At 47.6% G+C, this 282,671-nt stretch overlaps 1 protein-coding gene across 1 annotated transcript; it reads right to left on the reverse strand.

The window, feature by feature from the left end:
• Nucleotides 1-6,760: 6,760 nt before the first annotated feature.
• Nucleotides 6,761-216,256, reverse strand: FBN3 (fibrillin 3). The gene is made up of 65 exons (XM_060232635.1): nucleotides 216,114-216,256; nucleotides 201,634-201,912; nucleotides 194,810-194,892; nucleotides 189,382-189,480; nucleotides 182,898-182,993; nucleotides 178,548-178,643; nucleotides 134,284-134,481; nucleotides 132,634-132,759; nucleotides 124,250-124,375; nucleotides 106,731-106,883; nucleotides 101,327-101,524; nucleotides 99,807-99,950; nucleotides 94,742-94,861; nucleotides 92,847-92,972; nucleotides 91,933-92,055; nucleotides 89,244-89,519; nucleotides 87,742-87,795; nucleotides 87,476-87,601; nucleotides 85,342-85,467; nucleotides 84,975-85,094; nucleotides 82,458-82,595; nucleotides 82,299-82,349; nucleotides 80,118-80,243; nucleotides 78,573-78,800; nucleotides 77,280-77,405; nucleotides 73,292-73,420; nucleotides 71,135-71,260; nucleotides 70,104-70,229; nucleotides 69,787-69,909; nucleotides 68,184-68,309; nucleotides 67,030-67,155; nucleotides 66,605-66,727; nucleotides 64,962-65,084; nucleotides 60,863-60,988; nucleotides 60,475-60,597; nucleotides 58,669-58,791; nucleotides 57,291-57,452; nucleotides 54,043-54,111; nucleotides 53,741-53,866; nucleotides 51,008-51,133; nucleotides 48,478-48,627; nucleotides 47,799-47,870; nucleotides 47,359-47,484; nucleotides 46,024-46,149; nucleotides 42,958-43,083; nucleotides 35,794-35,910; nucleotides 35,262-35,390; nucleotides 34,376-34,495; nucleotides 33,416-33,541; nucleotides 32,042-32,194; nucleotides 29,278-29,343; nucleotides 26,794-26,919; nucleotides 24,790-24,909; nucleotides 23,859-23,981; nucleotides 23,125-23,256; nucleotides 22,257-22,382; nucleotides 20,679-20,885; nucleotides 18,630-18,755; nucleotides 17,509-17,631; nucleotides 15,293-15,409; nucleotides 13,862-13,990; nucleotides 12,200-12,319; nucleotides 11,858-12,089; nucleotides 8,742-8,916; nucleotides 6,761-7,425 (listed from the first exon to the last, which is right to left on the reverse strand). The coding sequence occupies exons 2-65, from the start codon at nucleotides 201,804-201,806 to the stop codon at nucleotides 7,054-7,056; spliced, it is 8,628 nt and encodes a 2,875-aa protein (XP_060088618.1). The 5' UTR covers nucleotides 201,807-201,912; nucleotides 216,114-216,256; the 3' UTR covers nucleotides 6,761-7,053.
• Nucleotides 216,257-282,671: the final 66,415 nt, after the last annotated feature.

The following is a 282,671-nucleotide window of genomic DNA, read 5'->3' on the forward strand; positions in this document are numbered from 1 at the left end:
TTTCACTTACGTTTGCAAACAGGTTACTCTGTTCTCGTCTCATATTTCGGGCTTCGCAACCCAACTGCTGCCTTAGACATTTGGCATCCCTGGCATTTTTATTTCCTCTCTGTTTCCATGTCGCTTTTGCCAACCGAGGGCTTGTACATGGGATAAAGTGAGCCCTGGGCTGAGAAAGCTGATGGATGCCACACAAAATATGTAATGTCACAAAACTCTGTATTTCTCCCCCACCCCCTGAGGGAATTAGCCCACAAGGGGAAATAATGTTTACGGGTTTGGATTAGGGAGGGGGATAGGTAGCTCAGAAAATTGGAGTTATTGGGGAGTGGTGCAGAGTGGTAAGCTGCAGTACTGCAGTCCAAGCTCTGCTCGCGATCCGAGTTTGGTCCTGATGGAAGCTGGGTTCAGATAGCCGGCTCCAGGTAGACTCAGCCTTCCATCCTTCCGAGGTCGGTAAAATGTGTACCCAGCTTGCTGGGGGGAAAGTGTAGATGACTGGGAAGGCAATGGCAAACCATCCTGTAAAAAGTCTGCCAAGGAAACGTCATGATGTGACGTTACCCCATGGGTCAGTAATGACTCGGTGCTTGCACAGGGGACTACCTTTACCTTTATTGAAGAAATGTGTCGTGGATGGCAGTTTATTGGGATGGAGGTCTGAGGGAATCAGCACTGAAGTGGGGGGTGGGTTTGGATGATGCCAGCAGAGTGGCTACGGAGCAAGCTAACCCCTCAAACAATCCTTAGGTAGATTACAGTCTTTCTCAGGAGTTCCAACAATGTGCCCTTTATTGGCCTCAGCAGGGTTATGGTTAGGGATACAGGCTAGGGACTATGGGTGACCAAGTGCAAAGGAAGACATCCCGAGTGCCTTTAACAGCTGTTTAAAAGACGAGATTTACATATATCAGAAGAGTCCTGCTGGATCAGGCCAATGACCTATCTAAGCAAGCATCCCATTTCCGACATTGAGAACCAGATTGCCTCTGAGCGCAGAATAGTAGGCACTGGATTTTTCCAAACTATTTAGCTCCCCAGCGCTTGATGTTCAGTGGTAGAACGTCAGTGACCCTGGGATTCCATGTCACTATCACTTACGATGTAACCAACATTTTCGCATTCCGGAAAATAAACAACCAGTTGGTGAAAAGGGATGTTAGCAGGACGGAGTTCCACACCCTAAGGGAGGATACCTGTTTCATATCCTCCCCCAATTTAGCTCACTGAAGAAACGATCCCATCCCTGCTATCCTACACCGACCGCCCCCCCCCCCCCGCCCTGTATTCGCCTTGTCGTCTAGTACCATAGCAAGGAAATGGTTGCTCCGTTTCTACCCTCTCGTTTGGTCACCAAGCTAGCCCAGAATATTGTGAGTGGCACTGTGGTGGTGTTGTGTTTGCGGTACTGTTTGACAACTTGTGACCTTTCCTACTTGGTAATTTTTTGAGGAGAGTGGAGAGCCTCACGTGCCCTTGGTACCCCTCAGAACTTAACGCATCCTTCTCGGAGTTTCACCAAAGGATGCACGAAGGTGCCTGGTGGTGGTGGTGGTAGGTCAGACTGATGCAAAGGGCTGCTAAGTAAGGATAGCGGCATGCTGACCATGAACAAGTGGCTGCTTGCATGAGGATCAACTGTATCCTGTTCTCGCAGTTGCTTTAATGGTGGCAATTTGGATTGTTCGGCTAGGCCACGCTTTGCTGGGGAGACTGGGCTAGGCCTGTCCTTGTGCTGAGGGGGACGGGACGAGAACATGCACCCATCTGTCTTTAGGAAGAACACCAGCACCTCGTCCTTCCTGAAATAAAGCTGCCTTTGTTGCTAATGTGCTCTGTTGCCTCCTGTTTATTGCCAGCCCCCTCAGTCGTTTCAGGCGCTCTTGTATCTCTTGCAAATTTACTGTGTACGGTGGGGATTCCTCTATTGATCAGACTGGCCCTATGTGTTCCTGTGGCTGAAAGTATGTTGGGACATTTGATCCCGCTAGGAATTCCCAGCTTGATCCAAGGATTCCTAGCATGATCCAAGCACAGCTAGAGGACCATGGTGGAAAAGGTCATCCAAAATTGGGATGGGGCTGCCCTTGGGAAGCACAGCAAGATGGGGTGGACTATGTGGTGTGTGTCTGAGAGTGCGCAAATGTTATCAGAAGCAATGGGGGGGTTATTTGCAAGGGTCTGACAAGGGAAACAGATTTATTATGGATAGAACTATAAGGCCTGAAGGTGAATGGGAACTTCAACATGGCCTCCTCAGTGGGCTGCCGACTCTGGCTTAGGAAATTCCTAAAATGTTGGGAGCACCACTTCGGGAGGGACTTATTTCTCCTAGACATGGGGTTGCCAAATTCCAGGTAGAGGCTGGAGATCTCCTGGGATTACAATCAATCTCCTAGCAACAGAGATCAATTCACTTGGAGAAAATGGCTGCTTGGAAGAAGAGTTGGATTTATATTCTGCCCTTCAGAGTCTTGAAGTGGCCTACAATCTCCTTCCCTTCCTCTCCCCACAACAGACACCCTATAAGGTAGGTGGGGCTGAGAGAACTGTGAGCAACCCAAGGCCAGCCAGTTGGTTGCATGTTAAGAAGAAGCAGAATTGCAGATTTATACCCCGCCCTTCTCTCTGAATCAGAGACTCAGAGCGGCTTACTATCTCCTATATCTTCTCCCCCCACAACAAACACCCTGTGAGGTGGGTGGGGCTGAGAGGGCTCTCACAGCAGCTGCCTTTTCAAGGACAACCTCTGTGATAGCTATGGCTGACCCAAGACCATTCCAGCAGGTGCAAGTGGAGGAGTGGGGAGTGCACTTAACCACTACGCCAAACTGGCTCTCATGTGAAGGAATGGGGACTCAAACCTGGTTCCCCATATGAGAGTCCACCGCTCTTAACAACTACACCAAACTGGCTTTGGAAGTTGGACCATATACCTCATTGAAATCTCTCCCTCCCCAAGCCCCGTCCTCAGGTTCCACCCCCCAAATCTCCAGGTGTTTTCCAACCCAGAGCAGGCAACTCTACTTAGACTTTGTAATATTCTATAGAGTCTGACTTCTGAAGTGGCCATTCCTCCTCCCACAGGAAAACGGATCTTTATCGTGCGAGATCTGTTGTAATTCCAGGAGAATTCCAGTCCCTACTAGCGGGGTGGCAGCCCTACTCTACCCAAGTAGTACGCAGTAATTCGGGATGTCCTTGTGCGTGAGCGTCCTTGAAATGAACTGGGTGCTGTGCAGGATCGAATTCCGTTAAAACTTCCTCGTATTCCTTGTGTACCCCTTCGGTTATTCCAACCCCTCCGCTTGTGCCCTTTTTTCTAACCCGAGTGGGGAGGACTGTCTGGTTTTGAGAATGGGGGGGGAAAAAACCCAGAAGCATTTAACCCAAAATAACTTTATTGCTGCCATCATCGGTGATACAAAACAAAACAAAAAAAGAGCTGCACAAGTGGCCGGTTCTTGGTGTCAGTGCTGCGTGTGGCCGACCCTCCCACAAACAGGCTGCTTGCTCACCTAAGAAAAGTCATGGACCTGGTGCAGAGGAACAGAGGACCACACGTCTCAGTTCCCCACACACAACACACACTCACCCGTGCGCGCACACTCATTCACACACACCCACGCACACACACCCCTTGGCTAATTGATTACGGTTATCATTAACATTAATTATGAGTAAGAGGGGGGGGGAAAGCACCATTTTGCCAAACCAAAACGAAAACACACACAGGCACACAAAATATTCCAAGCTCCCAACTGGGTCATGAGGTTCTGTATCTCCTTGGAGGCACCGCCTTTCCCCCCCACTCTGCACGGCAATGGGGGATTGGGAGGGCAGGAGTTTCAAGTCTTGGAGAAGCCTGAAGTTAAGTTAATTCTGTTGCCCAGCACCCTGATGGGCTGTGGGTGGGATAATTTCAGAGGCTGCTGCTGTCCCATCTATCAGAATGGTGAGCGGGTGGGGGAGAGATCTGTCCCCCTTTGGCAGCACCTCAGATCCACACAGCCTTTAGAAGGTATTTTTTAACAGTGAAGACAGAAGCAATGTGTAACAGTGAAGACAGAAGCAATGTGTAACAGTGAAGACAAATGCAACATTTCAACCAAGGATGAGTGACAACATCCTGTCCCCCCCCCCCCCCCAATATATATATTGCCATTCAAATTGTTTTCTTTTTACCTATTTCCATCACTGGCATTCTTAATTCACATGCTTCTTTACTGGCATTTTAATACGGTTTATGCAGCATATGCCTCTTGAGAGGCACTGTATGCCAAAATAACTTGTAAAAATGGCATAAATTTATCGGGATATTCAAGAGGTGGAAATGGAACAATGGCATGATTTTGAATTGGGCAAGAGAGAAACAAAAATGGATTTTGAAGTGGAATTGCCAAGAGACATCCAATAGCATCCTTTAAATGTGGGTTGCACATGCCCTCAGTGCATAGTGAGGCATTTACTGGGTGAGTTTAACAGCTAAAAGCCTGAGCTATGAACTAGAAAGTTCCTGGTTTGAATTTAATCAGGTGGCTATATACAAACCTTTGTCTCAGCCTCCATCTTCCCATCTGTAATATGGGAATAATAATAATGCAATCCTACTCAACAGGATTGCAATGATTACAAGCTTAATGTAAGTGAAGCGCTTAGTTATTCGTTCTTGTGTTTCTGGGGAGCGGGAGGATGTGCATTTCAATCTACTTTTACCACATTTAAAGGGATTTTCTGCATTCTCATTTTCCTCACTCATGTGTTTGTGTTGCTTTGGGATTTCACCTCCCTGCTCTGCACGTTTTGCTCCCTCTAGTTGTCGACTCAATATTACATCTGTTCATGTCTGGCATATCTCAGTGCAGGTTTAAACTGCAGGGTTTTATGCTAGACATAAAGTGGTGATATCAAGCTGGCTACTAGAGGGAGCAAAACACTTCCAGAATGGATTCCACCCCCCCCCCCCCAAGCAACACGAACACACAAGCAAGGGAAATGGGAATGTGGAAAAACCCAAAATGTCTTCACCACATTGATGTTATCTTCTGCAAAAGATTTTAATGCTCACTAGCTCAATATGAAATTAAGGGTGGCCGTCTTGTGCTATGCTCATATATTTCATGCAGTGATTGGGAGCCAAAAGAAGGAATACTTTTAGCATTCTGAAAGAGGGAGGAATATTCAGCATCACCCAACCCCGCAAAATGCACCAAATGCTTAAAGTTTGAAGCCTGAAGCCGAAGGGTGCTTCAGATTGTAAAAAGACCCTTCAAAACCTTGAAGTCTGGCGGATTAAAATAGGTGAAGCCAGGGCTTTTATTTGAGCAGGAACACAATTCCGGCTGGCTTGGCACCAGGGGGTGTGGCCTAATATGAATTCCTAATGTGAATTCCTCCTGAAACAATGGTGCCAGCAGGGGTGTGGCCTAATATGCAAATGAGTTCCTGCCGGTCTTTTTCTATGAAAAAGCCCTGGGTGAAGCAAACTGAAAAACAATCCGATAATTTGTTGCACCCTGTTTTTCCTCCTAAAACCTATAATAAAGCCAATAGCAGCCGTATCTGGGAATGTTAGAAAGGAGTCGGGCGAGAAGCCTAAATTCAAATCAGGAGAAACATATAGATAGCACCCCTCCTCCCAATTTTGTTGAGGCCAGGAAAGGATGGCGAGGAGCTGAAAGGAGATTCCTGCTGAAGGAGGAAATTATCCTGACCCTGAGAAGGAGGAATCCTCCGGTGAGCTGCATCCCTTGTGATAACTATCCGAGCCGGTTGCTGTGCTGCCCGTCCAAAATGCAACGAGCAGGTGGTTCTTCTGAGGTTGTCAGTGTTGAAGGGAGAGAATTGGGCCCCTCTTGGAGCCATCACCAAGCCTGGCTGGAAGCCAAAAAGCAAAACAGAATAACGTACCGTGAAATGCCACAACAGCCCCTTGGGGGGGACCACCGGAAGTCCTCTTTCCTAGATTCGGCCGGTACAGAGAATCACATGACACAGGTGTGTTCACAGGTGAGGCTTAAAGCATGTCCACAGGCGAGGCTTTAGATGTGTGTGTTTGTGTTCACAGGTGAGGGTTAAAATGGCTCTCTTCTCCAGGTGGGATTCTATGACGCTGCCTCGGTCAAGATGCACATTTGCATTACAAATTCCTCTCCTCATCTGCTTTCCCCACTTAACAACAAGATGACACTAACATCAGTAGCATCAGAGAGGGGCTGTTATGTGTGAGAACACCCCAACATGTGACTATTACAAAGTGGGAGATGAATTCCTTCCATTCATCCATTGCTTCCACCCACAATACAGATTGCCAGTATGCATCTGCAAAACCCCGCACAGAAAAGAAATGATGCAATTGCATAAGCAATCACATAGAGATTGCTTTAAAAAAAAAAGTGTAATACTGGAAGAATCTTAATAAAATCCCAGCCCTGCCTGCTTTGGAGCATGCATTTGATCAATGCACAAGTGCACATTAGTAATGCACAGGCTAAAGGGGATGAATGGAAAGAACGGAATGGTGTGGCTCATCATGAGAGCTCTGCGAAATTTGTAAATGAAAAAACCGAGAACAACGAAACCATGGAAGATTTTGAATGGCTTGGATCAAGTTTGGCAAGAAGTTCGGGTAAATTGGAGAATTCAAGATCCAGGAAGACACTTAGGTGAGAACTTTTGAATCCTCCCTGTTTGAAAGCAGGGCAAGAGAAACAGGCCGAGAAGGATCCTCCTAAGAAGATGGTGTTATCTGCACGGCTCCTTCCTCTGGCCTTCTCCACAATTTCTTATTCAGAGGAACATGGCAAATTGCAGAAGTTACCTGTCATGGACTGGGAAGGACTCGCCGACTGGAAGAGAGGGTTTTGGAGAACAGAATAGATTTGGTTCTGAGACTAGGGCTGTTCTAAATTTGGTCCCCCATGGCAAACCTGTGGGCTAGGGAACAGAAAATGGCAGAAGGAGGAGATGCCAATTTCCGGGGGTGGGGGCAGAATGGTGTGGGGCGGTGCGCAGCCTGAGCCCTTGGTTTTGTTGGCGTCTCTTTTGGGGGAGTTAAAAGAGGTGGAGGTGCAACCTCATTTTGAGCACCTGGCCCAGCTCTCCAGCGAGGTAGTCGAGATCTTTCAGGGCCTCAAGTTTCTGCAGTTCCCGTTTGCGGTACAGCGGCATGCTGATGATCTCCAAGAGGTAGGTGCCGGGAGAGGCCTGCTTGTGAGTCAGGTGCAGGTAGCTGAGCCCTTCCTTCTGATGGATGTGGAAGAAGCCATCCTCATTCCCCCGGGAGATGGCATAGCGGACACGGTTCTCCAGGGGAGCCACGGCAGGGAGAAGTTCCAGGATGTGCTCCTTTCTCCTGAGATCGGACAGGTTCAGTGCTATGGTCAAGGGCGTCTCCACGTCTATGCTGGCCAAGCTGACTCCTGGCTCCTGTTTGCAGGAGGGAGAAAAAGAGCTCAGGGCAAGGAGAAGGCGGGATGCAGCCTGAAAGCAATGGCAATGCTCCCCTTCCACCCTTAAAACTATCTGAAATGCCAAGTTCAGGGGTTCCCAACCTTCTTGAATCCATGGACACATTTGGAATTCTGACACAGGGTGGCGGGTGCCACCACAAAATGGCTGCTGCAGGAAGTGGAGCCAACCACAAAATGGCTGCTACAGGAGATGGCGCCACATATGGAAGAAGCCCAATTACAGGGAAAGGGGCGGGATTTAAAAATACACAACAAAAGAGGAGCAAGAGAGTATAAAACCAACAGCATGATGGCAGTTGCCACCAAAACAATGTTATTTTAATCAGCCCAGTCAATTGGATCTCCAGTGGCCAATCAAAAGCCCTAGTGGGCAAGTATCCAAGTTGGCCCCATCTACTTTCTAAAAATATTTGGTGGGTGACAGCAGGTGCCATGGTGCCCAAGGGCACCACATTAGGAACCCCTGACCTAGCTGACATGAAAATCCAGATGGGAAAACGAATTCTCAAATATTCGGCAGGCAATCAAAACAACAAAAGGCCAGTGTTGTGGCACCTTAAAAGCAAACAGTGATGTATGCAGGGGTGGGATTCTAGCAGGAGCTTCTTTGCATATTAGGCCACACACCCCTGATGTAGCCAATCCTCCAAGAGCTTACAAAAAAAAGAGCCTTGTAAGCTCTTGGAGGATTGACGACATCAGGGTGTGTGGCTTAATACGCAAAGGAGCTCCTGCTAGAATTCCACCCCTGGGTGTATGAAGGTATGTTAAAATATCACTCATTTTAAATTAATTCAATTCGAATCAGCAATTCCAGAAGGCTCAGTGAGAGAGAAATCGAGCAGTGCGTATCAGTGATGTGTTTTTAAGATCACTGTTTCTTGGGATCACCAGAAATCCATTTGTTACAAATGCCAGTTTTCCATTTTAAAAAGAGGCAGATTTCCCCCCCTCTTTTTAAAACCCCCAAACATCACTCTCCCACAGATTGACTCCATGCAATCTTGAAATAGAAAACTCCACTGTGTAGTTAGGTGAATATGTTTCCCTAGTGCAGAAATTCCATGTATGATGTTTAAATTCTGATGTTTAAATTTAAGGGATGTAAGCAATCTCTGCGTTTTACTCTTAGGAAAGATTCCGAAATAAATAACAACAATTGCTTAACGTCCTGAGATAGAGTTTGGCTTCTGGTGAGCCCATATGAAAGAGCCCATTTGGGCTCGGCCGACTGGATTTGCTTGGAACCGACTCTCTCCCCCTTCCCACCGGTATCTGATGCTCCTCGGTGCCATTGATGCTACGCCGGTGACGACCTCTCTTGGGATAGCCATTGACTTTGCATTCATAACACGCTTCAGGCGACAAGAGGTTCTCCTCATCTTCCTCCAGAGGGGCAGGCAGGTAGGCCTCCTTGCCGAATCCTAGCCCAGAGACGCAGTGCCTGAAGTTCCAGGAAAGGTAAGAGAGGAAATGAGAGGGGACGATGCCCCCTTACCTCTTCCTGTCACCCCCTCTCTTTATCAATCTCTTCTCAGTTGAATTATGTATATCTTAGCCTCCCTTCAGCTCCCATGCATTTCAGGAAGCCAAGCCTTTGGGGGTTAGCATTGTAGAGCACCTCCAAAGACCCAAGAAGAAAAAGAAGATACTGGATTTATACCCCGCCCTTCACACGAATCTCAGAGTGGTTTACAATCTCCTTTGCCTTCCTCCCTCACAACAGACACCCTGTGAAGTAGGTGGGGCTGAGGGAGCTCTCCCAGAAGCTGTCATTTCAAGGACACAGTCTCAGAGTGGCCTACAATCTCCTTTACCTTCTCACACAACAGACACCCTGTGAGGCAGGTGCCAGTGCATTCAGTGGCTCTTAGCCACATGCTCTGTATTCTTGGTGCTTGGGGGGGGGGGCGTACAAGTAGGAGGGCTTCTAGGGTCCTGGCCCCACTGATGGACCTCCTGATGGCACCTGGTTTTTTGGCCACTGTGTGATACAGAGCGTTGGACTGGATGGGCCACTGGCCTGATCCAACATGGCTTCTCTTATGCTCTTAGGTGGAGCTGAGAGAGCTCTCGCAGAAGCTGCCCTTTCAAGAACAGAGTCTCAGAGCAGCTTACAATCTCCTTTTTCTTCCTTCCCCACAACAGATGCCCTGTGAGGTAAGTGGGGCTGAGAGAGCTCTCCCAGAAGCTGCCCTTTCAAAGACAGCTCTGGGAGAGCTATGGCTGACCCAAGGCCATTCCAGCAGCTGCAAGTGGAGGAGTGGGGAATCAAACCCGGTTCTCCCAGAAAAGAGTCTGCACCCTTAACCACGACACCAGATCTGGCTGAAGACCTGGGGCTCGAGTCACCCATCTCTCAAAGAAGAAATAAAATATGACATTTTCAGTTGGCTGACAATGCTCTTGACCTCTTCTGCCGGGAACTGAGACCTGTGGCTTTGAGTACAATCTCCCAGCCATGCACACAAACGTGAATTTGTAGTTCCTGGCGTCTCTACTGAAAGCATCTCTATCTGGAATTTGCTCTATCTGGACTTCTTGCAGGCAGCGGCGACTCGAGAGCCAATGGTGCCCTAGGCAGGTACCCCCCACCAGTGCCCCCCTGGGCGCGCTCCACTCCCCCAGCCACCGCTGCGGCTGCAGCCGCCACCAGCCTCCTGCCCGCCGCCACCACACTCTGCTCTCCCCCCGCACTGCCGCCGCGGCTGCCACCAGCCTCCTCCAGCCTGCCGCAGCTGCGCTCCACTCCCCCCCCGCTGCGCTTTGTTGCCACCCATGCCTGCGCGTTTAACCAAATCCACAGGTGCGGGCTGCAATAAGCCAGTAGGGCTGTAGTCGCAGCGAGTGGGGCGAGGGGGGAGTGAGCGGAGCGCAGCAGCAGTAGCGGTGGTGGCGGTGAGAGCAGCACGGTAGCAGTGGTGGGCTGGAGGGGGCTTGCGGCGGTGGTGGGGCGAGCGGAGCGCGGCGGTGAGCAGAAGGAGGCTGGTGGTGGCGCTGGGGGGAGGGAGGCAAACTAGCCAGTTGCCTTTAACACTGGAAGCGGGGGATGCCCAATTCGATGCCCCCTGCCTCTTGGCGCCCTAGGCAACCGCCTAGTTTGCCTAGTGGGTGAGACGGCCCTGCTTGCAGAGCCTCCACCAGTTCGGAGGAGATGATATCAAACACTCACAACAATCCTGAAGCAATCAATGGCTTGTTCTCCACACACACAAAGGTAGCTATAAGGGACAAGCTGCAGGTGAGCTGAAGGAACAACAAACCCACAGCCAGCTGCGTATGTACCAATGCCAGAAGTGATTTTAGAAATTTTGGTTAAACTGGACCCACATAGCACAGCATAATAGGGTTGCCAAGTCCAATTCAAGAAATATCTGGGGACTTTGAGGGTGGAGCCAGGAGACATTGGGGTGGGGCCAGGAGCAAGGTTGTTTGTGACAAGCACAATTGAACTCCAAAGGGAGTTCTGGCCTTCATATTTAAAGGGACTGCACACTTTTTATATGCCTTCCCTCCACTGGAAATAATGAAGGATAGGGGCACCTTCTTTGGGGGCTCATAGAATTGGACCCCTTGTCCATCCTTTTGAAACTTGAAGGGTGTTTTGAGAACATAAGAGCATAAGAACATAAGAGAAGCCATGTTGGATCAGGTCAATGGCCCATCCAGTCCAACACTCTGTGTCACACAGTGGCCAATATATGTGTGTGTGTGTGTACACACACACACATATACTGTGGCTAATAGCCACTGATGGACCTCTGCTCCATATTTTTATCCAATCCCCTCTTGAAGCTGGCTATGCTTGTGGCCGCCACCACCTCCTGTGGCAGTGAATTCCACATGTTAATCACCCTTTGGGTGAAGAAGTACTTCCTTTTATCTGTTTTAACCTGACTGCTCAGCAATTTCATCGAATGCCCACGAGGAGAGGCATCGGATGCTATGCTGCAAATCTGGTGCCTCTGCTTCAAAAAAGAGGCCCTTCAGAGCCCCATGGATCAATTCTCCATTATACCCCCTGGGGATAGGTCTCCATAGGGAATTATGGAGTGCCAGCAGACATTTCCCTCCCCCCCCCACCCCGCTTTCTGATTACCCGGAAGTGGGGGAGGGTTTCCAAATCAGGGGATCCCCTGCCCCCACCTGGGGATGAGCAACCCTACAGCATAAAGAAGGTGCACAACAAGATATTCCAGGAACATTAACGGGACATTGGCTCATTTGCACTTGTCGACTACCTGTTTTACTTTGGATCAAGGCTCATTTTATTACACCTCCCTACGAGGGACTGTGGCTACCCTAGCTGGAAAGAAAATTCCACACCCTCCCCACCTGCAGGTATATCAGTGTTCATTGTAACTGATGTAAGGTCACACACTTACCCTTGCCCTGCCCGAAAGTACCCGCTGGGGCAGCCGCACAGGTAGCCACCCTCTGTATTGGAGCATCCGTAGCTGCAGGGGCTTCCCCCTGCCACGCACTCATTCACGTCTTGGCAGCCCCCAAAGGCCTGGTCAAAGTCGAAGCCAGAGGGGCAAATGCATTTGAAGCTCCCCAGGGTGTTGTAGCAGGAGGCCGAGCCGCAGGTGGTGGAGCTGGAGCACTCGTTCTCGTCTGGGGCCAAAAGTGGAAAGAGGGATAGCTGGGGGTCATGGGGTACCTGATGCCTAGAAGGAGTCCCAAGTCGGGGAGAAGCCGCCAACCAATCCCAGTGACAGACTTACCCACACACTGGTTCCATTGGTAGTGCTGGACGTACCCTTGGGGGCAGCCACAGCGGTAGCCCCCCAGCACGTTCTGGCACCCGTGCTGGCACCGGTGGTTCCCGTCACATTCGTCCACATCTATGGTAAAAGAAAAAGGCCTGAGGGTCAAGGGCTAAGCCTCAGACGGCTAGTTCTTTCATCAAGATTTGTTCCTGCACCAAAAAAGACCAGCAAAATGATACATGACGGTCAGATGTCAGGCCTGAGGTGGGTGCAAAAAGCTATGAACGCTTGTGGCCGCAATTACTAAATGTGTAAATACAGAAATGTTTTCAAAAATATATTTCAAGAGCGTTCGATATTTATTTAATCAAATTTATATCCCGCCCTCCCCCTATCTCCTACCTGCCGAGTTGCCCCGATCCAGATGTCTCAAGAGATCATCCACGAGGGCAACCAGTACAGTCTCCATCCTGTGGCCTGGATGGAAGCCGGACTGAAATGGACCTAAGGCAGACGCATCATCCAAAAATCCCTGTGGCTTCTCAATGACTACCCCAAAAGGCAAGTTAGACACCAGCCGGTAGCTTGCCAATATGCCCGGGCCCAGAGATGGTTTTTGGAGGAGAGGGTGTACCACTGCCTCCTTAAGGGGTGTGGGAAAGGTTCCTTCAATCAGGGGCCCTGTTAATAATCTCCTGCAATGGGGTTCTTAATTCCGACCGGCGAGCACCTATCAACCAGGATGGACACGGATCCAAATCGTAGGTAGTGGGACGTACAGTATAGAGGACCTTGTCAACTTCCCCCAACCTGAGTGGAGCGAAATAATCCAGGATTGAACCAAAGAACGTGCTCGGACCCTCGACTTACCGTATATTGTATATTGTTGTTATATTGTATATTGTTACAAAAGATAAATGCTTTACATCTCAACTCCAAACAAGCAAAGAACAACAGACTCGAAGGAATTGTTCCCCTGTGCTGCTGGGGTAAATACACTCTTAAAGGGAAGGAGTTCAAATGCATGTAGATAGCTCAGAGTCCACAGCCCGGAATATATACTTTCAAATAGAAACAATCTCTCTCTCTGCCACTAATTACAAGAGCCCTGTGGCGCAGAGTATTAAAGCTGCAGTACAGCAGTCTTAAGGTCTGCTCACGACCCGAGTTCAATCCCCGGCGAAAGCTGGGTTTTCAGGTAGCCAGCACGAGGCTGACAGCCTTCCATCCTTCTGAGGTCGGTAAAATGAGTACCCAGCTTGCTGGGGGGGAAGTGTAGATGATTGGGGAAGGCAACGGCAAACCACACCGTAAAAAGTCTGCCGTGAAAACGTTGTGAAAGCAATGTCACCCCAGAGTCGGAAACGACTGGTGTTTGCACAGGGGACCTTTCCTTTCCTGCCACTAATTGATATTCCTTATACATATTCTGGCGCAAAAGCAGCAGATGCCTCTGAATGTATTTATTTTAAAATAAATATTTCAAAGAGCCAGGTCAAAACTGAAACCAGTGCAATCAAACAACAAAATACTAACTCTTATAGTTGCCTGAAGCTGGAGTTTGGCTATTCCTGTGTCCTTTAGCGGCGGCAATGGGTTACTGCCTGAAAACAAGGCAGCATAACTACCATAAAGCATGCTGCTGAAAAAGGTGGTAAGGCAACAGCTCCTCAATACCTTCGCAACTGCTGCCGGAACTGTCAAGAGCAAATCCTTTCTGGCATTCGCAGTTGTAGCTCCCTGGAGTGTTCAGGCATTGTCCTTTAGCCCCACAAAGGGTGGGCTGGGTTGTGCATTCGTTGTTATCTGCAGGGGAAATCACAAGATTGCATGGTGTGTGAGTGGTCCAGGGAACAAGCTCCACCCACCCTCCACAAGGTGGACACATATGTGTCAACACAACTGTTTAATTGCACCATCTAGAATATATCAGGGTGATGTAACATTGATTTAGGAGTCAATGGGAAGAATTTTCTCCAAACATAACCGGAAAGCAAGTTCAGGGATCTTGAGACTCCCTTGATGACATGCGACTGGGCTAACCTGCTTGAGACCCCTAAAATAATTTTCCTACTGACTACTCTTCTGACCCTGACCTAGATAGAGCAGGCTAGCCTGATCTCATCAAATCTCAAAAGCTAAACAGGGGCGGCTCTGGCTAGTAGTTGGATGAGAGACTTCCAAGGAATACCAGGGCCGTGACACAGAGGCAGGTAATGACAACCCACCTCTGAATGTCCCTTGCCTTAAAAACCCTATGGGGTCGCTGTAAGTCGGCTGTGACTTGTGGGCACTTTCCACCACTTTTCCTTCTGCTTGAGAAAAGTGGTTTTCCCTGTCCAGTTAGTTCCAGAACTCCATGCTTGAACTGTGACCATTTCTAAAGTGAATTCTGAAATTGGATGTGCCCCAGTTACTAGACCATTGCTATTTTAGATTTTTTGGGGGGCAATGTCTACTTTTCCTTAAATGGAAGGCACTGCACGCACTGAATTTGGTGCACCAACAATAATCATGGTAATAATCAGGGCTTTCTTTGTAGCAGGAGCTCCTTTGCATATTAGGCCACACACCCCTGATGTAGTCAATCCTCCAACAGCTTACAGGGCTCTTCCTACAGGGCCTACTGTAAACTTCAGGAGGATTGGCTACATCAGGGGTGTGTGGTCTAATATGCAAAGTAACTCCTGCTTCAAAGTGAGCCCTGATAATAATAATAGAGTGAAATACAATCTATTTTTAAAAACATTGAACTGTTCTGCATTCTCATTTTCTTTGCTTCTGTCTTCCTCTGTGTGTGTTTTGCTTCTTCTAGCAGGTGATTCAATATTACATCGCTGTATGTTCTGCATAAAAACCTGCAGTTTAATTCTACAGAGAGATATGCCGGACATAAACACACGTAATATCAAATCGACCACTAGAGGGACCAAAACACATATGGAACAGAAGCCCCCAAAGCAACAGGAACACACAAGCGAGGAAAATGAGAATGTGGAAAAACAACTTTCCCCACGCCCTCTTCTTTGACCCCTCCCAAGCATTCTTTCATCTGGTCTCCCAGGAACTCTTAACCTTCCGTTTTGGGTGGGAGGAAGGGTAACTCACCAATACAGGAAGAATGATGCTGGGTGAATCCAGGGGGACACTTGCAATTGAAGCCCCCAATGACGTTAACGCACAAGAACTGGCAGTTGTGTTGTTTTGTGGAGCACTCATCCAGGTCTGGACCACCAAGAAAACAAGAGCGGGTTAATTCTTCCTTTAAAGATATTGGATTTATATCCCGCCCTCCACTCCGAAGAGTCTCAGAGCGGCTCACAATCTCCTTTACTTTCCTCCCCCACAACAGACACCCTGTGAGGTGGGTGGGGCTGAGAGAGCTCTCACAGAAGCTGCCCTTTCAAGGACAACCTCTGCCAGAGCTATGGCTGACCCAAGGCCATTCCAGCAGGTGCAAGTGGAGGAGTGGGGAATCAAACCCAGTTCTCCCAGATAAGAGTCCGCACACTTAACCACTACACCAAACTGGCTCTCCTCTTCTCTTTAGGGAAGCTGACTACACCAGAAGCTGCTGACAGTCCGGTTCAGTCGATTTCCCCACTCCGTTTTTTGTGGTACGGAACAAAAAGAAGTGGCTGCGACGAGGACATCATCAATCTTTATTTATTTCAATTTATTTCAATTTATTTAAACTATTCATATGCCCATAAACTCTTTCTCCTAAGCGACTCGGGACTTGAGAACAAGCATTGCCCCAGCAGACTGTGGAGCCGTAAGGCCCACTGGATAAGTGTAGGCAGTCAGGTGAGAGTGTACGTTGTCCTCTCTTCTTTTTCTCTTGCAACAGTGCTCCCCACATGGTTCTCTGCCGGTTATGAAGGCTGCAAGCAGCCATGTCTCCTTCTGATCGGCAAGCTCTCTCCAACCACACGGCTCTATCCCGTAATGATATATCATTCCTAAAAGTGAACTTGATAGTCAAAATGTCTACTACAAAGGGAGTAAAAAGTGGCCCATCCACAAATATCGGCATTCATGCAAGTTCAAGAGACTCCCCCTCTCCCAAAGAAAACATGCAGAAAAATAATAATTTATTTGAAGTAGCTCGCAGACCCTGTATACCTTGTTCCCTTATCCTGTTGTAGGTATTTTTCCCAATCTGGCACACATGTAGGATAACCATTCTTAGTAACTCCTTAGCAGATCCTTTTCATTTATTTATTTTCAGTTTTTAACGTATACAAGAAATGTTCAAAAATGTAATAATACTTTCTCTAAACAATTATAATAGTATTGATAATAACTAAACTTTATAATAACTAAAGATATAACAGCCAGGGGTGGAATTCTAGCAGGAGCTCCTTTGCCTATTAGGCCACACACCCCTGATGTAGCCAATCCTCCGAGAGCTTACAAGGCTCTTTCTTGTAAGCTCTTGGAGGATTGGCTACATCAGAGTGTGTGGCCTAATATGCAAAGGAGCTCCTGCTAGAATTCCACCCCCGATAACAGCTAAACAAATCTATTGGTAGTGATCAAACCCTTCTGTGCTTGATTAAGGATGAGAGCTTGGTAAACCAATCTATTTTACACACACACACACACACAAAAAGGCAAATACACTGGTTTCTTCCAAGTACAGCAGTGAATCCAGAATCTATGTAGCACTCCCAAGCAATATTACGTCTAAGCTGTGGAGTCTGGTGAGCAAAAATTCTACTTTGTGAGCCACTGCATAAATTAGTTTGGTATGGGGCCATTTTCCTTGAGCTAAAACAAAAATGTATGAACCAGAGGCTAAAAACCTGAGCTAGTTCACACTAACTCAGCTTAGAGGGAATACCGTTGCTGAGTAGTGTTCTTGGGAACTCTAGGAGAAGTTCTACCCTTCCCGGAGTCAGCCTCTATGGTTTCCTGTCTCCCCACTTTCATTCCAACCACCCCATGGAGAAGAACCCTCAGCGACAATACTTACCTTGGCTTGGAGACGTGCATTCTGAACTGCAATACGAACTCAGGTGAGTGTGAATTTGGGGGACACCTCTAATTCTTAATCACTACCTGTACAGGAGACTATACAAATTCCAGGAATTTGCAGATTGCATCTCACATCTTTGACATCGGGGTACTTGCAGTAGAAGTTTTAAGTCTTTCCAGTAGAACACTTCCACCACAAGTGGTGACAAAAGTTCTGGTCGCATTCTTACACTTCCGGCATAATGTATCATGTGCAACTTTAGACACCCACAGCAAGACTGGTCCTTATCCTGTGCTGCTTTTGATTGCAGGGACACCCCCCACCCCACCCCACCCCGACTTACCTTTGCAAGTTTTCCCATCCTCCTGCAGGATGTATCCCCTGGGACAGGAGCACTGGAAACTACCTTCCGTGTTCTTGCAGATGAAATTACACGGCTTGGGAGACTGATTGCACTCATCCAAGTCTAAGGGCAAGAGAACCGGGGTGAGACAGGAAGGAAAGCTCTAGCCTACCACGCCACTTTCAAAATCTTCCCAGACATCTGCTGGGACAACTGAGTGCTGAGACCAGCACTTTCAACCCAGCTGTGTAAACGTCTTCTTGGGGCGAATTGACCCATGGAACCAGGGCTTTTTTTCTAGCAGGAATTCGTTTGCATATTAGGCTACACCCCCCTGATGTAGCCAATCCTCCAAGAGCTTACAGGGCTCTTCTTACAGGCTATGATGGAGAATGGAAAAACATCCAAAACTTTTCCCCATCAACATTATAGCTTTAAGTATGGTATGCATGCTACTTTAAACCCAACCCTAATCCTAACCGTAACTGTATTCATACCCGAATTGTGACTCAAATCCAGGAGTGGTTAAATTGTGGCTCCTTCACACATATTGTGGTTCTTTCACACATATTGTGTAGATCTTGAAGCCCCCCCCCCACCCTGTTGGCTAGCTTGGAGAAGGCATTTCGCTGTTTAATCACTTCTCCAAGTCAAGCCAACCAGTGGCTTGGAAAATGCATTTCAGATTAAAGTTTCTTTCCTTCCACCACTCCTCCCCTCCCTTCCCTGTCTTGCAGATCTCAAACATCTGTCATTTATTCTATGTGGTTCTTACATTCATCCAGTTTGGCTGCCCCTGCTCTAACCACTGCTAGAAAGTGTGATGCTGCTGAAAGGGCTATCTCCAAGTATCAGGACTCCACTAAACATCCTGCTTCAGAACCCTACAGGGCTGGTCTAAACCTGCACCAAAGGACAGCAGCCATTCTACAGCTTCACGTAAAATCTTAAGCGCAAAGCTGAAGTGCATTGGAATTGGGGGTGGGCTATTATTTAAAAACCCCGATCAGATTGCTGGTGCAGATGTAACTGAGCACAACTAAGCTGGCTGCCAGATGTAACTGAGCACAACTAAGCTGGCTGCCAGTTGCCAGACGCAACAACCTGCGTGTCCCACTTACCCTGGCAAGCCGTGCCGGTGAGGTCTGTGGCGTAGCCCACTCTGCAGTGGCAGCGGAAAGAACCCATGCTGTTGATGCACTGGCCATTATTGCAGAGATTGGGAAGCACCTTGCATTCATCGATATCTGCATGCACATGGGGGCAGGAAAGAGAGGGGAAGAGAGAGAGGAAGTCCTGTGTCAGTGCAATCCCAGAATGGCAGTTCCTAACATCAGGGCTTTTTTGTAGTAGGAACTCCTTTGCCTATTAGGCCACACACCCCTGCTGTAGCCAATCCTCCAAGAGCTTACAGGGCTCTTAGTACAGGGCCTACCGTAAGCTCCAGGAGGATTGGCTACAACAGGGGTGTGTGAACTAATATGCAAAGGAGTTCCTGCTAGAAAAAAAGCCCGGGCAGCTCCTAAGATTATTTGCAGGAAATCTTTGGTGTTAGCTGAGAGTAGAGGAGGTGCCGCAGGAGGTGGTGGCGGCCACAAGCATGGCCACCTTCAAGAGGGGTTTAGATAAAAATATGGAGTAGAGGTCTATCAGTGGCTATTAGCCACAGTGTGTGTGTGTGTGTGTGTATATATAAAATTTTTTGGCCACTGTGTGACACAGAGTGTTGGACTAGATGGGCCATTGGCCTGATCCAACATGGCTTCTCTTATGTTCTTATGTGTGACACAGAGTGTTGGACTGGATGGGCCATTGGCCTGATCCAACATGGCTTCTCTTATGTTCTTATGTGTGACACAGAGTGTTGGACTGGATGGGCCATTGGCCTGATCCAACATGGCTTCTCTTATGTTCTTATGTGTGACACAGAGTGTTGGACTGGATGGGCCATTGGCCTGATCCAACATGGCTTCTCTTATGTTCTTATGTGTGACACAGAGTGTTGGACTGGATGGGCCATTGGCCTGATCCAACATGGCTTCTCTTATGTTCTTAGAGGTTAGGACTCAAGGGTAGGCACAGGTCACTTGTCAAGCATTTGCTTTTCATCTATAAGGTTGGCTCCCTAGTTAAAAAGAGGGTCAGCTTGGAAAGGCATTTCTCTACTGGAGCGCTGGTGTTAAAAACGTAAAAGAAAGGGTGGTGTTTCTGTAACTAAAGTTTCAGTTGCTGATGGTGGAAAGGGCGATGAAGTCACAACCAACTTATGGAGACCCTACACGATTTTCAAGGCAAGAGAAGTTCAGAGGTGGCTTGCCATTGCTGGCCTCTTGTGTGGACTTCCTTGGTGGTCTCCCATCCAAATACGAACCACGGCTGACCCTGCTTAGCTTCCAAGATTGGATGAGATCAGGCTAGCCTGGTCCATCCAGGTCAGGGCAAAATTTCAGTTAAGGTTAATTGGAAAGCATCACCAATCTTCTTTTTTTCAGTTTCACCAAAAAGATCACGGGAGTTAACTAGACAGCGCGGAAGTGTCTTGAAATGCATTGTGTGTGTGTGTGTGTGGGGGGGGGTTGGTCTGCAGCTGGAGCTATCGCTTAGCTTCACGGTATTATGAAAAATGCTCTGGTTCAAGGGGACAGAGACTTGAGTAGGAACTGCTGAAATACTGGTCAATGGCCACAAAGTTCATGGACTGCAGGCAGAAGGTCCTAAGTTCAGTCCCTGCCATCTCCAGTTAATAGGATCTCAGATGATGGGAACAACCTTTGTCCACCTGAGACCCTGGAGGGCTGCCAACAACCAGAGTAGGCAATACTAGGCCAGACGGACCAATGATAGGCGGCAGCTTCATACGTTACGTTAATGTATCCCCATCGCATGAGAACAAAGCAGGAGTCAAGTTTCACCTTTAAGACCAACAATGTTTTATTCAGAACGTAAGCTTTCGTGCGCTAAAAGCACACTTCTTCAGATGAGGGATAAGAAGTGTGCTTTTAGCACATGAAAGTTTACGTTCTGAATAAAACTTTGTTGGTCTTAAAGGTGACACTTGACTCCTGCTTTGTTCATCTGCTTCAGACCAACATGGCTGCTCACCTGGATCTACCCATCGCATGATGTGAGAGCACAACGAGTCTCTTCTACCTCCACGTGGACAGACTCACCTCTCCCATCAGTTGTATAGCCTGGCCCATGGGGACACATTTTCTTGTAGAGGGCAGTGCCCGGAAAGGGGCAGAGTTCACACTGGGGCCCCCAGCCACGGCCTCCGTTACAACAGCATTCTGATTTGGTGACCTGGTGGCGGTTCGTGGAAGACATCTGGCACATCGTTTGGAGCACTTCGGTGAAGCAGAATCCTTGGCGAGTATCTGGGCGGGGGGTGGAGGGGGAGAGAAACGGAGAAATCAGCGTGCTGCTGCAGACAGGCCCCGGTGAATAATTAAACCCCAAGGAGGAAAAGAAAAGGCTATTGTGATTGACCCGAAGTAGGCTTCGTTTTTGAAAATTCAGCACCCGTGAAATCCAGGCGAATTTTCAAAACCCAACATTTTAAAGTACTGAATGCTCCCCAATATTTTTCAAAGCAAACATTTAGTTTTCATTTTAGCAAAAAAAGAAGATTTGATTATATAAAACAGGGGTGGCCAATGGTAGCTCTCCAGATGTTTTTTTGCCCACAACTCCCATCAGCTCCAGCCATGCTGGCTGGGGCTGATGGGAGTTGTAGGCAAAAAACATCTGGAAAGCAACCGTTGGCCACCCCAGATATAAAACACAGTGATGTGGTGCTGAATTCAATACCCCTTATGATTTGCTTTTTCAAATCCACAGCATCTGTCATAGTGAATTTTGTAAAACAGTAAAATTAGGAGAACAGAAAGTTGAATGTGGGAAACTGAATCACACGTGTTTGTATATTATGCTAGAAATTCCAAAGATGATGCATTTTTGTGGGGGGGGGGGAGGATGGCTTTACACTAGGCTTTTTTTGTAGAAAAAGCCCAGCATAAACTCATTTGTATATTAGGCCTGTGTTCCTGCTCAAAAAAAGCCCTGGCTTTGCAGCTCAGGAGTAGTAGTTGACAAAGCTCTCTCATGGGTTCTTGATTATTCAGATCTGAAGCTTTGAGGGCGGGGAAGGGCTTGGGGATCAAGCTTGGAGGGGCGGAGGTGAGGCTTACCAGCACATGGTAGATGATATCACCTGGTGGTTTATAGGAAGGAAAGGAAAGGTCCAGTCGTTTCCAACTCTGGGGTGATGTTGCTTTCACGTTTTCACGGCAGACTTTTTACGGGGTGGTTTGCCATTGCCTTCCCCAGTCATCTACGCTTTCCCCCTAGCAAGTTGGGTACTCATTTTACTGACCTCGGAAGGATGGAAGGTTGAGTCAACCCTAACCCTAACCCTAACCCAGCTTCCACCGGGGATCGAACTCAGGTCGTGAGCAGAGCTTAGGACTGCAGTACTGCAGCTTTAACACTCTGCGCCACAGAGCTCTTGGTTTATAGGAAGAGTCTGATAAATATGCAGGTGCTGAGCTAAGATTCAGCCAATCAGAACATAGCTTTCCCTTTTACTCTCCCCCCCTCCCCCATCAGCATTTAGCCTGAAAACCATTATAGAGGGTAAAACCTTGAGATTCATCAACCTGACCTGGCTATTGATCATGCAACAATCACACATACAAGACTCCAAGGTGTCCAAAAGCACAAGAAAAAGCTGTGGACAAGCTGTTTACCAAGGCACTCAGTGCCAGAGGGGCTGGTTTGGAAGCCTTCGTTGCAATCACAGCGATAGCTGCCCACGGTGTTCACACAGCGCCCATTGGGGCAGATGCCTGGCTTGGTACGGCATTCATTCTCATCTGAGGGCAACAGAAAAGGAAAAGGCAGGTCATTTAGACTGTGATAAGAAGCGATCCTCACCCCTACTTCTGGAATAGTCAGCTTACTGAGGTGTTGAGCAAAGAATTGGGAAGTTCTGGGTTCAGGCATTGTCTCTGCCATGGAATTACCTAATGGCCTTCGGCTGAACCAAGCATTGGGTACACAATAAAATATTTGGAAACTTTTAATAATTTGGATCTAGGATTTTAGTTTTCATATATAAATATTTTAAATTGAAGGTCCCTCAACCTCTCATCTGTCATAGGAGAGATGATGTTAGCCTGCCTTAAAGGATTGTTGTACAGATTGCAGGGGTTAAGTATGCAGCGCTCTTTGGATGCTTTGAAACAGTACCATACCTGGGAAATATTGGATTTATATTGGATTTATATCCTGGCCTGCATTCTGAATCTCAGAGTATCAGAGTGGCTCACAATCTCCTTTACCTTCCTCCCTCACAACAGGATACCCTGTGAGGTAGGTGGGGCTGAGAGCTCTCCCCAGAAGCTGCCCTTTCAAGGACAATTCTGCGAGAGCTATGGCTGACCCAAGGCCATTCCAGCAGGTGGAAGTGGAGGAGTGGGGAATCATACCCGATTCTCCCAGATAAGAGTCCGCACTTAACCACTACACCAAACGGGCTTAAATGAAAACAGAAAGGGAAGTCTATGAATGGTACAAATGGTACAAGAAACTTGAATAGTTTTTTAAAAAGATCACCTGTGCAGCCTTCACCATCGGGCCTGCGCTGCATCCCAGGGGGACAGATACAAGCAAAAGTGCCAATTAGATTCTTGCACATCATCCCGTGTGATTCACAGTCATGCATCCCCTCGACACATTCATCCAAATCTGCCGAAGACAGAACATGAGAATTAATGGCCTCCTGATAATATCTCATTATCCTGAGCCTATCTGCTCGGACAGTGGGGACTCAGGACACATTGGATGTTCTCTTTTCCTTAATATAGCAAGAATGTCAAATTTGGAGCCTGTGTGGTGAAAGACGGGCTCCAATGAAAACAAAAAAGGAAGTCTACGAATGGTACAAAACAGATCTCTTCATTGCCAAGACCAGTGAACGAGCATAATCCACAATTTCTTATAGTGATTGGGGTACTCCCCAGACACTGTCTGACCTGAAAGCTCTTATATAAGTTGATGTATATTCCTTTGCATATTAGGTCACACACCCCTGATGTAGCCAATTCTTCTGGAGCTTAGAGTAGGCTCTGTATTAAGAGCCCTGTAAACTCTTGGAGGATTGGCTACATCAGGGGTGTATGGCCTAATATACAAAGGAGTTACTGCAACGAAAAAAGCCCTAGCCCTGTTCACATAAGGGCTGAGGAGTTTCTTTGGATCCTAAAGTTCTTATTGTGGGTGGACACTTTTATCTATTCAAAACCCTTTGGTATCTTCATCTAGCGTGGGTCTCAGGGAACAGTCTTTACCTTTGCACATTCTCCGGTCGTCTCGCAGGGTGTATCCAGATGGACAGGTGCAGTCGTAGAAGCCGAGGGTGTTGATGCAGCGGAAAGCACAGAGCAATGGGTTCAGGGCACACTCATTGATATCTAGGGGGAAGGGAGAGGGAGAAAGGTGAGAGACTATTCCTGCAGGACTCTTCCTGCACCCAGGGCCGGCACTGGAACTTTTGCTGCCCCTAGCAAGGCCCTGCCCTCCAGTGGGAGAGGGCCCCGAGTGCCGGCATTGTTTGCACAACGGCCTCCTCCTGAGGAGCTTGCAGCAAACGCTGCCCCCACTCAACTTTCCTGCAGTGCGGGAAAGCTGATCGGGGCCAAATGGTCCCATCTGCACAATGGGCTCCTCTTGAGGAACCCACCATGCAAAGGCCACCCCCACTCAACCCTCCTGCAGTGATGAAAAGTCAAGTGGGGCCAGATGGGGCCTTGCAAATGCTGTCCCCGCTCAACCTTCCCACGGTGCGGGAAAGCCGAGCGGGGCTGGGTGGCCTGGGCAAAGAGGGAAGTGCTTGGAGCATCCTGGACAGCAGGTGGCTCTCTAGGCACTTGCCTCTTCTGCCTTATGGCAGCACCAGCCCTGCCTACATCCTTAAGTGTGATGAAATAGAGAGATTGCAGTCATGGACTGGAAGCTTGAGGACTCAATGTACAAAAGTAATGCAGAATCCTCAGGGTATTGGCATTGATTATCAGTGGCTCACAATGAAAGCCTGAACAGGACATTTGTCAAATTCATGGTACTTAGGATTGGTTCACAAGACAGAGCCATGTGCTCCATGCTGAGTCATGCTGGGGCATCCTTGGGGACAACTGAGTCTATGTCAGAAAGGATAAGAAGCCCTACCCCCTCCCCAGCCCCAAATGACAGCAGGTCCATAAGCAACACTAACCCCCTTACCTTCACATGTCATCATGGGCCCTGGCTCAAATCCCTCATCACATGCACACTCAAAGCCCCCCACCACGTTGGTGCATGTTCCATTTCCGCACGGGTTCCCGATGGAGCACTCGTCTGTGTCTGGTTTGGGTAAGGAAAACGGAAGGCAAGATGGTTAGCTTTTTCATCTAATTAGATGTTTGTCAAACATCTTGAGTGTTCGACAGGGATGCTCGCAAAAACGACAGCAGCTCCAAGTCAAAAAGAGGGGCATTTGTGCATAACCTTACTACAATATCTCAGAAAATCAAAAAAAAAAGAGGAAAAAAAAGAAAGTCATCTGATATTGAAGTGTCATTCATACAAAGAACTATTTAAGGAAGGCATTCCTGGTTTGTTAAATCTCAAGCTTTCATAGATTTCATTGATCGATGAAAGATAACATAGACATCTAGGGCTGCTAAGCCCCCGGGCTGGGCGGCGATTCTCCCACTCTGGAGGTTCCCAACCCACCAGCCCACATCGGGCCAGTGGGGGGAACCTCTCCTGATGTCACCGGTATGATGACATCACCCACAAGTGATGTCATCACACCTGAATTGTTGCTCACCAGCCGCTATAGGCATTTCCGGGAAAACTCTATGGTTTTCCTGGATGCTCTAGCAATTTGGGAGGGGAAACATAGTTTTCCCTCCCAAATTGCTAGAGTGTCCAGGAAAACCATAGAGTTTTCCCGGAAATGCCTACAGCGGCTGGTGAGCAACACTTCAGGTGTGATGACATCACTTGTGGGTGATGTCATCATACCGGTGACATCAGGAGAGGTTCCCCCCACTGGCCCGATGTGGGCTGGTGGGTTGGGAACCTCCAGAGTGGGAGAATCGCCGCCCAGCCCGGGGGCTTAGCAGCCCTAGATGTCTATGTTATCTTTCTGCCTCTGTAGCTTTCATAGATTTCATTGATTGATGAAACGACTCATACTCGAGTAAATCAGTTGGTAATGGCACAGTTCAAAATGGATGGGGCTATGATGTCTTATAGGGTTGCCAAGTCCTCTGTGGCCTCCGGTGGGGAACTTACGCGCACAGGGAGCAATGACGTCACCCGCAAATGATGTCATCATGCTGCCAACGTCACGCGCTGGCCTCTCTAGGCATTTTCGGGGAAACTCTATGGTTTTCTTGGATGCTCTAGCAATTTGGGGGGGGGACATAGAGTTTTCCCTCCCAAATTGCTAGAGTGTCCAGGAAAAACAAAGAGCTTTCCCGGAAATGCCTACAGCGGCTGGTGAGTGACATTGCAGGTGTGATGACATCACTTGTGGGTGATGTCATCATACCGGTGACATCAGGAGAGGTTCCCCCCACTGGCCCGATGTGGGCTGGTGGGTTGGGAACCTCCAGAGTGGGAGAACCCCCGCCCAGCCCGGGGGCTTAGCAGCCCTAGATGTCTGCTATCTTTCTGCCACGGTAGTATTGTGATAAGGATTGAACCAGGAAAATATTAATGACTAATATTAGAAAATGGGGTAGTTCCTTGTCAAGAAAGGAGGTTCCGAAAAGAGAACTTCTTTGCTCTTTCTCAGGCTAAGTGATATTCAAGAAGAGGAGGGATGACGGCTCAGTGGTAGAGCATCTGCTTGGGAAGCAGAAGGTCCCAGGTTCAATCCCTGGCATCTCCAAAAAAAGGGTCCAGGCAAATAGGTGTGAAAAACCTCAGCTTGAGACCCTGGAGAGCCGCTGCCCGTCCGAGAAGACAATACTGACTTTGATGGACTAAGGGTCTGATTCAGTATAAGGCAGCTTCATATGTTCATGTTCAAGAGTAGTTTTAGAGGACAAGTATGTGACAAGGAGCGCTGACTGTTGAAAGCATACACCCTGAAAATCTTGTCAGTCCCTAAGGTGCTACTGGACTACGATAAAAAAGAGCAGACAATCAAAATGAACTGATGGTCTCGCCATTGTGCCCCCGGCACAACTGGATTTGGGAACAAAGGGATACAGGGTGGTCAAGGATACTCACCAACGCAATTCACTCCAGTGTAATCAAGATTGTATCCAAAAGGACATTCGCAACGGAACGACCCATCTGTGTTGATGCAAGCCCCATTGACACAAATACCAGGATTCTCAGAACATTCATTCACATCTACATGAGAAAGAATGCAGCAATTTTGTAAAAAAAATTGCATCTAGCTTTTCCAGTTATTTTCTTTATTGCAAAGTTACTTTCAGACACTTTATATCTTTTTTGCAGACATTTTGATTCTCATTAATATATGCTGGCAGCTAATTCAGTTTGATAACTTTTTCTTGCTGAAAAGTGAATGAATTTATAAAGTAAACCATAAGTAAGGCCAACGGACGAACCATAGAGACAGTATAGTTGCTCTAAAGCCCCCTTCCCACCTCCTGGGGAAAGGAGATGTTTCCCATGAGATGTGCGCCGGTGGAAGTTGCGTGGGGATGCAGAGATATCCTTGGTGGTCCCACTGCCCACTCACTTCCCACTTTTTGCCCTTTTCTTCTTGGCCCACTTGACATTGCTGCCCAGAGGGAGAGGATTAGGTGACTCAGGTTAGCGGCCGAACCTCCATGTTCCTTTCAGCAATTTCTTGCTCAAAAAGGGCAAGCGATCAGATAGCAATAGCAGAGAGATGCATGCAGGGCCAGAGGGTTCAGAAGTGGGAATAAGATGCTTAGAAGCTCTACAACAGGAGTCCCCAGGCTTCAGATTCAGCAGGAGCTCACAGGAGTGCAGCTCCCGAACCTTTCTGACGGCTCCCCCTCTTCCTCCCCACCTACCTTGTCCATTGAATAGCAGGTGCAGCTGCATAACAATCCCTGGATTAGGAGAGCGGGCAGCCAGCCAGCCACCAGGGGCTTTGCCACACCCCCAGCAGCCCTCATTAACCCCTGGAGAAGCCCACGCCACCCTTTCTCTACTTCTTATGTGATTTTGGGTGGTGGGTAGCTTGCTGGTCTTTTGATTGGGGGGTGGGATGGCCCAGGAGAGCCCCAGGTGAGCGAGGCCTGCTTGGGCTGGCTGGACCTCTAGCCAGCCCAAGCAGGCCTCGCTCGCCCGGGGCTCTCCTTTCTTGCATTGGGTTGCTTTTGGCTGGGGGCCGTGGCATATGCTAATGAGCTCCACCACCTATTTTTCTACAAAATGACCCCTGGAGCCCACCAAGGATTCTTAGAAAGTGGGCAGGGCCAGGTGGGGCTTTTGTCAAGCAGGGCTTCTGAATAGCTGTGCAGATGAAAGAGCATCCTCTTAAGCGGAGCCTCTGCCTAAAATGTCGAAGAGTTAGTATGAGAGCTATGCATAATAGCGCCCTTGAAACTTTGTCCTTGGCTCTTCCTCCTAGTGCAGAATGATGTGAACCATTCTGGATCCTCACTGAGGCAGAATGTGGTATATAAACAGGCCTGTAGCCACAGGGTGGGGCCCATGGGGGCACTGCCTCGACTTCCAGGCGGGGCCCCCTAACTCCCAGGGGGCTCTCTGGGGTGCAGCATGCTCCCCCCCCCTTTTCTTTTTGCCATGGCTAAGCTGGCAAAGCATCAGCAGCCGGAGCCAGGAGAGCTGAGCAGGGCACAGTGCACCGCAGCAGCAAAAGCAGCAAGAAGGGTGGAGGGGGTGGGGGTGCTGGGGTGGGGGAGAAGGAGGTGGAAGGAAACCCCCTCGCTTGCATTCAAGGTGCAGTCTCTTCTTGACCAGTGTTCCCTCTAAGCTGAGTTAGCGTGAGCTAGCTCACGGATTTTTAGCCTCCAGCTCACACCTTTTCGTCTTAGCTCAGGAAGGATGACCCCAGAGCACACTAATTTATGCAGCAGCTCACAACTTTAATGCCAGCGGCTCACAAAGTAGAAATTTTGCTCACAAGGCTCTGCAGCTTAGAGGGAACATCGTTCTTGACGCCAACGTTTTAGGGCTGACCGCCTCGACTTGGCAACATCCAGAGCCTCCAGATTTTGCCCCGACCGCACAAAGCTTCTGAGAAGCGGCAAGCCCCGCAGCGGATGGGAAAGGGTGCCCCCTGCCTATTTAAAAAGCCCCCTGACTTTTAAAATCCGGGCTGCAGGCCTGTGTATAAATGGAAATGCATAAATAACGCCTCCTTGGCTACTGAAAGGTAGGAATAGGTATTAATGCTAACAGACCCCTTAAAAATGCAAATTGCTTTTAAAACATTATTTTCCCCAGTTGAAAAGCAACTAATCCCATTTCAAAAGAAATGAAATAATTAACAAAAAGACAAAGATGGCAGAGGGGCAGAGGTGGCCAGAGGATGCACAGTCCCTTTTTAGCCATCTCACTTTCTTTGTGGGGTGTGTGTAAGAGCGGGGGAGGACTTTCAGAATTTTCTCAACATTCACAGTCTGGCTAACACAGGGCAACTTTTCACAATGGGTAGCCAAAGATTTCAGGAATGTCATTTGAGGGCTATGCTCCTAAGTGAATTTAGGCTGTTGAGACTTTCTGCTGTAGGGGACAAGCACTTACCTTCTCGGGTATCTCCAGGTCCCGGAATGGCTCCATGGCCGTACGGGCACAGCTCCTGGAAAGCAACTACAGAGGGAAGGAGGTAGAGATGAGGCAGTACTTGTCAACAATTTTGTAGAATTCTGCTTTTCCATAAAAACCACCCTGGGTGGTCTAAGTCAAGTAAGTCAAGTGTGTTGTCGAGTTGCCATTCGGTGGACCACTCATGGGGCTTTCAAGGCAAGAGAAGTGCAGAGGTGGCTTGCCATTGCCTTCCTCTGCAGAGTCTTCTTCAGTGGTCTCCCATCCAAGTACTGACCCTGCTTTGCTTCCAGGATCTGAGGAGATTAGGCTCGTCTGGGCTATTAGCTGTTTACACTTTGAAAAATCTTTAACGGTAGCCTACAACACAACAGTAATACGCTAGGGATGTAGCAAAATGTAAAAGAAAGTCTAAGACTCACCCTGACCTGGATAGCCAGGGCAAACCTGATCTCATCTGATCTCGGAAGCTAAGCAGGGACAACCCTAGCAAGCGTTTGGATGGGAGACCTCCAAGGAATACCAGGGCTGGGATGCAGAGGCAGGCAAGCAAGCTACCTCAGTACCAGCAGGGATTGCCAGAAGTCACCATGACTTCCAGGGACACTCTCTCTCACACACACATACAAATACTCACCATTTTTTTAAAATAAAGACTCTACAGAGCAGGCTCTACTGATAGTCCAATTTAGCATCATATGGTCCCAGGCCCGAAAGGTCAAAAGAAAACCCAGCTTAATCCCAAAACTACATAAAAGCAGATAAGCAAGCCAGAGGGTCACAGGCCAAGACCCAAGGGCTTTTTTTTGTAGCAGGAACTCCGTTGCATATTAGGTCACACCTCCCTGATGTAGCCAATCCTCCTGGAGCTTACAGTAGGCCCTGTAAGAAGAACCTGTAAGCTCTTGAAGGATTGGCTACATCAGGAGTCCCTGCTACAAAAAAAGCCTTGAATTGTCACCGTAATGTTTTTTGCCACAGCTACTAAAGTTTATTTTAAAAGAAACGCTTCAAAAAGCCCAGATACAACAGGGCAAATGGCAGTTTTGGGCACCACATTTTAAGAAGGATATAGACAAGTTGGAACGGGTCCAGAGGAGGGCGACGAAGATGGTGAGGGGTCTGGAGACCAAGTCCTATGAGGGAAGGTTGAAGGAGCTGGAGATGTTTAGCCTGGAGAGGAGGTGGCTGAGAGGTGATATGATCACCATCTTCAAGTACTTGAAGGGCTGTCATATAGAGGATGGTGTGGAATTGTTTTCTGTGGCCCCGGAAGGTAGGACCAGAACCAGTGGGTTGAAATTAAATCAAAAGAGTTTCCGGCTCAACATTAGGAAGAACTTCCTAACCGTTAGAGCGATTCCTCAGCGGAACAGGCTTCCTCGGGAGGTGGTGGGTTCTCCTTCCTTGGAGGTTTTTAAACAGAGGCTAGATGACCATCTGACAGCAATGAAGATCCTGTGAATTTAGGGGGCGGTCTTTGTGAGTTTCCTGCATTGTGCAGGGGGTTGGACTAGATGACCCTAGAGGTCCCAACTTTATGATTCTATGATTCTATGAATAGCTAGGGGCGCATGTAGGCAAAGCCTTTGAAAATGAGCACCTCCCGTTGTTGCCCCCCCAAGCACCAAGAATACAGAACATCACTGCCACAGACAGTGTTCCCTCTAATAACAACTATGCTCACCCATTAAACTCACCCTCTGCCTTCACCATCTCTCTTTCTGCTACCCAATGATAAGGAAAAGAGTGGTGGTGGTGGGGAAATATTGTCAGCATTCCTAAAGAACAGGGAAGGGACAGCAAAAGAAAACTGGAATCCTGTGAAAGTGACAAGACTTTCTTTTGGCTTGGTCAGTTTTATTGACCAGTCTAAAAGATTGTGGTTTTTTTGGGGGGGGGGTGTGGCTCTTCCACATTCTCGTTTGTGTGACTTATGTGTCCCTATTGCTCCGCTCCCCCCCCCCTTTTCCTCATGTGTGTTTTGCTCTCTCTAGTGGTCGACTTGATATTATATTGCCGTATGTCTGGCGTATCTCCTTGCAGATATAAACTGCAGGTTTTTATGTTGGACAAATAGCGATGTAATATCAAATCAACCACTAGAGGGAAAGAAAAGAAAAAAATGTGCAGAAAAAAAATGGAAACACACAGGTGAGGAAAATGAGAATGCGGAAATGCCCTGTGGAGATAGAGGGGAAACTTCTCCTTATCTTGTCAGTTTCATGAAAAAGCAAGAAAGAGGCACTACAGGAGAACTTTGCCTTAGTGAAATCGGCTGGGTTTTCCCACCACATTTTGGTATAATGGTTAACAATGCAAACAAACCCATATACAGCTCTGTGAGGGAGGAAGTGTAAAAATGCTCTTTAGACAGAGCATATCTTTAAAAAGAAAAGCTGGACAGTTGGCATGAACATTTCCTGCAGGGCCATGAGATAATTTCAAAAAGGAACATGGATGTTTTCAGGGATGGAATTCCAGCAGGAGCTCCTTTGCATATTAGGCCACACAGCCCTGATGTAGCCAATCCTCCAAAGAGCTTACAAGGCTCTTTTTTGTAAGCTCTTGGAGGATTGGCTGCATCAGGGGTGTGTAGCCTAATGTGCCAAGGAGCGCCTGCTAGAATTCCACCCCTGGATATATTTAAAACTGAATCTGTACCTTTTACGTAGGCAAGGCAACAAGGGCTATGACGCACATTACAGAGACGCATGTGAAAGACACTCAGCAAGGCACCTACCATTGCCCTCCTGAGGGCACAGCTCGCAGGGGTCACCCCATCCTTCTCCGGGCATTTTGCTGCAACAGCATCGGGCTTTTGTTGTGTTGAAGGCCTTGGGGACGGAGCACTTTCCAGCGTCGAAGCGAGTGAAGCAGAAGCTTTGCCGTGTGTCTGCAGAGTAGAGAAGGGTGAAGAGGAATCAAGGCATTAGCAGGTGGGACTTGCATAGATCCTGACACAGGTGGGAGGTAGTGATGGCCACAGGACTAAACAACTCTAAAAGGGGATTAGACAGATTCCTGGAGTCTATCAGTGGCTACTAGCCATGTTGACTGAGGGGAACCTCCACATCCAGAGGCAGACAGCCTCTAAATCCCAGTGCCAGGAGGCACTATCAGGGGAAAGGCCTTGATCTCTGTGCCCTGTTGTTGGCCGTCCAGAGAAACTGGTTGGCTGCTGTATGAGACAGGATGCTGGACTAGATGGGTCGCCGGTCTAATCCAGCAGGCCTCTTCTGATCTTATGAGGGGAAGGCCTCGGCCTCTCTGCCCTGTTGTTGGCCTTCCGGAGGAACTGGCTGGCCACTGTGTGGGACAGGATGCTGGACTGGATGGACCACTGGTCTGATCCAGAAGAGCTCTTCTTAATGTTCATATGATTTTTTTTAAAAGGGGGTAGAAAGACGGAAGAATTTAGGACTTTCAGTTTAAAAACAAGATGACTGGGGGAATGAGAAAGTTTTATATTAATATGGTTTCAGAGGAGAGCCGTGTCAGTCTGCAGTAAAACAGTTCTAGCAGCACCTTACAGTTCCACAAAGGTTTTCATGGCATAAGTTCTTGAGAATCAATGCTCTGACGGAGGGAGCACTGACCCTTGGCCGCTCATAACCCCAAAATCTTGGCCTCTAAGTTGCTTCTAGACTTGAATCTAGCTGTTATATTATTATGGGCCTGGTAATAATAATTAATAGTATATGGCACTGTGTGTAGAATAGCTAGGAGATCCTAAGATTGTCTGGCAGTCAGAAGTTCTAGCTCTTTTAGTGTTATGCACCACTAGGTGGCGAGCTATTCTTGTTTTTAAGACAGATGTTACAGAGGTGGTTTTTGCCACTGCCTGCCTCTATGTCACTCCCCTGGTATTCCTTGGAAATCTCCCATCCAAATACTGCTTAGCTTCTGAAATTTGACTGGATTAGTCTCCCAGATTTGACTGGATTGAGCTAGCCTGGGCTATCCAGCAGATCAGGGCTATGGGAATGGTGGGAAAAATAGACAGATACATTTTCTCCCTTGCCCTTATGCTGAAAGAGTATCAGGCCTCTGTTGCAAAGTTGCCATCTTCCCTCTCCCCCAAGATGGGTACCCCCCCCCCCAGGGTGGCACTTACCAAAACAACGCCGACCGTTATCAGACAACACGAAGCCCGGTGGGCAGATACACTGGAACGTTCCAGGTGTGTTGGTGCAGGTCCCAAAGAGGCAGATGTTGGGCTCCTCGGCACACTCGTTAATATCTGCAACCCACCAGGGAAAGAGCAGCTAGAGCTTTGGCAGGGATGGATGTTTGCTTGTTCCTCCCATCCCAATTCAAGCTGGGGGAAACTTTGTTGGCAAGGTCGTGGGGCACAGTGTGAAACTTGCCGCATTTTTGGCCATACAATGTGGCAAGAGTCACCAGCGTACATGGCTTTCAAAGGGATTTGACCAAATTCACGGGAGGGGAGTTGGACCCAGGGCTTTTTTTGTAGCAGGAACTCCTTTGCATATTAGGCCACACCCCCTGATGTAGCCAATCCTCCTACAGTTTACAGGGCTTTTGCTACAGGGCCTACTGTAAGCTCCAGGAGGATTAGCTACATCGGGGTGTGTGGCCTAATATGCAAAGGTTCTACCTATGGTTGTTAGCCGTGATAATTAAACAGAACCTCCATGTTCAAAGGCTGTATATCTCTAAGTCACAATTTCACCAACTGGGAGAAGCACTGGCCTCCGTATTCTGCTTGTTGGCTTCTCCAAGCTTCTGCATTGTTCACAGGGTGGTGGGCTAGAAGGATGCTTTGGTTTGATCCTGTTGGGCTCTCCTTATCAAAAAGGACTTCATCAAATACATGGCTATTTAGCTATTCTTGCTCCATGGGCAGAAGCAGTCTACCTGTAAACAACAGCTGCTAGGGAACACGCAATGGGAGAAGGCTATAGGCTTCATGGCATGGTTTGAGAGCCTCCCGGAAGCATCCGGATCTCCACTGTGGGCAGGAAGATGCTCAATCAGACGAACATTTGAGATGCTCGTTTTAACAAGATGCTCAATCAGACGAACATTTGAGATGTTTGTCTTAACATCTTACCAATGCAATTGTCGTTCTGCACCTCATAGCCTGGGGGGCAGATGCAACGGAAAGAGCCTTCCAGGTTCTGGCACGTGCCTGGAGAACATGTCCCTGGGAGGCTAACACATTCGTTGATGTCTGCAAGAAAAGAATAGAAGAGACAGGCATTTCAGGCCTAATTACCACACTAAATGTGGAAGGTGTCAGAAAGGTTGGAACAGGAAGATGCTGCCCCCCCCCAGTAGTTGCAATGAGGCACCCCGAGCATCTCCCCCCCCCCTCCCCAAATCTCTGATCCTTGCTGGGCTCCATTCCAGTCTAGATGAGGGTGAGACTCACAGCAAGGGAGACAAGACATATTCTTTTCACTTCTCTTCCCTACTTACTGATTTATTTTGTTTATTTAAAACATTTATTACCTGCTTTTCTTCTTGACGGAGCTCAAGGCGACTTACAGTACAGATAAAATACATAAAGTCTATAAACCTCCCTGAATTTGGAGTCATACTAATTAATAAATTAATCAAATACAGTCCTAAATAAAACCATCTTCAGTTGCCTCCTATGGAATGGAAGAGAGAGGGTCACCTCTCTGCAGAGGTTGTTCCATAATCATGGGGCTGCCACTGAAAAGGCCCTGTCTTGTGCACCCATCAAATTAGTGGGGGCATCTCCCTATGATCTTCATTCTCCACTTGGTGGAGCACTAGCATGGTTTTGTAAGACAGCATTGCAATAGAGGTTCAATCACAGAATTGAGGTCATTTGAAAATTCAGGGGAATTTGGGACAATTGCAGAACCATCACCTGCTCCTATCTGCACCCTTTGAGTTGGGACTGATATACTCTGACCCCATGCCACTCAGATGGGACCTCCAAGAGTCAAGATTCGGAAAGCACCCACCAACACAGTTCTTGCCATCTGCTGTATGGTCGTAGCCTTCCTGGCAGAGGCACCGGAAAGAGCCGATATTGTTGATACATTGCCCGTTTCGACAAACCTGCCCAGCTAGAGAAGAGCATTCGTCGATATCTGCGGGGAGAATGAGAGGGAGGCAAGCGTGAGAGTTTTCAAAAACAGAAAGCAAGCAAAAATAAAGAATGTGAAAAGCATAAAGAGCAACTGCATGGGACCGATGAATGGAAACGGGGGCTAATCAGGGCAGGACCTTGGAAAATGCACTTTCCTGTCTAGACAGTGCTGTTGGGCTGCATTCTTTCCAAAAGAAGATCAGGGGGAAACCTCAAAAGTGGCCAAGAGGCCTAGGATTCTGTGTGGATGCTTACCTCCAGTCTGGAAACAAAGATGGCGCAAAACATCCACGTGGAAGCTGTTAAGGTCATTCGGAACACTAAATCCAGGGAGAAACGCATCCCTACCCAAAATCTGCCTAAGGCCTCTCCCACCTGCCCTGGGCCAACCTGGACTCTCTTACCCATGCAGTCGTTGTTGTGGGTCAGCTCAAAGCCGGGGAAGCAGAGGCAGTTGTAGGACCCCACTGTATTCTTGCATGTGCCATTCCCGCAAGGCTGGCGGTCGCACTCATCGATGTCTGCAAGGACAAAAGCGAGGGTGGGTGGGTATGGATAGAAATCTTTAACGCAACACTGCCGTGTGTTCAGAGTATAACAACCCTACATGTGGGGCCATCCCTCGACTGTCCGGCACTCTAGGCAAGTCTAACTTCTGGCACCCCTCCCCCAACACTGATAATATCACCAAGTCACATGGGGGGGGCCCAATTTGGAACCCCCAGAACACTGGCACCCCAGGCAGTTACCTAGTTTGCCTAGTGGCAGGCTGAAATTGTAATCTTCATCACCTGTATCGTGGGAGCCCTGGGGGTCGAGAAAGCTAGTGGCCGGTCTGTGGTGACATTTGGACCAGTGGCTTTGTGACTTGTATTGAAAAGGAATCCCAAAATCTGTTATAACATGGTCGCTTAGTGGTTATAGCACTCGCGTTGCATGCAGGTCAATCTCCAGGTAAAGGAATCTAGGGGTGTTTTCGCACTCACGTTTTACTGGCGCCACGACCCTCCTGACGCCGGCGAATCTGCATGGATTTCGCACCAGAAGCGCCGGCGCACCCAGAAGCGCCGGCTACTTCCGTCGCTAAGCCAGCGCAAACGTTTTCCTGCATCTTTGCGATTTGCGTTTGCGCTGGCTTAGCGACGGAAGTAGCCGGCGCTTCTGGGTGCGCCGGCGCTTCTGGTGCGAAATCCATGCAGATTCGCCGGCGTCAGGAGGGTCGTGGCGCCAGTAAAACGTGAGTGCGAAAACGGCCTAGGTGTTCAGAAAGACCTTCCTCTGCTTGAGATTCTGGAGAGCCAAGGTCAGATGAAACAAGGGTCTGACACTACAAGCAGGAGCTTAGTAAATCTCAGGGCTCAAACTATAGGCTAGGACCTTAGCTGGAAGACCCTAGTTCAGTGGCAGAACGCCAGCTTTGGATGCAGAAGGTACCAGGCTAAATGCTGGCTTCTCCAGTCAAAGGAGGTACATTTTTGTCTATCTGTTTGGACGTTCTTTCTTTATCCTCCCATGCAGCTCCTCTTCTAATGCACCTTAGATGGGGTGGTTTCTAGCCCATGAAATAGGGTTGTCAGGTCTCCCTATCTCTTGTTTGGGGATTTGGGAGCCGGCATTCCAGGGGTGGGTGGGACTTAACACAATGCGTTGACATCACCTATAAGTGGCATCATTGTGTCAGTAATGCAGAGGGTGACACTGTTTTTTGGGGGGAGGGGGTGAAACTCTATGGTAAATTTGCCCAAAACCCAATGTTCCCATGCAATGTCCCTGGTGTGATGACATCACTTCCAGGTGAGATCATCATGTCATGGATGACATGCGGTGAAGTCCCTGTTTTACGGGCAGAATTTTCCCTGCTGGCCAGCTAGTCTGCAGCAGGGAGAAGCTTCCAAAATGTAGGGATCCCCCACTTGGGGACCGGCAACCCCACCATGAAAGCCTCTGCCGCAATGAGTCTCTAAGCTGTCAGAAGACCCATTTCTTAATAATAATAATAATAATAATAATAATAATAAATTTTATTTATATCCCGCCCTCCCCGCCTAGGCAGGCTCAGGGCGGCTAACAACAAATTCAGATAAAAAGTTATACAATATATACAGTAATTTTAAAACAGTATTAAAAATTATACAATAGTTTAAATCAACGATGTCTTAAAAACCATTCCAGTTTATATAATTTAACAGCAACAGTGATGTTCCTGGCGCTATTCTGTCATTTGCATAATGGCAGAGATCACTAAATACAGTCATTTTGATGGATTGATCGGCCATCCTTTGTCAGCAGTCTGCGAAGGCCTGCCTAAAAAGGATGGTCTTGCAGGCCCTGCGGAATTGGTCTAGGCTCCGCAGAGCCCGCACCTCTTCTGGGAGCTGGTTCCACAGGCACGGAGCTGCAACGGAGAAGGCCCGTGCGCGGGTGTTCTGCAATTTCGCCTCCTTTGGCCCAGGTATAGTCAGCTTGTTCTTCCCTGCTGACCTCAGTGCTCTTTGGGGCTCGTATGGGGAGAGACGGTCCCTCAGGGAGGCAGGTCCTCGACCATATAGGGCTTTAAAGGTAATGACCAGCACTTTGTAGCGAACCCGGTATGTAACTGGCAGCCAGTGCAGCTCGCGCAGCCTTGGCTGTATATGCTCCCATTTCGGGAGTCCTAGTAACAGCCTGGCCGCTGCGTTCTGCACTAGCTTTCTTGATATTCTGCTGCACGTTCTGTTGCACTTTCTTGATATTATCCTTCAGATCATGCCCCACCCTCCTACAGGATTTTTGGGACATGGTCCACAGGAATTAAGAAAATGACCAAAACTTTGTATTTTGATTTTCAGACTATTTGTTTTTAATCTTTGCCATTTGTGTACACCATAAATAAAATATGTATTTTTTATAATAATAATAATAATAATTAAAAAATGACCAAAACTTGAAATGGGTCCAAACAACTTAGGTCCAAAGTTCCTGCTTTCATCCACAGGCTGGGGATATGAAGCCAGTTGTAAGATTTAAGGCTGGTAGCTTACCCTTCTGCAGCCACTGCCCCTCGACTGTGAGACCCTCTCCCTACAGAGTTAACATCTTCTCTCCAGGCAGAATCCTACTTTAGAGGTTGCCTTGGAGAATCACAACCTGGTTTTACATTGAGATCTGGAGATTGTGGTGCATTTCTGGTTTCCAGATGTTCCTCTGTATCTCATTTTGGTCCTGTCCTCCCTCCAAGGACTACTTAAGTCAACCATTTGATCCAGAGTAGGTTTATGAAGTAGGTTAGACTGACAGAGAGTGTTGTGTATCGGTTGTTTTGACTGCTGCTTTGTTATGTCTGTTAGTTGATTTTGATGCTTTATTGCCCTCCAGGACCCTGATGCCTACATTCCGATTGGCTGTTCTTTAGAACCAGCCAATTGAGACGTGAGATGTTTTTCTTAGGAAATGCAAATGAAGGATCCTGGAGAGACCAATAGGGTGGATTGCTTGCCCACATAAGGGGGCGTGTTTAACTCAGGCCAAATGGATAAAAGGAGTGGTGTTGCCTGTTTGTGTTCCGTTCTGCTCTTGTTCAATAAAGGTTCTTGCTTACCTCAAGATGGCTGAACTCCCTATATAAGAGAGAGTGACTGGCCCAAAGTCAGCCTGCAGAGGTGAAAGTAACTTAAATTTTATCCCAGTGGAGTAGATCTAACCATCCTCGAAGGACCCTTCCTTCAGCTAAGGAGCTATCTTTATATTTAATTTCCTCATATTTAAGGGACTCTTTCCTCAAATTTCCTCATATTTAAGGGACTCTTTCTTCAACAGAAGAGCCAGTCAAGGTGGCAGAAGGCTGGAAGTAAGATTCAAACGTTGGTCAGAGGAGTGGTAGGACAGGGTTAGGATCCACTCCAGTATTAACTCTCTTGGGATGCTCAAAGGAGAAAATGGGAGATACTATTTTGGCCACTTTTGTGCCAGTACCCAGGCTCGGCTCAGTTTTATCCCTTTCAGCCACTGAACTTCATAGTTAAGAGATCAGATGGAAGAGACAAAGATCAGACTTCTCAATCCACTCATACAATGCAAACTGCAAACTCACACAGCCTCGATTTGCCTCAGGCCTGTGCAGAGAAGGAGAGAGGATTTAACCCTTTGACCTTGGCTTGTTTTTGCTAATCGGATTTCCTCTCTGCCATAGGAGCATTTTAAAGTCTATTTTTAAAACAAGGCTCTTTTCTCTTTTGAAATGCTAATAGCAGAGCAAAGTGAACCAGTTTCAAAGAACAAAACTGAACAGAGACTGAACTCTGCCCTCTTTCCCTGCCTGCCCTCAAGGCAAATTGAGGATGAGCGAGCTGGCAATTTGCATCTTATGGATTATGGAAACATCTCATTTGTTTGAGACCTGAATAAAGACTGAACTCAGGCCCCTCCAATATGATATTCCAACCACTGCACTAGAGTTTGATGGTGCGGTTGTGGGTTTCCCCCCCCTGCTGCTTTACATTGACTAATATTGATGGATCTTTTCGCTATAATTTTTATATAGTTATTTACAGTGGTGGAATTCTAGCAGGAGCTCCTTTGCATATTAGGCCACACCTCCCTGATGTAGCCAATCCTCCAAAAGCTTACAAGGCTCTTTTCTGTATGCTCTTGGAGGATCGGCTAAATCAGGGGTGTGTGGCCTAATATGCAAAGGAGCTCCTGCTAGAATTCCACCCCTGGTTATTGACTTTATTTATACACTGTTGCCTCTCCCCTCTCAAAGAGGTGTACATAATTTCCCTCCCCTCTGTTTCATTCTCAAAACAACCCTGTGAGTAGGGTTGCCAATCCGCAGGTGGGGGCACAGGATCACCTGGCTCTCCCCCACTTCAGGATCATCAGAAAGCAGTGGAGGGGGGGAAATGTCTGCTGGGCACTCCATTATTCCTGATGGAGATCGATTCCCATAGGGTATAATGGAGAATTGATCTGTGGGTATCTGGGGCTTGGGGGGGGGTGCTGTTTCTTGAGATAGTGGCACCAGATTTTTAGCATAGCATCCAGTGCCTCTCCCCAAAATACCCTCCAAGTATCAAAAAGATTAGACCAGGGGGTCCAATTCTATGAGCCCCAAAAGCTTGTTCCTATTGGCCGGTCTCGAATTTGCCCTTTCTGGGCAAAATTATTGAGAGGGCTGTAGCGCTACAGTTACAGAGTTTTCTGGAGGATGCTTCCATCCTGGACCCCCATCAGTCCAGCTTTCGCTCAGGTCATGGGGTGGAGACAGTACTGGTTGCCCTGGTGGATGATCTACAAAGGCATCTGGACCGAGGCAACTCAGCGATACTGATGTTGTTGGACCTGTCAGCTGTGTTCGACATGGTCGACCATCAGTTGTTGTGTCATGAGCTCTGACAAGGAGCAGCTGGAAGGGTTAACAGACCTGGAAGAGTTGCCAGCCAGTTCCTCAGCTGAACAAACAGTAGCTGGCCCATCAATCACTCTCCAGGCACCAATATCTCCTCCAAGCTCTCCTCCTCCCATCTCAAGAGTTCGAAGCAGGCTCCGGAAAGAACTTTCAGAGCAAAGACATGAGGCACGCTGATGCTTCAGATCTCTCAGCCCTGAGTTCTAGCAGAGTCACTGCCACCCACGGAGCAGGCTGATTGAGACTCCCATAAAGCTCCCACCCAGGACCTGGTAACCTTTGGAAGCAACAAGTCTATTCTCTGGCTTGCATCCACGCTCCTTCCTGATCCTGATCTGCATGATTTCTTTGGCACCCTGACCTTTTGGCTTTTGGACATTGACTTCTGATTCCGGTTTGTGAGTCTGCATTGGTGACTTGGCTGCTGCTTGACTTCCTGGACTTTGACCTTGGACTGGCTTTGGACTCCTGCCTGCCTGCACCCTGAGAACGTGACATGCTGATTCACTGCCTTGCCGATGCAGGGATTCAGGGGTTGGCCTTACAATGGCTCTCCTCTTTTCTCCACGGTCGGGGGCAAAGGGTGGTGATCAGGAGACAGACATCCCAGAGACACCCACTTAACTGTGGTGTGCCTCAGGGGGCGGTGCTCTCCCCGATGCTGTATAACATCTATATGCGCCCCCTTGCCCAGATTGCCAGCAGGTATGGGTTGGGTTGCCATCAGTACTCAATTGATGACACCCAGCTCTGTCTACTGATGGATGGCCGGTCTACCTGTACCCCAGAAAATCTGGACATGGCGCTGAAGACTGTGGCAGGGTGGCTTAAGCTGAGTTGACTGAAGCTGAATCCGACAAAGACAGAGGTCCTTTGCCTGAGCTGCAGTGGCCTGGGAAGGGGAATCCCCCTACCAGCTCTTGATGGTGTGCCAAGGTCAGAAGCTTGGGGGTGCTACTGGAACCTTCATTGACAATGGAGGCCCAGATAGCAGCCACTGCCAAATCCACCTTTTCCAACCTTAGGCGGGCAAGGCAGTTGGCCCCTTTCCTTGACCGTGGCGACCTGGCAACTGTGATCCACGTTACGGTCACCTCGAGATTGGACTACTGCGACGCCCTCTACATGGGGCTGCCCTTGTCTCAAATCCGGAGACTGCAGCTGGTGCAGAATGCAGCGGCTAGGCTGTTATTGGGGCTTCCCATGCGGGAGCACATACAGCCTGGGCTGTGGGAACTGCACTGGCTGCTGATAGTGTACTGGATTCGCTACAAAGTGCTGGTTATTACCTTTAAAGCCCTATGTGGCCGAGGACCTGTCTACCTTAGGGACCGTCTCTTCCCATATGTTCCCCAGAGGGTACTTAGATCAGCGACACGGAACCTGTTATCAATCCCTGGGCTGAGGGAGGCGAGACTGAAGATCACTCGGGAGAGGGCCTTCTCTATAGCGGCCCCCTATTAGTGGAACCAACTGCCGGAAGAAGCAAGAGCCTTGCGGGACCTAGTTCAGTTCCGCAAGGCTTGCAAGACAACGTTATTTCAACTTGCTTTTAATGGATAGCCACATATAAAGGTACTCAAGAAGACTGAAATTACTGGAATGTATTATCATTATTAGCACGTTTTTAAAACGTTTTAATTGTTTTATTGTAAGATTTTAATTAGTTAATGCTTAACCTGTAATTGTTTTTACTGTCGTGAACTGCCCTGAGCCTGCTTCGGTGGGGAGGGCGGGATATAAATCCAATAAAATAAATAAATTCATTATTCCAAATGGAGAGAAGGCATTTAAAAAGTCTACAGTCCCTTGAAACGTGATAGGCAGAACTCCCTTTGGAGTTCAATTAGGCTTGTCACACCCTTGCTCCTGGCTCCACCCCAATGTTTCCTGGCTCCACCCTCAAAGTCTCCTGGCTCCACCCCCAAAGTTTCCAGATATTTCTTGAATTGGACCTAGCAACCCTAGGTCCAAGGTCACCCAGCAAGCTTCCATAGCAGAATGGGGATCCAAACCAAAGTTTCCCAGATCCTAGTGTGGCAATCTGACCACTAAACTTCCTACTTTGCTTTCAAGTAGGAAGGCAGTACATAAATCATTTTAATACATAAATAGATTAATCCATAAATCAATTAAATTAAATTGGCAATGCTTCCCCCCCCTCCCCCAGACACCTACACACCCATGCACATGGTCAGGTCCCCGGTGGCCTTGAACCCATTGTAGCAGATGCAAAGGTAGCTTCCTTCTGTGTCAACACAGTCCCCATGACTGCAGACGTTGGGGATCTCTTGGCATTCATTGCGGCCTGGAAGAAAGGGGGAAAGTAAACAAGAATCCATACAAATGAAAGAAGGAAGTGTTGTGCACCATCTCTGGAAAGCAGACAGAAGTTTGGGAAACCCTTTCGTGCAGGGGTGGAATTCTAGCAGGAGCTCCTTCGCATATTAGGCCACACACCCCTGATGTAACCAATCCTCCTGGAGCTTACAAGACTCTTTTTTGTAAGCTCTTGGAGGACTGGCTACATCAGGGGAGTGTGGCCTAATATGCAAAGGAGCTCCTGCTAGAATTCCACCCCTGCTCTCATGAGATCACCTTCCTTGGGGAAGGCACCACTGTCTCTTAACATTTGGTTTGCTGGGTTTTCATAGTTCTTATGAGAAGTCTAGAAGTTATACCCATTTTACAGTCGTAGGAAATAATGCTGAGACAATGCAGCAGTTTGAAGCAAGAGACTCAAGAAGGTCAGGAAAAAGAAAATCAAGGAAGAAGCCATCTAGATCTTCTGCACCAAGAGATTTTGCCCAAGCAGAGAAACAACATCCACCCCGCAACCTACTTAATTTGCAGTGCTACGTAATTTGCAACGCAATGTTACTTAATTTGATTTTTACAAAGATGACAAATATATGGTCATATTTTCCTGTGTGGAAGGGTTGACGTGAGCTACATTTTATGTGTTGGTAGGAATAAGTGGATTTCCTTATTCCATTCTTTTATTTTTCTGGAATTTCTGTCTAAGTCCAGTTTATTATAGTATTTGTAGGAGTAATTTTGAATCCCAGCATGTACAGTTACTAGGTACTTTGTTTTTTGTGTGTATGTGTGTTTCTCCGCTCTGCCAGCAATGCAGATGCATGCTTTGAGCAAACACAGCCAAAAAGCAACCTGGACGCAATTATGCATATAAATGTTTCTGTGCATTGTTTTAACGTTTGCATGTGCTTGCTGGGCGCTGGGACAATATAGCAAGAAGTCCTGAAATCATCACATCAAAATTGCTCTTGTGCAGATGTTATATATGTGCCAGTGTGCATCAATTTCATAAGAGGAGGAAACAGACACAAGAGGACAGAAGGAACTGAAAGCCACAGTAAATGTATGGATCAATGAAACAATGGAATGGCACATGAATGAAACAATGAACAACTCACAATTCATTGGTCCCGCTTAAAAAGCAAAACCAGCTAATTCAAAATTTCAAAATCGAGGGGGGGTATTCAGAGTTGATTTTTGATGATTCTTTTGGGGCTTTTCTGCATTCACATTCTCCTCCCTTTCTTGGGGGCGGGGAAGGTCTGTTTTGCAAACATGTTGCTCCCTCTAGTGATTGATTTGATATTACACCAGTTTATTTCTAGCACATCTCCCTCAGATTTAAACTGCAGACTTTCATGCTGAACACAAACCACTGTGATATTGAATCAACCACTAGAGGGAGCAAGACCCATGCAGAACAGCCCTTGGTCAACACTGTAAATCAGGGGTGTTGAACTCATTTGTTATGAGGGCCAGATTTGACTTAAATGAGACCTTGTCGGGCCAGGCCATGTCATAAAATGTAATACCAGGTAGCAGACATATAAAATTTATAAAGGGCACAGATAAACATAATTAAAGGGTGTTTTTTTTAAACTTAAAATAAAACATGCTTAAAACATTACCATCCTTCAATATTTTGTTTTACAGTCTCTGATAAATGCTATCTCTTGCTATGGATTACTGCATCCAAAACTGCAGACAATGTTTGTGTTGTATCAGTCTTGAATATGCTGCTCAGGTGTTGTTCAGGTGTGCACATCTGTAAGCTGCAAACCCACTACTGATTTATTGACATTCATTACAGAGATGTTATGGTCAATGCTTTGAGCCTAAGACTCATAGGAAAACAAGAAATGGCTAGGCATTGTGAGCTTTTGTACAGAAGTTGCTTCATGTGCTGGTCAAGAACATGTGAAGGCACCATGGCAAAGACTGAGGGCTATGTATTTGTTTACAAAACTGTAGTCTTCCCCACAAAAAATAATTATAACTCCTATGTGGCAGTGCAAGAACAGGGAGACAGCCATGTACAGTAGTCAGTCCCAGCCTACTATCTGGGAAGTCTAAGTTCAAGATCACCAATGAAAAGAAAATGTGAAAGAAAAATCAAGGAAAATTTGCTAAGTACACCTGGGCTGAACACACACTCTCAGCCTAATCCTGGCTTGTTGTTATTTTTCTTCTAAATAGTTCACATGCTTTCCTATTGAGACAGACTGGAGGGCATGAGTACAGTGAAAAAGAGGGGGAGAAACCCAGTTGCACCCATAACAAGCCCAACATTAAAACTCTCTCTCTCTCTATCTCTAGCAAGGCAAAAAGCTCATATCTTCAATGAAACATCGCTAGTGTTAAAAGCGCTTTGCTCAGTTCCCGATGGTGGGGACTGGGCAAAGGAAGCTCCGGCTTTTCCCTCCTTCCCCAGGGGATGAGGAGAGGTAGGAGCCTCAGCCAATAAGGAAGAGAGACTTGGCTCAGTAGCTCTGCAGTATGATTGATTGAGCCTGACAAACTTAATCAACACAGCACAGCTATAGAGCCAAGCTCCTTCATTGGCTAACGTTCCTCTTCCTCCCCCTCCCTTTGGGAAAAAGAAAAGGGAAAAGGGAGGGGGAAGAGGAGAGGCTGCTTTACTGGCTGGCTTCTCAGGGGAGAAATACAAAACGGCAACTGAAGAAAGGAGGTCAGGGAGAAGGAAGCAGACAACTGCCAGTTGCTGGAGGACCTGATTGGAGCTCTCCGAGGGCTGGATCTGGCCGTATTTTTGACACCCCTGCTGCAAATAGTCATAAATAAGCATGTTCGTGCCTTCCAGATGGCACATGCCCGATCACAGAGTTGCTTGAAGTATTGACTGAAGGGCTACTGATTGCCTACGAAAGACCTTAATCTCTGGGGAGCAAGAGAGTTTCTCCAGTCTTACCAACACAGGCTCCACTGGGTGACAGTTTGTATCCAGAGGAACATTCGCATCTGTAGCTGCCTGGGATGTTGAGGCAATCGGCATTGCGCTGACACAGGTTTTCTCCACTGCTGCACTCATCAATGTCTGGAGAGGAGGAAAAGAGAGAAAGATGTATATGCAAACCTAATTTGCAGGTCCCACATTCTCAAGACCAGGGGTCCTCAAACTACGGCCCGCGGGCCAGATGTGGCCCGCTGAGGATGTTTATGCAGCCTGGCGGATTATGGCAAAATCAGACCAAAAGTGACGTTCGACCTAAACTCGCGTTAGCAACGCACACTTCCGGCACTGGGCTGAGGTGATACCAAGGTGAGGTGAGTTCCCAGGCCGGGGTGTGTGGTGTGGGGAAGGGAGAGAGATGCAGAAGACGGAGAACTGACGGCCCGCGGCCTTGTACAGTAACGGCAGTCCGGCCCTCCAACAGTCTGAGGGACAGTGAACTGGCCCCCTATTTAAATAGTTTGAGGACCCCTGCTCAAGACCTTAGTATTAAGTATTAGTCTGACAAGCCAATGCTGCTCAGTCAGGGATGGTGTGTCCATGCTAGAATTTTAATGCACTATCCAAACAGTTTTAATCAACCTGGCTTCCAAATAGAGAACTTTGGAAATTGCGTAAGTTGTGTAAAAGCGGTCAGGGCTTTCGAATGTCATTTCTAGGAATGTTTGAAGGGAAGCCAAGACCGTTCAAAGAGGCTTATATTAAATGTGAAGGTGGGTTAAAAAAAATCACATGTGCTTTGTGAAGTGTTTTATTTAGCACTTTGAAACCTTCAAAACTTTGTTTAATGTGTCCCTCCAGCTATTTCAGAAGGACCCAGGGCTTTTTTTTTGTAGAAAAAGCCCAGCAGGAACTCATTTGCATATTAGGCCATACCCCCTGACACCAAGCCAGCTGGAACTGCATCCCTGCTCAGAAAGAACCCTGGTCCTGACTCAACAGGTGGCAGCTTTGAATGGTCATACCATGAAATGTAAGTTTTCTCAATAGGGCAAACAGTGGAATCCTAGGCCTGTTTTGGACCAGGAATCAGCATGGAGAAGAAGCTAAAGCCCTCACGCACTGTGGGCCCGCATTGAACCAGATTCCCACAGAATTGAAAATTAAGTTTCATTGTGGAACTCCCAGCACACACCTGTAAACAGTGTAAGATGTGGTTAGGCCCTCAGGTTTCTTTCCTTTCCGTTTCCAGGAAACGGACCTCTGATGCTACCTTTGCTGACCTCAGCACTGCTGCACCTCTTTTGCACTCACATCCTTCCCCCCTTCCAGTCCCCGCTCCCGTGGCCTTACCTTCGCAGATCAGCAGAATGTTGTTGTAGCTGAATCCAATGGGGCACTCGCAACGGAAGCTCCCAATCTGGTTGATGCAGACCCCATTGGTACAGATGGCTGGGATCTCGCTGCATTCATCAATATCTGCAGACAGATGGCAAATTAGGGAAAGGGGAAATTGTCAAGGGATAGGCGCAGGGGTTTTTTTCTAGCAGGAACTCCTTTGCATATTAGGCCACACACCCCTGCTATAGCCAATCCTCCTGGAGCTTGCAATAGGCCCCATGCTAAGAGCCCTGTAAGCTCCAGGAAGATTGGCTACATCAGGGGTGTGCGGCCTAATATGCAAAGGAGTTCCTGCTTCAAAAAAAGCCCTGGAAAGGTACCCTTAGAAAACTTTTTTATCAGAAGAGCAGAAGGAAAGAAGGGACCAAGACTGGGGTTTGGGGTTCACTTACCAATTGGTTTTCCAGTGTGGATGTCAATGATGAATCCAGGGGCCTGGTTGCCACAGAGGATCTGGTACTCAGCTGCAAGAGAAAGGGATGGCGATTGATTGCTCAGCTTCCCTGAAATGTGGCAGGAGAAATTTTCCTTGCAAGACCTGAGGTGTGAGCTGCCCAGCAGCCCTGGTTTAGCACACAGCATCTTAATTTGGCAAAGGAGCTCCAGTTTTATTGATTTCATTTTGATGGGGGGGCGGAAATCAAGAGCAGGCTTACAACAATAAGGGACAAAAATGAACGATCAAACAAATGCGAACAGATGTGGTTGAAATTATACTGAATAGCATACTAAAAAGCCAGTAGCAGAATAAATAAAAATATGAAATAACACGAGGGGAGGGTTTGAACTAATGACTTGGCTACGCCACTTGCTGTGGCAGGAGAAATTCCCTTTGCAAGACCTGAGGTGTGAGCTGGCCAGCGACTCAGGTTTAGGAACAAGCACTTTAGCATGCACTTGAACTCTGCTTCAGACTGGTAGCTGTAAGGCTTAATGGAAACAGCTGGCAGAGGAGAGGAAATCTTTCCAGGTGGTCTTTGAGTCAAGCAGGCCAGCTCTTGCAAAGTGACCCAAGAGAGTCCAGAGACCACAAGCCCCCCATGTCTCCCCTTACAGGGCCCAATCACTTACGGCTGGCAGGGGTGGGGCAGGGCTCGCAAGGTTTGTTCCACGCTTTCCCGATGTTGTAGGAGCAACAGCACATCTTCTTGGTCATGTTGAACGAAAGTTCGTTCTCGCAGGTGTCATTGAAGTTTCGGTAGCAGAGGCTCTTCCGCATGTCTGAAAGGGCAAGCAAACGATGAAGTCTCTCCCCAGACCCCTTTGGAGGAGATAGGGGAAAGACGTCTCAGCCTGCCCGGTCCTAGAGGGGACATGCCTTACAACTGTACCAGCTGAGTGGAAGAGAATTCTGCAGATTACGCAAAAATTTTGCAAAAAAAAGTTGCTGATTCTCCCTTTCCCTCAGCACGACAAAGACTTCCTTCGTCCCAACTATTACAAGAAAAAGAATCTTATCAAGAACGCTTAATTTGATGATGATGATGATGATGATGATGATGATGATGATGATGATGATGGCTTTTTGGTAGAAAAAGCCCAGCAGGAACTCATCTGCAGATTAGGCCACACCCCTTGACACCAAGCCAGCTAGGACTGGATTCCTGCTCAATAAAGCCATAATAATTAAGCCTTGGACATAATTAGATAACTGAAACTCCAACAAGAAACGGGTGGTCGATCACTTCCTTTAACTACATTTAAAATATGCACACTTCCTTTACCTATGCTTTAAAAAATGAACACTTCCCTTTACCTAAGTTCAAAAAACTCCCCCAAACGAAAGCTATGTAATACCTTTTGTTACAACTGACCAAAATAATACGACGCAGTGTTCCAAACTCTTCGTGGGGCAGGGTATTTTTTAAAAAGCAAGAGGGGGAATGCTGAGTTATATGTATTGTTCTTAATAAAAGTATTCCATGAATTTTTAAAAAAGCAATAATAATAATAATAATAATAATATAATTTGCCATCAAGTTTCAACCAGCTTTTGACAGTCCCTCAAGGGGCTTTCAAGGAGGGGGTTTACCACTGTCGTCTTCTGCACCTCCACCCTGGTCTTCCTTGGTGGTTTCCCATCCAAATAGTAACCAGGGGACAACCCTGCTTAGCTTCCAAACATCTAATGAGCCCAGGCTGGGGGTGGGCGGGGGGGGAGGCTATTCTAGCCGTTCATTCAGTAACCACCTTTAAAATCGCTGAATAGCCATGGCAACTGGTCCCTTGCTGGTGATACCGGAAGAAACTGTTTACAGTCCTAAAAAAATTCAGTTCATTTCCCAAACCCAAGCCCACAATTTGGGCCTGACAACAGGTACATAGGCTGCCTTGGGTTCCATCCACCCCTTCCCCCTGTAAAAAGCAGAAAGGCTGGTTGTAATAATGTAAACATCAGGTGGGCAGCCGTGTCGGTCTGAAGCAATAAAACGAAGTTTGAGTCCAGTGGCACCTTTAAGACCAACAAAGTTTTAGTCTAGGTGTGAGTTTTCGTGTGCATGCACACTTCCTCAGTTACAATGAAATCTGAAGCGTGCGTGCACACGAAAGCTCACACTTTGAATAAAACTTTGTTGGTCTTAAAGGTGCCACTGGACTCTAGCATTGTTCATGTACATTTCAGTCAGCTGCTATAGCTAAATATAACCCCCATGTTCAGGAGCAGTCTATCTCTGAATCACTGCTGCCTTATTGTCCAACTTCTGGGCTTTTTGAAATAATCTTGTCCTGAAATCCTGGCCTGACTAAGAAAGAAACCTTCAGATTCAAAGCCAGCTGCGAATATTGGAGTGGGGGGTTGGGGTGGGAGAGGGGGACAGAGAAGTCATCCTGCCATGTTTGAGGGTTTAGAATAATAGAGTTGGAAGGGACCCCCCAGGGTCATCTAGTCCAACCCCTTGCACAGTACAAGAAATTCACAAACACCTCCCCCTAAATTCACAGGATCAGCATTGCTGTCAGATGGCCATCTAGCCTCTGTTTAAAAGCTCCAAGGAAGGAGAGCCCACCACCTCCCCAGGAAGCCTGTTCCACTGAGGAACTGCTCAATCAGGAAGTTCTTTCTAATGTTGCGCCCGAAACCCTTTTGATTTAATTTCAACCCATTGGTTTTGGTCCTACCTTCTAGGGCCACAGAAAACAATTCTGCGCTATCCTCTATATGACAGCCCTCCAAGTACTTGAAGATGGTGATCATATCACGTCTCAGCTGTCTCCTCTCCAGGCTAAACATGCCCAGCTCCTTCAACCTTTCTTCATAAGATTTGGCTTCAAACCCCTCACCATCTTCGTCACCCTCCTCTGGACCCATTCCAGCTTGTCTACATCCTTCTTAAAATGTGGTGCTTGTTCCACTGAGGAACTGCTCTAATTGTCAGGAAGTTCTTCCTAAGGTCGAGCCTGAAACTCTTTTGATTTAATTTCAACCCATTGGTTCTGATCCTGCCGTCTGGGACAACAGAAGACAATTCTTGGAGTCATCTCTTTGTCTACTTTGGGAATCTAGATGCTGCACTAAATGGACCTTAGGTCTGATCCAGAAGGACTGGTCTTAATGTCCAGAATCTGGACATTCTTGAATCCATATCCCCTTGCTCCTTACCCATACAGTTGTTCCCTCCGTTCACTTGCATATATTCAGGGGGACAGACGCAGGTGTAGTTCCCCAAGGTGTTGTAGCAGGTGCCTGGGCCGCAGATTCCAATGTGTGCCGAGCACTCGTCGATATCTGGAGGGGGTGTGTGAAAAGCAAGAAGGTTACCTCAGCATGTCTCGAACTGCAGCCAACATGTGTTGTGCAAGGAGAGAGCTCTCAGTGTCAGGAGGGGCAACACTCAATTGAACACTCTCATTCTTCCAGAAGCCATGATTTGGAGCACTGGAAATAAGCTTTGGTTTCATGCTCTCCTTTGCACAGTAAGGGGCAAGCAGGACCGGATCAACATATGAACATATATATGAACATATGAAGTTGCCTTATACTGAATCAGACCCTTGGTCCATCAAAGTCAGTATTGTCTTCTCAGACTGGCAGCGGCTCTCCAGGGTCTCAAGCTGAGGTTTTTCACACCTATTTGCCTGAACCCTTTTTTGGAGATGCCAGGGATTGAACCTGGGACCTTCTGCTTCCCAAGCAGATGCTCTACCACTGAGCCACCGTCCCTCCCCAAGAATCCACATGTTTTTTGAGGGGAGGGAATTAAAAAATGACACCCCCTTATGGGCCCTTTCTATCTTATGGGCCCATAGAATACAATGGACTCCATACCCAATTTGGCGACCCCCCCTTTGGCGGCACCCAGGGCAAGCACCCCCCTCTGCCCACCCCCCAAATCCGGCCCTGGGGGCAAGTACTTCCTGGTCAGCAGCGCCAACTCATACTCTCCCATGACATCCAAACCAGTATGCCACATTTTGCGCTTGCTTTCCGAGCCAGGACTGGGGACAAATTATAATTTTTGATCTGAGTTTATTGCTCAGTGTTCTATTGACATGCTCCTGCAGGGCCGGATTAACAATTAGGCCAATTAGGCACTGGCCTTGAGAGGTCCCCAACCTGCTGGTGGTGGTGGGGATCCTCCCCCGACGTCGCCGGCATGGTGATGTCACTTGCGAGTGACATCATCATGCCGGCGACATTGGGGGAGGATCCTTCAATGCACCGACCACTCTAGGAACTTCTGGGAAAATCCTATGGTTTTCCTGGATGCTCTAGCAATCTGGGAGGAAAACTCTATGTTACCGGAGGCCACGGGGGACTTGGCAACCCTATTATTGTCAAGTCTGCTCATAACTCTGGTCAGGCCTTCACCGAATCACTTGTTCAGGAGAAAAGCATCCTGGGTAAAGCCATACTGTATTCCATTGCTGCTAGTTCGAACTCTCCTCACCCCCCTCCTTTTCCTTTGTTATGTAGTATTGCTTTGAAATGGGAATATGTGAACAGTTTATCTGTGCCTTCTCGGGCTTGGCACTGGGGGAGGTTGGAGCCAAGAGACGCTCAAGGCCAAACCAGGCCTGAGAAAGAAATTGTAACATCAGTGTGTGAAATGTGCCTTGCATAGTACCCCTCCCTCAAGAATCCCTTTGAAGTATACCTTATATGCTTGCATTCTACTGTATGATCTTTAGTCTTTTAATCTTACTGCAGTCGAGAACCATGATATCAATAAACTAGTTACTCTGTTTCAACGAAGACTCGTTGTTGAATCTACCGACTTGACATTTATAGGCCCCCACAGCTTTAGGGGCCCCGGGCCAGCTCCCCCCTGTAGTTTCCCCCCTCTTGCAGCCCTCAGAGCCAGCATGCACAACCAGCAACTGAGCCGTTCTTTGCCCAACTTGCTGGTGCCGCTGCTGCTGGCGTTGTTGCCAAGTTTGCTCTCCCTGCCTCCTCCCTGCAGCTTTGTCAAAGGGGCTTTGGAGAAGGTTCAGGCAGGCTGCAGTGGGGGTCATTGGTAGTGGGGTGGGCACTGACTCTAAGATAATTTGCAAGGGGCTCCCCAAGCTTTTGACTGCTTAGGGGCCTCCACAGGGCTTAATTCGGTACTGCTGCGCCGCGTAAAAAGAAACTTGGTAGAACTGTACATGCACATTGAAGTTGCTCCTCAGTAGAGTTTAATTAATGCACGTCAGTAACATAACGGGGAACAAAGATGCAAATGAAGGGAATGCAGCAGCAAACAGTGTGTGCAAAAGGCTGTGTACAAAATTCAAATGTGGAACAATGCGAGATTTTTAGCGCATAGGGCCCAAGACGACAACAGGAGCATATAGTTCATAGCTCTAAGAGATAATGAGAAATTTAGATCAGGAGAACTTTAGACAATCCCCTCTCCTGCATATATGAACTCGAAAAGTAGCTAAAACGCACGAAGAATCCACAACTCCTGATTCACATTGTTTTTAAAAATCAGACACTGTAATTAAGCTTCCCTGCTGCAACTGGAAGGCAAGTATTTGATATTTTCAAATTTTCAAACACACACAACAATAATCTCCATTCTAATAATTCTGCTTCTTCCTATATTTCTCTGCACATTCAAGACACAATGCTTGTGTCCAGGGCTTTTTTTTTTTGTAGCAGGAACTCATTCGCATATTAGGCCACACCTCCCTGATGTAACCAATCCTCCAAGGGCTTACAGTAGGCCCTGTAAGAAGAGCCCTGTAAGCTCTTGGAGGACTGGCTGCAGTAGGGGTGTGTGTGGCCTAATATGCTGATGAGTTCCTGCTACAAAAAAAGCCCAGCTTGTGCCTTGAATTCTATGAGCTCTCTCAGCGACTGCAGCTTGCTCATCTAGTGCTCCCGTCTCAAAAAACGCCCACGCAGTACCTTCACAAATGCGGGTGTCCTCATTAAGATAGTAGCCCAGGGGACATTCACACTGGAAGCTCCCAAAGGTATTGACGCAATTCCCACCTTGGCAGAGGCCTGGTAGTTCTTGGCACTCGTCAATGTCTGTCAGGAAGAGAAGAAGGTCTCATTTGTACCAAATTAGCAACCTGCCCAGAGGAATGAGGGATGAGGAGAGGTCACCCGTCACGCACAAGACTGCAAGATTTCCATAGCAAATGGGTGAAGCCATTTGGGGATGGCTGCCGCTTCCTTTCCCAGTGTTCCTTGGCTTCTCTTACCTTCCAAAATGACCGTGATGGGGTTGGGCCGGAATCCTTCGCCACCTGGACACAGGGTTTTGTACTCCGCTGCAAAGAGAGAATTTGGTTACTGACAGACATCCACTTCAGCCGGCGGGTTTCGTGCATCCCTTTTACCTATTGCCTTTGATTCCGAGGGTCCAACCAGAGAAGATTTGGGCTTGGAACCCTAAATAATCATTGGGAGGACCAGCCAAAACAGGATGGGGGGGGGAGGGAATTTTGCTTTTCCCTCTAGGGTTGTCAATCCCCAGGTGGGGGCAGGGGATCCCCTGGTTTGGAGGCCCTTCCCCCGCTTCAGGGTCATCAGGAAGCAGGAGGGGGGAGAGGGAAATGTCTGCTGGACATTCCATTATTTCCTCTGGAGACCAATTTCTGTAGGGTATAATGGAGAATTGATCTGTGGGTATCTGGGGGGGCTGTTTTTTTTTTGAGGTAGAGGCTCAAATTTGCAGCATAGCATCAGATGCCTTTCCTCAAAACACCCTTCAAGTTTCAAAAGGATTGGAGCAGGGGGTCCAATTCTATGAGCCCAAAAGAAGGTGCCCATCCTTCATTATTTCCAAGGCATTTAAAAGGTGTGCTGTCCCTTTGAATGTGATGGCCAGAACTCCCTTTGGAATTCAATCACAACCTTGCTTACATAATTTGTCCCAACATTAAACAGTCCCGCCTAGAAATGCTATATGCCCCATGGGGAGGGGGACATTCTATTTTATTTCCCCCTATAGGGAAACAGCAGCTCTGATGGTGGTGGGATGAACTTCTGAGGTCAAGAAATGATATGGGGAAAGAATTAACCCTTTTCTCCCAGAATCATGGTTCTGATCTGAGTTGACTCCTCCCATGGTTGCTACTAGGGCTGTCAAGCTCCCACCAGGGGCGGGAGGTCCCCCGCCCTGGAGGTCCCCAACCTGCCACAAGGCAGCAGGCCTCTGGGAGTATCCCCACCCCCAAAGAGCTCCATCAGTGCATGCCATCCCTGGCGTGATGACGCCACCCAGAAGTGATGTAATTGCACTGGGAATGTTGTGTTGGGGATACTCTAGGACTCATGCTAAAAACTCTATGGTGCTATAGTTTTACCGCGAATCCTAGAGCATTTCTGATGTGACGTTCCAGGACTCACAGTACAACTCTATGGTACCACAGAGTTTTATCACAAGTCCTGGAGCGTCCCTAGCATAACATCCCCAGCACGATGATGTCACAAGGAACAAGTCCCCCACTACAGCAGCAGAGGGATTTGCCAACCCTAGTTGCTACTGAGTGATAAAATTGGGCCTAGAACTCCATTGATGGATTTCTCATTTGCCTAAAGAAGGAGACAATGATTTTACAAAAATGAATACCAAAAATGAATTATTTTTCTTATAAGAAACAGTTTAGTTTCTGCTGTCACAAAGAAAGAGATTTTGAAAAGAACCACCTACATACCCACTCTCCACCTGAAATACAGCACTTCAAGATAGTTGTATTTAAGTGTACTTTTTTCGAGCACCCCTTGGCACATTATTATGGCTACAACGATTAATTTATGTAATACTTCAGAATTTGTAGCATAGCAACGATGCTTCAAGACCTGTCTGTATTTTTAAAAATTAATTGCATTATTAAAAAAAAGAAAAGAAAAGGATTTTTCATCATATTTTCTGATCTCATCCCAAGTGCTGCAGCTCCGTAGAGCCAAGAGAAGGGATGTTAGCAGGGCTTTTTTTTGTAGCAAGAACTCCTTTGCCTATTAGGCCACACACCCCTGATGCAGCCAATCCTCCAAGAGCTTACAGGGCTCCTAGTACCGGGCCACCTGTAAGCTCCAGGAGGATTGGCTACATCAGGGCGGCATGGCCTAATAGGCAAAGGAGTTCCTGCTACAGAAAAAGCCCTGGATGCTGGACTGGATCCTGCTGTCCAGCTTGGAGCTCCCTTTCTCCCCCACCACCTATTTTCTCTCTACACGCTTCCCTCTTTTTTTCCATCCTTCCAGAATTTATAACCTGAATTATGACACTACCTTTCTCATAAAGGGGGACAGTTATTACAAACAAAATACAACCCTTTAGCAATAAACTGTTGAGTAGAAATGGTCTTCTGCCCAATCAGAGTACCCTCCCCTCAATAAATTGCTAGCACCCTATCCTGATAAACAGATATTCAAAGCCAGGTCTGTCATCCCATCTCTCTCCCTTTTCTTTTCTTCCCTGTAACCCCATTTCCTCCCTTTACCACTTTTGTTTCTTGATTCTGTTTCTTCTAGATATATTTTTCTTTCATTAATTCCCTTCCCTTCCCTCTCCCTTCCCTTCTTCCTTTTTCAAATGTTGTAAGGTGCAATCTTGAACCTAGGAGAAATAAAAAGGCCTTTGGGGATGGGTGAGTTCAATGGGCTTTGGGGGTCAGAAAGGAATTCTCGGCTGATAACAGATGGGCATTGGGGGCAGATGGGAGGCGTCCTGAATTGGGCGGCCCGAAGCCTCCACATGCTCTCCAGTGAGCCAGCCCTATCCCGTCCGGGAGGTGGCTTGGCGCGATCAGACGGCAGGGCGCCTCAGAAACCGGACCGCTCTTTCCCCCTCCTAACAAGTTAAGTGCTCAAGCACATGCGCTCAAGTGCTCCTGCCAGTTTTTTAAGGGGGAAAAAAGTCAGAAGCGGCTTGGGGCGGCTTGGTAGTTTCACATGCCAAGGCGCCTCGCTTGCACCCTTCCGCTTCCAGACGGCAAGGAGGTGACTGGCATATGGTTTAAAAATTTGCTTCCCCTTCCAAAAGGGTAGCTTTTTGAGCTGCTCTCCGGAGGCTGGAGGACGGGGTGTGTATGGGATGGGGGCGGGCGGCAGATGTTGCTATTTGGAAGGATTTTTTCTAGTTGATTTCTGAGGCCTCTTTGAGTCAGCCCAAAGTGCCAGTCTGTAATCACCCCTCTTGACTCAGGACAGATTAGCCGGTGACTCTACAGTACCTGCTTTCCAGCTGCAATCTCAAAATTGATTTAATCCATACAACAGTCTGCGGAAACTTTAGCTGCTTAATCAGTGGGAGCTAATTTTTATCAGTGGAACTTGTAGCTTGACCCTACAGGCCAATAGGGTTCAGCTTGGGTGGGGGGGAGAGGTGAAATTACCATTATCTTTTGGACCCAGCTTCAGTTCCTTGCAAAAACAGTTCAAGCAGATAAAAAGCAAACAACAACTGCATGACCCCTTGTGCAGATTTACCCTCTGTACTTACTTGTGTTGGCAGGGGGGCAAAGCTCACAAGGGTTACCCCATGCCCGGCCCAGCGAGCAGCAGCAAGACGCTCGGGTGACCCCCACTCCGATTTCTGCACTGCACGAGATCCCACCGTCGCCCCGGTCTTGAGTATCCAGGAAACAATTCCCAACACGGGTGTCTGGGAGAAGGGAAAACGGGGAGCACAAAATACATTTAGGACAGGAGTAGCCGTTGGCCCTTCTGGCCCAGTTTTGCAGATTGCCCAGAAGGAGTTCTCCAATATAGCATAAAAACAAGAGAAGCCATGTTGGGTCAGGCCAGTGGACATCCAGTCCACTCTGTGTCACATAGTTGCCAAAAAAACCAGGCACAATCAGTAGGTCCATCAGTGGGGTCAGGACACCAGAAGCCCTCCCACTTTGCTCCCCCCACAGGCACCAAGAATACAGAGCATCACTGCCCCAGGCAGAGAGTTCCAACAATATGCTGTGGCTAATAGCCACTGATAGACCTCTGCTCCATATGTTTATTCAATCCTCTCTTGAAGGTATGGAAACATATTTCTTGGTCTTCTGATATTAGTTTCTTTAAAGGGAGATGCTGGAATAGCATCTAGGACCTTTTGCAAAGCAAGAACTCTACAGCTGAGCAATTGGGGAATAAAAAGTTCAGGACTTTTTCCTTTAGCGGTGTTTCTTCCTGGCAAGCTAGTTTTTATACATGCTGGGAATGATGGAAATGGATGAGCAGACAGAAGAAAGTTCCTCTTTGTGCAACTCAGAACTAACTTGTGGAACTCACAGTCATAAGATGCACCAGTGGTCATTAGCTGAAAGGTAACTAAGGGCACAGAGGGACAAGAGAAAGGGTTACATAATTATGGATGGTGTGGAGAAAGTGGCTAGAGAGAATTTTGTGTTCCTTCTCACTGGATACAATAATCAGTGGGTTCCCAGTGAAATGGACGAGCAGACAGAAGAAAGTTCCTCTTTGTGCAACTCAGAACTAACTTGTGGAACTCGCAGTCATAAGATGCACCAGTGGTCATTAGCTGAAAGGACTTAATAAAGGACCCAAATTCATCTATATTAAAGGCTATTTGCAACAGTGAAATGGAACCTCCATTTTCAGAGGCAGTCTATCTCAAAGTGCCAGAGCCTGGCGGTGGCCTTCAAGTCCCACTCATGGGCTTCCCAGAAGCATCATGGCCGGTCACTGTGAGAAGCTGGAAGTTGACTAGATGGACCTTTGGTCTGATCCAGCTCTGCTTCTGTTCCTCCAATGGACCACGACCCTCAAAGCCAGTCCCAGCTGGTTGCACCAGGAAGCTCAATCTTGGCTTTGATGCTTGCTGCCCCCCAGCTCCTGGCACCCTTCCCCAGATCCCCCCTTACCTACGCACCCCACTCCAGTGGGGTTCAGCTCGAAGTCTTGGGGGCAGTTGCACAAATAGCTGCCCGGGGTGTTGACACAAAGTCCATTGATGCAATTCACCGGATCCGCACACTCATTGATGTCTGAAGGGGGAATGGTTTGGAAATTTGGGTGACGTGAAGCATTCCGTTCTAATATATCCTCCCTCGACAACTCCCAAAATTTTCCTTATTTGAACTTCTTCTCTGACTGTGGAGTTCTGGCTGACCGGCTCTTGCTTCCCAAACCAAAACAACGAAAATATCTTTTCTATTTTCCAAATTTTGTTCACGCATGGTTTGCTATCTTAAATTTTTAAAAAATGCTATCTTACAGTCAGCTTGGTGTAGCGGTTAAGTGCATGGACTCTTATTTGGGAGAACTGGGTTTGATTCCCCCTCCTCCACTTGCAGCTGCTGGAAAGGCCTTGGGTTAGCCATAGCTTTCCCAGGAGTTGTCCTTGAAAGGACAGCTTCTGGGAAAGCTCTCTCAGTCCCACATACCTCACAGGGTGTCTGTTGTGGGGGGAGAAGATACAGGAGATTGTAAGCTGCTCTGAGTCTCTGCTTCAGAGAGAAGGCTGGGGTATAAATCTGCAGTCCTTTTCTTCTTCTTCTTCTTTGTGCATTTCTCCTCTCCCCTCCCCATTTATAATGAACACAAACAGAAGAAGAATTGGATTTATGCCCTGCCCTTCACTCGGAGTCTCAGAGTGTCTTATAATCTCCCTCCCTTCCTCTCCCCAAAACAGGCACCTTGTGATGTAGGTGGGGCTGAAAGAGTTCCAAGAGAACTGTGACTGACCCAAGGTCACCCAGCTGGCTTCATGTGGAGAAGCGGGGAATCAAACCTGGTTCTGTAGATTAGAGTCTGCCTCTCTTAACCACTACCCCAAGCTGGCTGTCTTCCCTCCATTTTACAACCTAGTAAACACGGGTGGGGTGTGGGGTGGAACTTTCACTTGGTAGGCTTGATGACCCTCCACACACACACACCCCTCTGTAGCTGCCTGGCTGGGGACACCAGTGAATGAGCTGCTGACCTGTGATACACAACTAGGGTTGCCAAGTCCAATTCAAGAAATATCTGGGGACTTTGGGGGTGGAGCCAGGAGACATTGGGGTGGAGCCAAAATCAAGGCTGTGACAAACATAATTGAACTCCAAAGGGAGTTCTGGCCATTACATTTAAAGGGACGGCACACCTTTTCAATTCCTTCCTTCCATAGGAAATAATGAAGGATAGGGGCACCTTCTTTTGGGGCTCATAGAATTGGACCCCCTGGTCCAATCTTTTTGAAACTTGGGCGGTATTTTGGGGAGAGGCACTAGATGCTATACTGAAAATTTGGTGCCTCTACCCAAAAAACATCCCCCCTAGAGCCCCAGATACCCTCAGATCAATTCTCCATGGTTTTCTATGGGAATAAATCTCCAAGTTCCCAGAAGACATTTCCCTCCCCCGCTCCCGCTTTCTGACAACCCTGAAGCGGGGGGAGGGCCTCCAAACTGGGGGATCCCCTGCTCCCACCTGGGGATTGGCAACCCTATACACAACGCTTCCTCAGGGCCAGCCCTAGACTGTTTGGCACCCTACGCAAGGCTAACTTCTATCACCCCTGGCTCCCCTGCTTAGATAAAATCACCAAGTCACATGGGAGGTGAAAAATTCAGCACCCCCAGAAGGCCAGTGCTCTAGGCAATCGCCTAGTTTGCCTAGGGGCAGGGCTAGCCCTGAGCCTCCTGCATGTACACAGATATCCTGCCCGCTATGCAGCTCTCACTCACCTGTACAGTTGCCTCCACTCCTGTCCAGCTCGTACCCATCGTCACAGGCGCAACGGAACATGCCTGGCAGGTTCTGGCAGGTGCCGAACACACAGATGTTCTGGAAGGTGCACTCGTCGATATCTGCAAGAAAACCAGCTTCAGAGGAGCCGCATCTGCCACAGCAGGGCTTCCGACGTGAAAGCGGGGACTCCTTTGGAACGCTCTGATCCTCAGACCATGGAGCCTGACCTGAGAAGCCGCTCATTGCTAGGAGATCCATGCCATGGATTTAAAAGCTAAGGAAGCAGCTCTTCTTTGGCTTTTAGAGTTTTCAAAATTGCCCCACAGAACCGGGGCAAGGAGAGCTGAATTGCAGGTCACATCATTTCAGAGAGCTTCCCCTTACCTTGGCAGGCCTTGCTGTCCTCTGTGGGATTGAAGCCCATTTCGCACTCACAACGGTAGCCGCCAGGGGCATTGAGACACTGCCCATTTTCACAGAGGTTGATGTTATCGGCGCATTCGTCCACATCTGTCAAGGTGAATAAGAGGAGAAGAGATCAGGCTCTGTCAGTGGCTGAGAAGCTCTTGCCCGATATCCCATGACTGCTTAGTTCACAGTTCAATATTTATGAGCATTTCCAAGAACACTCAGGGAAAAAATAGTTTGCTTTTTTTCCTGAGACTTGCAAGTCAGCTTGTGATATTCATTTGCTTATTTCTTTATGCTGCTTATAGTCTGCCTTTCCCACTGGGAGTCAAGGAGGGTTACAACAGAGCAAGTCAATGCAATTGACAGGAGGGGACGGTTAATAAACAATACAATAGGATTACGGTTTCAGAACCAATCAGAAGTCTTAAAAACGGAACTGAAACAAAGCGTAAGTATTCACCTGGCACATTAAATGAAGCAAAGGTTACACAGCAGGATCCTAGTTTCAACAAACTAAACACAGTAGTATAGATCACAGTCCTTAAAAATTTATCAGAGTCACCTAGGGGTGCCAAGTCCAATTCGAGAAATATCAGGGGAGTTTGGGGGTGGAGCCAGGAGACATTGGGGGCGGAGCCAGGAGCAAGGGTGTGACAAGCATAATTGAACTCCAAGGGAGTTCTGGCCATCACATTTAAAGGGACAGCACACCTTTTAAAATGCCATAGGAAATAATGAAGGATAGGGCACCTTCTTTTGGGGCTCATAGAATTGGATCCCCTGGTCCAATCGTTTTGAAACTTGGGGGGTATTTTGGGGAGAGGCACTAGATGCTATACTGAAAATTTGGTGCATCTACCTAAAAGAACAGCCCCCCCCAGAGCCCCCGATACCCACAGATCATTTCCCCATTATTCCCTATGGGAATCGTTCTCCATAGGGAATAATTGCCCAGTAGACATTCCCCCACCCCCCGCCGCTTTCTGATGACCCTAAGGCGGTGGGGGAGGGCCTCCAAACCTGGGGATTGACAACCCTCTCTCTCTAACACACACACACCAGTTGGTTCCTCCAGGGCATCTGAAAAGAACAGTGGCTACACTGCTCTCTCTCTCACACACCCACACCCACCCACACACTTAGTTCCTCTGAAACGAAAGCAAAACAAACCGAGGGACTGTATTGCTGACCCTTTCCACGAAGTACTTCCGGCTCAACTTTAAAGGTACACAGACACACACACGTTTTGAAACGGACCCGTTTGCAGGTTTCTAAACCTGCCAGAGATCTAGAGCTGCATGGTGGCTGTGGGGAGGGGGAAACCTGTAAAACCGGAGGATCCCCTGCTGGGACCTGGGGATTGGGAAGTCTAGAATCATTGTGAACCATTTTTGGACAGTGCAGCCCTGTTGCCTGCATAGAAAAGCCCTCTGGAATAATTAAATTTTACATAGTTTGTTCGCAGCCAGGAGAGTGGAAGCCTTCCTGACCTCATCGGGCAGGCTATTCCATAAAACGAGGGCCACAACCAAGAAGGCATGTTTGGGGCAGTTGTTGATTTTGTGCATTTGCCATTTGGCACCTGCAGGCCTCGCTCAGATGAATGACGCTGTTGTGGTGGTGCACAAATTTGCTGCACATTCTCAGATTATTATTTTTATCGGCTCGGTCTGAGCTGTGGCTATAGCTAAGAATTTGGACAAAAAAAGAGAGAAGGGACCTGGCATATAAACACAGAAATATTTTCAGTCGAACTGCCAAATTATTCAATGAAAAGTTCTCCCTCACTCAATATGCACCTAAAAAACACGCTTGGCTGGTCTGAAAGTATCTGCAGAATCTCATTTTGCAGAAGAGCCTGTGGATGGGCAACCCTCAATGCGTAATACTTTGGGCACTGTAAACAGGACTGATTTATGCACTGAATCAGATTATTACAAAATTCAGCAGCTTTACAACTCGCGATGCTGCGATATAACATGCTCAAAAATTGATCTTATGCTGCAGGCTATGCTCATTTCCCCTTCAGTCGAGCATCCTCAACCCTTGAATTGCCCATCGCTTTGCTATTTAAAGCAAGCGGCATCGCAAGTACGTTTACACCTGCGTAAGTTGCAGTGTTCGTCATCGAGCAGGCTGGTAGCCTCTGTTGACACATGCTCAGAATTTATTAGACTGAAATTGGGAAGCCGCAAAGAAAATGAGAATTTCCATTCTCTATGGTAGAAAGTTGCGTTGGGATAAATTGAGAGGAGGAAGAGGCAAGACGGCTCTTGCCTACATTGTAGTTTTTTAGAAGACAAATATTTTACTTTGAGCACTGGTAAGGTACAGCTAGCCTTCAGTTTGTAGCTTTCAAGGAGAAAACTATAGTCTTTCCCAGGGGTGGAATTCTACCAGGAGCTCCTTTGCATATTAGGCCACACACCCCTGATGTAGCCAGTTCTCCAAGAGCTTACAAAAAAGAGCCTTGAAAGCTCTTGGAGGATTGGCTACATCAGGGGTGTGTGGCCTAATATGCAAAGGAGCTCCTGCTAGAAATCCACCCTTGGTCTTTCCTATCAAGAAGAGAAGCGTAATTTACTGGAAAGGAAGACCCTGGCTGGGGGAACTAAGTTCTCTTTGGCAAGTTACTCTTTGCAAAGGTTACGTTTTGTGGTTTGGGCAGGGGGAAGGACTGGTGGGGTGAGACGGGCAGGCAGATAGGGGGCAGGTACTTCATTATGTATCTGTGCATGCACATAATTACAGCCTATCGCTTCCAAAACACAGTCAACCTTTCGGAGCAGTCAACTGGGCTACACATACAAGTGCGAGAAGCTTCATTTAGAGTCCATGTGTGTCCACTCACCTCCACCATGACAAGATTGCCCACCAGCCAGGAATAGTGAACTACTAATGAGATGGTTATTCCCCAATGATAAACCACCCAACAGAGCTGGTGGGCCAGAAGTCTCATCAGGGCTTTTTTTGTAGCAAAGGAACTCCTTTGCCTATTAGGCCACACACCCCTGAAGTAGCCAATCCTCCTGGAACTTTCAGTAGGCCCTGTAAGAGGAGCCCTGTAAGCTCTTGGAGGATTGGCTACATCAGGGGTATGTGGTCTAATACGCAAAGGAGTTCCTGCTACAAAAAAAGCCATGAGTCTCATCCTGACCCCTGCCTCTTCTATAAGCCAGAGTTTCAGGCTGAAGGTACCTGGGAGGGGAAGGCAGATTGGAGACAGCAAGCGAATTTGATGCACAAAAGGGGACCCAATAGTATCCTTCTGGGACACTGTGCCCAAGAAATGAGTTTTCCTGAGAGGCTTCTAGATTTGATGGTGGTATCAGAGTGGCTCTCCTGCATGGCCTGGTTTCCCAAGCCAGGAGGATTATGGGCTGCTGGGTGAATCTTCCATCTTCAGTCTCTTCCAGCCAGCAGTTCACCTGGTGCAGGTAGTCAGTGAATTTTGTAAATGTCCCCTGACTACTTGCTAGGGCTGCCAAGTCCCCAGCCGGGCAGGAATTCTCCCGCCCCGGAGGTTCCCAATCCACCGGCCCGCCTTGGGCCAGTGGGGGGAACCTCCCCTGATGTTGCCAGCATGATGATGTCACCCGGAAATGACTTCATTGCGCCGGCGACATCACTCACCGGATGCTCTAGGGGTTTCCAGGAAAACTCTATGGTTTTCCCAGACGCTCTAGTGATTTGGGAGGGAAAACTCTATGGTACAATAGTTATCATAAAGTCTTTTTCTCCCAAATTGCTAGAGCATTCGGGAGTTTTCCCGGAAGTGCCTAGAGCGGCCGGTGAGTGACGTCGCTGGTGCAATTACGTCACTTCTGGGTGGTGTCATTGCACCGTACATGCAATGCGCACTTGAAAAAAGTCCCCCACCAGAGGTTGCGAGGGGCTTGGGAATCCTACTACTTGCAAATGCCCACTGAGTTCCTAGCTCAGGTCCAGACCATTGCTTTCCTCCTTTGTCTAGAATTGGCTAATGGTTATCCTTTATTGTCCCTTATTCCTTCCAAGCAAATCTTGTCCTTCACTCCAATTTGAGGTCCAAAAGGAAAACAAGCAAACATACCCGAGCAGGAGAAACCGTCTCCGTTGAAACCTTCCCGGCAGGCACAGCGGTATGATCCTGGGGTGTTCAGGCAATTGGCATTCAAGTTGCAGCTATGTGCTTCCGTGGCACACTCATCCAGGTCTGCAGGGACCAGAGATGGGAAAGGGGGAGGGAGGGAGGGAGACAGAGAGAAAGAGTCAAGCAGACTCAAACACAGGCACCCAATTTACACCTTTCTGCAGCAAATTCACACACTCGGAGGAGATATCCCTGCATGTAGAAAGATAGCTTGTTAATGAAGAAAATTCTGATCGACTTCTCTCTGATGCTCCACTTCTGTGTGAAGGCAATTTCAACACAAAAACAAAATCCTTGCCATTAGAAATCAGAGGATCAGGGAGAAGGCTAACTAACAACCTAACTTTCTATGTTCAGGAAATATTTGTGCATGGAGAAGAACAGTACTCCCTGCAAATGGAAAGTTAGCATCACAGTGAATAAAGTCATAGGGCTTTTCTGCATTATTTTCCTTGTCTGTAAGTCCCTGTTTATTCAAGTGGTTTTTCTGTGTTCCAAATCTGTTTTCCTCCCTCTAGTGGTTGATTCAATATACCAGTTTACGTCCAGCATAAAAACCTGCAGCTTAAATCTGCAGGGAGATATGTTGGACATAAACCAGTATAACATCAAACAGACCAGTAGAGGGAGCAAAACACATGTGGCACAGACCCCACCCCCCAGAAGAAGAAGGAATTTACAAGCGATGAAAACGAGAATGCACAAAAATCCATAGGTTAGCCTTTCTATTTTATGCACAAGAAATATTTTCTATAGTAGAAGATTAATAATCCGTTTTTAACAGAAATCTAGCACATCATTGAAAACAGTTCTAGTTCAGTGTTTTCGTTTATACTGGGTTTTTATACTACAGTTCTACATTCTGGGATTTTTTTTAAACCAGCCTCAGGGAGAAGTGGATTTTTAAACTTAAAACACAGATATCTGTTGTTTTGGAGACGGAAAGGATATACAGGAGCTTAATGGAGGAGTAGCACTTTGCATGTGGTCAGAGGCCTTCCTTCGCCCATCTCAGGGCTGGAACTTGACACTTAAAATCAGTGTGGGCACAGCTTCATCTCAGATCGCCCCCTTCAAAACAAATCCCATAAAAATGACTCTAAAGGGACCGTGCAAACCTACTAACCATAAGCTCCACCCCTCAATGTTGCTTCTAGTGTAGCATGGTGTGGTGTAGTGGTTAGAGTGGATCTGGAAGACCCAGGTTCGAATTCCTGCTCTGTCACGGGTGACTTGGGCATAGTCCTTCTCTCTCAACCTAACCTACTTTACAGAGTGATTGTTGTCAGGATTAAATTGGGGGGTGGGGGAAGAGATGTTGTAAGCCACTTTGAGTCCCCACTGGGGTCAAAAGCAGAGTATGCATATTGGTGCTTTCACACATGCTGAATCATGTACTTTCAGTCCACTTTCAATGCATTTTGCAACTGTATTTTACAGTGAGAATGCCAAAATCCAATTGCTTATGATCACTAAAGCACGTTGGAAGTGGACTGAAACTGAACTAGTCACCAAGTGTGGAAGCGCCTAAGTAAACCTATAAACAGAATCGCTCTCCCTTTCCCCCAGCTCTGCCCACTCACCGTTGCACTTGAGTCCTTCACCCAGCCATCCAGTCCGGCATTTGCACCGGAAGCTCCCAGGGATGTTGATACAGGAAGCGTGCATGTCACAATTGTGCGCCCCAATCTCACACTCATCAATATCTGGAAGGAAGAGGGGAGGGTGAAGGGCAAAGGGCACATGAGTGCCATAAATTAACTGGATAAAAAGGTAAAGGTGCAAACACAAAGTTGTTACTGACCCATGGGGTGATGTCACATCACGACGTTTTCCTGGCAGACTTTTTATGGGGTGGTTTGCCATTGCCTTCCCCAGTCATCTACACTTTACCCCCAGGAAGCTGGATATCATTCACTGGGTGTGGGCAATAACTGTGGAAGTCTTGGGTCTCCATACCTTGGCAAGAGAGCCCCGATTCCCATGTCTCACCCCAGATCTCACCCACCTGTACAACCCGTTGTCCCCTTCTTGACGAAGTAACCAAGCTGGCAGTGACAGATGAAAGACCCCTTAGTGTTTTCGCAGTCCCCGTGCAAACAGATGTTGGGGTTCAAGTCGCACTCGTTCACATCTGCATGGAGAAGACAAGCGCATTCGGAAGAATCCTTGCCCTAATCCAGGGCTGCTTGCAATGCCTCTCGGCCCCACCACCTCATCATCTCTCAAAACCCTTTTGCTTCAACCCTCTCTGTGCAGGTCTTTCATAATGCTTTTGTACACTGACATTTAAATATCATTCCTGCTATGCCATTTTCCCCTTGCAAAAAAAAGGGCATGTTATGATGGAAGAGGACCGTAGTGAATGATTCTTGCAGGTATCCACCTGCTTACTGCAGTGTCTTATAATTTATAGTTTTTTCTGTATTGTTTATAACAGGCAGGAGCTCCTTTGCATATTAGGCCACACACCCCGATGTAGCCAATCCTCCAAGAGCTTACAGGGCTGTTAGTATAGGGCCTACTGTAAGCTCCAGGAGGATTGGCTACATCAGGGGTGTGTGGCCTAATATGCAAAGGCGTTCCTGCTACAAAAAAAGCCTTGATAACAGGGGTCCACAACATGGTGTTCATGGGTGCTATGGTGGCCCCCAATACCTTTTCTGGTGTCCTCCAAGTGTTTTTAGAAAGTGGATGAGGCTATGTGGAGGTTTTGCCCAACAAGGTTTCTGATTGGCTGTGCAGGTTTTTTTTTTAAATTGCTTAGCAGCCACTGCCACCACAACATGGGGCTCTTTATTGTGGGACTGAAGGGAAGCTGCAGCAGCCATTGTATGGCTGGCTCCACCTCCTGTAGCAGCCATTTTGTGGCTGCACCCACCATGTTGTATCAACTTCCAAAGGTACTCACAAGCTGAAAAGGCCCGGTATAGCATACCTTGCCTCTGGTAGTTTTGTATGCATTGTTCACGAATTCTATAATGCTAATCCTGTTGCCTTGTTCTTTGGTTGTCTTATACTGTCTGACTGTCCTATTCTATATTCTGTAATCTGCCTTGAACCGCAGCGAGAAAGATAAATAGATAACTATCTGGTGACCATGCCAGAAATTTTTGCCCATTGTATCTGGTACCTGCATGGCTCACTGGGCTTTTTCCTTACCAATACATGTCTTCATGTCTAGGGAAGCCATGAATCCATCAAAGCAGAGGCACCGATATTCCCCTGGGATGTTGGTACACTGGCCTCCATCACAGATATCTGGGTTATCCTCACACTCGTCGATATCTGGAGGACAGCAGCAAGAGAAATGATTGTTGTTCTTGCACTTGAAGCCCCAACTCACAAAAATACAGATATGTGGGAGCCTGGCTAACCATTCTAATGTCCCCAAATACCCAGGAGATGTAATTAGTTCCATAACAGGGGAATTATAACTCAGGAGTGAAGAGCTGGTGCTCAACCATAGCATAAGAGACCATGAAGCTTTCCCTTAAGTGTGTGGACTCTTATCTGGGAGAACTGGGTTTGATTCCCCACTCCTCCACTTGCAGCTGCTGGAATGGCCTTGGGTCAGCCATAACTCTCACAGGAGTTGTCCTTGAAAGGGCAGCTGCTGTGAGAGCTCTCTCAGCCCCAACCACTTCACAGGGTGTCTGTTGTGGGGGAAGAAGATAAAAAAGATTGTAAGCCGCTCTGAGACTCTGATTCAGAGAGAAGGGTCAGGGATAAATCTATCATCTTCTTCTTCTCCCTCAGCATTTCAAACCAATTCCTGACATTCTTTTGCTACCCAATTTCCCACCCTTTGCTAACATTCATGTCCTTCTCCAATCCTGCAGCCCCCTCCGATTCCTGGAAAGATCATTGCTGGGGCATGGGAACCTGTGCAGGGGAACAGGTGTGCAGGTTGGTGGGCCGGAGTGAAGAGGGAGAAGAAGAGGATACCAACTGTGATATCGTTATTTTTTTATCCACTTGTCTCTGAACCTTTTTGCAAAAGTCATGACCTATTCAGTTATACTGTACACTTTTATTCACTTATTGACTTCATTTATTACCTGCTTTTTCTCACCAAGAGGCACCAAAAGCAGTTTACATCGTTCTCTTCTCCTCCAATTTTTCCTCACAACAACCCTTTAAAGAAAGGTAGGCTGATGAATGAGCAACAGGCCCATGGTCAACCCACAAGCTTCCAGGGCAGAGTGAGGATTTGACCATAGTCCTTCCAGATCCTCTTCTGATGCTCTTCCGGATCCTCTTCTAACTACCAAGGCTCTTTTAATAACAGGAACTTTGCATATTAGGCCACATCCTTCTTATGTAGCCAATCCTCCAAGAGCTTACAAGCTTCTTCTTACAGGGCCTATGGTAAGCTCCAGGATTGGTTACATCAGGGGTGTGTGGCCTAATATGCAAAGGAGTTCCTGCTACAAATAAAGCTCTGATTATGTTAACTGCTTTGGGTCCCTATTGGGTAGAAAGGAGAGATATCAATAAAGTAAAAGTGAAGTACTCCTCTGGCTTGGTTGTTTCAACCTGGGGATGCTCTTTCCAGGGGACCAAAGGTCTGCAGAAACAGAGAGGAATACAAAAACTCCATGGCTCCAAAGACAGAGTATCTCCACAAACAGAGATACTGCTCATCAATCATAGACTTGAACAAGACATCTGAAATGTCCATCCCACACATCCTCTGGGGTTCATCTCAAAAGAAGCACTACCATAGCAGCAACAGGTGGACACAGGTAGATATGTTCCTCACCTGTGCATGATCTTTTATCAGGCATCAGGGCATAACCCTCACTACAACTACATTCGTAGCTACCCTCTGAGTTGGCGCAGTGGGTATCGCAGCCCCCATTCATGATGGTACACTCATCGATATCTGGAATGAGAATGAATGAGATTGCGAGTCAAAGGAGGCCCTGTTGCAGAGAGGGTCCTCCAAAACATAGTTGGGAATAACAGCACCCAGGAGTCCTCAGATCAGGGGAGAGAGCTGAACAGCTTCCCCTGCTCAGCATGTCCACCATTTTGGAGACTGGGATGTTCTGGGAGACAAGGAGTCAGGAAACTCACCAACACAGCCTTGCCGGTCCGGTGTGGCCTGGAACCCAGAATCGCACGCACACTGGTAGGTTCCGATGATGTTGACGCAGCGGCCGTTACGGCACAAATTGCTGCTGAGGGAGCATTCATTGATATCTTGAGACGAGAGATTGAAGAGAAGGAATGGACAAAAGATGATCTCAGAAGACATTTAAGTCACTAGAAAAGAGTAAGAGTCCAGTAGAACCTTAAAGACTAACTAAATTTGTGGCAGGGAAGGCAGCTTTCGTGAGTCACTGTTCACTTCCTCAGAGCAGTGATTCATGAAAGTCCTACCCTGCCACAAATGTTGTTAGTCTTTAAGATGCTACTGGACTCTTGTTCTTTTCTACAGACAGACTAACACAGCTACCCATTTTGATCTATCTCCATGGAAGGCACCACATTTAGGACAGTTTACACTACAAAGGTCAAGTGTTTATCAGGGATTAAGGGTATATTGAGATAAGATACTGTGTGGGGGATCTATTCAGGGTTTTTGGAATGCTCATAGAAGGGAGGACAATCAGATCTGCACAGTGGACTGGGATGGGAGGCGAGGGGAGTGGGGATTAACTTGTTCCTCCTCACTCCGTTTCACGCATCAAATCCAGTTTCGCCCTGGATATCATTGTAATACTCAAGATATATCAGGACAGGAGCTAAGCCACATTTTCCCTAGTAGTTCTTCTCTAGGTCAGTAAGGAAAATTAAAATTTGGCATATGTTGCAATGTACCAGATTGCTTTGTGTTTGAAGAGACATTTATGCCAATAGTGGCAACTTCAAGGCAGTGAGTCCAAAGGGGGATATCTGCAGGAGGGGAAAGGGTTGAACCCTATTCTCCCATTTTCTTACACCTGATATAACTTGGGTCTCCCCATGGCTGTGTTGTTGTTTTTTAAAGTCATAGCTTTGCCATATAGGCAGCCTTCCATCACTAGGTGTTTAGCCACCTTTGCCTATCCTCTCGTAAGAAATGCCTGAGTTTTGGTGGCCTGAATCCATTCATTGGTACTTACCAACACAGGCGTTACCCTCGGAAGTGAGCTCATGTCCTGGGGGACAAAGACACTCAAAACTGCCCTCGGTGTTGACACAGACCCCTCCTCGGCAGAGCAAGGGGTCTCTCTCGCATTCATCAATATCTGAAAGACAAGGAACGAGTGGATGGGGAGAGGAATATCTGGTGAACTAGAGTGGACTTAGAGTGACATACCTTCTTTACTCTCATTCTTGGGGAATCAATTCTGATCAACTCAGTTTACCAGTAGTAATCCCAACTTGGGGGGAATTTATCTCTGACAAAATCCATCCCCCTTATCAGTAGAATTTTATCAGTCATGTAATTCATTTGTTTCTGACATGTCTTCATAATTTCACTTTTCTGTCACACGATGCCACCATGTTTGCTATTCCCTACTGCCCTCCAAATGGCAACCAATATATTGGAGCTGATAAAATGAGGTCACATGGCATCAGTTTTGTCTGGTAGTTACCAGACTGGAAAATGTGGGTTGGTGACACTCAGTTGAACTCCTTGTAACATAATGTTTGGATGCCGTATCTTTGGGTGCTATGCAAAGGCAAAAGACTAAAAGATCTGACCCTCTTGCCTGGTCTTTGTGGAAAGAAAAATGGAAATAAAGAAGATGACACTAAGTCTGGGGTAGGGAACCTCCATCCCGAGAGCCATATGCGGCCCTCAAGGTCACTTGATGTGGCCCTTGGGGATTGCTTGGCCAAACCGAGCCATGTGGAGCCTGGCTGGCCAACGAGGATCATGGGGCCCAGCCACGCTGTGCAGCAGCCTCCCCATGGCCGGACAAGGATCACAGGGCCAAGATGTACTGTACGGCAACCTCCCTGGGGCCTGGCTGGCCGGCCAGAATTGCTGCAGGGTCTGGAAAAGTTACTGTCACAGTTCAGTTTGCACTTGATTATCCCAGATGGTGTGGCCTAATATGCTAATGAGTGTGTGACCTAATATGCTAATATTAGGGGATGTGGTTTAATATGCTACTGAGTTCCTGCTGGGCTTTTTCTTCAAAAAAGCCCTGGACCTATGCATTTGCTTAGGGTGGCGGGCCATGTGTGTGTGTGTGCCAGATTAGGCTCTCTCCACATGACTTCAAATAGAAAAAACAATTATTTGCATTAATTTTGCTGGTCTGAATCATTCTCTCTTGGCGGAGCACTGTTTTTTAAGTTGATGATTTTTTATGGCCCACAAGTGATGTTATAAATATCCATATGGCCCTTGGCAAAAAAAGGGTTCTCCACCCCTGCTCTAAGTTCACTCTAGCTTACCAGAACTTCCTGACAGTTAGGCAGTTAGAGCAACAGGCTTCCTCAGGAGGTGGTGGGCTCTCCTTCTTTGGAGGTTTTCAAACAGAGGCTAGATCAAGAGTGACCAAACTGCAGCTCGGGAGTCACATGTGGCTCTTTCACACATATTGTGTGGTTCTTGAAGCCCCCACCACTCCACCGGCTGGCTTGGAGAAGGCATTTGTCTCTTTAAATCACTTCTCCAAGCCAAGCCATTTGGTGGCTTGGAGAATACATTTTAAGTTAAAAGTTGCTTTCTTTCCCTCCCTTCCTTGCAGCTCTCAAACGTCCAATCTTTATTCTATATGGCTCTTAAGTTAAGCAAGTTTGATCTCTCCTGGGTTAGATGGCCATCCCACAGCAATGCTGATTCTGTGGACTTAAGCAGGGCAAGAAGGGTTGCATCAGTGCTTAGTTCTTGTGGCCCTTTCTTTTATGCCCAAGGAAATGCTGATTGCCACTTTGGGGCTAGGAAGCAATTTTTCTTCAGGGCAGTTAGGTCAAGGATCCTGGAGGTTTTTTGCCATCTTCTGTGCATGGAGCAGGGGTTACCGGGTGTGTATGTGTGGTGGAGATATTTCTGAGTTTCCTGCATTGTGCAGGTGGTTGGACTAGATGACCCTGCAGGTCCCTTCCAACTCTACGATTCTATGAAATGAAGGGGTCTACACAAGAATGTTCCAAAGAGGTTTGCACAAGGTAACTTCCCTAAAGATCATGCTTCTTATTAGTTAGGGTATTTATCTGAGGGTGCATTATGGAAATTCCAAGGTATTGTGGGGCAGACTGAATTAAACAGCCAGCTGTCCCAAAATCTCCTGTAAAAAAATCTCCCATGATTCCCTGCTCACCCATGCAGTTCTTCATCATCATAAATCCACTCTCGTAGCCTTCAAAACATTCACACTCAAAACTGCCAGGTGTGTTGATGCAGGAGCCGTGGCCACACAAGTCTGGCGAGATCCGGCATTCATCGATATCTGCGAGGGACAGAAGAGAAACCCAGCTGGGCAGGTGGCAACGCGCGGGAATCCTCATCATCTGTGTCCTCCCCCCTGTCCTCCAAAGTACGGTAAGAAGACAGAGAACACAGTTCTCCTGGGTGGAAGTCTCAGGAATGGATTCTTTTCCATTTTTTAAAAAAAATCCTTGCACACAAAAACTAGCAGAAATTCATCTCGCACGGAGGAGCGTTCCATCACAATTTCCTGAATGTTGAAAAATAGCTTATCAGGAAGAAATGCTCCAAAATGTGCCTGATTATTTAATTAACGGTTTTCATGTATTTAAACTGTTTTCGTCCCTCTACCTAGTCCAAGTTAATATAAGAGTACAGCTAGAGGAAAAAAAATTAGGTTTAATTTACACGTAGTCTACAAATAAACAGATCGGGGTGTGTGTGATTTTTCTATTATTTGTATCTGGGCTTTTTTGGCAGCAGGAGCTCCTTTGCATGTTAGGTCACACACTCGTGATGCAGCCAGTCCTCCAAGAGCTTACAGGGCTGTTAGTACAGGGCCTACTGTAAACTCCAGGAGGATTAGCCACATCAGGAGCGTGTGGCCTAATATGCAAAGGAGCTCCTGCTACAAAAAAAGCCCTGACTTGTATACAAACACTTGTGCATCTATGCAATAAATACAAAGGTCAAACATGGTGGTGCTGGGGTGGGGGGAGTAACACACACATTGCAACACCATCAAGGATGCTCTAGGACAGTGGCCCTAGCTGCAAACCTCTTATTACCCACGATATGTTCTAATTACATAATTACAGAGTGGAATGGGGTTAGGAAGACCAGGCCTCTTGCAAATTTGCACCAGACATGGACGACACTTGGGTCCTATATATATGCATATGCACAGACACCTGCGAGCCCCCATGTTGCACATCAGGATGTGCTTCCCACTTGAAGGGAAGTGAATATATGCATGAAGTTAATCAGGGCTTTTTTTGTAGCAGGAACTCCTTTGCATATTAGGCCACACACCCCTGATGTAGCCAATCCTCCAAGAGCTTACAGGGTTCTTAGTAAAGGGCCTACTGTAAGCTCCAGCAGGACTGGCTACATCAGGGGTGTGTGGCAATAATATGCAAAGGAGTTTCTGCTACAACCCCCCCCCCCCCTGAAGTTAAGGTTCTGAAGCCACATAACAATTTAAAAAGACTAATGGTAGCTGTTGAAACACTACAAGATCATTGCAAGGAAAGAGCATCTTGAAACCATTGCTTAAAGGTAGCAGCATGGCCACGCGTTAAAAGGGACAGAGAAGCACATCTCAAATATGTGCCCCAAAATGCGCATGCGTGCACGCGTGTGCATATTTGGACTGTACCAGGAAAATCCTTGCTTCTTTCTTCTTAGCCCTTTTCAGTTGTCCCAGTTTTGGTGTTCCTATTTACTAGGAGTGTGTGCTATGTGCAATCCTCTCTTTATGAGCGACTGCCGTTTTCTGTGAAAAGGGCAAGAAGTGTATTTTCTAGCTCTGATATGCGCAATTTGAAAAACAGGTATTTTAAGAGGGCCTGTGGGTACCAAAAAACAGGTATTTTAAGAGGGCCTGTGGGTACCAAAGGCAGAAAAATACATGCACTGCCCTATTTATACAAGCTGCCAAATTCATATATCACATGTAGTGGACTCTTCCAGTATTCAAGGCATATGTGCCAAAATCATTAACAGTTGAAAAGGGCTTTGCTTTCCATGTATTCTCATCCTCAGAAGGTTTCATCCACGTTCACAGCCATTTTTCCTTCATCATTCTTGAGTGCCCTCATTATTTATAATTTTAACAGAAATAGTTCAATCAAATGTTGTCAGTATGGTCAGGAGAAATGACAAATGTGGTTTTTAGAAGAAGATATTGGATTTATATCCCATCCTCCACTCCAAATCTCAGAGTGGCTCACAATCTCCTTTATCTTCCTCCCCTACAACAGACACCCTGTGAGGCGGTGGGGCTGAGAGAGCTCTCCTAGAAGCTGGCCTATTCAAGGACAACTCCTGCGATAGCTACGGCTGACCCAAGGCCATTCCAGCAGCTGCAAGTGGAGGAGTGGGGAATCAAACCCGGTTCTCCCAGATAAGAGTCTGCACACTTAACCATTACATCAACCCTTGCAGGAAAAAAAAAACATGTCAGAAAGAGGGACTGTTGAATTCAAGCAGTGGCTGAAAAATTCAGCTGCATCACTTATATGTGGGTGCATGAGAGAAAAGAGGGAAAACTGACGTCTTGGGGACAACTGCCTTTAATTCACACATCACACATGACGTTACTTTACACAGGATCAGGAAATAATAATAATAATACCTGAACACTGTGATATACTGGGTAACAGCATTTAGTAAAACTTATTAAAAGTGTTGTATAAACCTTTTGTACATATTATAAAGAAGTACAACTTTACAATATTACAAAGAAAGGCCCATCCAATGAGCATCCAGATACAGTCTGGGTCAAAAGTCTTCCTCAGTATTCCTATTTCTTTCAAAGTTATCCGCCTCTTGTTACAATTCACTGTTGATTAGGAACAAGCCAGGCCTTAACCTCTTCTCTAAACAGATCCAACAGTCTTCAGAGTTTGGCTGGCAAAATGCTTTCTTCCTCTCCTGAGGAAGACTTTTGACAAAATGCTATTCCTTGGGAAAAACTAGCCTTGCATATGATTAAACGGGGGCTTTTGTGAGCTCCCCAGTAAATAAATTGCTTTCACTGCTAGGAATCAATTGCTTTTGTTTGTGTTATGCAGGGCTTTTTTTTGGTATCAGGAACTCCTTTCCATATTAAGTCACACGCCTCTTATGTAGCCAACCCTCCAAGAGCTTACAAAGCTCTCATTACAGGGCATACTGTAAGCTCTTGGAAGATTGGCTACATCTGGGCTGTGTATTCTAATATGCAAAGGCATTCCTGCTACAAACAAGCCTTGGTATTATGAATAAAAATAATATGGTGAACTGGGTTTTCCTATGTCCTTTACAAAGTTTATATCTCCAGTACCTGGGATTACATTTTATGACACACATGGTCCAGCCCGACAAATTGACATTTATGTCAGATCTGGCCCTCGTAACAAATGAGTTTGACACCTCTGCCCTAAGGGGTTAATATTAGATGGCTGCAACATGAAGGTTCTTTTTTTCACATGTGGTGGACTTGTGAAAAAGCGAAAGAGTATTGGAAGATGATACAACAAGAAATCTCCAAAATTTTGGGTTACGATTTCAAGAAAATTGCAGAGACTTTTTTGCTTGGATTACAATTAGAAAAATTTCCAAAGGAAGACAGGACTTTAATTTGGTACTTGCTCTCAGCTGCTAGGACATTGTATGCGCAGCTGTGGAAACAAGAAAAAATACCAGAGAAATGGGACTGGCTTATGAAAGTTTTATCGTGGAGTGAGATGGAAACTAACTAGAACTTTAAGAGACTATGATTTCGATATATTCAAAAAGGAGTGGAAGAAATTTAAAGGATATGTGGAGAAAGAGTGGAATGTAAAAAGACATTGGACAATTTTTTAGTATCAATGAGAAAAAATATATATTGAACTTTGATCGGTTAGTAGTACCTTTAGTATCGAACTTAAATCTATAACTTCGGGGAAGTCAACATTGGAGGGAGGGGGGATTGAAATACCATATGGGTTAGTACAGAAAATTTATAATTAAGTTTTGTAACCATCAATAAATTGTTAAAACCATATTAGTTGGCTGCAATTTGATGGCACTTTCCACCACAACTTTCACAGCACTTGCATCATTGCCCAGGAATATGAACAGTGGAGAGACAGGGAGTCTGGGGAAAAACGGGCATGGGCTCTCCTCTGCCTTACCAGTGCAGTTCCTTTCCTCGGCATCCAGCGCAAATCCGCTGCCACAGAGACATCGGAAGCTCCCGATTGTATTGCGACAGACTCCGTGAGTACACAGTCCAGAGAACACCTTACATTCATTCACATCTTGTAGGGAAAGAAGAAGAAGAGAAGAGATTGGATTTATACCCCACCCTTCGTTAACCAAAGGAATCTCAGAGCAGCTTACAAATCTTTGCCTTCCCCTCCCCACAACAGATACCCTGTGAGGTAGTTGGGGCTGAGTGAGCTCTGACAGAAACTGCTCTTGAGAGGAACACATCTGCGAGAACTTGTGATGGGGCAGAGGTCCATCATTGGCTATTATCCACAGCGTATTGTTAGAACTCTCTGTCTGGTGCAGTGATGCTCTGCATTCTGGGTGCTTGGGGGGGCAACAGTAGGAGGTCTTCTAGTGTCCTAGTCCCACTGATGGACCTCCTGATGGCACCTGGGGTTTTCTGGCCACTGTGTGACACATCACACATGGCTTCTCTTATGTTCTTACGAATGACTCAAGGTCACATCAGCAGGTGTATGTGGAGGAGTGGGGAATCAAACCTGGTTCTCCCAGATAAGAGTCCGTGCACTTAACCACTACACCAAACTGGCTCTCAAGAAGCAAAAGAAAGGCCCATTAGGAAGCTCTCAAAGGGCAAGAGGGGCACTAATCCTTGTGGCAGAGTTGCCTTAGAGCAGGTGTGGCCAATGGTAGCTCTCCATATGTTTTTTGCCTACAACTCCCATCAGCCCCAGCCAGCATGGCTGAGCTACCGTTGGCCACCCCTGCCTTAGAGGTATTTAATCAAGAGCATTGATTCGCCTATGAAAACTGTGGATTGGAAGGCGGCTAGAAGTTTTCCAAAGGCTCGAGCTCTTGTTGAGGCAGGAAACCTACGTTGTGCCACTTCAGAGTGGAGTGGGGTGTATTTAGGAACCAGAGGCCCAGAAGGAGCCAGCCTCAGAAGGTGGCAAAGGCAACAGGAAGTCCCCCAAAGACCACAGCTGATGCAGTGCAAGACACTCCTTGCCTCTGCTGTCTTCCCCCTGTTTTGCAGAGCGACAGCTATCACTCACTTCCTCATTCTCTTCCTCTGGAGGAGAGAAGAGGTTTGGATTCACTGGATCTCATGTGCCAGTAGTACTAAGCAGGGAAACTCAATGCAGGGAGAAAGCACATAGGGCATCATGGCAAGTGTCCTCCTAGGTGTACTCACCTAGGGGTCCAGGTGACGCGGGACTGTGACGGATCCCCTTCCTTGTTCTCCCACTCACCTTTATAAAAAGGTCGGCCAGACAAGACGTCTCCCCGGTTGGCAAAGCCAGGTCCTCGTGGGCAGATGGCTTTGTACTCTGCAGAGCCGGGCTTGGGGCACTCCTCGCAGTCGCTGCCCCAGGCCGAGCCGACGGAGCAGCAGCACAGGTCGATGCGGTATTTGCCAGGGAGGGGCTCCGTGCACTCGTCCTCAGCCCATTTCATGTAGCACTGCTCCAGCCGTACATCTGCGGAGAAGAGGCAGCATGACAGAGAGAGCCGTGAGGTCAACTTGCAGTGTTCGCAAGCAAGCCATGACTAGAGAGAAAGTCTAACCAGAAACCTTACCTTTTCTTCAAGAACAGTGTAATGATTTGAATTGATATACATGTATTCCTTTAATTGTTGGTAAGTTGCAGTAGAGAAATGAGTGAGTGAGGTGATTGGTTGGTGACGGAGAGATTGTGGGTAGAGTTAAGAAATGTGTGTGGGGCGGGGAGAGAAAGAAGTCAGTCAGCAGTGAACTCTCAGCAGACTGTCAGCAGTTAACTGTCAGTCGTGATCAGTCAGCAGTTTACAGAGTCTGAGAAGCAGTTTTCTGATTAGAATCCCTTATAGTGCTGTGAAAGGCATTAAGATTCTAGGGAAGGAAAGTAGAATGCTTTAGAGGACGCATCAGGGGCTAGACAGAGAACCAAAATCCAATATTGTCAGAATATTATAGGAGATAAAAGCAGTAAGAAAGCTGAGTTAGGAAGAGGAAGGAAGATTTGAGAATGAGGAGTATGTGAAGTGAAAGAGCGACACCTCAGTCAGAAGTTATTATTATTCACGGGTGAATTAAGCTATAAACATCTTGAAATCAATGAGCTTATTGTACAAATAAGGTTTTTATTTTGTTTCTATTAACCTGGAGTCCGATGATATTAAATTATAAGAGTCCCATCCTCGGGGCCACATAGTCTAACAAAGAAGCCTTAGAGCTCGGGCAGAATTCAGTGGGGAACATTAAATGAAGTGTTTGGAATTAAATTCCTGGTGGCAGCATTACATACATCAAGAGGGAAGCCATGACAAACAGTCTTAGGAATGGGTCACCCAGGGTAGCTGCAATGACCCCAGGCTTTCATTGGTGGAGCCTTCATTATCCTGCAGCTGTTGCCCTGAAGTCCCTGAGCAGCTGCTGATCCACTGACTCCCCCCCGCCCACCATCTTTCACCTGATTCCCCCATGCCACTTGAATCTCAGGCAGCACGGGAGACAGAGGCCAATCAGCTAGGGGTCAGTATGGGTTGGCTTCCAGCTGATCTCCCCCTTGCTGCCCTTCATCTGATCAACTCCTCTTCCCGAGTAATTCTGGAGCCCCTCAGTACCTATGAATCCCTCAGCCTGCTCCCGCTTTTCTTGACAGAGGGAAGACCTAGGCAACTTCATGACAACCCCAGGGGATGAGGGAGACCCACAGAACCAAGCTAGCTCTGATTTCCTCTCAGGGATTAGAAAGAGGCTTCCAAATGCACGTGTGGCACAAGCGTGTGAGGCTCATGTCGCTGTCTGTCCTTACCCACACACATCCTGCCAGAACCGTCCAGTGTCAAGCCCTCGGGACACTCGCAGCGGAAAGACCCAGCTGTGTTCACACAGCGGCCATTGGGGCAGACACCCGGGAAAACATCACATTCATTAACATCTGTTGAAACAGAAACATCAAGGTGATGTGCTTCTCCTCAACTCCCTGTGACTTAAAACAGCACACAGTTAGCAAAATCATCCCCTTCTTCTTGTCCAGGTCTTTTTGAAATCCCAACAATGCAACGGGGTATCCAGTGTCTGCACTAGGAAAATGAACAAAAATTACACTGAATATGTGACCATCAGACACTAATATACTTCTTAATATGCCAGTTTGGAGAGCAAATATTTTTATATAACTGTAGGCCCATGGTCAAAGACCTATATAAAACCAGTATACGATCACAATACAAAACAGATTCCATTTAATATGTGTGTACCAGCGCTAAATATACAATACAAATACAAACCTATTAATTCCTTATTCAAACAAAGTTCGTATAAAAGGAGTATATCCCTGCATTGACCTTCTATCAGCTCCTTGATCCAAGGTGATCTTCTCACCTTTATCTTCAAGGTCCTTCATAGGCTTGCTCCCTCTAAACTCTCTACTGCCATATTCCCACACAACCATACCTATGCCCTGTACTCCTTCACTCCCACCACCTGCAGAACTCTGGAAGTCTCTTGTTCCCAGAAACATCTCGGCCAATTCTCTTTTACTGCTCCTGAGCCTGGGACCTGTTCCCAAAGCCCCATAGATCACTGATCCATCACAGCCCATCTTGCCAAGTGCCTCCCAAAATGGACCCACGTGATTGTTTCCTTTTGCCCCCGTCTCAGACTGTTGCATTTCCTGTCTGAAAATTTTACACTGTAAGTTCTTTGGGGCAGGGGCTTGTCTTTTATTTTGTTCCCTTGACGATCATCACCACCTGTCGTGCCAAGTGGTCTGCGTATCCTCCTTAGATGGAACAGGGTGAATGGGAAGAAAAGTTTCACCAGTAAAAGTGAGCAAGATAAGATTCTGCAGGCTTGCAATTTGTCTGTCGTTGGACCTCCAAAGGAACTGGCTGGCCACTGTGTGAGATAGGATGCTAGATGGACTGCTGGTCTGATGCAGCATGGCTCTTATGTTCTTATCTCCTGCTCTCTTGAACATATGAACATATGAAGCTGCCTTCTACTGAATCAGATCCTTGGTCCATCAAAGTCAGTATTGTTTTCTCAGACTGGCAGCGGCTCTCCAGGGTCTCAAGCTCAGGTTTTTCACACCTATTTGCCTGGACCCTTTTTTGGAGATGCTGGGGATTGAAACTGGGACCTTCTGCTTCCCAAGCAGATGCTCTGCCACTGAGCCACCGTCCCTCACCTGACTGGAGTGGCTCTCCAGGGTCTCAAGCTGAGGTTTTCCACACCTATTTGCCTGGACCCTTTTTTGGAGATGCCAAGGATTGAACCTGGGACCTTCTGCTTCCCAAGCAGATGCTCTACCACTGAGCCACCGTCCCTCCCCTAAAGTCTTAAGTGACTCTGCCCTTTCTTTGCCCCTTATGCCTTGAAACTCCCATCGCTCCCCCCCTCCAATCTCCACAGATTTCTCACTTCCTCAAATGCCTGTTTTTTCTCTCATATTCCCCCTTATGTCTGGAATCCCTCCTAGTGCTCCAAATGTCTATAGATCCCTTGATTCTTTCTTCTTTTCTTCCTTACTCTTTATGCCTAGAACCCCCTCCCAGACCACCTGTGTGATACCACCTTCAACTCTCCCCCCAAACCTTGACTTTTCTTCAAACCCTTTGATGTAACCTCTTCATTCCCTCCCTCCTGAATGAAATTTTCCAACAGAAAAGACCAATGATTCTTTCAATTTGTCCCCATCTCAGATTGCTGCATTTCCTGTCTGGAAATTTTTGCATTGTAAGTTCTTTGGGGCAAGGACTCATCTTCTACCTTGTCCCCTTGATGATCACCATCACCTTCTGTGCCAAATAGTCTTTGCACCCCCTTATATGGAGCAGGGCAAATGAGATGAAAAGTTGCATCAGTAAGAGCGAGCAGGATAAGATTATAGAGATCTGAAATTTGTCTAAGGTTATCTAGAGAGACTAGAATATCTCTGGTCTGCCACCCAGACTACAGGGCATGGGATTGTTACCCAAAAGCACACTACCTTCACAGGAGACTCCCTTCATCCGGGCGTAACCTCTTGGGCAGGCGGTATCTGCGGCAAAAGAGAACGAACAGTGAGAGACGTGAAATTTTGCCCAGAGCGAGATTTCACTGCAAAACAGCTACAGAATGTCAAGGTAAGCACTGCAGTGCCCCTTACCAATTTCACAGCGCTCACATGGGCTGCCCCACGCAGCACCGAGGGTGGCGCAACACTCCGACTTCAGCGTGGCCCCGTTGATGTTCACCTCACACCGTCCTTCTTGGATGTTCAGCCAACAGGTTCCTTTCATACTGTCTAGGGAGGGGAAACCGAAAGGCCTGATCAGATGGGCGGCGCCACCACTTCCCAGACTCTAGAAACGCTTGGCTAGTATGTCTGAATACATCACCAGCCCTCTTTACTCAAAATATATTTCTCCCACCCTTTTCCCTGACAGGAAGAAAGCTGATAAATTTGAAATGTGGCATTGGAGGAGAGTTTTATGGATACCGTGGACCGCCAAAAAGACAAATGAGTGGGTTCTACATCAAATCAAGCCTGAACTCTCCCTAGAATCTAAAACAACTAAACTGAGATTATCGTACCAGAGTATTCAGAGAAATATTCAGGAATCTGAAGGAAATAGCCCAGAAGAATATTCAAGAAGTGTATCAAGAGATAATAGCTGTAATACTCCAAATATAAGTGGGTTCTCTATATGAGATATTTAATAGACTTCTTTTTACACTGTGATATAATACATAAGATCCTAATAAATATGTAGAAGAAGCGAAAATATGTTGAATATATACGAATGATGAAACCAGTGTAGTCAAAATAGATTAGTTATGAAGTCTGAAACTTAAAACTTATATGAGGAATACAACTGTACCGCAACAGAAATAATGATTATTGTATTTTATAGACTGGGGTGGGGAACCTTTTTTCTGCCAAGGGCCATATGGATATTTATAACATCATGCGCGGGCCATAAAAACTATCAACTTAAAAAACAGTGTTCCACCAAGGGAGAATGATTCAGGCCAGCAAAATTAGTGCAAATATTTTTTTTTTTCTATTTGAAGTCATGTGGGGAGAGCCTAATGTGGTGCGCACACACATACACACCTGGCCCGCCACCCTAGGCAAATGCATAGGTCCAGGGTTTCTTTGTAGAAAAAGCCCAGCAGGACTCAGTACCATATTAGACCACATCCCCTAATATTAGCATATTAGGTCACACACTCATTAGCATATTAGGCCACACCATCTGGGATAATCAAGTGCAAACTGAACTGTGATAGTAATTTTTCCAGGCCGTGCAGCAATTCTGGTCAGCCAGCCAGGCCCCAGGGAGGCTGCCGCACAGTACATCTGGGCCCTGTGATCCCTGCCTGGCCCTGGGAAGGCTGCTGTATGGTGCGGCTAGGCCCCACGATCCTCGCTGGCCAGTCAGGCCCTAGGGAGGCTGCCACATGACAATCTATGTATCTGTCCAGCAATCCCCAAGGGCCACACCAAGTGACCTTGTGGGCTGTATACGGCCCTCGGGATGGAGGTTCCCCACCCCTGTTATAGACAATACCTTAAAAATTATAATGAAGGGGATGAAAGAGAAATTATTCTCTGTTTTATACATTATGTATTCCATGACTGTCTTTGACTAATATAATGATGTTGTATAACCCTTTTTGTTCCTTTCCCCCTTTTCTTTTCTGCGCCCTCACTGTTCTTCTAAAATAAATAAAGGGGTTCTCAAGATGCAGGGTTTTTTTTTTTAGCAGGAACGCACAGGAACTCAGTTCCAGCCGGCTTGGCAGCAGGGGTGTGGCCTAATATGCAAATGAGTTTCTGCTGAGGTTTTTGGTGCGAAACAATGGTGATGTCAGGGGTGTGGCTTAATATGCAAATGAGTTCCTGCTGGGCTTTTTCTACCAAAAAAGCCCTGTGTGAAACAATGGTGATGTCGAGGTGTGGCCAGATATGGAAATAGAGTTCCTGGTGTTAACACGGCTTAACTCACATGAGGGTCCCAAGAAAAGGAATTGTCTGGGGTGCAATATGGATTGGGGCCATGATGCTGGGCTTAACTCTCCCACCTGTGCTATTTCCCATGGCTGAAAATGCCCCCTTCCTTTACGCTTTTAACTCTGGCAGGAAGGCAACAGCTATCAATATGGTACCTGCCTTTTCTCTCTGCCAGTTCAAGCATTGGGTATTTTTCTGACTACGGAACTTATATTCCAGATGGAGGAAACAGACCAATTTGTCAAAGGCTATGTGGCAGATTTGAATGGGGGACCTTTTGGACCATGCTACACAGCAGTAGCTCTCAAAGAAGGAAGGATTCAAAACTCTGGTTTGTGGATACATCACCACACCCAAAGGATTTCAGTGCAACTGTATGTCCACTGGCATCAAAACTCCCTTTTTGCACCACTCTGTCAATGTGAATGTATGCATAAAAAAAAAAAAGAGTTTCCAACTGTAGCAAACCATGCAAGGCAAAGTGCTCCATGTGCAATTCAGAAATACCAATATAGGAAGATTCCCAACTGTTGAGTTATACTTTGGAAAGCAGGCTGGGTAACTTGGCCCTCCAAAATCCAGGAAGAAATTCAGAAGGGGGATTTTGGCCACCTTCGTTTCAGATGCTCCTCATCTCAACTGGAAAGCCAGTAGATAAATTTTTACCAACACAGATGGTGCCGCTGGAATCCAGCTTGCTTCCTGGGGAGCACTCGCAGGCAAAGGATCCAGCATTATTCCTGCAGACGCCATTCACACAGGGATTGGACGTACACTCATTGATATCTGGGGAGGAGAGATTTAAGTTAACATAAGAAGCTAGCTTTCACTCAAGTGGGACCAATGGGTCCATCTCACTCAGTATCCTCAACTTTGACTTACAAGGCCATGCCCCTTGTCTCCAACACTCTCCCTCTCAGTCTCCAGGTCTGGTTCTCTGGGGACCTGTCACCTCTACACTCCGCCCAAGAACTATCCACATCTGGAAGAGGCAGAGACAAAACAAACAGGGACAGGTGGGTGGATTTCTTACCTTCACAGGTATCCGTCTCTGTCCGGAAGACAAACCCCTTGGGGCAGCTACAGCTGTAGCTTCCGGGTGTGTTGCGGCACAAGCCATTGTCACACAACAGGCGGTTGACGGCACATTCGTCCACATCTGGAGGCAGAGACAAAACAGGGATGCTATGGATAAGGCTGGACAGGGCTTTTTTTGTAGCAGGAACTCCTTTGCATGTTAGGCCACACACCCCTGGTGTAGCCAATCCTCCAAGAGCTTACAGTAGGCCCTGTAAGCTCTTGAAGGATTGGCTACATAACAGGGGTGTGGCTTAATATGCAAAGGAGTTCCTGCTACAAAAAAAAGCCCTGAGGCTGGAGGTGTTCAGTACCCCTTGCTTTGGAGATGTATGGTCTAATTTGGACAAGTCATGAGGTCTAGAAACCCACTTTTGAAATAAGCAATTTCAAGTATCTGTGTCCATGTCCATACTTGATGCTGTTATCTGCTTTCACTCATAAAAATCCTAGCACTGATGGATCTATTTTAAAAGATGTTACTTTTACGGACAGCCTAAGCACATGGTTGTTTTCTACCTGTCCTTGGTGGAAATTGAAGAAATGAGGAATGGCACCAGTGTCTTCACTGAAGGGAAACACCAATTCCTATGATGTCTTCAGGGCAACTACACAGCTTTGTTACTTCTGGCTGGCGTGGACTGCTCGCATTGCAGCGGGTCTCAGCCACACAGCTCAATCTGTGCTGGATTTCTGGATGAGCATCTGTGGAATAGAGCCCTGTGGCGTAGAGTGGTAAAGCTGCAGTACTTCAGTCCTAAACTCTGCTCATGACCTGAGTTTGATCCCAACAGAAGCTGGGTTTCAGGTAGCTGGCTCAAGGCTGACTCAGCCTTCCATCCTTCCGAGGTCACTAAAATAAGTACCCAGCTTGCTGGGGGGAAAAGTGTAATGACTGGGGAAGGCAATGGCAAACCACCCCGTAAAAAGTCTGCCGTTGTGAAAGCAATGTCACCCCAGAGTCGGAAATGACTGGTACTTGCACCTTTACCTTTTTTAATCTGTGGAATTCCGTTCCAAACACTCTCCGTTGTACCAAGTCTGATTTTTTAGTCCTTGACCAGAGCTTTCTGGTTCAGCCGGGCATTTGTAAATAGCTCAATCTCAGGATGACTTATGAAGTTGTAGAGCTTCTAGAAGCTTTCAAGTGAACCTTCCAGTCATGGGTTTTAATACAGATTACCTTTCAGTGGGCGCTTTCACATGGCCACAGTTTGCAAGTGGATTTTGCTATTCTTACCCAGTAAAAATCCAGTCGCAAAGCGCATTATTTAGTGTGTGGGAACACACCCAGCGTTGCTTGGCTACCGTAATGTTATATGCCTCCTTCATCCTCTTTGTTCTGTATTGTAAGCCTGCATAATAATTGCAAATGTGTTCGTTTCATTGCAAATCACCTCAAGCAAACTTGGAAGAGCAATTTATAAGATCTCTCTTTCACAAGGTGTCATCCCACCCTTCCTCCAAAACAAGGCTACTGAGCCAAGCATCTCTTCCTTCCGTTGGCTGAGGCTTCTCCCTCTCCTGGTCCCCTGGGGAAGGAAGGAAAGAGCCAGAGCTTCCTTTGCCCAGTTCCCTGGATCCCTTGGGAGAGATACAAAAAAGCACCTTTAAGACTAACAAGTGCTAAAATTTAAGCATGTTTTAAAAAAAAAAAAACCCTTTGTGTTTGTCTGTGTCCTTTATAAAATTTATATCTCTGCTAGCTAATCTGAAATAGGTACACACATGGCCAGGCCTGACATGGCTGGCATGACAAGGTCTCATTTATGTCAGATCCAGCTCTCATAACAAATGAGTTTGAAACCCCTGCTCCAAAAGGCTCAGAGTACTGTAAGCAGTTCTCCCTTTCATGTTTCCCCCTCCCAACATCCCTGCAAGGTAGGTTAGGCTGAGAGATAGTGATTGGCCTGAAGTTATTCAGCGAGCTTCATGGGAAAATTAGGATTTGGACCTGGACTTCCCAGATCCTAGCCTGATAATCTAACTACTGCAGAATACTAACAAATATGATGCTTTCGGGGTACTAGGGGGTGTGTCTGGTGGGCCACTCTGGGTCCCCCCTGCATCTCACCATCAGCTCAACTCACCCACGCAGTTCTTGCCAGTCGGGTCTGACTCGTAGCCCAGGTTACAGATGCAGCGGTAACTCCCTCGCAGATTCTCGCACATCCCGTTGGGGCAGATGTCCGGGTTCAAGGCACACTCGTTGATATCTAGATACGGGAAGGGAAGTTGGGAAGCTGGGCAACCCCTTGCCCCAGCGCAACCCAGGGCCTCACCCATTCTCCATGCCGTGCCGACTTTCTTCCTTAAAAATGGCTTACCCGAGATGGAACACTGCCCCAGGACTCACCTCTGCCGTCAGCTGTGATGCCAATCCCGCTGCTGCAGAGGGCTTGGAATTCAGCTGAAATAGGGAAAGCAGGCATTGGGGTTCAGCAAAGGTGCAGACAAGTCCAACATATGGCCCAGGGGCCAGAATCAGCCCATTTAAGGCTCTTCTCTGGCCCGTGAGAAACCTGCGCAAAACTACTTGTGCATATCGGTCAAAGGGTGGCTAGTTAGGTACTGAGGAGGGATTTGGGCAGGACTGGATCTACAGGTTTTTGAGGGGGGGCAAAGTTAAAAAAATGACATCCCCTTATGGGCCATTCTATCATGGTCCCATAGAATACAATGGACTCCATATCCAATTTGGCACCCCCCGCCCCCCGCTGTCACTGCCCGGGGCAATCACCCCCCTCTGCCCACCGCCAGATCCAGCCCTGGATTTGGGTCACGGGCAGTGGTAAAATATCGATGGTATCTGGCATTACATTTTATGGCCCACATGGCCAAGCCTGACAAAGCAACGTTTATGTCAGATCTGGCCCTTGTAACAAATGAATTTGACACCCCTGCTCTATGATGTGAGTGGGGCACCCACCACCTACCCGTCTGGTGCCACATGTGTATCTTGCCCCTCCTCCAAGGAGCTCAGGGCAGTGTAGATTTTATCAAGGATCTCAGGCAGCAGGTGTGGAAAGACCTTTCTCTGCAGGAGAACTCTGGAGAGGGTCATGGGTACAGCCAGCTGGCGACTGGTGTGCCTAAGCCTGGGCCAGATGGAGCAATGGTCCTATCCTGAGCAAGACAGCTTCACTGGTTCCTAAGCATTCTCCGCTGTCATCTTTTTAGCTGTAGTGGCCATTGCTGAGCATTCAGGCATCTGCTTTGCATGCAGACGGTCTCAGGTTCAACACCTGTTTAAGGAACTCTGGTGACATGTACCTGAAAGGATGTTTCTCTGGCTGGGATGCTGGAAAGTTATGTTCACTGACGGTGCTGGGCTAAGAGAAGCAAAGGTTTGCCATCTGACAGCAATGCTGATTCTGTGAACTCAGGCAGATCATGAGAAGGAGGGCAGGAAGGGTTGCATCAGTGCTTAGTCCTCATGGCCCTTTCTTACACACGCAGGGAAATGTCGATCGCCACTTTGGTGTGAGGAAGTGATTTTCTCCAGGCCAGTTTGGTCAAGGATCCCGGAGGTTTTTTTGCTGGCTTCTGGACATGGAGCAGGGGTCACTGGGGGCGTGGGGGGATAGGTATTTGTGAATTTCCTGCATTGTGCAGGGGGTTGGACTAGATGACCTGGAGGTTCTTCCAACTCTGTGATTCTGTGACTCATTAAGAGGTACCTCTCGCATCACCTATGTTGGACTTAAATAACTTTGCACTTCAAAAGAAATGTCTGGCTTGCCAAGAGTTGTCTAGTGGTATGTGAGCACATGCAGAATGCCTCCCCACCCTGTGTATAACACCCCGTAGTACCAAGAATTGCATGAGGAATCTGCGATGGGTTGGCTGTCTGCTTACCCGAGTTCTTGGCAGGGCATGGTTGACACGGCTCGCCAAAGCCATGGTCCGGGTTGGCACAGCAGCATTCGGACTTGGTGACAGCGCCAGGGAAGGGCCGGGCACAGGTCCCTTTCTTGATGCCCCCGTAGCAGGTGCTGCGGACGTGGGTGTCCACGCAGACCCGCCCATCCACGCCAATGGCCAGGCCGCCCAAGCACTCGCAACGGAATGAGCCCTCGGTGTTGATGCACCAGCCATTCATGCAGATCCCCGGAGTCTCACACTCGTCAATATCTGCAATGCCAAAAGGTGTCAGGAACACAGCGACAGAAATACTAAAATCCTAAATCTTTCCTTTAAAATAGCTTGATTGAATCCAAAGTTGGGTTTTTAAAAATTTTAATCAACCTGCATAGGGCTGTCAACTGAGGAAAGAACTTTGGGCTGATTAACCTCTTGCCATTTAGCTGATTGCTTTTAAATGAGGGACTCGTCGATTTCCTCCCTTTCGTTTCCTGCAGGTCTCTCTGTGCAGCATCCTGCTCTTCCTGAATCCTCAATTCAACTTGGCAAGTTTCTAAAATTAATTCTGAAATCAGTACGAGTGCATTTAGCCATGGATTTCCATCCTTACATATTCATTTGCATTTTCTTTCCTCCTCTATGTCACTTATGTTCACGTGCCCAGTTATAAAATGCAGTACGATAGCGCTCTTGACGAGGCTGCACATACAAATGAAGGCACTTTTGTGCAAATGTGCTTGTGCGCATGGGTAACACAGTGCAGTCACCCCTTTTGTGCAGTGCTCCATCAGTGCACATGGAGCACATTAATTAGATGCAAAGGACAAAGATATGTATGAATGGAAGGCAAGGAAACCTTCAACCACCTGTGCAAGCGCAGCACTCTGCAAACAAATTGGAAATAAATTCTGGCACAGACTAAGTATCCCTAATGCAATGGTGGAAGACAGGTGGGCCTGGCGTGACTTTGTCCACGGGGTCGCAAAGAGTTGGACTCGACTATACAACTGAACAACAAAATGCAATCTATTACAGTTTATCCTATTGCCTCTCCGAGCAAACACAAATGGCATGCATTTTTTGTCCCTTCTCTATTTTGATTTCACTTAGGAAAGTTGATCAAGTCATTCCAAACTGCCAAAATCCCTGGACACTGTTGAAGGTGGAAACTTAGGAAGTATCTCTCGTTTAAGTTAGACTCCTCCCCCTTTCCCAATTCATTTGCACAACAACCCAATAAGGTAAGGCCAGGCTGAGAGAAAGTGTAATTGGCCCAAACTCAACCAGCAAGTTTCATGGCAGAGTGAGGATATGATCAAGATGTCTCCTAGTCTGACACATTAATGACTACACTGTGTGGGTCCTCAACGCAGAGATCTGCTTCCAACGCACCTACTTTGGCTGTCAAAGACAGGCAAACCCCCTGCATGGGGTGGAAAAATTGCTTTTGAATCTAGTTAATTAATCTGGCTTTAAAACGAAGCCCAGATTGAGTGTAAAGATTTGTGCTGGAAACAGTTAGGGGTGTACCGCCTTCTGGTGTAAAAGTCCAGCAGCACCTTAAAGACTAACAAAAATTTGTGGCAGGGTATGAGCTTTTGTGACTCACTGCTCATGTCTTCAGGTATCTAAAGAAGTGAGCAGTGACTCACAAAAGCTCCTACCTTGCTACAGATTTGATTAGTCTTTAAGGTGCTGCTGGACTCTTGCTCTTTTCTACTGCTATGGGCAGACTAACACGGCCACTCATGATCTTCCCCTGGTGTAAGAAGCCTTCCTCCAGCCAAGAAAGGTTCCTGGCACTGGAGAATGGTTCCACCTTTAGCAGAATTGTTCCCAGGGGTGGAATTCTAGCAGAAGCTCCTTTGCATATTAGGCCACACCCCCTGATGTAGCCAATCCTCCAAGAGCTTACAAGACTCTTTTTTGTAAGTTCTTGGAGGATTGGCTACATCAGGGGTGTGTGGCCTAATATGCAAAGGAGCTCCTGCTAGAATTCCACCCCTGATTGTTCCATATACTGGCAGCAATAAAAATTAAGAAGAAGAAGATATTGGATTTATATCCCACCCTCCACTCCGAATCTCAGAGCAGCTCACAATCTCCTTTACCTTTCCCTCACAACAAACAAACACAGGTAGGTGGGGCTGAGAGAGCTCTCCCAGAAGCTGCCCCTTAAAGGACAGCTCTGAAAGAACTATGGCTGATCCAAGGCCATTCTAGCAATTACGAGTGGAGGAGTGGGGAATCAAACCTGGTTCTCCCAAATAAGAGTCCACACACTTAACCACTACACCAAACTGACTCTCCAAACTACACCAAACTAATAACTAATATAAACTAATAATTAATATAATAATGATAATCATTATTACTATTAGTTGTGATTCTTGTAGTCATAGACTATAATAATATATAGACGGTTGTATGATTCTTATTGATAATTTTGGCATATCCATTATTTTTAATATGATATGGACCAGAAACCTGTCTAATGTAGTGCTCTATATTCCTAAAGGCAGCAATATCAGAAATGGCAGATGCTGTTTTAAAATAGCAAGAATGAGAAGTCTTTTTGTTTGCAATGCAAATGAAGAGCAGAGTGTTGCCTTGAAACATTCCCCCCCACCGTGGTCCCCCCCGCAAAACAGTTCAGGGAGAACTCCCATGGCTGCAAACGCACCGACGCAGTAGCGCCCATTGGGGGCCAGCACGAAGCCCAATTTGCAAATGCATTTGAAACTTCCGTCCTCGTTTATACACATCCCGTTCAAGCACATGTTGGTGGTGGCACATTCGTCGTGATCTGTGGTACAGAAGATAAGAAAACACACACAAGGAATGCCCCTGTCCTTCCTTCCCCCAATTCTCCTGGTCTCATAAACCTTTGAAAGAAATGTCAACGTAAAAAAACGTATTACATTAGAACGGGGGTCCCCAGCCCCCGGGGCCGTGGACCAGTACCTGTCCCTGGCCTGTTAGCAACCGGGTCGTGGAGCGAGGCAGAGGTGCTGCACCTCCCCTTTCGCCTGCCCAGGAGAGGCAGAAGTGGCAGCCTCGTAGATAGGCAGGGCAGCCCCACGGCCCCTTCCACCCACCGAGGACCCAGGTGGAAAAAAGAAGCAGTGTGGCCTCGCTCCAAAGCACCACCTCTTTCATCTCCACGGGTCCCAGGTGGGTGGAAGCAGTGGTGCAGCAGCAACCTTCGCCTACCCCTCATTTAAAGGCCCCCATGGCGGGCAGGGGGTGGCAAAAACCCAGCAACCACCCCCCCACACCGGTCCATGAAAAAATTGTCTTCCATGAAACTGGTCCCTGGCGCCAAAAAGGTTGGAAGCCACTGTATTAGAAGATCATGATGTACAACCTCCCTCCCCGTTGGCTTGATTTAGAATAGCCTCTGTCTCTTTTGTGAGAAATTTGGACAAGAACTTGGCAAGCATCTTTACTCAGAATAGGAGTCAACATTTTTCAGGGAGCTTTTAAAAGACTGGAGGAGGCAATTTTTTTGAAATTCACACTGCCCAGCAGAGGACAGCGATCACCCACATGTGGTCTGGTCCTGCTCTCGCCCTGGAATGATCGCCTATTATTTACCTGCACAGTTCTTCCCATCAGGTGTGATTTCAAAGCCTGCGTTGCAGATGCACTGGAAGCTGCCATCTGTGTTCACGCACCTCCCGTTCCGGCACATCACTCCGTTCATGATACATTCATCAATATCTAGCAGAGAAACAACCGGGTCAAGATAAAGTCATGTGGTCCAAATGAACCGTTTCTCCTGGGACACGCTAAATGAATTGTGTTTATGCACTGAATTGCATAGTCTAGATGTCTCTAAAACCTTATGCTATGTATCTGCAAATATCTGCTCGCTGTCCTTCACCCTTGGAATGTTGCTGTGGGTTTCTGAAAATCCTCGGTAAGATTCATATGGGAGAAGGCAGCTACTGAGGGCTTTTCTGCATTCTCATTTTCCTAGCTTGTGTGTTCCTGTTGCTTTGGGGGAAAGGGGGGTTCTATTCTGCATGCGTTTTGCTCCTCCAGTGGTTAATTCAATATTACAGCACTTTATGTCCGGTATGTATCCCTGCTGTATCTGTGGGTTTTTACGCCTGACACACAGCAATGTTATATTGAATTGACCACAAGGGGGAGCAAAACATCTGTTGACAGAAAAATCCCCCAGAAGCTACAGAAGTTTGTAGGCAAGGAAAAGACCTGGGACTTCACTAGCCAGCTTACAATATTCCTTTATGGGAACAAAAATGCAAATGCAGTCTGACTCAATGCAAACATTCCCATTTTGATTTGTTTTCTCCCTGGTGAGAAACAGACCAGCAGATCTTTATTTGCACAGAAGCCTCTCTTTCTTGGGTACCAAATTTTCCCCATTGCAATAGCAGCATTTTTCCAAAGGAAAATCAACAGTTAGGGAAAAGGTGATGGATTGAAACTGATGGAAATCCAGAACATTTTTTTAAAAAAACCCCCAAAAAAGCTAGATCAGGGGTGGCCAGACTTGCTTAATGTAAGAGCCACATATGTTTGCACAGAATAAACATCAGATGTTTGAGAGCTGCAAGACGTGACCGTCAGATGTTTGAAAGCTACAAGACAGGAAGGAAGGAAGGAAGGAAGGAAGGAAGGAAGGAAGGAAGGAAGGAAGGAAGGAAGGAAGGAAGGAAGGAAGGAAGGAAGGAAGGAAGGAAGGAAGGAAGGAAGGAAAATAGATGGAGGAGAGAGGGAGAGGTGGAAAGAAAGCAATCTTAACTTTAAATGCATTTTCCAACTTGCTGGCTGGCTTGGCTTGGAGAAGTGATTTAAAGAGACAAATGCCTTCCTCAAACTGGCCAACAGGGCGATGGTGGCTTTGAGAGCCACACAATATGTGTGAAATAGCCACATGTGGCACAGTTTGGCCACCCCTGAGCTAGATTGACACACACATAATTTTTATTGCAATGGTTGAGAGGGTTTTTCCTCCTAAACAATCACCAGATACAGCAGCCCTGCAGGTCCCCACACTGACCAGAATAATCCTAGAACGGTATTTGAAGCTGCTTATACTGAATCAGACCCGTGGTCCATCCAAGTCAGTACTGTCTACTCAGACTGGCAGTAGCTCTCCAAGGTCTCAGGATGAAGTCTTTCACCTCACCTACCACCTGGTACTTCCAAATGAAGAAGCTGTGGATTGAACCTGGGACCTTCTGCATACAAAGCAGAAGCTCTTCCACTCAGCCACTGAGGATGCACAAACATGAGGAAGTGGGCATGCACATGAAGGCTCATGCCCTGACTAAAACTTTGTTGGCCTTAAAGGTGCCACTGGGCTCTTACCTTTGTTCCACTTCAGACCAACATGGCTACCCACCTGGATGCCCTTCCCAGTGCACTCAAGAAGTCAGGCCAGCCCCAAGCAGCCTTCATCCATGCATCACTCTCACAAGGCTGGATAACAACTGAATGCAGCCACTCCTCAGACTTACCGATGCAGGCCTGTTTGGTGGGAGTACTCTGAAACCCCTCGTGGCACTTGCAGTGGTACGAGCCAGGGGTGTTCACACAGTCGCCATGCAGACAGGGGCTGCTGGAACACTCATCCATGTCTTGAAAAGAAAGGAAACTCAAGTTACGAACTGCTAAGGTTGAAGGTCAGGTGCCCCCAGGGCTTTTTTTGTAGCAGGAACTCCTTTGCATATTAGGCCACACCTTCTGATGTAGCCAATCCTCCAAGAGCTTACAGGGCTCTTCTTACAGGGCCCACTGTAAGCTCCAGGCGGATTGGCTACATCAGGGGTGTGGGGCCTAATATGCAAAGGAGTTCCTGCTAAAAAAAAAAAGCCCAGGGTGCCCCACCTTCTTCCGCATCAGCTCATTGGCCCATCCAGCCTAATTTTCACTATTCTGGCCAATCAAGATATCAGGCAAAAACACATCTCTATTAGGATCTTCTAGCCAAAATCTTTCCAACTAAAAATGCCATTTATTGAGCCTGGAACCCTACACAGAGTCTGGTGCCCTTAAGACAAATTTGGTTTCCTGAATGTTGAGCAAACTCTGTTCCTATCCAGAATTCCTAAACTGGCTATGAGAGAGTATGTAAGAGTGCGGAAGGATGGTCTTCTGTGGCTACTGGATTTGCCAGCAACCACTTGGGGGTTGGATTTGAAGGGGTTAGAACTTTGTTTTGCTAGTGCCCTTCTTGCAAAACTAATTGGGATTATTCCTGTTCTTTACAAAAAATCCTTACAAAAAAAGAACCCTGTAAACTCTTGGAGGATTGGCTACATCAGGGCTGTGTGGCCTAATAAGCAAAAGAGCTCCTGCTAGAATTCCACCCCTGCAAGTACATGAAGTTTCAATAGGGATTATACAGTCAAAATGAAGGATTACACAGAGCTGGTGCATCAATGGCTTCTAGTCATTTTTACTAAAGGGAACCTCCACATTTAGGGTGCTTTCACACAAGAGATTTGGCCCAACCTAACCATGCCTCCCATTCGGATTAAATGTGCATGATGAGCACACTCTGAGCTGCACCCGTTCTCACTCCATCTCCAGATGCCTCCTATCCGAATTAAAAACCCACCTGGATCTTCCTGGTAATTTCCCCCTGAATCACATTTAGGTCGCATACTTGCTGTCTGTCTGAATGCCTGGGCATGACTCATAAGCTGTTTCTGTTGTGATCTGGAATTCTTTTTCTTAACCCGGCTCCAAGGAGCGCTTGTGTGCTTCTCTGCTTGAGCACACACACTAGGGGAGTTTCTGCATCGGAATGGGCAGTCTGAATGGGCAACCATGGACCACTGCCGAGATCCTGTCGCTGTCAAGCATGCAAGTTCAATGACGAGTCGAAGTTGATACAAAGACTACGTTTATTGATAGACCGATACTTTGGTAACAGGTTCTTGAGAATAATGCTGACCATACATTGATACAATACTTTTAAGCCTTACTTCAAAGGGATTCCAAGGGATGGGGTTGCGGGATAGCATTCACACATAAACTATCATAACTGTCTACATTCCCATAGTGTTATCAGGACTACGCCCTTGCTTTCCCAGATGTCTCTTACTCCCTTACCGGAATGTATGGGAAGGTGCTGATTACTTGGTTTCAATTCTCACTACTTCTAATTACAAGCCATAAAGCAAGAAGGGGGGAAGGGAAAGAATAACAAAATAACAGAGTTGGGTCCTCCATGATACTTCACGGACCAGGCTAGGCAGGACCATAAAACAATGAATTAACGATGGAATTTCACCATGCTTGACAGTCGCTTCAATCACTAGTGTCTGATCCCTCTGAAATGGATCAAACTCAAGCAGGTTTTTTGCTGACAGGATAATACTGCATCAATTTCCCATTGTGAAACCACCCACTGAGGCAGTAAACCTCTCACTACCAGTGTCGGGAGGCAATATCAAGGGAAGGCCGATTGGTCACTGTGTGAAACAGGATGCTGGACTAGATGGACTGGTTTATACAGCAGGGCTTGTCTTATGTTTGCACTGATGTAAAGGGAAACATTGAATGCATGAGCCACTTTCTCCCACTGAAACCAACGATGTTTGCTTTCCTTTGGCTGAATTGTGTCCAACAAGCATTCTGATGGGAACGGTTTTTCTATTCTGCAGGGAACACAAGGCTATTTCTCTCCTGAACCATCATCTTTTAAATTCTACATTTTTGGGGATGTCCAAAAGGGTTGATTAAATGGTTTGTACTTGTCAGGGCCGAAATGGATCACCGACCTCACGCCCATACGATCTTTGCAGCTTCCGAGACATTTTGCAATAATAATTTCATTGCTTCGTGATAACCTTCTTTGAACTGAGCTCCTTCCTTTGGTTAATTGATGACACCCTCCAGTCCCAGACCTGTCATCTGATAAATAACCTCGGACACTTGTGTCCAATAAATTTGCAGAGCAGGACACCGGGGATGTAAACGAAAGAAATCAGATCAGTCAAACCTAGCATTTCCATCATTTAAATCTTTTTGAAAGACCCTATTTTAACTTGGGCAACGTTCATAAATCAACCGTGTAACCATTTATATTGAGATTCGCGTCACAATGGGTATAAAGGGAATTATTGGACGGAACTATAATTTTTAGATTTCCTCTGAGAGAACAGCTCCCAGATCTAGCGCTCGGAACCGTTTCTAAAAGTCTCTTCTCGCTTCTAAGTCAGCAAAAAGCTAGCAGTGCTGCAGCTTCTGGAGGCAACATGCTCAAAAATGGAACTTACCTGCTTGCTCGTTTTCTCATTATGTTGAGCACTCCATACAGTCACACTGCTGATTTGTTTGCTATTTAAAACAAGGAGTGTTGTGAGCGCCTTTGCATCTATTGCAGATAATCTCTCTCTGCTAGGACAATTTTTCAGCCCAAACTAGCTTCCAAGGTGGCTCAGTAAAGGTAAAGGTAGTCCTCTGTGCAAGCACTGAGTCATTACCAACTCATGGGGTGACATCACATCATGACGTTTTCTTGGCAGACTTTTTTTATAGGGTGGTTTGCCACTGCCTCCCCAGTTATCTGCACTTTACCCCCAGCAAGCTGGGTGGCTCACAGGAACATACAAATAAATGTCCATGTGAGAAGAGACTTTTAGAAATGGTTACAAACTCTAGAACTCGCTCTCTCCGAGGAAATCTAAAAATTATAGTTCTGTCTAAGCTGTTGGGAATTCGATTTTGGGGGGCTTCTGATTCATTTCAGGAGGGCACAAGAACTAAAATGTCCATCAGGTCTGGAAGAAGGTCAGGCTAGGGAAGGGTGATTTATAGAAAAAGAGGACCTACTCTTTGTTTAGAAGGCAAGTAATTTCCTTCCTTCCTTTGGAATGGTGAAGTTTGTGGCTTGGTGAGGGGGAATCTGGTGATGCAGGCACCAATAAACATACGAGTATATGCTTCTGAGCATTTTGCAAGTATCTTACCTAATACTTGCATGCGGCTGAACATTTTTGAGTATTCAGTAAGAAAGTTCGTAGAAATACAAAGTTTGGAAATCGAGCACACCAGTAGATTTTAGACCTATCGCTATAATCAAAATTAATGTATCTGCTTTTCTTCCATTCAGTCCTTGTAGGGTGATAAATTCCTTAACTGTCCTCTGGCTCATCACTAGAATGTATTCCTGCTGACAGCCCGTTCCCCTCTAGCTTCCATCTATGCAGGGGTGGAATTTCAGCAGGAGCTCCTTTGCATATTAGGCCACACACCCCTGATGTAGCCAATTCTCCAAAACCTTATAAGGCTCTTTTTCGTAAGCTCTTGGGGGATTGGCTACATCAGCGGTGTGTGGTCTAATATGCAAAGGAGCTCCTGCTAGAATTCCACCCCTGTATCTATGGACCATCAGGGGGAAGATAGTAAGCAGATGGTAACCCCATTATAATGCCTGGATCCAGGTTCAGATGAGAACCTTGTTTCCAAGGAATACTTGTCATTTGCCTTGTTGTTCACATGGATATTTATTTTGTGTTCCTGTGAGCCATCTTGGAAGCCAGTTTGGACTGAGATTAGGCAGACAGAGATTATCTGCAAACCTCTGCCTAGAGATGTCGGGAACTGAATCCGGGGCCTTCTCCATGCGAGACTGTCCTTCTCCTGCCAAACCATGGCTCCTTTTACTAAAATGAAATCTGTAAATTGAGCCAAGCTTCATAATGCAGCAGGGAACTGGAATATTTTGCAAGTGCACAATTTCCTCTGGCTTGGGTAGAATAGGAATAAAGAATTAAAGAACAGGTCAGCAGGATCAGACCAATAGGCCATCTAGTCCAGCATCCTTTGTCACACAGCAGTCAACCAGCTGCCTTGGGGGACCAACAAACAGAGCACAGAGGTTAAGAGTCTTTCCCTGGTGTTGCCTCCTAGCACTGGTAGTCAGAGGTTTACTGTCTCTGAATATGGAGGCTTTCTCTGCTCATCACCTTTAAGGCCCTTAACAGTCAGGGACAGACTTACCTCCAGGACCACCTCTCCTGGTATATCCCAGAGAGAGCCTTATGCTCTGGTAACCAACATGTGCTGGTGGTCCCCATCCTGAGAGACATTCAGCTGTCCTTGGCCAGGGCCTTCTCTGCCCTGGCCCCCAACCTAGTGACACTCTGCCAAATTTCATCCGGGCCCTGTGGGAATTACTACAGTTCCACAGGGCCTTTAAGGCAGAGATGTTCTGCCAAGTATTTGGCTGGTTTTCATCTGGTGCTCTCACTTCCACTTTCATTCCCTCTGTGAGATAGCGGCACCACTAGGACTAGACGCCATTTTGCTTTTAGGGATCTGCAATGTTTTTACTTCTTATTTAACTTAGTTTTGTCCTGCCTAGAATTATAACTTGTTGTGAACCGCCCCAAGCTCAGCTATCAGGAAGAGTGGTAAAAAATCCAAATGAATGAATGACTAGGAGCAATTGATGGACCTCTCCTCCATAAATCTGCCTAACTTCCCTTTGAGGCCATCTGTTCAAACCAGGTGTTCCAGCCAGCCAATATTTGCACAGCCAACAACTGGACAGCTAGCAGTCACACTCACCAATGCACTCGCCACGCACGTCCTGCTTGTAGCCCATGTTGCACTCGCAGCGGTAGCTGGATGGCGTGGGGATGCAGCGTCCATTCAAGCAGAGATTGGTGAAATGCTTGCAAATGTCGATTGTTTGATTCAGGGTGGCTGTTCCTGAGAGAGGAAAAAGCATATGTTTTTATGGACATGTGTTTTTAAGGGCCTCCTGTGAATAGTCACTTTACAACAATGAGAAGTTTACCACAAGAACAGCAGCCTCAAGGGATGGGCAGACACAGCTAGATGCAGAGGAAAGAACCATGGAGACAGAGTAGTGCCCATGTGACAGAAGCTGTTCAGTTACTTCTGTGTGATGAGCACAGACTATGTGCATCAGTTTGGGGGTTGAACTACATGTTCAGGGAGGGCTTTTCTTGTAGCAGGAGCTCCTTTGCATATTAGGCCACACACCCCTGATATAGCCAATCCTCCTGGAGTTTACAGCAGGCCCTGTAAGCTCTTGGAGGATCAGCTACATCAGAAGGTGTGGCCTAATATGCAAAGTAGTTCCTGCTGCACAAAAAGCTCCTGTGGGAAAAGCCAAGACAAAGGACTTGGGTGTTGACTTTATTGGGATTGGCTAGCCTATGGAAGATGGAGCACATTGGCTTACTCTCTCTGGTGCCATCTTTGAGCCCGAGAATCCAACTTGGAACACAGAAGGAGTTGGCTCTTCAAGGTTGCTTCTGCTCCTGTACCAGCTGTAAATATCCAGAGGCCACTTCTTGTTCTGGGCAGGGACCCTCCTGAGTGAAAACTGAGAAAGCTTTCCTGATTTTTGGAGGTGCCTCCTGGAGGACGCTCACCTATTCCACTGAGTTTCAAAATAGCCCATGGTCTTGCGCTGTCCTAAAGATTAACCCATTTATTGTGGCAGCGGAATCTTTTGTGTATCATAGGCCACATCATTGGAGGCTCGGACCCTCAGTTCGCAGAAATAGCAGGACACAGAAAAAGGTTGTGGGTTTGTGTGTGTGTGGGGTAATTCCATTCCAAAAGGATGGCAAAGTTGTTAGAGGCCTTTTGTTTAGAAAATCAATTCCATACCCCAAACAGTTCGATGGATCGTTGGATCAAAATGAGATTGAGAGCTCTTTAGTATAAAAACGAAACATAAGTTGATTTCTACAGGGATGGGGAACTGGGAAGAAAATAAGAAACTTGATCAGCTACATCTTACCACTAAGATAGTCACACTGCTAATGCAGTCTCTTCGCCTTCTCCTTGACCTACCTAGACAAAGGAAGTCACCTGACTAACTGACCAATAGCATAAACAGACAAACAGTCCTTTCCTGGGCTTTTCCTTCATTGGCAGACAGCCAAATTCCTCTTCCTAGCTCAGGCAGACAATAGAGAACAGGTAAACATTTTTAGCCCTATAATGACTGGAACGTAGATCACTGGAAAGACCGGTGTGAGAATACAGGTACAGAATTCCAACAAAAGTCACCACTGATGTCTACAGTAAGTAAGAACCATCTCACTTACCAATGCTTGAGCTGCCGGGTCCCATGCCAGGGAGACCAGGGATACCCCCTTGGCCGTTGGCTCCATTGGGCCCGAAGCTTCCGGGGCCACTGATGCCTGGACCGACTCCATTGGGCCCGTAACCTGGGACCGCTGGGAAGGTACCTGGGAAGCCCGGAACCACCGGGAGGCCCTCAATACACAGCCGTCGGTATTCATCTGGAACAAAATAATGTCTTTCAACACTAGTTGGAATGCCAGGAGAGAAAGCAGCTGAGGTGTGAAACACATCAATTCTAATTCTGCACAATCCATTTAACAAGCAGCCTTTTTATATATGGGATAGGGATGAGACAATTTCCTTCTTTACTGGTGCTCTGGAATCCCCCCTCTGCCTTTCTGCTTCCCCCAAGAGTCCAGAAAAACACACAAGTAACACCCAAAATTAACTATGGGATGGGCTTTTTTGTGTGTCAGGAACTCTTTTGCATATTAGGCCACACACCCCTGATGTAGTCAGTACTTCAAGGGCTGACAGCAGGCCCTGTACTAAGAGTCCTGTAAGCTCCAGGAGGATTGGCTACATCAGGGGTGTGTGCAGGAGTTGTTTTGTAGAAAAATAGGTGGTGGAGCTCATCCAGGGATTATTATGCAGCTGCACCTACTATTCAATGGACAAGGAGGTAGAACTCTCAGAAGGAGGAAGTGGAACTCTCAGAAAGGTTCAGGAGCTGTGCTTCTGTGAGCTCCCACTGAATCTGAGACCTGGGTGTGTGGCCTAGTATGCAAAGGAGTTCCTGCTACAAAAAAAGTCCTGGAGGGGAATACACACAGATTTCAGTCTCTCCAAGTCACTTGCATCTTTTCTATTCTATTGCCTAGATCACCGCAGGCAGAATACTAACACCGGATCAGTCAGAACCAGCTCATTCAAGGACGACGGAGGTGGCTGTAATGGCAGAAATGCTTTCTTTTCCGCTACCCCTGCATCAGGCAGATCTCGTCCAGCAAAACTATATTGTGTGGTTGGTGGCCTACCACAGTCTGGGTCTCATGCTCCTGACTCTGATTTGCAAATTAGCAAGGCTTGTTTCTTTGCCAATTAAATCTCTCTCATCCAGCCAGACTGATTTTGCACTAGCCTTTATCCTGTCAAGTTTGCGAGGGGCAGGGAGTAAGCAGAGAACATGCAGCAGTGTTCCACAGATGCCAATGCAGGATCCAGAAAAAAGACCTGCCGTGAGGAGCCCCAAACAGAATGGAGGGAAGCGCTAAATGTGGATCGGTCCCGGACACTAGTTTGGGAGTAGATCTTGGCCCTGGAGGTATCTTGGGTGACCTTTCATCAAAGGTCCATGCAGGGGTGGAATTCTAGTAGGAGCTCCTTTGCATATTAGGCCACGCTCCCTTGATGTAGCCAAACCTCCAAGAGCATATAAGGCTCTTTTTTGTAAGCTCTCGGAGGATTGGCTACATCAGGAGGGTGTGGCCTAATATGAAAAGGAGCTCCTGCTAGAATTCCACCCCTGGGCCCATGGATAACTTCAAGTGGGTTTTCTTGACTGATGTTGACAGAGGGCAACGAAGGCCACTTGCTGCCTTTTGGATCTTTGCCCATCCTGACTATTAAAATTCTGCTGGGAGAAGATGTTAAAACCTTTGGGGGAGACTATTAATCTTTCCCTTTTTGTGAGGGATGTTTCCTTCACAATGAAAAATAGTTTCAGGTGGGCAGTTGTGTGAGTCCATAGTAGAGGAGCAAGATTAAAGTTGAATAGCACCCTAAAGACCAACACAATTTCCCAGGGTACAGAAGCTTTCAAGACTCAATGTTCACTTTGTCAGGTACGGTAGTTGGATACAGGATCAGAAGAAGTGCGTTTAGACTCACCAAAGATTATACCCTGAAAAAACTGTTGGATTTAAAGGTGCTACTAAACTCAAAATTTTATTCACAGCTAAGGAAGCTGTGATTAGACCCCTTCTGAAGAAGTCAGTGAGGGATAATTATCCACTGGAGTCTACTTCAGAGCAAAGTAATTGAGCAGGCTGTGATAGAACCGCTACAGGCATTTCGGGATGAAACGTCTTCCTTTGACCTCAATTCCATCCAGCTTTTGGTCAGAATCAGGGCTTTTTTTTGTAGCAGGAGCTCCGTTGCATATTAGGCCACACATCCCTGATGTAGCCAATCCTCCTGGATCTTACAGTAGGCCCTGTACCAAGAGCCCTGTAAGCTCATGGAGGATTGGCTACATCAGGGGTGTGTGGCCTAATATGCAAAGGAGCTCCTGCTACAATGAAAGCCCTGGTCAGGATTCAGGACCGGAACTGCCCTTGTGGTGTTGGCTAATGATCTTTGCTAATAGTCAGATAAGGGTGATGCATTGCTGCTGATACTATTTGTCAGGGGTGGAATTCTAACAGGAGCTCCTTTGCATATTAGGCCACACACCCCTGATGTAGCCAGTCCTCCAAGAGTTTACAAAAAAGAGCCTTGTAAGCTCTTGGAGGATTGGCTACATCAGGGGTGCGTGGCCTAATATGCAAAGGAGCTCCTGCTAGTATTCCACCCCTGCTATTAGCGATATCAGTAGCACTCGATACAGTCGATCAAGATATTTGGGTGGATTGGCTGCTGTCAGTGTTTGGGATTTCTCTCCAGTAGTTCCTTTTGTTTCTTGTTGGCGGAAAACAAAGAGTTACCAGTGGAGAGGCAGAGTCAGCGTGTTGAGGCTCTCCGTGCGGGGTGCCTCAAGAATCCATTTTGTCCCCAATGCTAGTATCTCAAGGCCATGGTCAAGCAGCTGAAGGTAAACTGAATCTCCATCTTGGCAAGATGGAGGCGATCTTGTCTGGAAAGGCAGAATGTTTGGCTGGTGTTGATGTACCAGTCTTAAACGGGAGTCACGTTTTTTGTAGTACATCAAGTTAAGAAGTTTGGGATGGTGTTCCTGGATCTAGCTTCCCTAAAGAATACGCAGGGCGTTGCTGTTGCCTTCTTTCCATTAGTAAATTTATGAAGATTATCTGGCTATACTAATCAATAATACCATCTCCTCTAGACTGGATTATTGTAACATGCTCAGCATGGGGCTGCCTTTAAAGATGCCTTCAAAGCTTCAGCTAGAACAAAATACAGTAGCAAGGGTCTTCTTTGGGTCTGCTGGTCAGAACACACAATTCTAGCACTGCCTCGGCTGTTTGCTCCTCTCTCTCTCTCGGCTTGGCTTCGCGAACGAAGATTTAAGAAGGGTGCAATAGTCCACGTCTGCTGCAGGCTCGCTGGTGGCTGACAAGACCAATGCGGGAGACAGGCAGGTCCGGCCACAGTGGCTGCAGGGAGAAGTCTGATTTGGGGTTGGTGCTGTAGCAGTGCGATTCTTCCTCAATCTCCTTTTGTCCTCAAGACCAGCTATGCGTGCGTTCTCAAAGGAAGAGACAGCCTGGTGGATGGTGTGCCTCCATGCTTTGCGATCTGAGGCTAGGTCAGACCACTGGTGATGGTTGATGCGACAGGTGCCAAGGGATTTCTTCAAGGAGTCCTTGTACCTCTTCTCCTAGTTTGCTCCTAGTACTCTGGGAACTGTAGTTTTGCACAGGGATTTAGGGGTGCTATTTGCCCTCTTTTGGCAGGAAAGCTCCCGCCGAAGCACCACGATTCCCTACTGATCCTCAAGCGAATGGCGGGAGAAAATGTGTTTGGAAGGGGAAAGTTGATGGTCACTTCTGGGTTTTAGAACATTGACACGCTAGGATTTTACCACTCTCAGTACATTCACAACAACATAGCATTTATTCCCCTTCCAATGGTTTGCATGCCATTGACTTGCTTAATTAAAACACGGTGCTACCGGTACTGTTAGTGATTATAATAGATCCCTTCACGGCAACAGCATATCAGGAACGTCCAATGCAAGGCATGCCAACATTTGGAGCAGGTTGTATTTTTTTTTTAATCTCCATGGATGTGTTGCATGAAGCAAACTACATCTGCAATTTTTAAAAAAGTATAGTCAGAACAGGACCCTCTCACCCCCACATTCCCTGCAGAGACATCCCGTCCTCCTTCTGTTCACCATCTATAGCTCTGTTCATAAATTTACTTTATTTATATCCTGCTTTCATTACAAAGCAGTGTTTTGGGGCTGCAGAGTTAGTGTTGCCAAGTCCAATTCAAGAAACATCTGGGGACTTTGGGGGTGGAGCCAGGAGACTTTGGGGGTGGAACCAGGAGACATTAGGCGTGAAGCCAAGATCAAGGCTGTGACAAGCATAATTGAACTCCAAAGGGAGTTCTGGCCATCACATTTAAAGGGACGGCACACCTTTTCAATTCCTTCCTTCCATAGGAAATAATGAAGGATAGGGGCACCTTCTTTTGGGGCTCATAGAATTAGACCCCCCTGGTCCAATCTTTTTGAAACTTGGGGGGTATTTTGAGGAGAGGCACTAGATGCTGTACTGAAAATTTGGTGCCTCTACCCCCAAAAACAGCCCCCCCAGAGCCCCAGATACCTGTGGATCAATTCTCCATGATTTTCTATGGGAATAAATATCCATAGGGAATAATAGAGTTCCCAGCAGACATTTCCCTCCTCTCCCTCCGCTTTCTGACGACCCTGAAGCGGGGGGAGGGCCTCCAAACCAGGGCATCCCTTGCCCCCACCTGGGGATTGGCAACCCTATGCAGAGTAGGTGTGAACTAGACTGTCTAGGAAGGGGTGTCAAACTCATTTGTTATGAGGGCCGGATCTGACATCAATGAGACCTTGTTGGGCTGGGCCACGTTGGGTTGGGCCAAGCCATGTCAGGCCGAGCCATGTAGATGCTTTCGAGCTCCCCATAGAGATTGGCATAATCCTACAGCGTTGATTATGCCACTTGCGGATTTTAGATGGAAGGAATGTAGATGCATTGACAATGTCCTTGCTCCTTGTTGCACCCCTAAAGTATCCCAAGGATTCCCAGGCATGTGGCTGGCAACCCTGCCAGGGATATTACATGACTTTCTCACCCTTTGACATTTCCCCTGTTCATTGGTATATGCAGAGCGTTTTTTGTAGCAGGAACTCCTTTCCATATTAGGCCACGCACCCCTGAGGTAGCCAATCCTCCAAGAGCTTCCAGTAGGCCCTGTACTAACAGCCCTGTAAGCTCTTGGAGGATTGGCTACATCAGGGGTGCGTGGCCTAATATGCAAAGGAGTTCCTGCTACAAAAAAATGCCCTGCGTAATGATATTTATGTGTTAAATTTTGTGAGGGCATAATGGTTCTGTGTCAAAGGTCGCAAGCTTGATTCTCTAGTTGACAGACATGATAGCTCATACAAGACAAAAGGGGTTCTATGTTTGCAGTGTGAACATGAATCAGAGGTGCCGGGAAGCAGCAAAACGTACCCAGCCTAATCTCCGTTCCACTCACCTGATCCTCTCACGGGGCACATTTCCGGCGTCTGCCCCACAGCCCAGCAACGCCCAGAATCACAGCAGCACTGCATCTTGGTATACTGCCCAGGCAACTCCCCTGCACAACGTCCACCAATCAGTGCTGAGAAACATGTGCCAATCCGTTGGTCTGGAAAAAGAAAGAGGAGGAGAGCTGAGGAGAGGAAGGATGGATGGATCCAGACCTCAGCTTTGAGGAAGGGCCAGGATCGTCCCAGCAGGAGAAATTAGTTCAAGCGACTAACATTCTATGTGGAAAGCAGTGGAAACAGAACACTCTGTTTAAAGAAGTCATAGCTCAGGAACGGCACACATGTTCCGCATACGCTGGGATCACATAGAAATGAGCAGATTCCCTGTTTCATTTCTGAATTGTTTTGGAATTTCCCGCTGCGCCGCCTCTCCACTCCTTCGTAATTTTGGAATTTCTGAAATTAATCCCAGAATCGGTTCACGCACCATTAGGCACAGATTTCCAGTTCTTCCCTTCATTTGCATATTTCTCCTCCTCCGTGTACACATCAGAAGGAATAACATTACAAAGTTATCTTAAGTGCAATGGGATGTATGATCACTTCCAAGAGTTTTGCTGCAAAATGCACATGCCTTCTTTTATTTTTATTACACTGTGCAGAAGAATTTTCAGAGCTGGAACTGGAGCGTGAACGGTTGCTTACTTTCCTCACTTCCTTTGCCTCCCCCCCTCTTTCTTCCACACACATGCTGTCATTGAGGAACTTTGATATACATATGTATGCAGACATGCAGGGGTGGAATTCTAGCAGGAGCTCTTTTGCATATTACGCCACACACCCTTAATGTAGCCAATCCTCCAAGAGCTTACAAGGAGCTTTTTAGTAAGTTCTTGGAGGACTGGCTACATCAGGGGTGTGTGGCCTAATATGCAAAGGAGCTCCTGCTAGAATTCCACCCCTGCAGACATGCATGTTTATTGATGCTCTCCTGCATATTGATAAAACACCACACAAAAAGACATACAGACCTAACCATATGAATCAATCACATCAAGACTGTTCTTTCCATGTTTCACCAATGTGCTTCGGTAATGTAGATGGGAAAAGACCAGGGGTCATTTTGAAGAAAAAGAGGTGCCGAGCTCATCAGCACAACTTATTTACATAACTCATATACCACACACACCCCTGACATAGAATCATAGAGTTGGAAGGGACCTCTAGGGTCATCTAGTCCAACCCCCTGCACAATGCAGGAAACTCACAAACACCTCCCCGCTAAATTCACAGGATCTTCATTGCTGTCAGATGGTCATCTAGCCTCTGTTTAAAAACCTCCAAGGAAGGAGAACCCACCACCTCCCGAGGAAGCCTGTTCCACTGAAGAATTTCTCTAACGGTCAGGAAGTTCTTCCTAATGTTGAGCCAGAAACTCTTTTGATTTAATTTCAACCCATTGGTTCTGGTCCTACCGTCCAAGGCCAAAAAAACTAATTCCACACCATCCTCTATATGACAGCCCTTCAAGTACTTGAAGATGGTGATCATATCACCTCTTAGCCGCCTTCAATCTTTCCTCATAGGACTTGGTCTCCAGACCCCTCACCATCTTTGTTGCCCTCCGCTGGACCCGTTCTAGCTTGTCTATATCCTTCTTAAAATGTGGTGCCCAAAACTGAACACAATACTCCTGGTGAGGTCTTACCAGAGCAGAGTAAAGCGATACCATCACATCACGTGATCTGGACACTATACTTCTGTTGATAAAGCCCAAAATTGCATTTGCCTTTTTAGCCACCGCATCACACTGTTGATTCATGTTCAACGTATGATCCACTAAGACTCCTAGATCCTTTTCGCACATACTATTGCTAAGACAAGTCTCCCCCTTTCTATAACCATGCATTGGATTTTTCCTACCTAAATGTACATCTTTACATTTATCCCCGTTAAAATTCATTTTATTGATTTTAGCCCAGTTTTCCAGCATGTCAAGATCATCCTGTATCCTGTTTCTGTCTTCTTCTGTGTTTGCAACCCCTCCCAATTTAGTATCATCTGCAAATTTAATAAGCATTCCCTCTATTCCTTCATTCAAATCATTGATAAAGATGTTGAATAAAATAGGTCCCAGGACAGATCCTTGAGGCACTCCACTTGTCTCTCCTCTCCAAGAGGATGAGGAACCATTCACAAGCACTCTTTGGGTGTGATCTGTCAACCAGTAACAGATCCACCTAACGGTAACAGGATCCAAACCACATTTTACCAACTTGTCAACAAGGATAGTATGTGGAACCTTATCAAAAGCCTTTCTGAAATCAAGATAAACGATGTCTACAGCATTCCCCTGATCCAGCAAGGTAGTCACTTTCTCAAAAAAAAGAGATCAGGTTAGTCTGACATGACTTGTTCTTGAGAAACCCATGCTGGCTCTTAGTAATCACATCCATTCTTTCTAAATGTTCCAGGACCGACGGTTTTTGTTCTAAAACTTTTCCAGGTATAGACGTCAAGTTGACAGGTCAGTAGTTTCAATTTCAATTTCAATTTCACTTTCTTGCCCTCGCAATGGGCCTACAGTGTCCTTGCTCTTTTTCTTACTTTGAACATAAGAAAATAACCCTTTTTTTGTTGTTTTTAGCATCTTTGGCCAGCCTTAGCTCATACTGAGCTTTAGCTTTCCTAACTTTTTCTCTACAAGCACTGGTGATTTGTTTATATTCATCCTTGGTTATAAGGCCCTCCTTCCAATTCCTAAAGGAGTCTTTTTTATTTCTCAAGTCTTTAGAGAGCTGTTTCTGGAGCCACTTCAGCTTCTTTAGGCTTTTTCCATTTTTTCTTCTCATAGGAATGTCTGTGATTGCACTTTTAGTATTTCGTTTTTAAGAAATTCCCACCCCTCCTGAACCCCCTTCTTCCTAAGTATTTCTGACCATGAAATTGCTGAGCAGACAGGTTAAGAGGGATAAGAGGAAGTACTTCTTCACCCAAAGGGTGATTAACATGTGGAATTCACTGCCACAGGAGGTGGTGGCGGCCACAAGTATAGCCACCTTCAAGAGGGGTTTAGATAAAAATATGGAGCACAGGTCCATCAGTGGCTATTAGCCACAGTGTATGTGTGTATATAACATTTTTTGCCACTGTGTGACACAGAGTGTTGGACTTGATGGGCCGTTGGCCTGATCCAACATGGCTTCTCTTATGTTCTTATGTTCTTACCCAGCATAGTTCTAAGTTTATCAAAGTTTGCCTTTCTGAAGTCCAACCTATAAGTCTGACTACGTATAGCTTTTCCCTTCCCTAAGACTGTAAATTCCAAAATCACATGGTCACTACTGCCCAGGGTGCCCACTATTTCTACTTCTTCAATCAATTCTTCCTTGTTGGTGAGAATCAAATCCAAGATAGCAGATCCCCTTGTTTCTGTCTTCACTTTCTGGAAAAGGAAGTTGTCAGCAAGACAAGTCAGGAATCTATTCGACTTTTCATTTTTAGCAGATTGGACTTCCAACAGATGTCTGGGTAATTGAAATCTCCCATGATCACTGTATCCCTTCTCTTGCAAAACTTTGCAATCTGCTGTAATCACCAGAAGGTGGACTAAATTATATCAGATCAGCATCTACCTGAAAATGTTTCTTGAATTATCATTGTCATAATAAAACCTTACTCCCATCGTACTTTTTAAAATTACTTTCTCCTATACGGCCACAGTGGCATGATGAAGATTTCCATCTGCCTGCTTTAAATGTTTTGGTTATCCCCCCCTTTTTTTTGTGGGGGAAAATATTAGGAAAGTTTGTCAAATCTTAGAGTTCAGCAAAATTCTCACAGTGGGTTTGAACAATGGAGTTCAGAAGGAAGCATTGTGGGGCGGGGGGAGAAAGGAAAAACACAACAAAATTGAGAGATTCTGGAGCTCCTCTCCTGTGAGCTCCTGCCCAAAATGAGGCCTGGAAAAGATATACAAGAACTGAGGGGGTCTGCTGGCACACACACAGTGAACTATACTACATCTTGTGATGGAAAGTGACCCCTAAGGAAGAGACAAACAGAGGTGGTTTGCCATTCCCTGCTTCTGTGTAGCAAATCTGGACTTCACTGATGGTTTCCCATTCAATTACTAGCCAGAACTGACCCTACGCAGCTTCCGTCATCTGACTAGCCTGGGCCATCCACTCCAGGGCATCTAAACATTTTTTTTAAGGAACAAAGAAGGTCCAGTTGCACTTTAGAAAAAAAAAGACCAGGTAATTCAGAATTCCAATCTGCAGAGACGAATCATGGAGAGCAGGAACTTGTTTGCATATTAGGTCACGCTCTATGATGTCACCGGAAGTGACGCCACCCGTTCAGTAGGTGGCTTTCCATGTATTGACACAGAACAGTACAGTGCCAATCAGTCGTGTTTCATGGATGAGACCTCTCACACAGCCCAATGAGAGACCTTGTTTCAACCCCCCCAAACACAGCCAAAGAGTGGTCATGTGGCGGGGCAGGCAGTGGCAGACTCAGCTTCTCCAGGGAGGGGACCCTCATGGGTGGCTCTGCATCGCTCGCTCTCTGTTGGAGGCTGGAGGCGGCAGAGAGGATGGAGCACGTGGCTGCCTAGTACAGGTCTCCGGCAGAGGGAAGGCACTAGGCCAGGGTTGGCCAACGGTAGCTCTCCAGATGTTTTTTGCCTACAACTCCCATCAAGACTGGGATTGATGGGAGTTGTAGGCAAAAAACATCTGGAGAGCTACCGTTGGCCAACCCTGGCCTAGTGCCTTCCCTCTGCCGGAGACTTTTTTTTGAGCCAGAGCCCTGGTCAAGCCAGCCAGAACTGCGTTCCTGTGCGTTCCTGCTCAAAACAGCCCTGAATATCAGCATACTATAATGCCATAGAATCCAACTTTCAAAGTAGCCATTTTCTCCAGGGGAACCGATCTCTGTCATCTAGAGACCAGTTGTAATTCCAGAAGGAGGAGCAGGAGGACGAGGAGAAGAAGAGTTGGATTTATACTCCACTCTTCACTTGGAGTGGCTTACAATATCCTTCCCTTCCTCTCCCCCCAAAGACACCCTGTAAGGTGTATCTAAGAGCTCTGAGATAACTGCTCTTGAGAAAACAGCTCTGCAAGAACTGTGACTGAACCAAGGTCACCCAACAGGTTTGACATGGAGGAGTGGGGAATCATACCCTGTTCTCCAGATTAGAGCCTGCCGCTCTTAACCATGACACCAAAGTGGCCTTCAGGATAGATCAGGAGTCTGACAAACCTAAAAATGGAGTTGAGGGGAATGATGTAAGTCATTTTTGTATCTCTGTTGGGGAGAAAGGTGGGGTATAAATGAATGAAATAAAATAAACAAGCCAGAGCACGTGCAAAAATGCACTGAGAAAGATTCTCTCATTGTAAGCAACTTGGGGAGGGGGGAGTTAAAATGGAAGTTTCCCACTCTCGTGCGATCCTTGAAAAGAAAAAAAAATAAGAAACCAAAGGGGGGGGAATGTGCATTAAAAAACTCTGAGGCCTCTCTGGCATTGTTCTATTCATTTGTCAAGGATGCTGAGGTTTTTTAATTTTGTTTTTTTCTTTTTAATTTGGCCAGCATCAAAAGAGAAGTTTGCCAGGAGGCGGATGAAAAATAATTGCAGTTAATTGTACTGTTTGATGAGGCTTGGTCACCCCCTACCTGATGGAAATGCCGTGCTTCATAATCGCTGTACAATCTCCATTGGAAAAATCTCAGCAATTAAGTTTTTGATTAGGGTTTGTTTCCAGGATGGGTGGAGGGGAAGGGAGACATCAAAGGGAGGGAGACCCTGGGGGGTGTCCCCCAAAGAGCGAATGAAGCAGAGGGTTTTACTCAGACTAATGGTCCTTCTGGACTTGGGGGGCGGAATTCTTTACAATCCCCCCACCCCAATGGTGAGGGACAGAGCCTCTGAATCAGATGGTTTCCAAGATACTTTTTACAGTGCTCTGCCTGCTTGTCAGGCTCAAGGGAAGGCTAGAGGAAAAACTGGTACTGATGGTACCATATTAAAGGGATTTGTGAAAAGGCAGAGAAATCCCTGCATGTAGAAAGCTAGTATATCAGGCTAGGCTAAAAACACTTCTGCCTGAAAGCTTGTTTTCTATATGCAGGTTTATTCTTTACAGCCTGTCAATATTTATCCAGCCTTTCCTCCAAAGATCTCAGTTCGGCACACATGCTTCTCCCCCATTTGATCCTTACAACAACCCTATAAGATAGGTTACAAGCTGAGTGTGTGTGTCGCCCAAGTTGACCTCATGGCAAAGTTAAGATTCGAACTTGGATATCCTAGATCCTAATCCAACTCTCTAACCTCTATGCCACATTTCATCAGCAAGGAGTATCCACAAGCATGCAATTTTCCTCACCTGTGATCCAGGTTAATTATCATTATTGGCAGTAGCAGTAGATAATACTAATAATACACATTATACAGCACTTCTGTTTGCTCAAACGGCTTCATGTAATGAGATCCAGAAGGGTAGCTGTCAGGGTTTTTTTTTTTTGTAGCAGGAACTCTTCTGCATATTAGGCCACACATCCCTGATGTAGCTAATCCACCAAGAGCTTATGAGGCTCTTAATACAGGGCCTACTGTAAGCTCCAGGAGGTTTGCGACATCAGGGGTGTGTGGCCTAATATGCAAAAGAGTTCCTGCTACAAAAAAAGCCCTGGTAGAGTAACAACAAAGCCCTGGGAGAGTAACAACAAAGTCTCAGCTAATTAGCACTCCATGAATAAGAAGGATACATTTACACATCTGTATCCAATTTTGACCTATTTATTTGCTTCACTGTTGTTCCGCAGAATTAAATCCAAACAATGATGACCTTACAAACCTAGCTTGTTATTCCTGTTTGCATCTGTTAAAACATCTTCATTATGTAAGCCGCCCTGAGCATGTTTGTGGGATAGGGTGGGATATAAATCCAAAAATTAAATTAAATTAAATGTTGTATGCTAATTTGCTGTTCAGCCTCTGCCTTATACTTAAGGAGTATGGAATGGTAAATTCCACTTCATTGTACTTGAGAACTCATACCCAGAATTAAACTTTGTTGGTCTTAAAGGCATATCTGAACTCAAACTTTGTTCTACTGCTTCATGTAAGTTATCCTATTGCAACCATTGCAAAAACCCTATAAAGTACAGTGGCACAGCTCTCCTCATATTTCAGATCTGGGAAATATGACTGAGAAGCGGGCCTCAGGTTCAGCAGGAGCTCACAGGAGTGCAGCTCTTGAACCTTTGTAACAGTTCCCCCTCTTCCTCTGCACCTATCTTGTCCATTGAATAGTAGGTGCAGCTGCATAACAATCCTCGGATTAGGAGAGCGGGCAGCAACACCCCCAGCAGCCCTCATTAACCCCTGAAGAAGCCTATGCCACCCTGTCTCCACTTCTTATGTGATTTTGGGTGGTGGCCTTTTGACTGGGGGGAGGCGGCAGCCCAGGAGAGCCCCAGGCGAGCAAGGTCTGTTTTGGCTGGCCTGGATCTCTAGCAAAGCCCAAGCAGGCCTCGCTCACCCAGGGCTCTCCTTTCTTGCATCGGGTTGCTTTTGGCTGGGGGGTGGGATATACTAATGAGAGCTCTGCCACCTATTTTTATACAAAACGACCCCTGCTGAGAAGGGACAGTTACCGCAAGGCAGACATGAGATCCAAATAGGATTGCCAACCTCCAGTTGGGGCCTGGAGATTTCCCAGAATTACAACTGATCTCCAGACTACCAAGATCCGTTCCCTTGGAGAAAACAGCTATATTGGAGAGTGAACTGCATGGCATTACCCCACAGGTCCTCAGCCTTTTCGAATCTGTGGGCCCCTTTGGAATTCTAGTGTGGCTTGGTGGGCTCAGCCACAAAGGTCTGCTGCAGCGAGTGGAACTAGCCCCCAAACAGCGGCCACAGCTTACCTTCAGTCACATAGCGAAGATCCTTGTGTTGTGGAGGCAGCGATATTTTTTAAAAATTCACACAGCCAATCAAAAGGCCAATGGCCAACCAGAAGCCATGCTGGGCAAAAGCCCCATCTGGTTCTGCCCACATTTTGAACACACTTGGGGGATGTCGGCAGGTGCCATGATGCCCAAGGGCACAGCGTTGGGGATCCCCAGGGCTTTTTTTTATAGCAGGAACTCCTTTGCATATTAGGCCACCCCCCACCCCCCGATGTAGCCAATCCTCCTGAAGCTTACAGTAGACCCTGTACTAAGAGCCCTGCAAGCTCTTGGAGGATTGGCTACATCAGAGGGTGTGGCCTGATGCAAAATAATTCCTGCTACAAAAAAAGTCCTGGGGATCCCTGCATAATACCTGCTGAGGTCCCTCCCCCTCTAAGCCCAGCTTTCCCAAAGCTCTACACCCTAACCTTCAGGAATTTTCCAACCCAGACTTGGCATTTTCTAAGGTTGCCAACCATTTTCCCCTGGCTGTGCTCCCGTGACATGCAACAATTAAGCAGGGGGTTATGTCCCCTGCTCCCAGCCCGTCATTTTTGGAAGGGAAAGCTAAATTTGTGTATGTGTGGCTACAATTGCAGCTCTAGCAAGGCGAGGGGGAGAGAAGTAGGGTTGCTAGTCACCATGTGGGGGATCCTCCAATTTTGCAGGCTGGGAAGCCCAGCCCCCGACAGCAACCACCAGTGGACACCACTCTACCTCCCCTCCTGCAAGATTTAAAGGGCTCTCCAGCTGATTGGTGGGAGCATGTGGCCCACCGATCAGCTGGAGGGCCCTTTAAATCTTGCAGGAATTGAGAAGTGTGTCCACCAGTCACATGCTGCTTGGAGTTTAGGTGTGGGCAGCTCCCTTCAAATGGAGTTTTAGAGGTGGGTCTGGACACCATGCACGTCTAAATTCCAAGCACTGACTTCCAAGCACTAAATTCCAAGCATTGAGGTGTTTGTGTCGTGAGCGGCGCTTGCTTGCAAAACATCATTTGAAGGGCACCTTCCCTTAAAATAGTGTTTTGCAAGCAGGCACAACTGGTGCCACACAAGCCTGAATGCCAAGTGGTGAATTTGCCGCTTGGAATTTAGGCACGCATGACACCCGGCCTCACTTGCAAAACACCATTTGAAGGGAACCATCTCTTTAAATGGTGCTTTGCCAGTGGGCGCTGCTGGCAGCTTCCAAGAGGCTGCATCCTCAACATGATTAAATAACTTCTGTGTGATGTCATCACAGCAGGGATGTCCCCGCCCCCTCCATGAATGTCCCCCAACCCCCGTGTCAGTGACAAGGACAGACCTATCAACCTTAGAGAGAAATTAGCAATGCAGTTTCAAGGGCTGGGAGAAATATATCCAGATTTAGGCAGGGGGATGCTGAACTACCAAACCTCGTAGAACCCTCACCATTTTGGATGCTGCAAGAAGAAGAAGACCATAGATTTATACCCTGCCCTTCTCTCTGAATCAGAGTCTCAGAGTGGCTTACAAGCTCCTTTATCTTCTTCTCCCACAACAGACACCCTGTGAGGTAGGTGGGGCTGAGAGCTCTCCCAGAAGCTGCCCTTTCAAGGACAAAGTCTCAAAGCAGCCTACAATCTCCTTTACCTTCCTTTCCCACAACAGACACCCTGTGAGGTGGGTGGGGCTGAGAGAGATCTCCCAGAAGCTGCCCTTCCAAGGATAACTCCTGTGAGAGCTGTGACTGACACAAGGCCATTCCAGCAGCTGCAAGTGGAGAAATGGGGAATCAAACCTGGTTCTCCCAGACAAGAGTCAACACACTTAACCACTACACCAAACTGTCTTCTTGGGAGAGCCCTCCCTGTACCCCATAACCTTCTCTCCCACTCCTCCACATGACTGCGTGCCTTTATGCAACCAGGAGAAGCATGCACGGGCTCTCATTAACTCTGACATTTGAAGTTTTGATTAAACTCAGGCGCCCCCCCCTCCACCCCTTCCCCGAAATTCCTCCCTGTCGTTTGTTGATCCTTTTTGCAAAATTAAGGTCAGAGACCCTTGAAGCGACAGTGGGGAGCAGAAAGGCCTCTTTGAGCCCGTCCCCTTGGCCTCCCGGCTGAACTTTCATGGCAGGTAACGGGCGCAGAGTGGGGAGGGCTGGAAGCGAGATTTCTCCCTCCTTCCCAAGTCTTTGGCTACTTTCCCACAATCAAGATCCCTGCAGACACAGCCCAAGGTTAGCAACGCACATTCCGATTTATTTTTAAGCACCCAAAGGGGAAAAGGTGGGAGGGAGAATTTCTGAATAAATCTAACTTTTCGTACAGATTTGTTCTTGGGATATGCAGAATCATTCACTTCAGGATGGGGCACTTCTTGCCCATGTTATTATTTTATTTATTTAACATTTTTTTTATATTGATTTATATCCCATCCTTCACTCTGAATCTCAGAGTCTCAGAGCAGTCACAATCTCCTTTACCTTCCCCCTCCCCACAACAGACATCCTGTGAGGTAGGCAGGGATGAGAGAGCTCTCTCAGAAGCTGCCCTTTCAAGGACAACTCCTGTAATAGCTATGGCTGACCCAAGGCCATTCCAGCAGGTGCAAGTGGAGGAGTGGGTAGTCAAACCCGGTTTTCCCAGATAAGAGTCCGTGCACTTAACCACTACACCAAACATCTTTAAAAGGCAAGTAGCCACCCTTGCTGCTGTACTGGGTAACGGGGTTGGCAATTATGACTGCTAACAAATACATCAAAAGGCATCTGAATGGCGCAATGCAGTTAGCAGCTCCAGTCAAATTTAGATTTCCAATATGGAGTCTGTTGAGGGTTCTACAGGCTCTAACCAAACTTCCTTTCAAACTATTGAACTCAGTAGAGTTGTCGAACCATTGAACTCAGTAGAGTTGTCGAAACATTGAACTCAGTAGAGTTGCCGAACCATTGAACTCTGTAGAGTTGAGACTTTTGTCACGGGAAGTGGTTTTTCTTGCTGCCATTGCATTGCAAGAAGAGGCTCAGAGGTGGGACTTCCATCAGTAAGGAAAGAGCTAGATACCTTCTACAAGGTTCCAATGTTTAAGTCACAAGTTTCTCCTTATGACCACATTTATTTGTTGCCTGGGCTCTGGTGCAAAACTGAATGACACCTTGAGAAGCATCTGACACAAAGTGGGCTGCTTGCTCAATCTTTAGAGGAGACCTCTTACGCATCATTGGATCCAGTTCTGGGTATTGTCTGCCTGTCCAAACTACTATCACCCACTTTGAAAGAACAGCTGATGCTCTAATCGCCACAAACGATGCTTCATGTGATCTTTTTTGGAGCATGGTTTCATTCTTTCTGTCCACATGACCCTTCAAGACGTTGTCTCCATCTTCAGATAGCACAGAACCAGAATGTAAGGTGACCACAGGAGTCTCAATCAATGGCAGGGGTCACTTTGTAGACAAATAGGTGGTGGAGCTCATCCAGGGATTGTTATGCAGCTGCACCTACTATTCAATGGACAAGGTGGGGAGGAGGAGGGAGAACCATCAGAAAGGTTCAGGAGCTGTGCTCCTGTGAGCTCCTGCTGAATCTGAGGCCTGATCAATGGTACTTTTAAGTCTTCCATTTGTCCATTTAAGTCTTTCATTTGGCAAAGCATAAAATTTCTTGGCAACTGTATTCAGAGAAGTGCCGTTGCCAGGGACTGACCACTTTGATCACAAAACATTGTCAAAAACTTGGGGGAAAGGCAGACTGCCAAACATCTCGTTGGTTTCTTGAACTCCCTAGTGTCCAAACTGGAAGAAGCTGAAGAAGCTGGCTTTTCAACTGTCTTTAGGGAGCAGTACAGACTAGTGACGACTTTCTTGAGAAGTCTTTAGAAATGCTCTGGCTGACACAGTCTGGAAAAACTGTCCTTAGCATCAGACTCCTCCCCAACCATTCTCCATCTTCTTTGTCTGATGTAATCACAATTGATGTGTTGACAGAATGGATCTCTTCAATTTCTGAGTCAGGGTCTGAAGGCTGACCATTTCCTCTGAGCTGTTCCTGGGCATTCGTTGGTGGGGACAAGCTGATGGGGACCAGCTGAGAGTGGCGCATCCCCACCTTCCCCTAACCTTTTACAAGATTTTTTTCTGAAACAATGCTCTTATAAAACATTATTGGGAAGGAGAAGAAGAGGAGGAGGAGACGACTGGATTTATACCTAGCCCTTCACTACCCAAAGGAGTCTCAGAGTGGCTTACAATCTCCTTTCCCTCCCCTCAACAGACACTCTGTGAGGTAGATGGAGCTGAGAGAGCTGTGACAGAAACTGCTCTTGAGAGGAACAGCTCTGTGAGAACTTGTGACTGACTCAATTACATCAGTAGGTGTATGTGGAGGAGTGGGAAATCAAACCCAGTTCTCCCAGATAAGAGTCTGTACACTTAACCACTACACCAAAGGAAGAGGAGGATGACCCAGGAGTGGAGGAGGGAGAGGAATTCTGTGCCATTGTTTAGGCTTTCCCCATCCCTTAGATGCCTCAGATCTCCTTTTACCTGATCTTTCCTCAGAGGATTCCATTGCCCCCCTATTTCTGGCTGTCAGGTGGTCTTTGAGAGACATGGAGGCTGTGAGGGGGGGACCCATACTGGCCTCCAGGCCTGTGAGATACAGTCTGCCAGTGGCTGCCCAAAAATAAGGGGGAGGGGAATGGCACACCCAGCGTATTTGATGTTCCAACTGCCACAACTAAGCCTGTAGAGGCAGATAGGGCCTACAGAAAAGGGAAACATGAAAAAAAAAACCCCAGCCTGGGGTCCCAGCCTGGCAAGGGACCTCATAGAATCATAAGAGTTGGAAGGGACCTCTAGGGTTATCTAGTCCAACCCCCTGCACAATGAAGGAAACTCACAAATACCTCCCCCTAAATTCACAGGATCTTCATTGCTGTCAGATGGCCATCTAGCCTCTGTTTAAAAACTTCCGAGGAAGGAGAGCCCACCACCTCCCGAGGAAGCCTGTTCCACTGAGGAACCACTCTAACGGTCAGGAAGTGATTCCTACTGTTGAGCTGGAAAATCTTCTGATTTAATTTCAACCCATGGGTTCTGGTCTGACCTTCTGGGGCCACAGAAAACAATTCCACACCATCCTCTATGTGACAGCTCTTCAAGTATTTCCAATAAGACCATGAAGGCCTGGAGTAGGGATAGTCTCACCACCCGTGAAACTCTGGCCACTGGCTGTCACTGATTCCCTGATGGGCCCAGTAGTCTCCTTTTCAGCGTGGCAACACTCTTCCATGGCTGCCTCAAGCTATCCTGACCCTTCTTGGTTGGGTTGAAGTGAGGATTGATCTGTGGGAATCAGGGGGAAGTCGGAAGTCTCGGTCCTTCCTCATCTCCCCACCAACTTAGTAGGAAGAGACGTCGGTTTTGCCTGGCCCTCCCCTTTGTCTGAAGCCTCGGATGGGGACGGCTTCACCGTTAATATTTTCTCTTCATAGATAAAATTGTTTCTCTTCAACCTTTTCTCTTCATAAGTCCAGAGCCCAGAACCCTTTTGGAAAAGTTGTCCTCTGTTCTTGCTGGGATCTGTCTGACTCAGGGGGTAAAACTGCAGGGCTTTTTTTGTAGCGGGAACTCCTTTGCATATTAGGCCACACACCCCTGAGGTAGCCAATCCTCCAAGAGCTTACAGGGCTCTTAGTACAGAGCTTACTGTAAGCTCCAGGAGGATTGGCTACATCAGGGAGGTGTGGCCTAATATGCTATGGAGTTCCTGCTACAAAAAAAGCCCTGGGTAAAAGCATCCCCTTTTTAAATAACAAACAAACAGCTAAGCAGAGCTAAGCTCTGGTGTCCTGCTGGAGGGGCAGAGCTATTCAAACTGGAAGGGCACCCTTGCTCTGTCCTGGAAATGCACAGAAAACATTGCATAGCCCTGCTTGGTGCGAGAGGAGGCTTGACCAGGGCGCTTTTTTTTTTGTAGCAGAAACTCCTTTGCATATTAGGCCACACCTCCCTGATGTAGCCAATCCTCCAAGAGCTTACAGGACTCTTAGTACAGGGCGTGCTGTAAGCTCTTGGAGGATTGGCTACCTCAGGGGTGTGTGGTCTAATATGCAAAGGAGTTCCTGCCACCAAAAAAGTCCGGGGCGTGACCTAAGCTGTTTGGATGATTTCCCCCACTGAAGGAGAACCACCTTTTTCTCAAGCACAACTGAATTAATTTCCTATTTGGGCCTATTATGCATGGGTGATTGTCCTGCGTTCACCATGCATATCCATTGGATTTTCTTTGTCATTCTGCATTGCTATTCTTTCCATCAGTGCTCAGTTCACTTTCTGGTCACTGTTTCCATGGGTTTTCTGAGAGTTCTTTTGTGCCAGTTTCCCTCTTGTTTCACTTCCAAGCTGAAAGTAATTCAAAAGCTTACAATTTCCCTCAGATATCTCCTCCCTGCCCTTTTGCCATCCTTTGAAGGCCACCCCCTGCCCACATTGAGGTTGTTCTACCCACAACATCCCCTTATCAATGTACAAGATTCATTTTGGGGAGGCGGGGCAGTGGGAACCTAATTCATCCATACAAGCTCCATTTTTTCACTTTTTTTTTTTTAAATTACAAGTAGCATGACGGGGTTTTTTTTAACAAGCAGCATGAGTCTAGCGATATAAGACTGCTGCTTGTCTCAGATCACTAGATTTAAAAAAAAATAAAATAAAACAATGGGGGTTTTAAAAGCAGATGCACAAGGTTAAGTTCCCTGCTAGTATTGAATTTAAAGGGGGATTGGAGAGGAGGCGAACGGCACCATCCCCAGTGCATAAAGGAAAAAAAAGATTTTAGTGCTGTATGCAAACAAACTAAAGGGGGGTTGTCAGCACAGCATTAAATCGACATGAGATGTAAAGACAGAGAGACACTAGGATGTGAGAGACACTGGAATGGGAAGCCTAAAGCTTTGAAAACATTTTTCCCTTTCATACTTTAGTGAACAAAGTCAGGAGGTGTGTGGGGGAGGACCATTTTGGCAGTCTCCGGAACATTAAAATGGCAATTGAGCCACATGAACCTTCTGCAAACCACTGAACTTAAGAATCACTTGGGATTGATGCATTTGGAGGAAGAGTGCAATCCACACAGGACAGGATCTAAAAAAAAAAAATGCCAAGATCATGACCAGAGAAAATCATGCAAATTTGCAAGGAAAGGCAGGAAATTAGCATTATTATGCAGCTGCACTAGGGTATTGGCAAACATAACCCCCCCTTTTTTCAATGTAGTGGTATAAGACAAAAAAAGCTTTCCAGAGCTTCTGCCAGAGGGCTCCTCCCCCATACAAACTGCAACCCTGTGCAAAGCACTGTGGAGTTGCCGCCAGCTTTGCACAGGCGCATGCACACACATACATTGCAAACTACCACAGTTTGCAGGACAGGTGTCAGTGGGCTCTTCTGTGCATTCTGTACACTCAGCATGTTGCCCCATATTATGGGATAGTGTGACTCTTTCCCATTTTTCACCATGGCGGATAACACAGCAGGGAATCTCAACACAGCAGAGAATCTCCTAGTGCTTGACAATATGAAAAAGAAGACGACTGCAGATTTATACTCCGCCCCTCTCTCTGAAGCAGAAATTCAGAGCAGCTTACAGTCTCCTATATCTTCTCCCCCCACGACAGACACCCTGTGAGGTAGGTGGGGCTGAGAGGGCTCTCACAGCAGCTGCCATTTCAAGGACAACCTCTGCCAGAGGTATGGCTGACCCAAGACCATTCCAGCAGGTGCAAGCAGAGGAGTGGAGAATCAAACCCGGTTCTCCCAGATAAGAGTCCACACACTTAACCACTACACCAAACTGGCTCTCAATAGGGAAAATGGGCTTCCAGCTGCTTCTCAGTTTCAAAAAGTCTGGTCAGTTTCAAGAATGGGTTTTCCCCCTTTGCCTTCTTCCTTTCTGCTCCCTTTCTTTTAAAGAACTATCAGTAGAATGCATGGGCAAAAAGTGAACCACAAGGATTTAAATGGAAGGCGCTTGCTGGACGCTACTGCGCGGCTGCAATAGGGAAATTGTGTAACTTAAAAAAAAAAAATTGGACACCACCCCCATGCATCACAAGTGACGTTCCAACCTGGTGTAGAAAAGTGAGGCTTTTAAAATTATAGCTGCAGAATAAATACACCGGAAGAAAAAGAATGTTGAGTAAGGCTGGCACAGAATCTGAAGTCAAAATTAAAGGCTTACTGCTCTGAAAATTTGCAGTAAGATGTGTGTGCATATTGGGCCTTGAAGTCCAGGACACAGTTCTGGTGATGGAATCCAGGTCTGAAAATACTCCTTGCAATGCTTAGGGTTTTTTTAAAGGCTGCTATTCATATTGGGGTTTTCTTATTTTGTAAAATAATAATAATCATAATCTCTACCCTGTGAAGTCTAAGATGGCTCTGGTGCTCTTTGAGGAATTTAGGCCCAGCCAGTCGAACAAAGGAACCTTTCAAAATAGACAGAATGCAAGTCGAGGACCTACCAGGGCGGCTGCTGCCCTTGCCAGAAAAAATATTGTTCGTCCCAACGAATGACAACACATGTTCACTCCGGGAGGGGAGCTGGCTCACCACATGACGTGGTGGAGTGGAGATTCAGTCAGCGAGGCAAGCAACCCCCTTGGGGAGCTTGGAGTTATTTTTAAAAGCTGGGCTCTCTAATTAATTTCATTCGATGTTTGCTAGGCATTTTTTTTGGCAGCCCTGAAAGGACTTCATTGTCTGTAATGTTTTTTAAAAAAAAGTGAGAAAGGCCCTCAGAAGGCCTACACGCACGGTATGGTGGCTAACGCCCCCCACCCCCACCCCCAGCAGCAACTGGCACTGCCCCTGAAAATGGAATTTCCACTCAACCACCTGCTCATTTTGATGCTCTTTCTCCAAAGAGTTCAGGGCAGCTTGCATGGTTCTTCCACCACACCTTCATGTTATCATCACAATAACCCTGCCAGGTAGGGTAGGCTGAGTGACAATGACTGAACAGGACATATTGTTCTGTGATAAAATTCAATCTACAGCAGAATACAGATAATAGGTGTACAAGAGCTCAGGGCGGGGCAATTGAAAGTATGAGATCAGTAGGCCATATGGCTGGAGATGTGTGTCAATGAGCCCTGGTAAATACAGTGCAGAGGAGGCAAAGAAGAAGAAAGAAGAGGAAGAAGAAGGGAGAAGGTAGTGGAGTAGTAGTTGGATTTATACCCCACTCTTCACTCAGAGTCTCAATGCGGTTTGCAATCTCTTTCCCTTTCTGTCCCCACAACAGGCACCCTGTCAGGTAGGTGGGGCTGAGAGCGTTCTGAGAGAAGAACTGTGACTGGCCTAAGATCACCCAGCAGCTGCATGTGGAGGAGGAGTGGAGAATCAAACCAGGTTCTCCAGATTAGAGTCCGCTGCTCTTAACTGCTACTCTAAGCTGGCTCTCCTTGAATCCATTCTTGTGGGCAAGATAAGATACATGCCACAGCTCGACTGCCACCGACCCAGCACAGAAGACCGACATGCCCATGATAGGTGAGGCACGGAGTCGCCATCTTACCTACACAGCGGGATCCGTCCGGGCTGGTCATGAAGCCTCGGGGGCAGGCGCAGACGTAACTACCAGCTGTGTTGGTGCACTCGCCACCGTCGCACACGCTGGAGATACTGGTACACTCATCCACATCTGGGGAAGAGCAATTGATAGCATGGTGAATCAGCAACCAATAAGCAGGGTTTTTTTTTTTTTGTAGCAGGAACTCCTTTTGCATATTAGGCCACATACCCCTGATGTAGCCAATCCTCCACAAGCTTACAGTAGGCACTGTAATAAGAGCCCTGTAAGCTCTTGGAAGATTGGCTACATCATGGGGGGGGGGAGGGGTGACCTAATATGCAAAGGAGTTCCTGCTATAAAAAAAGTCCTACCAATGAGTCTTAATGACTGCAAATGGTCCAATGAATGAGAAATGTACAGGGGAAGGGACCTCTTGGAGACATGAATGAAAGAGAAATAGGCATTTGAAAAGACACTTATGTGCTTGAATCAGAGGGTGGAAGCCAGGGCTGACAACTAAACATGGGTCCAGTGGCACCTTGAAGACTAATACTGTGGATTCCTGCATAAGGTTTTGTGAGTGAGAGCTCACTTCATCAGATGCATGGGGAGCACAGGGTGGTGGAAAGTACTGTCAAGACACAGCCCATTTATGGTGCCCCTGTAGGGAAGGGTTGTCAAACCTGTGGCCCCAGGGCCAGATCAGGCCCCCAGAGGGCTCCTATCAGGCCCATGAGCAATTCAATGTCATCTGCTCCCTTCTCCCTCTCTTGCTTCCTTCTGCATCACAGCTTGCTTTGCCAGGCTTGCTCAACTGCGCAGGAGCTACAGAGCAAAGCCTCTATTTTCTCCATTGACTGATCAGCACATGAAGCAACTTAGGTACAAAAGCTCACAGTGCCTAGCCATTTCATGTTTTCCTCTGAGTTTTAAGGCATTGACCATGAGATTTCTATCCTGTAAATCAAGAAGAAGAAGAAGATATTGGATTTATATCCCGCCCTCCACTCCGAAGAGTCTCAGAGCGGCTCACAATCTCCTTTACCTTCCTCCCCCACAACAGACACCCTGTGAGGTGGGTGGGGCTGGAGAGGGCTCTCACAGCAGCTGCCCTTTCAAGGACAACCTCTGCCAGAGCTATGGCTGACCCAAGGCCATGCCAGCAGGTGCAAGTGGAGGAGTGGGGGAATCAAACCCGGTTCTCCCAGATAAGAGTCCGCACACTTAACCACTACACCAAACTGGCTCTCCACACCAAACTGGCTCTCTCTAAATCAAAAGTACAATTTACAGGTGCACACCTGAGCAACGTCTGAACAGCCTACTCAAGATTGCTGCAGCACAGAATTTGATGCAACAAGTCAGAGCAATAGGTGTCAGTTATCAGAAACTGTTGAAAAATTGCAAGAGTGCCAATCTTTTATGCATGTTTTAATTTTTTAAAAAAAAAATCTTTGTGTTTGTCTGTGTCCTTTATAAAGTTTACATATCCACTACTTGGCATGACATTTTATGATACACGTGGCCCAGCCCGACAAGGTCTCATTTATGTTAGTTCCGGCCCTCATAACAAATGAGTTTGACACCCATGGGTTTTCAGGGCAAGAGTTGAACGGAGGTGGTTTGCCATTGCCTGCCTCTGGGTAGCAACCCTGGACTTCATTGGGGTCTGGAGAGCGAGTCCTATGAGGAAAGGTTGAAGGAGCTGGGAATGTTTAGCCTGGAGAGGAGGCAGCTGAGAGGTGATAGGATCACCATCTTCAAGTACTTGAAGGGCTGTCATCTAGAGGATGGTGTGGAATTGTTTTCTGTGGCCCCAGAAGGTAGGACCAGAACCAATGGGTTGAAATTAAATTGAAAGAGTTTCCGGCTCAACATTAGGAAGCACTTCCTGACGGAGTGGTTCCTCAGTGGAACAGGTTTCCTCGAGAGGTGATGGGCTCTCCTTCCTTGGAGGTTTTTAAACAGAGGCTAGATGGCCGTCTGACAGCAATGAAGATCCTGTGAATTTAGGGGGAGGTGTTTGTGAGTTTCCTGCATTGTGCAGGGGGTTGGACTAGATGACCCTGGAGGTCCCTTCCAACTCTATGGTTCTATGATTGATGGTCTCCAATACTCCTTCTAAGCTGTGGAGTCTTGTGAGCAAAAATTTTACTTTGTGAGCTACTGGCATTAAAGTAGCGAGTGAATTATTTGGCTATTGCATAAATTAGTTGCTCTGGGGCCATCCTTCCTGAGCTAAGACAAAAATGTGTGAGCAGAAGGCTAAAAAACTGTGAGCTAGTTCACATGAACTCAGGTTAGAGGGAACACTGGTGGTCTCCCATCCAAAAACTAATCAGGATCACCTCTCCTTAACTTCCAAGATCTAATGAGATTGGGCTGGCCTGGGCAATCCAGAATGGGTTTATATCAATTTGGGAAATACATTTATACTGAAAACTACAAATGACAGAAATGGCCTGGGACCTGCCTACCTGAGGGACCGTCTCTCCCCACACGTTCCCCAGAGAGTACTGAGGTCTGGGACTCAAAATCTTCTCACCATCCCCGGGCCCAAGGAAGTGCGCCTCAAAACAACTAGAGACAGGGCCTTTTCCACAACGGCCCCTATGTGGTGGAACCAGCTACCGGAAGAGGTGAGGGCCCTGTGGGATCTTACTCAGTTCCACAGGGCCTGTAAGACGACCCTCTTCCAGTTAACCTACGCCTGACTAGACAAATGTAGCTTTCTAGATCTTAGATTTTTGTGATTATACTGTACAGTTTTAATATAAAATGTAAAATTTTAAGGTTTTTAGGTTTTAAATGTTTGAATTTAAATGTATTAATTTGTTCCGATTTTATTGTTTTATTGTTTGTTGTAAGCCGCCCTGAGCCACTTGTGGGAATAAATAAATAAATAAAGTTGGGAGAGATAACAAATGAGATTAACGACAGATCTAAACGAACAGAGAATGGAGTGATACGCTGTAGCAGGATACAGCTGGAAAAGTACAGAGCTCCTTAGAGGCTAGCAAAACTTATTACTAACATCTATAAAAAGTTGGGAGGTACTAAGATACCAACACCTGTAGTGGCTGAGAAATCTCAAATTTTTGCTGAAACCTGGGCAGGAAAGAGTAATGAACTTTTTAATGAATCCTGATTCTGCACCTTCACGCTGGAGTCTCCCTTTGAAGTTCTTTTGTCAGAGAACGGAGTCTTTTAGATCATTAGTAGAATGCCCTGGAAGACTAAAATGTTCCTGGACCGGTATCTGAATATTGTGATTTTTAAACTTAGACCTGTGTTCCATTTATTCTTTTACATAGAAACTGGCCCATTTATCTAACATAGGTGATAAAAGATGTGCACAAATGGCAATAAACAGTGCGAAACACTGGCATGCACAGAAATATTTTTAAAAGCAGATTTTCTAATGTGTTCGTAAATGAGACCAAATTATTAGAAGTATAAAAATCTGGGGTGATATCTGATGCGAGGGATTTCCAGAGTATCTGTAGCAGATTCAGCTCACACTAAAAGGTCCATTGAAGTCCAAGTTTCTGTCTCACCGCCACTGTGCAAAAATGTTACGCCTACAAACAGCCTGTGTGTGTCTTCTACGCACACCGAATTTGGCTCTGTCTCTTCAGAGTAGTAACTCCCCGATCCGTTCCAAGTTTCTGTTAAAAATTAAAAGCCAACGTTTCGGGTTTCCAGACAATGGTCGAATTCAAGGCGAACGTTGATTTTGGAAGGTGTCGTGGTTGCTTTGAGCTCCGTCGAAATGCTTTCGGGCTTTCAAAGCAATGAGAAGGGGAAGGAACAGCCTGCGGATGAGGGCCAAGGAGGAAGCCGCAAAGAAGGTTGGAACGTGGCGACATCACTTTGCAAAACCCACAGGATCTCCGTGATTCCCAGCGCCTGCCAGAGGGTGCCCAGGGAATCCGTCAAAAGCAACAAGCCCAGAAAGGAGGCAGAAGAAATACCAGCCAAACCACACCAACTTCTCCTTTGAAAGTTAATGTCTGAAAATCTTGCATAAACATTCTCTCACACATACACACACACAGTGTCTAAAAATGAGTTGCCATCTGCCTGCCCATGACCTATGTTTTCAGAGCAATTAGAATGCCACAGAACGTTCACAAACATTCCAGCTTCGGAGTAGAGAAAGCGTTCTTAATAAAATGTTGACAAAAGGAAACTTTGGTGCAGGGTTTTTTTTTTTTTTAATATTGATTTGGAGAGGATAAATGTTTTACACAAGCTTTTAAGCTTTTAGGAATGGAGGGCAGAGGGCAACATGGTGCGGTAGGAAATTGGGAGGGACACATTACCCCTGTTACATTAGTGCTCTGGAATTTTGTTCAGAAATGAATCGGGATATGGATGAGTGGGTTTTCCTTGACCCTTCCCTTTATCATTCTGCATGCTGCTCCTCATCAACTTTTGTATTCTTAGGAGAGTTTATAAACTTAATTCTGGAATTGGAGCGTGTATGACTTGCCTCCAGCTGTGATATCCCAGGCTAACTCAGTCTCCTCAGGTCTCATTAGCTAAGTAGAGTCAGCCGTGCTTAGTACTTGGATGGGAGACTTCCAAGCAAAGCTTTTTTTTGTAGCAGGCACTCCTTTGCATATTAGGCCACACACCCCTGATGGAGCCAATCCTCCTGGAGCTTACAGTAGGCCCTGTACAAAGAGCCCTGTAAGCTCTTGGAGGATCGGCTACATCAGGAGTGTGTGGCTTAATATGCAAAGGAGCTCCTGCTAGAATTCTAACCCTGGCTATGACCAGAGGTTATAGGCTGACCCTTGTAGGAGCTGAACAAAAGCCTCCTCTATTGCCATCTAAAGACTTGCCGATGAAAGCACGAGTCAGCTTTCTCTTTCCATGACCATAAGAAACCAAACCACAAGCACCAAGCAAGCCCCTGCCTCCCCCAGGAGGATATCCTTTCTGGAAGAGATGCTGGGGTTGAGATTGATGCAACAGCTGGCTGAACCACAACACAACTGGGAATGTGTGAGACATGCTTACATCCCACTGATTCACCTCTCTCCTGGAACTGGATATGAGATGAGCCCCGAGACAAGTCCACCATTGATTTAATTTGTACACTGGTCAACCAGATGCCTCTGGAAAGCTTATAAGCAGGGCACAAAGCCTCTCCCTGTTGTCCCCATGCATGGCACCCAGAGATATACTGCCTCTGAATATGGAGGTTCTGCTAATAGACAGTTGAAACTAAAATCTTCAGGCCGTCATGAGTTCTGTGCTAAGGGAGGAAGTCTATCTGCACATAATGGTTAATTAAAAAGGTAAAGGGAGTCCCCCGTGCAAGCACCAGTCGTTTCCAACTCTGGGGTGACGTTGCAGCATCATGACATTTTCATGGCAGACTTTTTTAATGGGGTGGTTTGCCATTGCCTTCCCCAGTCATCTACACTTCCCACCCCCCACAGCAAGCTGGGCACTCATTTTACCAACCTCAGAAGGATGGAAGGCTGAGTCAACCTTGAGCCAGCTACCTGAACCCAGCTTCCTGAGTTCCTTCCGAACTCAGGTTGCGAGCAGAGAGTTCGGACTGCAGTACTGCAGCTTTACCACTCTGCACCACTCATAAAACAATACTCTATGAAACTGGTTTGGCTCATGTTTTGCTCGGGAGCCAGTTTTTGACAGGCAGTTCATGAGCAGCTTTTGACAGGCTGTTCATGGATTTTTCATGCATCCAAAGAGTACAGTACAATGGGCAGTATCGCACACATGCACATTGTTACACAGGCTCCAGGCTAGTCAGGCTGAGTCTGGCAACCGGCAGGAGGGTTGGTCGTGGGGACATGGGGGGGCACACAACAACAGCTGTGTCCCTACATCACTTTCATGGAGTGATGCAGGGTAGTTCGAAGATTCACTGAAAATTCTATGATTTTGCCAAAGAATTTCTGGTGATTCCTAGAGCTACTGTATATGTCACTTTGGGGTTTCCCCCAGAAGTGATGTAGACTCTGGTGTTTTCCAGATTGCATTAATGTTCCATTTTCATACCCTGATGTTTTTTCCCTTGTGTCCAGACAACCTCTTTCAGCAGCCTTAAGGGGGATGCACAACCCCCGTTAAATTCCCTGCTTATCACACTCCAACTTATAGTTGTTCCTGGTGTATATGTCTTACCAGGGCTTTTTTTTGTAACCAGTCCTCCAAGAGCTTACAGGACTCTTCTTATAGGGCCTATTGTAAGCTCCAGGAGGATTGGCTACATCAGGGGTGTGTGGCCTAATATGCAAAGGAATTCCTGCTACAAAAAAAAAAGCCCTGTGTCTTACCCCTTATTGGCTGCATTTTTTTCCACATTTGAGCAATTCATCTGATTGGCTCCCCTCTCCCCAGAATGTTGAATTGCTTTTTCTGACTTGCATGAGATCCTGGAAGCACCCTTCTCCATGCATGCTTACTCGAGTGTAAGTCCCATGGAATTCATCGGGAGTAAGCCCACTTGAGCCCTGACCTGAACAGTTTTGTCATATAGAGGAGGAAGGTGTTTTAAAAAATGATTGTGGGAAGGTGGCGCAGTAGTAGAGCATCTGCTTGGGAAGCAGAAGGTTCAAGGTTCAATCCCCGGCATCTCCAACTAAAAGGGTCCAGGCAAATAGGTGTGAAAAACCTTAGCTTGAGACCTTGGAGAGCCGCTGCCAGTCTGAGTGGACAATACTGACTCTGATGGACCGAGGGTCTGATTCAGTATAAGGCAGCTTCATATGCTCATATATGTTCATACGATGTGTTCTGGGTGTCTAATATGCTAGGTATAGCATTGGAGCTGTGTACCTGATGCAAATCAGGTAAAGGAATTCAAAATTCTGGGGGGAGGGTAGCCAATCAGAGAGACTACTCAAATGCAGAGAAAGAGGCAACCTGTAAGGGGTAAGACACATACACCAGGAACAACTATAAGTTGTAGTGTGATGGGCAGGGAATTTAATGGGGATTGTGCTGCCCCCTGGAGGCTGCTGAAGCACTGCAATGCTTCAGTGCATCCGCAACTCCCTCCCCCTGGGGGAAAAAAGCAGAAAATCAATCCTCATTATGAATATGACAAGACAGAATTGTGATGGGGGGGAAAACACGTAAGTGTGAAGTGAGTACACCATTAGCACTATTATTAGAACCACCACGACACACGAAAACCTGAAAGGCGACTGCAGTCAGGAGAACGCCACAGCCAATGTTAATTTCTTTTTGAAATTTTCTCCTGCTGCCTCTTGGAGTGGCAATGGGCAACTGGGGCTACTGTTGGGAGGCATTTTACTGATGGACACATGATTTCCTGTGCATTGCCAACGTACTGTAAAACAGTGGGACAGCTTCTAGTGCCCTGGCCCCATTGATGAACCTCCTGATGGCACCTGGGGTTTTTTTGGCCACTGTGTGACAGAGTTGGTCTGGATGGGCCATTGGCCTGATCCAACAGGGCTTCTTTTATGTTCTTATATATATATATATATATATGACTTTTTCCCATGTGGGATTTTACCGATGCACATATGCTCTTGCCTATTGCTTCATTGCTGCACAATAAAATGATCTTCATACAATCCCTTCAAGGTTGCTCAGTTGTTGCACTTTGTGCATGTGGGGGGAGGAGAAAATAAATCACAGATGAACTAAATAGGATGCTCAATTTCGCACAGAAATGGAACTGTGGAGGATTCCCAAGCATCAGTCCCCCTTTGGAAACCAAGGCCAGTATTTTGGAACACCAAAATCAGGGCAGAAACTGCAAAGCATTATCAGGGCTTTTTTTTTTTTTTTAGCAGGAATGCACAGGAATGCAGTTCCAGCTAGTTCGGCATCAGGGGGTGTGGCCTAATATGCAAATGACTTCCTGCTGGGCTTTTTCTGCAAAAAAAAGCCCTGAGCGTTACTATTCGAACCCTCTCTCAAATCACTGCCAAACTTCTGAAAATCATAAGAAGCAAATAAGGAACTGGGAATAAGAAACCAGCTTCATTCACCCTTGTCATTTGTCTGCTCTTAAACTTTGTGACTTTTGTTTTTGGCTTTAATTTTTGGAGTGGCTCATAGCATCACCCCCAAAAAACCTGTCTCTCTCCCTCTTACGTTCTTATGGATAAACATATGGAGCAGAGGTCCATCAGAGGCTATTAGCCACAGTATATTGTTGGGATTCTCTGGGGCAGTGATGCTCTGTACTTTGGTGCTTGGGGGGGAAGCAGTGGGAGGGCTTCTAGTGTCCTGGCCCCACTGATGGACCTCCTGATGGCACTTGGTTTTTTTGGCCACTGTGTGACACAGAGTGTTGGACTGGATGGGCCATTGGCCTGATCCAACATGGCTTCTCTTTTGTTCTTATGTTCTCTTTTACTCTGCCTCACCTTCACATTTGTGGCTGGTCTCGCTCTGCTTGTGGCCTGCAGGGCATTTGCACTCGTAGGATCCCACAGTGTTGATGCAGTTCCCTCCTTGGCACAAGCCTGGGATTGCCTGACATTCGTCCACATCTGGGGGGGGGGGGGAGTGAGAAAAGACAACTGATAATGATTTCAGTGATTTATTTATTCAGCAAACATCCCTATAGCCTCCCCAGAGGACCCTTCTGAGGTGCCTTACAAAGCAATACATGAGAAAAATCATATTTAAAATCCAATAAAAATCAGTAAGCATTAAAAATCCAGCCAGAGCATAACATTTAACTGCCTAAAATGAGCTTTGTACAATGAGCTAGAAGGAAACTGAAGATAATTGTAAGAGTTAGAAGTTAGTGAAAAGCTGGGTTTAAAAAATTAATCTTTTGGCCTCTCACCTAAAAGTAGGGTTCCCAGCTCTGGGTTGGGAAAATCCTGGATATTTGGGGGTTGGAACTGGGGAGGGTGTGGAAAGGGGAGGGACCTCAGCAGGACATAGTGTCACAGAGTCCACCCTCCAAAGCAGCCTTTTTCTTCCAGGGGGACTGGTCTTTGTCATAGGGCTGCCAAGTCCCTCTGTTGCTGCAATGAGGCCCTCCCCCCCACTTCAGGACCATCAGAAAGTGGGGGCAGGGAGGGAAATGTCTTCTGGGCACTCCATTATTCCCTATGGAGATTCCCATAGGGAGTAAAGGAGAATTGATTCCTGGGTATCTGGGGTTCTGAGGGGGCCATTTTTTGAGGTGGAAGCACCAAATATTCAGCATAGTGTCTGGTGCCTCTGCTCAAAACATTCTCCAAGTTTCAAAAGGATTGGGCCAGGAAGTCCTATTCTATGAGCCCCCCCAAAAGGTGCCCCTATCTTTCATTGTTTTCAGTGGAGGGAAGGCATTTAAAAGGTATGCGGTCCCTTTAAATGTGATAGCCAGAACGCCCTTTGGAGTTCAGTTACGCTCCTGGCTCCACCCCCAAAGTCCCCAGATATTTCTTGAATTGGACTTGGCAGCCCTATGGCCAGCTAACTAGTGGTGAGAGGAGCTCACAGAAGCAGGGGAAACCCACTCCCAGACTGGGGAATTGGCAGCCTTAGCTTGAGACTGTGGAAAGTCGCTGCCAGTTTTAGGAGGGACGGTGGCTCAGTGGTAGAGCATCTGCTTGGGAAGCAGAAGGTCCCAGGTTCATTCCCTGGCATCTCCAAAAAAGGGTCCAGGCAAATAGGTGTGAAAAGCCTCAGCTTGAGACCCTGGAGAGCCGCTCCAGTCAGGTGAGGGACGGTGGCTCAGTGGTAGAGCATCTGCTTGGGAAGCAGAAGGTCCCAGGTTCAATCCCTGGCATCTCCAAAAAAGGGTCCAGGCAAAATAGGTGTGAAAAGCCTCAGCTTGAGACCCTGGAGAGCGGCTGCCAGTCTGAGAAGACAATACTGACTTTGATGGACCAAGGGTCTGATTCAGTACGGCAGCTTCATATGTTCATATGTTCATGTTCATGCTAGGCTAGGCAGGTTCAGGGCCTGACTCAGAACAAGGCAAGCTCCATATCTGGGAAAAAACAGAACTGGCCAACTCTGAAGAGAAAGCGTTTCTGGACCAGGGATGAATCCCGACAAAGGATCAACCTTACCTTGACAAGCTCCTGTGCGGATGTTGGGGATGAAGCCCCGGCGGCATGGGTGGGGCTGGGCGGGGCACATCTCACAAGGGTGGCCCCATGCCCGCCCGATGGTGGCACAGCACATGGTCTTGGTGCAAACGATGCCGCTCAGCTGGCCCTGGCACATCTGGTTGCTGACCTGACTGAAGCAGGGCCCGGTGCGGTAATCTAGGGCAGGAAGAGAGCCAAGAAGAGAGTCAATGGAGGCTACAAGTTCCCTACCCAACACGCATGATTTTAAATGCAGACTGATAAAAGAAACCTGGACATGAAAACTATTGTCTTAAGCTGAGGTCGTTTTGTAGAAAAATAGGTGGTGGAGCTCATTAGCATAACCCATTGGCATATGCCCTCCCACCAGCCAAAAGCAACCCAATGCAAGAAAGGAGAGCCCCAGGTGAGCGAGGCCTGCTTGGGCTAGCTAGAGATCCAGCCAGCCCAAGCAGGCCTCGCTCGCCTGGGGCTCTTCTTGGCCACCCCCCCAGTCAAGAGGCCAGCAAGCCACCTACCACCCAAAATCACATAAGAAGTGGAGAAGTTTGGAGGCGGAGCTTGGGGACAAGAAGGAACCTCAGCCAGAGGGCAGTGCCCTAGAGACCCCCCCTCCAGAGCAGCCATTTTCTCCAGGGGGACTGACCTCTGTAGTCTGGACATTGGTTGTAATTCTGGGAGATCTGCAGGCCCCACCGGGAGGCTGGGCCCTTTCAAAGGAAGCGAAGGACAAAGAGAAGTGCGGAGCCGTGCTTAGGCTTGCCAATCCCCAGGTCCCAGCCGGGGTTCTTCCGCTTTCCCAGTCTACTTCCCGCCCCCAGTCAGCTGGCCGGCGGGAGGGGAGGGGGGAAGCCCTGCCCCCAGAGGACCACGTGCCTTTCCAGCTCTGGAGGCTTCAGTCTCGGATTGAAAGGCTTCCTCTTGGGATAGTGTCTGTGTTACTTTGAAGAAGTTGCCAGCAACTCGTGAGTAGAGAGGCCAATCCCTCGCTTCAGTCACCAGAAATGGGAGGAGGGGGGGAGAGGGAGGGAAACGTCTGCTGAGCACTTCATTATTTCCTATGTGGAGATCGATTCTCATAGGGTATAATGGGGAATTGATCTGGAGGTTTCGGGGGGTTTTGAGGGAGCTGTTTTTTGAGGTAGAGGCACCAGATTTTCAGTAGTATCTAGTGCCTCTCCCCAAAGTACCCCCCCAAGTTTCAAAACGATTGGACCAGGGGGTCAAATTCTATGAGCCCCAAAAGAAGGTGCCCCTATCCTTCATTCTTTCCTATGGAAGGAAGACATTTAAAAAGGTGTGCTGTCCCTTTAAATGTGATGGCCAGAACTCCCTTGGAGTTCAATTATGCCTGTAACACCCTTGTTCCTGGCTCTGCCCCCAATGTCTCCTGGCTCCACCCCCAAAGTCCCCAGATATTTCTTGAATTGGACTAGCCGTGCTTGATCCTTGCAGATAAGCAGAGCCCAGCCAAATTGAAACTGTATCCCTTGGTGAGCTGCCTGAAGGAGGATTCTCTGAAAGTGGACAGAAGCAGCAGTCCAGTTAAGCAGCCACACCAGTCTGGGAACTGCAATCACACCTGCATTGGCAGATTGGACTTCAGGATTGGAGAAACATTGACTGCAGGGTGACATGATAGAGGTTTATAAGATTATGCATGGGATGGAGAAAGCAGAGAAAGAAGTCCTTTTCTCCCTTTCTCACAACACAAGAACTCATGGGCACTCAATGAAATTGTTGAGCAATCAGGCTAGAACGGATAAAGGGAAGTCCTTCTTCACCCAAAGGGTGATTAACATGTGGAATTCACCGCCACAGGAGGTGGTGGCGGCTACAAGCATAGCCAACTTCAAGAGGGGATTGGATAAAAATATGGAGCAGAGGTCCATCAGTGGCTATTAGCTACAGTATATATATATGTGTGTATGTGTGTGTATGTGTGTGTGTATATACACACACACATATATTGGCCACTGTGTTGGACTGGATGGGCCATTGGCCTGATCTAACATGGCTTCTCTTATGTTCTTATGAGAAAGGGTGGCATGGGCCTCTCCAGGGGTTAATGAGGGCTGCAGGGGGTATGGCAAAGCCCCTGGTGGCTGGCTGCTCGCTCTCCTTATCCAGGGATTGTTATGCAGCTGCACCTACAATGGACAAGGTGGGGGGGGGGAGAAGGGGGGCATCGGAAAGGTTCAGTAGCTGCGCTCCTGTGAGCTCCTGCTGAATTCAAGGCCTGGTTTTAAAAGAGGCAGAAGAGGCTTGAAAGAAGCATTGGGTTGTATCCCATGTATCCATTCTGCTTTTAAGAAAACCAATTCTTACATAGCTTCTCTTTGGTTAAGAGCTCGAAGCAGTTAATAGCAACGTAGGATTACATCCACTTAAACGGGTTCAAAAATAGCACAGTAAATATCCATAAAATTCTGTCCAGTCATGTAAAAGAATGTAAAATACAAAATAGGCTTGACAATTCTGGGTTGGGAAGCTCCTGGAGAAGCCCTGCAAATGACCCTGTCCTTGCCAGGCTCCATCCGCTTGTGTCAAGGCGTGGCGACATGCAGCCTGGGCTATTAATTTGCACGTTTCCAGATATGTCTTCTTCTGGTCACGTTATTGCAATCGGAACTGTAAAAGCAGCCAGTGAGGATTTCCCAGGCTGAATTTTAAGTGCTGCATTCCTCGTCATCAGAGACCTTGGGACCGTGAGAATTTTCCAGTTAGAGTCGAGTTAGACCTAACTGTGTGGCAGAGACTTATTTTTGGGACATTCATCAGTACACCATCTATGCGCATGAATGCTTCAATTGTAGAGTTTGAATTAGGGTTGTCAAGTCCAATTCAAGAAACAGCTGGCGACTTTGGGGGTGGAGCCAGGAGATTTTGGGGGTGGAGCCAGGAGACTTTGGGGTGGAGCCTGGAGACATTGGGGGTGGAGCCAGATTCCTGCCCCCACCTGGGGAATTAGTAAACCCAAAAGAGAATCACGGTGATGGGTAGCAGAAATTATTGATTGAGGCTGGTAATCATGGAAGCCTTGTGCTTTTTTCTGCTACCCACCTGACAACCTTGGTTTGGATCACTGACTATATGAAACATTGTACACGCATCGGTGTGTCTTAGTTTTGTATTTACACAGTGTTTTGCTTCAGCTGTTGATCCACCTGGAGGTTGGCAACCCTAGCAAATGCTGGTACCTGCTGCAAAGAGTGTCTTGCATCCAGCAGGCCATTTGCCTGACCTTTCCACCTGCCTTCACACCTCCACCTGGCAGCAGAACAGGTGGGGGCAGGGGATCTTCCAGTTTGGAGGCCCTCCCCCTGTTTAAGGGCCATCAAAAAGTGGGGGGGAGGGAAATGTCTGCTGGGCACTCCATTATCCCCTATGGAGACTGATTCCCATGGCATAGGGTATAATCAGGGTCGGTGCTGGGTTTTCTGCTACTGGAGGCAGACCTCAGCTCAGCGCATGCCCCCCCCCCATCTTCTTTTAGAGAAAAAAATTCACACGCGGCACGATGACATCACAAAAAGTGACATCATCAAGCAGCCCCTCCACCCCCCTCAGGCTTCCTGATGGGGTGAGGGGAGCTGACAGTTGTGTCCTGTGTGCCTTGCAAGGTGCACGGGATGCAAACAGCCTCGCAGGAAGGCTGATGAAGGTGGGACAGTCGCCTCCCACGTGCCTTGCAAGGTGTGTGGCACGCAAGCCCCTTCCCCAGCTCAGGGGGTGGGGAAGCCAAAGGTCACCACCCATAGGCCTTGCAAGGCTCGCAGGGTGCAAGCCCCCTCCTCAGCTCAGCTGGCTGATCGGGGGGGGGCCATTAGCCGATGGCTGCCTTCTGCGCGTGCGACGCGAGTCCCAGCCTGGCTGTGAGGAAAAACCCCTTACAGAACATCGTAGTCATCAACTTGGTTGCCAGAGCACCTGGAGGAGTAGCTCACACACGTCTGGCCAGAGTGTGAGTAAACGTATCCAGGGGTGAATGGGACTTATGCAGTACTAGCAGCCATAACGCTACGAAGGCACTCAAGACCGGTACAAGAGTGCCCGCTAGGAGAACAGAGGGCTTCCCGCCCGTTCTGTATGACGTCCATCCCGGCCGTGGAACAGAGGAGGTTGCGCTGCCAGGAGCTATCCAGGTGGATGGTTTTGAAGCACCAACCATGGAATCCACTGTGGAGGGCTAACACCACACGCAACTATCTTCCTACCAGGCCAGACTCCATTTCAGCGAAGCGAACGGCTCACGTACTCACCAGATGTCACCTGTGACTGCAGGCAATCGACCCACCCCAGGCGTGGACAACTGTCCAACCGCCACTGTCTTTGTCCAGCGAAACCTTGGACAAAACACTGGTGACAATAGATTATTGAATAAGAGGAAGAACATCTTCACCCGGAGCCAAGTGTCTTTTTTACCTATCGGGTGTTACCTTAGATAACAATTTGGCCATCTATTGTCATCACCTCGGTCTACTTCAAACCACTCCCATGAACCTCCACCCCAGTGATTTCCCCCATTCTTCTCTGTACTGTCACCTTGGAGCACCCCCACCCTGGTCCATTTCAACCTGAAAGTTCACTCAGGTAACCAGGACCCAAGCCTGTTCATTGGTCATTTATGGGCACCCAATTAGGTGCCACCAATGAACTTTCTATTGGCTATCGCAGTAGTCCAGCCCTTATGGGCACTGCGAAGCTTCCCCTTTTTGTGAGGTCATGCGTCAGCTGATCACCTTCCTCCTCCCTCGTACCTCCCATCCCCTAAGGGCTCAAGATAGTCCTTATAACCTGTGGACTAACTACCCGCAGGTGTGCTTCTAGCAGTATCCCAATTCCGCTGTCTAGATCCATCCCCGATTCTAAGGCCAAGTGTCGGGTCCCCTCTCCCACTTCCTCGCTCGTCGCCATTGGAGTCTTCCTTGAAGACTACGATCGGTAAAATATCACCCTGTTCGTCTACCCATGTGTTTCTCTATATCTCTATCTGATTTTCTTAGGACTGTACGTATGATTTTATGAGTATTTTGATCTTGTGTGTGTGATCTATAATTTTCTACAATAAATCTTAATTGTTTTTAACTTAATTAGTGTCCTTGGCATATTTGAGCAATAGTTTCTGGACGTGGAGCCTGTATAGATAGACTCTTGTTCCTTTTAAAGTCAAGTGCCCACCTGTTAATTCCCCAACCTCAGTTTTGAGGGCATTTTGGCTTACACGGCACATGCTGAGGGGGTGGAGCCCTAAGCGGCTGTCTACCCCGCCTATTCCCACACGCCAGCTCTGGGTATAATGGAGAATTGATCCGCTGGTATCTGGGGCTCGGGGGGGGGGGCTGTTTTTTGAGATAGAGGCACCGCATTTTCAGCATAGCATCCAATGCCTCTCCTCAAAACACCCTCCAAGTCTCAAAAGGATTGAACTGGGGGGTCTAATGCTATGAGCCCCAAAAGAAGGTGCCCCCATCCATTATTTCCTATGGGGGAAGGCATTTAAAAGGTGTGCGGTTCCTTTAAATGTGATGGCCAGAAAACCCTTCCGAGTTCAGTCATGCTTGTTACACCCTTGCTCCCAGCTCCACCCCCAAAGTCTCCTGGTTCCACCCCAAAGTCCCCAGATATTTCTTGAATTGAAATAGCAACTCTAAGGAGAACAGTAGAGACAGATTATAGGGTTGCCAGGTCCCTCAGTGGGGGATGGGGGGGTGAGCTAACTGGGAGCTGGGAGTTTCTTCACATGTTTCAGCAATGTGCCCAGACCAGTCTCCCACTCTTAGCCACGCTGGTTCTCCAGTATTGGCTCTCTCATTTTGTGAGTCTCTCCAAAGTGAGCTTTGTCATACCCTGGAAGATTTTGTGGGTCTTTAAGCGGCTCATGTGGCACAGAGTGGTAAGCTGCAGTACCGCAGTCCAAGCTCTGCTCACAACCTGAGTTCGATCCTGGTGGAAGCTGAGTTCAGGTAGCCGGCTCCAGGTTGACTCAGCCTTTCATCCTTCCGAGGTCGGTAAAAAGAGTACCCAGCTTGCTGGGGGAGGGGGGAAGTGTAGATGACTGGGGAAAGGCAATGGCAAGCCATCCCATAAAAAGTTTGCCAAGAAAACATCGTGATGTGACGTTACCCCATTAGTCGGCAACGACTCGGTGCATGCACAGGGGACTACCTTTAAGTGTCACTGGACTCAAATTTCGTTCTACAGACAAACACAGTTAGTCACCTGGACCTAATTTAAGGGGTTCCTTTAAAATACACATAAAGCACACGCGATGGTTTAAATTGCATTTTGGGCATCTGACTCCAAAGCAAAATTAGCTCTCCAACCCAGCCTGGCTGGTTTTTATTTTCCAGTCTGGTAGCAATTCTAATGGAAGTTGAGCACTACAATGGAAAAGTGTCATCCCCTTCTGGAACGATTTTCGGAGCAGCATCTCAGCGATCTTCATTAAAAATTGGAGCGAGATCAGGAAAAGTGGTGCATTGCGAAATGCACCCTGGGAAATATCATTTCCCCCCTCCAATTAGGGGAATTACAGCTCACCTCTGGAATTACAGCTCGTCTCCAAACTGCAGAGGTCAGCAGTTCCCCTGGAGAAAATGGATTCTTTGGAGGGTGGACCCTAAGGCACTGTACCAAGGGCTTGAATTCAGCAGGAGCTCACAGAAGCGCAGCTCCTGAACCTCCAGTCAGGGTCAGAGTTCTCTCCCCACTGCACACAAATCCTGGGGCAAATGAGATATACTACTGAGCTCCTGCACCTTTTTCCCTACAAAATGATCCCTGCCTGTACCCCACTGAGGTCCTGGTTCCACCCCCTCCCCCCCCCAAAAAAAAACTCCAGATATTTCCCAACCTGGATCTGGCAACCTGCCTCCCTCCCAGGTGGGGCCTGGCAACCCCACCCCCAAATATTACGTCCTTGCACTCTATCTGTCTACAAATCGGTCCCATGCGCAGCATGGGTGACCCAAGACAGACAGATCAGTGACAGAGATGAGAGGGAAAGGAAGAAGAAGAAGTAGTAACGGAAGATGATGAAAATATTCCAAGGGGGGGGGGGGGAAACAAAACACGACCCATTGCCAGACTGAGGAGTTGGAGCAACTGAATGTTTCCTTTATGGGCCTTGCGCTATTTCCACACAACTCAAACAAGCCAAGCTATTTTCTCCTGGGGTTTTTCGAGTGATGGGGAACAGATTGTGGAACACGACTCTGCTCACATATTTTGCAACCCGGCAAACTCCCTGCAGCTCATTACGGACCACTGACGGACCAAATCTTCATGTGGAACTGTTTAGCCCATTCCAAGAAAGCGGAATCTTTTCATAATGGGGAACAGTTGCATTTTCCCCATTGCGACGGGCAGAACAATCAAACATAGCAGTGATGGGGGGTGGGGGGAAATTCTCTCTCTCTCTTTTTGTCAGAGACATTTCCTTTGTTGGGTGAAAACCAATGCAGTAGATTACCAAAGTCAGCTTCGGACAATGTGAGGAACATTTAGGCAATCAAGGAAGCAGGGCTTTTTTTGTAGCAGGAACTCCTTTGCATATTAGAATCCACCCTCAAAATCTTCAGGTGTTTCCCCACCCAGATCTGGCCACCTTGATAAAGCTTATCACTTCCATTTTGAATGCAGAACTTAGCTCCACCCCCTCTCCATATTGGCATTAATGCCAATCAGGGGTGAAATTCTAGCAGGAGCTTTTTTGCATATTAGGCCACACACCCCTGATGTAGCCAATCCTCAAAGAGCTTACAAGGCTCTTTTTTATAAGCTCTTTGAGGATTGGCTACATCAGGGGTGTGTGGCCTAATATGCAAAAAAGCTCCTGCTAGAATTCCACCCCTGATGCCAATGAACCTAATTAAGGGAGGTTTTCTGAGAAATATGGCTCACTGGAGGGAAAACAGCTGTCCCTGGATCAGGCATGGTGTTGTGTGGATGCTAGGGTTGCCAATCCCCAGGTGGGGGCAGGGTCTCCCCCGGTTTGGAGACCCTCCCTCCGCTTCAGGGTCATCAGAAAGCGGGGGGGGGGAGGGGAGGGAAATGTCTGCTGGGAACTCTGTTATTCCCTATGCAGACTTATTCCCATAGAAAATCATGGAGAATTGATCTGTGGGTATCTGGGGCTTTGGGGGGGGCTGTTTTTAGGGGTAGAGGGACCAAATTTTCAGTATAGCATCTAGTGCCTCTCCCCAAAATACCCTCCAGGTTTCAAAAAGACTGGACCAGGGGGTCCAATTCTATGAGCCCCAAAAGAAGGTGCCCCTATCCTTCATTATTTCCTATGGAAGGAAGGAATTGAAAAGGTGTGCTGTCCCTTTAAATGTGATGGCCAGAACTTCCTTTGTAGTTCAATTATGCTTGTCACAGCCTTGATCTTGGCTCCACCCCCAAAGTCCCCAGATATTTCTTGATTTGGACTTGGCAACCCTAGTGGATGCCCTCCAGTTAGGGCTGCCAGGTCCAACTCAAGATATATCTGGGGACTTTGTGGTGGAGCCAGGAGACTTTGGGGGTGGAGCTGGGAACAAGGGTGTGACAAGCATGACTGAACTCCAAAGGGTGTTCTTGCCATCATATTTAAACGGACCACACTCCTTTTAAATGCCTTCCCTCCATTTGGAGCTCACAGAATTGGACCCCTTGGTCCAATATTTTTGAAACTTTGGGGGGTGGTTTGAAGAGAGGCACCAAATGCTATGCTGAAAATTTGGTGCTTCTACCTCAAAAAACAGTCCCCCCAGAGCCCTAGATACCCACAGATCATTTTTCTATTATACCATATGGGAATCGGTCCCCATAGGGAATAATGAAGTGCCCAGCAGACATTTCTGCCCTGCCCCCCGCTTCCTGATGACCCTGAAGCAGGGGGAGGGCCTCCAAACTGAGGGATTCCCTGCCACTACCTGGGGATTGGCAGCTCTAGCCGTAATACCAGTGGGAGATGGGGGAGGTCGGCTTGAGAAAATCCTGGAGATTTGGGGATGAAGCCTGGGGCCCGGGTTGCCATGTCTGTGTTAGAAAATACCTGGAGACTTTGGGGATGGATCTGGGAGAGGGTGGGGTTTGGGGAGGGGCCTCAGCATGGTACGATGCCATAGAATCAACCCTTCAAAGCAGCCATTTTTTCCCAAGGGAGCTGATCTCTGCCAGCTGGACATCATTTGTAAAAGCGGAAGATCTCCAGACCCCACGTGTGGGCCGGAAATCCAACTTGAGGAGGACAGGGACCTCAGAGGGGTACAATGCTATAGAGCAGGGATGTCAAACAGGGATGTCAATGCTATAGAGCAGGGATGCCAAATCAGGTCCCTGGAAGGCTCCTATCAGGCCCTCGAGCAACTGTCTGTTGTCTGCTTCCTTCTCCTTCTCTCTTGCTTCCTTCTGCATCTCAGCTTGCTTGCACAGGAGCTACAGAGCAAAACCTCTGTTTTCTCCATTGGTTGAGGCTCCTCCTGGTCCCCGGGGGGGGGGGAGGGAAAGAGCTGGACCTTTGTCCAATTCCCTGGATCGCATGGGAGAAATACAAAGAAAGCACCTTTAAGACCAACAAGTGCTAATGTTTTAAGCATATTCTAAGTTTAAAAAAAAAAATCGTTAGTCATGCTTGTCTATGTCCTTTAAAAAGTTTATATCTCTGCTACCTAAACTTAATTAGGTACACACATGGCCCGGCACAACATGGCCCAGCCCAACAAGATCTCATTTAAGTCAGATCTGGGCCTCATAATAAGTTCGACGCCCCTGCTATATAGAGTCGCCCCTCCAAAGCATCCATTTTCTGCAGGGGAATTGATCTCTGTAGTCTGGAGATGAGCTGTAATTCCAGGGGATCCCCAGATTCTACCTGGAGGCTGGCCTCCCTAGGGACTCCCTGCTGTCCACATGGGCAAGAATCCCCTGCCATATACAATTCTAATCACTATGCTCCACTGTTTGGTTATTTCCATCCTGTGACATTTTAGAATTTTGCTTTGAGCCACCTCTAGTTCTATTTCCAGAAGGAATATCTGAAATGAACTTAAAAATGAATAGATCGTACTGGTTACAGTTGCATGTGGCCTTTGGAAACATCTACTGAAAAGCAGAAGAAAAATCTCATAAATCACAGACAAAGGACAACCTTTCCCCACCCAGTCTAAAGACATCTTAACTCATCTAGGGGAGGAACAGATTCCCCGCACTAGAAGTTGAAGAAACTGACCACAGAAATGCTACGGAATACTGCCACTCCATTGATGCAACTGGAAACACCCCTTTTGTGGACTCTATGGCATTGGACTCTACTGAGGCCCCCCCCCTTTCCAAACCCCACCCTCTCCTGGATTAACTCCCCAAAGTCTCCAGGTTTTTTCCAACCCAGACCTGGCAACCCTATGCACATCTGAGAAAAGATACATCTAGTCCTCTCTTTGAGATTTAGTTTCTAGAGCATGGGTGTCAAACTCATGAGGGGGAGGTCTGATATAATGAGACCTTGTTGGGCTGGGCCATGCTGGGTCAGGCAATGTGTGTACCTTTTTAAGATTAGGTAGTAGAGATATAAACTTTATAAAGGACACATAGGCTGCTTACAGACCGGCACTTTGGGTTGACTCAGAGACACCTCTGAAGTTGACCCAAAAAATCTGTGCAGACAGCAACATCTGCCGGCCGCCATCCTCTCATCTTCATTCCATCCTCCATGCTCCTTTGACTGGCTCAAAAAGCTACCACTTTGGAAGTGGTAACAAATATTTGAACCAGCCATCAGTCGCCTCCCTGCCGTCTGGACGGGGAAGGGCTCAAGTGAGGCGACTTGGTGGTCTGGAGCTGCCAAGCCGCCCCAAGCTGTTCCGGGTTTTGTTTTTTTTAAAGGAAACCAAGCAGAGCGCCGGTGCACTGTTGCACACAAGCACTTGCCCCACAAGGGAAAAATAGGGAATCCAGCTTCTAGGGCGCCTTCCCGTGTGGAGGTGCCCAGCTGCCTCAGAGACGGGATGGGGCTGCATCACCGGGGACCGTCTGGAGGCTCCAGGATGGCTCTTTTTGAGCTGTCCCGATTCGGGACACCTCCCAGCTGCTTCAGAATGCCGTCTGTTCTCAGCCATACAAACACAATTAAATGTTGTTTTGGCTTCCCCAGCTTCCTTCTTCCTTCCTTCCCTGGGGGACTAGTGGGGAAGAGCCTCAGCCAATAGAAGGAAGAGAGGCTTGGCTCAGTAGCTCTGCTGTGTGACTGAGAGAGCCTGGAAAAACAAGCTCTGCCTCTCCCCACTTCCTCCCCAAGGGAGAAGCCTCAGCCAATGGAGAAAACAGAGATTTTGCTCTGTAGCTCCTGTGCAATTGAGCAAGCCTCGCAAAGCAAGCTGTGATGCAGAAGGAAGCAAGAGAGTAGGAGAAGGAAGCAGATGACAGCCAGTTGCTCGGGGGCCTGATTGGCACCCAGGCCGCACGTTTGACACCCCTGTTCTACAGATTTAGTGAAGGGAGCTAACTCATGAATGCTTGCAAAATGAAAGAGAGAGAGAGAACACATGCAACAATGTGGTGAAGTGGTTAATGTGCTGGACTAATCTTTGGTGGTTAGGGAGGGCAGATAGAATAAGGTATCATACTCTAGTAGACCATGCAGATGCTTATATTATACAATCGAAACAACTGAACAAATGATTATGGAATACCCTATAATTAACGAGTTGAGGGCTAATTTGGTCACCCCTTTACTTAAAAATATGGTATTGCTGAGTGTGCAAGCCCAGGTGTTACAGCTGCCGTCAGATACAAACGATCACACCCAAAGCTTTTTTTGTACAAAAAGCCCGGTAGGAACTAATTTGCATATTAGGCCACACCCCTGGTGCCAAGCCAGAACTGCATTCCTGTGAGTTCCTGTTCAAAAAGAAACAACCAACCCTGATCATGTCACTGTCTCTGTGGCAAAGTTCATAGGTGCAGTAATCAAGTACAAGAAAAATAATACTAAGCAAGGTATTCAAAAATAATTTTTGATTCTCACTTTTGCTTAAGGCAATAGCTGAAATGAGCAGTATTAGATATACAGAGTGCTGAACTAGGTTATGTGTTCAAATATCTGCTCTGCCATGAAAGCTGCTGAATAAACTTGGGCCAGTCACTTTCTCCCTCTGCCTAACTTACATCCCAGACTTCTTGTGAGGATAAAACAAGGAAGCAACGAACATCTGGTGATGGATTCTCCTTCCTTGGAGGTTTTTAAACAGAGGCTAGATGGCCATCTAACGCAATGTAGATCCTGTGAATTTAGGGGGAGGCATTTGTGAGTTTCCTGCATTGTGCAGGGGGTTGGACTAGATGACCCTGGAGCTCCCTTCCAACTCTATGATTCTATGATCTACGTGGTTGGGGGAACAGTGAGATCAAGCCATTTAGGGATGCCAGCCTCCAGGTGGGACCTGGGGATCCCCTGGAATTACAGCTCACCTCCAGACTATCAAGATCACTTCCTCTGGAGAATATGGATGTTCTGGAAGTGGACTCCAAGTGGCATGGCACCCCACTGAGGTCTCTGTCCTCCCCAGGCTCCATCCCTAAATCTCCAGGAGTTTCCCAACCTGGTTTTGGAACCTGATCCCTTATTCTCCACTGGTGACAAAGGGAGACCTAACAACCCTAGACAATATAAATCAACATAAAATCTTTGGAATAAAGTGGTAGAGCAAATAAAACTTATATTCGATCTAACCATTCCAGTAGATTTTAAACTTCTTTTATTTGATATCTGGCCTGATAATTTAGCAAGTAAAGATAAGAAATCTTTAATGTTGGTGATAGCGAGCATAACGATCGCTAAAAATTGGAAAACCCCACATACCCCCACGATTGAAATGTGGTATTATATGTAATGGGAAAAACAATGGATAACCCTTTTTTCAAAAATGATACTGATTTGGCTATAAATTATGATTTGCTTTGGGCCCCAGTTTTGGAATTCTTTGGGAATATTTCCTTTTTTGCCTAATAGAATGAATTGTAGGCTATTTCTCAATTCCTAATACCAAGCTTATTCTGTATTGTTTTTGTAAATTGTTTCTTATATGCATTCAATGGTCTAAATTGGATTCTTGTATGTTAGATTTACATTTTTATTATTTGTTTTCCCTAGGCTTCCTTTGTACTGGATTAGTTTTAATAGAATAAAATATTTTTTTTTTAAAAAAAATAAATCAACAGAAAAAGCAGAGTAGTCGTTCATGAGGAATCAACCAGAAAGTCAGCACTGGCCCCTCTCCTTCGGGACAGTAGGTGAACATAAAATCCCAAGCCTTGGCTACGTCACAAAGAGAACATCTCGACGCTGGCGCAGAAAGAGAGAGAGAGAGAGAGAGAAAGAACGAGTTTGTGCGAGCAGGAAAATCTGGACAAAAATAGCTTTTCATAGTGAGGTTCCAAGCAAGCGGAGGGAGGAGAGCCAAAGGCATCTACAAGGCTGAAATCTGGAGGCCAAAGAGGGCTGGCTACAGGCCAGGCCACATCTGGGCCTGATTTGAATGGGTCAGATGATTCAAGATTTAATGATGCTCTAATCAAACTTTATTAAGGCTCTGGGACGTGAGCCTTTCCCCCTCTCCTGTGCCCAACTGGGACAGGGCTCCGGCCTCAGGTATGTTGCTGGCAGATCTTGCCTCCCGCCAGCTGCGGAAAGAGAACCAGAGCTGTTTTAGGCAGCAGCCGATCAGGCAGCAACTTCTCCACCTCCTTGCCAAAGGCCCCGTCTGCTTCAAGTCAATAGCTACGGATTCTTTCAAACCTCACCCCAGGTTTTGCAGTCCCCAAGAGGTGCACCAGCCTGAGCAGAATTTGCACCTGGGTGCCCCAGATTCTAATCCTGCTCAAGCTGTGAAAATACATCCTCTTTCACAGAGTTTGCAGAGAGAAATGTGGCTTGGCTAATGGTGGGCACATGGAATGTAACAAATAATATTTTTTAAAACAAAGTTCAGTTCTTTTTTTCCGGGCTTTTTTTTGTAGCAGGAACGCCTTTGCATATTTTAGGCCACACACCCCTGATATAGCCAATCCACCAAGAGCTTACAGTAGGCCCTGTACTAAGAGCCCTGTAAGCTCTTGGAGGATTGGCTACATTAGAGGTATGTGACCTAATATGCAAAGGAGTTCCTGCTACAAAAAAGCCCTGCTTTTTTAAAAACACACACACACAATTTTGGGGGGGAATTTTGCTATTGAACAACAGCCGTTGTTCCTTACTGGGTTTGCATTTCCTTGGGTTTCAATGCGAAACACATTTTCAGCCTTCCTTTTCATCTCACTGGGACAAAATTCTCAATCATCAGCCCCCTTAGCAACTCCGTCTTGATATGGGAGCGTGAGCACATGTTCCTGATTTTGCGTCTTTTCAGATTTATTTACATTGTTGTCATGAATTTCCTTTTCCCGCTTTTGGCGGTCAGTTTGGGAGATCTGTCTTTATGGCACACGCCCATTGTGTGTGTGTGTGTGTTTTAGATGGACTTGATACAATTATAAAGATATACAACTATGGTCATTTGTGCATACTCTCTATGCATAATGCTGACATTCACCATGGGAAAAAAAAGGTGCAAATTTTTGGGGAAAATTCAGCGCAGGCAAACAAAAAATACTGCAAGCAAGATTAAAGACTTGTGGGTTTAAGTCACACAAAGGAGAAGCAAAATCAGACGAGGGCCTTTTCCAGTTGAAAACAACAGGAATGGGGCAATTCAGAATCATCTGCAGGGGTTTTTTTTGATCAAGAGGACACAGGAACACAGTTCCGGCTGGCTTGGCATCAAAGGGTGTGGCCTAATATGCAAATTTATTTTTTTTATTTAATTGATCTGATTTATATCCCGCCCTCCCCGCCAAAGCAGGCTCAGGGCGGCTCACAACAATAAAATCACAGTGACAATTAAAATTTCATAACATTAATACATCATAATTTAAAATTCAACAGTTAAAAACAATCTGGCGCTATTGAATTCCTGCTGGAAAAAGCCCTGCGCGAAACAACAGCACCGTCAGGGGTGTGTGGCCTAATATGCAAATGAGTTACCGCTGGGCTTTTTTTACCAAAAAAAAGTCCTGATCATCCGTATCGACAAAACATCATATCTGTAAATTCTGGAAAATCAAGAACCACATTTAAATCAGTGACACTGAGCTTTCTGAAGGAAACCAACAAGCAGCCATTTGTTGCATCAGAATCGGAATCAACTCTGGTGGAAAAAAAAAAATCATGAGCCACAATTAAGTGTTCTGGTTTATTTCCTTGGGGGAGAAGGAGATTTAAGTTAATTCATACCAATTAGTATTCTCCATTACTGTGTTTTGGTGTGAAAGCTGGACAATGGAGAAAGCTGACAGGATACGGCTGCCAGACCAGGCCCTGCTCCCCAGCTAGGGTTCCCAGCCTCCCGCCAGCGGCAGGTTTCCCCCCAATTTCAGAGCCTCCAACCTCCAACGAGGAGCCCCACCCCCGAAGAGCACCAGCATGTGATGTGCCTGGTGCAATGATGTCACCCAGAAGCTGGGCACACTGTGTGGGGACTCTCTAGGATTTGGAAAAAAAACTCTATGATAGAGTTTCTTCCAAAGTACCAAAGTGTCCCTCCCGCAATGTGCCGGATGCGATAACATCACTTCTGGATGACATCACTTTTGCGTAATGTCACTTCTAGGTGAAGTCATCATGCCACGTATGCAAAGCCCACACAAAGAAGATCTCCTGCCAGGAGCCAGGTAAACCTGGCAACCCTACCCCCAGTTGTCTATCAGCTGGCTGTCAGGGGAGTTATGAATAGAAAGAAGACGGCTCAGGCTACGTTGCCGGTATCACACAGGAAGTGATATCATCATGCCACCAACTTCCAGTAAAAACTCTGGCATTTGGGCAAAAACTCTATGGTAGAAGCGTGTCTTACCATAGAGTTTTATCCAAAATGCCAGAGAGTTACCTGGTAGTTGCTGATGTGATGACATCACTTCCTGTGTGACACCAGCAACATGGACTGGGTCTTTCTCCTTAGGGTTGCAAGGTCCGACTCAAGAAATATCGGGAGACTTTGGGGGTGAAGTCAGGAGCAAAAAACCCTCAAAAAACAGCCCCCTATAGCCCCAGATACCCAGAGTGATTCTCCATTATACCCTGTGGGAACCAGTCTCCATATAGTATAATGGAGTACCCAGCAGACATATTCCTCCCCCCCTCCCCCCACTTTCTGATAACCCTGAAGTGGAGGGAGGGCCTCCAAACCAGGGGATCCCCTTCCCCAACTGGGGAACTGGGAACCTACTCCTTCTTCTGGTACGTCCCTCACGACCCTCACTAGGGTTGCCAGGTCGGGAGCAAGGAGGGAGAAGAAAGAAATTTATTTTATTTATTTTATTCAATTTATATCCCGCCCTCCCCGCAAAAGCAGGCTCAGTATTTCCTTCAAATTTATATTTAGACACTCTCCAGCTTTTACAATTGTTGTCTAGACAGTTGCAGTTGGCGCCTCAGAGCTCAGCAGTCCTCCATTAGGGGTTACCCTCTGTCAGATCTGACAAGGAAATACTAGGCATTCCATTATTGGATTCAAGGCTTTACCTAGTGTACTGCAGCCTGAAGAAGGCGAATGCAATTCGGCACTTCCCAGCCGGGCGACCCATCGGCCGCCTTAGGCTGGGGGCCGTCCATTGCCTCCCCTGCAGGATGGGAGACAATGGTTCATTCCTGCTGCAGGGGGTTGGGCAGCCTTTTAAGGGCTGGCCCGTCCCCTTGTGGCGCAGTTGGATTTAGGTTTTCGTCGGTGCAGCCACGATTGTGCGTGGCTGAGTGTGTCTCTTTGTTTGGGGCCTGCTTGCTGAAGGAGAGCTGAGAGCTTCCTGTTGCGGCGGCAGTGTCCCGCGGCGTCTTCTGGGCGAACGGACAGCCAGAGCTGTCGCGGACGTCGGGGCGTCGAAAGGCCTCGGTGCGGCGCGTTTCGCTCGCCCTCCGGGCCTGCGGCAGTTTGCGGACGCGCGGGGCCGGGAGAGCCAGGAGTGGACAGCTGAGGCCCGGCGGAGCGTCTGTGCGGCGGCGGGATCGGCGGCGTGGATTTTTACAGGGAGTATCGGGCAGGGCGGCCTGTGAGGGGGTTTTCGCGGCCCTAACGTCACCCCCCCCCATCTCATTTCGGAAGGCCTCGTCTAGTTAACACCCTTGCCGCCCCCCCCCCCTCCATCTTATAGCAGCGTTTATTGGCGCATCGTTTTCTAAGGGGTTGTGGGTCACATGCTCCTCTGGCTTGGTTGGCAGGGGTGGACGGTGGCTGTGGTTGGAGCACCTGCTTGCTAAGCAGAGGGTATCAGGTTTAATCCCCGGCATCTCCAGCTTGAAGGGTCCGGGTATATAAAAAAAAAAAAAAAAAAATCCTCAGTTCAAGACCCTGGAGAGCTGCTGCCAGCCTGATTAGATAAGATTGTCTGTGGGGGCTTTGTATTTTATTGGCTTTGTATTTTATTCTACTGAGCTGAGCAGTGGGGGTGGGCAGACGGCTGGATTAAAGGGGGTCGTACAGCTCCACGTTCAGTTGCAGTGGGCGGGGCAGTGCGTCAAGTGGTGAGTGATGGCGCCTAAGAAGGGCCAGGGCCCCTCAAAGGGGAAACAGCCGGCTAAAAAAACCACAAAACGGCCAGTCCCTGCTGAGCCCCCTAGCGAGGATTGGGACGATGCCAGCACGCGCCTGGCTATTCTTGAAAGCTTGGCTGCATTGGAGGGCGAAAAGGGTGTTGCGGGCCCATCACGGCGCGTGTCAGGTTTAACGGGCGGCGGCAGGGCGGCGACCATTGCATTTCAAAAGGAGGTTCTGGCGCGTTTATCTGCCCTACAGGGTGCGGGGAGCAGTGAGACGTCAGACCAGGTGACGCCGGAAGAGGAACAAGGGCAGGAGCCCGAGGAAGTGGCGGTGGTTCCACATCAGCAGGAAGGTAGGTCTCCATCGCAGCCTCGTGGTGGGGTGTGGCCTTGGGGCCCCTGGGGCCCTGTGGTAGGACCTGGGGCGGGTTCAGCTGTGCCAGCCCAAGGTCTGGGTTTCCAATGCCCTGTAGGGGGTGTCCCGTCGGGTCAACAGCCTCAGGGGGTGTGGCCACCCCTCCTGCCTGGAATGTCGGGACAGGCAGGTCCGGTGTCGGCTCTGGGATCGTCATCCATAGCAGGCGGCCTACCTAATGTAGCTGGGGGTGTTTCTACCCCTTTAGGCGGTGGCGCCCTTCCCTGGGGCTCCCAGACAGCTTTGTCACCCGCAGTTCCGTGGTACGCTCAACAGTGGGGAGGGCTGGGGTTTCCCGCCCACCCCTCTTTTGGCTACGCTTCAGTTCCTTTCCATGCCATTCCCTTTGGCGATTCGGCCTTACCGCTAGGCGACCACCTTACGGCGGCGACTAGAGAAAAGATATTGAAAGGCGAGTATGTGGACGTTTTTAGTCTCCTGTTTAGGGAGTTGGAGAAAAAGCCGAAGGAGGAAATGGACGAAAAGGATAAGGAGAAGCTTAGAAAGAGAAAAATCGATCGGTCCTGGTCTAATTGGTTGCCAGGGTTCTTAATTTATGCGGGAGTGATTGCCAGGGCGCAGCCCTGGAGGGCGGCCCCGCTTTTTCAGTACTGCGATATTATTTATCGCGCCTACAGTGATTTTGTGGGTGGGGCCTGGCTCCAGTATGACGAGGCCTTCCGGATGAGGGCCGCTGTGAATCCCAATCTACCTTGGGATCAGATCAGCCAGCAGCTCTGGCTACAGCTTATGGCTCCTGCTAAGCCTAATGCAGGTGAGAGATCAGACAGTGGCCACATCGTCCAGAAATCCAGTCATCCTGCCGGTACCCGCGCGCCCGCGGGGCAGTCGGTTCAACCTCGGCTGCTTTGTTGGGAGTTTACCTCCCAGGGGGCGTGCTCTAGGAAGTTCTGTAGGTACCGGCACGAGTGCCCGGTGTGCGGAGGTCCTCATGCTTTCACGGCATGCAGCAAGGCCAAGCAGAGAGGGGGTTTCAAGAGACCCGGAGGCTCTAATCAGCCGCCTGGAAAAGGGTCCCAGCCCCATCAGGATAGCGGTTCTCACTGAGTTGTTACGTTATTATCCGCGTTTGGAGGACAAGCGTTATTTGTTGGAAGGTTTTGAAGTTGGGTTTCGGATTCCATACCAAGGTCCTCGTAATCCCTTCATGTGTTCGAATTTGAGGTCGGTTAAGGGGTTAGAACACGTGGTGCGAAATAAGATCCGGAAGGAATGCGCGGAAGGCAGGGTTTTGGGCCCCTTTGCCGAGCCACCAGTGCCTAATTTGAGGGTTTCCCCGTTAGGGGTGGTACCTAAGAAGGCAAAAGGGGAGTACCGGCTGATACATCACTTGTCATACCCAAGGGGCCAGTCGGTTAATGATGCCATCCCCGACGAGCTTTGCTCGGTTAGGTACACCTCTTTTGATCGGGCAGTGCGTATAGTGCGGCATTGTGGGCTTGGCGCGGAGGTTGCCAAATGTGACATCAAGTCTGCTTTTCGTTTGCTGCCCGTGCACCCGGAGGACTTTGAACTGTTAGGGTTTTGTTTTGAGGGTAGTTTCTATATGGATAGGGCCCTCCCTATGGGATGTTCCGTTTCTTGTTCCGCCTTCGAGCGTTTTAGTTCGTTTTTGGAGTGGGCACTGCAGTTTAGGACGGGCTTGCGCGACACGGCGCACTATCTTGATGATTTTTTGTTTGTGGGCCCCGCGGGTTCTGGCCAGTGCGCTTATTTGTTGCGGTCGTTCGAGCGGCTTGCGGCGGACTTGGGTGTGCCTCTGGCCCCAGAGAAAACGGAGGGCCCTGCGACGGTGTTAACTTTTTTAGGTATAGAATTGGATACCATCCAGCAGGCTTCGCGACTGCCCCCGGATAAGCTGCGCAACATACGGGAAATGGTGACTGCCATGAAGGGGAGGAGAAAAGTTTCGTTGGTCGAGCTGCAACAGCTAGTCGGCCACTTGAACTTTGCTTGTAAGGTGGTTGCCCCCGGGAGAGCCTTTTTGAGGCAATTTTGCGACGGCATGACCGCCTTGCGTGCGCCTCACCATGTTACGCGCGTAACTCGGCGCATGCGCGAGGATCTGGAGGTGTGGGAGTCGTTCCTTCACCATTTCAACGGGACATCCTTTTGGCGGGAGGTCATGTTGCTTGAGGCCGAACTGCAGATCGTTTCAGATGCGGCGGGCTCCACCGGGTTTGGCGTTTACTTTCGGGGCCAGTGGTGCGCCGAACCGTGGCCGGCTGAATGGCGCTCCTCCGATTTGATCCGCAACTTAGCATTTTTGGAGTTTTTTCCGATTGTTGTAGCCGTTTTTATTTGGGGGAGGGACTTGGCCAATCATACGGTGCACTTTTGGTGCGACAACATGGCGGTGGTGCATGTTGTCAATAACCTTACGTCCAGGTCCCCCCCCGTTATGGGTTTGGTTAGGCGTTTTACTTTGCGCTGTCTGGAACTGAATGTGCTTTTTGCCGCACGGCACGTTCCGGGGTCTAATAACGGAGTGGCGGACGCCCTGTCTCGCCAACAGATGGAGCGGTTCCGCCAACTCGCCCCGGAAGCCGAGAGTTCTCCAGTACCAATGCCTGCGGAGCTGTGGCGAATTGGAGGGAAGAAGTGACACGGGCCATTCAGCTCGCGGTTGCACCCAGTACAAGGAGGGCATATGACCGTGCGGCAAAGCAGTTTTCCATGTTCAGAGCAGGTGCCGGGCTAGAGGCGTGTTGGCCGGCCCCAGTCGAGCAGTTGTTACAATATTGTGTGTTTCAGAAGGAACGTGGCCTGTCCGTCAAGTCTATCAAGGGCCAACTGGCGGGCTTGGCCTTCGCCAGCAGGTCCAAGGGGTACCCAGAGTATACTAAGGATTTCCGTATTGCTAAAATGTTAGAGGGGTGGGCCCGGGAGGCGGGCCGTCAGGTTGACAACAGGGTCCCAATATCCCCATCGATTTTACGGGGGCTTCATGCCACATGGGCGGTAGTTTGTGGGTCCAGTTTCGAACAGGCACTTTTTCATGCAGCGGCGTTAACTGCATTTTTTGGGGCATTGAGGGTCTCAGAGTTAGTGGCCTGCTCGCGCAACGACGTTTCCGATAGGGCCCTGTTGGTGGGTGACGTTAGTTTGGTTGGGGGGCAGGCTGTCATCCGAGTTCGCAGGTCCAAAACTGACCAGAAACAGAGGGGGAGCGTTATCACCCTGGGCCCTTGTGCGGATGAGGAGTTATGCCCGGTGCGGGCTTTGGAGTTATATTTGGACATGCGTGGTAAGTCTAACGGATTGTTATTCTGCCATGAAGATTTCTCCCCTCTTTCCCGGTTTCAGTTTTGGGCAGTCACTTCCCGGGCGTTAAAAAAGTTGGGACTTGGCGGGGTGAGGTTTGGTACCCACTCCTTCCGCATAGGTGCGGCTTCTACCGCCGCAGCTATGGGATACGAGGCCGATGCTATTCGCCGGGTGGGCCGTTGGAGGTCCCGGGCCTTCAGGTCTTACATTCGCCCCCTGGTACCGTAAGTACGCAATGTGTTCTTAGTTATGTTGGTTATTAATATTGTTGAATTTACTGTTTCTTCTTAGGTGCTGTGGCTGGCCGGGAGAGGAGGAGGATCCTCATTTGCGGCCACAGTATCGTCTTCTGGGCGGCACATCAGGCACGTCGGATGCCAGGAGGATCTAGTTGGGCCTGAGTGAGCAGGCCACGATTGAGTGGCAGGGCCGGCGTGGGATGAGGTGGGCAGGACTCCTCTCGCTTTTGTTTAAGGAGAGGAGGGGCCTGCCCCCGCATATCTTGGTGATTCACCTGGGGGAAAATGATCTGGGCCTAGTCAAGGGTAAGGCCCTATCAATTCAGGCCCGGGATGACATCACCCTGATAAAGCGCAGGTGGCCTGGCGTCCTCGTCCTGTGGTCGGCCATGTTGCCGCGCCGGGTGTGGCGGGCAGCCTGGGACCCTGAGGGCCTGGAGCGGGCGAGGATGAAGGCTAACAGAGCCTTGTTTATCGCCATGGAGGCGGGTTTGGGAAAGTATGTTCCACATCCTTCTATCCGGGCCAAACGTGCAGAACTGTACAGGCCTGATGGGGTCCACTTATCAAGGAAGGGCAATGAGGCCTTTTTGGCCGACATTAGGCATGGGTTAGAGCATGTCCTGTCTTGTGGGGGATCAGTCGCCTAAGCAGAGGCTTGGCGCTGTCCTTGGCAGGTTTACCCTTGGGGACATGTTCTATTGGGGGCATTTCGGTGAGCGCACATGGCAACGCACCTTTGGGGGTGCAGGGCCTACCTGGGGAACCTATGCTGTACGGCGCAAGGTTGGCTCCAGGGAAGCCTGGTGATCCAGTCATTAGGGAGTGGTCCACAGCCCAGGCTGTACGGCACGGGGAGGGTGGAGCTCATGCGGACTGGATCTGGTGCCTGGCCGGCCGGTTTCGAGCCGTTGGGTCGGCTCAATCCCGGGGCCTGTGGCTCGCCCTGTTTCAGTTTGGGGAGGTGGTCTTGGTGTTGACCCCTGGCCCATCCTGGCCCCACGTTTTTCCCCATTGCCATAAATTTAATAAAGTGGCCCTTCATCCCAACTTGTTGTATGTCTCTTTATTCCGAATGGGGGGGCAATTCGGCACTTCCCAGCCGGGCGACCCATCGGCCGCCTTAGGCTGGGGGCCGTCCATTGCCTCCCCTGCAGGATGGGAGACAATGGTTCATTCCTGCTGCAGGGGGTTGGGCAGCCTTTTAAGGGCTGGCCCGTCCCCTTGTGGCGCAGTTGGATTTAGGTTTTCGTCGGCCCGCCCGCCCGCCCTTCATTGCAGTGTAGGCACAGGCTGGTCGCCATTGGGGGCCAGGTAGGAATTTTTCGCTCCCAAGCGATTGGCCTGTTTGGGAGTGTTTTCGCCTACCTTACACTGCTGGAGGTGTGTTGGCAATTGGTTTTGGCGGTGCCGTTCTAGGTGGTCACTGGCAGGTTTACCCTTGGGGACATGTTCTATTGGGGGCATTTCGGTGAGCGCACATGGCAACGCACCTTTGGGGGTGCAGGGCCTACCTGGGGAACCTATGCTGTACGGCGCAAGGTTGGCTCCAGGGAAGCCTGGTGATCCAGTCATTAGGGAGTGGTCCACAGCCCAGGCTGTACGGCACGGGGAGGGTGGAGCTCATGCGGACTGGATCTGGTGCCTGGCCGGCCGGTTTCGAGCCGTTGGGTCGGCTCAATCCCGGGGCCTGTGGCTCGCCCTGTTTCAGTTTGGGGAGGTGGTCTTGGTGTTGACCCCTGGCCCATCCTGGCCCCACGTTTTTCCCCATTGCCATAAATTTAATAAAGTGGCCCTTCATCCCAACTTGTTGTATGTCTCTTTATTCCGAATGGGGGGGCAATGGATAGTTACCTAGGCAATCCATTGCTGCTGCTGCTGCTGTTGCTGTAATATCAGCCTTCTATTGTAATTTTGCCAGTGTCGTTAAAATCTGGCATCTAGTGCGGAGTGTATTTCTGCCAATGATATTGATAATAAATTGTTTGTTTCAAAATATAGAGTAGCAAGCCAAGACTTGTATCGACAGTTGTTACTTTTATACAGTTTTTCCCTTCTGTTGCAATATCACTTTTCTGTATAGCCATCTCTTTCTATATAATCCCCAGGTGGGGGCATGGAATCTCCCGGTTTGGAGGTCCTCCCCCCACTTCAGGGTTAGCAGGAAGCAACAGTGGGGAGGAAACGTCTGCTGACCACTGCATTATTCCCCATGGAGACCAGTCCTCATAGGGCAGGGGTGTCGAACTCATTTGTTATGAGGGCCGGATCTGACATAAATGTGACCTTGTCGGGCCAGCCCATGAGCATCATTAAATGTAACGCCGGGTAGTGGAGATATAAACTTTATAAAGGACACAGGCAAACACAAATAAAGATTTTTTAAAAAACTTAAAATAAAACATGCTTAAAACATTAGCACTCGTTGCTTTCTTTGTATCTCTCTGGTGTGTGTGTGTGTGTGGGAGCCTCATCCTATAGAAAGAAGAGAGGCTTGGCTTAGTAGCTCTGCTGTGCAACTGAGAGAGCCTGGCAAAGCAAACGATCCCCCTCCCCCTTCCTCCCTAAAGGAGGAGTCTCAGCCAATGGAGACATAGAGACTTTGCTCTGTAGCTCCTGTGCTATTGAGCAAGCCTGGCACAGCAAGCTGCGATGCAGAAGGAAGCAAGAGAGAGGGAGAAGGAAGCAGACGACAGCCAGTTATTAAGGAGTCTGATAGGAGCCCTTTGGGGGTCCGATTTGGCCCCCGGGCCACATATTTGTAGGCTTGCCAATCCCCAGGTCCCAGCGGGAGTTATTCCGCTTTCCAGGCTCCTTCCTGCTCCCAGTCAGCTGGCCGGCGGGGGAAGCCCCACCCCCACAGCCACCACCTGCCTTTCCACCTCCGGAGGCTTCAGACTCCACTGGAGAGGTTTCCTCTTGGGATGGTGCATCTGCGTCTTTAAGGCTGAAGGGGGGCGGGGGAGCAGCCGGAATAACATGGCTGTGAAAGGAGCCCAGACCCTCCGTTGGTTGCATAATCTTTGCAGAGGTCGTTTGCAGCAGACCCTTCGTTGGTGGCATAATCTTTTCAGAGGTCGGTTGCTCTGCATTACTTTGAAGAAGCTGGAAGTTCAGCAGCTCGTGAGATGCCAATCCCCAGATGGGAGCAGGCCCTCCCCCGCTTCAGAGTCATCAGAAACAGGGGGGGGGGGAGGGAAATGTCTGCTGGGCAATGCATTATTCCCTATGGAGATTGATTCCCATAGGGAATAATGGAGAATTGATCTGGGGGTATCTGGAGCTCTGGAAGGGCTGTTTTTTGAAGTAGAGGCACCAAATTTTCAGCATAGCATCTAATGACTCTCCTCAAAATGCGCTCCAAGTTTCAAATAGATTGGACTGGGGGGTCCAATTCTATGAGCCCCAAAAGAAGGTGCCCCTATCCTTCATTATTTCTAATTTAGGGAAGGCATTTAAAAGTTGTGGTTCCTTTAAATGTGATGTCCGCATCTCCCTTTGGAGTTCAGTTGGACTTGTCACAACTTTGCTTATGGCTCCACCCCCAATGTCTGCTGGCTCCACCTCCAATGTCTCCTGACTCCACCCCCAAAGTCCCCAGATATTTCTTGAATTGGACTTGGCAACCCTACATGTTTGTCACCCCTGCCATGGGGTATAATGGAGAATCAGTCTGTGGGTATCTGGGGCTTTGGAGGGGCTGTTTTTTGAGGTAGACACGCTACATTTTCAGCACTGCATTTAGTGCCTCTCCTCAACTCCCCCCTTTCCAAGTTTCAAAAAGACTGGACCAGGGGGTCCAATTCTATGGGCCCTAATAGAAGGTGCCCCTACACTCCATTATTTCCAATGGAAGGAAGGCATTTAAAAGGCGTGTGGTCCCTTTAAATGTGATGTCCAGAACTTCCTTTGGAGTTCAATAGTGCTTGTCACACCCTTGCTCCTGGCTCCACCCTCAAAGTCTCCTGGCTCCACCCCCAAAGTCCCCAGATACTTCCTGAGTCGGACCTGGCAACCCTACTCATGACGTCCCCCGCCCCTCTTTGCCAGCTTGCCTGCGGCTCAGTCTGTTCTTTGGTTGCCATTTGGCCTGGTTTCCTCTCAACAAACAGCCCCCACCCCCCAATCCCCATCCCCAGGAATTTCTTTCCCTTTCCTAAAACAAACATGTTCTGAAAAGCTGCTCTCCCCTCATTTCGGATTCCCTCTCGCACGACAGGCAAGGTTTTCTCTCAAAACAGAGCCGGAGAACAGGCCGGCAGCTGCCCCCGCTGGCTGAAAGGAGGTCAGTGGGACACAGGTTGGAGGAGGCCCGGCCAAGGCCTGTCACACAGGAATGAGGAGAGTAAAACCCAGCCAGCCACCCCGCTGGGCTTGCTTCGCTGGGAAGCCTTCGCTGGCCAGAGGAAAGCAGACTTTTAACTCTCCTTTCTCCCTGGGCAGGAGAGCCTCACTGCATCCTGCCGAAAATGTTCCACTGGTAGGGTTGCCAAGTCCAATTCAAGAAATATCTAGGGACTTCGGGGGTGGAGCCAGGAGACATTGGGGTGGAGCCAGGAGCAAGGGTGTGACAAGCATAACTGAACTCCAAAGGGAGTTCTGGCCATCACATTTAAAGGGACCACACACCTTTTAAATGCTTTCCCTCCATTGGAAATAATGAAGGATAGGGGCATCTTTTTGGGGGGCTCATAGAATTGGACTTACTGGTCCAATCTTTTTGAAACTTGAGAGGTATTTTGTGGAGAGGCACTGAATACTATCCTGCAAAGTTGGTGCCTCTACCTCAAAAAACAGCCACCCCCAGAGCCCCAGATGCCTGCATATTGAGTCTCCATTATTACCTATGGGAATAAGTCTCTATAGGGAATAACAGAGTTCCCAGCAGACATTTCCCTCCCCTCCCCCTGCTTCCTGATGACTCTGGAGCGGGAGGAGGGCCTCCAAACCGGGGCATCCCCTGTCCCCACCTGGGGATTGGCAACCCTATCCACGGGCTAGCAGCTCACAGAGCGTTGCGGCCGGTGGGCCAAGCTTGCCATCTCCACATTGGGAAATTCCTGGAGCTATAGGGGATGGAGATCAGGGTTTGGCAAGGGGAGGGTCTTCAGAAGAGTTTAATGCCATAGAGCCCACCCTTCCAAAGTGCCATTTTCTCACCCTGACCTGGATAGCCCAGGCAAGCCCAATCTTTTCAGATCTTGGCAGGCGTCATTCTGGGCAGGAGCTCACAGGAGCGGAGTTCCGGAACGTCTAAATTTTATTGTGCTCTTTCTTTCTTACCACCGCCCCCCCACCAAAAAAACCCTTGCTTCTGGGCTCCACTGTTCAAACCCCCTGGGAGAATTTTGCTGAACTCTGAGATCTAACAAACTTTCTAATATTTTCCCCCACAAAAAGATGGGAAAATAACTGAAACATATAAAGCAGACAGATGGAAATCTTCATCATGCCACTGGGACTGCACAGGAGAAAGTAATTTAAAAAGTATGATGGGAGCAAGGTTTTACTACGACAATTCTAATTCAAGAAGCATTTGAAAGTAGATGCTGAGCTGATATAATTTAGTATACCTTCCGGTGAAGTCAAGGGTGTACGGCATAGCCAAATGAGTTGTGCTAATGAGCTCCGGCACCTCTTTTTCTACAAAATGACCCCTGCCAGCAGGAACTCATTTGTGTATTAGGCCACACCCCCTGATACCACCATTGTTTCACACAGGGCTTTTTTGTTAAGAAAGCCCAGCAAAAACTCATTTGCTTATTAGGCCACACCCTCTACCACCAAGCCAGCCGGAACTGCATTCCTGTTAAAAAAAAAAAGCCCTGGTCTTCAGCAGAGTTTAATGCCATAGAGTCCACCCTTTCAGACTGCCATTTTGTCACCCTGACCTGGATAACCCAAACAAGATCAATCTTGGAAGCGAAGCAGGGCTGACTCTGGCAAGTACTTGGATGGATGGGAGACCTCCTTGGAATACCAGCAGTCGGAAGGCGGGGTCAGGCTTTATACAGCTTCCTCTCTGAGTATCCTCCAGGCCCTCAGGAGGGGTCAGTCAGCAGAAGTAGCCTTGATTTCCAGGAGCATGCACACACATACACACAAAATATGAAAACACACACACACACACCACAAAAAATCCCCCACAGCCTGCCATTTTCTTTAGGGGAATGCATCTCTGTAGTATGGAGATCAGTTAGGGTTGTCAATCCCCAATTGGGGGCAGGAAATCCCTTGGTTTGAAGGCCCTCCCCCCACTTCAGGAACATCAGAAAGCGGGGGGGGGGGATATCTGCTAGGCACTCCATTATACTCTATGGAAACACAATTCCCATAGGGTATAATGGAGAATCAGGTAATTTCAGCTGATCTCCAGGAGACAAATATCTGCTAGGCACTCCATTATACTCTATGGAGATACAATTCCCATAGAGTATAATGGAGAATCAGGTGGTTTCAGCTAATCTCCAGGAGACAAAGATCTGTTCCCATGGAAAACAGCTGCCTTGGAAGGTGGACTCTATGACATTGTACCCCACTGAAGTCCCTTCCCTCCCCTCCCCAAACCCTGCTGTCCCCAGGCTCCACCCCCCCAAAACTCCAGGTATTTCCCAACCCAAAGCTGGCAACCCTAAGGTTGGGAAATACCTGGAGTATTTCTGGGTTGGGAAATACCTGGAGATTTTAGGAGCAGAGCCTGAGGAGGGTGGAGTTTGGGGAGGGGAGGGACTTCAGTGGGGCAGTATCCCATATAATCCACCTTCCAAAGCAGTCCTTTTCTCCAGGTGAACTGATCTCTTTCATGTGAGATCTGTTGTAATCCCAGATCGCCAGCCATCGCCTGGAGATTGCAAACATGAGGGTTATGCAAGATAGCACAGGAGCCATATAACTAGTATCATAACCCCAAATAATGAAATACAAATATCCAAACTGCAAACATTATTATTAATATTAATCTCAATATGCTGCTTATCCAAACTTTCTATGTATGTGAATTGTATGCCTTACAAAGTTATACCAGAAGGCAATATGCTCGTAAATCCAAAAGTCTCTATACCACTATAAACATGAATGCCACCAAAAGGGGGGGAAATCCCAACGTCCAGTAAAGTTTTGTCTTCACTTCTTAGGGCACCAAGACCTCCTCCCAGGGGTCGCTTTGTAGAAAAATAGGCGGTGGAGCTCATCCAGGGATTGTTATGTAGGTGCACCTACTATTCAATGGACAAGGTGGGGAGGAGGGGGGGAACCCTCAGAACATAAGAGAAGCCATGTTGGATCAAGCCAATGGCCCATCCAATCCAACACTCTGTGTCACACAGTGGCCAACCCCCCCCCCCCCAAGTGCCATCAGGAGGTTCACAAGTGGGGCTAGAAGCCCTTCCACTTTGCTCCCCCCCCCAAGCAAGGAAGGTGCAGAAAGGTTCAGGAGCTGTTCCTGTGAGCTCCCACTGAATCCGAGGCTTGCCCCCTCGAAAGAGTATTTCAAATAAGAAGTCGACTAAGCACTGGACAACTGGAAATTATATAGTGAACAATTGAAAGTTATATTCTGATTTACAAATCCTTGCAGAGTTATGATTATGAATACTGCTACATAAATTGGGATCTGTAGATTGATATAAAATTTTTTGCAGAGGTCCCACTGGGAAGAAGTGAAATATAAAACAAGTTCTTAGTCAACTCCTTGTTGATGAATGGGGGGAGGGAGGGGGGAGGGAGAGGTGGAAAGAAAACAACTTTAAATACATTCTCCAAGTCACTGGCTGGCTTGGCTTGGAGCATGAATGAAAGAGAGAAATGCCTTCTCCAAGATGGCCGAAGGCATGGTGGGGGCTTGAGAGCCACATAACATCTGTGAAAGAGCCACATGTGGCTCCCGAGCCACAGTTTGGCCACCCCTATTCTCTGAGGAGATGCCATATCCCTTCCCAAACGCTTGGATTCTGCTCCTGTTGCAAGTGGCACCATTCGAGCATTCCGTGGCCCACTCTATTGCAACGGTTGCTTTTCATCTCAAACGGCTTCAAGATCCACCCAAGAAAAGGTGCTTCCAGAATCTCCAGTCCCTCCTCTTTTTGGAGTAACAAAAAAGTTTTGTTTTCAAAAATGGCACGGAGCACAATGAGTTCTACACACGGACGGGGGGGGGGGGGCGTTTCTCTCAGGTTTCACCTTCATGCCCGGGCGATTTGTGTCAGGAAACTGTAAAGCTGAGACCGGAAAAGGAGCCCGATATGTCTCGCTTGCTTATTTCCTCTGCATATTTTTTCAAGCCCTTGGAATGTCTGGCCTCGTAAGGGACCCGAGCCAGCTTCTCCCCTTCTGCGAATGCCCCCAAACTCAGGCATGCGATTCTGTTGGTGACGAGTGAAAGAAACAGAGGAGGAGAGGGAGGAGAATGGCTTGGATAGCCCAGGGATCTCATCTGGACGGAAAGACACCTGCCAGGGACCCCAAATTTAAGCCAGAGTTGGAACCCAATCCCAAAGCCCAGACTTTGCTTAGGAAAATGTGGAGATGTGTGGATTTCCCTCCGTCTGTTAACTTAATGTCCTGCAGCCTTGCTGGGCGCTGTGTTCCAATCCTCCAGAATTTTTGTTTAGAGTTTCTAAAATTAATGCCAGAACTGGAGCATGTACGGCTTGACACGGCTTCCAAACTTTGAGTTCATTTGCATTTCCCTCCCTTCCACATTAACAACGTGCCAATGTTCATTAGCGAGCACTGCGCAAAAGCAACAATAACGTGATGGTATCAAGATGGGTGGCCGTGTTAGATTGCCTGTAGTGAGAGTCCAGAAAAACAGTAGAAAAGAGTAAGAAAGAGAAGAAGGCCGTAGATTTATACCCCGCCTTTCTCTCTGAATCAGTCTCAGAGCGGTTTACAATCTCCTTTATCTTCTCCCCCCACAACAGACACCCTGTGAGGTGGGTGGGGCTGAGAGAGCTCTCCCAGAAGCTGCCCTTTCAAGGACAGAGTCTCAGAACAGTTTATAATCTCCTTAACCATCCCCCCCACACACAATAGACAACTGTGAGGTAGGTGGGGCGGTCTCCCAAAAGCTGCCCTTTCAAGGACAACTCTGGAGAGCTAAGACGAACCCAAGGCCGTTCCAGCACCTGCAAGTGGAGGAGTGGGGAACCAAACCTGGTTCTCCTGGATAAGAGTCCAAGCACTTAACCACTACACCAAACCGGCACCAAGGAGACCAGCAGTACCTTAAAGACTAACAACATTTGTGGTGGGGGATGAGCTTTTGTGAGTCCCTGCTCACTTCTTCAGACACAGCTAGAGTTGGAGACCACCTGTCCTATATATTGGAAAGTGGAGTGAGTTCAGATGTCAAAATGACATTAGCAGGCAAATGTTAATAGGTGTGGTGGCATGAAGAATCTTTTGGTGCAGAAAGTCTAATCAGCTCCATGTTCCATACTTTCTTTAAAAAAATAATAATTTCATTTTCCTGTGGTTGACCAGCACCAGCCTGGCTATGATTAACACATTTTTCATCGCTTCTGGAGCCAAGGGATTTACCATTGGAACATAATTTAATAGCAGTGTCCCGGGCACTTGAGGCAAAACAGTTCCCAGAACTTCAAATCTTGTGGCTACCACCATTTCCCAACAAGTCTGTGCACATCTGCATACCCAAAGCACATATGAAACAAATCAGTTCTGTCTTTAGAACAAAACCAGCATGCACCAGAAGAATTGCAGTAATTTTTTAAATAGTCTCCATGGCAATAAATGCCACTGATGAACCACTTGAAAACAGTTTTCTCTTCATTCCAGACAAACTGAAGTGGAGGGGAGGGGAGTCAGTAGGGAGACCAGTTCTCACCCTGACCTAAAGAGCCCAGTCTGATCTTGCCAGATCTCAGAAGTTAAGCAGGGTCGACTCTGGCAATGGGATGGGAGACCTCCTTGGAATACCAGCAGTCAGGAGAACAGGGGCAGGCTTTATCCAGCCACTTCTTTGAATGTCCTCCAGGCCCCCTGTAGGGGGTCAGTCCCAGAGGTTGCCATGACTTCCAGGTGGCTTTTACGGGAGAGATGGTGGCTCAGTGGTAGAGCATCTGCTTGGTAAGCAGAAGGTCCCAGGTTCAATCCCTGGCATCTCCAACTAAAAAGGGTCCAGGCAAATAGGCATGGAAAACCTCAGCTTGAGGCCCTGGAGAGCTGCTGCCAGGCTGAGTAGACAATACTGACTTTGATGGACTGAGGGTCTGGTTCAGTATAAGGCAGCTTCATACTTACATATGTGCAGTAACACACACGTACACACAATCACCCTGAACTGGATAGCTCAGAAAAGCCTGATCTCATCAGATCTCGGAAGCTAAGTTTAGTTTAGTTTATTTGATTGATATCCCGCCCTCCCCACCGAAGCAGGCTCAGGGTGGCTCACAATACATAATCGAGTAACAATAAAAGCAGTTAAATTAAATATTAGATTGAAACAATTTTAAAACAACTTGGTGCTAATTTCCATACAGTTTAAGGATGGCATTCAGTAATGTAATGGAGCAGGGCTGCATTAAGCTGGGCTGGAAAGTACTTGGATGGGAGACCTCCTTGGAATACTAGCAGTCGGGGGGCAGGGGCAGGCTTTATTCAGCCACCTCCCTGAATATCCTTCAGGCCCCAGTTCGAGTGCACACCGGGGGAATTCAGGCATCTGGAAATGCAAGATGAATGCTCAGGGATCCATTAGCATCAAAATTCAACTACTGCCTATTTATTCCGTCTCCACCTTGCCTTACGATGGAGTGAGTATGACTGGGGAATGCCTTTTTATTCAGCCACCTCCCTGAATATCCTCCAGGCCCCAGTAGGGGGTCAGTCACCAGAGCTCACCATGACTTCCAGGTGCAGACACATACATACACAGGCTGCAGTCAGACTGGATGCTTGTGGCGCTTTGAAGGTGGCCAGGACTTTTTTTTATAGCAGGAACGCTTTTGCATATTAGGCCACACACCCCTGATGTATCCAATCCTCCTGGAGCATACAGTAGGCCTTGTACTAAGAGCCCTGTAAACTCTTGGAGGATTGGCAACATCAGGGGGGTGTCGCCTAATATGCAAAGGAGTTCCTGCTACAAAAAAGGAAAGCCCCAGAGATGGTGCTAAATACTCCATTACATTTTATGATGGAGATTTTTCCATTGAAAAACAGCATGGCAAAACCAGACCTAAAGGTTCACATTTCCAAACCAGTTCGAGTGCACACTGGGGGAATTCAGGCATCTGGAAATGCGAGATGAATGCTCAGGGATCCGTTAGCACCAGAATTCAACTACTGCCTATTTATTCCGTCTCCACCTTGTCTTACGATGGGGTGAGTATGACTGGGGAATGCCTTTTAATCCTTTAGGTGAAAGCAACTATATTGGGCCAAAAATGCCTGTCTGATCGCAGCCACACATGAATACATAAATATAAACAGGGTTTTGTAGCAGGAACTCCTTTAGGCCACACACCCCTGATGTAGCCAATCCTCCTGGAGCTTACAGTAGGCCCTGTATTAACAGTCTTATCTGGGAGACTCTTAAGAGTCTTCTTATCTGGAAGAACCGGGTTTGATTCCCCACTCCTCCACTTGCAACTGCTGGAATGGCCTTGGGTTAGCCACAGCTATCGCAGCAGTTGTCCTTGAAAGGGCAGCTGCTGTGAGATCCCTCTCAGCCTCACCCATCTCACAGGGTGTCTGTTGTGGGGGGAGAAGATATAGGAAATTATATGCCGCTCTGAGTCTCCGATTCAGAGAGAAGGGCGGGGTATAAATCTGCAGTCTTCTTCTTCTTGTAAGCTCTTGGAGGATTGGCTACATCAGGGAGTGTGGCCTAATATGCAAAGGAGTTCCTGCTACAAAAAAGCCCTGAATATAAAAATGAAAAAAAAAAAAATGCCAGTTCTCCAACTAGTTCTCCAACTAGTTCTCCAACTAGGAACAACATCTCTCAGGTCTCTTTGTACTTGGGACGCTCTTGTGAACAGATTTAGGAGTCACAGGTCATTTCACTATCTCAGGCAATGGAGTACAGTTGATAGCTGGCAGGAGACGGGGTCATGGGGGGTGTTGGCACTGCACTGGATGTGACATCCCTTATGGCGGAAACCAGCAGTGATGTCACGTGACTCTAGAAATCACCAGAATCTCTGTGGTAAACCACCAAGTTTCCGGTAATTCCTAGAGCAACGGGACACCATTTCCAGGTCCCCCCCCCCAGAAGTGACATCACATTATGTGGGCTGGCAGCATTTTTTTTTCTCCCACTACCCAAAATGGGTTGCCGGCGAGAGCTCTCCTGCTATAGAGGAAGAGCTGGCCACACTGCCATTGGGAGTAGGACAGACAAAAGAAACCCATTCTGAGTGCAGTGCATAAGAAATACATGGAACTCGCTGTCCCAAGACTGGGATGCCAACCTCCATGTGGAACCTGGGGATCCCCTGGAATTACAGCTCATCTCTAGACTACAGAGATCCATTTACCTGGAGAAAATGGACGCTTTGGAGGGTAGACTTCATGGCTTTGTACCCCACTCACGTCTCTGTTGCCTCCAGGCTCCATCTCCAAATGCCCAGGAGTTTCCTTGATCAGAACCGGCTCTGCTACTAGGGTTGCCAAGTCCAATTCAAGAAATATCTGGGGACTTTGGGGGTGGAGCCAGGAGACATTAGGGGTGGAGCCAAGATCAAGGCTGTGACAAGCATAATTGAACTCCAAAGGGAGTTCTGGCCATCACATTTAAAGGGACGGCACACCTTTTCAATGCCTTCCTTCCATAGGAAATAATGAAGGATGGGGCACCTTCTTTTGGGGCTCATAGAATTGGACCCCCTGGTCCAATCCTTTTGAAACTTGGGGGGTATTTGGGGAAGAGGCACTAGATGCTCTACTGAAAATTTGGTGCCTCTACCCCAAAAAACAGCCCCCCCCAGAGCCCCAGATACCTGCAAATCAATTCTCCATGATTTTCTATGGGAATAAATCTCCATAGGGAATAATGGAGTTCCCAGCAATCATTTCCCTCCCCTCCCCCGCTTTCTGATGACCCTGAAGCGGGGGGAGGGTCTCCAAACCGGGGGATCCCCTGCCCCCACCTGGGCACTGGCAACCCTACCTGCCACTAGGCAAACTAGGCAATTGCCTTGGGTGCCGCCCTTCTGGGGGTGCCAAATTGGGGGAGGCCCCATGTGCCTCGGTGACATTATCCGTGCGGGGGGAGGGCACCAGAAGTTAGCCTTGCCTACGGTGCCACAGCCTAGGGCCAGTCCTGACCTCGATCTGGCAACCCTACTTCCCCACCGGTTGCCAGAGGGATCTGGTAACTCTATCTCAAGACGTGACAGCTGTTGGTTTAGAGAGTTTTTTTCAAGGGATTAGATTTGTTTTCGAAGGGCAAGCCCGTCAGTGCCATGGTCGTGAAATGGAAACTCCATGTTTAGAAGCAGTTGGTCTCTGAATACTAGTCAGCTGCGGGGAGGGGGAAACAGGGGAAGTAGTATGCTTGCCAGGTGCCTGCTTACGGTCGGCAATTTCTTGGCACTTTTGGCCACTGCCTGCCAATGCATAGCCGTTTGGAGCATCCATTTTGGAACCAGGAGCGGGTCGATTTGAACCACTTCAATGAGTGAGGATGGCTCCCCTCCCTTGGTCTCATGGCCACCTCAAATGTCTAGTACAGGGGTGTCTAAATGCAGCTCGGGGGCCAAATCAGGCATGGCCTGGCCCAACCCGACATGGCCCAGCCGACAAGGTCTCATTTATGTCAATTCCGTCCCTCATAACAAATGAGTTCGACACCCCTGTAGCCAGGCATACGTGCAACACCCCTGGCACCAGAGCGCCCAGTTGGTTTCTGCCTGCCTCCTTTCTGGCACAGCCCATAGTCTAGGGTTGCCAATCCCCAGGTGGGGGCAGGGGATCCCCCGGTTTGGAGACCCTCCCTCCGTTTCAGGGTCATCAGAAAGCGGGGGGAGGGGAGGGAAATGTCTGCTGGGAACTCTGTTATTCCCTATGGAAATTTATTCCCATAGAAAATCATGAAGAATTGATCCACGGGTATTCGGGGCTCTGGGGGGGTCTGTTTTTGGGGTTAGAGGCACCAAATTTTCAGTATAGCATCTAGTGCCTCTCCCCAAAATACCCACAAAGTTTCAAAAAGATTGGACCAGGGGGTCCAATTCTATGAGTCCCAAAAAAGGTGCCCCTATCCCTCATTATTTCCTATGGAAGGAAGGAATTGAAAAGGTGTGTCGTCGCTTTAAATGTGATGGCCAGAACTCCCTTTGGAGTTCAATTATGCTTGTCACAGCCTCGATCTTGGCTCCACCCCCAAAGTCTCCAGATATTTCTTGAATTGGACTTGGCAACCCCACCATAGTCTGATTCCCAAAGGGGGATTTAACCACTGTCAGGTAGGCAAAACACAACCCCCACCCCCATAGTATTGGTTAGGCTCAGGAAATGGACAGCTGGAGACTCTGACTCTCTCTCTCCTCCCCACCCCCTTTAAAAAAGTTGTTCTTAAGCAGACAGTTTCTTCAATTAAGGCCCAGTTCCTCTCTCTCCTATTCCACTTTGTGCTACTTTGTGGTTTTGGCTTCCTGGACATCTACCAAAGAATGCTTGGGGGTGGGAGCTACAACAGAGCAGGACGCTGACTCCAAATGCCGTCCCTGGGCATCTCCAGGGAATTCCTCTAGCTACTTTTCTCAAGCTAAGCAGGAGATAATAGGGTTGCCAAGTCCAATTCAAGAAATACCTGGGGACTTTGAGGGTGGAGCCAGGAGACTTTAGGGGTGGAGCCAGGAGCAAGATTGTGACAAGCATGACTGAACTCCAAAGGGAGTTCTGGCCACCACATTTAAAGGGACCGCACACCTTTTAAATGCCTTCTCTCCATTGAAAATAATGGAGAGGAGCACCTTCTTGGGGGGCTCATAGAACTGGACCCCCTGGTCCACTCTTTTTGAAATTTGGAGGGTGTTTTGAGGAGAAGCATTGGATGCTATGCTAAAAATTGGTGCCTCTATCTCAAACAACAGCTCCCCCAAGAACCCCAGATACCCATGGATCAATTCTCCATTATTTCCTATGAGAATCGGTTCCATACAGAATAATTGAGTGCCCAGCAGACATGTCCCCCCCCCCACTTTCTGATGACCCTGAAGTGGGGGGAGGGCTCCAAACCGGGGGATCCCCTGCCCCCACCTGGGGATTGGCAACCCTAGTGTGGCCTAATATGCAAATGAGTCCTTGCTGGGCTTTTTCTACCAAAAAAGCCCTGTGTGCATATGTGTGAGAGAGTGTGCTGCGTGCAGTGCTTGTTTTGAGCAGGAATGCACAGGAGTGCAGTTCTGGCTGGCTTGGTATCAAGGGGTGTGGCCTAACATGCAAATGAGTCCCTGCTGGGCTTTTTCTACAAAAAGCCCTGTGTGAAACAATGGTGCCATCAAGGGGTGTGGCCTAATATGCAAATGAGTTCCTGCTGGGCTTTTTCTACCCATTTTTTTTTCTACCAAAAAACTCCCTGGTTGTGTGTGTACATGCTCCTGGAATTCATGGTGACCTCTGGTTATTGACCTTTACTGGGGGCCTGAAGGATATTTAAAGAGGTGGCTGAACAAAGGCCTGCCCCGCCTCTGGTATTTCAAGGAGGTCTCCCATTCTAATACTTGTCAGAGTCGACCCCATTTAGCTTCTGAGATCTGACGAGATTGGGCTTGCCTGGGCTATCCAGGTCAGGGCTGTACTCCTGTGCTTTGATAAAGCACAAAACAAAAGCCATTTTCTTTGCATGCAACATTTGACTAGTGGGCATGAGCGTCCCCAGGCATTGGTAAAACACAAGTCAAAACTAATCCTAATACAGCGTGCGTCAACACATTCAAATGGCTTTGTTTTCTCAACATACATGGGCATGTAGTCACAGAAAACCTCATGCATATTCGCATAAAAGGGACAGCTGGGGCAACACGTGCATGTGTGAAATTCAGAATTAAATAATGTAGCAACGAAGGATCCGGAAGCAAGAAAAGGTGATTCAGAACTCATTCCGAGCTCATCCGGAACTTCATGTACGTTTCACATAAACGATGCTCTAAAAGAATCCTAATGCTGCCCTATGTTCCTCGGCTGTTTGGGCCTAGCAGGTGGCATTCAGGGGTAGACTGAATATGAAGGCTCCATCCAGCGATTACATTTTAATTGGAAACTGGCAGTGCAGTGTTATGAAGCCTGTTTCAGTGGGTTTCGGCTTGAGTAATCCTGCATCAGATGGCACCGTGGATGTCCCCACTTTTCAGAATTCAGGTGGGAAAGAGAAGGAGAAGAATACTGCTCTTCTCTCTCTAGTTTCTCCATGTCGAGCATCACTATGAGAAAGTTCAGAGGTGGCCAAACTGTGGCTCTTTCACACATATTTGTGTGGCTCTCAAAGCCCCCACCACCCCATCAGCAAGCTTGAAGAAGACGTTTCTCTCTTTATATCACTGCTCCAACACAAGTCAGCCAGTGGCTTGGAGAATACATTTAAAGATAAAGTGGCTTCCCTTCCACCTGCCCCTCCCCCATCTATTTCCTTTCCTTTCCTTTCCTTTCCTTTCCTTTCCTTTCCTTTCCTTTCCTTTCCTTTCCTTTCCTTTCCTTTCCTTTCCCTTCCCTTCCCTCCTTCCTTCCTTCCTTCCTTCCTTCCTTCCTTCCTTCCTTCCTTCCTTCCTTCCTTCCTTCCTTCCTTCCTTCCTTCCTTCCTTCCTCTGACATTCATATATTGCAGCTCTCAAACATCTGACATTTATTCTATGTGGCTCTTACGTTAAGCAAGTTTGGTCACCCCTGAGAGAGTTTGATGCTTTGGCGAGAAAAGCCAGGTATCCCACTGAATCAGGAGGAGAGCAACCCCCTGCCCACGGGGAGATGCCGGAAACAGGCTTACCAGCTTCAGGTTGGTAAGCATCCAGAGATTTTGGGTGTGCAGCCTGAGGGGAGGGGAGGGACTTCAATGAGGTATAATGCCCAGGGCTTTTTTTGCAGCGGGTACTCAGGTCCGGCTCTAGGACGCATGGTGCCCCAGACAGCCTCGCCCCTCTGACCCCGCGCCGTGCCCCTCCACGGTGCCTCCCCTTCCCTCCCCACTCCCAGTTTTAATGTTCGTGTGAAGCGTGATGAAGCGCCATGCTCCCGGGGCTCTTTCAAGGCTGCCCCCCTGCCGATCAGCTAATCGACGGGTAAAGCAGTGCGGAGGCTGGTGGCTCCTATGCTGGCCTTCCACATGCTCACCAGGATCAGCGCTGGGGCAGTGGCGGTGGGAAGGACGAGGAGCAGCTGAAAAAGTGGCTGCCGTCACTGCCTCCTCCCCACTTCCTCCCTGGATTGCATGGGAAGGAAGTGGGAGGAGGCAGCGGTAGCGGCCGCTTTTTCACTAGCTCCTCATCCTTCCTGCTGCTGCCACAGCGCTGATCCTGGTGAGCATGTGGAAGGCCAGCATAGGAGCCACCAGCCTCTGCACTGCTTTACCTTTCAATTAGCTGATCGGCAGGGGGGCAGCCTTGAATGAGCCCTGGGAGCTGCTGGTCTCTGTGCTTTACCCACCAATCAGCTGATCGGTGGGGGGGGGGGGCGGCCTTGAAAGAGCCCCAGGAGTACAGCACTTCACTGCATTACACCCGGGGATTAAAACTGGGAGGGAGAGGGGAATAAGGGCGAGGGCCAATTTTGGCACCTCTGCCCTGCCGACGTCCTAGGCAAATGCCCTGATAATGCCATACAGTTCACCTTCCAAAGTGGCCATTTTCTTCAGGAAAACTGATCTGTCATTGGGAGATCAGTCGTCATTCCAGGAGATCTCCAGTCACCACCTGGAGATTGGCAACCCTAGAAGCTTTAAGGAAATGCCAGAAGCCAGACAGAACCTGCAAGGAAAGGGTGCTTCAAAACTTTCCCGCCTATCTCTGGTCTATTTGTCTTGGCAGAAGCCAAACGGTATACACACAGCTGTGAGCCTTGTTTCATCTATGAGTCCTGGCCAAATGCATTCACCACAAGCATAGCAAAAAAACAGAAGAAAGAAAGAAAAGGGGGAGGAATAAAAAAAAGCCCTTTTGATTCAAAGCTCTCGTTCATTACACAATCCCTTCCAAAGGAGTCCAACAAGCGCACAAACACACGCATGTACAAACTGCACAGCCTCTCCCCAAATCCATGCCATGTGTTCCGGATCAAAAAGCCGTCTGGTTACAAAAGCCCCCTTAGAAGAGGAATCCGTTTGTGGTGCCAAATGGAAACCGGTTGCAAACTGGTTTCATGGGTATGATTTCCCCGAGCAATGTTGACTGTTGGGGGCGGGAAGTTTGGGGGGGAGGGATAAGGAAGGACTGGGGACTTCTCCAGCCCCTTAAATACAGCGATTCCCAGGGTTCTGGGAACGATGCCATCGAACATATTCTTTTTGTATAGCTTTTAAGAATTAAGTTATCTCTGTGGTATACACAGGCCGGAATAAAAGACACATGTCCTAAGGATTCTGGGATTGGAATGCTTGACAGAATTGGATCCTGAGAAGCAGTCAAGGGGCGGAGCAAAAAATGATCCAGCCATGGATATTGGGGGAGGGGGGAAGGTGTATTGGCCCCGAGCTGATTCCATGACCAAAAAACCCCATTCCAAATAGCCACTTTGGTATAGTAGTTAAGTGCGCGGACTCTTATCTGGGAGAACTGGGTTTGATTCCCCACTCCTCCACTTGCAGCTGCTGGAATGGCCTTGGGTCAGCCATAGCTCTTGTAGGAGTTGTCCTTGAAAGGGCAACTGCTGTGAGAACTCTCTCAGCCCCACCCACCTCACAGGGTGTCTGTTGTGGGTGGGGGGAGAAGATATAAGAGATTATAAGCTGATGTGAGTCTCTGATTCAGAGAGAAGGGCAGGGTATAAATCTGCAGTCTTCTACAACTTTTAGGCAGAGCAGGGAAAACAATAGACATATACTTGAGCATAGGCTTGATAGACATATACCCAGGGCTTTTTTTTTTTTGAGCAGGAACACACAAGAATGCAATTCTGGCTGGTTTGACATTGGGGGTGTGGCCTAATATGCAAACGGGTTCCTGTGTGAAACAATGGTGATGTCAGGGGTGTGGCCTAATATGCAAATGAGTTTTGCTGAGTTTTTTTGACAAAAAAAGCTTTGCCTATACCCATCTGCTTCACCTAGCTCCAGGTAGGGTTCCCAGCCTCCCGCTGAGGTTGGGGGTTCCCCTGGTTTGGGGGCCCCCAACCCGCCTGCACAGAGCTGGCCCCTGGGGGGATCCCCACCGCCAAAGAGCTCTGTTGTGAGCGATGTGCCTGGTGCAGTGATGTCACCTGGACGCGGCGACATCATGCCAGGCACATTGCATGGGGGATGCTCTAGCAATTTGGGTAAAAACTCTATGCCACCATAGAGTTTTTAACCAAATTGCTAGAGTGTCTCCCTTGCAACATGCCTGGCATGATGATGTCAGTTTCAGTCATTGTGCCGCATGCACTGAGCCAGGTAGGATGTGGCAACCCTAGCTCCAGATGGAAATTTTCGGGGTGGAGCCTAAGGAAGTCAGGTTTTTGTGGAGGGGAGAGACTTCAATGGGGTTTAATACCCTAGCCCACCTTCCAAAGTGGTCATTTTCTCCAGGTGATCTGGTCTTTATATAGAATTCCTGGTTGCACATTTGAGAGGGTTTTCATGATCAAGAATGTATCCTTAGCCGATATGTTTGGTAGCCATACAGAAGAAGAGTAGGTTTTTATACTCCACTTTTCTCCATGTTAAGGAGCCTCAAAGCAGTTTACAATTGCCTTTCTTTCCCCTGCCCTTGTGGGGCAGGTGGGGCTGAGAGGGTTCTGAGAGAGCTGGGACTGGCCCAAGGTCACCCAACTGGCTTCATGTGGAGAAGTGGGGAATCAAACCCACTTCTCCAGATTAGAGTTTGCCACTCTTAACCACTACACCACACTGAATCTCAGAACTGAAGCCAATATCTACTTTTAATTTGATACCAGAAATTCAGTCTGTCTGTCTGTCTGTCTGTCTGTCTCTCTCTCTCTCTCTCTCTCTCTCTGTGTCACTATAACCTTTATCTCTATGGTCCTCCTGGCTTTTACCGAGATGTGGAGTTCAAGCATGCCTGGGGGAAGCTCCAAATCTGGATGCTGTCCCAGAGGGAAAAATGTCTTTCATGTAGAAACCTGGTGGGTCCAGGAGAAAAAGGTCAGATTAAGCTTGCTCCTGATGTGCTCCTGCATTTGGGGTGGTTGGCACTGTGGCTGAGTTGCAACACCCCCCCCCAACCGTACCAGAAAGCAACAGATGGTTAACCCCTTACTTGGATAGAAGGAAGCTCTTTCTCTCCCTTCTGGGTCTCAGGAAATGGTGAGCCATGGCAGAGAAGGGGAGGGGAGGGGAGGGGAGGGGAGGGGAGAGGAGAGGAGAGGAGAGGAGAGGAGAGGAGAGGAGAGGAGAGGAGAGGAGAGGAGAGGAGAGGAGAGGAGAGGAGAGGAGAGGGAATGACAGGAGGGGAGAAGGGGAAGGAAGAGAAGAAAAGATTGGAGGGGATGGGAGAGGAGATGAGAGGAGAAAAGAAAAGAAGGGAAGGGAAGGAGAGAGGACAGGAGGGAAGAAGGGGAAGGGAGGGAAGAAGGGGAGGGGAGGGAAGAGAGGAGTGGAGAAGATGGGAGAGGAGAGGAGAGGAGAAAAGAAGGGAAGGGAAGGAGAGAGGACAGGAGGGGAGAAGGGAAGGGGAGAAAAGAAGGGGAGGGGAGGAGAACGGAAGGGAAGGGAAGGGAGGGGAGAAGAGGAGAGGAGAGGAGAGAAGAGAAGGTGAGAGGAGAGGAGAAAAGAAGGGGAAGGGAGAAGGTGGATTGCCATTGCCTGCCTCTCTGTAGCAACCATGAACTTCCTTGGAGGTCTCCCATCCAAATACTCACCAGGGCCAACCCTGCTTAGCTTCAGAGATCTGACAAGATTGAGCTAGCCGGGGCCGTTCAGATCCGGGCACGGCTGTCTTTGGCTTACTGAAACCAGGATCCTACCATGATATTTTTGTATCATTTAATGCATTGTGTTAAGACAGACACTTTGCTTCGGTTCTGTTTTTAGGTTCTGGATGAGTTCTACAGCCCAAATTGTTTATCGTGCACCCCATCCTGTTGATTGTATTCATTCGCTCAACATATGGAGGGCCACTCAAGGGAGGGGAGGGAAGATTTGTTTTGCCTGGCAACGCCCTGCGTGAGGCAAGATTCCCCTTGTGCCAGGGGGGCCCTTGGTGAGGATGGGTCACTCAGGCCATGAGGTCACTTTTCCCAGTGACCTTAATAGCTAATCTACCCCTGCCTTCACCCAGCCCCTCATAGCATCTGTATGGTGTAGGTAGCTTGAGGGTTTAGTAATCTGGTCTTTGCGTCAGAAACCAGAGAGTGAATGAGCTCCACCCACCGATTTCCTTTCATGGCCAGGGAAGAAGCTTAAATACACTATTGTCTGTTAACAGTTACCTCCTAAAAGACCTGCGTGGTTCTAGAACAGGGGCAGCCAAACTTGCTTAACGTAAGAGCTACACAGAATAAACATCAGATGTTTGAGAGCTGCAAGACGTAAACATCAGATGCTTGAGGGAGGGAGAGGGAGGAAGGAAGGAGAAGAAGACCGTAGATTTATACCCTGCCCTTCTCTCTGAATCAGAGTCTCAGAGCAGCTTACAATCTCCTTTATCTCCTTCCCCCACATCAGACACCCTGTGAGGTGGTTGGGGCTGAGAGAACTCTCCCAGAAGCTGCCCTTTCAAGGACAACTCCTATGAGAGCTATGGCTAATCCAAGGCCATTCCAGCAGCTGCAAGTGGAGGAGTGGGTAATCAAATCCGGTTCTCCCAGATAAGAATCTGCACACTTAACCACTACACCAAACTGGCTCAAGGAAGGAAGGAAGGAAGGAAGGAAGGAAGGAAGGAAGGAAGGAAGGAAGGAAGGAAGGAAGGAAGGAAGGAAGGAAGGAAGGAAGGAAGGAAAACAGATGGAGAAAGGGAGGGAGAGGTGGAAAGAAAGCAACTATCAAATATCAGAATATCAAATATGATAAGCACCAGATTGTTTTAATTGTTCTTAACTGTTTTAACTGTTTAAATTGCTTTAATTGTTTAACTTTTCAATTGTTCTTATCTTACTGGTTGTGAGCCACCCTGAGCCTGCTTCGGTGGGGAGGGCGGGAAATAAATCCAATAAACCTAAACCTTAACTAACTTTAAATTCATTCTCCAAGCTGCCAGCTGGCTTGGCTTGGAAAAGTGATTTAAAGAGGAAAAATGCCTTCTTCAAGGCAGCTAACAGGGTGGTGGGGGCTTCAAAAGCCACACAATATGTGGGAAAGAGCCACATGTGGCTTCCAAGCTGCAGTTTGGCCACCCCTGTTCTAAAATAATCTCCCAGATTGATCTGCAGGACCAGCTTTGATTTTAGTAGAGCACAGTCTTTAGTCCATGATCTGAAACATTCGGGTTTGGTGGGGGCTGAATACATTCCAAATGGCAACCTCGTCCCTGAATCGGTCAGGCTTTGAATCACCCAATATTGATGCAAGATGATGCAAAGATTCTCAGGGCTCACAAGTGGCATATATAATGTAATACCATATCGATGCATTGCTTACCTCTCTCGCACTGCGGGCCTGTGAAACCGTAGACGCATGCGCACCGATTTGGTCCAATGCACCGGCCTCCATTCTGGCAACTGCTCTCGCAGACAGCTGTTTGACAAAAAAATTAAAATGAGGGAGGTTGCTTTGGATGAGACTCAAGCGAGACTCGCCAGGAAATGCTGCTTTACAACAGGGAATCGGGAGGAAAGTCAGATTCTGAGATTCTCATTATTGCAGTCTGAGACCGCTACGAGTTCAAAAGAGACAGAATGTAACTTCCAAAAAAGCCACCCAAAAGGGACTGAATTCGAGATGGAGATGAACAGATTTCCTTCATCATGTTTTCTGCCCACCTTCCACTCCCCATTCATTCAGAATTACAAATGAATTCCAGAATTAGATTCTGCACAGTTTGCTGCTTCTTTGTTCTTTCCCATCATTTTTTCACCTCGACCATTTTTTTTTAAATTCCAAAAGTAATTATGATGGAATCGCACAGAGGATTGCATTCAGAGTTTTCACTTGTGTGATTTGAGGTGTGTGTGCACTCAGGCCCAATGGCACAACACCACAGCAAAAGAAGTTTGAACATATATGAACATATGAAGCTGCCTTATACTGAATCAGACCCTTGGTCCATCAAAGTCAGTATTGTCTTCTCAGACTGGCAGCGGCTCTCCGGGGACTCAAGCTGAGGTTTTTCACACCTGTTTGCCTGGACCCTTTTTTGGAGATGCCAGGGATTGAACCTGGGACCTTCTGCTTCCCAAGCAGATGCTCTACCACTGAGCCACCGTCCCTCTCCTGAGTTTGTACCAATGTGCAAGAGTACACATGCATGTCACTTCTTTTTCCGTGGCACTGTACCAATGCACAGGCATGCATTACTCAGCACCCCAGGAAAAGACTTTTGCTACAACTGCATGCACAACCACAAATCAAGATTGCTTCATTTGCAATGTTCAATCAAGCACATATGAGCGGGGTTTATTTCTTTTTTTTTTTAGCAGGAACTCCTTTGCATATTATGCCACCCACCCCTGATGTAGCCAATCATCCTGGAGCTTACAGTAGTCCCTGTACTAAAAACCCTGTAAGCTCTTGGAGGATTGGCTACAGCTGGGCTGTGTGGCCTAATATGCAAATGAGTTCCTGCTACATAAGAACATAAGAGAAGCCATTTTGGATCAGGCCAATGGCCCATCCAGTCCATGGCCTCCCCATATGTTCCCCAGAGAGCACTGAGATCTAGCTCTCAAAACCTTTTAAAAATCCCTGGGCCAAGAGAGGCTAGACTGAAGTCAAGCCTTTTCAGTAATGGCCCCTCGATGGTGGAATCAACTTCCAGAGATGGTACGAGCCCTGCGGGACCTGAATCAATTCCGCAGGGCTTGCAAAACCACTCTCTTTCAGCTTGCTTTTAAGACAGAACCTGACTAAACTGAATTGTAGCTATCTAGCCATCTTATGTACGATTGTGATCTATAGCACCTTAATTAATTTTAATTCCATAATAGTTGTTTTATTTATTTTATCCAATCTATGTAACTGAATTGTATTTTAAATTGCTTGTCTAGATTGTATTTTATGTAAATCATGGTATTCCATGTCTGTGAGCCGCCCTGAGCCCGCCTTCGGCGGGGAGGGCGGGATATAAAAATAAATTTACTTTACTTTACTTACTTACTTTACATAGTGGCCAAAAAACCAGGTGCCATCAAGAGGTCCATCAGTGAGGCCAGGACACTAGAAGTCCTTACACTGTTGCCCCTCCCAAGCACCAAGAATACAGAGCATCACTTACCCTAGACAGAGAGTTCCAACAATGCACTGTGGCTAATAGCCACTGATGGACCTTTGCTCCATGTTTATCCAATCCCCTCTTGAAGCTGGCTATGCTTGTAGTCACCACCACCTCCTGTGGCAGTGAATTCCATGTGAAGAAATACTTATCTGTTCTAACCCAACTGCTCAGCAATTTCACTGAGTGCCCATGAGTTCTCGTATTGTGAGAAAGGGAGAAAAGTACTTCTTTCTCTACCTTCTCTATCCTATGCATAATCTTGTAAACCTATATGATGTCACCCCTGAGTCGATGTTTCTCCAAGCTAAAGAGTCCCAAGCACTTTAACCTTTCTTCATAGGGAGAGTGCTCCAACCCTTGAATCATTCTAGTTGCCTTTTTTCTGGACTTTTTCCAATGCTATAATATCCTTTTTGAGGGGCGATGACCAGAATTGTACACAATACTCCAAATGAGGCCACACCATCGATTTATACAGGGGCATTGTGATACTGGCTGATTTGTTTTTTTGCTGATTTCTTGTTGTTGTCGTTGATTTGCTACAAAAAAAAGGCCCTGCACATGAGCATCAGGCATGAGATGGGATGGGAAAAAATGGATAAAAGAAACCCAGAGATGCAGCCAGCGGTGCGCAATTTCGGGGGGGGGGGGGGGGAAACCACACACACACCAGACAAACAGAGGATTCCTCAGGCACTGGCTCCATTTTAAAAACAAGACTACTTAATTTAGAACTCTAAATCTGAGAAGAAATCCAGATGATGACGATTTTGGAAGCTCAGATCCCAGATCAAACATCAATTTGTCTGCCGGGGCTGGGCCCGTATCCAATATGGAGACTTAGAAATCCAACTTCGAGGGGGAAAAGCAGTTGATGGCATTTCAAGGTTGATCCTGCCTCTCAAGAATGTTCAGACTAGGAGTGGGGAAACACCTGGAGATTCGGGAGGGTGGAGCTTGAGGAAGGCGGGGTTTGTGGAGGGGAGGGGCCACAGCAGGGCACAAAGACGTAAGAGCCCACCCTCCAAAACAGTCATTTTCTCCGGGGGGGACTGGTCTCTGTTGTCTGGAGATCAGTTGTAATATCAGGAGATCTCCAGGCTCCACCTGGAGGTTGTCAACCCTAGGATCCAGGAGGCCCAAGTTCACATTCTCATTCTGCTGTGGAAGCTGAGCAGGCAAACTTAGGCTAGTCACTCTCTCTTAGCCTAACCCGCCTCACAGGGTCATTGTTCTTAGGATAAAACAGGAGGTGGGGGATAAGATGCTTTGGGTCCCCAGTGAAAAGAAAAGCATGGTACAAATCCAAGGCTTTCTTTGTAGCAGGAACTCCTTTGCATATTAGACTACACCCAATCCTCCTGGAGCTGACAATAGGCCCTGTACTAAGAGCCCTGTAAGCTCCTGGAGGATTGGCTACATCACGGGTGTGTGGCCTAATATGCAAAGGAGTTCCTGCTACAAAAAAAGCCCTGCAGATATCTATATAAATAAAATGAAGAATGAAGGCAGAAACCCTGATTCATCAGAAAGAAGCTCGTTTGACCAACAGTGGTTTCCTCCCACCCAGCCCAGAGCCAGTTTGAAGAAGAAGATATTAGATTTATATCCCACCCTCCACCCTGAATCTCAGAGCGGCTCACAATCTCCTTTATCTTCCTCCCCCACAACATACACCCTGTGATGTGGGTGGGGCTGAGAGGACTCTCACAGCAGCTGCCCTTTCATGGACAACCTCTGCCAGAGCTATGGCTGACCCAAGGCCATTCCAGCAGGTGCAAGTGGAGGAGTGGGGAATCAAACCCAGTTCTTCCAGATAAGAGACCACACACTTAACCACTACACCAAACTGGCTCTCTAAGTTAAGTGCATGGACTCTTATCTGGGAGAACCAGGTTTGATTCCCCACTCCTCCATTTGCCGCTGCTGGAATGGTGTTGGATTAGTCATAGCTATCACAGGAGTTGTCCTTGAAAGGGCAGCTTCTGGGAGAGCTCTCTCAGCCCCACCCACCTCACAGGGTGTCTGTTGTGGGGGAAGAAGATAAAGGAGATTGTAAGCCACTCCTGATTCAGAGAGAAGAGTGGGGTATAAATCTGCAATTCTTCTTCTTCTTCTTAAACCAGGTTCACGCTCAAGATCCCCAGAACTTATTGCCAACAAGTCAGAGGAACACTTCCAAGAAGCAGAAGCAGCAAAACCAGACGAAGCAGAAGGAGGAGGCGGAAGAGGAGATTGGATTTATACCCTGCCCTTCACTTGGAGTCTCAGAGTGGCTTACAATCTCCTTCCCTTCCTCTCTCCCCAACAGACACCCTGTGAGGCAGATGGGGCTGAGAGAGCTATGAGAGAACTGCTCTTGAGAGAACAGCTCTGTAAGAACTGAGACTGGCCCGAGGTCACCCCTGCAGGCTCCATGTGGAGGAGTAGGGAATCAAACCTAGGTCTCCACATCAGAGTCTGCCATTCTTAACCAGGACACCACACTAGGTTCCTCAGAGGGGGAAACTGTATTTCCATGCAAGTTTTTCAAGAGCAAAGCATAGGCCAATACTTACGCTGGCCACAGTAGGTCCCCGTGTATCCCTTCTGGCACATGCACGAGTCCTCATTGCAGCTGCCACCATTCATGCATCTCACGCTGCAAGACTGAACTGGTGAAGGAAGCAGGAGGAAGTTAGGGAGAAGAGGAGGGCTTATCAAATTGTAGGTGGGGTATGGAAGGTGGAGGGAGGGAAAGCCCAGGACTTTTTTTGTAGCAGGAACTCCTTTGCATATTAGGCCACCCCCTCTGATGTAGCCAATCCCCCTGGAGCTTACAGCAGGCCCTGTACTAACAGCCATGTAAGCTCCAGGAGAACTGGCTACATCAGGGATGTGTGGCCTAATATGCAAAGGAGTTCCTGCTACAAAAGAAGCCCTGCCGAAAGCCATTTCAATCCCTCTACCCTCTGGCTAGAATCAGCAGGGCACTCCATTAATTTGAAGGGTAGTAGATTCAAGAGTGATGTTTCTTCCCTTGGAGAACTCACCATCATGCGTGGGGGGCGGGGTGATGATAGCTGGTAGATAAAGACAAATTCCATAGTGGTGGCCGGGGGTAGAATTCTAGCAGGAGCTCCTTTGCATATTAGGCCACACCCTCCCAATGTAGCCAATCCTCCCAAGAGCTTACAAAAAAGAGTCTTGTAAGCTCTTGGAGGATTAGCTACATCAGGGGGGTGAGGCCTAATATGCAAAGAGCTCCTGCTAGAATTCCACCCCGGTGGTGGCCAAGTCCTGTGGCAGCCTCAATAACATAGAATCATGAGTCTTAAAGCATAAAGTAAGGGTGGCCAAACTTGTTTAGCCTAAGAGCTGCATAGAATATATGTCAGATGTTTGAGAGCTGAAAGACATGAACTTCAGATGTTTGAGAGCTGAAAGGGAAGGAAGGAAGGAAGGAAGGAAGGAAGGAAGGAAGGAAGGAAGGAAGGAAGGAAGGAAGGAAGGAAGGAAGGAAGGAAGGAAGGAAGGAAGGAAGGAAGGAAGGAAGGAAGGAAGGAAGGAAGGAAGGAAGATGGGGTGAGGGAGGGAGAGATGGAAAGAAAGCAACTTTAACTTTAAATGCACTCACCAAGCTGCTGGCTGGCTTAGCTTAAAGAAGTGATTTAAAGAGACAAGTGCCTTCTCCAAGCTGACCAACCGGACAGTGGGGGCTTCGAGAGCCACACAAATATGCTTGAAAGAGCCACATGTGACTCCTGAGCCACAGTTCGGCCACCGTTGGCCTAAAGAATAAAATCAATGATAAACTCTGTGGTCTTTAAAATGTGTTATTTTAGATTAAGATGGCTTCAGGAAAGGCATCTGGGTCCAACCAGATGCACTGTTGGAAGAGCCATCAGTGGACTCTATTACTGATGTGCAATGGGCATTGATAACAACACTCCCCCCACAAAGTAATCTGAACCCATATTTGATTACGTCAAGATTCTTTTTGCGTGGCTCACTAATACATACATGTGTTGCTGCCAGAGTTGCCAACCCTTTACCCCCAGATCCTGTTTCCTCCTGCCACTCTGAGAAATGGCCGCTGGGCCAGCAGAGGGATGTCACTTCCACGAAAACCTGAAAGTGATGTCAAGCCTTGTAGGAATTCACAGAGACTCCATGGCAAAATGTTGCTGAATCAGGGCTGGATTGAGTCTCAGACCGATTTCGCACACAGCTTACCCCACAGTCACGTTCCTGTTCTCTCCGCAGCGTCTGTTGGATTTCCCACTATCTGCGCTGGAGTTACAGTAAGTGCCGCGGCTTTCGCGTAGCAAACGTAAACTGGTTTTTAGCGGTTTACGTTTGCTACGCGAACGCCGTGACACTTCCTGTAACTCCGGCGCAGATAGTGGGAAATCCGACGGACGCTGCGGAGAGAACATGAACGTGACCGCATGGTAAGCTGTGTGCGAAATCGGTATCAGTCATTTGCCTCTGCTAAACACGTGCTATTTTCAATTTCTATTAGACTCTTTAGTTGAAACTTTGGTTCTGCTTCCCTAGGAGGCTTGAGGACACTTCAGGTCATGTGACCTTCCAGGTACAGATAATGCTATGCCTTATGTGACTTTTACATTTTGGAATGTTTGTATATTATCAAATTCTATAGATAAGGATATCAGAGCCTGAGATTATTTTAGTTAGTCTTGACTCTCTGAGGCCGTTTTCGCACTCACGTTTTACTGGCGCCACGACCATCCTGACGCCGGCGAATCTGCATGGATTTCGCACCAGAAGCTCCGGCGCTCCCAGAAGCGCCGGCTACTTCCGTCGCTAAGCCAGCGCAAACGGAAATCGCAAAGATGCAGGAAAACGTTTGCGCTGGCTTAGCGACGGAAAGCGCCGGCGCTTCTGGGAGCGCCGGCGCTTCTGTTGCGAAATCCATGCAGATTCGCCGGCGTCAGGAGGGTCGTGGCGCCAGTAAAACGTGAGTGCGAAAACACCCTGAGTCAACCTAGTTTCACACAGCTTTGCTGGATTCACATGACTCCAAAAGATAAAGAGAAAGGGTTGAGTTCTGATGCGTACATCACTATATGTCTCTCTGGGTGATAACAGATGAGTAGTTTAAGCCGCCCTGGGGACAGGAGGCAGGTGGATAAGAAAAGTGCGTACACATACGCACATCTGCCTGCTGTCCCCATCCCGCACGCAACCTGTCCAGGGCTGGACTGAAGCCACCTCAGAAAGGCACCACTGTCAAAGTAGTACCTAAATTCTGAGGCAGCTGTGAAGCGCTTCCCTGGCCATCTGGCCATCTGGGAAGTGCCCGGGAAGAGGCTGACTGGTGCAGCAGCACTCTGGAAGCTCCTCCAAGGTGCACGCAGCCCGTCTCTGTTCTGGGGATGTCTGGAGGCTCCTACCTGCTCCTCTTCCAGTTGGCTTACTTCTGGGGTGGTTTGATGCCGCCCTGAGCAGGCCGTCTGCTTTCAGCTTATGCGTCAGATATTCATCACAGAGTTAATTGGCAGTTACATTGGCTCTTATGGATGGATAAAAAGTATTTAAGGTCTGAATTTATTCTTATTCCTTGTTGTTCTGTCTAATTGCCATGTGGCATGGGACTTGACAGAATAACCAGGATATAAAGGTAAAGGTAGTCCTCTGTGCAAGCACCAGTCGTTTTTGACTCTGGGGTGATGTTGCTTTCACAACGTTTTCACAGCAGACTTTTTACGGGGTGGTTTGCCATTGCCTTCCCCAATTATCTACACTTTCCCCCCAGCAAGCTGGGTACTCATTTTACCGACCTCGGAAGGATGGAAGGCTGAGTCAACCTTGAGCCGGCTACCTGAAACCCAGCTTCCGCCGGGATCAAACTCAGTTCGTGAGCAGAGAGCTCAGACTGAAGTACTGCCGCTTTACCACTCTGTACCACAGGGCTGCTTAACCAGGAGATTCCCTTTAATAAAATTACTGTACACAATGCTTAAGTATTGAATTTTGGAGGAGGTTGAGAAGTCCTAATAGTCTTCTCAACATTTGAATGTATCATATGTAGACCACGATTGCCCATGGACAGGTTTGCAGACAATTGGAAATATTTTCTAAAGCCTGATTGGAAGACTCGCTGTCACTGTTGTAATACTTTGCTTGGGCCTTCGTTGCCTAATACATTTATAATTTAAAAGAATTAAAATAAAAACATTTGCACTAATGTGACACCCAAAAAGGAGGCCAGCCCCATAAAGTTTGCGAGGTCTCCCAAGAAACCAAGAGCTGAAATTTAGCAAAACATCCCCCCCATCCCCCGCATCTTTCTGGCTACACCCTGCTGCTGAGGCAGCCCCCTGTGCCCTATGAAATTCAGCATCCCCCTCCCACCTCACTGGCGTGTTGGGCCCAAAGGAATGCTGGAAATGTGGTTTCCTTCCCCAGCCCCCTCCTCATGGTAGAATTCTTTGCATTGTTTGGAAGATTGCTAACATCTGGTGTTTCCATTAGAGTGAAACAGAGCAGCTTTTCTTTAAAAAAAACCACACACAAACCTTTTATTGGGGAGAGGGTACCATAAAAGGCGACACATTGGAAGAAGGATCTGGGGATTGTCCCGGAAAGTTTGCAAGGTCTCCGAAGAAAACCAGAGCTGAAATTTAGCAATCTCCCACATCTTTCTGACCACACCCTGATGGGCAGGGGTTTCTAGACCTGCTCCATGAAGGCTGAAGCCATTGTGAGTTTTCAGAGGCTCAGTTTAAAAAAAAAATAAATTAAACCTAAAGTGGGGGTCCCCAACCCCCGGTCCATGGACCAGTACCAGTCCGTGGCCTGTTAGCAACAGGAGTTGTGTAATTATTTCATTATATATTACAATGTATTTATATACTGGATTTATAGCCTGCCCTCCACTCCAAATTTCAGAGTCTCAGAGCAGCTCACAATCTCCTTTACTTTCCTCCCCCCAACAGACACCTTGTGTGGTGTGTGGGGGTAAGAGAGTTCTCGCAGAAGCTGCCCTTTCAAGGAGAGTCTCAGAGCGGCTCACAATCTCCTTTAACTTCCTCCCCCACAACAGACACCCTGTGAGGTGGGTGGGGCTGAGAGAGCTCTCCCAGAAGCTGCGCTTTCAAGGACAACTCCTACGAGAGCTATGGCTGACCCAAGGCCATTCCAGCATCTGCAAGTGGAAGAGTGGGGAATCAAACCCAGTTCTCCCAGATAAGAGTCTGCACACTTAACCACCACACCGAACACTTTAGAAATAAAGTGCACAATTGTATCATCCTGAAACCATCCCCCCACCCCACCCTGGTCTGTGGAAAAATTGTCTTCCACAAAACTGGTCCCTGATAGCCAAAAGGTTGGGGACCGCTGATCTATAGGCATGAGTTTGGTCAGGACAGAAAAGTCAATGGTTGGTGGGGGAGAATGCAGAGGGAGACTTCTGAAATTCTTCTACATTAATCTCCAAATCTAGAATTAAGAATGACATGGACTTCTTGTTTCCAAAATGGAACCTCAGGGAGCCTCCATTGTTGGGGGGGAGGGGCTGTGCCAAATTGGGGCCCATTTAACCACAAGAGGCTGCCTTTGCCACTATCCCTGGTAACACTAGGCAATTCCTAGTTAAAGGGGGATTCAGGAGGAGAGGACCAGGGATCGGAACTCAAACTGGGGAGCTGGGGAAGGGAAGAAACAAGGGGAAATAGCTCGTACCTCTATGCAAAAAAGGTCACATACAAGCAAGTCTTTTACCAATGCGTTTCAGAGAAGCAATACTCTTTAAGGACACTTTGAACATATGAACATATGAAGCTGCCTTATACTGAATCAGACCCTTGGTCCATCAAAGTCAGTATTGTCTTCTCAGACTGGCAGCGGCTCTCCAGGGTCTCAAGCTGAGGTTTTTCACACCTATTTGCCTGGACCCTTTTTTGGAGATGCCGGGGATTGAACCTGGGACCTTCTGCTTCCCAAGCAGATGCTCTACCACTGAGCCACCATCCCTCCACAACTTTCTCCATCTCTGCTGCATGACCACCAGTCACAAGTCATGCTTTCCCTGATTATCCAGCCTCCAGTGAGCATCAGAGAAGACTTGCTTGTCACTGATCTTGGTCTATATCAGAGGTGGCCAAACTGGCTCAGGAGCAACAGGCGGCCTTTTCACACATATTGTGTGGCTTTCAAAGCCTCCACCACCCTGTCAGCTGGCTAGGAGAAAGATTTTCTTTTTTGAAATAACTTCTCCAAGCCAAGCCAGCTGGTGGCTTGGAGAATGGATTTAAAGTTAAAGTTGCTTTCTTTCCATCTCTCTCTCCCTCCTCTCTACATCTATTTGCCTTCCTTCCTTCCTTGTGGCCAGTGTTTCCTCTAAACTGAGTTAGTGTGAGCTAGCTCACAGATATTTAGGCTCCAGCTCACACATTTTTGTCTTAGCTGAGGAAGGATGACCCCGGAGCACAATAATTCATGCAGTAGCTCACAATTTTAATGCCAGTTGCTCACAAAGTAGAATTTTTGCTCACAAGGCTATATGGCTCAGAGCAGGGGACAGGGTGTCAAACATGTAGCCAGGGGGCTGAATCAGGCCCCTGAGCAACTAGCTGTCATCTGCTTCCTTCTCCCTCTCTCTTGCTTCCTTCGGCATCTCAGCTTGCTTTGCCAGGCTTGCTCAATTGCACAGGAGCTACAGAGCAAAACCTCGATTTTCTCCATTGGTTGAGGCACCTGGTCCCTGGAAAGGGAGGCAAAGAGCCAGAGCTTCCTAGTTCCTTGGATCCCATGGGAGAAATACAAAGAAAGCACCTTTAAGACTAATAAGTGCTAATGTTTTAAGCATGCTTTATTTATTTATTTTCTAAAAAAATCTTTAGTCGTGTTTGTCTGTGTCCTTTAAAAAGTTTATATGTCTGCTACCTAATCTTAAATAGGTACACACATGGCCCAGCCCGACACGGCCTGGCCTGACAAGGTCTCATTTATGTCAGATCCGGCCCTCATAACAAACTGCGTTCCTCTGTGTTCCTGCTCAAAAAAAGCCCTGGTGACCTCACATCAACTCACCTCCTGCAGAGCCACAGTTTGGGGACAGCTGCCCATTGGAACAGGTACACATGTTTGGCCGCGAACAGAATCCCTCGCCACACGAGTTCCGGCAAATTGCTGTTGGGGAGAAGAAGCGGAGAGAAGGAATGAGACGCAGCAGGGCAGGGGAACCTCTCTAAGCCTCCTGCCCCCATATCCTTTTGCTGCATAGCTGGGAGCCAATGAGGTTACAAAGTTAGATTAGGCTCAGGGAGTCCCAGATTCAAATCTCAGTTCAGTTATGTAACTTGGTGATGCTCTCTCAGCCTAGCCTCTCTCACGGGGCTGTTACAATAGAGAAGAAGAGGGGGAAATGACAGACACCCCTCCAAGCTCTTTGGAGCAAGGACAGAATAAAATTTAATAATTAGATGCAGGGCTTTTTTGGTAGAAAAAGCCCAGTAGGGACACCTTTGCATATTAGACCACACCTCCTGACATCACCATTGTTCCATGCTCATTTGCATCTTAGGCCACACCCCCTGACACCAAGCCAGCTGGAACTGCGTTCCTGTGCGTTCCTGTTCAGAAAAAGGCCGATTAGATGGATAATCTTTGCAAGCACAGAGTTTGTGCACATTTCTGAATGGTTCTGGATTCCCTGGGTACCTTACATAAGAACATAAGAGAAGCCATGTTGGATCAGGCCAATGGCCCATCCAGTCCAACACTCTGTGTCACACAGTGGCCAATATATGTGTGTGTGTGTATACACACACACACACACACATATACATACATACATACACACACACACACACATATATATATATACTGTGGCTAATAGTCACTGATGGACCTCTGCTCCATATTTTTATCCAATCCCCTCTTAAAGCTGGCTATGCTTGTAGCTGCCGCCACCTCCTGTGGCAGTGAATTCCACATGTTAATCACCCTTTGGGTGAAGAAGTACTTCCTTTTATCCGTTTTTACCTGACTGATCAGCAATTTCATCAAATGCCCACGAGTTCTTGTATTGTGAGAAAGGGAGAAAAGTATTTCTTTCTCTGCTTTCTCCATCCCATGCATAATCTTGTAAACCTCTATCATGTCACCCCGCAGTCAACGTTTCTCCAAGCTGAAGAGCCCCAAGCATTTTAACCTTGAAAGTGTTCCAAACCTTTAATCATTCTAGTTGCCCTTTTCTGCACTTTTTCCAATGCTATAATATCCTTTTTGAGGTGTGGTACACAGTATTCCAAATGAGACCACACCATCATTATGATACTGGCTGATTTGTTTTCAGTTCCCTTCCTAATAATTCCCTTCCCAGCACGGCATTAGTCTTTTTTATTGCAATCGCACACTGTCTTGACATTTTCAGTGAGTTATCTACCACAACCCCAAGATCTCTCTCTTGGTCAGTCTTTGCCAGTTCACAACCCATCAACTTGTATTTGTAGCTGGGATTCTTGGCCCCAATGTGCATTACTTTGCACTTGGCCACATTGAACCGCATCTGCCACGTTGATGCCCATTCACCCAGCCTCAACAGATCCCTTTGGAGTGCCTCACAATCCTCTCTGGTTCTCACCACCCTGAACAATTTAGTATCATTTGCAAACTTGGCCACTTCACTGCTTATTCCCAACTCCAGATCATTAACGAACAAGTTAAAGAGCATGGGACCCAGTACTGAGCCCTGCGGCACCCCACTGCTTACCGTCCTCCACTGTGAAGACTGCCCATTTATACTCACTCTCTGCTTCCTATTAATTAGCCAGTTTTTGATCCACAAGAGGACCTGTCCTTTTACTCCATGACTCTCGAGCTTACTAAGGAGCCTTTGATGAGGAACTTTATCAAAAGCTTTCTGGAAGTCAAGGTAAACAATATCTATTGGGTCCCCTTTGTCCACATGTTTGTTCACCCCCTCAAAGAACTGTAACAGGTTAGTGAGGCAAGATCTTCCCTTACAGAACCCATGCTGAGTATTCCTCAATAACTTGTGTTCATCAATGTGCCTACTCATTCTGTCCTTGATAATGCTTTCTACCAACTTTCCCGGTATTGAATAATAATAATAATAATAATAATAATAATAATAATAATAATAATAATAATAATAATAATAATAATAATAATAATAATAATAATAATAATAATAATAATAATAATTTTATTTATACCCCGCCCTCCCCGCCGGAGCAGGCTCAGGGTGGCTTACAGGGTGTGAAGTCAGACTGACTGGCCTGTAATTTTCCGGATCTCCTCTGGAACCCTTTTTAAAGATGGGGGTGACATTTGCTACCTTCCAGTCCTCAGAAACAGGCAGATTTCAATGAAAGATTACATATTTTTGTCAGGAGATCCACAAGTTCAACTTTGAGTTCTTTCAGAACTCTTGGATGTATGCCATCCAGACCTGGTGACTTATTAGTTTTTAATTCGTCAATCAGTTGTAGGACCTCCTCTCTTGTCACCTCAATTTGACTCAGGTCTTTCAACACCCCTTCCAAAATTAGTGGTTCTGGAGCGGGCAAACACTTCTCATCTTCCACAGTGAAGACGGAAGAAAAAAATGCATTCAGCTTCTCAGCCATTTCCTTATCCTCCTTCAGTAATCCTTTTACCCCTTCAGTAATCCTTTTACCCCTTGGTCATCCAAGGGCCCCACTGCCTCCCTGGCTGGTTTCCTGCTTCTAATATATTTGAAGAAATTTTTATTGCTGGTCTTTATGTTTTTTGCAATATGCTCCTCATAGTCCCTTTTTGCCTGCCTGATCACAGTCTTGCATTTGATTTGCCACAGCCTGGGTTCCCTTTTATTAAGAACATAAGAGAAGCCATGTTAGATCAGGCCAATGGCCCATCCAGTCCAACACTGTGTCACACCGTGGCCAAAAAATTATATATATATACACACACACACACACACACTGTGGCTAATAGCCACTGATAGACCTTTGCTCCATATTTTTATCTATTTTTATCTAATCTCACTTGGACTAGCTTTCCACCGCTTAAAGGAGTCCTTCTTACCTTTTACAGCTTCCATTACTTTGTTTATTAACCATGCAGGCCTTTTCTTGTACCTGTTTGTGCCTCTCCTAACTTGTGGTATATATTTAATCTGAGCTTCTAGGATTGTAGTTTTAAATAGTCTCCAAGCTTCCCCAAGGGTTTTGACTGTTATTTACCTTTCCTTTCAGTTTCCTCTTCACATGCCTCCTCATCTCAGAGAATTTACCCCTTTTAAAGTTAAACGTGGTTATGCTGGTCTTTTGGGGCAACTCCCTATTTATACAAATGGTGAAATCAATAAAGTTATGGTCACTGCTCCCAAGTGGTGTGATCACTTTTACATCTCTCACCAAGTCTTGGGCATTACTTAGGACCAAATCCAGGATCGCCCCACCCGTGGTGGGTTCTGTGACCATCTGCTCCATAGCACAGTCATTGACAGCATCTAGAAACTCAATCTCTTTCTCTCGACCTGAACACATATTGACCCAATCAATCTGCGGGTAGTTAAAATCACCTATTACGACACAGTTTTTACATTTAGCTGCTATCTTTAATTCTTCCATCATATTATAATAATCTGTCTTTTGATTTGGTGGGCGATAACAAACTCCCATAGTTAAATTTACTTTTGGGCCCTCTATTTTGACCCAAAGCATTTCTAGAAGGGAATCTAATTCCTTGACCTCAGTCTTACTGGACTGTATACCCTCTCTGACATACAGAGCCACCCCACCTCCAACCCTTCCCTCCCTATCCTCCCCTTGTAAACATGTAAGTTTAAGTCTGTTTTGTGCTTTTTATGTTATGTAGAAACTTTGAATAAATATTGCAATTGCAAAACAAAACAAAACATGGGCTTTCCCTCTTCAGAACAGAATTGTAGCCACACTTCTTCCCTTCCCCTAAGTGTGCTAACAAGATCTGAAATTAACATTGGAACTGACCCCCATTTTGGTGTGCAGGGTGTAGAAATGGCATTATCAAAGCATCAGCAGAAACCAGGGAATCGGGATTGCCCACAGGCAGAATGGGTGACGCTAAAGGGCTTGCAACAGCAAGGAACAAAAAGAACCCTCTTGGAGAGATTCCATACCAAAGATTTAGGCACAGGAGTTCTGAATCCACAGCTGAGACTTGGGGTTTAGCTACATGCAGGGCTTTTTTTTTGTAGCAGGCGCTCCTTTGCATATTAGGCCATACCCCCTGATGGAGCCAATCCTCCAAGAATTTACAGGGCTTTTAGTAAGGGCCTACTGTAAGCTCTTGGAGGATTGGCTACATCAGGGGTGTGTGGCCTAATATGCAAAGGAGTCCCTGCTACAAAAAAAGCCTTGGGAGAAGCCATTTGTTGGGGAAATTAATGTCACGATTTCAGTTCACATGTAGCCCCATAGGGGTAAACAGAGACTCCCCAGGGCTATTTCAGGTCAAGAAAATAAAAAATTTTTGTGGGGGAGGGAGTCTCATCCCCTTCTCCACCTCTGTTGTGGTCCCAGCCTGACTCACACCTGTGCAGCACAGCAGCTGTGACCTGACAAGAGTCCATACCTGGGACAAAACCTAACATGAAGTTAGGTCCTTGGACAATCGACTCTGGCTTTCTGGCATTCAACCACAGAAGCCTGGATCCAAAGAGGAAAATGAGCTGCTAGTGTCATTCTTCAAACACACCCTCATGGAATAGGTAAGCTCTACAGCATGTGTGAGAAGTCGCAGAAGGTCTGACACAAACCACAAGAACCTCTTTGGCTCCAGTTCCGCAATCCTGGCCAACGTTTGAGAACGATAGGTGCTGAAGATGCTTCCCACATATGGAAGAGCATCTTTCAAATCCAACTCTTAGGCTGCCAAATAAGATTTGCAGTGGCCACAAAGTGGAGACCCAGCAGGTCTTCTAAATCCCCTGGGCCCTTCCCATAACCGGTAAAGAGAAAACTAATGGTAACACACCGTAAATATTGGGGATAAGAAGTTCCAGTAGCAACAGGAAACCATTACAGGTTTGCTGCGGTCTGCTTTTCTCATTGCAAAACCTGGATTGTCTTTACGAGTCCGCTGAGCTCTAGCAGGGCTTCCAGGAAAGCTGGAATCCCAGCGAGCTTCTTTGTGGAAATGAGCCATCAATACATCTAACTGCATTTTTTCAGTGGTACGCTTTATGGCAGCTGGACAGCAGTTTTGCAGCATTTCCAGCAGGAGGCACGCTGCTCTCAGGCAGTAGCCAATAGCTGCTTCATTTGAAGGACTCAGGAGAGAGTTTGGCCCAAAAGTGGAAAATCATTATGTGATTTGTTTTGCCTTGGCCCGCCCAGGTTTTGTAAATCAACAGCACCAACATTTCTCATTTTGGCTGGCCTATTATCATAACACTAGAAGAACAATCCACCCCACCTTTCCTTGAAAGATGCACCCCCCCCCCCCCCCCCCCGTTTATACTCACGGACAATGCACTGGTTCCCGCCAGGAAGAGTTTTCCACCCAGGACAGCAGTAGGAGTGGAACCGAGATCCGCAAACATTTGGCCTGAAAGTCAATGAGAAAAAATTGAACTACTAGCAATGACAGAGGGGGAAAAATAATCCCTAACATAATCCCTAACAAAATAATCTCTAACAAATTATAATCCCTAACAAAATATAATCCCTAACAAAAAAATAATCCCTAACAAAATAATCTCTAACATAATCTCTCTTGAATGCAGTCTCCTTCCCCCAGTCATGAAGAATGCTTTCAGTTAGTTGCAGAGTATTCTGTCATACAGAGAAATATCCTTTCACTGTGGTCCCAGTAGGTCAAGAGTGAAAGATGAAACCAGCCACACCCTGTGTGGATTGAAGTCAGCAAAATACTTCACCCAGGAAGCTAACAAATGTTCAATTTAATATTCAATTTAACTGTTTTTATTGTTATTCTATTATGTTTGTGAGCTGCCCTGAGCTTGCTTCAGCGGGGAGGGTGGGATATAAAAAAACTATATTAAAAAAAAATCCCACCAACATGGAAGAGGCATTTCTCCAAGAAGAGTCTTGCTTGGGACACCTAATAGCAACATACACCTAAATCTGCTTTTGATTCAGTCCTTGGTTCATTCAGGCTAGTATTGCTTACTCCTACTGGCAGCACCTCTCTGAGTTAGGGTAGCCAACCTCCAGGTGGGACCTAGAGATCTACTGGAATTAGAAGAAGAATTGGTTTTTATTGGAGGCCAGATTGAAGACCACCTGGGATCGAGCCTTCTCCATTGCAGTCCCACTGCTGTGGAATCAACTCCCGGAGGAGGTACGGGCCCTGCGATGTTTAGATCAGTTCCGCGGGGCCTGTAAGACCTACCTCTTCAAACAAGCCTTCACCTAATACCGAGCCAAGAAAGTTTCGCTGGATATGTTTTAGCCACTGAATTTTAAGACCTAAGTTATAGCACCACAATGTTAATTTTAATATAGTTGTTAATGGTTTAATGATGATTTTATTATTGAAATTGTAATTTACTATGTATGGTTTTATTGTATTTTATACTCGTATGTTGTGAGCTGCCCTGAGCCTGCCCTGGCGGGGAGGGCAGGATATAAATAAAAAGTATTATTATTATTATTATGCTCCGCTTTTCTCCACTTCAAGCGGTCTCAAAATGGCTCACAATCTCTCTCCTTCCCTTCTTCTTCCCACAAGAAGCACCTTGTGAGGTAGGTGGGGCTGAGAGAGTTCCGAGAGAACTGTGACTGGCCCAAGGTCACCCGGCAGGCTTCATGCAGAGGAGTAGCGAAGAATCAAACTCAGTTCTTCAGATTAGAGCCTGCTGCTCTTAACCACTATACCATGCTGGCTTGAACTGAGGAGGACAGGAATATGGGACGGAGCAACATCTCAAAATGAATTTGTTCTATTGTCTTTATCTAGCACATAGACTGGCATTCCGTATAGACTCAGCTGCCCAAACCGTTCCATACTTCTGCTGTTTGACTGCTGTAACGAGGCTGCCTTTGAAGATAACACAGACACCACACTTGAAGCTGTCTTCTGCTAAGTCCAAAGGTCATTATTGTCTTCTATGACAAGAAGCATCTTTCCAAGGCTGCAGCTTAAAGTCTTTTGCATAGGTCTTTTGCATGGGGAAATCAGGACCGACTTAGGAAACACCTGGGGACATTGAGGGTGGAGCCAGAAGCAAGGTTGTGACAAGCATGATTGAACTCCAAAGGGAGTTCTGGCCATCGCATTCAAAGGGACTGTGTTCCTTTTAAATGCCTTCCTTCCGTTGGAAATAATGGAAGATAGAGGCACCTTCTTTTGGGTCTCATAGAATTGGACCCCCTGATCCAATCTTTTTGAAACTTGGAAGGAAGGCATTTAAAAGGAACACAGTCCCTTTAAATGCAATGGCCAGATGGAGTTCAATCGAGCTTGTCACAACCTTACTCCTGGCTCCACCCCCAAAGTCCCCAGGTATTTCCTAGTCAGACCTAGCAACCCTACTCACCTCCTAGATTTGCCAGCATCCAGGTGGTGCAGTTGCCTGGGAGAAAACGGCTACTTTGGAGGGTGGACTGTATGGTATTATACTCCACTATAGTCCCTCCCTTCCCCTGCCCTCCCTAGGCCGCACCCCCAAATCTCCAGGAATTTCCCAAACCAAATCAGCAAATGGCAAAAAAGAGACTGTTGTGGTAACTTGCAAACAAATAGATTTAGACTGATTCTCCACTAGCCCTTGTCCCGCTCCCGCACTCCTCTTCTCTGCGGGGCTTCTGTCCGAATTCGCACACGCTGCCACAGGGATGCAACTCGCTCCGCCTCTTTCCTGCGGTGAGCAGAAACCGGTTTTCAGAGGATCCTGCTTGCCACAGGAAAGAGGCTGAGCGAGTCACAGCCCCGCGGCAGCTTGTGCAAAATCAGACAGAAGCCCCACGGAAAAGAGGAGTGCAGGACCGGGACAAGGCTAGTGGAGAATCGGTCTTACTGTGGTCAAAGGTTTCAGGACTGTTCCATCCTCCCCCCCCCCCATTTCTAACCATCCTTCTGCCAACGGGGTGATTTATAATTTTGTCTGCACAGATGAGACAAAGATTTAGCCCCTGGAAGCAGATGGGAACCGGGCTGGACCAATCGCAGAAGGTTTGGTGAGAGCCTGGAGTTCGAGTTTTGCAAAAAAAAAAAAAAAAACTAGTTCTGGAGAGCAACCAACTCTGGGCTGATTTATGGACCTGACTGAACCCAGAATGCCAAATGTGTTCAGTGGGAAGGGAATAGATGCTTCCTCTTAACAGAGACCCAGGCTGCCCTGCCAAGCCTGGGTCTGGAGCCAAGACGATAGGCAGCCGATCAGTTCTCACGCCACTGGATACCTCCTGCCTTTGCCAAGAGGGTCTGGGTCCTCCCACCCCGTCAGCCCTGGTGCCTCTTTCCAAGTGCCTATGTGCCCCTCTGAAAAATAACACTATTCCAGGGCCAGCTGGCAACCAGATTGGCTTTGAGTAATGTAGAGCAATTCCCTAAAAAGCTAGACTAAAAGGGTGTGCGCATGTGTGAGAAACTGCCAAAGGGCTCCAACTCAGGAGGGGGCAATTGTTTCATTTATCTAACACAGGGATGTCAAATATGTAGCCTGGGGGCCAAATCAGGCCCCCAGAGGGCTCCTATCAGGCCCCTGTGCAACTGGCTGTCATCTGCTTCCTTCTCCCTCTCTCTTGCTTCCTTCTGCATAACAGCTTATCTTGCGAGGCTTCCTTAACTGCACAGAAGATACAGAGCAAAGCCTCCGTTTTCTCCATTGGCTGAGGTTCCTCCCTTGAGGAGGAAGGGTGGGAGGGATAGCTTGCTTTGCCAGGCTCTCTCAATTGCACAGCAGAGCTAGCGAACCAAGTCTCTCTCCCTTCTATTGGCTGAGGCTCTTCCCCCTCCTGGTCCCCTGGGGAAGGAAGAAAAGAGCCAGAGCTTCCTTTGCCCACTTCTCTGGCCTCATGGGAGAGATACAAAGAAAGCACCTTGGAGTGCACCTTGGAGTTTAAGCATGTTTTATTTTAGGCTTAAAAAAAATATTTGTGTTTGTCTGTGTTCTTTATAAAGTTTATATTTCTGCTACCTGGCATTACATTTCATGACACACATGGCCCTCATTGACGTCACATCTGGCCCTCATAACAAATGAGTTTGACACCCCTGACCTAAAGCATCTCTGACAAATAACAATCCAGCTGTTGCTTAAACACCTCCAAGGAGGGAGAACCAGCATAATCTCTGGGGGATCCCTACCCCCAGGGCTTTTTTTTGTAGCAGGAACTCCTTTGCATATTCAACCATACACCCCTGATGTAGCCAATCTTCCAGGAGTTTACAGCAGGCCCTGTACGAAGAGCCCTATAAGCTCTTGGAGGATTGGCTACACCAGGAGGGTGTAGCCTAATATGCAAAGCAGCTTCTGCTACAAAAAAGCCCCGCCCGCCCCCAAAGAGCTGTTGCACCTGACATGCCTGGCATGATGACATCATTCAGAAGCAATGTCATTGCGCTGGGCGTGTTGTGCGAAGGACACACTAGCAATTTGGGTAAAAACTCTATGGCGCCATAGAGTTTTTTACTCAAATCACTACAGCAGCCCTGCACAGCCCTTTGGGGGTGGAGCCAGGAGACTTTCACATTCCCTAAAATAAATAAGTAAAAAAACCAGCAGTGCGGTTCCCCTGAATACAGTCCTCATTTCCTCACCCCAACCAGTTGCACCTCCTCTGTACTCTCTCTCGCTCACACACACACAGAGCAGCCAAAATAAACAGTTTACAATCCCACACTTGTGTGGTCTCACTAGGGCAATTTACTCACGAGTTGCTGAAGTTCCAAGTTCTAAAGAATAACACAAGGAAACTAAAGGTTCTAGTTTACCCTTTCCTGTGCAAATGGCCTCTGAGAAGATTATAAAACCAACACAGTTTCTGAGCTCCTTCCCTTCCCTCCCACCAGGCACGTTGTTCTGCAGGCTTGTCCCGTCCCCAACCTGGTCTAAGATTTAAAGGCACAGAGCACCTTTCTAGAAAAAAAGCCACTCCCAATGTCTTCTAAGGCCTTTGAAGTTTGAAGGCATGTGCAGGCTGTTGGGCCGGGCTTCCCCCCACTGGCCAGTTGACTGGGGGTGGGAAGGAGCCTGCCAAAGTGAGGGAAACCCCTCTGGGACCTGGGGATTGGCAAGCCTAGGCCTTTTTCTGTAGCAGGAACTCCTTTGCATATTAGGCTACACACCTTCTGATGTATCCAATCTTCCAAGAGCTTACAGGGCTCTTAGTACAAGGCCTACTGTAAGTTCCAGGAGGATTGGCCACAACAGGGGGCATAGCTTAATATGAAAAGGAGTCCCTGCTACAACAAAAAGACCCTGGTCTCCATACTGATGGCATTCTTGATTTCCCCCTTTTCATTTTATCCCAAGACAGCTTACCACACAGGACCCCAAGACCAGGGTACACAATTTAAACAAAGGCAACAAAATCACAGTGTTTTGATCAAGGCACAAATGAACATCAGGAGCATGGAGGAGAACAGACACCAAGGAGCTTAAAGCACATCGCTAGTGGGGGAGGCAGGATTCAGAAAGAAATGTCATGCCAAGTACTGGAGATATTGTATCATTGACCAGGAACCATAGCACTCCTCAGTAGCGTTCGGGGCCCCCCTCGCCCCATATGACTGCCAGCTCTGGATTTGGGCAGAGATCTGGGCAAAGACCCTGGAGAGGGGTACGGGAAGCCATGTTGGATCAGGCCAATTGCCCATCCAGCCCAACACTCTGTGTCACACGGTAGCCAAAAACATAGGAGGTTCATCAGTGGGGCCAGGACACTAGAAGTCCTCAAACGGCTGCCCCTCTCAAGCACCAAGAATACAGAGCATCACTTGCCCCAGACAGAGAGTTCCAACAATACGCTGTGGCCAATAGCCAGTGATGGACCTCTGCTCCAGATGCTTATCCAATCCCCTCTTGAAGCCAGGAAGAAGATATTGGATTTATACCCCACTTTCACTCTGAATCTCAAAGGGCACTTTCACACAAGAGATGTGGCCTGACCTAGCCACGCTACCCATTCAGATTCAATCCACATGATCACACAAGTACATCTGCCTTCTGCCGTTCTCACCCCATCTCCAGATGCTTTCTATCTAGATTGAAAAGCCACCTGGATCTTCCCAGAAGTTTCCCTCCTGAATTCCATTTAGTCACATATTCGCTGGCCATCTGAACACCTGGGCAGGGCTCATAGGCGGAAGAGCAGTGTGATCAAGCCAAGCTGTTTCCAGCACATTCAAGGTTTTCCCCCCTAACCCTTCCCCGAGGAGCGCTTGTGCACTTCTCTGCTTGAGTGCACACACTGGGGGGGATCTTTTTTAAAAAGCAGCCTTTCCAGCGGTGGGTCCATGGTTGAGGCATGCTAGCAGTGTGAATGGCCAACCATGGACCGCTACTGGGATCCTGCCGCTTCAACGGCCAGTGTCTGATGATGATCCCTCTGAAATGGACCAAACTCAAGTGGCTTTTGGGAAGTCAAAATAATATCTCACCAGTTTCCCAGTGTGATAGCACCCAGAGTCTCAGAGCAGCTTACAGTCCCCTTTACCTTCCCCCCCCCCACACACACATACAACAAATACCCTGTGAGGTATGTGGGGCTGAGAGAGCTCTCACAGAAGCTGCCCTTTCAAGGACAGAGTGTTTCAGAGTAGATCACAATCTTCTTTACTTTCCTCCCCCACAACAGACACCCTGTGAGAGAGCTCTTACAGCAGCTGCCCTTTCAAGGACAACTCCTACGAGAGCTATGGCCATTCCAGCAGCTGCAAGTGGAGGAGTGGGGAATCACACCGGGTTCTGCCAGATAAACATCCACGCACAGAGTGTCTCAGAGCAGCTCACAATCTCCTTTACCTTCTTCCCCTACAACAGACACCCTGTGAGGTAGGTGGGACTGAAAGAGCTCTCCCAGAAGCTGCCCTTTCAAGGACAGAATCTCAGAGTCTCGTCAACTACACCAAACTGGCTCTCAGTTAATACCCTAATATAGGCCCTTCTGGTCCACATTTGGATTGATTTCCTCCCCAGTTGCTCACGGGCTGAATAAGAGCCCTTGGATGAACTGGTTCTGGCCCCCTGGGCTGTGTGTTTGACATGTCTGGCTTAGAGAGTTTATGTGGAGAATTTCTAAAGCACCCTCCTCCCCCCCACAAAAAATCCCATTTTTACCTCAGCTCAGACAAAGAGGAAGAGACGAGCGACCCACTTACCCTCTCAGGGTATCCTGTCCCCTCCGCCTCACTCGGCTGGGTGGCTGCTTGCTTTCGTAGCTGGGGAATCTGTCCGCCTGGAGCTCACTGTCAGGCTGGCCCTTTGCGCCTTCCTCGTAGCACATGAGAGCGGTACATCCCAGCAAGAACCTGGCCAGCCACGCAGCTCCCATAATGGCGGGCGCCACCAGTGACCCCGCCCCCCGCTCCCCAAGATGGCTGGGCTGCAACAGGGTTCCTGAAGCCGAACTGGGGGAAACAGCAGCTTTCTTTCTGGCCCTGGAGAAGGAAAAACAGAACAAGGTAAGTCAAGGTCAGGCCAGAGTGTGTGTGGCGCTGTCTGCTGGTGTCGTGGTTTGAATGCTGGACTGTAGGGTTGCCAATCCCCAGGTGGAGGCAGGGGATCCCCTGGTTTGGAGGCCCTCCCCCCCCCGCTTCAAGGTCATCAGAAAGCAGGTGGGGGGAGGGAAATGTCTGGTGGGCACTCCGTTGTTCCCTATGGAGATTTATTCCCATAGAAAATCATGGAGAATTGATCTGTGGGTATCTGGGGCTCTCGGGGAGCTGTTTTTGGGGGGTAGAGGCACCAAATTTTCAGTATAGCATCTAGTGCCTCTCCTCAAAAGACCCTCCAAGTTTCAAAAAGATTGGACCACGGGGCCCAATTCTATGAGCCCCCAAAGTAGGTGTCCCTATCTTTCATTATTTTCAATGGAAGGAAGGCATTTAAAAGGTGTGCAGTCCCTTTAAATGTGATGGCCAGAACTCCCTTTGGAGTTCAATTATTCTTGTCACACCGTTGTTCCTGGCTCCACTCCCAAAGTCTCCTGGCTCCACCCCCAAAGTCCCCAGATAGTTCTTGAATTGGACCAGGTTCAAATCACCACTCAGCCATCAGGCTCTGTGGCTTCCAGCTCTCTGGGTTGGGAAATACCTGGAACTTTTGAGGGTGGAGCCTGAGGAGGGAGGAGTTTGGAGAGGGGAGGGACTTCAGTGGGGTAGAATGCCATAGAGTCCACCCTCTAAAGCGGCCAATTTCTCCAGGGGAGCTGATCTCTGTTGTCTGAAGGCCATTTGTAATTCTGGCAACCCTAGGCTCAAGGGCAGGGTGCAAAATAAAACCAGTAGAATCACAGAATCACAGAGTTGGAAGGGACCTCTAGGGTCATCTAGTCCAACCCCCTGCACAATGCAGGAAACTCGCAAACACCTCCCCCTAAATTCACAGGATCCTCATTGCTGTCAGATGGACATCTAGCCTCTGTTTAAAAACCTCCAAGGAAGGAGAGCCCACCACCTCCCGAGGAAGCCTGTTCCACTGAGGAATCGCTCTAACAGTCAGGAAGTTCTTCCTGATGTTGAGTCAGAAACTCTTCTGATTTAATTTCAACCCATTGGTTCTGGTCCTACCTTCCAGGGCCACAGAAAATAATTCCACACCATCTTCTATATGACAGCCCTTCAAGTACTTGAAGATGGTGCTCATATCACCTCTCAGCAGTCTCCTCTCCAGGCTAAACATCCCCAGCTCCTTCAACCTTTCCTCATAGGACTTGGTCTCCAGACCCCTCTCCATCTTCGTCGCCCTCCTCTGGATTTGTTCTAGCTTGTTTATAGCCTTCTTAAAATGTGGTGCCCAAAACTGAACACAGTACTCCAGGTGAGGTCTTACCAGAGCAGAGTAAAGCGATACCATCACATCACATGATCTGGACGCTATACTTCTGTTGATACTGCCCAAAATTGCATTTGCCTTCTTAGCCACCGCATCACACTGTTGATTCATGTTCAGCGTATGATCCACTAAGACTCCTAGATCCTTTCCACACATATTACTGCTAAGACAAGTCTCCCCCTTCCTATAACCATGCATTAGATTTTTCCTATCTAAATGTAGAACTTTACATTTATCCCCGTTAAAATTCATTTTATTGATTTTAGCCCAGTTTTCATGAATGTCAAGGTCATCCTGTATCCTGTTTCTGTCTTCTTCTTTGTTTGCAACCCCTCCCAATTTAGTATCATCTGTAAATTTAATAAGCATTCCTTCTATTCCTTCATTCAAATAATTGATAAAGATGTTGAATAAAACAGGTCCCAGGACAGATCCTTGAGGCACTCCACTTGTCACTCCTCTCCAAGAGGATGAGGAACCATTCACAAGCACTCTTTGGGTGCGATCTGTCAACCAGTTACAGATCCACCTAATGGTAACAGGATCCAAACCACATTTTACTAACTTGTCAACAAGGATAGTATGTGGAACCTTATCAAAAGCCTTACTGAAATCAAGATAAATGATGTATACAGCATTACCCTGATCCAGCAAGGTAGTAACTTTCTCAAAAAAAAGAGATCAGGTTAGTCTGACATGACTTGTTCTTGAGAAACCCATGCTGGCTCTTAGTAATCACATCCATTCTTTCTAAATGTTCCAGGACCGACTGATGATTTATTCTAAAACTTTTCCAGGTATAGATGTCAAGTTACCCGGATCATCTTTTTTCCCCTTCTTGAAGATGGGGACAACATTTGCCCGCCTCCAATCTTCTGGCACTTCTCCTGTTCTCAAAGAATTCTCAAAAATAATAGCCAGAGGCTCAGAAATTACATCTGCAAGCTCTTTTAGAACCCTTGGATGCAATTCATCTGGCCCTGAAGACTTAGTTTCATTTGAAGAAACTAAGTGTTTATGTACTACCTCTATGCTGATCCTAGGTTGGAACTTCATACCCTCCTTATATGTTCTGTTTTTGCCATGTTGAGCACCATTTCACTCAGAAGAGAAGACTGAGGAAAAATAAGAATTGAGCAGTTCCACCCTCTCTTCATTACCCGTTACAATTTCACTTCCTTGCCCTCGCAGTGGGCCCACCATGTCCTTGCTCTTTTTCTTACTCTGAACATAAGAAAAAAACCCTGTTGTTTTTAGCATCTTTGGCCAGCCTAAGCTCATACTGAACTTTAGCTTTCCTAACTTTTTCTCTACAAGCACTGATGATTTGTTTAAATTCATCCTTGGTTATAAGGCCCTCCTTCCAATTCCTAAAGGAGTCTTTTTTATTTCTCAAGTCTTTAGAGAGCTGTTTATGGAGCCACTTCAGCTTCTTTATGTACACATCCATAAAAACTAACAAGGGTATATAATTCAAAACTAGGCAGTACAAGCCCTCTTGAATAATTCTGCCTTGACCAATTAGTGGACTTTAAACCTCAGGAAGGCTATTCCGTAAAAGAGGAACGGCCACTGAAAAAGTCTTAGGTCTAAAAGCAGTAGCATCCAAACAGAAGTTTTGCTCCACTTTGGCGTTCAAACTGGAGGAAACATCGGAAGAGCCTGACTGGATCAGACCAGTGGTCCATCTAGTCCAGCATTCTGTTTCACATAGCAGCCAACTTGTTCCCCTGGAGGTCCAGCAACAGGACAAGCAGAGGTGGCCAAACTTGCTTAATGTAAGACCCACGTAGAATAAACACCAGATGCTTCAGAGCCTCAAGAACATCAGATGTTTGAGAGTTGCAAGGAAGGAAGGAAGGAAGGAAGGAAGGAAGGAAGGAAGGAAGGAGAAGACTGCAGATTTATACCCCGCCCTTCTCTCTGAATCAGAGATTCAGAGCGGCTGACAATCTCCTATATCTTCTCCCCCAACAACAGACACCCTGTGAGGTGGGTGGGGCTGAGAGGACTCTCACAGCAGCTGCCCTTTCAAGGACAACTTCTGTGATAACTATGGCTAACCCAAAGCCATTCCAGCAGCTGCAAGTGGAGGAGTGGGGAATCAAACCCGATTCTCCCAGATAAGAGTCCACACACTCAACCACTACACCAAACTGGAAGGAAGGAAGGAAGGAAAATAGATGTGGAGGGAGGAGGGAGGGAGAAGTGGAAAGAAAGCAATTAACTTTAAATGCATTATCCAAGCTGCTGGCTAGCTTGGCTTGAAGTGATTTAAAGAGACAAATGCCCTCTCCAAGCTGGCCGATGGGGGCGGTAGGGGTTTTGAGAGCCACACAAGATGTGTAAAAGAGCCACATGCAGCTCCCAACCACAGTTTGGCCACCCCTGGCATAGAGGCTGAGGCCTTCTGACTCTGGGACTCAGAGGTTTAGTGCCTCTGAAAATGCTGGTTCCCCTCAGTCACTGTGGCTAGTAGCCATCTATAGACTTCTCCTCCAAGAATCTGTCTAATCCCCTTTTCAAGCTGTTTATTCCCATGGCCACCACTCCATCCTCAGGCGGAGAATCCCACATTTTAATCATCCTCTGTACAACATATAATTTCCTTTTGTCCATTCTGAGTGGTTTCCCCACCATGTGGTGCGATCCTCTAATCATCCACTTCCCAGGTGTTGCCTGGATCTTTCCCAAACTTGTCTTAATATGTTCCTTAGGAATAAACTGCAGAGGATGTGTTTGCACTCCCTGTGGACTGAGAAGTGCACATTTTGGCAGCTCTCACCCACACAGGTGCCATTTCCCTTGCCTTAGCACCCCGTGGCTGCCATTCCCCTGATGGCCACCAGATGGCTTTTCTTGGCTTTTTAAACAAAACCAATAATTGACATAGCCGGAGGTCATTTTGTAGAAAAAGAGGTGCCGGAGCTCATCGGCACAACTCATTTGCATATGCCACACACCCACTGACATCACCGGAAGGTGGACTCAATTAGATCAGCTCAGCATCTACCTGAAAACGCTCCTTGAATTCTAATTGTCATAATAAAACCTTACTCCCATCATACTTTTAAGATTACTTTCTCCCATGTGGCCCCAGTGGCATGAGGAAGATTTCCATCTGTCTGCTTTAGATGTTTTGGTTACTTTCCAAATTTTTGTAGGGAAAAATATTAGAAAGTTTGTCAAATCGTAAGAGTTCAGCAAAATTCTCATAGGGGGTTTCAACAATGGAGCAACTATTTGGGGGAGGGGGTTAAGAAAGAAAGAGAACAATAAAATGCAGAGTTTCTGGAGCTCTGCTCCTGTGTTCTCCTGCCCAAAATGTGGCCTGGACACAGCACTGTAGTTAGGGCACCAGAGGGAGGGCACCAGAAGGGGCCGCTGATTAGCTGAACAGCTGAGCCTTCATTTGCTAGAGGGAAGGGCAGTGGCTCTCCCTTTATCGCTAGGGGGCGGGGGGAGGCACCCAATTCAGCACCCTTCCAGGGCTGCACCTGTAGGCGAGCACCTATGGTCACCTAATGGACACCCTGGCCCTGCTTATACCTTGAATAAAGCTTTGTTGGTGCCACTGGACTCAACACTGTTGTGTTAGGCTACAGCCACACGTCATTGTCCAATCTTCAATGATATCCCTAGCCTTCCAATGAAGTGGGAGGGGAAACAGACTCAAAAATGTTGGCATCCTCTGTCCTAGAGTGTCACTAAAAGCGCGGAGACCGTTTTCCTGCCCTTCCTTGATTCATTGTGGGCAGGGCTTTTTTTTGTAGCAGGAACTCCTTTGCATATTAGGCCACACACCCTAGATGTAACCAATCCTCCAAGAGCTTACAGGGCTCTTAGTACAGGGCCTACTGTAAGCTCCAGGAGGATTGGCTACAGCAGGGGTGGGTGGCCTAATATGCAAAGGAGTTCCTGCTACAAAAAAAAGCCGTGCTTGTGGGTGGGAAATTAGGGCTAGCGGTGGGTAATTCCCTGCCTCAAGTGGGTTAATGGGAAGCCTAATTTGCTGCGGCAGTGAGAGCTCCACACAAAGTCATCATAATGTGGTAACGACCAGAGACTGTTCTAACTACCTTCATGGAGAGAATAACCAATAGGCAAACAGGAACTTCACAAGTTGATACTGGAAGAAGATCTCTTCTGCAGCATATGATACTGGGAAAGGCAATCCTGCAGATATGTGAGTCCCAGACCATGGAGGCAACCACGACCACCACAAGGAACTGAACTCAGAAAGAAACCGGCAAATGGTTAGGGTTGCCAAGTCCAATTCAAGAAATATCTGGGGACTTTGGCGATGGAGCCAGGAGACACTGGAGTGGAGTCAGGAGCAAGGTTGTGACAAGCATAACTGAATGCCAAAGGGAGTTCTGGCCATCACATTTAAAGGGACCGCACACCTTTAAGGCCCTCCCTCCATTGGAAATAATGAAGGATAGGGGTTCACAGAATTGGACCCTCTGGTCCAATCCTTTTGAAACCTAGAGGATGTTTTGAGGAGAGGCATCAGAAGCTATGCTGAAAATTTGGTGCTTCTACCTCAAAAAACAGTCCCCCCAGAGCCCCATATACTTGCAGATCAATTCTCCATTATACCCTATGGGAATTGGTTTCCATAGGGAATAATAGAGTGCCCAGCTGACATTTCCCCCCCCCCTGCTTTCTGATGACCCTGAAGTGGGGTGAGGGCCTCCAAACTGGGGGATACTCTGCCTCCACCTGGGTATTGGCAACCGTACAAACGGCGCAGAGATCTCAAAAAATCAACAACATGTCTAGGCAGCTGGGCTCAGCTAGTCATCAGGCTACTGTGTTTGCATCAATGAACAGTTTCTCAATGATCTTCAAGGGCTGCCCCATGTAGCAACCTTATGGTAGTCTAGCCTCGAGGAATCAGTGTGGTCAGATGCATTGTATCCCCCCCAGGGGACGAGCCTTGAAACAAGATGTATCTGATAGAAGGCCTTTCCTATCAAAGTCAGCCAGGGCTGCAAAATCCCTTTGCAGCAGAAAGACTGAGGGGAGGTGGGGGGGAGATGTCTGCTGTGAACAGAACACACTGTCCCCGATTCCAGTGCCCCCGGTGAGCTTGCAGCCAAGGTGTGATTAGAACCAAGGAGCTGCCAGCTCATGATCTTTGCACTCAGACTGAATTAATTTGCATTAACTGTCTCAGATTTTAAAAGGTGGTGGGAATTCGCAGCCTGTGACTTTCTGGGGAGGGAACATAAGAAAAAAAATCCAAAAAGCATGTTTGCAGGCTGTGTTACATAAAGCCTTTTCCCCTCCAGAGTGTCTTCATTTTTCTTTCCGAGGTTGGGGGTGGGGGAGCTAGGGAGCTGGTGTGTTGGAGGCACTCTCCTTATCTGCTCAAAGAATGCTTGGCCCCTTTCCTCTTCCCAATTTGGGCAGCCCCAGGGACTGTCTCACCTTCTCTTCCTCTACTATCGCTAAGCAGATGCCTCCAAGAGCTCAAGCACCCCAACCCCCTCCAAGGACAAGGAATACCTCTGAATACTGCACATCAGGGCTTTTTTGAGCCGGAGCGCCCAGGAACGCAATTCCGGCTGGCTTGGCACCAGGGGGTGTGGCTTAAAATGCAAATGAGTTCCTGCTGGGCTTTTTCTCCCAAAAAAGCCCTGCGTGAAACAGCGATGATGCCAGGGGGTTTGGCCTAATATGCAAATGAGTTTCTGCTGCACAAGGCTGGAATCAAGTTGATCCTCCAACAAGGGATCTTTTCCAAAGACCTTCTCTGAATTCCTCTGCATTTTTCTGAAGTCCTGAAATGTTTTGGGTCTCATTTCCAACGTGGGACCCAAAGTTTTAAAAATCCTCCGCCATCTCATTTTTTCAATAGTTAATTTCGGATTTTGGTCACACGCACACATCACGCAGCAGCTGTTCAAGCCTTCATTTCCCCCACTTCATTTCCCTGATCCACACCTCTGCATCGATAAAAGCACGAGAAAGTACCAGCCTCGATGCAATTATATGTTCAGCTGTTATCAAGATTGATCCATGCTGGTCTGAAGGAACAGAACAAAGCAGTAGACAAGCGGCACCTTTAAGACCAAGTTTCATTCAGAATGTAAGCTTTCGTATGCTCTGAAGCAGACTTCATCAGACCTTCAGAAGTCTGCTTAAGAGCATACGAAAGCTTACATTCTGAATAAGACTTAGTTGGTCTTAAAGGTATCGCTTGTCTACTGCTTACATATGAACATATGAAGCTGCCTTCTACTGAATCAGACTCTTGGCCCATCAAAGTCAGTATTGTCTTCTCAGACTGGCAGCCGCTCTCCAGGGTCTCAAGCTGAGGTTTTTCACACCTATTTGCCTGGACCCTTTTTTGGAGATGCCAGGGATTGAACCTGGGACCTTCTGCTTCCCAAGCAGATGCTCTACCACTGAGCCACCGTCCCTCACCTGACTGGAGCGGCTCTCCAGGGTCTCAAGCTGAGGATTTTCACACCTATTTGCCTGGACCCTTTTTTGGAGATGCCAGGGATTGAACCTGGGACCTTCTGCTTCCCAAGCAGATGCTCTACCACTGAGCCACCGTCCCTCACCTGACTGGAGCAGCTCTCCAGGGTCTCAAGCTGAGGATTTTCACACCTATTTGCCTGGACCCTTTTTTGGAGATGCCAGGGATTGAACCAGGGACCTTCTGCTTCCCAAGCAGATGCTCTACCACTGAGCCACCGTCCCTCCCCTGCTTTGTTCTGTTATCAAGATGATTCATGCAATGTCTTAGATGGACGTCAAAGGGGAGGAGCATGCAATCCTCAATGAAAACAGCGCATAAAAACAAAGCTTATGGACAATTCCACCATGACTGATTTTTTTGCGGGGTGTGTGTGTGTGTGTTTTAGCAATGCATCAGTGATGCAGGTGGGAATGTGCAAATGGACCTGATGAAGAGAAAGCTGTGGCTAAGTGCACATAGAACCAAGTGGGCAGCTGTGTTGGTCTGAAGCAGTAGAACAAAGTAGGAGTCCAGCAGCACCTTTAAGACCAACAAAGTTTTATTCAGAATGTGAGCTTTTGTGTGCATGCACACTTCTTCAGGCGAGGGGATGGGGTACAGTGGGCTGAAATACATATAGCTGGTGGGTTAAGAGTGTAAACTGATACAAAGTTAGGATCAGATGGCAAAATAGTGTAATAAATTGGAAGACCGTTTGGTCTGGATAGCATTTGCGTGGGAAACCAATAAAAGGTAATAAAAGTTGCCTGTTAATTGCTTTTGCTACAAGTCTAGGTAAAACAAAAGGACATGTATTTCCTAGTATGTCTCTACTAGGTATACCTATACCTCACTGTACCCTCTCCCCTTGTCCGAAGAAGTATGCATGCATAGGAAAGCTTACATTCTGAATAAAACTTCGTTGGTCTTAATGGTGCTATTGGACACCTACTCTGGTCTGCTGAGTGCACATGTGCCCTATGGAAATTTTAGAAAGACATTCTTGTATAGGGTTGCCAGACTCCCGGTACAGCCAGGGGATCCCCCAATCTGGGGGGCTCCAACCCACCACCACAAGCTGGCTGGCGGAGGAATCCCCACCCCTAAACATGACTTCACTTTGAAGCGACGCCATCACGTCGCGATGTTTTGTGACGACGCTCTAGGTTTTTATGCAACCTCTATTGTTCCATAGCCAAAAAAACCATAGGGTTTCTGCCCAAAACCTAGAGCGTCACATGCAACATCAGTGATGCAATGACGCAACTTCCGACTGACATTGTTGTGCTGCATGTGCAAAGTGGGCATGAAAGAAGACTCCCAGACCAGGTCCAGCATCCCTCAGCCGGCACCAAGGCAAGATCTGGCAACCAATGTTCCCTCTAAGCTGCAGAGTCTTCTGAACAAAAATTCTATTTTCTGAGCTACTGGCATTAAAGTTGTGAGCACTGGCATTAAAGTTGTGATCTATTGGATAAATTAGTGTGCTCTGAGGTCATCCTTCCTGACAAAAATGTGTGAGCTGGAGGTTAAAAATGTGTGAGCTGGAGGTTAAAAATGTGTGAGCTGGAAGCTAAAAATCTGTGAGCTAGCTCACACTAACTCAGCTTAGAGGGAACACTGCTGGCAACCCTATTCTCTTGGGGCCAAACTAGATATGACAATGTTCTCATGTCCACCACAGGACCAGCGGCGCCATTTTAAAGCAATTAAAAATATGGCGTGGGCCCAAATCTGACTGGGCCAACAGCATAGCAGGCTGAGAAGCTCCTGTTCTCCCTTCTTCAAGAGACAAAACAGCCGCAGGAAGGAGTGTGGCTGTTTTGACTCTTGGAAAAACAATTACTTTAAAATAGTGGTGGCTTCCTTCTGGCTAGGGTTGCCATCTTTGCGTTGGGAAATTCTTGGAGATTTGGGGGATGGAGCCTGAGATGGGTGGGGTTTTTGGAGGGGAAGGACCTCAGAAAGATCCCTCATCTGAGGATCAGCTTGATTCCAACCTTGTGCATTATGCATCTTCCCCAGGTGAGCTGATCTCCATCATTGGGAGATCAGTTGTAATCCCAGGAGATCTCCAGTCACTACCTGAAGGTTGGCAGCCCTATCAGGACAGGAAGGCACTGTCTAGTTTGGCCTCTAGTGAAACTGGAATTTGAAAAAATCTAAGAGGATACAGAAAACTGGCTCCCCCTGATTCAAACACCCCCCCCCCCCCAAGAAGCATCATTTGTAAATGAAGAATGTGTTCTGGTTACCCTCTCATACAATGTACAAGCACAGGAAGTCAGAACTGATCTGAAAGATGAATCCAGACCATCGTCTGTTTCACCAGGAGGGAAGTAACAGCCATGGATGGTGGACCAGAGGACACAGGTCTGACCAGCCCTTTTTATTTGAGCAGCGACACACAGGAACACAGTTCCGGCTGGCTTGGCATCAGGGGGTGTGGCCTAATATGCAAATGAGTTCCTGCTAGGCCTTTTCTTTTTAAAAAAGCCCTGGGTCTGCCCCACGGGGCAATATCCACTAGTAGATTTTTTTTTTGTATTTGTATGTTCATGTGTGCATATGCATGTGTGTGCGTATGTGTGTGTTTGTGGGCACACCTGGAAGTCATGGTGATCTCTGGGGATTGACCCGCTCTGGGAGCCTGAAGGATATTCAGGGAGGTGGCTGAACAAAGCCTGCCCCTGCTTCTCACTCCTGGTATTCCAAGGAGGTCTCCCCTCCAAGCACTAGCTCTCTACACCAAACTGGCTCTCTAGGACTTGCCCCAGTACCGTAGTGAGTGTCAGGTAGGGCTTTTTTTGTAGCAGCAACTCATTTGCGTATTAGGCCACCCCCCCCCCCCCTTGATGTAGCCAGTCCTCCAAGAGCTTACAGGGCTCTTTGTATAGGGCCTACTGTAAGCTCCAGAAGGATTGACTACATCAGAGGGGTGTGGTCTAATATGCAAAGGAGTTCCTGCTACAAAAAAAAGCCCTGGGCGGCACTATTGAGATTTTCTACTCCAGTCTCCTGCAAATGGACCTTGAGTTTATTTGGAGGTTCTAGGAGGGGAGTGCGGCTATCATATACCTTTGACTGAAGAAGGATACTCTTCCTCCCAAGTGTGGAGCTTTGGGACAGATACAAGTGGACGGAAGAAGGGGATGCCCACCTAGCCATCCAGATCAGCACAATCAACCTGTGACCAATGGCACTGCTTCCTTCCTTAAACTGACACCCACTTCCCCCGTCTTCCCACTGACTTGGGCCTGCCCTGCTGTGGATTTAGTACAAAGCTTGTACTAAAGGTTCTGTGATCTTCCCTAAATGGTCACTAGCCAATAGGGCCTGACGTAGAAGAAAACTTGAACACTGACTTCAGCAGCTTTGAAATATCTGTCCATGCCTCTGATACCCAGCTCTGCTCAAGCCCCTGAGACACCCACCCACCCAAGAAACTGAGTGGCACCTGCCACACCTAAGACATCAGAAAGTCTTTTGCTCCCTGATTGTTATGGCAGCCAAAAGGTACTTTGCAACTAGTCTAGTGTTATGGGAACATCGGTCAGATAACAGAAAGAAAACCAACTTTGCCTCAGGTAGTCCATAAAGGTTAGACAGGATAGGTTTGATTATACAGTCCCGCACTTCCCCATAGAAATCACAGTGAAGTAAGACATGGGTGACCGTTTCGAGGTGCCTTCCATTACATGGGCAGAATCTTTCCTGATAAGGGATGTTAGCAAACCTCCCAGACAGCACCACTGAGGGGAAAACATTAAGTCGTCCTAACATAAAAGAGCGGCGTAACTGGGGTGACTTAAGCTGGGAAAGGTAGGCATCAGGCAGCCCATAATTTGGAAAGATACCAAATGCTAAAGGGGAACACGTTTTATGTTCAGAGGAACAAAAGGACGGTTTCTCAATATCTAAAATCCTCTGTTTCAGAATTCTAAATGATGATGATGTTGTGACAGTCATTCGACTCACCTAAGCACTTTGGGGGCTAGCCTCCGATGCTGAAGTGCTACTATATCCCTCATCAATGTAGGTTTGGGGGTTTATTTAACATTTGCTTCCTGGACCTGCCTTGGTAAGTCACCCAGACTCACTATAAGCAGAGAGATCAAGACGGGGAGCCTGTTTGTCTGTCTGTAGCAGCGGAGAAGAGCAAGAGTCCAGGGGTGGCCACGCTTGCCTCATGTAAGAGCCACACAGAATAAACATCAGGTATTTGAGAGCCGCAAGACATGAGCATCAGATCTTTGAAAGCTGCAAGAAAGAAGGGAGGGAGGGAGGGAGGAAGGAAGGACTGAATCTACAAGTTTTTGAGGGGGGGGGGGACAAAATTAAAAAATGGCACCTCTTTATGGGCCCATTCTACTTTATGGGCCCATAGAATAGAACGGCTCCATACCCCATTTGGTGCCACCCGGTAGCCGGCCCAAGGTTGACTCAGCCTTCCATCCACGGAACCATCCACTTCCTAAAATGAGTACCCAGCTTGCTGGGGGGGAAAGTGTGGATGCCTGGGGAAGGCAATGGCAAACCACCCCGTAAAAAGTCTGCCGTGAAAGCAACGTCACCCCAGAGTCGGAGACTCTGCACAGGGGACCTTTCCTTTCCTCTGCTGGTGCCCGGGGCAAGTACCCCCCTCTGCCCCCCCCTAGATCCGGCCCTGCTTCCCTGAGTCACTGCTCTCGCCCTTCGGCATCTGAAATCATGCCACTCTCCAAGACATAAGGACAGATGGACTCCCCGCCTAGCCGCATCTGAAGAAGTGAGCAGTGACTGACGCAACCTCATGCTCTGCCCCAAATGCAGTTCATCATTAAGGTACTCCTGGGCTCTTGCTCTTTTCTACTCCTATAGTCAGAGAAGGGTTTTTTTTTTAATACACAAATAAAGCATATCCCACAATGCGTTCCTTTGCTTCTTTCCATCCCTGGTCCTCAACCCCACACTGCAGATCTGCCCATAGACGCACTTCACGTATCAATGGTTGGCGGCACACAGCCTGCAGTGCAAAAGCACACAGACACATACCCCGGGCACATGGCATCCCATTGAATGATCAGACTGGGTGGAAACGGCCTCTCTCAACAGGATGGGCTGTGCCGCAAAATGCCAGCCACCCTCACCTCCAAAAGCAAGCCACATGCCCACATCTGCGAACCGCCCCCCGCTGTGCCACTGGCCACACATGGGATTTTGGAGCCCCTAACATGTCAACCATTTGGCGTTGGAGGGAAGGGAAGGCCAAGAGTGCGGGGGGGGGGGCCTCTGGTCCTTTTGGCTTCCCACCCCCTGCTGGAATGAAAAGTAGGGAAAGCCCTGCCAGCCCACCCCCACCCTCCTCTGCCCTTCCAAGCCTGTGCTGAGATCACAAAAGAAGAACATGGTTAGATAAAGAAGAGCGCATAAGACATCACCTGGAGTTGCAAACTCTACAGGAGGGGCGAGCCCCCCTTTTCAAGCTTTCCCTCAGAAGCAGAAGGAAGGTGGCTTCTGTTACAGCCCCCCCCCACACACACACACCGCCCCCACGGAATGACTCTGGATTCAGCCGAAGGAACAAAGGAAAGGTTTTCTCTCCCGCACTGCCTTCGCACGACTCCACTCCACATGTGGGGGGGGGGGGAGAGAGCATTCCTACAGACACACAATGAGATCTCCTCTCTCCCCAAGGTAAGGCCAAATGTGTGTGGCGGGGAGAGGGGGGGAGAGAGAGAAGACCCAAAATACAACCCAAAGGCAGCAGCGCCCTTCCCCGGGGGCAACCCACTCTGGAAGCGATGCACCGTCCATGCACCCACAATGTGCTCCCATTCATTCTTGGGCAAGAGAACTTCTTCTTTTCTTCCCCCCACCCCTCCCCAATCTCAATTGAGTCTCTGGGGGGGGGGGGGAAGCAAGCCAACAATTACTTCCTTGTGGGGGGGCAGTGTCTGGGGTGTGGGAAAGAGCTCAGAATCCTATTCAACCCCCAAGGAATGAAGCTTAGAACAAAAAAGCTGGGGGAAACCCCTTTCAGTGCAAATATGAAGATGGGGGGTGGGGGGGATTGTACACTTTTTTGGGATTGGGGGGGAAACCACTTTGGTGTCATTTCAGAAGGACCTCTCCTTCCCGCCCCCCACAAGCGAACAAGGAAACAAGTTGGCTGGAATTTTGGGCTAGGAAAGAATGTCAGAAGGGAACAAAAGAAGCTGAGATTTTGGGGGGAGGGGGAAAGAAAGAGAGAACCAGAGAGTTGCAAAAGTGAGCCAGGGGAGGGAGGGGGAGAGGGAAAAGGCTGACCCCCCCCCTTGTTTAGAATCCATTTCCCACCCCCAAAGTTACCTTTTTGGTTCTGGAATCCAAGATGAGCCCAGAAGTTCCTTTGTTTAATTCGGAGCAAAGGGGGAAAGAAGAAGGGAATAAGATTCCCCGACCCTTCGAGGAAAGGCAGAAAGGGAGAAAAAAAGAAAGAAAGTACACCCTCATCCAAATTGGGCAGAGGGGAGGGCCTTATAGCTTGGGAAGGGGTGCTGGGGGGGGGAGGGAGGATGGAGCAGAAACGCCAAAGTTTTTGACTTCAAGGAGAGGGATGGGGGAAGGAGGGTGCCTTACAGAGTTCCCAGCGATTCGCTCGCAGGCTTCTTTTGTACTCTTGTCCAACTTGAAGTGGATCGGGCTGTCTGGGTTTTGGGCTCCCTGTCCCACCCAACAGCCCCTCCACACACACACACACACACACAAAACAGTAGGTGGTAGAATTTCTTTCTCCCAGCTCTCCCCTCAACAGTGCCTTGACAACAATTCACACCAGTAGAGGTTTCCCTAAGCAAGCAGGGGAAAAAAAGAAGTGGAAAGTTAAAATTGTGATACATGCCTGGCCCTGACACTCCCCAACACGTGAATTTTCAATTTTCACACGCCCGAGGTCAGAGAACAGAGCATGCCGTGTTGACCCCTCCCTAAGAAAAAGAGATTGGGAACTGCCAAAAAAAGAGATTCTGGCTCATTGGCTTAGCGAGCTTCAGAGTTGCGGAGAAGTCCTGCAGATGAGTTCTGTGAAACGCGGAATTTCACATATGATCCCCCCAACCTAACTGGGCCCAAGAAAGGATCTGATAGGAGTTTGGTTTGCGTGCCTGTTAGCGAAGGATGCAATTCCTTGGAGGTTTTTGAACAGAGGCTAGATGGCCATCAGACAGCAATGAAGATCCTGTGAATTTAGGGGGAGGTGTTTGTGAGTTTCCTGCATTGTGCAGGGGGTTAGACTAGATGACCCTGGAGGTCCCTTCCAACTCTATGATTCTATGAATTTCCGATTGCGTTAAACCTTTGTAAGCTGCTTTGAGCCCTGTGCTCCGCAAGAGCGGTATATAAATAGACTAAATAAATAAGGGGATTGGCATATAAGGCCAGCTGTGACAGACAGCGAGAACATGAAGATCACAGGGATATATGAACCACTTGACTGGATCAGACGGAAAGGCCACCAAGCTAAGAATTCCATTACTGGCCCACCAGATGTGGCTAGGAAGCCCACAAGGTAACAGCTCTCCCTTGTTCACTCCCAGCAAATGGCATTCAGAGGTGGACTGCTACTGAACATGGAAGCTCCATTCAGTTATCCAAGCTAGTATTCATTGATCAATCAGGTTCATCGAAACTGAGAACTCTAACCTGTTCAAGTCCCCCATTTAAAGGTATTTGCGTCCCTACAGGTACGGCCTGTGTTAGCATTTGTCAGTTGTGTCTTGACTGCATTTTATACACACCTCTTGTGGCAGGGAATTTCATAAGTTAAACCTTTAAAGGGGGCAGAGGAGAATCCCACTTGCCAGTTGAGCTACAGTTCGACATACAAACCAGTTATGAACATCCAAGCCCTAAAGACCCTTCTCAATGCTGAAAAACCCACAATATCCCTATGGATGTATTCACCAGGGTGAGGGAGGTTGAAGAGTGGATGGAACAGAACCTCCTACAGAAAGCAATCTCTGACCAGGGCCAGCAGGTGAGCAAACAAAAACAAACACATGTCCAAATGCACACATCTGCCTGCTGTCCAGCTCCTGCCCTTGACCCATCCCCACCTCACCTGGAGCCAGCTCAAAAAAGGTACCAGCTACAAAATGGTACTGAATTGCTGGGGCGCCTCCGAGGTACCTCCCCAGCCATTTGGAAGGTTAGGAAGTGCCCAGAAAGCACCCAGGGAGCAGTGGAAGGGCTGCATGAGTTCTCTGGACTAGTGTTTCCTCTAAGCTGAGTTAGCATGAGCTAGCTCACAGATCAGCTCACCGATTTTTGTCTTAGCTCAGGAAGGATGACCCCAGCCAACAATAATTTATGCAGTAGCTCACAACTTTAATGCCAGAAGCTCACAAAGTAGAATTTTTGCTCACAAGACTCTGCAGCTTAGAGGAAACAGTGCTCTGGACGCTCCCCTGGGGTGCCCGCGGCCCATCCCAGTTCCATGGGCCGTCTGGACGCTCCAGGGTGCTCCGGTTTCCACCGGCTCACATTCAGGTTGGCACGGAACCAGCCTCCGTGTCCCTACATGTCTGGTCTGCTTGTGAGCAAGCAGCCTCAGCAAGGGGACTTCTCGACCACTTATTTCAGGGCCTTTACAGACACATGCCCTAACCTTCCGCTTTTGTTGACAGTTTTCTGGGATAGTAAATCCAGACTCAGGGAGGAGCATTCCCCAGGCCACTATTCCCAGAATCTGCTTTAGAGAGCAAACAAAACCAGAAGGACAAATCCCAGATCTGGGCAATCCAGATGCCAAAGGGTGGTGGAAAGTGCCAGCCTCTACATAGCAGATGCAGACTTCCTTGGTGGTCTCCCATCCAAACACTAACCAGGGCCGGCCCTGCTTAGCTTCTGAGGTCTGAGTGAGGAGATCTGGCTAGCCTGGGCCATCCCAGGCAAGGAGATGCCATCTATCCCCTTGCCAATCACAGGAACTGATGCTAGATCCAAGCGGGCAGCCACGTTGGTCTGAAGCAATAGAACAAAACAGGAGTCGAGTCGCACCTTTAAGTCCGACAAAGTTTTATTCAGAATGGAAGCTTTCGTGTGCTAAAAGCACACTTCATCAGACAATAGGATGGAAGGGCCAGCAGTCCTAAATATAGAGAAAGTGGACAGTGAGTTAGTATGTAAAATCATGGAGATGTTTGTCCGCTGATTAAAAGAAGCACAATTTGGGGTCTGGTGATTGTTAGTTTATGTTAACTGGGCTGCTTCAACCAGGGGGCAATATGAGTCAGAATAGCAGATTGATGTCTATGTCATTAGGTGTGAAGTGGCATAAGTAAGGGTCTGTTGTAATGTTAGCTCTGGGTTTAAAATGAGTGCATTAGTTTCTCAAGAGGTTTAATTTAAACATGTAACACATATAAACATCGTGCTAGTTTGCCATTAGAAAGAAAACAAGAATACATTAGAATATAGTGGAAGATGGGTTAGTATATGCAATGTGTTAACTGATGTAATGAGGGACTGATGCTGAAAGTCTTTATTCCCTTCTGAAGAGGGCAGTGGAGCCGAAACGCCATTGCATTCATTTCCTCTCTTTATTTATGTATTCCAATGTATTTCTCTTTTAGAATAGTGTATCAGAATAATTTTTTGTATTGACATACTCAAATAAGGGTAATTGGTTGTTTATCTCATTACCAGTGTTCCCTCTAACCTGAGTTAGTGTGAGCTAGCTCACAAATTTTTAGTCTCCAGTTCACACATTTCTGTCTCGGCTCAGGAAAAATGGCCCCAGAACAAACTAATTTATGCTGTAGCTCACAAAGAATTTTTGCTCACAAGACTCCACAGCTTAGAGGGAACATTGCTCATTACATATACTTAACCCTTCTTCACTATATTTTATTGTATTCTTTTTTTCTAATGACAAACTAGAATGATGATTACATGTTAAAAAGTAAATTAGGTGGACATCACTATCCAATGCATTTCTCTTTTAGTTGTATTGAAATACTCAGATAAAGGATATTGGCTGTTTATCTCATTACATATACTGAACCCATCTTCCACTATATTTTGATGTATTTGTCTTCTAATGGCAAACTATATGTATGTTACATGTTAAGAGGTAGATTAGTTGGATGGGAAAAACTTCTGAGAAAGAAATGCCCCCATTTTGGTCCAGGTTTATAAACAATAGAGTGATTAGCAAACATTCTCACATTTTGACATGTCACTGTTTCATTGGTTTCTCACACTCATGCTACCCAGATCAAAGGTTTGCTCAATTTGTTAATTTTGCTATTCTGTCATTGGATTTTAAATTTGTACCATTTTGCATTCCAAACCACTGCTTACCAGCTATATGTAGCTCTGCTCACTGCACCTGAAGAAATGTGTCTGAAGAAGTGTGCATGCGCACACAAAAACTTACCTTCTGAATAAAACTTTGTTGGTCTTAAAGGTGCCACTTGACTCCTACTTTGCTCTACTGCTTCAGACCAACACAGCTGCCCACGTGGATCTATTAGTTGCCTTTGTTCCTTACAGCAGCTAAATAGCAATAATACACTCTATTCTGCTATTGGATTTTAACTTTGTACCACTTGGCATTCCAAACCCCACCAGCTATATGTGGCTCTGCTTACTGTACCTCATTCCTCGTCTGAAGAAGTGTGCATGCACACGGAAGCTTACACTCTGAATAAAACTAAGTTGGTCTTAAAGGTGCAATCGACTCCTATTTTGTTCTACTACTTCAGACCAACACGACAACCTACTTGGATCTAGCAATAATACACTGACCATAAACCAATAAAACAATAAGTTTTTACAGTAGCCGTTGCAACCCTGGGAAAGCAAGTGAATGCTGTGCAAATGTGATTTTCATGGTATATGTGTGTAGTAGTGTCTGTACTATTATAAACCTATATTGACTTCAGTAAGCTTGTGATAGAAAGAGCACAGTAGTTTGAAATGGTAAATGAGATCACAACACTGATGCATAGTCAATAGCTTTATTGGTTTACAATCAGTGTGTTTATTGGTATTTAGATGTTTTTTTCACACTGATTCTGTCCCTGTTTATTGGGCTTTTGTTCCTTACAGAGCTTAAGGCAGTTTCCAAAATAAATCCAATACATAAAACGGAGTTCATGAAACCCAAATTTAAAATCACAAGTTAAGACTTCAGAACAAAGGCTGAGTCCAGTGGCACCTTTAAGACCAACAAAGTTTAATTCTGGATTAAACTTTCTTGGATTTTGGGAAGGGCAAATGTACTAGTATTCTGGGCTATTCGGGTCCCTCCATACCATTTCGGTATTTGGATTTGGGTGTTATCTGAATTCCAAAACTTTTCAGTTTCATTGTTCTCCACAGGGAATGCTAGCTGTTTTCCAAGAAAAGGACACCAAAACTGCAGGGAACCTAGTTCCACCTGTCCACTAAATATGCCCATCCCCCTCAAGTTTTAAGTAGATCGGCAGGGCTTTTTTTGTAGCAGAAACTTCTCTGCACACTAGGCCGCACACCCCCGACGTAGCCAATCCTCTAAGTGCTTGCAGGGCTCTTAGTACAGGGCCTACTGTAAGCTCCAGGAGGATTGGCTACATTAGGAGGGTGTGGCCTAAGATGCAAAGGAGGTCCTGCTAGAATTCCTTACAGGGCTCTTAGTACAGGGCCTACTGTAAGCTCTTGGAGGATTGGCTACATCAGCCTAATATGCAATATAATGTAGCCTAATATGCAAAGGAGTTCCTGCTATTTAAAAAGCCCAGTAGATTGGGTTGCGGAGCCTAGTTCTGCAGGTCCCTGAATAAGGTGGTCCCAACCATCCTATATAAGTCCATTGTTTTCTTGGGGGGAGAAAATTCCATGCTTTCTCCAGGGCAAATAAACTAATAGCCAAACACACTAGAGCAGTCAACCGCTGGCCAAAAGCTTCCAAATGCAAACAGAACTAACAAGTGCAATGGAACCAATGTCAAACCAGAGAATCCCAGCAGAACTACAGGTCAAGGCCCAGCACAGTGAATGTCAAGCCAGAGAATCCAAGCCAAAACAGCTGAAGCGAGGGACACTGTTCGCCACCCAACGTGAATCAATGCCAAACCAAAGAACTGCAGAAGAGCCACAGGGAAATGCTGAAAGGCCAACAAAACTACTGTCAGACCAGAGAATCTAAGGCAAACAATTCAGGCAAGAACCAATGTCAAAGCAGAAAATCTAAGCCATACCAACTTGCTAAACCAAGACCAAGACCAGGCAAGAAGACACTGACCCAGACACCCTGTTTAAAATTATTTATTTGTTTATTTGATTTCTAGTCCACCCTTCCCTGCACTGCAAGGCTCAGAGTGGGTTGCAACAATATGACAAAATACAATACAATGATTAGACATATTATCAACAACGGTTAAAATCCAATTATAACAATCATGTATGACACCAATTCATCCACTACTCCTGAGTCGACTCCACATATACGCATGGTAGAGGGTAGCTAATACCATGGGAGAAAAACTTCATCAAAGATTGAAGAGAAATGGCCCTGGTAGACTTAAAATACCGGCCCTGGATATTCCTGTATACTTGCAAATAGTTCCAGAATCTTTTTGGCTGCCACATAGAAGCAGGCAATAGAAAACCACCTCTGATTTTCTTTCAGGGCTGGATTAAGAATTAGGCCAAGTAGGCCCTGGCCTAATGGCCCCCATGCCTTTAAGGGCCCCGGGCTGGCTTATCGCCCTGTTCTCCCGCCCCTGCTTGCAACCCTCCCAGCCTGCACGCACATCCAGCAACTGAGCTGCTCTTTGCCCGACTTGCCTGGTGCGGCTGCTGCTGGCATTGTCGCCAAGTTTGCCTCTCCCCCTCCGCTTTGCCAAAGGGGCTTTTGAGAAGGTGCCTGCAGGCTGCAGCGGGGGCTGTGAGTGGCAGGGTGGGTGCTCCGACTCTGAGATAGTTTGCAAGAGGGTCCCCAAGATTTTGACTGCCTAGGGGCCTCCACAGGGTTTAATCCAGCACTGATTTCTCTTGTCTTGAAAACCCTACAAAAGCACCATAAGTTGGCTGTGGCTTGATGGTTCTTTCCACCACCACAAGTAAACCTCAAACATTTTAACCTGTCGTCATGATAGTCCCTTTGATGAAATGTTTCCTATTCCTGTCTCCGTAACTAAGATGGGTTTTGGATACAAAAGCAAAGTGCCATGGGAGGGTCTGTGGCTCAGTGGCTGAACATCTGATTGGTGTGCTGAAGGTCCCAGGTTCAATCCCCGGCATCTCCAGTTCAAGGATCTGTCAATAGGTGATGTGAAAGATCTCTGCTTGATACTCTGAAGAGCTGCTGCCAGTGTGAATAGACAATACAGACCCAAAAGTCTGACTTATTGTAAGGCAGCTTCATGTTCATAGGTAGAGATTCTGAGGAAGTTGGATTCATTGACCAACATTACATTATTTTCCCTGTACATAAACAGAATTGTGGCCCAATTATGCCAGTCTTCCCCTAAGCCAGTTTGGTATGGATTTTGGTACAACATTAGGGCTGAGATCACACATGCTAAGTAATACACTTTCAATGCACTTTCCAACTGGATTTTACTGTATGAACTGGCAAAATCCAGTTTTCAAGTGCATTGAAAGTGCATTATTTAGCACGTGTGATCACAGCCTAGATGTGTGTAAATATATAGTTGTTGACAGGGTTTTTTGTAGCAGGAACTCCTTTGCATATTAGGCCACACTGTAGCCAATCCTCCAAGAGGTTACAGAGCTCTTAGTACAGGGCCTACTGTAAGCTCCAGGAGGATTGGCTACATCAGGCTACAACCCTAATATGCTGCAATTAAACGTTGCTTGTTCTTTAAACTGAATATTGAACAGCAAGAACTTTTTTGCTGTGTTTTTCTGGTCGGACAGCCTATCGTCTTTAAAACCAAGCTGGGAATAGATGGAATCATGTTTACGGCCTGCAAGAGGCCTTCCTTCTCTCCAAAGAGGGGGATTTTGTCACGTACGGGATGTTGCAGAGACTCTGGCGGGCAGCTCCCCTCGCCTCCCTCTGAGCTAGACACATTTGGGCAAAAGGAATGCAGCCCGAAGTGTCAGATCTGCCACCCCCCTCCCCAAATCCTCTGTTTCTCCTGCAAGCACACTCTGCGCTCAGAGCCACACTCTGCATTCAGAGCCACACAGTGGAAGGAGAACAGGATGCTGCCTATTTCTGCAACATCCATCCTTGCTCAGGACCAGTGTTCCCTCTAAGCAGTTAGAGTGAGCTGGCTCACAGTTTTTTAGCCTCTAGCTCGAACATTTTTGCCTGTTACCTGGCATTATATTACCTGGCATTATATCCCTGCTACCTGGCATTATATTTTATGACACACATAGCCCAGCCCGACAAGGTCTCATTTATGTCAGACCTGACCCTCTTGACAAATGAGTTTGACATAGGGTTGCCAATCCCCAGTTGGGGGCAGGGGATTCCCCCAGTCTGGAGGCCCTCCCCCCACTTCAGGGTCATCAGAAAGTGGGAGGGATGTCTGCTGGGCATTCCATTATTCCCTATGGAGACCGATTCCCATAGGGTATAATGGAGAATTGATCCACAGGTGGGACCGATTCCCATAGGGTATAATGGAGAATTGATCCACAGGTGGGACCGATTCCCATAGGGTATAATGGAGAATTGATCCACAGGTGGGACCGATTCCCATAGGGTATAATGGAGAATTGATCCACAGGTGTCTGGGACTCGGGGGCGGGGGCTGTTTTTTGAGGTAAAGGCACCAAATTTTGAGCACAGCATCTGATTTCAAAAAGATTGGACCAGGGGGCCCAATTCTATGAGCCTCCAAAGAAGGTGCCCCTATCCTTCATTATTTCCAATGGAAGGAAGGCATTTAAAAGGTGTGTGGTCCTTTTGAATGTGATGGTCAGGACTCTCCTTGGAGTTCAGTTGTGCTTGTCACAACCTTGCTCCCAGCTCCACCCCCAAAGTCCCCAGTTATTTCTTAAATTGGATCTGGGAACCCTAGTTTGACATTCTGAGTTGTTGAAGGCAAGAGATGTTCAGAGGTGGTGAAGAGCTGCCTGCTCCTGTGTCATAAGCCTGGATTTCCTTGGGGTCTCCAATCGAAATGCTAGCCAGACCCTGCTTAGCTCCTGAGAACCGATGAGATCAGCTAGCCTGAGCCACCCATGTCAGGGCCAAGGGAACGTGCAGCAGCTGCAAACGCCACATACCCTAATTCTGAAATTACTTTTAGGAAGGCATGTGGTTAAACCAGGGTTTAGGAAGGGGACGTGAATGCTTCCCCATCTCCAGCTTTCCTATATAGAAACCCAAATGTGTAAAACAAAATTATTCAGGAGGGCATTTCCCCAAAGGATACAGGGCTACATCCTCCTGATCTGGGTAGGCCAGGCTAGCCCAATCCTGTCAGAATTTGGAAGCTAAGCAGGGTTGGATTTGGCGACTATTCAGATGGCTGACCAAGGAAGCCCAGGGTCATGACGCAGAGGTTGGCAATGGCGAGGCACCTTTGAATATAAAAACCCTTCATTGAGCTGTGACAAAGAGGAGGAGGAGGAGGAGGAGGAGGAGGAGGAGGAGAAGTTGAATTATACCACACCCTTCACTTGGATTCTCAGAGCAGTTTACAATCTCCTTCCCCTTCCCCTCCCCTCAACAGACGCCCTGTGAGTGAGATGGGGCTGAGAGAGGGTAGGGTATAAATCCAATCTCTTCTTCTCTCTGGGGTGAACTTGAGCTAGCCATTCTCTCTTAGCCTAACCTACCTCACAGGTTTGTCGTGAGGGTAAAGAAAACCATTCTTCCACTCTGAGCGGGATCAATCCTAGACTGTCTGGCACCCCAGGCAAGGCTAACTTCTGGCACCCCCCTTTGCACAGATAACATTACCGAGTCATATGGGGGGGGGCACCCAATTTGGTACCCCCAGAAGGCCAGCGCCCTAGGCAATCACCTAGTTTACCTAGTGGCAGGACCAGCCCTGACTCTGAGGAAGGATACTTGCGAAGAAGGGAGAAGTGCAGTGGACAGAAAAACCCATCCGACTGACAACCACACCATTCGATTTCACGAAGGCGGAGACTCGTACCGGCGACCCAACGTGAACTCCTCGGCCTGTACCTTTGAAACCCCGGCTGCCCCGGCCTGCAGATGTTTATGCCAAAGCCCATTATAGCCGTCCTGAAAATGAGCAAATTAGAGGACTCGGTGCTGCAATCAAGTTCTCCAATCAAGCCAACCTCTGCGGGGCACCTTGCAATTACTCCGCACTTGAAATTGACATGGGGGCTCTGGCTTAATAAGAGATCCTGAAACGCTCCTGGGGCTTTGAATCACAGGCCACCCTTGTCCCGAAGCCTCCGCTTGCGTTGCAACTAGAACTCAAACGTCTCTATCCGTGTGGAACCTTTGGCTCAGCTGCTGTTGTCTTTGGCCTGGAAAGATGGGATCTTGGGATGGGATACAGGATATCTATACTCTGGTCTCACAATGTATTTTTTAAGGGGGGGAAAAAATGACTCGAAGACGCCTGATGTGGATGAAAACTACAGAGTGGGAAGGAGACATGGTTAACCCTTCTTAGCCCTGTATGGATAGAAAATGGGCCTCTGGAGTTGGCGGCGGCTCAGTGGCAGAGCATTCGCTTGGGACGCAGGAAGTCCCAGGTTCAATCCCCAGCATCTCCAGTTAAAAGGACCATGGATAATAGCTGATACAAAAGAACCTGGAGAGCAGCTGCTGGCCTGAGGAAGCAATATTGAAGGAGGAGGAGACTGAGACCGATTTCCCACTAGTCTTATGCTGGTCTCACGTTCCTCTTTTCCGTGGGGCTTCCATTGGATTTTACACTGCCTGCCCTGAGGCTGCAACTAGCTTTGCCTTTTTTTGCGCGGCAAACAGAAACTGGTTTTTAGAGGATGTTGTCTGCTGTGTGAAAGAGGCAGAGTGAGTTGCAGCCTCCGTGTAGCTTGTGCGAAATCCGACGAAAGCTGCGCTGTGGAGAGCGAGAGCGAGGTAAGGCTAGAGGGAAATTGGTCTTGATTTATACCCTGCCCTTCCCTTGGAGTCTGTGACTGGCCCGAGGTCACCCAGCAGGCTTCATGTGGAGGAGGGGGGAATCAAATCCAGTTCTCCGGATTAGAGTCTTCTGCTCTTAACCATGACACCAAACTGGCCATCAAATGACCTTGGTAGACCAGTGGTCTGATTCAGGGATAAGGCAGCCTTTTGTGTTCATATTCTATCTCTTTTGTCTGACTAGCAGTTGGGGGTGGGATGGCCTCCCCTTTCTTACTACCCCAATTCAATAATCCCCCCATGACGATGCTTTTTCGTCATTCAAAATTCATTTGATCAAAATTTTTGAAGATTACTGTAAAAAATTTCAAGCCATCTGGTTTTCTAATTGCTACGTTTTTGCAAGATAAGGAAATTGTTTCTTCTAATAGACATTGTCAAGAGCTATTGAATTTTTAGACTTCATGAACTCTGTAGAAAAGGATACGTCCTGAACTTGATTATGGATATAATAAGTAGTTTATATTTACATTTATTCCTGGTTTAGTTTTGTATTGTTTGGTTGTATATGTCATATATGTATGATTGAATATTTAATAATTTTTTTAAAATTAATTTGAAGATCTAAGCGTTGATTTTCTGCATCTTGTCCATTCATGACTTGAATCTGGTGTTGCAAAAAGGCATCCACATTATTGAGCTTTATTCTGGTTTAATGTGTTCAGGATCGCACTGTTGCGGTGTCTGTCTGGGCGGTACCACTTCAGACTGCAGTGGAGGAATCACCCATGAATGCTTTCCGTCATAAAGTTCCCTACTTCTAGAAAGCTAGTGTTCAGACTAGAACCCCTTTTCCCAGACATGCTTTTTAAAATGCAGCATTTACTCTGCTCCGGTGAGACCTCACCTGGAGTACTGTGTTCAGTTTTGGGCACTACATTTTAAGAAGGATATAGACAAGCTGGAATGGGTTCAGAGGGCGACGAAGATGGTGAGGGGTCTGGAGACCGAGTCCTATGAAGAAAGGTTGAAGGAGCTGGGCATGTTTAGCCTGGAGAGGAGGCGGTTGATAGGATCACCATCAAGTACTTGAAGGGCTGTCATATAGAGGATGGTGTGGAATTGTTTTCTGTGGCCCCGGAAGGTAGGACCAGAACCAATGGGTTGAAATTAAGTCAAAAGAGTTTCCGGCTCAACATTAGGAAGAACTTCCTGACCATTAGAGCAGTTCCTTAGTGGAACAGGCTTCCTTGGAGGTGGTGGGCTCTCCTTCCTTGGAGGTTTTTAAACAGAGGCCATCTGACAGCAATGCGGATCCTGTGAATTTACGGGGAGGTGTTTGTGAGTTTCCTGCATTGTGCAGGGGGTTGGACTAGATGACCCTGTAGGCCCCTTCCAACTCTATGATTCTATGATTTGAACTGACCGATTCTATTTACAAAAATGAATTACATATAGAAACCTCCAGGGCTTTTTTCTGCCGGAGCCCACAGAAGCAGAGCTCCACCTGAGCTGGCCAGGACTCCGGCTGGCCTGACCCACTATGCGGCAGCCACATGTTCTCAGGTCAGGGGATGTGGCTTAATATGCAAATGAGTTCCTGCTGGGCTTTTTATACAAAAAAGACCTGGAAACCTCACATATCAAGGCTGGGGTCAGGACTTCCCCCTCAGCATGCTACCTTTCAAACTACAGGGGGGGGGGGTTGCATGAAGGAGCATTCCATCACACTAATGTTCCCCAGCTCCCGTCTAAACTCGTACAGCAGGTCAGATGCCGGCTGACCACTTCAGAGGGCATTTGGCCCTCATTCTCTAACCAAGTCATCTTCTTAGATGTTCCAAACATCTGTGAAACACAAGGCGGTAGGCTGTGGCACGTTGGAGGCATTAGACTGTCTTTGAAGTCCGTCATACTTTTGCAAGGGAAATAAAGCACACGTTCCCCCCACACACACTTGCGATCAAATTCAGATAAAACCTTTGTGAACGTACGGCTTTCATCAAAAGACGTGTAAAGCAACCGATAAGTCACCACCGAAGTGGGAGGAGGTGCTTCCCCACATGCTCCCCACAGATGTACTGCCCTGCACCTAGACTTTGAAGCAATCAATCCCCACTGATACCTTCAGGTTGTAGGATTGCCAACTGCCAGGTAGTGGCTGGAGATCCCCTGGAGTTACAACTGCTCTCCGGACAACAGAGATCAGTTTCCCTGGAGAAAATGGCTACTTTGGAAGGTGGACTGTACAGAATTATACCCCACTGAAGTCCCGCCCCTCCCCAAAGCCCACCTTCTCTGGAGCTCCATTTCCCACATCTCCAGGTGTTTTTCAAACCCAGACCTGGCAACCCAGGTTGCCATGAGATTCCATGAAGTCTTTGTGTTCTCTACGTAGGGAGTTTATTTTGCAGCTTTTTATGTTGATCATATTGTATCTACTTCTTGAACTTTGCCTGTCTGATACTAGGATAATGGTATAGATATATTATTACAGGTTTTTGTCTTGGGGGAGAGGGGGAATTTAAAGGGTTAAGATTTTGTGAATATTTGCACTTGTATAGCATATATTTTTTTTTAAAAAAGCTTTATTAAAGAAAGAGAATGAAAGAAGTCTTTGAACCATAAAATTCCATGAGATTCTCTGTCTCTGTCTGTCTGTCTGTTTCTGTCTGTCTGTCTGTCTGTCTGTCTGTCTGTCTGTCTGTCTGTAAGTCTGTCCATCTATATCTCTCCAAGCTCTCCTTCCTGGTGAAACTGACTTGTATGTTTCCAGAGCTGGTAGGAAGAAACCCCCCCCAGAGATTAACCTGACAAGGCTTCCCTTCCATGTCTGTTTCACCAGACAGTAAAGAAGGGAGATTATTGCAAAATCCCGCATTGGTTGGAAACTGACAAGATTTCCCCGCCACCCCACCCCCCACCTCCTGAGCTTCACCACACAGGAGAGCAAGGAAAGGTAAGGTTGGTAGCACTCTGCACGAATGAAACTGACATGGCTTTCCCCCTCCATTTTGGTTAAAGGAGATGCAAATGTGAGGGGGGAAAGAGCCAAATGCATGTATTGATAAAAATGATGGGTATGAACACTCAAGACGCATTTCGGATAGATTGCACTTGTTCATAGGTAATCCATCAAAAAGGCAGGGAGTACAATCTTGAGCCCAGACTTTAAAACCTGAGACATGTTTATTGAAAATAGCCAGGGCTGCTTCTTTTTTTTGTGTAGCAGGAACTCTTTTGCATAATAAGCTACACCCCCCTGATACAGCCAATTCTCCAAGAGCTTACAGGGCTCTTCTTACAGGGAAGAAGAAGTAGAAAAAATGATGATGATGATGATGATGATGATGATGATGATATTGGATTTATATCTCGCCTTTCACTCTGAATCTCAGAGTCTCAGAGCAGCTCACAATCTCCTTTACCTTCCTCCCCATAAGAGGAAGAAGAAGACGATGACGACTGCAGATTTATACCCCACCCTTCTCTCTGAATCAGAGAGGCTTACAATCTCCTATATCTTCTCCCCCCACAACAGACACCCTGTGAGGTGAGTGGGGCTGAGAGGACTCTCACAGCAGCTGCCCTTTCAAGGACAACTCCTGTGATAGCTATGGCTGACCCAAGGCCATTCCAGCAGCTGCAAGTGGAGGAGTGGGGAATCAAACCAGGTTCTCCCAGATAAGAGTCCGCACACTTAACTACTACACCAAACTGGCCTACTGTAAGCTCTTGGAGGATTGGCTACAGGGGGGTGTAGTCTAATATGCAAAGGAGTTCCTGTAACAAAAAAAAGCCCTGGAAACAGCACTTCCTATATCCACACCTGCAGAAAAAGGCAGGGAAGAACTTTAAATGGGCGTTCTGGACTCAAAATGTCACCACTTCAATCCAGATCTTTCCATTTCCATTTCTCTCCTCCCTTGTCAGAAATTCCTCATGCTGAAGTCTTCCCTGCAAAAATGTACACACACCCCAGTGTTATTCATGCAGAAAGGCATAACAGCAGCAGTGCATACATCTTAAGAACACATCCAGGGGTCGTTTTGTAGAAAAATAGGTGGTGGAGCAGGGAAAAGTCTGATTTAGGATTGGTGCTGTAGCAGTGCGATTCTTCCTCAATCTCCTTTTGTCCTCAAGACCAGCTATGCGTGCGTTCTCAAAGGAAGAGACAGCCTGGTGGATGGTGTGTCTCCATGCTTTGCGATCTGAGGCTAGGTCAGACCACTGGTGATGGTTGATGCGACAGGCGCCAAGGGATTTCTTCAAGGAGTCCTTGTACCTCTTCTTTGGTGCCCCTCTATTTCGATGGCCGGTGGAGAGTTCGCCATACAGGGCAGTCTTGGGAAGGCGGTGGTTTTCCATCCTAGAAATATGCCCTGCCCAGCGCAGCTGCGTCTTCAGCAGCAGTGCCTCGATACTGGTAACCTCCGCCCGCTTGAGAACTTCAGTGTTGGTCACAAAGTCACTCCAGTGGATGTTGAGGATGGTGCGAAGGCAGCGCTGATGAAAGCGCTCGAGGAGTCGCAGGTGATGACGGTATAAAACCCACGATTCGGAGCCGTAGATGACTATTGCACCCTTCTTAAATCTTCGTTCGCGAAGCCAAGCCGAGAGAGAGAGAGGTGGTGGAGCTCATTAGCTTAACTCATTAGCATATGCCCTCAGCCAAAAGCAACCCGATGCAAGAAGGAAGAGCCCCAGGTGAGTGAAGCCTGCTTGGGCTGGCTAGAGATCCAGTCAGCCCAAGCAGGCCTTGCTCATCTGGGGCTCACCTTGGCAGCCCCTCCCAGTCAAAAGGCTGGCAAGCCACCCGCCACCCAAAACCACTTAAGAAGTGGAGAAAGGGTGGTGTGGGCTTCTCCAGGGGTTAAGGAGGGCTGCTGAGGCATGGCAAGGCTCCTGGTGGCTACCTAGCTGCCCTCTCTCCTCATCCAGGGATTGTTATGCAGCTGCACCTACGATTCAATGGACAAGGTAGATGGGGAGGAGGAGGGGGAACCCTCAAAAAGGTTCCTGTGAGCTCCTGCTGAATCTGAGGCCTGAACACATCTATGACTTCTTAAGAGGTGCTGACAACGACAGCCATAGGAGTCAAAGAAAGACTGAAATCATTGGCCGTGGACAGAATCAGAAATGACAATGTCCAGATGGGCTCCGAAGGATCTGGTGCAACTGCCCCCCCCCCGCACCAGCAACAGCTCTGTCCTCTCTCCATGTGGCAGCCCTGAAACCTTTGACCCTCCACCGGGCATCCATGGAGTTCCAGCTTCCTTCGCAACTGGCATTCTGCTTTGGGACCTCTTTGCTCCTAGGCCTCTGTTGCAACATTCCTTTTGATTTCTAGGAATCTGACTCCAGCAACGCGAGAAACCACAGCCAAACGACTTCAGTCTGGGATCTGGCTGGGAAAAGGAGGAATGGGGGGGGGGGAGAGAAGAGTGCGTGGAGGGGAGGGCACGAGGGATAGCACGCACGGCAGCCGCCAGCACATTCATTCCACAACTTTTGTTTCAGGCCCAAGGCAGACCTTCTCTCTCTCTCCCACCCTTTTCACTCCTCCCTCCCCTTCTCTTTTTTCCACACTTGGCTTGGCATCCGCAGAGTCCTGTCTGGATCAAAACTTGGGCTGGGAAGGATCGCATCTAGGCTGCCGGCTGCCTTTGAATCCATACAACCTGGGGGACCTGTGGAAGCAGGTACCTGTTGTGATGATCATAGGTGTGCCCAAGCCATGTTCTCTCTTGTCCGCTCTGATTTCATAAGAAATGAACAACCTTTCTGTCAATGGGCAGTCCAACCCAGCACATAGTGTTGCCAATCCCCAGGTGGGGGCAGGGGATATCCCAGTTTGGAGGCCCTCCCCCCGCTTCAGAATCATCAGAAAGTGTGTGTGTGTGTGGGGGGGGAAGAATGTCTGCTGGGAACTCCATTATTCCCTATGGAGACCGATTCCAATAGGGTATAATGGAGAATTGATCTGCAAGTATCTGGGGCTCTGGGGGGGGGTCTGTTTTCTGAGGTAGAGCCACCAAATTTGCAGCATAGCATCTGGTGCCTCTTCTCAAAAGACCCTCCAGGTTTCAAAAGGATTGGACCAGGGGGTCCAATTCTATGAGCCCCAAAAGAAGGTGCCCCTCTCCTTCATTATTTCCAGTGGAGGGAAGGCATTTAAAAGGTGTGTGGTCCCTTTAAAAGTGATGACCAGAACTCCTTTTGGAGTTCAATTATGCTTGTCACACCCCAAGAGCAATATATACAGATCAGCATGCAAAATTGTGTATAAATGCAGACCTTACCAAAGAATTGAAAGTGAGTAAAGGAACAAGGCAAGGATGCCCGCTATCACCATTGTTGTTTATAATGACTCTTGAAATTTTGTTACAACAAATTCAAAAAGATGAAAAAATAGAAGGTCTAAAAATTAGAAGATTCTCTTATAAATATAAAGCTTTTGCAGATGATATAGTGTTCATAATGGAGAATCCGGTTCAAGTGTCACCACTGCTGTTAGCTAAGATAAAAGAGTACGGAGAACTAGCAGGATTATACATAAATAAGGAGAAATCGAAATTCCTCTGTAAAAACATGCAACCAAATAAAACAAAAGAACTACAAAAGGTGACAGGTTGTGAAGTCACAACCAAAGTTAGGTACCTTGGAATAGAGATAACAATGAAGAACATTGATTTATACAAAAACAATTATGAAAAACTGTGGTGTAAGATGGACAAAGATTTGATGAAATGGAATAAACTCAACTTGTCCTTACTGGGCAGGATAGCTGCAATCAAAATGAATATTTTGCCAAGGATAATGTATTTGTTTCAAACCATCCCGATTGTAAAAGAAGCAAAACAATTCAACAAATGGCAAAGGAAAATCTCTGATTTCATTTGGGCCGGAAAGAAACCAAGGATTAAGATGAAGATCTTAACGGATGCCAAAGAGAGAGGAGGTTTTCAACTTCCCGATCTAAGACTATACCACGATGCAGTTTGTTTGACATGGATAAAAGATTGGATAATGCTGTTAGACAAAAAACCTCTGTGGTTAGAAGCTCACGGAAATAGATTCGGCTGGCATGCATACATGTACTATGGGAAGAATAAAATGGATGGTTTTTTCTCTCACCACTATGTCAGAAATACATTACTAAATACTTGGATAAAATACAAGAAATACGGGGACGAGAGAAAACCATTATGGATAGTGCCAGCAGAAGTAATAAAAATAACAGCCGATTCTGAAGAAAAAAGAGAAATGTCATATAACCAACTGCTGAAGATTCAAGGAGACAAAATTGAATTAAAAACCTCAGAAGAGCTAAATAACAATTATGACTGGTTTCAAATGCAACAAATTAAAAGTTTGATGGAAAATGACATAAAATCAGAGGGGATTAGACGAGAACAAACAGAACTGGAAAGAGTCCTGTTAGGTGACAATGAAAAATTGATATCAAAAGTATATAAGTTATTATTGAAATGGTCTACAGAAGAAGAAGTAGTAAAGTCTCAAATGGTCAAATGGGCAATTAATGTGAATAGAGAAATACAAATGGAAACATGGGAGCACCTCTGGAAGAACTCAATGAAGATATCAACTTGTCAAAGCATTAAGGAGAACTGTTTTAAAATGATGTATAGGTGGTATATGACTCCGAAAAAATTGGCTAAGATAAGTAAGAAAATGTCGGATAGATGTTGGAAATGTAAAAAACATAAAGGTTCTTTCTTCCATATGTGGTGGACATGTGAAAGAGCGAAAGAATTCTGGAAGATGATACAACAAGAAATCACCAAAATTTTGGGCTATGATTTTAAGAAAATTGCAGAGACGTTTTTACTTGGATTACAATTAGAAAAATACCCAAAAGAAGACAGGACTTTAATTTGGTACCTGTTATCAGCTGCTAGGACTTTGTACGCGCAGCTTTGGAAGCAAGAAAAAATACCAGAGAAATGGGAATGGACCATGAAAGTTTTATCGTGGTGTGAAATGGACAAATTAACCAGAACACTAAGAGACTATGATTTAGAGATATTCAAAAGGGAGTGGAGAAAATTTAAAGGATATATGGAGAAAACTTGGAAAGTAAAGAAATATTGGACATTTTTTTAGTTGTAAGAATATATATATGGAACTTTGAGCAGTCAGAAGTGCCTTTAGTATGGATTTGAACTTATAACCTCGGGGAAGTCAACACTGGAGGGAGGGGGGATGGAAATGTCATATGGGTTAATGTGAAAAAAGAAAAAATTAAGGAATAGATAAGCTTTGTAACCATATGCTACCAATAAATTGTTTAAAACCAATTATGCTTGTCACACCCTTGCTACTGGCTCCACCCCCAAAGTTCCTTGGTTCCACCCCCAAGGTCTCCTGACTTCAATCCCAAAGTCTTCAGATATTTCTTGAATTGGACTTGGCAACCCTACCAGCACATGGGAATGAAAGCACCGAAGCCATACAAACAAGAGTCTGAATTCTTAGAGGGGAAACGCCTTAGAAATGAAAGCAGGTGCAACAGCCATTTCCACGCATGCCAAGTGCTTTAGAGCCTCCCTGGCAGTGTTAGGGAGCACATAGGAAAAGCGGAAATGCCGTTTTAACTGTGCTTCTCCTTCTCATGTTTTTAACACGATTGTTACTCATGTGGAGCAGCAGACGTAACAACTGCAGTTCTTAGTACAACGCTGAGCTGATTTCCTCCTTCCTGTCCTGTTTCTTGACCGGCAGTTTTTCACGCCTTCATAATCAGGACCTTTTTTTTAGCAGGAACGCAGTTCTGGCTGGCTTGGGGTCAGGGGGTGTGGACTAATAGCCTAATAAGTTCCTGCTAGGCTTTTTCTACAAGAAAAGCCCCATGCGAAACAATGATGGCATCGGGGTGTGTGGCCTAATAGCAAATGAGTTCCTGCTGGGCTTTTTCTACAAAAAATGCCTTGTTCATAATTCTAGGAGAATCTCCAAAGTCATTGCCACAATCATATCATGAGTGGCAGTTTGCCATACTTCGTTCTCTCTCTCTGCTCCATGCTGGCACAAGTGCACTGTAAAAATGTATATATTAACGGGACTACAGTCTTGTGCGGTGTTTTACTGATGGGCACATGTCCTCTTGTCGTGGCTGGAGCTAGGGATTCTGACGCCCCCCCAGCTCCTCCCTCCCTCCCCACACGCATGCACAGCCAGGGCTTCACCCCAGCATGTACCTGGGGGGGGGGGGGGGGTTGGAGGCAACGAGGCTGCTGAGTGGGATCAGCATGGCAGCAGGCGTGCTGGGAGCCTGGCCCACTGCTGCCCTGGAAGACTGAGTGGGGTTGGTGTGGCAGTGGGTGTGCTCGGAGTCTGGCTCTGAGTGTGCCCACTGCTGCCCTGCGGCCACCTGTCACAGGTAGGCAGAGAGGTGGGTGAGTGCAGTGGCAGTGGGGAAAGGGCACCGGGGCATGCACTTGGAGGGGGTGCCCGGCTGCCCCTAAAGCCGGGTAGCGCCCTAGGCAGCCACCTACCTGGCCTACTTGGACGTGCCAGCCCTGGCTGTTGTTCTGACCCGGACAAGTCAGGCTAGCCTGATCTCATCAGATCTCAGAAGCTAAGCACAGTCAGCCCTGGTTTGTATTTGGATGGGAGATCTCCAAGGAATACCAGCGTCATGACGCAGAGACGGACAATGACAAACCACTTCTGAACTTCTCTTGCCATGAAAAACCCTACAGGGGTTGTCATCAGTCAGCTGTGACTCGATGGCCCTTTCTTTTCTATTGTTTAAAAGATCGGGACACTTTTATTGAGAAGCTCTTACTTGCATTCCATCGTAAGTAAGCCCAGATCAAAAGCTGTGTCAAAATCATGCAAAGAACAATGAGATAGTTACAGGTTAAAGAAAGAGCCACGTATCCAAACAGAGGGGGTGATGGGGAGGCACTGCTGTTCTGTCAAACCTAAACCAACCTTTCAAAAATATAGCCGGTCTTTAAAGATAGCATTAGAGGAGATTACATCGTTTTCTGCAAGAAATTATATCACTGGGTGCCACATGATGATAAATGAGCTTTGGTAATCATCCCTTGGAGGGTGAGCTAATCCATCCGCTATTTTTCCCATGAAAAATGGCATCCATATTTTTTCACACCATCCGCCCAATGAAAGACCTTGATGGCACTGTCCACCACAACATGCGCTCTTGCATTATACTGAAATATTGCACACAAAAATATCGGCACAAATCACACGTATCACATCCAAATTTGTTACAGTACAGGGCAGGGGTGGCCAAACTTGATTAACATAAGAGCCACATAGAATAAACACCAGATATCCAAGAGCTGCAAGACATGAACGTCAGATGTTTGAGAGCTGCAAGGAAGGAAGGGAGGGAGGGAGGAAGAAGAAGAGAAGAAGACTGCAGATTTATACCCCGCCTTTCTCTCTGAATCAGAGAATCAGAGTGGCTCACAATCTCCTATATCTTCTCCCCCTACAACAGACTTGAAAAACTTGGCCTGAGCTGAATAGCCCAGGCAAGCCTGATCTCGTCACATCTTGGAAAATAAGCAGGGTCTACTCTGGCAAGTACTTGGATGGGAGACCTCCAAGAAATACCTGGGCTGGGATGCAGAGGCAGGCTATAGCAAGCCACTTCTCTGATTTGTACAGAGCAGAAATATTTAGAATATTAAGAAAATTAGAAAATTAGAAAATTAAGAATATTAGAAAATTAAGAACTTAATGATTAAAAAAGTCTAAAAGCATCATAAAAAAGAAATCAGTTACAAGATAAGATATAAAAGCAAGTAATATTGAATTACAGAAATGGTTCACTCTAAAAGCCAGGCCAGTGAGGGTCTGGCTGTTTTTATTACTGTGGATCTGGAAGCTGAAGTACAAACCCTGGAAAGTAAATGTCCAAGATACATTCAGGCCCTTTTAATCCAGGGTCAACAAACTGGCTCTCTCTTACTTATTAATGTGTACTGTCCTCCTAAATTCCCATTACAGAATGAAAAAAACTTTCTCGGCCTGGGAATTTTTATCTGCCATTTTGGAAACCCTGCCTTGTAGTTTTCCTAATGCCCAACTTGTTCTGTGTGACAATTTTAATGCTAGGATTGGTCCCAGCTCCTGCGATTCGCCAGCTGGCACGAAGACCTGGATTGCAGAGCAAGCTGCTTCCTGGAGCGCTCTTCACAAGACTTGGTCATTCCTAAGTCTGGCTTCTGCTTTTGAGAGTTGCTCTCTCCAGTCAACCTGTGAGTTTTGCACGGCACCATATTCAATAACTCCGGTAGTTTAATTTTAAAAAAACGTTTAATTTTTAAATTGTAGGATTCCTAAGTTCCATTGTGTCACCGAAAACCAGGCAGGGATTTTTTGTAGCAGGAGCTCCTTTGCACATTAGGCCACACACCCCTGATGTAGCCAATCCTCCAGGAACTCACAAAAAAGAGCCTTGTAAGCTCCAGGAGGATTGGCTACATCAGGGGTGTGTGGCCTAATATTCAAAGGAGCTCCTGCAACAACTCCCCCCCCCTGAAACCAGGTGATTCAGAACCATGAGATCAGGTGAGAAATCAGGCCCACAAGAAAGGTTCTGCCGGTGGAGATCAAAGATCCCCCCAGGGTTGCCAGTCCCCCCCTCGGCCACCACCAACAGGAAATGGGGGGAGGCATGAGAGCCAGATCCAGGTGGGAAAAACCCAGCTTTGGAGATGGGGTCTGGGGAGATCAAGGACCTCAGTGGGGTACAATGCCAAAGAGACCACCCTCTAAAAAGCCTTCATTTTCTCCAGAGGAACTGATCTCTGCAGTCTGGAGAGGTTCTGTAATTTGAGGGGATCCCCAGGTCCCACCTGGAGGCTGGCACCCCAACCCTAAAGCAGCCTGTTTTCTGCTCTGCCCCTGAAATAACTCGGGAAGGCCTGCAAATAGGGCCCCGAGGCCAAAGCCTTTCCCTGTCTCTCCCCTACTCCCCAGCAAGTGAGTACCACTACCACGACACCAAACTGGCTCTCAACCAGAATCCTTTCCTCTTCTATCATAGCTCATGCCCTATGGAACTGGATCTGGGGGGAGGGGGCAATGACCATAAAAGGCATTTGGTGGAAAGTGCCACCAAGGGGTAACTGACAAGGCAAGAGACTAAGCGAGGAGGTCTGCCATGGCCTGCCGCTGTGTAGCGACCCTGGACTTCCTTAGAGGTCTCCCATCCATGAACTAACCAGGGCTGAGCCTGCTGAGCTTCCAAGTGCCAGTGAGACGAGGCTAGTCTTGGCCATCCAGGTCCGGCCAAGAGATATTGAGAACTATTTCCTAGAGGTCTCAGTGGAGCGTGAGCTGCAGGCACTTTTTGGAAAAGGGAAGAGGGTTGTGTGGGGTTTTGTCGCATTCTGCCGGCTTGAATTTTAGGCCATCTCAAAGTCTGGGAAAGCCAGAGTATAAATATTTACATACACAACCAAGCCTGACTCTAGCACTGGCTGAAACTGGGTACCAGTACGACTACGGTTCCCGGCTCCCCTCTGGCCACTGATGGGGATGCCAGATGAAGACATACAAACACACGCAAAGCGGCCTGATACTTAACCAGATCCTGAGGCAGGGCTTCTTTTGTACACCCCTGATGTAGCCAATCCTCCTGCAGCTTACATTAGGCCCTATCCTAGGAGCCCTGTAAGCTCCAGGAGGATTGGCTACGTCAGGGGGTGTGGCCTAATATGCAAAGGAGTTCCTGATACAAAAAAAGCCTTGGTCAGTATTGTCTGTTCAGACTCCCAGCGGCTCTCCAGGGTCTGAGACAGAGATCTTTCACGTCACTTACCGACTGGTCCTTTAAACCGGAGATGGTGTCAGGGCTGGCTCCGTCACTATGCAAACAAGGCAACTACCTAGGGTGCCAGCTTTATGGGGGCACCAAATTGGGTGTTCCCCATGAGTGCAGGGAGGGCGCAGCCAAAGTTAGCCTTGCCTAGGGTGCCTGACAGTCTAGGGCCAACCCTGGATTTTGGGGATTGAACCTGGGATCTGCATACCAGGTAGATGCTCTGCCAACCGAGCCACAGTCCCTCCGGCCTGGGAATCCTCTGGCAATTTTGGGACAGAGAGTGAGGAGCACGGGGACCTCAGCGGGGTCCAAGGCCACAGAGTCCCCCCTCCAAAGCTTCTGTTTTCTCCAGGAGGGACTGATCTCTGTAGTCTGGAGATGAGCTGTAATTCTGGGGGGTCCCCAGGTTCCACCTGGAGGCTGGCACCTCGTCCGTCCAGGAGGAAGTTCCTTCTCTGTACCTTCTCTACCCAAAGCAATTTAAAAATAAAACTCTCATGTATAGAGTTGCCAGTTCTGTGCTGGAAAATACCTGGAGACGTTGGGGGCGGAGCCAGGAGAGGGCGGGGTTTGGGGAGGGGAGAGGGGCCCCTTCAAAGCAGCCATTTTCTCCAGGGGAGCTGATCTCTGCCAGCTGGAGATCAGTTGGAAAAATCAGGAGAGCTCCAGGCCCCACCAGGAGGCTGGCAACCCTCCAGTCACCTTTTTCTATAACCCCCCCAAGCCTCAAACTGTTCAGCTTCCCTGGTCAGGAAGGTACTCTCCAGCTGATCATTTGAGTAGCACTTTTTGCAGCTCTACGAGAGATCTTTGCGCTCTCTCTGTCTCTCTCTCTTTCTGTCTGTCTGTCGCTCTCTCTCATTCTCACAGACAGACAGACACACTCCTGCTGCCTCTGTCGCAAACAAACTCTCCTCCTCTCCGCCCGCCGGCCTCTTTCATTCTCTGTCACCCCAGGCTGCTCCCGCATTAATCTCACATGAGGTCACTGCTTGGCCAGTCAGAAAGAGGCCGTCTGTACGCAGCCCTGCCTGTCTGTCGCTCGTGGGGGTTTTGCTCCTTGCCTGCCCAAAGCGGGGAACGAGAGCAGGTGGGAGGTGCCAGTGGAAAGTCTGTTTCCCTTTAGCCCGAGAGGACTCTGGCCAAGGGGCTGTTCTGCCTCTGGATGCACTCCGCCACTCACAGGACAGGGACTTGGCCTCCCTCAGGCCTTCCAGCTCCGCCAGCCACAGATCTTCAATGATGTTGTGAGCAAGGACATGCAAACCCTCCCCCTCACAAAAAATCTCCTCTTCTTTGTTTCCATCTGGGCCTTTTTTTGAGCTGGAACACACAGGAACGCAGTTCCGGCTGGCTTTGTGTCAGGAGTGTGGCCTAACATGCAAACGAGTTCCTGCTGGGCTTTTTCTAACAAAAAATCCCTGTGTGAAACAATGGTGACATCAGGGGGGGTGGCCTAATATGCAAATGAGCTCCTGCTGGGCTTTTTCTATCAAAAAAGCCCTGTGTGAAACAATGGTGATGTCAGGGGTGTGGCCTAATATGCAAATGAGCTCCTGCTGGGCTTTTCCTACACAAAAAAGCACCCTGGTTTCTATTATCAGCACTGTCACTTCTTTCACGTTCGTTTTGTCATAGCTTTGTGCAATTTTGCGCAACCAGTTTGAGGGTGCCAGCCTCCAGCCTCAAATAACTGCTCATCGCCAGACTACAGAGATCAGTTCCCCTGGAGCAGGGCTTTTGATAGCAGGAACTTCTTTGCATATTAGGCCACACACCCCTGATGTAGCCAGTCATCCAGGAGCTTACAGTAGGCCCTGTAAGAAGAGCCCCGTAAGCTCTTGGGGAATTGGCTACATCAGGGAGGTGTGGTCTAATTTTTAAAGGAGTTCCTGCTACAAAGCAAGCCCTGCCCTGGAGAACATGGCTGCTTTCGAGGGTGGACTCTGTAGCCCCACTGAGGTCCCTGTCCAGCTCCATCCCCAAATCTCCTGGAGTTTCCCAGCCTGGATCCATCAGTCTTACCCCCCCTGGTGGCCAGGGGGGGATCCGGCAGCCCTGGCACCCTTTGAATAGTTTTTCATATGTTTATACATAACAGTGGATGCTATTTATAATAAGCTCGAATGACATGCACAGAGCACCAGGGGGAAATGCATACTTTTGAAAGGATGCGGCTTCAAGTTGGGGAAAGCAAAAGCAAAATGGGAACGGGGATTTGGGGAAGGGGGGGGGTGACACAGCAGGGAGAAGCAATTGAAGCTAGTGGAAAGGGAATGTGCCCTTTCACCCGGGTCTTTAAAAGCCCAGTACGATAAAGCACCTGGGATCAATGCCCATGCATTGCCTATCAACGTCATGCAATACACAGCCATTGATTGCACCCAGCAGAAAAACAATGATAACAGGGCCAGTCCTGCCACAAGGTAAACTAGGTGACTGCCTGGGGCGCCGGCCTTCTGGAGGGTGCCATATTGGGTGCTCCCCAGGTGACTTGGTGATGTTATCAGTGCAGGGGGGGGGCAGAATTTAGCCTTGCCTAGGGTGCCAGACAGTCTAGGGGCGGCCCTGAATAATAGTATTAATCGCGTGCCACAGGGCTTTGTTTGTAGAAAAAGTCCAGCAGGGGCTCATTTGCATATTAGGCCGCACCCTGTGACACCGCCATTGTTATGCACAGGGCTTTGTGTAGAAAAAGCCCAGCGGGAACTAATTTGCATATTAGGCCTCACCCCTGGCACCAAGCCAGCTGGAACTGCTTTCCTGTGAGTTCCTGCTAAAAAAAAAAAAAGCCCTGGCGTGCCATCCAGTTGCAGAGAGCCAGTTTGGTGTAGCTCTGAGAGAGCTGTGACTGGCCGAAGGTTACCCAGCTGGCTCCATGTGGAGGAGCAGAGAATCAAACCCGGTTCTCCAGATTCAAGCCCACTGCTCTTCATCTCCGGGGCTGCCGATTTAGGACCGCAGCAAGGCAAACTTCCCTGCCTTCCCTGTGCCTCAGCCTCCTGGGATGGCCGCTCTTTCGCACCATTAGGGTCTTCTGAAAATTTGTCATGCAAACATAACCTGTTGCTATGACAATTACCCTTACAAATGTTTAAAGGCCTCTGGTGGTGTGTGGGGGCGGGCACGGCTTCTGCAGGGGGCTAGATCATTGAGAATGATGTCAAAGGGGGGGGGGACGACACGACTGAGAAGCCCCAGACTTCTCCAGCCAGCCAGAGTCAACCCAGCTTTGGTGCAATCCTTCTGAAAAGATCCCACCAAAACGGCCTTTGGAAAGAATGCAGAAGAGATGGGGAGAAGGTGCACAAAAGCATCGTGATTCTGTGGGGAAGCAGTGAGTGTGGGTGTTGGGGGGCACCGCCCTGCTTCCCAAGAGCATCCAAACCTGGGCAAACAACCTGTATGGAAAACCCCTGCAAATTTAAACACAAGCCGTTCACCAGTGCACTTATGAAGTGCACCAAGTCCTATGAGGAAAAGCTGGGCATGTATAGCCTGGAGAGGAGGCGGCTGAGAGGTGATAGGATCACCATCTTCGAGTACTTGAAGGGCTGTCATATAGAGGATGGTGTGGAATTGTTTTCTGTGGCCCCAGAAGGTAGGACCAGAACCAGTGGGTTGAAATTAAATCAGAAGAGTTTCCAGCTCAACATTAGGAAGAACTTCCTGACCGTTAGACCGGTTCCTCAGTGGAACAGGCTTCTTCAGGAGGTGGTGGGCTCTCCTTCCTTGGAGGTTTTTAAACAGAGGCTAGATGGCCATCTGACAGCAATGAGGATCCTGTGAATTTAGGGGGAGGTGTTTGCGAGTTTCCTGCATTGTGCAGGGGGCTGGACTAGAGGACCCTGGAGGTCCCTTCCAACTCTATGATTCTATGATTCTAGGCAATGCATTTCTCTAGTGCCGGAGGAAACTGTTTAAGATATCTTTTTGTTTGCTGTGCTGCCCTTTCAAGGACAGAGTCTCAGAGTGGCCTACAATCTCCTTCATCTCTCCCCCGCACCCCACAACAGACACCCTGTGAGGTGGGTGGGGCTGAGAGAGCTTTCAAGGACAACTCTGGGAGAGCCACGACTGACCCAAAGCTGCTCCAGCAGCTGCAAGTGGAGGAGTGGGGAATCAAACCTGGTTCTTTCAGATAAAGAGTCCACTACACCAAACTAGCTCTACTTTGCAAGAAACAAGAAAGCAATGCATTTCTCTAGTGCCAGAGGAAACTGTTTAAGATATCTTTTTGTTTGCTGCGCTGCTTTTTCAAGGACGGAGTTTAAAACTGGCACCTTGTCTGTGTATTTTGTGTATGCATCCACCTAAGTGACAAAATTAGGTATAAAGGGTGTCAGAACGGGGGCAAAGAAACACACAACCTGGGAACACCAATGACAACAATGGCCGCCACAACAACAAAAAAGGCAGTGACAACACTTGAAAAAGAAATAAAAAAAGATTCACATGTTCCATGTCAGCCGACGGTGGGTTTTTGCTTATGCTTCGGATGGAAAGAGCGCAAACATCTCAAAGCGGTTCATTAAAACACGCAGCCGGAGGGTCTGGGAATCATAAGCAGTGATGTCATGCGTCAAGGGAGAGGGGTGGGTGGATGAGGAAAGATGACATCACTTCCTGTCTAGCCCTCCGAAGATTGATTGAACCACGGTCTCAGTCTCACCCACCGGGCACAGCGGTCCCGTGTGTTTTCTCCATCTCCACCCTTCGTGTGGATTGGTGAGGGGGGTGTATGGACAGTGATTCCCCCACCACCACCACCGAAGAGGGGCGTCTGGCGTCTGGCTTGCCCCGGGCTTCTTTCCTGTTGTGTCTGTTACTGGGGGAGTGGGCTGGGAAGGGGCCGCTTCACAGGCGCAAAGCTGTTTTCTTATAAGACACCGTTGCCAAAGCCGACGTCAGAACGGCCTTTTGCTTTGGTTTGATTCTCCCCTCCAGGGGCATTTTGGAAAAAAAGGACCCCTTCCCTAATTCAGGAAATAACTTATGAGGGGGGGAACGTGAGTCATGGCTAGAGGGAGCTAAAACACTGGCCTACAGTTTTTCTGCAAAGAAAGCTTGGGGAAGGATCCGGAGTTCGGGAGCACCAAGTGGATTCCTCCTCCTATCTCAGGGTCCCTCTGTGGCTCGCCTGGGATCCACAGGGTGCAATCCAAGAGAAGAACAGACCACTGCAAGCCATCCCCCCAAACTTGTAGGGTTGCCAGCCTCCAGGTGGGGCCTGGAGATGCCCCGTTTTTACAGCTGATCTCCAGCTTGCAGAGATCAGCTCCCCTGGAGAAAATGGCTGCTTGGAAGGGTGGACTTTACAGTGTGGTGAGGCCCCCTCCCCTCCCCAAACCCACCCTCTCCCGGCTCCACCCCCAAAGTCTCCAGGTCTTTTCCAACACAGACCTGGCGACTCTACAGAATTGTGATTTATAGGCGCTCACAGTTAAGGGCAATAAGGATATTTTGAACTTGAAACTGACCTTCCATTGCAGTCCCTGATTGTGAAAACTCTGCCTCCAGAATCAGTCAGGACAGGCAGGCTGGTTTCTTCTCCATGACGGTGGAAAGGGCGCTCTGTGCATGCTTGCAGGGTGGTTGTCTAGTTCTGGTCTTGCCTCTCGCACAGTGGCCTACCGATTCCTCTGGAGAGCCAAACAAGAGGGCATAGAGGTCAAGGGCTCTGTGAGATACCATGACCCAGGGCTTTTTTTTTTTTGTAGCAGGAACTCCTTTACCTATTAGGCCACACACCCCTGAAGTAGCCAATCCTCCAAGATCTTACAAGGCTCTACTTACAGGGCCTACTGTAAGCTTCAGGAGGATTGGCTACATCAGGGGTATGTGGCCTAATATGCAAAGGAGTTCCTGCTACAAAAAAAGCCCTGTGACCAGAACTCTTATACTGAGTCAGTATAAGGTCCGTCAAAGTCGTATGATCTACTCAGATTGGCAGCGGCTCTCCAGGGTCTCCGGCAGAGGTCTTTCCCATCCCCGTCTGCCAGATCTTTTACCTGGAGATGCCGGGGATTGAAGCCGGGACCTTCTGCTTGTCAAGCGGATGCTCTCCCATAGAATGACTGGCTTTCCAAAGGGGCAGTCACCGCACCCAATCAGGGATTTCTCTTCTGCTGCTGACCTTTCTATGCCCCTTCCAATATCCTTTGAAATACAGCAACCAGAACCTAACATTCTGACGTTCCAAAACCACAGACAGATTCAAGAGTATTGCAATGCCGGCCATTTTGTTTGCAGCCCCTCTTTGAATGATACTTTCAATGGATTTTGTCTTTTCCACCGTTGACACCCACCAAAAGGTGCTGCCCTGCTGGTGGTGTCGGGGGGGGGGGAATTAATGGTTGCCAGATCTAGGCTGGGAAACTCCTGGAAGTTCGGGGGTGGAGCCTGGGGAGGACAGAGACCTCAGTACAAAGCCACAGAGTCCCCCCCCCCTCTAAAGCAGCTATTTTCTTAGGGTTGCCAATCTCCAGGTGGGGGGCAGGGGATCCCCTGGTTTGAAGGCCCTCCCTCCACTTCAGGGTCATCAGAAAGCAGGGGGGGGAGGGAAATGTCTGCTGGGAACTCCATTATTTCCTATGGAGACCGATTCCCATAGGGTATAATGGAAAATTGATCTGTGGGTATCTGCGGCTCTACTTTTTGAAGGTCGAGGCACCAAATTTTCAGCATAGCATCTGGTGACTCTCCTCAAAACCCCCCCCCCCAAGTTTCAAAAAGATGGGAGCGGGGGGGTCCAATTCTATGAGCCCCAAAAGAAGGTGCCCCTATCCTTTATCATTTCCAATGGAGGGAAGGTTTTATGAAAGGTGTGTGGGTCCTTTACATGTGATGGCCAGAACTCCCTCTGGAGTTCAATTGTGCTTGCCACAACCTTGCTCCTGGCTCCACCCCCAATGTCTCCTGGATCTACTCCCAAAGTCCCCAGATATTTCTTGAATTGCACTTGCTGCCCTACATTTTCTCCAGGGGAACTGATCTCTGTGGCCTGGAGATGAGCTGTAATACTGGGGGATCCCCAGGTCCCACCAGAAGGCTGGCATCCCTGCCACCAACTTCACATTTTCATGGACCTGTCCACCGTCACCCCGAGGCTTCTTTGTTCAGCAGTCACCTCTGGTTCAGACACCACCAGCTTCTGTTGATTACCTTTTGTTCCAAGTTGCATCACTTTACATTAACACTGAAAGTCGTCTGCCACATTGTTGGTCGCTCGCCCACTTTGGAAACGCCCTGAATAACTGGGTGCCGTCTGCAACCAGGGCCTTTTCCTTGCTCACCCAAACCTCTGGGCATGTGCAGGCTGCATCCTCCTCACTGATTACATCCATCCATCTGTCTGTCTATCTGTCTATGTATCTATCTATCATCATCATCATCTCCATCCATCCATCCATCCATCCATCCACACTCCTGACTGTCTATCTGTCAGTCAGTCTATCTATCGTCTATCTATCCATCTATATATCTATCCAGGGCTTTTTTGGTAGAAAAAGCCCAGCATGAACTAGTTTGCATATTAGGTCACACCCCCTGATGCCAAGCCAGCTGACACTGCATTCCTGCTCAAAAAAGTCTTTCTTTCTTTCTTTCTTTCTTTCTTTCTTTCTTTCTTTCTTTCTTTCTTTCTTTCTTTCTTTCTTTCTTTCTTTCTTTCTTATCTATCTTCATCGTTATCATCTCTCTCCATCCATCCATCCATCCATCCATAACTTGTTTATGACTTAGGCTGTAAAAACAGTAAGACGTCAAGGATGGTAACGGAGGTGCTAGTGAAAAGATGCTCCCACTTTTGAACAGTAGGTTGAACTAGATTGCTTTTGGCTCTTTCACACGTCATTGAGTTCTATTTATATTCTATTAAAAAGGCCTCAGCCCTCACCCACAGGAAACGCAAGGATAAAAGTAATGGAAGGAAATAATTTTTGCAGCTGACTGCCTTGCCTCTTTCCAACTGAGTTAAAATATTCGAGAACCTGGGCTTTTTCATGCCCAGAAGCTAGGAGGTAAAGGGGGGACACACACTATATTCTGTCTAACCATCTGGGCTCGAGAGTGAATTAAGACTCAGAGCTCTTCCTTGGGGTGATGTATGTACACTAGTCTGTATTCATTCACATAGATTTATAGCCATCAGAGGATGGGAGAGAGACATGGTGTGCAACTAATATAAATGGTCATACCACTTGATGACAACCAGGGCTTTTTAAAAAGCAGGAACGCAGTTCCAGTTGGCCTGGCATCAGGGGTGTGTGGCCTAATATGCAAATGAGTTCCTGCTGGGCTTTTTCTAGAAAAGCCCTGAGGACAACTGACCTGCAAGACGTGGCACGAAGGGGGAAAGCTGCCTGCAGGGTCTGGTCTCTGGCTGGGCAGGAGGACTTTTAGTCAGAGCATTTGCTGGCAATGCAACTCTTGCGTGTGGCCCAATTTGGATCGGGCCCACAGTGTACCAGGAGAGGGAAGATTAAGCTTTTCCCCTGCATCGTTTCCCTGGTCTGAAACGGTCCTGGGGAGTCACCAGGGCTTTTTTGGTAGGAAAAAGCCAGCCGGAACTCATTTGCATATTAGGTCACACCCTCTGATGTTAAGCCCACCGGAACTGCGTTCCTGTGCATTCCTGCTAAAAAAAAAAGCCCTTGGAACCACTATTTACCCTGTAGGGGGGTGCATGTGGAATCCACCACTTCCAGCTGAGCAAAGGGCAACCCCAGGACTTAACCCTGTTTAGGATTGCACTGCACTGCACTGCCCTGGGAGCCAGTTTGGTGTAGTGGGCAAGAGCGGTGGATTCCAATTTGCAGAACCAGTTTTGAGTCCCTGCTCCTCCACATGCAGCTGTTGGGTGACCTTGGACCAGTCCCAGTTCTCTCAGAGTTGTTTTCTCAAGAGCGGTTCTGTCAGGGCTCTCTCTCAGCCCCACCTACCTCACAGGGTGTCTGTTGTGGGGAGAAGAAGGGAAGGAGATTGCAAGCCGCAATAAATCCAGTCTCCTCCTCCTTCTATAACACCCGGTAAAAGACTTTAATGGGCTTTGGGGGCCGGTGTCTTCTAGCTGCCAGACACACCAGGACTTTCTGTCCTTTTCCAGACAATTGGAAACAGTTTGAAAGCAACCAGATCATCATCAGGGAGCCTGGGTTGCCAACAGCCCGGAGGGCAAAAAAAAAGAAAAGAAAAGAAGCTATCCTGTCCCTTTAAATAGAGGCTAAATGGGATTTTATTTACCAGATGATGCTATCTCCATTACATGAAAAAGCTCTAGCTTTTCATTTCCACACATTGAAAGATTAGGACATTTTCCTCCAGGCCTGTTGGTGACCGGATGTGTAACAATCCCCTTTTACATCTGGTGAAGCGGGATGCAGCAGAGGTGTTTGTAAAAACCTGCCAAATCGGTTGAGCCAGAAGCAATAGCAAACTACGAGAACAATGTGCAGATGTCAGGAAGCGACACCTCTCGTAGGACGTGCTTCTGGAAAGAAACTATTGTGTTTTCCCCACATCGTCAATTCCTTTCCTTTTCCTTTTCGCCCAATTTATTTTAGGGCTTAGGCTGCCCTCTAGTGACCATTCCTGGGACTGCATGAATATAGCCTGCACCCTCATACACACGCGCGCGGAACACAGATCCAGGCAGGTAGCCATGTTGGTTTGAAGCGGCAGAACAAAGTTTTTGAGTCCGGTGGCGCCCAGGAGGCAGATTTCCCTCTTTGTATATTTTGGGTAAAGCATATATTGGGCACCGTGGAAATTTACTGTATAAGAAATTAGCAACCTGTTCCTTAATATACCCCAAGATCTTGCCTTCATGCACCATCGTTTTAACAATGCCCATTATATTGTTTTGTGGGGTCTGCCAGCAATTTCTAACAGCCGGAGTGTAAGATTTCTGGTTTTTTGTTTTAAAAAAAAACAAGCACGTTCCCTTTTCCAAGACCTTGCTCCAGTTTGGTGTAGTGGTTAAGTGTGCGGACTCTTATCTGGGAGAACCGGTCTGATTCCCCACTCCTCCAATTGCACCTGCTAGCATGGCCTTGGGTCAGCCATAGCCCTGGCAGAGGTTGTCCTTGAAAGGGCAGCTGCTGTGAGAGCCCTCTCCAGCCCCACCCACCTCACAGGGTGTCTGTTGTGGGGGAGGAAGGAAAAGGAGATTGTGAGCCGCTCTGAGACTCTTCGGAGTGGAGGGCGGGATAGAAATCCAATATCATCTTCTTCATCTTCTTAGCTGAATCCTGTGCTTAACTCTGAAGAGTGACTGTGGTGGGGTTTACTGATATGAAAACACGTGCAGGAGGACGGCAGCCTTAAACTCCCATCCTTAGCTTCTTCTCCTTGATCCCCCCCTCCCAAGATCTCCCCCAGCATCCATCCCGTATGAAAAAATTGGCAACCCCTAGATCTGGGTGAGGATACTTGCAGGGGAATGGGGTGCTGGTGTATGGAATGGGAAGGATGCTGGGGGGATCTGGGGAGGGGAGGATCCAGGAGAAGAAGCTAAGGGTGGGAGTTTTAAGGCTGCCATCCTCCTGCACGTGTTTTCATGTGGGCAAACCCTATCACAGTCACACTTTGGAGTTAACACGCACCGCACCCAGCTAACTGAAGCAAGGCTTAGCAATAAGGAACATGCTTGATTTTTTTAAAACAAAAAAAAAAATCAGAAATCTCACCCTTCCAAGAATCAGATTGTGAAGCGTTGTACTAGAGTGGAAGTAAATTGTAAATGAATGAACAAGCTACGGTTTAGAAAAAGCTTACAGCGAAACAGGGAAGTAGATCGGTTTTGCCTGTCGCTTTGCTTCTGTGTGGGTGCTGTTTTGTGTTGGAAGTGGTTCTGCATACAGTCAACCCTTCTGAATTATGAATTTGTGATGCAAATCATGGATTGCATTCCCACATCTATTTTGTTGACGCAAGTCGTGTTTGTTAAAAGAATCAAGACCCCTGAGACATTTCACAACTGAGTTGTACATCTTTATTGAGTACATCTTTAAGTGTTTCTTTTGCTTCAGGAGTCTGTTGCCCATGGTGCCTTGTGCTTGCACTCCAGTCCCACCTGGGGACTGGCAACCCTATCCCTTTGGGACCTGGGGATCCTTTGAAATTACATTGCATCTCCAGACTACAGAGATTGGTCCTCCTGCAGGAAAGGGCTGCTTCAGAGGGTGGACTCTATGGCCTTGTGCCCCGCTGCGCTCCCTGCCCTCCCCAGACTCCATCCCCAAATCTCCAGGAGTTTCCCAACTTGCATCTGCAGCCTTTCCCTTCCCACCTCCTACAGGTGGGAGCCATGGGGGAATTTAGGGTTGCCAAGTCCAATTCAAGAAATATCTGGGGACTTTAAGGGGTGAGCCAGGAGACTTTGGGGGTGAAGCCAGAAGCACAACTGCACTCTGATGGAAGTTCTGGTAATCACATTTAAGGGACCACACACCTTTCATAACAATAAAGGATAGGGGCACCTTCTTTTATTTATTTATTCCGGGATTTATATCCCGCCCTTCCCACGAGTGGCTCAGGGCGGCTTACAACAAACAATAAAACAATAAAATCGGAATAAGATAGTTACATTTAAATCAAACATTTAAAAACCTAAAAACCTTAAAAACCTTAAAACTAGTATTAACTATACGGTGATCACAGATATCTAGAGAGCTACATTAGTCCAGTCAGGCGTAAGCTAACCGGAAGAGGGTCGTCTTACAGGCCCTGCGGAACTGAGTAAGATCCCGCAGGGCCCTCACCTCTTCCGGTAGCTGGTTCCACCACATAGGGGCCATTGTAGAAAAGGCCCTGTCTCGAGTTGTCTTGAGACGCACTTCCTTGGGCCTGGGGATATTAAGGAGATTTTGGGTGCCGGACCTCAGTACTCTCTGGGGAACGTGTGGGGAGAGACGGTCCCTCAGGTAGGCAGGTCCCAGGCCATATAGGGCTTTAAAGGTAATGACCAGCACCTTGTACCGGACCCGGTATGTTATTGGAAGCCAGTGCAGAGCCCGAAGACCCGGCCGAATGTGTCCCCATCTTGGGAGGCCCAATAACAGCCGGGCCGCGGCATTCTGCACCAGCTGCAATTTTCGGGTCCGGCACAGGGGCAGCCCCATGTAGAGGGCATTGCAGTAATCCAACCTCGAGGTGACCGTAGCGTGGATCACTGTTGCTAGGTCATCGGGGTCCAGGAAGGGGGCCAACTGCCTTGCCCGTCTAAGATGAAAAAACGCGGACTTGGCAGTGGCCGCTATCTGAGCCTCCATCTTTAGGGACGACTCCAATAGCACCCCAAGGCTTTTGACCCTGTCCGCCGGCCTCAGCGGTACACCGTCAAAAGTTGGCAGGGGGATTTCCCCCTCCGGCCCAAACAAAGGACCTCTGTCTTCGCAGGATTCAGTGTCAGTCCACTCAGTCTGAGCCACTCAGCCACGGCCTGTAATGCCTGATCTAGGTTCTCTGGGGCGCAGACCGGTCGGCCATCCATAAGTAGATAGAGCTGGGTGTCATCAGCATACTGGTGGCACCCCAGCCCGTACCTCCGGGCAATCTGGGCAAGAGGTCGCATATAGATGTTAAACAGCATCGGGGAGAGAACCGCTCCCTGGGGCACCCCACAATTAAGTGAACGCCTCTGGGATAGCTCCCCCCCAATCGCGACCCTTTGTCCCCGACCTTCAAGGAAAGAGGAAAGCCACTGCAAGGCTAGCCCCTGGATCCCCACGTCGGCGAGGCGGCAAGTCAGCAACTGATGGTCGACCGTATCGAACGCCGCCGATAGGTCCAACAACATCAGTACCGCCGAGCCACCCCGATCCAGATGCCTTTGGAGGTCATCCACCAGGGCAACCAACACCGTCTCCGTCCCATGACCCGGGCGAAAGCCGGACTGAAGTGGGTCAAGGACGGAAGCGTCCTCCAGGAAAGTCTGCAACTGCCTCGCCACTGCCCTCTCAATAAGTTTGCCCAAGAAGGGCAAGTTTAAGACCGGCCTATAGTGTGCCAATTGGGCCGGGTCTAGAGATGGTTTTTTTAGGAGGGGGCGGACCACAGCCTCTTTAAGTGGCGCTGGGAAAAGCCCTTCCGTTAGGGATCTGTTTATGATATCCCGTATAGGATATCTGAGATCCCCCTGGCAAGATTTAATAAGCCAGGAAGGGCATGGGTCCAGTTTACAAGTTGTTGGGCGGGCAGATGAGAGGATCCTGTCGACTTCCTCCAGGCTGAGGGGGCTGAAACAGTCCAGGGTATAATCCGAAGACGTGCTTGGGGCCTCGGTTGTGTTAACTGTCTCAAAGTTGACGGGGAGGTCGAGACGGAGTGATGCGATCTTGTCCGCAAAGTAGTTCGCAAAAGCCTCACAGCCTATTTCCAATTCACTAGAATTTGGTCTGCCCTGGGGCAGAGTAGTCAAATCTCGAATTACTTCAAACAATTGTGCCGGGCGCGAAGTTGCGGACGCAATCTTAGCCGCAAAGTATGTCTTCTTTGCGGATTTGATTGCCATCTCATTGGTCTTCAAACTATCTCTATAAGATGTTCGAGTCACTTCGTCTCGAGTACGCCGCCATAGCCTCTCTAGTCGTCTGAGGTCCCGCTTCAATTGCCGCAATTCCTGGTTAAACCAAGGAGACGGTTTGAGGCGGGGGCGCAGAGGACGCCTAGGCGCGATCTCCTCGATAGCCCCGGAGAGTCCATTGTTCCAGGACTCAACCAGAGCCTCCAGGGAATCGCCCGCAGAGCCGTCAGGAACCGTTCCGGGTCCATCAGGCTCCGCGGGCGAGCCAAAATATGCTCTCCGCCTAAACGGGTTTGGGGTGGCATATCCACACGAGCCTTGAGGGCAAAGTGATCCGACCATGGCACTGCTTCCATTGCAATGTCGTTCACTTGTACTCCCGCCGCGAAGACCAGGTCTAACATGTGTCCCGCCTGATGAGTGGGCGTTGTAACAACCTGGGAGAGTCCTAGTGTCGCCATGGATGACACCAGATCCATCGCCTGGCTGGAGGCTGCGTCGTCGGCATGGACATTGAAGTCGCCCAAGACCAGAAGCCCTGGGTACTCCAACGCCCAGCCCGCCGCGGCCTCCACCAGGGATGGCAAGGCAACGGCTGGTGCGTTAGGCGGTCGGTACACCAGCCAAATCGCCAACCCCTCCCCAACGTCCCACATCAGGCCGGCACATTCAATGCCCGGAATCTCCGGGGTCGGGAGAGCCCTAAAGGAGTAAGCCTCTCGTATGAGTAGTGCCACTCCTCCCCCCCGCCCGCTAGTCCGGGACTGGTGGAAGACCGAGTAACCTGGGGGGGTCATCTGGGTGAGAGCCACGGTCTCCCCATCTCGCACCCAGGTCTCGGTCACGCAAGCCAGGTCCGCATCTTGCTCCAGTAAAAAGTCCTGGAGGACGCCGGTCTTGTTATTAATGGACCTGGCATTGCATAACACCAGTGTCGGAGGCGAGTAGATTCATCTGGTCCCACTACCTGTCACCGTCGGGATGAGACGCAGGCTGGAAGGAGGTCGAGCACTCTCATGTCTCAGCCTCCTTCACTTATAAAACTGCCTTTTGGGAACAATAAAGGATAGGGGCACCTTCTTTTGGGTCTCATAGAATTGGACCCCCTGGTCCAATCATTTTGAAACTTGGAGGATATTTTGGAGAGAGGCTTTGGATCTAATGCTGAAAACCTGGTGCCTCTAGCTCAAAAAACAGCCCCCCCCAGAGTCCCAGACACCCGCAAATCAATTCTCCATTATATCCTATGGGAATTGGTCTCCATAGGGAACAATGCAGTAGACATTTCCCTCCCCACCCCCGCTTTCTGATGACCCTGAAGCAGGGGAGAGCCTCCAAACTGGGGGATCCCCTGCCCCCACCTGGGGATTGGCAACCGTACATGGGCCCCATGGCCTATGGAGGTAAGGTTGCCAGGTCCGGCTCAAGAAAGATCTGGGGACTTTGGGGGTGGAGCCAGAAGATGCTGTGGGTGGAGTTGAAGCAAGGGTGTGAGAAGCACGATTGAACTCAGAAGGGAGTTCTGGCCATCACATTTAAAAAGAACCATGTTCCTTTTAAATGCCTTCCTTCGGTTGGAAATACTGGGAGATGGGGCACCTTTCTTTGAGCTCATAGAATTGGACCCCCTGGCCCAAATTTTTTAAAACTTGGATAGTGTTTTGAGGAAAGGCACCAAATGCTATGCTGAAAATTTGGTGAATCTACCTAAAAAAACAGCCTCCTTAGAGCTCCAGATAAATTCTCCATTATACCATATGGGAATTGGTCTCAATAGGGAATAATGGAGTGCCCAGCAGACATTTCATAAGAACATAAGAGAAGCCATGTTGGATCAGGCCAATGGCCCATCCAGTCCAACACTCTGTGTCACACAGTGGCCAGAAAACCCAGGTGCCATCAGGAGGTCCACCAGTGGGGCCAGGACACTAAAAGCCCTCCCACTGTTGCCCCCGCAAGCACCAAGAATACAGAGCATCACTGCCTCAGACATAAGAACATGAGAAGCCCTGTTGGATCAGGCCAATGGCCCATCCAGTCCAACACTCTATGTCACACAGTGGCCAAAAAAACCAGGTGCCATCAGGAGGTCCACCAGTGGTCCACCCTCCCCTCCCCCTGCTTTCTGACGACCCTGAAACGGAGGGAGGGCCTCCAAACTGGGGGATCCCCTGCCCCCCACCCAGGGATTGAAAACTAGCAAAAACACCATGTGTGATGCATTTCAAACAATCATGTATACTCATTCAATTCTTTTATATAACATTTGCCAACATATATATAATTCATAACATTTTAGTCCAAATCATAGTCCATAAATCCAATTGAAGTGGAAATCAATCCTGGATGCTTGAAATCAAAAATAGATACAGTTCCTGCTTATCTCATATATTTCCAGACCCAGGTGGTACCGTGAAAACACTTGATGTATTCCCCAAGGCAGCAGTCTGCTCATGCAACCAGTGCGGCGACACGATTCCGGCTATTCTCATGTTTCATTTGCCACTTCCACTGGCCGCAATACTTTACTAGGAACTAACATCGCCATCAAATTAATACAAAAGCAATCATAATTAACAAATTAATATAAGGCGCAGATAACAAACAACAAAGCTAACCTTCCCTCATGCTAAGGCAACTGTTCTCATACACATTAGAGCATTACTCTCAATTGCACGTTAGGTTCTCTGTGCCTTTGTGACATTCGTTAAATGAAATGCAACAGGCGTTCTTAATTATCATATATTAAATGAACAGAACACTTTAGCAACGTATTCAAATGTATATGGATAAATCCAATGATGAATTAAGTCCCCAAGGAGGCATAGTATGGAATTTATGAATAAAAAACACTTCCTTTTGTAGCAAAGTTCTAGAGGCATTTTCCATGTTAAAACGATGTCCCTTAAGGGCATATACTACCGCACACATAATATCATCAGAAGAATGCTGCAAATTTACACAATGTTGCACAATTTGAGCTTCCAGAACGCCCTGACAAACCCGCGACCGGTGTTCCAGGAAGTGTGCCCTCAGGCTGTGCATACTGGAACCAATGTAGAATCTAAAACATGGACACCACAAAATGTAAATTATTCTAGAGGTACTGCATGTATTGAAATGTGATAATTTCCATGTGAAGCCATTAATGGTAATTTCCTTTGTCTCCATTGTGTTTGCACAAATAGAACAATTTTTGCAGTTATAATGTCCAACAGGTAAATTTTGCCCTAAAGAAACCTCGTGCCATATATCCATACGTACCAGAACATCCTGCAATGTTCTGCATTAATTTGTTAATTATGATTGATTTTGTATTAATTTGATAGTGATGTTAGTTCCTAGGTTACCGAGGGTTACCCGTTAGGGCTGCCAATCCGCAGGTGGAAAGCCTAGAGGAAACCGTGTTATACAAAATTACGCACAGTGCAACAACGACTGAACAATGCTAGCTCTAATGAATTGCTTATTAATAAATTTTAAAGAGAACTACACAGTAACTCAATTACCTACATGTATGTCTTCATAAAGAATTAATTTTGAAGGATATAATATATAAATACATACAAAAGGCACAACCACTGATAAGGATATAAAATCCACTAACAGACAAATTAATTATATGCAGTACAGTAAGTACTTGAAGGATGCTGACATGTTTCTCCAGAATATGAAAAGTTGAAAGTGACACGCTTCTGGAAGAGGGCGTGTTTCGGTGGCGTCCTTCATCCGGCAATTATTCATTCATTCTGGCACCAGTGCTCATTCAATGTGCTTACAAACACAGTTGTCAATTTCATAGGGCACAGTTGGTTCTCCCAAGCGGCACAAAGCCACCTACAATCAGCAGTAATTGCTCCTGGAACCTGTGCTCAATATGAACTATACATGCAAACGTCTTGTCAATTACTCTTCAGGCACTAGCAGTTCGCTCGTGGGGTGGGGGCAGAGGATCCCCAAGTTTGGAGGCCCTCTCCCCGCTTCAGGGTAATCAGAAAGTGGGGGGGGGGGAGGGAAATGTCTGCTGGGCACTCCATTATTCCCTATTGAGACCAATTCCCATAGGGTATAATGGAAAAATGATCCATTTGGTATCTAGGGCTCTGGGAGGCGTGTTTTTTTGAGGTAATGGCACCAAATTTTCAGCATAGTATCTGGTGCCTCTCCTCCAAGTTTCTAAAAGATTGCACCAGGGGGTCCAATTCTATGAGACCCAAAAGAAGGTGCCCCTATCCTTCATTATTCCCAATGGAGGGAAGGCATTTAAAAGGAGTGTGGTCCCTTTAAATGTGATGGCCAGAACTCCCTTCGGAGTGCAGTTGTGCTGGTCACACCCTTGCTCCTGGTTCCACTCCCAGTGTCTCCTGGCTCCACCCCCAAAGTCCCCAGATATTTCTTGAATTGGACTTGGCAACCCTAAATTCCCCCACGGCTCCCACCTGTAGGAGGTAGGAAGGGAAAGGCGGCAGATGCAAGTTGGGAAACTCCTGGAGATTTGGGGATGGAGTCTGGGGAGGGCAGGGAACACAGCGGGGCACAAGGCCATAGAGTCCACCCTCTGAAGCAGCCATTTCCTGCAGGAGGACCAATCTCTGTAGTCTGGAGATGTGATGTAATTTCAAAGGATCCCCAGGTACCAAAGGGATGGGGTTGCCAATCCCCAGGTGGGACTGGATTGCAAGCACAAGGCACTATGGGCAACAGACTCCTGAAGCAAAAGAAACACTTAAAGATGTACAGCTCAATAAAAATCCAGTTGTGAAATGCCTCAAACAACTTAATTCTTTTAATAAATGTGACTTGCATCAACAAATAGAAGAAGAAGATGATGATATTGGATTTATATCTCGCCCTCCACTCCAAAGAGTCTCAGAGCAGCTCACAATCTCCTTTACCTTCCTCCCCCACAACAGACACCCTGTGAGGTGGGTGGGGCTGGAGAGGGCTCTCACAGCAGCTGCCCTTTCAAGGACAACATCTGCCAGAGCTCTGGCTGACCCAAGGCCATGCCAGCAGGTGCAAGTGGAGGAGTGGGGAATCAAACCCGGTTCTCCCAGATAAGAGTCCGCACACTTAACCACTAAACCAAACTGGCTCTCCACACCAAACTGGCTCTCCACATATCACATATTCAGAAGGGATGACTGTACGCCGAACCACCATCACAAAACAGCTTCACAATTTGATTCTTGGAAGGGTGAGAGTGAAGTGTTGTATGAGAGTGGAAGTAAATTGTAAATGAATGAACAAGCTACGGCTTAGACAAAACTTACAGCGAAACAGGGAAGCAGATCGGTTTTGCCTGTCGCTTTGCTTCTCCTTGGGTGCTGTTTTGTGTTGAAGTGGTTCTGCATACAGTCATCGTTTCTGAATTATGAATTTGTGATGCAAATCATGGATTTCATTCCCACACCTCTTTGTTGATGCAAGTCACATTTATTAAAAGAATTAAGACCCTTGAGACATTTCACAACTGGATTTTTATTTAGTTGTACATCTTTAAGTGTTTATTTTGCTTCAGGAGTCTGTTGCACACGGTGCTTTGTGCTTGTTCTCCAGTTCCACATCCTGCGTGACTCTTTTTTGGTTGCCTAATCCTCAGGTGAGGGCAGGAGATCCCCCAGTTTGGAGGTCCTCCCCCTGCTTCAGGGTCATCAGAAAACGGGGGGGGGGGATGTCTGCTGGACACTCCATTATTCGCTATGGAGACCGATTCCCATTGGAGAATTGATCTGTGGTTATCTGGGGCTCCAGGGGGCTGTTTTTTGAGGTAGAAACATAGCCTCATAAGAACATAAGAGAAGCCATGTTGGATCAGGCCAATGGCCCATCCAGTCCAACACTCTGTGTCACGCAGTGGCAAAAAATTTTATATATACACACACTCTGTGGCTAATAGCCACTGATGGACCTCTGCTCCATATTTTTATCTAAACCCTTCTTGAAGGTGGCTATGCTTGTGGCTGCCACCACCTCCTGTGGCAGTGAATTCCACATGTTAATCACCCTTTGGGTGAAGAAGTACTTCCTTTTATCCGTTTTAACCTTTCTGCTCAGCAATTTCATCGAATGCCCACGAGTTCTTGTATTGTGAGAAAGGGAGAAAAGTACTTCTTTCTCTACTTTCTCCATCCCATGCATTATCTTGTAAACCTCTATCATGTCACCCCGCAGTGACAAGATAAAACATTTAAAACATTGTTTTAAAGCCTCCAGTGCCTCTCCTCAAAACACCCTCCAGGTTTCCAAAGGATTGGACCAGGGGGTCCAATTCTATGAGCCACAAAAGAAGGTGCCCCTATCCTTCATTGCATCCAATGGAGGGAAGGCATTTAAAAGGTGTGCAGTCCCTTTAAATGTGATGGTCAGAACTCCCTTCTGAGTTCAATTATGCTTGTCCCAACCTTGCTCCTGGCTCCACTCCTAAAATCCCCAGATATGTCTTGATTTAGAGTTAGAACCCTATAACTGGAGGCTTTCAAACAATGCATCTGACCCCTCTGGGCTAAGGTAGGCAATAACCGGCCAAGGCTACAACTGCAAAGTGCTGTGTTTACATTCCCGTGGAAGCAACACAATTCAGATTAATCAATGCTCAAATTGATCACTGCCAAACAAGAAGGTGATGGTACCATGCAATTGTCCATTTATGTTAAAACTCACCACAAGATACTTTATTCCAAAAGAAGGCACCATCCTGATTACCCAGGAGATGAATGAATCTAAAGAAGCTAGCTGTGGCAGAGGTCTTAAATAGCACATCACTTTGAAAGCTATACCACCACCACTTAAAGACATACATACTCATGACTGTGCAACGTAGTCCATTGTCACAAGAAGGAGGAGGAGGAAGAGATTAGCCTTATACCCGGCCCTTCACTAAGGTCGTTTTCGCACTCACCTTAATCAGCAGCGATGACCCTCTTCACCGCGCAGGATCTGCGCGGATTTCGCACTAATTGCCGCGGAGCACCCGGAAGAGCCGGAAAGTCCCGGTGCTTTTGCGGTGCAAACGGAAACTGGTTTTTGGCGGTTTCCGTTTGCGCCGCAAAAGCGCTGGGACTTTCCGGCTCTTCTGGGTGCTCCGCGGCAATTAGTGCGAAATCCACGCAGATCCTGCGCGGTGAAGAGGGTCGTCGCTGCTGATTAAGGTGAGTGCGAAAATGACCTTTGAGTCTCAGAGTGCCTTACAATCTCCTTTTCCTTCCTCTCCACACAACAGACACCCTGTGAGGCAGGTGGGGCTGAGAGACCTCTGAGAGAACTGCTCTTGAGAGAACAGCTCTGATAGAACTGTGGCTTGCCCAAGGTCACCCAGCAGCTGCATGTGGAGAAGCAGGGAATCAAACCGGGGTCTCCCAGATTAGAGTCCTCTGTTCTTAACCCCCACACCAAACTAGTATGAAAAAAGTTGGCAACCCCTAGATCTGGATGAGGATACTTGCAGGGGATTGGGTGCTGGTGTACGGAACAGGAAGGATGCTGGGGGGATCTTGGGAGGGGCAGATCCAGGAGAAGGAGCTAAAGGTGGGAGTTTAAGGCTGCCGTCCTCCTTCATGTATTTTCATGTGAGTAAACCCCATCACAGTCACACTTTGGAGTTAACACACACCGGACCCAGCTAACTGGAGTGAGGCCTAGGAATAGGGAGTGTGCTTGATTTTTTTAAAACAAAAGGAAAGAGACAGGGCTTCCTTTGCCCAGTTCCCCGGATCGCACAGAAGAAATACAAAGAAAGCACCATACGTTCCCCAGAGAGCACTGCGATCAAGCTCAAAAAATCTTCTTGAAATCCCTGGGCCAAAAGAAACTAAATTAAAAGCTACCAGAGAACAGGCGTTCTCTACAAAGGCCCCCCCAATGGTGGAACCAATTGCCGGAAGAGGTGTGGGCCCTATGGGATCTTAACCAGTTCCGTAGGGCCTGCAAAACGGCCCTCTTCCGGCTAGCTTTTTAAGACAGAACTCTTGATAAGATCAATAATACCGAGCCATCTTATATGCCATTCGACCTGCAATTCGGACCCTTGCCCCTCCTGGCTTATTAAATCTTGCCAGAGGGAGCTTAGGTATCCTATACGGGATATCATAAATAGATCCCTGATGGAAGGGCAATTTCCAACACCTCTTAAGGAGGCAGTGGTCCGCCCCCTCTTAAAAAAACCAACACTGGATCTGGCCGAATTGGCACACTATCGGCCGGTCTCGAATTTACCCTTTTGGGGTAAACTCATTGAGAGGGCAGTGGCGCTGCAATTACAGAGTTTCCTGGAGGATGCTTCCGTCCTTGACTCCCATCAGTCGGGCTTCCGCCCAGGTCATGGGACGGAGACAGTGCTAGTCGCCCTGGTGGATGATCTCCAGCGGCATCTGGATCGAGGTGGCTCGGCGGTACTGATGTTGTTAGACCTGTCGGCAGCGTTTGATACAGTCGACCATCGGTTGCTGACTTGCCGTCTCGCCGACGTGGGGATTCAGGGGTTGGCTTTACAATGGCTTACCTCTTTCCTCAAAGGTCGGGGACAAAGAGTGGCGATTGGGGGTGAATTGTCCCAGAGGTACCTGTTGGATTGCGGGGTTCCTCAGGGAGCAGTTCTATCCCCGATGTTGTTTAACATCTATATGCGCCCTCTTACCCAGATTGCCCGGAGATATGGGCTGGGCTGCCACCAGTATGCTGATGACACCCAGCTCTATCTACTTATGGACGGCCGGCCTGCCTGTGTCCCAGAAAACCTGGACCTGGCATTGCAGGCCGTGTCTAGATGGCTCAAGCTGAGTGGGCTGAAGCTAAATCCGACGAAGACAGAGGTCCTTTGCCTGGGTCGCCGTGGTCCGGGGAGGGAGATTCCCTTACCGGCCCTCGACGGTGTGCCTCTGTCAGCGGCGCACAGGGTTAGGAGCCTGGGGGTGCTACTGGAGCCTACCCTAACTATGGAGGCCCAGATAGCAGCCACTGCCAAGTCCGCATTCTTTCATCTTAGGCGGGCAAGGCAGCTGGCCCCTTTCCTGGAGGACGGCGACCTGGCAACAGTGATCCATGCAACGGTCACCTCGAGGCTGGACTACTGCAATGCCCTCTACATGGGGCTGCCCCTGTGTTGAACCCGGAAGTTGCAGCTAGTGCAGAATGCCGCTGCCCGGCTGTTGTTAGGGCTCCCTAGACGGGAGCACATTCAGCCGGGGCTTCGGGAACTGCACTGGCTGCCGATAACATACCGAGTTCAGTACAAGGTGCTGGTTATGACCTTTAAAGCCCTTTATGGTCTGGGACCTGCCTACCTTAGGGACCGTCTCTCCCCACATGTTCCCCAGAAAGTGCTGAGGTCGGGGTCTCAGAACCTCCTTGTAATCCCTGGGCCAAAGGAGGCCCGTCTGAAAGCGACCAGGGACAGGGCCTTCTCGATTGCAGCTCCCTGTTGGTGGAATCAGCTCCCGGAGGAGGTGAGGGCCCTGCGGAACCTGGAGCAGTTCCGCAGGGCCTGTAAAACAACCCTCTTCTGGTTGGCATATAATTAATTGTGATAAGAATGCCGAATACTAAATCTCAAACATCAGATTACTGAATATTGGAAATTGAAGGACTGATTTAAGGAAAATGTAGCATAGTGTATACCGATGTGAGTTTTATGTATTTTTAGGTTTTTATGTTTTTATTGTATAATTTTAATCATATTTAAACCGATTTCTGTTCGCTTTTACTGTTGTAAGCCGCCCTGAGCCCACCTCGGTGGGGTAGGGCGGGATATAAATCGAATAAAATAAATAAATAAATAAATAAATTTAATGTCTTACTGTTTTATTGGTTTTTTCTTTAAATTATTAACAGTATTATCTATTGTTTATTTGTATCATGGTTTCTACCATGTCCTGTTAGCCGCCCTGAGCCTGCCTAGGCGGGGAGGGCGGGGTATAAATAAAAGTTTATTATTATTATCATTATTATTTAAAACCAAGGAGTGCTAATGTTTTAAGCATGTTTTATTTTAAGGGATTTTTTTTTAAATCTTTAATTGTGTTGTCTGTGTCCTTTGTAAAGTTTATCTCAGAGAGAGAGCCGGTTTGGTGTAATGGTTAAGTGTGTGCGGACTCTTATCTGGGAGAACCCGGTTTGATTCCCCACTCCTCCACTTGCACCTGCTAGCATGGCCTTGGGTCAGCCATAGCTCTGGCAGAGGTTGTCCTTGAAAGGGCAGCTGCTGTGAGAGCCCTCTCAGCCCCACCCACCTCACAGGGTGTCTGTTGTGGGGGAGGAAGGTAAAGGAGATTGTGAACCGCTCTGAGACTCTTTGGAGTGGAGGGCGGGATATAAATCCAATATCATCATCATCATCATCATCATCATCATCATCATCATCATCATCATCATCATCATCTTCTTCTTCTTCTTCTTCTTCTTCTTCTTCATCTTCTTCATCTTCTTCATCTTCTTCATCTTCTTCTTCTTCTTCTTCTTCTTCTTCTTCTTCTTCATCTTCTTCATCTTCTTCTTCTTCTTCTTCTTCTTCTTCTTCATCTTCTTCATCTTCTTCATCTTCTTCTTCTTCTTCTTCTTCTTCTTCTTCTTCTTCTTCTTCTTCTTCTTCTTCTTCTTCTTCTTCTTCTTCTCCTCCTCCTCTCTGCTACCTGGCATTACATTTTATGACACGCATGAGGCCGGCCCGACAAGGTCTCACTTATGTCAGATCTGGCCCTCGTAACAAAGGGGTTTGACACCCCTGGACTAGATGACCCTTGAAGCCCCTTCCAGCTCTTTGTTTCTGTCTCCTGCTGCTTCCCTGTGTCCCTGAGTTCTGCTAGTCTGAGGGGAGGGGAGGGGAGGGGAGTCTCTCTACCCATCACTTTCTCCACCCATGCCTATTTTTAGAAACCTTTCTCACTTCTCTCCCCAGCTGTGTTTTATTTTTCTCCCTTAATTTGCATGAGCGCAGAGATCCACTTTTAGGAGACTTATTATAGTTATACATGTTGGAGTTCATGAAGCAAGCAAAGCCCAATGATGCTCAAAGCAGCACAACAAATCAGAAACACTGCGGGGGGGTGGGGGGGAGCCCAAACATTCTACTTTGCCCAAACCACCTTTACACAAAAGGCTTTTGAACCCTCTGGGGGGTGGGGGAGAAACTGACTGGTAAGTGCCCCTTCCCTGGCTTTTAAAGAGACAGCACTTCTGATCCTTTAAGACTAATGAGTGCATGTGCTCCCTCCCTTGGCACTGGAAAAATGTCAACCCAGGGCTTTTTTTGAACAAAAACGCAGTTCTGGCTGGTTTGGCATCAGGGGGTGTGGCCTAATATGTAAATGAGTTCCTGGTGGGTTTCTCTACCCAAAAAGCCCCACATGAAGCAATGGCGATGTCAGGGGGTGTGGCCTAATTTGCAAATGAGTTCCTGGAGGCTTTTTCTACAACACAATTGCACGCACATCGAGATTGCTTGTTTCTTTTGTTGGTTTGCAGTGTTTCATCACAGCACGCATCTTAGGGTTGCCAGCTCTGGGTTGGGATGTACCTGGAGATTGGGGGTGGAACCTGAGGAGGGTGGGGTTTGGGATGGGGAGGAACTTTGGTGCCGTATAATGCCATAAATTCCACCTTCTGAAATGGGCGTTCTTTTCCCAGCTGAACTGATCTCTGTTGCCTGGAGATCAGTTGTAATTCTAACACATATGCTCTGGTTAGTGGTGATCAGAAGGTATTCTTCTTTAAAAAAGAAGAAAAGCCCAGCAGGAACTCATTTGCCTATTAGGCCACACCCCCTGGCATCACTGTTGTTTCACACAGGGCTTGTAGAAAACGCCCAGCAGGAACTCATCTGCATATTAGACCACACCCCCTGATGTCACCAATGTTTCACACAGGGCATTTTTATAGGAAAAAGTCCAGCAGGAACTCCTTTGCATATTAGGCCACATCCCCTGATGCCAAGCCAGCCGGAACTTCATGCCTATTCAAAAAAGCCCTGGTGGTGATAAGAATGGAGATGTATACATGTGGAAGGGACTAAGAACTGTGGCCGACTTCAGCATGCTGCAGGGGATGATAAATAAAATCCAGAGATATGAAACGGAAAGATGGCGGGCTCATGATGCCACAATTCCTCTATGGAATCCAGGTTAGCAGGGCTTTTTTTGTAGAAAAAAAACCCAGCAGGAACTCATTTGCATATTGCCGTTACCAGTTTGACAGCCCTGGTTTAATTGCTGCTCTCAGCTGTCGCAAGATCGTCCAAAAGACCCTCCAGGCAGCCCCACAGCTGGCTGGAAGGAGCCCTTTGAGAATCGCTTGAAGAACGAACTTTTATAAGCAATTTTGGTGCAGGAGCACTTTCCCGCCATTTATTGTGCCATGGTTTTCATGTTGCACTTGAGAAACAATGAAAAAATGTGACCTTAAGATAATCAAAATCATATCATAGAACCATAGAGTTGAAAGGGACCTCCAGGGTCATCTAGTCCAACCCCCTGCACAATGCAGGAAACTCACAAACACCTCCCCCTAAATTCACAGGATCTTCATCACCATCAGATGGCTATTTAGCCTCCGTATAAAAACCTCCAAGGAAGGAGAGCCCACCACCTTACGAGGAAGCCTGTTCCACTGAGGAATCGCTCTAACGGTCAGGAAGTTCTTCCTAATGTTGAGCCAGAAACTCTTTTGATTTAATTTCAACCCACTGATTCTGGTCCTACCTTCTGGGGCCACAGAAAACAATTCCACACCATTCTCTATATGACAGCCCTTCAAGTACTTGAAGATGGTGATCTTATCACTTCTCAGTCGCCTCCTCTCCAGGCTAAACATCTCCAGCTCCTTCAACCTTTCCTCATAGGACTTGGTCTCCAGACCCCTCACCATCTTTGTCGCCCTCCTCTGGACTATGTTATATGATGTATAACATAGAGCAGGGGTGTCAAACATGCAGTTTGGGAGCCAAATCAGGCCCCCAGAAGGCGCCTATCAGGCCCCCAAGCAATTGGCTATCTGCTTCCTTCTCCCTATATCTTGCTTCCTTCTGCATAACAGCTTGCTTTGCAAGGCTTGCTCAATCGCATAGGAGCTACAGGGCAAAACCTCTATTTTCTCCATTGGCTTCTTCCTTGGGGAGGGAGGAATAGCTTGCTTTGCCAGACTCTCTCTGTCAAGCATGGTAGAATTCCACTGGTAATTGATTGTTTTAGGGTCCTCCATAAAGCTGGCCTGTGAAATATCATGTAGGACCAAGGTCTATTAACTCTGTTTTTCTTTCCCCCTCCCCTTCTTGCTTTATTGCTTGCAAAGTAGAAGTAGAGAGAAACAAAACTAACTTGAGAAAGAGTAATCATCACCTTTCCATACATTCCTGTTAGGGAGTGTGGCACATCTGGGGAAAGCAAGGACGGAGTCCTGATAACGCTATGAGAATGTAGACATTTATGATAGTTTATGTGTGAGAGCGCATCCCTCGCCTCCACCTTTTGGAATCCTTTTGAAGCATGCCTTAAAAGTATTATATCAATGTATCTTTACCATCACTCTCAAGAATCTGTTACACAGAAAGTATCGGTCTATCAATAAATGTAGTTTTGTATCAAACCTGACTCGTCATTGAAACCGCATGCTTGACACTCTCAATTGCACAGCAGAGTTACTGAGCCAAGCCTCTCTTCCTTCTATTGTCTGAGGCTCCTCCCCCCAGTCCCCTGGGGAAGGAAGGAAAGAGCCAGAGCTCCCTTTGCCCAGTTCCCTGGATCTCGTGGGAGAAATACAAAGAAAGCTTCTTTAAGAACAATGAGTGTTATTTTTTTTAAATTATTATTATCTTTAATTTATACCCCGCCCTCACGACAAGCGGACTCAGGGCGGCTAACAATCAGTGCAAAATTTCAGACAATAAATATAATTAAACTATCAAACTACAAACAATAAACACTATTAAAACATTTTAAAACCATTTTATGGTGCTGTTAAATAACTACCTAGGCGGGATTGTCCTTTACTAACAGTTGAACCCGTAGTAGTTCCAATATCTCAGTAGTGTAGGTGGCAGTCCTCTCCCAGTTTAAGTGCCAAAGGCCTGTTGGAATAACTCGGTTTTGCAGGCCCTGTGGAACTGTGAGAGGTTCCGCAGGCCCTTATGGCCTCCGGGAGTCCATTCCATATTTCAGGTGCTGCCACTGAGAAGGCCCTAGATCATGTAGAGCACAGCCTGGTCTCCCTTGGTCCGGGGATGGGGAGTAGATGCTGCATCCCTGAACACAGTGCTCTCTGGGGAACAAGTGGAGAAAGGCGGTCCCGAAGATAGAAAGGCCCCTGATCATATAGGGCTTTAAAGGTCAATACCAACACCTTGAAATGGACTCAGAACACAATAGGTAGCCAGTGAAGTTCTTTCAGCACCGGCTGAATGTGCTCTCATCGAGGGAGCCTCATTAACAGCCGTGCTGCTGCGTTCTGCACTAGCTGCGGTTTCTGAGTCAGGGTCAAGGGTAGCCCCACATAGAGAGCATTACAGTGATCTATTCTTGAGGTGACCGTGGCATGGATTACCATTGCTAGGTTGTCGTGTTCCAGGAAAGGGACCAACTGCTGAGCCCACCGGAGATGGAAAGAGGCGGATTTGGCAGCGGCTGCAACTTGAAGAAGAAGAAGATACTGGATTTATATCCCGCCCTCCACTCCGAAGAGTCTCAGAGCGGTTCACAATCTCCTTTACCTTCCTCCCCCACAACAGACACCCTGTGAGGTGGGTGGGGCTGGAGAGGGTTCTCACAGCAGCTGCCCTTTCAAGGACAACCTCTGCGAGAGCTATGGCTGACCCAAGGCCATTCCAGCAGGTGCAAGTGGAGGAGTGGGGAATCAAACCCGGTTCTCCCAGATAAGAGTCCACACACTTAACCATTACACCAAACTGGCTCTTGTCAAAGAGGACTCCAGTGCTAATGTTTTAAGCATGTTTTAAGGTTTTTTTTAAAATATATTCTGTTTGTCTGTGTTCTTTATAAAATTTATATCTCTGCTACCTAATCTTATATAGGTACACACATGGCCCGGCCCGACATGGCTCGGCCCAATCAGACATACTGTGAACGAGAGAGTTGGATATGAGCGATATGAGTGTGTGTGGACATGTAATTAATTATTCATGGTTGGTATGTCACCCTTATCATTGTGACTGTGATTATTATTGTTCGATGAATTGTATTTCAACACTTATAAAAAAATTCCAACTAAATATTTTGTCTGTTTATGAAATGCGTATTTGTAATTAGCCTCACGGTTTACTCATTGGGTGGCTACCTTTTCCATGATTCTCCTGTTGTGTTTTGTTGGCTGGGAGAAGGTGGTGGCGGTGGGTTGGGTACGTGTGCTCGGCAGGGAAAGAATCCACACAGCCACGCGCTTCAGGAATTGCTTCCAGTAAGAAGTAGGTTTCGTTAACAGCTGATTGAGCATTGGCTCCATCCTTTCACCTGGGGGTCATCTGCCATGGCCCAGTAAGCCGGGACGCCGGCAGTAATCGCACTGCTACAGGACCAACCCTAAATCAGACTTTTCCCTGCAGCCGCTGTGGCCGGACCTGCCTGTCCCACATTGGTCTTGTCAGCCACCAGCGAGCCTGCAGCAAACGTGGACTATTGCACCCTTCTTAAATCTTCGTTCGCGAAGCCAAGCCGAGAGAGAGAGAGAGAGAGAGAGAGAGATTGAGCATTGCCTGCCTCAGTTCCACACGGGAGGGAAGCAGTTGTGGGGAAGTAGCTGGCTTTCTTTTCTTCCGCTGTGATAACTTTGGCATTTCCCCCTCCCCCGCCCGAGGGGAGGAGTGATCAGAGCAAAGAACAACCGGACGTGAAGTGCATCAAAGCATCTTATGACTGAAACAAGAAATCCACAGATAAAAAGACTCTCTTCTCGGAGCAAAACAAAGTCTGTTAATAACAACTCTGAAGTGACAAAAAGAAACAGACATTGAGTGTACACAGAGTGCTGTTCCCTAATGGTCCCTTACAGTTTTAGCTCACCCCAAGGAGTTAGGGCAGTTATACGGTCTTACCCTCATAACAACCCAGTGTGGCAAGTTAGGCTGAAAGAGAGTGATCGGCCTAAGGGGCACCCAATAAAAGTTGTTGCTGTGCAGAGATTCGAACTGGGTCACCTCGGTCCGAGCCTCTGACCATCGTGGCTCAGCCTCATTCCTTCTCCACTTTTTCACAAGAATCAACAAGTCTTAAAAAGCCCATGTGGTGAAGTGCGAACTAGGCAATTGCCTAGGACGCTGGCCTTCTGCATGCGCCAAACTTGGCAACGCCCCCCCATGTGATTCGGTGATGTTATCAGTGCAGGGGGGGGGGGGGACGAGAAGTTAGCCTTGCCTAGGGTGCCAGACAGTTTGGGGCCGGCTCCGAGCAGTTGTTACACTCAGACCAAGAAGACTTGGATTCAAATCCTCTCTCGATCACGACACTCGACCCCTGTGCCAACCCCTGTTCCTTGCAGGGTTGTTGTGAAGACAAATCCCAGAAGCGAGAAGCCCAAATTCTGCCCTGGGCTCATTAGAGGAACGGTGTGATCAGAAAGTAAGAGATGGAACACGAACTAAAAGGAATAGAGGGGGGAAAACCCTCTGAAGATGGAGGTGTAACTTCCATGCAGCCTTTACAGCAAGTACCCCCAGTGAAGCAGGGCAGTAGAAGTCTACCTCAAAAGCCATAATCTCTGACTCTCTTCTGCCCTGCAGTAACTCCAGCTGGCCCTGTGAAATCAGCCACTGATTTGCCCTTTAGCCTTCCTCCCCCTCCAAATAAAAACAACCGGCTCATAAATCCTCTCCCTCCCGTAACAAGCAAGGTCCAAGGGTAGTCCGTCTCCTCCAAGAACGTTCTCAGAAAGGCCTGGGAAGGACACAGCTGAGACGGTGGAAGCGAGGCCAGGTAAGACAACCTGCCAAACAGTTGCGGGTAGGCTGGCCTCTCTTCCTAGTTTCAGTCCAAGTGCTGATATATATATATTTTATTTTTATTGTGTATAGACTGTCTGGCACCCTCGGCAAGGGTAACTTCTGCCCCCTCCCGCAATGATAACATCACCACCCGCACTGATAACATTCATGTGGGGGGCACCCAATTCAATGCACCTAGAAGGCTGGCGCCCTAGGCGATTGCCTCGTTTGCCTAGTAGCAGGGCTGGCCCTGAATTTTTGTGTGTGTGTTTGTGATCATGCCTGAAAGTCATGGCAACCTCTGGACACTCCTATTGGGACATGGAGAATGATCATAGAAGTGGCTTGATGCAGCCTGCCTCTGCCTCCCAGCCCTGGTATTCCAAGGAGGTCTCCCATCCAAATATTTGCCAGAGTCGGCCCTGCTTAGCTTCTGAGATCTGATGAGATTAGGGTTGCCAAGTCCAATTCAAGAAATATCTGGAGACTTTGAGGGTGGAGCCAGGAGCAAGGGTGTGAGAAGCATAAATGAACTCCAAAGGGAGTTCTGGCCATCGTATTTAAAGGGACTGCACACCTTTTAAATGCCTTCTCTCAATTGGATATAATGAAGGAAAGGGGCACCTTTTGGGGGGCTTGTAGAATTGGACCCCCTGGTCCAATCCTTTTGAAACGTGGGGGGTATTTTGGGAAGAGGCAACCTGATGCTATGCTGAAAATCTGGTGCTTCTACCTCAAAAAACAACCCCCCCCAGAGCCCAAGATAATCACGGATCAATTCTCCATTATACCTTGTGGGAATCAGTCTCCATAGGAAATAACGGAGTGCCCAGCAGACATTTCCCACCCCCCCTTTCTGATGACCCTGAAGTGGAGGGAGGGCCTCCAAACCAGGAGATTCCCTGGCCCCACCTGGGGATTGGCAACCCCAGATGAGATCAGGCTTGCCTGGGCTATCCAGGTCAGGGCAGTCAATTGCTGTTTGAAAAACATGTGGCAAGCAGCTCTCCCCATTGCTTGGAAACATTCACTTTTTACCAAATGGTTCCAAATTGTATTGCAGGTGTATTGGGCCTAGGCGTTCACAGATTGCCTCTCTGTGTCTCCCTTCTCTATCTATAATTTGCCCAACTCACAGACTGGTTGGGGGGTGACCCTTATTTTGAAAAGAGAAGTGTTTGTGGGTGTGTGAGAGAGAGAAGAGCTGCAGAGCTTGCCTCCCTAGGAGTCCAGTCTTGTCCATATTGCTGATATGAGTGCACTCATCAGGTTCCAAATTGGAGCACATCGCCATTGTTTCACAGAGGGCTTTTTTTGTAGAAAAAAGTCCAGCAGGAACTCGTTTCCATATTAGGCCACACCCCGGACACCAAGCCAGCCAGAACTGCGTTCTTGTGTGTTCCTGCTCAAAAAAAGCCCTGATTGCAGCTAATCCTAAGGGATGCAGGACCTCCCTGGGACAGCCCATGAAGCGCATGTAATTCAAGTCCGCCAGTCCATTGCAAGCATGCACCGGCAGTAGCTCACCCAACCAACCGTCCTGCATAGACTCAAATCCACTCAAAATGCTGCTCATTTTGAACTGAGCTATTGCAAATACTAAAGCACCATGTATAATCAATAATATCTTGAGATAGACATATACAGGAGTCATTTTGTAGAAAAAGAGGAGCCAGAGCTCATTAGCACAACTCATTTGCATATGCCACACACCCCTGACATCACCGGGAGGTGGACTAAATTACATCCGCTCAGCACCTCCCTTAAAATGCTTCTTGAATTAGAATTGTCATAATAAAACCGTATTGCTATCATACTTTTTAAAATTACTTTCTCCTATGTGGCCACAGTGACATGAGGGAGATTTCCATTTGTCTGCTTTACATGTTTTGGTTATTTCCCCATTTTTTGTCAAATCTTAGAGTTTAGCAAAACTTCTCCTGGGGGTTTGAACAATGGAGCCCAGAAGCAAGTGTTTGTTTGTTTGTTTGTTTGTTTTTTTTGGGGGGGGGTTAAAAAAGAAAAAGCACAATAAAATTTAGAAGTTCTGGAACTCTGCTCCTGAGAGCTCCTGTCCATAATTGAGGCCTGTACCTACGTTTTATAAACAGAATTTATAGTATGTCAGTTGTTGTGATACAATGCATTCAACAGATTAAATAAGCACAAGGTCACAAATCGTTTCAAAGAACCGCAATACGCAATGTGATAACTAATAATCAGGATCATAACTGAAAGCCTGCAAGGCTACAGAGACTGGTAAAAAAATCTAATTTCTGTCTGCCTTCTTCAGGTCTTATAGCCTCAGTGTATTTGTTGAATAAAACTTTCGGAAGCATGATATGAGGGCCAAAGAAGCTCGTTTTTTTACTCAGGATTCACAACCTTAAGTTTTCAAGGAGGGAATCTATAATATAGTGGGTTCCATGCAATGAAAAGGCGAGGTGGTAGTGAGCATAGCTCTTTTTATTCAGCACAGCATAGAATAGGGCTGCACTCTAAGACTCAAGCCTGGGCCGACGGGGCCAGCTTATATACACTCAAGGTTCCCACGCTAGCATGCTATTGGACCATTCAAACCAGCAGGAGGCCCGTGATTGGAGCAGGGCAGCAGGGATTTGGATCCAACTGCCCATTGTTCCTGAGTCCCCAAGCTCAGTCCTGCAGGCTCAGTCCAATGAGCCAGGCAAGAACACCATTACATATAGTTTAGTTTAGTTTATTTGTAATTTGTATCCCGCCCTTCCCACCAGGTGGCTCAGGGTGGCTTACAGCATATAAAATCTAACATAAGAATATAAAAATTTAAACATTTCACACAGTTTACATAGTTAAAACATTAAAAACATACAGCAATCTTATAAAAACTACACTCAGTTTCAAGTTTCAAGTGCCGGTTAGTTGTAAGCCAGCCGGAAGAGGACTGTCTTACAGGCCCTGCGGAACTGAGCGAGATCCCGCAGGGCCCTTACCTCTTCCGGCAGCTGGTTCCACCAGGAAGGGGCCATTACGGAGAAGGCCCTATATAAACATTTATTGCAAAAAAAAAAAAAAGTTTAAGATGTGGAAACAGCCTACAGGATCTCTTAGAAGTGGCTGGATTCTCCATTTTGAACTGAGGGCAGGCCTTCAAGCGCGAGCAAATGGGGTGCTCAGAGCAACAGAGAACAGAAGCTGCCAGCAAAAGAACTTCAGTCTTTGAGTGTCAAAAACCAAGATACGATGACTCAAAATGCACAGCAAGCAGAATCCAACTTGAACTGGGTTACTCCTGCAAGCTTTGACTTTGAAAGCTCATGCGGTAAAACTCACTTTAGTCTCCGAGGTGCTATTTGACTCATGCATAGCTCTTCCGCTGCAGAACAACCTAGCTACTCTCTGAAACTGCCTTCAAGGAAAAGATAGCAGTTCTTTTGGTGAACCAATGGGAAAGTTTACCAGCAGGGCTTTTTTTTTGTAGCAGGAACTCCTTTGCATATTGGGCCACACACTCCTGATGTAGCCAATCCTCCTGGAGCCTACAGTAGGCCCTGCAAGAAAAGCCCTGTAAGCTCTTGGAGGATTGACTACATCAGGGGTGTGTGGCCCAATCTACAAAGGAGTTCCTGCTACAAAAAAAGCCCTGCTTACCAGACTCAAAATTACCTGTGTGTACATACCATCAAGTCACAACGGATTTATGGTGACTCCAGCAAAGGGCTTGCAAGGCGTGCAAGAAGCTGAGGTGGTTTGCTTTTGCTGTCTTTCGAAGGACAAATTTTGAGTCCCGTGGCACCTTTGAGACCAACAAAGTTTTTTTCAAGGTATGAGCTTTCCTCAAATACATTGATATGGAAGCTAAAGTTTCATGTATATATGCAGATGCCTCTAAATAGGTGAACAGCAAATTAGCATACAACTTAACGGATATGTTTTGACACATGCAAAGGCTAGACAGCAATAACAAGTTAAGTTTGGATTTAATTACAGGGGGAAAGCAGCAGAGCAATAGATATGTCAAAGTAGGAGACTAATGTGTAAAAGTATCCTTCTTAATCGTTAAGAGTAATTGAGACTCCATCATGCTCCATTTGTCTCCTCTCGAGCATGGAGTTAGCTAACAGCATCCTTTCCTTTGAGGTGAGGTGCTGTGTTATGTCAGAGGAACACATTCCAATATTCATTGCATTCTATTCCATTCACTGTTCCATTATACTATAATACCACCTGGATCTATCCTTGGAAGAGTTTTTCTTGGTGACCCCCCCCCCCACACCCAAGTACTGACCCTGCCCAGCTTCCGAGACCTGGCACGGTCAGGCTTTATCATGCTGCCTTCCCTCCCAGATTTAAGATTAGCCTGCGTTTTAATCCATTTTTGTCTGTCTGCCTAACTAAGTCTTCTTCCTCCCTCCTCTCTTCTCTTCCCTTCGTTCACTCCTACAAATGAAAGACTGAAAAGCTCTTTTGTGCTTTCACCTGGAATCCTTAGAGAATTCTGTATTCCAATCCTTTGCAACTCCAGGAACTATCTATTCTATCCAGATGTTCCCCAGAGGCAGGCACAGAGTGTTGTCTGAACTCCAGGGGATGCAAAATTAATGCGCCTTGGGACTTGGTGTGCAGCGCATGGGGTAATTAAGGGCAGATTGTTTTTAAGAGCATTGGTGGTAAGCGAGCGGAGCTGTGCAGTACTTACAATGACATTAGTCATGAGAGAGAGAAGTAGCAACGGGTTATTTTGTGTTTTGTTTTCTGCTATCTGGTTTGTGGCATCCTGTTGAAATGACACAGTCAAAACAGCTTTTTCCCATGGGGGGCGGTGCCCTGAAAGCACAAGACAGAAAAAAAAAATCAACTGAATCCAACCGCTAAAGGCAGGGACTCTTTCTCTGCGCCTGCGGAACCCAATTTTACCGGTAGCAAGCAGATAGACCAAGTTATCTTTGCCCTTCGGGGCAAAGAACGCTAGACGTCTCGAGCTAAGGTCTGTGCACAAGGTCTGTTTCCCAACTTAAGCTCTGTGTGCGTGTGGGGGGGAGGGGACATTGCAATCTGTTCAGCAATACAGATCTGCCTTGTTGAGCTTGCTTATAACCTCCAAGACTCACAAAGAATCCTGGGAATTGTAGTTTGGTGGGGCAGAGAACTCTCTGAGGGCTGTAAGGGATAGACACTCCCATCGCAGTTTAGGAGAGGAAGAACGATTCAATTAATTTAAATCTGGGATGTAGCATCTGTCTCCAGAAGAAAATGAAATGGATTTATTTTTTTTTTAAATTGTGCTTCACTTGCAAATCTTTCTAGTACTTTTTTTTTTAATTGCAGTTTCTCTTCAATGGGTTCGTGCGGTTCTCCTTTCCCTTATTTATTTGGTTCACTTATTTTCTTCCCTTTCCCAGAGGGGCTCAGGGCGGATCACGTTCAGATAAAAACCAGTCACATATAATAAAACCAATAAATACAATTTAAAACAACAGCATTACATCAGCAGAGGTAGGCAGCACATAGTGCGACGTTAGGTGTAATCATTCAGTGGCCTTAATATAAAGATTCAGATGATAGATCACGGGGGGGGGGGGCAGCCGATGGTATAGGCAACAGAGTAGAGGACGCCCGCCTGCCTTAACTAAATGCCTAGCGGAACAGCTCCGTCTTGCAGGCCCTGCGGAAGGGTAACAAATCCGGTAGGGACCGCACCTCCACCGGGAGCTGGTTCCACCAGGTTGGGGCCAGGGCCGAAAAGGCCCTGGACCTAGTCGAGGCAAGTCGGATGTTCTTAGGGCCAGGGATGTCCAAAAGGTGTTGGTTGGCTGATTGCAATGCCCTTCGGGGCTCATATGGGGAGAGGCAATCCAGCAGGTACATTGGTCCCAGGCCGTGGAAGGCTTTGAATGTCAATACTAAACCCCTGAAACGGATCCGGTACTCAACGGGTAACCAGTGCAGTGCGTGCAGCATCAGTCGACTGCTTGCCCGTATAGGCAATCCAGTTAGGAGCCGTGCTGCCGCATTTTGCACCAGTTGAAGTTTTCAGATCAGCCTCAAGGGCAAGCCTGCATAGAGTGAGTAGTCCAACCTGGAAGTGACCGTTGCATGGATCACTGTAGCTAGGTCTTGGAATGTCAGATAGGGCATCTGTTAGGCCTGCCGCAGATGGTGAAAGGCAGATCGTACAACTGTTGTGACCGGGCCTCCATAGAAAGGGAGACATCCAGTGTCACCCCCAGACTCCTCACCTTCTGAGCTGGCACCAAAGAGGTGCCATCTAGGGTGGGTAGTCGGATGCCCGATCCTGGTCCCCCCCCCCCCGACCCAGGTACAGGACCTCCATCTAAGTTGGATTTAGCTTCAGTTGGCTTAACTGCAACCAACCTGCCATGGCTTCTAACGCCCTGGTTAGATGGTCTGGGGCAGCGTCCGAATGGCCATCCATCAGCAGATAGAGCTGGGTGTCATCTGCATATTGGTGACAACCCAGCCCAAAGCCTCGGGCAATCTTGGGAAGGGGGCGCATGTAGATATTAAACATCATTGGTGGGAGAATAGCTCCCTGTGGCACACCAGAGTCAAGTGGATGCCACTGAGAGGTCTGCTCACCAATTGCCACCCTTTGTCCCCGACCATGGAGAAAGGAGGAGAGCCACTGTAAGGCCACCCCTTGAACTCCGACGTCGGCAAGGCGGTGGTTTCATAAGATCATAATCGACCTCGACCGTGTCAAATGCTACTGAGAGATCTAATAACAATAGCAGCACTGACCCACCTTTATCCAGATGCCTTCTAAGGTCATCTGTGACGGCAACCAAAGCAGTCTCCATCCCATGATCAGGGCGGAAGCTGGACTGGAAGGGATCAAGGGTAGAAGTATCCTCTAGGAAACCTTGAAACTGCTCTGCCATCGCTTTCTCAATTACCTTACCCAGGAACAGTAAGTTCGAGACTGGGCAGTAGTTGGCCAGGACCATCGGGTCCAAAGATGGCTTTTTCAAAAGCGGATGGACCACTGCCTCTTTAAGTTTAGCTGGAAAAGTCCCTGTTTCCAAGGAAAGGTTAATAATATCAGCTAAAGTGTCTTGGATGCCCCCGCCACCTGCCTTAATAAGCCAGGATGGACATGGGTCTAATGGGCAAGTGGTCGGCTTCACTGCAGCAAAGATCCTGTCCACATTTTCCCGAGTAAGACGGCTGAAGTGGTCCAATATGAGACCCATAGATGGGCAACGGGCTTCCAGCTCCCGTACTGTATCAACTGTGGCCGGAAGACTCTGGCGGAGAGTCAAGACCTTATCTGAGAAATAGGTTGCAAAAGCCTCACAGCCTATATCCAATTCTCTAACTCTTGGATTGCCTGTTGGCAGTGTAGTCAATGTTTGAGTCATTCTAAATAATTGGGCCGGGCGCAACTTCACTGACGCAATGGAGGCCGCATAGAATTTCTTCTTAGCGGACTTCACTGCCTTCTCATAGGCCTTCATAAATGCTCTATAAGAAGTTCGGGACTCCTCATAAGATCTCCGCCACACTCGCTCTAGCCGTCTAAGTTGCTGTTTCATCCTTTTCAGCTCCAGGGTATACTATGGGGCTAATTTGGTACAGCGACGTAGAGGGCGTCGGGGGTCTATGTTGTCGATGGCAGCAGAGAATCGGGAGTACCAGTCCTCAACTAGCTCATCTAACAACGGGCGTTTTCGCACGGACCTTACGCCGGAGCGACGTCCCTCTTCACCGCGCAGCGTCTGCGCGGATTTCGCACTAATTGCTCCGCAGAACCCGGAAGAGCCGCAAAGTCCCGCGGCTTTTGCGTCGCAAATGTAAACTGGTTTTTGGCGGTTTACATTTGCGACGCAAAAGCCGCGGGACTTTGCGGCTCTTCTGGGGTTCTGGGGAGCAATTAGTGCGAAATCCGCACAGACGCTGCGCGGTGAAGAGGGACGTCGCTCCGGCGTAAGGTCAGTGCGAAAACGCCCAACCAGTCCTCAACTAGCTCATCTAACGATTATTCAATCCTTACAACAGGCGGGCTAGACCGAGCAAGAATAGTGTTATGCATGTTGAATTGTATCAAGGATCTGGGTATTCCTATTTAGCTCGTCGGAGCTGGAAGAATGGCGCTTGGGGAACTAAGAACAATGGGCAGCAGGATCCTGATACCTGCTGCCCTGCACCAATCATAAGGCCTTGGCCAGTTTGAATGGACCAATGACCTGCTAATGCAGGAAACCAGAGTTGTATATAGTTGCGGCCCCGTCAACCAGCCAGTTAGTCTTGTTTGTGCAGCCCTGTGCCATGCTGCCTTTAATAAAGAGCTGTTATCACTGTTGCCTCATCTTGAACCCACTATTTTAGAAATAAATAAATAGCTTCGCCCAATGTTACCCAGCCAGCTTCAGGATGAAGTGGGGATTTACTGGTGCCAGAATGTTTGAATAATTGCTGGACGAAGGACGCCACCGAAATACTCCCTCTACCGGAAGCGAGTCACTTTCAACTTTTTGTATTCTGGAGAAGAATGTCAGCGTCCTTCGAGTACTTACTGTACTGCATATAATTAATGTGTCTGTTGGTAGATTCTATATCTTTATCAGTGGTTGTACTTTCTGTATGCATTTATATATTATATCCTTAACAATTAATTCTATATGAAGACATACATGTATGCAATTGAGATACTGTGTAGTTCTCTGTAAAATTTATAAATAAGCGATTCATTAGAGCTAGCATTGTTCAGTTGTTGTTGCACTGTGTATAATTTTGGTGTAGTGGTTAAGTGTGCGGACTCTTATCTGGGAGAACCGGGTTTGATTCCCCACTCCTCCACTTGCACCTGCTGGAATGGCCTTGGGTCAGCCATAGCTCTGGCAGAGGTTGTCCTTGAAAGGGCAGCTGCTGTGAGAGCCCTCTCAGCCCCACCCACCTCACAGGGTGACTGTTGTGGGGGGAGAAGATACAGGAGATTGTAAGCCGCTCTGAGTCTCTGATTCAGAGAGAAGGGCGGGGTAAAAATCTGCAATTCTTCTTCTTAATTTTGTATAACACGGTTTCCTCTAGGCTTTCAACCTTGCCGTGTTTTTTTTCCTTATCTGTCAATCCCCACATGGGGGCAAGAGATCCCCTGGTTTGGAGGCCCTCCCCCTGCTTCAGGGTCATCAGAAAGCGGGGAGGGGGGGATGACTGCTGAAGATTCCATTATTCCCTATGGAGACCGATTCCCACAGGGTATAATGGAGAATTGTTCTGTTGGTATCTGGGGTTCTGGGGGGGCTGTTTTTTGAGGTAGAGGCACCAGATTTTCAGCATAGCATCCAGTGTCTCTCTGCAAAACAGCCTTCAAGTTTCAAAAAGATTGGACAAAGGGGTCCGATCCTATGAGCCCCTAAAGAAGGTGCTCCTATCCTTTATAGTTTCCAGTGGAGGGAAGGCATTATGAAAGGTGTGCGATCCCTTAAATGTGATGGCCAAAACTCCCTTTGGAGTTCAATTATGCCTGTCACAACCTTGCTCCTGGCTCCACCCTCAAAGTCCCCAGATATTTCTTGAATTGGACCTGGCAGCCCTAGTCATGAAGCTGGTAGGACTTTATGGGACTCAGCCTCCTTTTGGTAACATCTGGATCTTGAACCAACATGTGTAAAAGTGCTTAGTTAGACATATAACTTTGTTATGTTTATTTTCACTATTCCCTGGTCTTTTATTGACTCTTTCAGCGCAATTTTAAAATAAACCACTTTATTTTTATCTTTGTGGAATTCTTGATGTCAGGAGGCTTCAGTCTGAATCCAGTACTTTAGCCCTCATTGGTTACAGTTACCAGATTGTTTTGTGAAACCTGCCTTCTAAGCCAGGGGTATCAAACATGTGGCCCAGGGGTCGAATCAGGCCCCCGAGCAACTTGCTGCTGTCTGCTTCCTTCTCCCTCTCTCTTGCTTCCTTCTTCATCACAGCTTGCTTTGCCAGGCTTGCTCAATTGCCCAGGAGCTACAGAGCAGAGCCTCTATTTTCTCCATTGGCTGAGGCTCCTCCCTTGGGGAGGAAGGGAGGGAGGGATAGCTTGCTTCAAAGGAACCTCTGGCTCTTTCCTTCCTTCCCCAGAGGACCAGGAGGGAGAGGAGCATCAGCTAATAAAAGGAAAAGGGGCTTGGCTCAGTAGCTCTGCTGTGCAACTGAGAGAGCCTGGATTGCATGGGAGAGATACAAAGAAAGCACTTTTAAGAGCAACAAGTGCTAATGTTTTAAGGTTTTAAAAAATCGTTGTGTTTGTCTGTGTCCTTTATAAAGTTTATATCGCTGCTACCTGCATTACATTTCATGACATACATGGCCCGACCCAATTTTTATGTTAGATCCAGCCCTCACAACAAATGAGTTCAACACCACTATTCTAAGCATTCTGCCTTGCAAGGGGAACATTCTTTATTTTAGCCTGGGGCTTTGGCCCATTATGTATGCACATCCTACTGCAAATTTGCAGAGCAATAAGCCTTTAATCTTGACTTTCTGTGCCCACCTTACATGCCATTCTTTTTCCTCCAGTGTATTTTTTCTGCAGCTACAATTTTTAAAATGCACTTTGCTAAATCAGGGTGAATGTCACCTGTGACATGTGGGGCATAGTGTCCCATTTTTTAAAAATTTACACAATTTGCCTATTGCAGCTGCACAGTAGTGTCCAGCAACCACCTTCCACTTAAATCCTTGTGGTTCAAGTTTTGTGCTTGGGTGTTAGTGTTAGTTCCTTGAATGAAAAGGAACAGATTGGAATGCAAGTAAAGGGGGGAAACCCCACTGTTGAAACTGATCAGACATTTTTTTTTAAACTGACAAGTAGCTGAAGACCATTTTTCCTCTTGCCAAGCACTAGGGGATTCTCTGCTGTGTTATCAGCCACTGTGAAAAATGGGAAGTAGTCACATGACCCCATAATAGGGGGGAAGATGCTGAGTGTACAGAATTGCAAACTGTGATGGTTGGCAATGCATGCGTGTGCATATGCTTGTACAAAGTCAGCTACAACTCCACCAGGGCTCTTTTTTGGTAGAAAAAGTCCAGCAGGAACTCATTTGCATATTAGGCCACACCCCCTAACACCAAGCCAGCCAGAACTGCGTTTCTCTGTGTTGCTGCTTTTAAAAAATGCCCTGAACTCCACCATGCTTTGTGTAGAGCTGGAATTTGTATGGGGGAGGAGTCCTCTGGCAGAAGCTCTGGAGAGCTTTTTTAGTCTTGTGCCACTGTATTAAAAAAAAATGGGGTGTGTGCGTTATTTTTGCTGATGCCCTAGCATAGCTGAAGCTGCATGGTATGCTGATTTCCCAGCAAATTTGTGTGGTTTTCTCTTAGTGATTCTCTAATTTGATCCTGCACACTGGTTGTGATCTTGGCAGTTTTTTAGAGCCTGTCCTGTGTGAATTGAACCCTTCCTCCAAATGGATCGATCTCAAGCAATTCTGAAGTCTGGCAGTTTGCAGAAGGACCACATGGCTCAGTTGCCATTTTACTGTTAGGCTTCTGGAGACTGCGAAAATGCCCCCCTCACCCAACTTTGTTCACTAAAGCATGAAAGGGGGAAATGTTTTTGAAGCTGTAGGCTTCCCATCCCAATGTCTCTCTTTACATCTCACATCAATTTCATTGTGTCCTGATGACCCCGCCCTTTATTTTGTTTGCATGCAGCACTGAAATCTGTTTTTTTTTTTTGCACTGGGGATACTGCCATTTGCCTCCTCTCCAATCCCCCTTTCAAATCCATACCAGCAGGGAACTAAACATCGTGTAGCTCCTTTTAAACTCCCCCTCCGTCATTTAAAATTTTTAAAATCAGTGATCGAAGACTAGTGATGGTCTCACATTACTTTACTAGACTCATGCTGTTTGTAAAAAATCCCAGAATTTTAAAAATGAGTGGAAAATGGAGCTTGTACATCAATAAAGGAGAAGGATGGTGTGGGCAGAACAACTCAGTGTGCGCTGGGAGTGACCTTCAGGGGTGGCAAAGGGGTGTGGAGGAAATCAGAGGGAATTTGTACGATTTTGAAATACCTTTGGCTTGGAAGTGGAACAAGGGGGAAATCATAAGAACATAAGAGAAGCCATGTTAGATCAGGCCAATGGCCCATCCAGTCCAACACTCTGTGTCACACAGTGGCAAAAAAATTATTTATATACACACACACACACACACACACACACACTGTGGCTAATAGCCACTGATGGACCTCTGCTCCATATTTTTATCTAAACCCCTCTTGAAGGTGGCTATGCTTGTGGCCGCCGCCACCTCCTGTGGCAGTGAATTCCACATGTTAATCACCCTTTGGGTGAAGAAGTACTTCCTTTTATCCGTTTTAACCTGTACGCTCAGCAATTTCATCGAATGCCCACGAGTTCTTATATTGTGAGAAAGGGAGAAAAGTACTTCTTTCTCTACTTTCTCCATCCCATGCATTATCTTGTAAACCTCTATCATGTCACCCCGCAGTCGACGTTTCTCCAAGCTAAAGAGCCCCAAGCGTTTTAACCTTTCTTCATAGGGAAAGTGTTCCAGCCCATTAATCATTCTTGTTGCCCTTTTCTGGACTTTCTCCAATGCTATAATATCCTTTTTGAGGTGCGGCGACCAG

This window comes from Heteronotia binoei, chromosome 2, assembly GCF_032191835.1.
Source record: "Heteronotia binoei isolate CCM8104 ecotype False Entrance Well chromosome 2, APGP_CSIRO_Hbin_v1, whole genome shotgun sequence".
In the NCBI taxonomy this organism is placed as follows: domain Eukaryota; kingdom Metazoa; phylum Chordata; class Lepidosauria; order Squamata; family Gekkonidae; genus Heteronotia; species Heteronotia binoei.

Bases quoted from the DNA above. Each gene is read 5' to 3' on its own strand.
- FBN3 (XM_060232635.1), bottom strand. From the start codon at position 201,806: ATGGGAGCTGCGTGGCTGGCCAGGTTCTTGCTGGGATGTACCGCTCTC. The intron at 101,525-106,730 runs GTGAGTGGAACG...ATTTTGTTCCAG, and splicing joins GTGCCCCGTGAGAGGATCAG to ATGAATACCGACGGCTGTGT. The intron at 18,756-20,678 runs GTGAGTCTGTCC...ATGTGCATGCAG, and splicing joins CTATACAACTGATGGGAGAG to ATATCGATGAATGCAAGGTG.